The following is a 282,595-nucleotide window of genomic DNA, read 5'->3' as shown; positions in this document are numbered from 1 at the left end:
CTGATTCACAGGTTCCAGTTCAAATAACAGGTAAGTGTTGTCAGGTTGTTCCTGAAGTGCAGTTTCCTGTCTCAGCGTACAGCAGCCATTCAGAAGACAGTAATCATTCAGGAAAGTCTCCTCTTAACCACCAAATGCTGGATCTATTGCAAGCTGAGATGGGATGAAAGCATCCTCAAACATTTAGGATCAGCCATAGGGATTGTTGCCATTGGGGGTTCAGGTAATCTAAAATTAAACATTGGATCTAATTGATGGCAGTCTGAGCCACTTTTGACATCAGAATAATTTTTCTCCCTCTGTAAGTCCCAATTATTCAGCTGACAAAGTGTTTCAGGGGGGTGTGAGATAGGAAGGAAAGGGTGACCCAGCCATAATTGCTGCAGCACCCTCCAGTCTATGGGTTAAAATGAAAGCACAGACACAACCCCGTAGCACAGAGCAGAGATTTCCTGTTCCTCTGCCAAGCCATGGTAGGGTTTCTGACCAAAAGAAAAGGATTTAATGAGTCCATAGCAAAGCAAATTAAGCTAAGTGCAGCATGATTAGGCTGTGAACACTAAGCTTTAAAGGCAACAGTATTTGATTAAGGAAGGCGTCCTCCAAAATCGATCTTAAAATTGCAATAAAAAGTCTCTGGCTATGAAGATTCAGTGTTGGAAGGCTTGAATTTTCTTTTGGCGGGGAGATGTCTCCCAGTTTGTAATGCTTCCTTCTGAATATGGCTTATTGTAGTGTCAATTGCGTAACACCTATTGTACAGTTTATCACTACAGCCAAGAGCTGACTTTACTGCAGCAAGAAACTGCATGTTGAAAGTTTGGCAACTGCATTTCATTCAGGAGATTATGAAAATCTTTTCTTTTTTTTTTCCCTCTCCTAATTGGGAAACTTTGAAAAACACAAGTGATAAAGTGTGTTACTCAGGAATGAAAAGTTTCTAAATACCAGAAAACTAATTGGAGAAGTAGAATATTTGTTACTTCTGTAAAAAGAAAAAGTTTTAAAGCCTCTATTTCACCTCTGAATTTCTGTTTAAGCTTCCTAATGCAGCATGTTTCCCAGTACGGGTTAAATATTTAGATATAATTCAGTAAGCAAAGGCAGTCTGTAATTAAGTCAGTCATCTTAGTGTTTGACTTTTTCCCAGTTAAAAGTTGAAGCTTGGAGAATGAACGTTTCTGATAGTGGTCTGTGAAATGCTGTCTCTTCCTACATGAAAGATCTCAGCATGCTTAGTCTGTGACACAGCACCTTTTTCTCCAGAGAGGTCTTCTGGGGAGCAGATCTGGGACCCCATTTCTTGGGAAAAGGTGATGAGATGGACAGGGGCAGCTAATGAGGAGCATAGCTGAAGGAGAGAGATCAACAAAACCCCTGCAGATCTTCAGTCACCCCGGGGCCACTCTGTCTTCTGTCCCATCCACTCTCCTGGGAGCTGGTTGAGACCAGTGTACACATCAGGGCAGAAAAATCATCCCTTTGCCAACACAGTCGGAAATATGAGAGCTGGTTCTGACTATAGGTTTAAATGCCTTTTATCAACAAAGCTCCCCATATTGTACACACTCAGCTTCTCCTAAAAGTATATTTACAGATATTTTGCTGCTGGTACCATTCCAGAACTATTAAACTGATTCCTATCACGTGGGATGCATACAGAGATTCTATGGCTTGGATACAATGCCCTTCACTAACAAAACTGGTTTTGAGATCAGTTTCCACCAAGACCAAAAGAGGGTAAAATAAGAGAATTAATTTCCTCTCCAAGATCAGTTCCAGACAGATAACTTAATAAAAGGCATCACAGACTTGTACAGAAGAACTTGCTCAGAAATATTCTATGAGTAGAGGAAAAATATTGTCTCTTTTTCTCATGTGGTCGTGAAAACACTTCATCACATTGAATGAAGAAGTTTAATGAAATAGCTCAAACTATTCTTGATAATCTCAATTATAAGGATTATAATTTGAATTAAGAAGTTATAGCAGCTGACATGATTTCCCCCATCCTCTTGTCCTTTCATATTTTCTTACCTGTGCTGTTTTCTCTCTGACACTTCCATGCAGGCTGATTGCAACCTCTGTCTCCATGGCTTCCCTCCCTCCCCATCGTCTCCTCCCAGTCTGCTTTTCTACTTGGTGGTTTGACCATCCCTGTCCTACCCCTCTCAAGAGCCTCATCTTCTATCTACATGCTTTTTCAGATTCAGGCTTTCATTTAAACCCTTCATATTTTAGCTCTTCTCATTCTTGTCTCCATCTCAGCACTTTGCCTCTGCCTTGCCATGACTCCAGCAGTACCAGCCCAGGCCACACTAATATTTGCTTTTCTACAAGCAACCTCATGTATTCTTCCATGCTGCCTTCACACCAAATACAACCCCCAAACAAAAAGAAGCACATAAAGCCACTGGTGTATTTTCCTTCAGTCTCTCATTAAGACTGTCTGTTGTGACAGCAGTGAGAGATTCCCAGTGTTACCTTTTGGGATGGAGGCAACATGCCAGGAGGTGTGCCCTCACCTGGCCCTGGCAGAAGCTATGCAGCTTGCCTGGCTGCACTGCCCTCTTTTTGCCCTCTTTTTGCCCTTTATCTCAGCTGCGATAACTCTCCTCCATCTCTAAGTCACGGCTGTCGGTCGCTGTGCACCCTGTGCAGCCATTTATGTCTGTGGGGGACAGGTATGAAGCAGTCTTTTGATTATGAGGTTTGCATTTGCTGTGCGTGGGACCCCCCAGCCACAGACTTGCAGCCACAGCAGCTCCACGGACTACTTACTCCCTTCTGCCCAGGCTGCCAGGGGCTCTGCCCCCCAGCAAGCCCCAGTGCCTGGATGTCACAGCAAAGCCTGTCTTTGATAGCAGCAGCTCTATTTTATCTTTGGTGTAAGCCCTTTACTCAGGGGAGCAGACATGCTTGGTATGCTGTGTGCTTCTGCTGCATTTGGACAGCAAACACTCTTTGGGAGCTCCTGGAGCCAGAGAAGTCCACTGGTGTGCTTTAATTCAGGGGTGTCTGCACAATGCACCTTGGCTGCATGGAAACACGCCCTTAGATAACCCTTGCTGCATCCGCAACCAAACCTGCAACTTGCAGGGTGCTGCAACAAGCTGCTGCTCTTCTTCCCTCTTCATTTTGTTAAAGCTCTGGAGGGAAGAGAGCTCTGCACTTTCACATAGCCATGGGCAGCACATCCTCCAGCAAAGAAATAATAATAGTATATGTCATTTCTGTTATTATTATGCTGAGCTCTCTCACATAGGTGGTTTTCCAGTCCTTGTAATAAAATGAGGACCTGAAAATACTAGATTAAAACCCTCTGAATCTTCTATCACTCTTCTCTCAATTTCTCAGCTCAGAGGAGTGGATCGTTTGCACAGGGGATCTCGGAGACATCTTTTGCCTTGTGGATGGTTGAGAATTCACAGGTGAAAACTTGGGTGCGCTCTTCCTAGCAAACAAACATTTCTCTAGCTCAAAACTGGAAGCTGTCACTGGTGGAATCAGAAGCTGGGTAAAATCACAAGGCTATGTGGTCAGATTTAATCCTGGCTAGGGGGCACACTGAGTGCTGGTCTGATATTTACTCTGAAGTCACTTCTCTTGGAAGGGAAGTGAAACAGGCAAAGTGCAGCAGAAACAGTTCAGCAGGAAATTACCGTTATGTACTGAAGCAAGCTCTAAGAACAGAACAAACAGCAAGCCTAGTAGAATTCAGCCATTTACTAATCCTTGTGAAAGGGGAAAAGAAAAGAAGTTGCCTAAATTCACAATTTCTGTCTCCCAGCATACAGAAGAAGCAAGGGCTGAGAGGCTCCCGAGAACATCAGTTATCACCCTAGGGCACGTAGACACTTGTGTGCTGGGCTGGGTGTGAGCTTGTGAAAGAGGTCAGGGGAACAACTAGGAAGGTTTGTGCCTGTGGGAGGGAGGGGGTGTTCACACACATCCCGTAATAGTCACGGGTGGTTAGCAGAAAAGAAAATGTACTGAAATGACTCAGTCACTTGAAAATAATGGTGACAGCTGAACTCCCTCTGCTCCCCGATGGACACAAGTATTCCAGCAGGACATGGGACACAGACTGTGGGACTATAATGCAGAGAAAGGAACCCATCAACAGGAAGGTCACCCAAATATACGAGATCTCTGTCCCACATAAGCCTTATGTTAATAAACACTGATGTTCCTTTTGACTTAAATAGCTAGGTAAAATTAAAAGACTATTTTTTTTTAATTAACAATTTGCAACAAAATCAGAACATGTATTGCAATTCAGATTACTTGCAAAAATATTAAAGTGTGTGATTTCTTGGACACAGGATAAATCAAATAATCGTTAAACAGTTTATTTGCAGCAGCAGATGACACTAAACCAGAAGGCCTCTCTGTGGCTTCTGGTAGGACTGTCCACCTGCGCTGCTGTACTGTCCAGTTTCTCTCTTCTGTGCATTAGCTTGCAGCTTCTGAGCCCTCAGTTGTCTCCAGTCTACTCACCCACCCAAGAGTAATGTTCTTGACTTTATAACCCTAGAAGGACATATGCCCAAAGATGTGATTTCAGCAGGAAATTATAGTTTTCTTTGCATTTGCTTTGGCTTTCAGCAAACCTCTGTGTCACTAAGCAAATCTGGAACCTGTTCCCATTTCTAATACCCACTCTGGTACAGGAACTTGAAAGCCTCTGACAACTACCTTCAATAGCAGGTGGTAGGTGTCCCAAACCAACTTCCATGAGATCTAACTAATTTTTGAAGTAATACCTTAAAATAATCCCATGGGGCCATGATATGGCAAAGAGAAAAGTAAGGCTGGGCCTTTGACAACCTTTGATCAAACATTAGTCATGCTTCCTCATCCCAGGCTTTGGGCAGCTGCTACCTGCCCCCAGTGATGAGGAAATCCCAAACTCAGAGGCTGGGAAAGCACCAGTGTCCAGCTGCGTGTCCCTCACCTTCCAAAAAGGTACAGAAATCAGTAACTGGCGATGCACAAGGGAAAAAGAGGGTATAGACTGCTAAGAGATCCAAGCATCAGCAATAAGGATAGAAGAAGTAATTAAACATTAAAAGATATTCACACAGCTTGCTGGTAAATAGGGACAAAGGCTATGTGACAGGGAAATTTTCGAAGTCACAATATTTTCGCTATACCCATTTGTAAAAAAACCCAACCAAACAACCAAGAACCACAAAAAGGATACACATCACATTGAAGAACAAAATGCACTGCAAGCCATTATGAGAGTTGGATTTGCACAGAATAAGTGTGCAGTCTCAAATCAGGTACAGAAAAGTTAAAAACACTCTGCTTGCCTGTCAGGCGAGCATGAAACCTAGAGAGAGTGACTAGCCCAGGTAGGAGTACTCTGAGGAGCATTGAAATCCAGTTTTGATAAATTCTATGATAGTTTTTTTATGACTGAGCAGGTGTGACAGTGCTGGTGATAATTATATCACAGCAGCACAGTGTGTCTTGTTCCAGTATTTGAAGAGGACCCCGACCCCTACCACATCCTGTATATTCATGGCAGCAAGATGAGCAGTACAACACAGATTTGTGATGGTATAGAAAAAATATATTTAATCAGTTCAGTTCACTGAATATTTGTATGTTCCTGTTTCTTCCTCTTTTTTAATATTTCACAGCATCTTTTCAGCTTAATCTAGGGTTCAAACAAGACAGTTCTAAAGAAGAATGAAATCCTCCCTAGCTGAAAATCTATTAAAAATGTGTAGTATAAAAGTGAAATTCACCCAGCCTACATCAAAACTTCAGACTGTATATACATGAATAACAGACACGGTGCATTCATGTGTTATTTTAGACTTAGTTACAATATTTTAAGCAATTCATTGTTCTTTAAGAAATTGACCTAGAAGCAATGTTTAGCATTGCATATATCAGTTCGTACAGCATAAGAACAAGATCAAAATAAAAATATGACTTTTGATTACACATACATTATACATACATGGTAAGTGGAAGCATTTGTGACATAGTCATGAACAGGGTCATGGATACAGTTGGTGTGACTTTTGAATAGGTATAAATAATAAATAAAAATGGTAGTTATTGTTGTATAATGTTTCCAGTCCAGGTATACTCTATCTGAGGAAGATCTGTTGACTAAGTCTATTCAGGTGCTAAGTTCTGTGGGGAAAAACATGGGATGTGATCCACACTTCTCAGCACTTAACATAACAAGGTCCTGATCCATGACCAAGTCCCTCCAGCCCTACAGTAAGACAAGCTATACTGGTGATCACAATAACCATTATTAAATACAGGTTTTCCCATCAGGAACCTTGATGAAATATTTGGCAGGGTGATTAATGGGAATCACTAGAAGAAAAACTAATGGCTTAGTCTGGTCTTAGTAAAAGAAGACAAAAAAAGCACACAAATAAATCTGAGTGCCCTAGAATAGTTTCTTACCAACAAATGCAGTGTCACTTTGACAGAAGTGTTGTTTCATACACTACTCTCCACGTCCTGGTCATACTAGAGGGGCATCACAGGTAGTGGTGGTTGGAAGCCATGGGGGGTGATGTTAGCAGTGTCTCAGTGATGCCTCCACCAAGGTTAGGTCTCCAGTGAAACTAAAGCTTTAAACAAGAAGGTAAAAAATAATGAAGCAAGGAACATTTGGTGCCAATGGATGGTGGAGATGCCGCCTGCCCAGCTGAGAAGGCAAAGTTAATCTGGAGCAGAGCGGAGTGAAGAGAGGTGGCAGGAAGCAGACATGGAGAAGATGATGAGGCCAAGGGGTTTACATTTAACCTAGAAGTTCAAAGATAAATCAGTACTAACTCATCTGTTCATTCACTAGATTAGCATTTCTCTTTGCTAATTAAATTAACCAGAAAGAAACCTAGGTCAGAAGAAATTGCTTCAGCTTAATTATTGCACAGCTATTACTAATCAAAACAATCAATAGCTGGACATTACTTCACCTAGGAAATACAACACAAATTCAAAACTAGCGTTTATTATCTTGCAATAAGCAATTTTCCAGATTCCCTCACACCTCTGCTGAAAAGTACGAGTTGCTGCAGACCCGATGACTTACACTGCCTGCAAGCCAGCCGTGACTTACTTTCAGCGCCACGGACTCTGTCATCCCTGCCAGAGAGCTCCTACAAAAGCAGAGAGTTTATATGAATTTTATAGGACTTAATTGCTGGGTTTTTTTAATACTATTAACTTAGTAATTAGTGGTTTTTTAATAATAACCTTGACAAAGCCAAAATATCTACTGGCATTATAGACAGGATTGTTTTAAGCAGGAGAACCGGAGAGGAACACAGTGCACTGAGTCAGAAGCACCTTCCCTCTAGCCAACACTGACATGACTGTGTTATTAGCAGCACTTTCTACTGCAATGGCCAAGGTACATTTAGGGGTTTGCTTTTTTTCTTTTTTTCTCCTGAGTAATAATCTAGTTTCTTTTATTCTTTTTTTTCTTCTGATTCCATAATCTTTACTACATTTCACTTCTTTCTTTTTTCTCTTTTTCCCAGACATAACCATCCACCCCAAATTTATCTCAGAACTCACCAGTTTAACTTGCAGGTAGTGAAAACTCATAGACCCTACAGAGTGAGATGAGTAACAAGCAGTGTGCAGGAGCAAGTGGAGAAAACTAGAACTAGGCTTTGAGCACCTGTGGAAAGGTTGGAGGCAGACACCACGCAAAAACCTAGAGGACTCTGAAAAATACCTATTACCTCCCATCTGCTGCCACTCTTTCAGTACAAGCTGAAGTTAAGCTGACCGCAAAAAAACATGTAAACACTCCCAAATGTAGTTCAGGTCAAATCATCTAGCTCAGCAAAAATAGCCCCTGAGTTATCAATGCTGTGCTACTGGGGGCAGCAGGGAAGGTAACGCCTAGCTATCGAGGAACAGCCACCACCTGGAAACAGACCTGATCACGGACAGGAGATACTGCAGTAGACCAGCTTCAGGTCATCACGCTTCTGTTTACATCATCATCAAGAAAAGTTTCACCACGTGAAATATTTTTCCCCTTTCAAAGTGAGGATCTTTATCAAACAATGAAACTTTCATTGAAGTGTTCTCTTGTTCTTAGTTTTCTTGTGGAAGATGGAAAGATGAGCAATGCCGACAATAGCTTTACAAAAAACTAAATCTCTGAGATATGGTGTTTTCATTCTTCTCTAAGATAAATCTGTTTCCATTAAAGCAGATAAGAAAATAAGAGTTTTACTAGACATTGCTGAGTTGAATTCTTAGAAAGATTATTGGGTTGATTTCTCTAAACTAACGAGCCAGCAGAACACCTACTGCACTCCAGGCTTCATTTCCAGGCCCATACATTACAGATATCACAATAAAGCATCATTTTTAACAGGAATCCTGCCATTAGTAGGTAGTATCATAGTACAAGTAAAGTGTGGTAAAACTTGGAAGAAAACAGTCAAATACTCCTGAAAATTTTACACAGCAGGAGAACTTTGGAGACCTACCAGTAAGCTCTCCTTGCAGACAGCAGGATGCTTTTTTTTCCTAGCTGGTAGCTGCAGCTCTGCAAACAGCTGACTATTTGAAAATCAGGCTGGGATCCTTGTGTTATCACAGAGCCACAGTGCTGGAAGAGACTTTGAGAGGTCATTCCGTGCATCCCCCTGCCTAAATGATGATCAGTTATTCCCACACTGTTTCTGACAGATACTTGTCCATTAATCATCACTGTTAATAATGATCCTGGAGACCTTGTTGTGCCCACAGTGCTTGCCAAGTGGAGCTGTATAGGTCAATGACTTATTAAGCTCCTCCTGATGTATGGTATTATAGGAAAAGATTCCAACTCTCTGTTCCTTAACTGTGTTGGCTTAGAAGAACAAAGAAAACCAGAGGAGAGGGGAAGGAAATATTCATTCACGCTAGCAAAGAGCCAGGATTCCCGAACACAAAGGTACTTTTTGTGTTTTGGTTTTTTTTTTTTAATTAGGATCATAGTTTGTAATAGTGATCATGGGAGCAATGCATGACACTTCCTAGCAGAAATCATTCAAATTCCTGCAAGAATTTTTGCAGTGTGCAGTGCTTTCAAACATAATGGGCTTACATCCACAAATTTACTGCTTGTAAACTATCAAACTATAGTGGAGAGATTCAGAATCCCAGAAAGAAAATTCACTTGCTATCATTTCAGCTTTTGTTTCTGTGGCACTGCAAAAACCTGTGACCACCGTGTGTGTTTGATGGATCCAAGCAGAAGGTTTGGCCAAGCCGATTGGTGCAAGGACGGAGCCAAACCAAGAGGTGTCACCGTTTTGAATAGTCTCAGGAGCTGACCATGTAACAGAATAAATATGGTCACAAATAAATATGCGAGCTGGGATGTGAGACTGGCTGAAGAAATGTTCTTTGCAGAGGCAGAAGGCCTAGAGAGGGAGGACAGGAAAGGAAGGAAGGTGAAGTGGCTTATTCAGCTTCTTCTGCCGTTTTGGATAAGAAAAATATTTTCTTTGCACCAAGTCAGCAAAAGCATTTCCTGACATCTTGGATCTCTTCACTGCTGGTTGGTTTTTTTGGGGGTTTTTTTGGTTGTTTTTGTTTTTTGTGTTGTTTTTTTTTTAGCCAAAGCAGCTTTATAAAAGGCATTGAAAAATGTGGATGCTGGTCAAGGAATGTATTTAACTCTCCGTCTCCAGCCTTCATGCCGAGTCTGGTACCTGAGCACCCAGGCACTTACTATCAGGGATGCTCCTGTGCTGCGGGTGAGCTTCACTTAGGCAAGGCACCATTGTGCAGAGCAGGCGGAGAGCGCAGGGCACAGAGCAGCTAAGCAAAGCCCAGGAGGGCTGACAGCAGGAGCACCAACGTGCAGAAAGTTGTGTGGGTGCCTAACTGAAATCAAACCCTGAAACAGCTTTCCTTCAAGCATTCAAGTCTGCAAGGTACTTTCTGGTTGTCCTCCTCTGCTCTGGGCAAGACTGCAGCCCGGTGCAGCTCAGGACTGCGCTCTCACCACCGCTCAGCTGCTGTGGAGTGACTGGGCTTTAAACTCATTAGTGCTGGGTGAAACAGCAGTGAAAATCTTTCTCTGAGTAGACGAAGCAGCAAGGGGGACCTGGGGAAGGATTTGCCTCTGCTGTTTCTGAAATGTAAAAAGTAAATGACAACTCCACTCTGCACAGAAAATCTTACTCAGGTAGAGCTGATTTTGCTTTTATGGGACTAGTTGTTAATCATATCAGGTCTTTCCTATTTGTGCCTTTTATTATGTTTTTAGTGGGAACAGGTGAAGTTTTGCAGTGCAGTTGCCCAAACTGCAAAAAATCCATTTGCAGGATTTGTAGAACTCTAGGAAAACAAGCTTAAGAAAAAACTGTAAATATTTTTAATTAATGTAAACTACTCCACTTACTAGTAAGATTCAGGCCCATGTTTTCTCCTTGCTCCCAAGCCTGAAGTGAGGAATGAGGAGAGCGTGGGGAGGCGAAGGAGCAGTTGGTTCCCCAGGGAGGGGAGTGCTGCAGGGCAGGAAAGCCATGCTGCCAGGGGAGGGGGACAGGGTGGCCATGCTGGGGGCAGTTGCTGCATGGCCACCTCATGCCACCCTCCTCAGCATGTTGTTTGGAAACAGCTAGTGGTGCTGTGGATTGCAGACTGCACCTTCTGAATCTGTGGTGAAGCCATTCTCCCTGCACGCCCCCAGACAGAGCGGAATTTCTTGTCCAGATTGCTAAGTGGTGAACGTCCTCTTTACCTCCCCCACACAACGATTTATGCAATTATGTCCTATTAGGACACTCCAAACAGACAAATTATTACAAGTACACCCAGTGCTCTGGTTGACCTGAGTGAAATCATCACAACAGACTTGTATTTTGTTTCTCAGGGGTGTAGAGCAGTCCTTCCAAGACTGGAGAGCAAATGGCAGCTGCAGCAGTTTTTACCCTGCTGCTGAAGTACGGTGCTGTTAACGCATGTCTTGCCAGACAAACTGTACCAGGCTGATTCTGAACTTGAAGTGAACCTGGGTCAACTGCATCTTCAGGTATGTGTTACAAACAAATGCTGGGCAGCAGTGCCCCATGACCTGGTATTTTAGGGCGATGGCCACCAATGAAAAACTCTAATGAAGAAAACAGCTTCCGCCAAATCTCTCCATTATGTGCTGATTCTTTTTTATGTTCCTACACTAGCCTTTTTTCCTTCTTCCCCTCTCCCCACCCCCGTTGCTAATGAGCACTTGAGAATTTGATTTAGCTCCTTGGAATGACTGCCACTTACTGCTAGAATGTTAATCTGTCTAAACCCATTCAGCTCCTCTTACTTGGAAGTCAATCACCTGCAGCCTGCATTTCAAAGAGATGCTGGCTAAGGCAGTCACAACAGCAGAGATGTTTTGGGACAACTCCCACAGTTGGGAGCAATCTTGGGAAACTCAAAGCTACTAGACAGCAAACAGATTTGTGTTGATTCCCTGAGATAAACAGGACTGGAGTCATCCCTGACAGAGACCAAGAGCACAAGTGGATGGGAGGCAGGAGGCTGTTGAGCTGCAGCTCACACAAGGGGTGATGCACTGGCATCTTGCATCAGCTCCTCTGAGGGACAATCTTTAGTTAATGGTGAAAATATACCCATGGAGGACGCAGGCAAACAAGCACAGAGGAGATACGCCAGGGCACAGCCAGAGCTAAAGCTCTAAAGTGTTAGAGGAGGAGTCTGGCTTTCCAGAAGTAATTAGAGAGCTGATTTATTTTGTCTTGTACTGGCCATTTTTTTAACCCCTGTTTGGAGACGGAGGAAATGCATAAAACCCCATACTAAATATAGGAGCCATGGGTGTCACCTGAGACTGATGACGTACTGGAACTCTGTATCTGTGAATCATGCCACCATGTTCTTCTGGAAATGTTTCTCCTTTAGTTTCCTTAGCATGCTCAGAAATCCCCACTATCAGATCATGCTGCCCAGCTCAAAGGGGCAGCCACAGCTGGGGATGAATGGGAAGGGCCAGAATCTGGGGGATGCTCTGGGCCCTGTCTGGGAGCGGGAGGGACCACAAAATCCCTATCTACCAGAATTGCTCCTGGGCATTGCTTTGAAGTTGTTACAGGGGAAGAAGGGTGTTTCACTCAAGGTACACCCCATCTCACTGTCCTTTCACTCCCTCTGCAGTTCTCTGATGGCAAACTTTGTACAAACTACACCCTTGCAGATAAAAGATGCAACAAATTAATAGGAAAATGGTTGCTTTGGTGCTGCTGCTGTAGAGGAGCAGACCAGTCCTGTGATCCCATGTGAAAAAACACATTTTGGGAATAAGCAAATATTCGGAGCAGTAGTTATTTGATTATTAAATAAAACCTTTAGTTCTTTCTAAATAAGAAATGTATCTTTAGAGTTCATCTCTAAAAACCTTATAAATAAGAAATGCACAAGGAAGGTCATAGCAAGTATTTTGTCAACCTGTATGAACAAAGCCCGAGATGGAGCTGGGCTTCATTCAGATACTTGTATATTTTTCTGCTGTCATAGTTCTAAAATGGGAGAACATAGAAAATTGAAAGTAAACCCCACCATTATTATTACTGCTTTATAAGCAAAACAGAAGATTATGTCCATAAGGCTTAGGAGTAGCACCTATGCTGAGACCTAATGTTAGAATTTCTTCAGAAGGAACTTTGAAAAGAAACATGATCAGCCTTATACACTCACTACAGAGTATTTACATCAAGAGTCTATTTTAGCTGTAGCATATAAGCCTGGAGCATGCAGGCACTGTAATAACCTAGTACCCAAGTTTTGAAGGAAGCTTTCTTAAAATTACTTCTTAGATAGAAAAAGCAGTCTGAAAGATGAAATGCAGCAGTAACAAGAGGATTTCAAGTCCCACTCCAAAAGGGTCCTTGTTGTTCTCTATGTAAGAGCTACATTTGTAAACTTACTTCTAATTTTCCACAGGCTTCAAGAGGAAAAACTGGGAGAAGAGCAGTATTTTTCCCTTCTGAAAATTTCAGAAGAAAATAATGGATTCAAACCTCTGCACTTACCAACAACACACGCACTGCCAAGTCCCTTGTGGGAAGGCCTGATACACAGTAGCGCTAGCAACCTGCTAAGCCTAAAACCATCAGAGAAAAGCAGCCAGAAAATGGCCCTTTTTGTCTCTTTGACTGCCAGGATTATTCCAAGAACAAGATGTTTCCAGGAATGAAACTTTGCTGGAAAACAGAAAGACTACAAAGTACAGCCAGGACACTGAGCTAATCTGGATGGCTGGCTTTGTTTTGTGAAGCCAGAAAAATCTGCCCCTGCTCATGTTGCAACCATGCAGCAAAGTGAGTAATCTTTGTGCATGAAGAAATGAATGCCTTCTCCATTTGTTTACATCAGTGCTTGGTGAAGAGATGTCAAGATTGTGGGTACCTGTAAAAACACACAAGCTTTCTAAACTTCTGTCAACTGGAAAGGCCTTTTTTAAAAATGAATAAATCTTCATCTTATCTTCAGGTCACATGTTTTAATCTGGCTTGTTGTTCTGGGTTTTTTTTTAATGGTAACGATTTCTGTTCGATTTTAATTATCTGAGGTCTAAATCAAAGCTGTTTTTTGACACAGGAGAACATTTAGAGTTTGGCAGTGGTGGGAAGATGATAAAGCAAAGCTTTCTAATGTCTGGATGAAATAACCAGACTTGCCAGAAGATTCTTTTGGGAGGTGGAGGACGGTGGGGGAAGAGCAATCTTTAGCCTTTCTGAACCTGTCATTGCAGCTGAGTAACAGCTGAGCATCTTACACCAGTGAACCGGTGCCTGTGTGACAGCCACCTCACATCCCCCTGCATGGCGGCAGCCACCCTGGGCTCTGAAGCATAGATGGGATGCAGGTCTCCCTGGCCAGGCCAAGCCACTGCTAGTCCAGCCCTGTCATTCCAGAAGGATTAAAAGACCTTTTATAACTGGGTTACCCAAAACATGGCCATCCTACAGTCTGCTTCAGCCAAGCCATTTGCTTTCATGAGAAAATGAGGCCCATGCAACTACATTTTGCTTGCAAATGTTTGGAACAAAGACTGACTTTGAGGGTAGGCACACTGGCGAAAGGCATGGGGAGTGCTATTAGATATTTTGAATAGTACCTGCATTGCTTTATTTTGCTTTTTTTTTTTTTCAGATTCTCAGAATTTTCTGATGCTTCTACTTTATTTGTTAAGTAAGCCAGGCACAGATGGTGCTTAAAGCTCTTGCCAGCTTAGCTATGTTGTAAGAAGTGCAAAATTAATGACTTGGCCTGTGCAAGAAGAAGCCAGTGGCTTAGCAATTAGACTGGCAAAATGATTCTTTCTCTCTGTTAGACCATATACTATCAATAGACTATTTTCCTTAGGTACTACTGTTAGAAATTCTGTTGGTAAAGAAATACTTCAACTACTACAAACCTTGATAAGAGGCTCTGCCACTCAGCAAAAGGCACCTTCTTAATGCAAGCAAGGAGCTGTTAACTATCACTCTGCAAGGATATTTGAGGTACCTAATTTTTAAGATCTTTTAAAAGTGTGTCAGCCACTGCCTTGATCTTTCAATATTTTGCATGAGTCCCATTCCCTGAAAAGTAGAGTTTTGTTGTTAAAGATGGTTGTCAATGACTGGGGTTAAGCTGTAAGCTGATCTGGAATTTTTTTAATAAAGTGCCTATTATTTGCAGAAAACTGCTGAGTAAAGCTGTTCATTTGAATAATGCAACCCTATATTTAAAAATGTCATAATGCTGTAGAGTTAGGCATACATTTAACTGTGAGGTCTTGCAAAAGACATGCACCAGTTAAACTCCAGCACACAGCAAGGTACAAATTATACTCCACTTGTATGCATGGCTGTTACAAGAACTGGAATCCCCATGCAGTCAAAAGTGACTGTCTGCAATTTGCAGGTATGTTCCCCGATTTGCAGGTATGTTCCCCAACCCCAAGGAGTTACAGATCTCCTGAAGAGCAGCAAGGTTCAGCAGTACTGTCTGCAGCTAAGAGTCTCAAAGGCTTCGTACTGGGAAATTGTCTTCCTAAGTTTCAGCTGATGAAAATGTCCAGATAGAAACCCCTTCCAGCTGAACATCTCCAGCACAAACTCTTCAGCTGGGCTGGCTGACTTCTGCTTACACAAAACTCAAGTCTGGAAGCTGACCTCACTTGATTGCCTAAAGAGAAGGCATCCTGGAAAAAAAATTGCAGTGATGATTTTCTTCCATGTGTTCCAACCTGAAGTTTTGAAACCACAGGCCAAATCCCAGCCATTACCACTGTCAGGAAAACCCAGAAAGCCATTCTCTATGTGAAAATTCCTATATTCTTTCCCACACAGCTCACCAAATGGTTACTAGCAGACACAAACTGCACATATTGGGAATTAAAACTTCTGACAGACAGAACTATTGAATTTCAAAAAAGCAATACAAACAGAAACTGGTAAAATCAAGAGAAAGGGAAAAGCGTGGCTGCAGGAGGAAATAAAAAGCCTGGGAATCCCCTTATTCTAAACATCCCCTTGCTGGTGGCACACCGAATGAGGTGTGGGCTCAAACCCACCCTGGTGAAGGGGGCATGGCAGGCACAGCTGACATTTTCTTTCCTCTTGGCCAAAGCAAGCAGAGCTCCCACCGCTCCAGCCTGACAGGAAAATCAAGCTTTTTACCATACCCTGGTCTCTTGCCACTCCTGGGAGCCTAGCACCTTATCTCTGGGAAGGTTAAACCTCCTGGGTCACAGCCAAGCTCCCAAGTTCTTTAAGTAACCTCTATCTGTACCCAGGACAGCAACTCACCCTCTCTGCTCCTGGCTCTAACAAAACCTTCAAGCCCTTCCCAAAAGTGAAAGGCCTTATAAAAAAAGAAAAAAAAAAACTGAGAAGAAAACCAACTTATTCCAGGGGACAACAAATAAAAAAGAAAAGGGGGGGGGGGGGGGGGGCGGGGGAAGGATGCAAAAGTTACAAGCTTGAAAATGGATCATAGAGGATGGAGGGAGACACCAAGCAGAATACCCCCGAGAGCACCCACCACCCCTTGAAGCTGTCCAGAGAGGCAGTGGCCACAACTCAGGGGTGCTCTGCACAGGGATGTGAGAGGACAAGGTGTGGACACCGAGGTGCCCCATGCAGCTTCTTCCTCCTGGTGGCACATGTGTCTAGCCTGACCAGGGCTAGGAGGAGGCTGAGGAGGAGTTCCTGCGATGCTACTGCTGCCAGACACTGACTTCTTCTATCCCTTACATGAGGACAAGGAAGCCATTTTGTTATTAAGGGCCTAAATACCCCTGCAAACCTTTCGTCAGGCCACACAGTGGCCCTTCTGCCCCAGCATCACCCCAGGTGAACTCCCGTGGTGTCATCCCATAAACTTTATGGTGTAGCTGTATGAAATGGTGGGACAAACATCTTGTTTTCCTCCTCTGAGTTGGAAAAAGTTGCCTGGGAAGAACTACAAGAGCCAGGTATAAAGTTAAATGCTCTCTTTTCCTACCCCCTGCCCCATCTGATTTTGAAAGTGAGTACCAGCACTGGTTTATTACCTCGATGGCAATGCAGAGCTGCTCAGAAGCAGCAGCAGCTGCCTTTGAATATGAACTGTTCAGCAGAATATGAACTCTGACAATGCAATGCCAAGGCCAGAGGACACCCTTCGAATTTAAACCCTTTGTATTTAACAGAAAACTGTTAAAAAAACCTATTTGCGTGGCTATTTAAGGCAAGCCTATTACATTGGACTTAATAGTGCTGTGCAGAAACAATACAACTCACGGACTTCAGGTTACAGGGAAATAACTTTGTCTTCCTTATAATGAATCATATAACATGATAGTGATATAACTCATTTGGGTGACATGGCAATTGAAACCAAGAGTGTTGTGCTTCTTTGCCATTGCAGGTGGTGTTCTGTATATGCAAAGTGTGCTTGCAGGGTTCAGCTTTTCTGTAAGACCTCTGTGGTTACTGCTGCTAAATGCAAATCTGTGGGAGTAAGGACGGAACAGAGGGAACTCCAGCTTTTGTGCCTTCCCTGAACACCTCAGGAACAGCACAAGACACACTGAGCGTCAAGTCCCAAATGCAAAGGATTGCTATCTACTACAACTAGATCTCAGAAAAAAAAAGAAGGGGGGGGGAAGAGAGGGGGGAAAAAAAAAAGCAAGCTTAGTATTTCCTTTACAAAAACCTTTAAAATGATAAATTTTGGGGGGTTTTTTGCAGGTATTTTGTATACCCAGCTATATATATTCAGTACAACCAGCTAGCCATTCCCATAAAATACACAAACAACAGAATTCAGAAATATGGCTCTCATGAAAGGCTTCAGAGAAACCAAACAGCTGAACAAAAGTTCATTAAGACCCTCTTTGGCCTGATTGCTTTTTTCGTAGATAGACAGGCTTTTGTTTAAGTTCTTGGTATTTTGCAAGGGACTAAAGGATCTAATATATAGGAAAATGAGAAGATGGAGTTTTGTTCCTTTTTTGAAAACATTTTTTTAAAGCATTCCCATTCCTTGACTGGGTACAGATCACCTCACCCACATCAAAACAGAGACACAGCTATGCAAAAAAATCCCTCCATTGTAGAAAAATACTACTTTCCAGTGTTGCAAACAATAGTGTCAAATTCACCAGCCTGGGCAAGCATTTGTAAGATATTTGGGGAAACTTCAGTGAAAGAAAAACATAAGATGGACAAGACCTAGGGCACTTCTCTTAGATTACTTCTGGCATATGTAAAAACTACATTGTTACAGCCTTTTTTTCCCTTTTGTTTGAAGATGGGCTTTTGCAGACTGTATCCACCCTCAGAACTCTCAGATGGCTTTAAGCTAACGATGTGCTTATTTTTGATGAACAACAGGGGAAACTTCTAACCAGCAGCATTACTAGGCTTCTTTTCTTTTGTTCTGGTTGTTGAAAGATGGATTGTGAATGTGGACAAGCGAGCTATTTAAAGTCAGCTCCAGTATGGATTCCATAGGTCCAGCAGAGTAGCAAAGGCCTTATAACAAATCCCGCAACATCCTATACCAGAGCTGAGAAGATAAATAAAGCTAGCATTATAGTCTAATAGAAAAAGACCATGTGCTGAGTCTACCACTGTCAGGCAAAACAGGTCCAGAAATTCCTCCCACATATGTAGTAAATTTGGTAATCCATAAAATGGAAAGCTTTGGAAGTCTTGAATGGCAGAAAACCATGTTGGTAACCCCAAAATTGGCATATGCCTCAGTGTGAGGGTCTCACAGATAATTCTTCATGAACTTTGGAATCTGATTGCTCAGAACAAGATGCTTTTCCTGGAAAATGTTGTTTTGGTACCAGTTTGGGCAGCAGCTGTCATTCAGCTTTGGCAGCTCAGCCACTGCTTCCTACCAGGGGAGATGTCCTGGCAGAGAAGAGGACACCCTCCAAAAGACAAACGAAGCAGAGTGCTGGGGGATCCTCCACAATAATGCAGAACTTCAGCATTGCCCCTGTTGCACATTACAGCTTGCTGTAAAGGCCGTGTGGATTCTACTGCTAAGCCACATCTTGCAGGTGAGACAATTTTAGAAAGCAGAACGTGTAAACACATCAAAAGTACATAGAGAGGTGAGAATCCTTCCTTGTCTCAAGGTATCACTCCAGGTCACACACAGTTGGTGGGAGCTTTGCTGACTAAATGCTTCCACACATCCTCCAGTGAGAGGTAAGCTACCATTTCTGGTTTCCTCATCTGGCGTAGCAGTACGTTAATTAGTAGTATAACAGTCTTTCCTTCTTACAGGGCTGCTATGTGATCCAACATGATGAAATTGTCATAGTAGAACACTGACTGAATATTCCTGAATTTTCACTTAAAGTAGCTTAAATGTTTTCAAGAACTGGCCAGATTTTGATGAGCTGTAAAGTACCAAGCACTTGAGCATTTCTGGGTGTTTTGTGAAAGGCTTCAAATTTGTTTGGGCTTCAAATTTGCATCTTTGTGTTCCTAAGATGGTATAAAGTAGTCAAAAAATCCTCTGGAAGAGGCAGCCAGATATTCACCTTGTTTCAGATAAACCCCCTCAAACTGAAGCTGGTTGCAGTACCCTTACCATCTGTTCACCTTTCACAGAGCAAGGAGTTTGAGATAAAACATAGGCCAGGGTCTCACAGGTTCTTCCAGATCTGCAGCTGCCCAGGTACCATTGTAAGCCTGCAATTCCACAGGTCTTTTCTTCAGTAGTGGTGCAAACATATGCACTTTATCCCACTTTTGCCATGGCTGGTGATAGTTTCCAGCACTCACAGAAAATTTTAGGTTTGCAGGCATAACTGATGGGACTATACACCAGCACAAGCCACCAGGAGAAATGTCCTTGGAACCACAGCCTAAGGGATGACATGATCTTTCTTCCATCCCTTTTTTGGCTACAATGAACAGCATGGAAGCACTGACAATCCTTGCTTCCCTCTCTACCTGGCTGCTTCTCTTCTTTCCCTTTCCTTTCCTCATGGCTGAATCCAGAAAGAGTGCATTTAAACGCAGTGAGAATGTAAAATGCACAAACCCACAGGTAGCCACAAGCACAACTTTTTTAGCAGAAAACACATCTGTGAGGAAAGAAAAGGTGAAATCGGGTATAGTTTCTGTTCCATGGAACTGCACAGGGTCGAGTCAGTAAGAAAATGTACAATTTAACTTTCTCTGTTTAGGTTAATTCAGTCTTGCAACTGAATTTCGAAACTTTACTAGCAATTAAAATCTTATCCAGGCATATAGTAGACTGGTGAAATGATACCAGTCCCCATCTCATTCTCTAACACTGTTGAACAATGGCTCTTTTGTCTGATATTAGGATATTTAAGGAAGCTCATATATTAAGAGAAACCTGTCCAAAACTGTGACGAGACCTACGTAATGCAGGTCTTCAACTTTACCAGCGCCAGATTGCAGATAATTTAAAAGCACATCTAAACCAGGCCTGCAGTTTTCCAAGAACAAATTGAAAAACCTACATTTGGTCTTGGGCTTGTATAAGCTCACTGGATAGGTTTACCTTGGTTCTTCAAATAAAAAGCTTCTCCTGCTTTCTAAGCACACATCTGAATGATGCATTTGAATGGGAACCAGCCCATCTCATCTACCTTGTGAAATCCAGCATTTACTAGTGCTATTTGGCATCATTAGCAACTCCTTTATGCATCACAAAGCCTCTGGAAATCAGTGCAGGGCTAGTTTTAGTCCGAGACTTCAAAGTGAAGCCATAGTGACATGTGGGGAAAGCATACACAAAGATAAACAGCCATGGGTAAACACAGGAATACAGTTTAGTTTTCTAATATTCCACTGCATGCATGGGAGCAGGCAGATATATTTATTAACTAATTGGGATTAACTAACATGGACGTTCCTGGGTCTACTTCAATGGTAATTTTAAATTCACCATGCATAGAGGCAGAAAAGGGACACAAGGTACAACTTTCATTTATTCATCATGGAATAATGGTCTGGAGAACAGGACAGCAAGATCTAGATTGCCTGAACTTTACAAGCAGTGAAGGGCTGGATTCACTGAAGCCAGTCCAAGGAAGCGCAAACATTACATCTCCTACCAGCAAAGCCTCTGCTGGTAGACTCTCATCTCTGAAACTGTTGAGCTTGCTTCTGCCGTCTTGAATGTGCATGGCCCCAATAGGAGGTATGTAGCTGCTTGGTCAGTTCTGAAGAAGATAAATATGGATCATTCTTTTTTTCCTTGCTTTTCTTCTTTTGCTTTTTTTTCTTGTTTTTTCTTCTTTTGGGTTTTTTGGGTTTTTTTTTTTTTGCTTGCAAACCTTTTACCCCTGACTGGCTTTGGCCACTGCCACCGGTTTCCTGAATCCTCTGCTTTTCAGCACATGGGGGTCATGGCTGGTGTATAGATTCACAGCTTCTGAGTAATTTCTAATAATTTCCCCTTGAAATGAAAAGAAAGAGGTTATGAAGGCGGGTTCCCTCTGCCTCTGAGGATTTTGGGGGAAGGTTTACATCTAGAGAAATCTCCCCCTGTAATGCCACCATCACTGGAGACCTCCAAAGTTAAAAGCCCAAGCTACTACAGTTTGGGCTAAAGCAGTGACGCTAACGGGTCCAGCTGCACACCAGTATATTTTTGCCATGACAGGTACAAAGAGGGCTAGAGGTTTTATTCATTGACCCAGCACAGTGGGTCTAACTGCTAATAATTGCTTTGGAAATCAGCTCTGAACCCTGCCTTTTCTGCCACTTCCAAGTTGTCCTTTCCTATATTAAAAGCCACCACAAAGAACCCTCCAGAGCAGTGGCAGCCAATATTGTGCCTCTTACACAGCCTAGATGGTTTGAATATGAAAAGTGAGGAGCTGCTGGCACACTGCCGTGCTATCAAAGGAGAAAGGGGAGTTAAAGGATTTTCTGAAGGGCAATGAGTTGCATGGCAACATGAAGCACATTACCTGTAAACAAAAGCAATTAGTGGCAAGGGCAGGCACCAGGCCCTGTGACATGGGGAGAAAAACGGAGAACAGGGACAATAGCAGGAAGCCAGAACACTCCTTGAAGCACAAAAGGGGGAAAAAAACCCGACATATATCAAGTACCTCTATGGATTTGCTTTGTGAGAACACAAAACCAAGGGAAATGCTTTGATGCTCAGCTTTCTGGATCACTAAAAGCATCCTGGGAGTAATTGCAATTGTTATCCCCAAGTTCCACCCAAACAATTAATGGTCTGCCTTCTCTTCAGGTTAGAAAATGAGTGGTTTGCTAGTTTTGTGGCCAAAAAATGAGGAGGTGTGTCAATACAAATTATGCACAAAAAGTGCAGCTGAAAGTTCAGTAAAGATTATTGTTGTTAGCTGCATTTTAAGGTTTTGTTAACAACAAGCAGCATTTCAATGACTCCTACTGGACTAGCAAAGTTTTTACCCTTATGAATGCATGCATGTGTGCACGCATGTGTGTCTGTCATGATTTAAAGAATGCACAAGTGATTTTAATAGTTTTCAAGGACATGACTACGTTTCTGACAAAGCTAGCATTGTACTGCTCAAGACACCAGAGTAAAAGTGCAAGTGCAAAAGGTTATGAGGCCATATCATGAAACCACTTGTCTTGGTTAGCTACTTGAGTACCCACCCAAACACAATTAAAAAAAAAACATGCTAGCAGGGATTTTAATTGTGGTTGTTACTTTGAAAACATTAATGCATGACTCAGCTTGAGAATTCTGAAGAATAATAACTTTGCTCTTAAGAAAAACTTGAAAAATGAGGTCAGGTAACAGTCCAGATTGGTTATGATTCCCCAAGAGTAATGTTACAAATAAAAGTAATCCCAAGCCCAAATACATTATTAATTACCTATCAGGGAGCTAAAGGGCACATAGTAAATGAAGATAATGAAGAACTGTAGTGAACACACAGCAGTAATTTATCATTTTCAGTGGGGAAAAAAAGATTAGGGACTCCCTGTCATTGAGTAGACCATTGTATAGAGATGCTCCATTAAAACACACTAATCTTTCTTCTTATAGTAAGAAATGCCAGAGTAAGACTACTCCAGATGGAGATACCCATTCACTACAGGAATCTGTGTCAAACCAGAATACTTTTGCTATTCTTTCACTCAGTAGTAAAACCAAGCAGTTCTGGTTTGTTAGATCTACCCAGATTGTTACAAGCCTGGGGAACACAACAACAGGTACACATCTGAGGCAACATTTCTTCAGAAATTTGACGCAGTTGACTCTAAGTTCTCCCGCTCCAACTCTAGCATAAAAAGATACAGGGATTATTTCCTTAACAATGTTATTAGCCATCAAAAATTGTAATTTAAAATGTTAGTTGATGAACATACATTTTATTGCCTTTGATTTGTGAAATTCAGCTAGAATCAAGCCAAACTCAGAGTTTATCTGACAATTAATAATACACTTCTTACCTTTTCAAATCAAACACCATATAATACTTATTTCTATCTACTTATATTTTTATTAGCCATGAAAAAAAAATGCTCTCTGGTTACACCCACATCTATTTTATATAATTAGAACACCAGTGATGAAAATACTTGTCCAAGCCCTACACATATTTAGAGAGCAAATCTGGGATCCTTATTCTTAATTAGAATCTAATAAATAATTATGTTACAGAGATGGACAACTACTGATTGCATACCTTTCAAACCTACATATATTAAAGCTAAATCCATTGAGCAGGATCACTGCTCTTAACAGATGCTAAAGCACTGTCTGTGATGTTTTAAGTGGAAGCCTGGAGCTATACTCAAATGAAGACACAACTTATCCCACCTTTCAGGCTGGAGATAAGGTGATAGTTGAAAAAATACAAGTGATGAAAGGGGAGGAAAATCACTTTCTTTGTAGTCTGAACAGGGTGGCAGGTAAGTTTTGTTTCAGGAAAGAGTAAACAAAGGCAGGCCTCCCAGAAAAATGAGTGTGAGGAAGATAACGGTGCACATTCATCCCTGGATCTCAACCAGACTTTGAAGCAGAACTGAGTCTCTGCATTTCCTGATGGCGCATTTGCACAGACAGAGAATCTGGAAACGGTGATCTTCAGAAGTGGTGCAATTCCTTCCCAATAGTATCAAATGTAGATCCACATTTTTTTTTCTTCATGTTTTCAAATGCCTGCATTTTAATGTCCAGCCTGTGTCACGCAGTTATCGGGGTGCAACTGCACCAGATGTACATCTCAGATTCTGCCTTTCTGTTTTCAGCTTAAGATTCTTGCTCAAAGGTTATCAGAAAAGTTATGAAAAACACAGATGCCAAACCCACTGGATCTTCAGTTTCCCACTTAAACACAAATATCCACAACAGTTTCACAGTGAGCAGGCAGACAGATGCAGGGGACTTCCTAGAAGCCCTCCAGCATGGTATATGTGCAGCCACAGTCTGCTTACATCACCTCCTTGTACAAAAGCGTGGTGATGCTGTCTGGCGAGGCAGAGGCTTTCTTCCTTTTCAGTTCAAGACTTGCACAGCTCTGTAAGGACTGCTCCCAGCCTGGCTCCTCTGCAGTTAGCCCTTGTGACTGTGTCCCATTTCCACCTGATCAAGTAACTCTAAACAAACATGCTCACAGTGACACATGCTAGAAGGTGACTCTTTTGATTAAAGGAAGGAGAGGATCTGACATTATCATCTAGTCTGATGTGGAAAGCTTCCAGAATAAGCTCTGGCTTTGCCTCATCCATTCTTCAAAAAGATTTCACTGCCCCAATCTGACTGAAACAATTCCTGGCCGTAACAACTCTGTGTGCGACAAGACCCACATAAATTTATCCCCAGTGATGTGGTTGTTAACGCATCCTTTGACCACGGGATGAAGTAGGCAGATAAGATAAACCTCATCTCAGTAAAATTCTGCTACTTTTTTACCTGGATTTAGGAGCTTGTCGGGCTGATATAACCAGTAGACAGAAGAGCAGGAGGAGACTACAGCTAGATATTAATATATTATCAAATTGTCATGTTGACTGTCATGACCATGGCCCTGGAGCTTTGAGGAAGCGTTGAGCAAACCACCTGAAAAAGCCTGTTTCAGAGGCAGTGCTAGATGTGAAGTTCTGGATCCACATCTAAACCCAAACTTTGCTAAGTATAGATTTGGGTATTTACTACCTGGCCTGAAGACTGCTTCTGCTCTGCAGTTTAGATGCATGTTTTACAGTTTAGACCTAATGAAGTAGGTCATCGTATAACAGCCTATTACAAAATGGGAAGCTCTACTAGAGCTGCACGTTTATAAAAGGCATTAAGGCAAAAATCACAGTATAATTATCCACCTATTGGGGTCTCAAATAATTTTATATTAATTCCTGGTGTATGAATGTCAAAGGCTTTTAGGATCTGGCCAGTTATTTTCATGTTTATTATGGTACCCCGCTTGGTGAGTGAAAGATAATATGTCTTGGTCTAACAAACGCCTAATGAGAGGGAAAAAAGATCACTGTGACACTGCACAGTCTACGAAAGGGACATGAGGACCAAAGATAATGACCAAACCAGCCAGTCAAAACCTAACCAGAGGGAAATTATTGGATAAACCTGATAAGAATAATGCCCACATCCTACAGAGACTTCCCACTTGCTTAACTTACAGCACATAAGTTTTCTATGTACTGCAGCTGTTCCCTGGGTCTACTTGCATTCCTACTACCCCAAAAGTACAAACGTGTTTATGGGCACAGGGGCAGGAATGAAATCAAACCCATGCAGACAGCTTGTCACAGGATCTTATCCTGACAGAGTACTAGGTAAGATCAACGAACAGGTACAGGTAAGATCAATGAACAGTAAGAAACAAACTTCCATGAAAAAGACCAAGATATGACAGTAGGGGGAATAAGTTTTAGTAATGAAACAGACCAATATACAGGTAAGGTACAGGAAAAATTATATGCTGAATAGATGGCTAAACTTCCTTTTATCCATAGTTAAATACCTATTATCATGCACAGTCAATGGATTTAGGCTGCCATTTTAATTTCTTTTGCTTATGTTGCACTGTTCTGTTCATTTAAAAATACTGCACTAAATAATAAAATGCTAAACAAACCTATATCTTCCCTTTCAACTATATTCATGTGTCTTCTACCTGGACTGCACAGCTGTCATGTACTCAGTTGCTAATGACTGACAGCCAAAACTCAGAAAATTTAGTATTGATGTGCACCCAACATCAGGGTCTGGGAAACACTGTATAATTACACGATAGACCTTTTACTTCTCTGCAAAAGTAAGAATAAATCAGTAAATGAGTCTCTCATAAATGTCTTATATTTGACCTGTTGTACAGTAGTGTAGACAAGGGGGTACTTGCCTTGCTAATGATCACAGGTGTTTTTCTTTTGGGTTAAGTTTGAGAGAAATTGGCTGCGTTGCTCCTACAACTCCCCTTGGTGGACGAGCAGGAGAGATGCAGGGGAAAAAAGGCCCCTTGCATTCTGTGCTGTAAGCAATTGCCAAGACCAGCCATTTTCCTGATCTGAATGAAACTTTTCGTCATTTAATAAAGGAAAATGTCTGAAAGTATCTTCAGACATAATGCAGAACTAAAATACTGCGGTTATATGCCACTAGTCCTTATGGAAGAAAAAATGTTGCCTTCTGACTTGCATGCTTGTTAAATACTCTTGAGATAATCCTGTAGTGAGAAAAAAATACCAAAATGTGCTGATAATTACAGTGATATAGACATTAGCGTATATCACAGCAGCAGACCAGGCATCCAGTTTCACAACACTCAGATGACTAGTTGAAAAAGCAACTCAAAAGTTAGCATCCATATTACAGCTATTGACCTTGCAACATGTCACTATAATCAGTGGGACCCCAGGGTTGACCCTTTTACTCAGGCAGCTCTTTGAATCTAGTTAAGTTTCAGTTCGTGGCATCTAGGAAGAAAAAAAGTCTGAGAAGTTTGCCTTTCAATTAGCATTGTGATTTCTGCTCTGTCTCAGAAATAGCAACCCATGGGATTTTGGTTTTTTTTTAACATTTAAAGTGTTCTTAATGGAAGGGTGGTGACAAGTGCTGAGCTGCCAGTCCTGAAGACTGGCATGTACTATTACCCAGAGGAAAAAAACTCCAAAACCTAGACTTAGCTTTGGCATTGTACATACAAAACATTCAGCAAACGAGTTTTTCCTTTGGAAAACTGCATATAAAGCCACTGTTGCAGGAATTCTAAAATGCTGCTGATAGTTCAGGTTTCCCTCTATCTTGGTGGGGTTTTTTCGGGTGTTCAAATACATAGAGACCCTCTGCAGGTCTGCTAGTTTGAAGTCCTCACTTAAGCACTCTTTCTGTGATAGAGCTTGCAATGCTTTCTTCCTTCAATGTGCTCAGTCTAGAGATTATCTTCTTTACCAGGACACTGCCAGTGCATGATAAGATTTTTGCAGTCAGTGATATCTTTCGGCCTGTATTTGCCGCCTTCTTCTTCAGAGGTCTACAAAAATCTGATTTAAAAATCTAATTAAAATGGCTTATCAGCTGCTGTAAAGACGGGCATGTTCCTCCCACCAGGGGCACAGAAGAAAAACTATATAATGCTAACTAACCATATAATTTTTCTACTGGTTTTGTTATTTATTAACCACCCAGTACTTTAATGTTTTTATGTATTTCTGAGATTTAAGTAGAAAATGCATCTGTAAAACTGTAAGGGAGAGGGTGCATTTTATAAATATAACGTTAAAATGTTTCATACCCAGTAAGCTGGGGAATACTTAAACAAAACAATGAGTCTTTCACTCTAAATAAGACCAAGCTCTATGTACACTTCTGTTAAAAGCTCCCAGTGAAAGACACGGTAGAAATCAGATACAAAATATTCACAGAAAAAATAACAGAGATCCACAGTGCTATGGCTCCCAGCTTGTAGAGGAATGAAGACAGGTTAATTAACATCGATAATACAGAGCTGTGGGCTGGCTTCAGGGGCGGTGGGTTGGCTGACGTGGGTAAGGTGCAGCTGTGGCTGGTTCCTGCTAAGTAGTTAAATGGCTCTAAGGGGGATGGAAGAGGGGCAGCTGATGAAGAGAGATCTGGAAGCAGACAGACAGACAGACAAACAAACAAACAAACAAACAAACAAACAAGGAGCGGGATACAACAGAGGGGCTAGCCTGAAGAGAATGAAGAAACAGCATGAACAGCAGATGAACTTTAGAAACATTGTGGGGGATTAGTGGCTGTGCCAGAGCAAGGTGTGGGAGCTACTTATTGAAGTTAACCTGGTATGGGATGGTAAAAGCCTTGTTGCAGCTGGCTAGTTTTGAGAGTGCTGTGACACCAGCTGTATGCTACCTTCTCTGAATGCGTGCCCCTCTCAGTTCTGCTGATGGAAGAGAACATACACGCATTTCGTATGGTCTGTGCAAAGCCCTGCAGCTTAGCTTGAACTGCCTTGCGTAACAGCTTAAATCAAGCCATCAGACTTTGCCCTGATGTGGCCGAGGAGGGTCTATGTGTGCCATTCCACCAGTGATATCTGGCAGAGAGGCGATAACAAATCCTCATGGAAGAGGTGTGGTAAGCAGGTATTAGCGCTAACTCATTTGTTAAATGAATGCATGTCTAAGCCTAGCTTTACTGTTGTGATGGACAAATGTGATGTGTACCTACTGACTATTGGTTTTGTAGAAGAGTGAGATAAACGGAGAAGCAAGGACAAGAAAAATGAGGCTGTAGACAGCTTCCCATCTGTCCTGGGTGCTAGTGAAAAAACACTGAACTCTGCCCAGAAGTGAGCCAGGAACATGTAGAGCTAATGAGGTAAATGGGTAAGGGTGTCCCTCACGCCACGACGGACGGGTCTTCAGCTCGCTTAGACGTGTCAAACACAGTGAGGACCTGCGTAGTGTCATACTGCCAACCCACACACGTCGCCTACAAATGCCTTGATTCTGTTGCACACGGTTTTACACGCAAGGCAAGCAGTGACTCCCAGTGCCGTTGTGCCCCATCTCGTTCCCCCTCGCAAGGCACAAAACGCACCGCGCCCCTGCGCGGGGGCCGGCGTGCCCGCGGCGCTGAGCAGCTGCGGAGGGACGCGCTGGTCCCGCACCAGCCCGGGTGTGCGGGGCTCGGCCGGGAGGTGGCAATGCAGACCTGGAGACCAGGGTCTCCGGCCCACGCAAGCTGCTGAGGACAGGACAGAGCTTTTCTTACATCGATTACAGCCCTCAGTCTGCATCCGAGCTGATTACAGCTCCAGCGCGCCCGAATTCCTGTAGACTGATTTATTCTTTGCGTTTTGTGATGCTTTAAATGAGAACTTCTTTTTCATACTACAAACATACACACAACAAACATAATAAAGTACGATTGAACTAGTTAATACCAAGCACTTAGCTACTCAGCAGGCTCTTTAATGCCAGCGGAGTGTTCTGAACCAGCTGATGATGCTGTTCCATTTCATTCCAGCTGATATTTTTTCATAGCAATTGAAGCGATGGCAATGGATCAGAAACCCAGGAAAAAAAGTAGATCGGCATGTGGGGCTTGGAGAGGCTCTAATTAAATTAAGCTTAGTTAGAGAGAAGCTTAATGATTTTTATGATATTTAAGCATTATGTCCAAATGTGAAAAAGCTGGATTTGCAATTTTCAGTGTGGGGTTTACTGAACACTAACACCAGGAATTCCATTAATTCAGTTGCAGATGAAGTTTGAGCTCTGGACTGCATGGGTTGGCCCTAACTTTGCTTTAACCATGTGCTGTACTTCCAGCTATGATTTCTTAACAGTAAGTAAGATCTTACTAAAGCGTGTGCTTTTATATTCTCAGAGATCAGAGCTGTCACTCATGCCTTTGATCCAAGACTTTCAAAGAGTAGGGGAAATATTCTTATTTGACTCCAGGGCTTGGATTCCAACAGGGAGGGATATAGAAACAGAACAAGGAGAATTTGGATATGTAGCATTAATGCAATCAGATAACTAAGATGTCTGATGAAATGTTGCCAAATTGACCACGTCATCTATTGAATTTATATACATCTTTTGTGTGGCAAATTTAGTGTCATGTTACAGAATTTTATTGTAATGTTTAATAAAAACCCCAAACCTGTATTATTCTGGTAAAGTTCAGCTTGGGAACATTATTTTTCCTCTTTTCTTTTTATGCTAAGAAATAGCAGGCACTATATTCCCATTTACAAATGCTTTAATTCAGATATCAGGATGCAACTGTGACTTGAGATCTGCAAGGTAAGTTTAAAGAGTCTGAACTCTGAGAGGAAGAGAGAAACAGAGGAAATTCAGCACCAGAATCAGATCAGGTTTTAACTACCATTAACTGCTCTCTTGGCTGTAGTGTAATTATAACACAACTCACTACTAGAAATCTTTTAGTTCCTACCCTACAACTAGGGTAGCTAGCCCCCTACCCCCCACAGCTGTCCTCCCCACACATCCTGGGGGCTTTCACATCATCAGGGGTTATTGCTGAGCAGAAACAGCCAAGCATCAGAGCTGAAATCTGTGAAAGAAATATGAGGTTTTTGCATAAGTTCTGGAAGTGTTGTTGGACTTCATGCTGTGAACGTGAAATATAAACTTGAGAGACTAAATCTGGAAGGTTTCTTAGGAGTAACATGATGCCTATTCAGAAGGTAATGTTCAGGCACCTCATTGGAACATCACTGAAATTAACATCACTGTAATTACTTCTCATTTTCACTGGTATACCTCAAGTCAAAAATTTCACTAATTAAGGGGCATGAAGCTTCTGGGTGAATATCCTCAGGCAAAAGTAAAATGCTTTTAATTTGTTCTAGCAACCTTTATTAGTTTTCCTAACTGCCAGTCACCTGAATAAGTAAATTAAGAAAAGATGCAATTGCATTTGACAAGGACATGTTTAATTCAAACTGGGTGAGCTGAGGTAGTATTTTTCCTGTCCAGGGCTTGCTATTATCAATAATACATTGCTGAAACCAAGGGGAATTGATCTGAATGAACAAGCCAGGGATTTAATAAATTAGAAAAGAAAGATTAAATAATTGAGGACTGATTTTGTAACTTAAATACAAACCTATCTGAGATTGTGTTTCAGAAATAAAGATGCTTAGACTTGCATCAATTTATTTTCCTTTCACTGATACTTCTACAGATCAAGTGAAATTTAGAGGCACGTATAAAACCGCTGTCAGGAAGAACAAAACCTCTAAATTGCCAATAACTACATTGATATCAAACAGTGTTTCATTCTTCTGTGTAACAAGATGAAAACTCAGGGCCCTGCAGTCTTTCCATGATGATTAATCATATCACTGAAGTTTTTAACAACTGAAAGAATAGAGCTGCTACAACCTTCTATGTCATTTTACAGTTAATGATATGATATCCTTTGCTAGCGTAACAGAATGAGTGCTTCACAAAGAATTTAATAGATGTAAAGCTTTGGGAAAAGGCAATGATGATTAATATGAAAATACTCTCAATATTTTATTTTCTCACTTTTTTCTTAGTATTTTCCTCTTAGTTTCCTTATGTTATTTTGAATTGAACAGTTTTTTCTCCTATGAAAAGCATCACATCTAATTTCAACAGTCTCTACAGGAGCACATAACGTTTGAGATTGATTACTGAGTTGTGAAATGCTAATACATAGAGTGTTCTTTGGCTTGAACCAGACCAGCATACAAATGCAGAATTAGTGAAATTTTAAATGGAAGCCTGATGACTGTTTTGATTTAAGACCGATGAGCACAGTGCTATTTCTGTTCAGGAAAGTTTTGTTCAGAGAGCCAAATGATCACAGTAGGGCGCAATGGCCTTCGACAGCTCTAGCTATTAATGTTAACAAATTTAGCCACTCAGAAAATGCAACATCATCACTAACATCCACTGAGTAGTCAAAAAAAAAAAAAAAAAAGCCACAAAGTCAAATGCAATATATACTCTGGCCAGTCCTCAAAGAGAACTGTGAGAACTGCATAAATCCTTTTATACTAAAATGAGAGGGAAGAAAATTTTCTTTTTCACTCAATGTTGGCCATCCCAATATTGAATTGATGTCTTTGGCCTGCATGGAAAGAACCAAAACGTATTAGCAGCTTGTAAAACTGGTTTTCTGAGCTTGTAGCTCGTATGTCTCTGTCTACTTTGACAATATGATTGCTTACATGAAGCACAAGCACTGTTCCTTGCCTAAGAGGATGTTATTAGATGCATGAAATCAGTTGGAAAGCTGTGTTTTCTAAAGCCTGCCCCATTTACAGAGCACTTAAACACTGCAGTATACACACTAGGGAAATGCCAGACTTTATATCAGGTCGTTGCTGTTCTTCGCTGCCTGAAAGAAACTGGGCTTACAGTGGGGAATACAAAGAGAGGAAAGGATAGGCACTGTGAGGACAGGCTCCAAGCCTTAGCAGTATCCGTCCTACTACACAACAAAAGCCCAAGTTTGAAAGTCATTGGGGTATGCAGGTTACCTGTTTTATGGACAATAGGTCTAAAAAAAGCCACTGATCTGAGATGTGTCAGAGAGTGCCCAACGACAACCTGCTTCTAATTTCAGGTTATGTCCTGAGCACCATTTAACTCCAGCAAAAGACTGGAGCACAAACGGCGATCCAAAACCAGTATGCCTCCTCTTTATCCTCCTAGCTTTGATAAATACTCTTATCTTACCCCCATTTGTTGAGTGAATTAAATTCTTTTAATCTCTGGTTGGGAGAACTGTTTTATTTCTGTTTGTTCAAGAATATGAAAGTACAACTGTGACTTGCCAGGACAAAGAATGTGGCTTTTCATTTTCTCTGTTTGCCAGGTATTGGTGAGAACACAATGGTCATACTAAAAAACTTGCCAATTCATGTTATTAACAGACTATTTCATCATTATTGCTGGAAAATTGTGACAAAGTATTCAGAATGGAAAAATGGACAATTCCATGCAAGGGCACTTATCAAGTGAGTTGCAAATGGTAAAAAGCTATAAACAGAAGCACAGTGTGTTTCTTATTCCTATGACTGCATAATAGACCAAGCAAAATCACCCTCAGCCAACAATTTGATGGTACATACACACTGTCACAATAGCTGTGTTGAAATTCCATTGCTTAAGAAACACTTTTCACGATTCTGTTTCACGTAAAATATATTTGAGAGGGAACTGTTTGACCTTGTGAATAGGGCTAAGTTAAGTTAATTTTGAGACTTAAAATGCTTGGCAGCATTCCAAGGAGAGTTAGACTCATGGCTTTCTCTACAATATTCTTATCTGCAGAGCAGTGGCCAGAAATTTCTGAAACAGGACTCAGCTTCATCAGCAGAGAAAAATATGTATGGGCACTGTGATGAATGCTCTTGATCAGAAAAGTGTCCTGTAACAAACAGGCATATCTTAAACTGCAAAGTCATCATGTTGACATTCAATTGAGACTTAGCTCTCAGATGAATAATTTCCCATAGGCAAAGCAAGCAGGAGAATCATGACAAAGGTGCTAATTTTCTGCCTTAGTTTACAGTTAACAGTCTGATGGGGTAAAATCTACTGGACTGTAATAGGATTTCTTACAATATGTGCCTAGGTTATTCAGGGTTTGAGCCCTGGAAGCATGAATCTCCAATCTTTTTAAGCTTTACAGGGTTTTTTTTATAACACTGTCTAATATGTATTACAAACTTTTAAGAGACACGTGAACACAGCCTGGGCTGAAAATTATGCTGTTAGATGCGAGTGAGTCACAGGAAAAGACCACTGGAATGCAAGGCTTGTCTGCTAAATCACCCCGACATCAGGCATGGGTACCCTGTACAAACAGGCAGCGATGTAAGAACTGTTTGATCTGGCAGACAGATACTGTCAGTTTTATGAGTAAGGGGCCAGATATTCAGTTCCAGGTGGAAGGAATTTGGAAACTGGAATTCCCCTCCAGAAAAAGGAGGAAAATTTAACCAAGCTCAGGAAAATTCTTGGCCATATTGTGCTAAAATAAAACAAAACACAGTGAAGCGGGTGCTTGTGGACTTTAGCAGCATGTGTGTTCACTTGGTTTAGACACACAGGTGTCAATGTCTTGTTTAGAGATTACCTTGGCCTTGACATGTGGCTCTTATAGAAGAGGCAAGATCAGAGGAGAGACATGAGAGCAGTAAATTGGGATGTAAGGTAGAACTAGCATGCACAGATCTGTGGTCTCTGTTACTAAAACTCTGCCACCTTAGTAAAGTGGAAAGCCAGAGTAAGGAAGGGAACATGCACAATCCCACAACACCAGTCCTCCCATGCAACTGGATACTTACAATTTCCTTGTGAATTGAATGAAAATTGTTTGGGAAAACTGGCATAATGAACTAAGGATCTCAAAGCTGTCAGCACTGGTGGATATTACCTGGGCAGAGGCATGGGGCAATGAAGCCTGATCCTGTATCACTGAACTCAGCAAGAGTGTTTAAATTTAGTTCACTTGAGGCAGGTTGTCAGAGGGAAGGTTGCTGTGGCCCCAGGAGCCTAAACGTGCCCTGATATCTAGTGTTACCTGTGCCGGAGTGCTGGAGAAGAGCAGAGGGTCTCCCTTCTTCGCATCTGTTCGAGTTGTCCTAGATATTCAGATTGTCTCTGAACCTAAGTTATAGGAGAAAGGAGGAAAACAGACAAAGTGTTATGCACCACTTCAGACATGCTCCGCAAAAAATGTACTAACAAGGCAGGTCATAATTTTATTTGCAACTGTGGTGACATGAACAAATCTTTTGAGCTTCTGTTCATTATGCATTTATAGCTTCAGGGCTTTCCATTCTGTACAGATATGCTTACCTTTGTACAAGTTGAATATAAAATGAGTTGTTTATGTCACTAAAATCTGAACATGCTGTCCCAGAGAGGTGAAAGTGTGTTCTCCCTTACACCTTGCCAAATGGCACAACTACCACTTTTTGGTGTCGAATTATCTGGCTGTGCTTTACTTCCCTGTACTGTATCTCCTTTATCTTCCTGGCAGACATCTTTGCAATTTTGTTAACATTTACATAAATCAACATTATCTTGCACAAATGGTTTCTATGGAATGTATGCAGTACTTTTGTTTTTCTTGATAAACTATAAACATTGGCAACTGACGTGACTTGTATGTTAAATCGTTACATTTGACCTGTAATTAGATTACACAGGGAATGATTTGTACTTGGAATTGTTCGCCTGTTCTTAACTTCAAGGAATAATATTATAAATGTATCTACATTTCTTTTAAGAACAGCTGAAAAGGGTTTTTTATGGATATGTCAATCTTTAGCTTTGCTAAACAATATTATTTTGATAATTGTCCACGTATGCCAACAGGAATTTCTGCCTGTGACAGAAATGTCTATGAAAAGTATTTGTGAATAGAAAGCCACGACTGAACCTTAATGTTAGCAGCAATGATTCCTGTATTAGCTAAAGATCATAGCCATCAGAAGCAAGCAACTCAGCTTTGCATTTTTCTCTGTAAATAAACACTAGAAAAGCATTTACAAAATTTATAAACCAATGAAACTGAAGAGGAATGTTTTATTAATACCATGACTGGTGTGTTTTTACAAAAAATCTTGATCATAGTATTTGAAGACTTGGAAAGCTAAGGTTGTGACTGCCGAAAATGTTAATTATGGCTGCAATGATAGCCACTTTACCTTGCTACTGTGTGACTGAAAGGTCCACTATTCTTCTCTGTTCTTTCTTCTCTGCTAGCCTCTGGCTAGAAACTTTCATCATAGAATCATAGAATGGTTTGTGTTGGAAGGGACCTTAAAGACTGTCTAGTTCCAGCCCCCCTGACATGGGCAGGGACACCTTTCACTAGACCTGGTTGCTCAAAGCCCCATCCAGCCTGGCCTTGAACACTGCCAGGGATGGGGCATCCACAGCTGCTCTGGGCAACCTGTTCTGGTGTCCCACAACCCTCACAATAAAAAATTTCTTCCTAATATCTAACCTAAATCTACCCTCTTATAGTTTGGCTAACTAAACTTTGGCTCTGTTTCCTCTGTCTCTAGGAGCACATAGGAGTAAAGCCTCTAGGAATAATAGGAGTAACTATTATTCCTGAAGCAGCTCATATTGCTCCAGTCCTTTTCCAAGCCTTTGCCCATCTTATTAATTGCAACTTTTCCAGTGTCTGACGTCCAGATTTCTTCTTCAGACCTCATTATCAGCTTTCCCTTGTCCTTCACACTTCAAATTGTTAAAATAATGTTTTGTTTATCCTCCTGTTTTCTACCAGGGTATTTGTTAGTCTCAAGCCGATTCCTGTTAGTTGTTCGGTGCTATTCTAAGTTACAGTCATGGTCTTCCAAGCTGTAAAATAAATGGTCAGAAGAGCAAATGGGGGAAAATTATAATGTTCTAGGTCAAACCAGACTTGTTTTTCCCTTATTATAAAGCATAATCCAAGATTCCTTGTAATTGTTATAAGAGAAAATGAAATAAAAGCACAGTTGTTGAGTAAAGAATATAGCTGGGCAACCTTTCCAGTGAACAGTTGATCATTCTGAAACTGTTAGTAATTTTTGGACTCACTTGGACATTAACTTTAAAAATAAAATAATCTAGAAAAACTAAATGTCAAAAATTGTTTTTTGAATGAACCCCTTATGAATTTGGCTGGATTTGCAAGTAGACTGGAAAAGCAAAGAAGTATGATTTGTTTTATCACCTTTATTTCCTCAGTCCTATGATCTTAGCTTACATTAGAGTCCAGGAAGCAGTTTGTGTATGTTTAAATGGCATTTAAGTTTGAAGTTATTACGCTGCATTCGGCTCAATTTCTAACTTTAACGACCGTGCTCTAGAACATAGATCTTCTACTTCTGAGGTAGGAGAGCTGACTCTAACCAGGATACCAAGGAATATTTCAGAAATTTATGATAAGTGTAACACTTCAACAAGAAGGAATGACATAAAAGATAAAAGGAATTTTAGGTAAGATCTCGTAGGTCTTTCCCCACTATAGCCCCTAAAGGCTTTAAATTTAACACATGGTACTTGTTAAATGGTTGGAGAAGTGAACCAAAGACATCTTTGAGTCAAACAAAGTATTACAGTGACTATGAGCTTTGAACCATCAAATTTCTGAAAATTACTGCAACAAAACTTATTTTCAGTTTGACTGAAACCCCAGTTACTCACAGAGCATTTAAAAGGCAGAAAACTGTTGATGTCTTTGTTCTGTAACCAGCTCTCAGTTGCTATATAATAGATCTGTTTACACTTTAATTTTGCAACCTGTGTTGGGCCAAAAAAAATGACACCCTTCCTCATATGTCTGATGTAGTATGTCTGAAAGAGCTATCAAAACAGAACAACGCCACAAAGGGTCAGATTCCATAGCCACCAAGAACAATGTGATGCTAAGTACAGACACGTCTGTTATACATGGTGTCCTAGTAGATAATGACTTATTTACTTTAAGTAAACAATTTACTAATCTTTCATTATGAAGAACTTCACAAGGTAGCAAACGCAAGTTCCCATGGATGAAATGAGTATTGAAAGTTTCAACAATGTGAAAGACTTGGATGAATTTCAGAGACAAAACTCTCTAATACCCGGGTTGGAGCGTTAGAAAGCAGGAATTCTTCATTTTCAGAGCCAGATGCATGGGGGATAAGCTCCCCCCAATGTGCATACTGACTTTGTTCACTGTTTATCTTTATATGGCCGATCTATACATATTAATGACATTTCTGAGAAAGTGGTAGCATACTCATTACAGTTCCATGAACTGCTTATCATATCTACACTCCTACTACACGTGTGGCCTAATGGGTTAGGGCTCCTCTGGTGGTCCTTTGGGATATCTTTGTCTTTTCTCCATCCTCTGCTTCATCCTGCTCCTCTTCTTATCCTTTCTATGACCTTCTCTTCTGGCTGTGTTTCAGGACGCTTGGCTCATGTGTTGGTTTTGGAGAGGTTCTTATCTACTTAGTAGCTAAACTATACAATGCAGCGTTCTATAACGTTCTACTAACACAGGGCTGTACAGCTCGGCCATGTCACGGGTGCATATTTGCAACAGTTGCAGTTAAGCACACTGGTAAAATTCTTCTGGTATCAAGATGAACTGATCTCCTGTCTGGTATGAACACGAACTGATCTCCTAGGTTTTGATATAGCTTGTCAGTACCTGTCACTTCATATGAAAAATCAAATAGTTGTTTCCTGATTTTTTTTGAGAAATTCAGCATTTCAGAAATCAGCACTGACAGTATCAGCAGGTAAGATGTTTGTGGGCACGACCACTTAGGCAGACTTCGGGGGGGTTTTGTGTTTGCATAATGTATTATACGGGGATTGTAATTTCAAAATATAAAAAAGAATGTCTTTCCATGGGAGAATAATAGGCGAAAATAGAAAAGGAAGGTGTGAAGGGAAATCATTAGTGGAGTTCTGATGTAATTCATATGTTGTTTTTGGTTTTTTTTTTTTGTCCAGCAAGAACCTGGAAAGAGAAGGGAGCTATGAGATGTGATAAGGGAGTGGAGAAATTATGTATGTGGAGAGGGAATGTCAAGAAGAAGAAGAAGAAGAGAAAGAAGAAGAAAGAAGAAAGAGAGAAAGAAGAAGAGGAAGGAGAAGAAGAAGAAAGAAGAAGAAAGCTTCCAATATAGGCAGATGGACTCTGAGCTGAAAGTTGCCACTCAGAAGCAAGATCTCATTCCCATCATAGACAGTTCCATAAAAGTATCAACTCAATGCACTTTACCATCTTTGAGCCACCAAGTTCAGGTTTTACCATATCCAGTCCTTGAGTAGTACTATATATAGTTTAAACTACTAGCTTACATAAAAAAAAAAAAAAGCCTGTTGGCTTCCTAATACTCTATTTGAATGAAACAGATCCATATACCACATTTGACATGTGGATCAGCTCCACTACATTAACACACCAACCTATCAGTCACGTATTTCATGCACCCCTACTGTTATGTAGAGCTGGGTAAAAAAAAAGTTTTCCTACCCCCACAACCCAAATGTCTATTCCCAACGTGCTACATCCAAACTCTCTTCCTGAAATCGTTACACTACAGTAAGTATCCCTCTAAATATCCCCGTGGTAGCTGGGCTTTGCCTCTTCCCCCATCCTGCATAGGCCAAAGGCTCTATGCAGGGATCATTTCGGCGGGCAGCTTCCTCTGGCAGGTCCCTGCACTCACCCAACCTGAAAAATGCCAGGAGGCCAACAGAAAGCTGTGAATATTACCATGCAGGAGGGTTTGCCACACTGTATTCTGGACAGTCCTACAGATCAATATTATTTAATTTTTCAAATTATTTTCAAATGTTAATAACAATTTAGAAAACACTTTAGTGGGCTTCTGGGGAATGATGTTTTCTGCAAAAGAGGGCAAACAGACCTCCTGACGTATTTGTTCCTCTTTCTCCATGTTCAGGTGGCTTCAGTGCATGTGGCCTCTTATTTTTAACTTCTAACACAGTCAAACAAAGGTAAGAGAGAATAATCCATACTAAGAGAAATAAAATTAATTAATATTGCATTCTAACAAATGTAAAATAAAATCACCGATGCAAGACATTTCGAAACGGCAGCTTTTAATGAAATCATTTGCACAGGTTACATTCTTGTCATCGCTTTCCATGCTTGTCTTGAAAACTGTTTACAGAAACAGTACTGTGCATTCAGTTGATTCAACAGTGGCTTGGTACCAGAAAACAAAACTGCCTTTATATTCATATTTTGATTTCTTTTAATACATATATGCCACAGGGGAGAAAGTATGTTGCTTGACTCTTTTATTGTGCATTTTTAAATTTTCTAGTCCAGGTGATGAGCTGTTAGAAGAAGCACATTTGCTCAAAGAGTATTTAATTTTGTAAAGCAAGATGGTTCATTAATACTTGTGCTCTATGTACATAGAGTTACATGATACATATGAGTTTAGCAGTGTCAATAAACTACATCAAAAGAGGCTTTCTCTTAGTTCCAGAGAAACCTAAATCGCCCGTCTGGAGCAAAGAATAGTCGGCCACACTCCTCACTGGGCGCTCAATACTCAGAAATGGTGTACATCCAAATTTGGGAACAGACGACTTCCCATCCCATTCCTTTAAATCTGGCTCAAGACCCTACTATCAGAAGCAGCACTGCTCCAACCAGTTCTTATGCACAGGTAATCAGGACACTGAAGACTGCAGTTTTAAAACGTCTCTCTCTGCCCAAGCCAGCAGAGCAATGCTTTAGAATATGGAGTTTAGATCACCAGAAAAAGAGAATTTTTAAATCCCCACCAGCATCCCTCTGCTGGTTCAGCCATGCGCTGTTTCATTACGATTTAAGCTGAAAATTTGTAATGATTTCACATAATCATGGGGTATTTGAACAGGAAAACTAATCATCTTCCTCAAGCCTTTTTTCAACTTTCTGTTCATATAAACCTGATGAAATTATTTTAATATTTAAACTATTCGGGTATTTGTGAATGATTTGGTGTCTCAATTTACAAGCATGTGTTTGACGAATGTAGACATACTCCAGTTTATACTGGAAATGCTTATTCCCTTACTTCTCACACAAGAAGAAATCCTATTGCCTTTAAAAAAGCAACTTGATTTCCATTACCTTCCTCTTCAAGCCTGTTTGCAGCTGATCTGCTGGCTCTGATTTCTCTCATTACTTTCTGGTTCTCAGTGCCAAGACCCAAATACAACTTCAGGAAGAACCTGAATTCATAAAGCCTGGTAAGAAGGGAATTTTTTTTCCCTCTGGTCTTCAGTAGCAAAATAATATTCACCCGAAGGTGAAATAATACCTTCACTTTGAAGGTGAAAGTAGTACACAGAAATGACAATGACATTGGGCAGTAATTTCCAGTTGAGTCCTTTAAAAATTAAAAGCTGCCATATCTATTTGGACAACATGAAATAAACAACACAAACCCCTCCTTTCCGTGTACACTTTAGCTAGTATCGTGCCCTATTGATCCACACAACCTATTAATCACGTATTCCTCCCCTTCATCAGGAAGGATTCAAGATTTGTTTGAACTGCTATGTGCAAAGTTTACCCAGTCTACCTGGCTTGCTTTGTAATTAACAGCCACTGCCGCAGTTGCAGTAGCGTTGCTGCAGCACGTGGCAGATCCAAACCAGAAAGGTCTCTTTGTACCATCAGCAAACCAAGGACTGTTTTTAACTCTCCAGATATTCTAGTCCCAATGCAGACGGTTGCATAGTCGCAGGTTGGTTTGCTTAGTTGTCTGATAGCGTTGATACCAGAACGGGATCTGGCTAACATCCAAATTTTCAGCAGTGCTAACAAGAACTGGCTGGTGTGCTTCAGTAGAGCTTGCTCCCAAAAAAACTCTGGGACCTCACCATTTGTGAAAACATGGATGTGCCAAGATTTTGTACTGTGCTTTACTCAATGTACAGCCAAGCTGGAGCAAAGCCCCTGGTGACTTCGCTTTTGTGCCGTGCTACTGCAGAAGCCAGTCTGAACTTCTAAAGTAAGAGCACTCGTGCCTGTGGCGGGTGCCTCCGTGAGGTGCCAGGCAGGGTCATGCGGGAGAGATGACACACCAAAGGTCATCACAGATTTTAACTGAATCACAGGGGATTTTCCCTTATTTGGGGGAATTTAAAAATTGCCCATAGCAGCACTGACATAATAGAAACGAAGTTTATGGGGAAGAAGTAGATTTCTGACAAGGTTATGGCTGATTTATTGCTTGATTATTGGAATACTTTCAGGAAATTTAAAAAAAAAAAAAAAAAGCCTGGAAACAACTTAAAAGCCTGATCCTGTTATGTGTTTAGACAAAGGATGAGACAGCTAAAGCATTCCAAGAGCATGGGGTATGGTAACAGCGCCCTAATTTCAAGTGCGAATGAAGTCCCAGCGCCTCATCTGGGTTTATTCCTGTACTTGTGGGATTTGCAGCCCTGTAACTTGGTGGCGCTCCGATGCAGTTAAAAACGCGAGTGCAGGTAAGCGGCATTTTTTAAAGCAGTCAAGGAGTTTGCAAAAATTAATGCTGTTCCGGGATATTTTATTTATTTTTTTTTTAAAACAAACCAAACCAAAGCAAAAGAAGCCAGAAGAGGAACACGCGAGCGGCCGCTGTCGCCGCCGAGGCAGGGATCTTCGCAAATACCCGGCCACGGCCGCCCCCGGGCCGCACGCCTCGCACCCAGCACGCCTGCGTGCGGTTGCCAAGGCGGATCCTGGCATTTTGTTGCGGCTTCTGAATTACTTGGGTGGCCCCGGTGAAGCCCGAGCGGGACGGGCTCGCCTGGCCCTTGCAGACCGAGCCCCGGCCCCTCCGGCCCCGCCCGCTGGCCCGGCGGGACCTGGCGCCGCCACCCCGCACCGCAGGCTCGCTGCGGCCCGAACCACCGCCCCCGGCGCGGAGGAGGCTGCTGGCCGGGGCAGGGGGACCCCGCCGAAGCACGGAGGGTAGCGGCGCCCCTTCCCGGACCCAGCGGCCCGCAGCCCCGGCGCGGCCCGGCAGGTGAGGCTGCGGGCGGGGCGAGCCCGGCGCCGCGGCTCGGCGGGCTGTGGGGAGCCGCTGGCTGGCGTGTAAGGGGTAGCGGGGGCGGTCGGGGGGGGTCCCGCTCCCTTGCCCGGCTTGGGGCGGGGGCAGCTGCAGCCGCGGCAGCGGGGCTCCAGCGGCCGGGCGGCTCCGGCGCGCCCCTCAGGGCGTCGGGTCCCTCAGGCCCCCGGGGGCGCGGACGGCAGAAACGGCGGCGGGAAGGGAATGGCCCGTGGGCGGCTGCTGAGGGAAGGGGTTTAGAAGCCGCCCCGTCCGCGCCTGTGTGGTTTTGCGGGGGCTGTTTTGTTTTTTAAGGCCTTTCAGCGCGGTGTTACAAGAAACCCTTTGGGTGTTTACGCAGAGAGGTATCTTTTTGTGCGTGTGAATCTGCTCATAAATAACGCGGAGCAGGGGAGTGTCTTGTGGCTGAGGACTTCTGCCGACTTTCGCTGGCCATCCTGCCCCTCCCGTGGCTGAAGCTGGGGACAGCAGATGCTTTGCCGTCCACTGAAGCTCGGTGTCAGACAGGCACGGTTGATGTTAGAAAGCAGGTACAGTCGTGTACGGCCATAAAATTAATAAGGTAAAAACTACAGCACGTGGCCGTCAGGGACTTACTGCTTGTTGGTGTACGAGGAGCGAAGTCTGTGCTAGCAGAGCCACTTTTCATGGATTCCCGTTAATGTGAATTAGTACTGGACGGCCGGGCTGCCCGCCGCACCTGGCACAGCGCAAATGCTGTGGGGTTGTTTATTGTTTATCTCTTTTCCTGAATTGTATAATGCTACAGTCTACTGAAAAAAGGTGGTAACTGAAGAAATAGGAAAAAAATACATGTATTGATATAAAACCAGACAAATTAGTGACTTTGACGGGTGTGTGTGTCTATGTGTGGAAATCCTTTGCTATGCTGTATAGAGAATAAATGTTATAACACTCTTCACCAGAGTTCATTAAATCAAACATAGAGCCATTATTCAAGCTGAGTGTTTATGGTACGCTAGTTAACTTCCACTTTAAGTGAAGTTACACATAAACAGGAAACATTTTTTTATTTGCTCTTCATATGGATCTATATTGTGTGCCACAGATACAATATTTTTCTAGTGCTGTTAGTTCCTAATTGCAGGACCACATGGTCTACAGTCAGTTTCATTTGAAACTGAGAACATTCAAATAAATTAATCCAGTTTTTCTTCCTGGCAAGCATACTGGCTAAAACAGTAGCGTATCTCTGGTATTGGGAAGCAATGATTAAAACTCTCTTACATATTTAAACCTACTAGTGTTCACACAGTTCTGTTTGTCCTGTGAGGGTGCGTGACAGTTACCTGACGTGTTACTTTTCCCCAAATGGTGCAGGGAGTGAGGGAAAGGTTGCCTCATGATTTGTTCAAGAGCTTCCTCAGAGCATGAGTGTAAAGTCTTTGTTCTCACTGACCCATGATCTCTTCAGGTGCTCTTAAACGTGTTGAATGCTTCAAATACAGAGCCTCCCAGAGCAGCTGAGAGCTCCACTTAGTCTTTGGAAAAAAGACAGGAAAAGATGTGAATGCCTCCAGGCCTCCTACCTTGCACTGCCTGGCTGTAAAGCATTATAGTCTGATCTAGTTCCCCATTCTCCTCTCTAGTTCCCACTGTACTATTTGAAACCTGCAATCTTCTTATCTTTTGCTATTGTTTGTGCTTGGGTAACAGTAATTTGTGTTATGGGAATCTAGCTCCACCCATAATACAGGTGTTTGCAGAAAAGAGATTTGTACATCCCTTTGCAGAGGTAAGGTACACAAGATGCACCCCCTTTCCCTTGTGATGGTGCTGAGATTACTTGTTGAACTGTTGGGCTAACAGCAAGTTGTCATGGTTGTTGTCATCAGGTTAGTGGATTATGACTTGGAAGCAGAAGTGGGGAGATGTTTCTTGTCTGTTTTCAGTGCTTTCACAACCAATATTATCCTGAGGCAAGTGCTTTCTGTTCATAACAGAAACTCTAGGTGTCATGGAGAATAGCTGTCCAGCAGCTGTCCATTAAATTTTAATCACAGGTGTCTTTAAGTTCCCTTCTTCTGCATACCCTGTTACTTACTACTCTAACTTGCAAATCTGATCAAGCTTGAGGAAAATAGTGTGGAATTATATTGGCCAGAACTTGGAAGCTTTATTGCAACCGCAAGTTTCTGGTTTGTAGATGAGGCAGTTGTACCTGTAGTCAGCCAGATCAGTGAGGGTGTGTATGTATTTTTAACATTGAATCAGCATGCTAAAACTTTATGGAGAGATGCTGCATTTGGGTCTACACCAGGTATTTTTTTTTTAATTTTGATTTATTTAGCGTTTGTAGAACTCTTTGGGTTTGGGTTTTTTTTTTCTATGCTCACATTCTTTCTTCATCTCTCTTCAGCAACCTCCTAACAACAAATTCATGTTTCATTCGAAGATTTTCTTGTCTAAAGAGTGGAAATTTATTTTCTGAACTTTGAAAGGCCATTCTCTCTTTTAGGAGAATGATGGCCTCTTGGGACCTTGAGGATTTTTTTGCCACTCAGCTGAGTAATCTGCTTGAGGTTCAGCTCATTTCTTCCATAGACAAAGGCAGGGTCTTTTCTTCTCTAGTTCTTCCCAGCTGAGCTTCATATTAATCAAAGCTGTGATTTACAGTGTTGCAACTGTGCAGTGTGTCTGCACAGGGCAGAGCACTGTCATCTTTATTAAGATGTCATTTGTCTTTTGGGAAAGTATATTCATCAAATAATCTTAATAGCAGTGTGTCTGGCGGGCCAGCAAAAAGGATTTTGGCAAAGAAGTTGCAAACAGTAATTGGAAACCCTTCAAGTCTTGAAAGTCCTGACAGCACAAATGTTAGTTCACTTGCTACATACGCTAAGAAGGAGTACTTTGTGCTCAGCTGGAGAAGGGGTTTGAGCTCCAGGTCCTTAGATGCTGTTCTTTTTTCTGTGAAGTCTTACACATATCTTCTGGTCACTTACCTGTAAACTCTGTCAGGAATTTTTATACTATTGGGTATTTTTCTTTCTCCTTTCTAAGCACAAGAGTTTAAATTTGGTTTAGGTAATTTGGTACTTTATTCTGTTGAAAAATAGTGCTTTTTTTGATAGTACTGCTTGTTCTGCTTCAGTAGGGCTTCATAAAATAAATTTGTTTGCTCCATGGATCCATCAGTGCTGCATCTAACACCAGGGATGCTGGAGCTTAATTCCCACTGGAAGAAGCTGTTTGCCTGAGGCCCAGGACCTCTGTATAGAGACAGTAAAAAGTTGCCTCTGCAGGGTTAGTGGCTGTCAGTTTTGTGGAGCAAGTCCTGGGAAAGGAGAATGACATGTGGCCTCCTCCAGATGAGGTGCCAGAATTCAGGAAGCAACACTGGTGAGGTTTCCGAAGCATGCTGGGCTGGGTGGACACTGACCTGTGCCAGTCTTGGAGAGGGGAAGAGTGGGTTGAGTGTCACCTGCGCTGGGGAGAGGGAGTTTGAATGGGGGAATGCTGGCTCAGCATGGGGCGTTTGGTGGCTGCCTGCTGGAGAAGTAACAGCCTGTGTTCCTCCTTTCCCCTCCAACGCGGCATGCTGCCATCCTCCTTTGTTTTGTGTGATGGGGGCAGGAAAGGGGAGAGGAAAAAAGAAAGCTGAGCAAGTCTGACCTGGGGAGAAGAGGTATGTAATTTATCCTGAGGAATGTGGGGGCGGGCAGGGAAAAAGCTTGAGAATGGTTGTACTGAAGTAAATTGTGTAGCAAAAGAGAAGATCCTTTCTGTTTGGTCAGAGTATCACCTTGTATTTTTGATTTTTAGGCTGGTGAAAAGAGCAAATTCTGCTTTTCGATGGTGTTAATCCTAAAGTATTCAGAACTATTTTTGTCAGCACCAGACCATGCCTAGCTTTCTATGTTAAAGCTGCTAAATTCCTCATAGTTCTCTTGTGTTATTCTTCCCCAGACAGGAAAACTAGTTTGTTTTATTTTGGTTCTCTCTCTCTTTTTTTTTATTTTATTCTTTACTCTGCGATTAAATTTATCTTGTCTTAGGCCTCTTCTGAACATTTAACCTGACTTCTGAGCCTCCAAACATTGTCATAAGTGCATATTATTGCAACCAGAGCAAGTAGGGTAAATTGAAGCACTGTGCTAGATGTACTTTAAGCAAGTTTTATGTGGAACTTAAGCATATTTTTTGATTCAGCTAACACTGGGGCTTTTTAATTTTTTTTTCTTGAAGCCTTCCCTATTCCACCTCTAGGAAGGAAATTTTTATTTTATGGTTTATGTAAAGTGTGAAGGAAATTTGAGAAACACATGGGCTTGTGGAGAGTTGGGTAATATCTTTAGAGACTGTCAAAAAGGATTTCCTGCATTTAAAATTGTGCTGTTTAGGTAATACATTAAATATATTAACACTTAGGTGATCTCTATTATCCATTTTTAGGAGTCGATAATGCAGTTTAGTGAACAAGCATGTGGAATTCACTTCAACTCTTTTCAAGATGGTTCTTCTTTGGAAGAGATGATGGATGCTTTGAAATTTCTGTAGTGTCTTTTTGTTAAAGGAGAATTCTTAGTAAGAGATACTATTCTATCTGCAATAATAATGCTTCTTATTAGACACAGAGAATCAAATCTCTGCATATAGTCTGTTCAGGAACATTGATGGTAAAGCACTGGCTTCTTGAAACAAGTAACAGGTCTTTGTATCTGCATTAGTGAAAATAAATAAGGTAAGAAAACTATTATAGAACTCTACTATGTGTAAGATGATACAGAAATGTATATATATTTTTAAGTATAGATAATATATGCATATACAGATTTGCAGTATTAGAACCTAAAAAAGAAAATAAATTCTATTGAAAACCTGAAAATGAAGGGAAAATAATATTCTGTTGAAAGAAAACTTCATCATTCAATACCAACTTTGTTTTTTGCAGAGGCAGCACGATTGTGACTTGCGCTTACACAATCAGCAACTGGAAGAAGGCCAGGTTCTAAAAGTAATGTGGTGTCTTTACATGAGGGTGTTATAAATGATAACTTCAGACTTGAGTAAAATTAAAATTTCTAATGAAAAAGGACCTGTTGAAAAAAGAATGACTCTGATTGAGAAGAACGGCTATCATGACTCTGTATACATAAATGCAGCTAAGATTTTTCAAGGCATTCATACTGAAAAGCGTAAGGATAGAATATTGGTGCGATATGGTGATGCCTCAGTATCTCCCATGCTGACTTTTAAAGATGAATATTCCCAGCGTGAATCTTATGAACTGGCTTTCAGTGCTTTAAAATGTAAGTACAAAATTTTCCAAGAATTGTCAACAGAAATGATGCAGCAGAGAAGACATTAAAAAAAAAAAAAAAGTTCTGCCCAACACCAGAAATCTGGGGAAATTTTTGTTGAACTACAGATGACTACTAGACTACTTGTATCCCTCAAATATTTGACTATATCTAAGTGTTGTTAGCATTTTGTGGAATCAAATGTTTAAACTCTGTACTTTTTCATGCAGTTCCTTTACATGCAACTTTTTTAGCGTTGCTACTGTTTGTGATTGAATTATTTGCCGTTAACTTTCATTATATTTACACTTCCAGCTTTTTCTTTAATGATTAATAAGTTTTTATTTTTCTTCCATAGAATGTTGTACATTTCATAGCATAACTTGTCAATATTTTCTTTTTTTGCAGATCAAGATCTTCTTGAAGAAATACTGTTAGATAGTTGCATTTACCCGTGCCAGTCAATAGTAAGTGAACATTTTTATGAGGAAATGGATTTTGTGTTTTCTGAGTTGATGTAATTAGAATATTTTCTGAGGATTCTGCAACATTCTTCAGAACAATTCTTTTGTTTTGAACTATATGGTAGCCTAAGACTGAAATGTTGCTGTCCTTTTTAGGTAGTCTAAAGCATCAGTCTCCAAGGTAGCAGATACATTAAGTGTATGTAGATCTGTTGTAATTCTTGTTGCACCTTACTGCTAGGAATCAAAACCTTCAAAGAAAGACGGCAGGAGAGTGAGCCGTAATGCCTACTGCAGTGTAATACTTGCTTATTCATGTTGTCCATGAGCCAGTCCGTGTCCATGTGCTTTCCTTCCCAGCTGTATCCCCTTGTGAGTGGGGAAAAAAATCATGTTCCTTTCCTGCCCTGGGAGCTGGAAAGCATGGAGTGAACCCTGTCAGACAAAAGAATCCATTGAACCCATGTTTCATGTCCTGGGCAAACTGTATTGCAGACAAATATTGCACTTGTATTGGCAAAAATTGGTCCAGTTTACTCTCTCAACAGGCTTTCCTGCTTTGAAAAAACCTAGAGCTGACAGAGTAATGCGCTATTCCTTCCAGTTCAGTCTCTCATGCCCTTGAAAATTACAAGATTAATTTGAACTGATGTTATTTGTGGAAATTGATGTGAGCAGGCAGATGATCTAACACATTTGATTTTTGGCTTGGTTTTGTAAGGAACTAAGACTTCCGTGGCAACATTTTTTGTTTGGTGGTATTTCCCTGATAACTTGAGTTTTCTAGCTAATTTCAGTTGTATTTGTGAGAAGGTAAGAATTTTTGAAGGCACAAGAACTATAGGAATGTCATGAAAAGAGGTAGACAAGAAGTGCTGTTAATTACTGTCCCTAAGAAGAGGATGCTCCCTGCTGTAAACATTTAGACATGGGAAGATTTTACATATGTCCCAGCTGCAGAATGGTTATTATAACTGAGCTCATTGGTTGTTATATACCAAAGATTACTACAAGAGAAAAATTGATAAATAAGTCTTTGTTAGCTTAGCTATTCAAGGAACTACCTCATGAGGAGAAAATAATTTCAAAGTTTAAATTCTGGTAACATTAAAAGTTATTAAGATATAGTATATTATCAGTCTGTATGGAAAATATTTTAAGTTTTGATAAGCTAAATAATTAAGTTGGGTATTTCAGTCAATGTTCTAGTAACTCTTCATGAGGAATTCTTTTCACATCCTTAGGAATAAGCTTTTCACTGGAGTTTTTAGTGCCTCTTACATGGGAGACTGCTGTTTGATACGGATCTTTTTGCAGACGTAAGGCATGCTTTGTGTCACTTTCTCTATCCAGTTACTTTTCTGTTGCAGCCAGATGAATTAACCAGCTTGCTTGTTGTGATGCTTTATGACCTGCAAGACCGAAAATTTCAAGCACGAGAGATTTTTGATGAAGAGGAACCTGTAGCAGAAGTTCGGAAGATAGAGCGTTATCTATACAGGTTTACATGCAAAAAGCTTTTTTTGTTGATATATACTGACAGAAATACAGATTTGTATAACCAGTGCCTTTTAAAACTAGTTATTACAGATGTCTTTTGTCTTTTGAGTTTAGTGGGCTTTGTTTTTATTTTTAATGAGAACCTGGTTTAAAGGGGAACTTTCATATTCCAAGAGTTAAGAAAAATAGAGCTAACAAGCCATGTTTATATTGTGGATTATTTTGCTAGAATCTTATTTTGGAGTTGAAATTTTTTTCATACAATTTAGAAAAGAAACTAAATAGTAAATGTTCATAAATAGGAGTGTAATAGAGTTAACAGGTCATGGAATGGAATAACATCCATTTATGTAGCAATACTTCTATTATGCAACTTTGTTAAATATTATTTTCAATATAATTAAAAAGATATGTAAAATAAACATTTTAAGTAGTGTTCAATTATTTATTTTGTCAGTGTTGATGAAGTCAACAGGCATTTATTGGACAAAATTGTGTTGCTGATGGATTTAGAATAGTCCAGAAGTTTATGAATATCACAATTACAGGGTGTTTCTGGAGGCCAGTAACTAATATACCTTGATATCTGAAGTAGCTCACCAGCAATTTTTATTTGCTTTGAATTATCATGTATCAAGATCATGCATAAAGCTTGTGGGAAGAAAAGACTGGGAATATTTCCTCTTAAATGAAAATGTCAGAATTATGAAATTGACTCCTGGTTGTCATCATACTTGTGTTTCTGTATGCATTTAGAGGTTAGCTTGCATCAAATGCTCATTCTGCACCTGAATGTATTTATATCTTCAAGCATGCAAAAATATCTGATGATTGTATTCCAGAGATTGACATACTTGAGAGTCATCTCTTATAATTCCAGTCCTGTGTGCATTAAAGTAAAACAATCTTACCGATGTACCTTGCATCTACCACTATCTGGGGTAGAAAATGTCTTGTAACTCTATTTTCTGTAGGGGCTTGCAAAATGAGGCCTCACTTTTGGTTTCTAAGCAAGATATTATTGTAATAGAAATGGTGCATGTTAGTAAGTTCTATAAACGTTTACATCAGCTACTAAACTTGTGTCTTGTTAAACTTGCTAAAACTTCTGTAGTTTTAGGACCAAATTGGCAGCTGCACTAGCAAGATGTCGCATCAAACATGATGCTCTTTCAATTGAATACATGTTACCAGAAACCACACGGAAGCAGGAACAAAGGGCTTCTGCTTTACCTTTATGTGTTTGGATAAACACATCTAAAATCAGGTAAGGTCTGTAAAGTATCATCTAATATTGATGTTTTACATGTGAAGGGATACAGTTTGCTACACACTTGTTTTAGAATTTCCAGGTTATATTATTACCAGTAATTCAAGTTTCCTATAGTAAATTCTGCTTAGACCAGTGACATTGGGGGGGGGGTGTGTGTGTGTGTTTGTTTATATTGCAGTAATGGTATTCATAAAATGTGACAAAGTTGTGAAACAGTTTTTCTTACTATTCTGTTGCTTGTGTGGGTCTTTCACCAAATAAATGAGGAAATAAAGTTAGAAAAAAACTCTGCATGGGTGAGCAAACTCGATGAAAAATAAAGAGAAAATGGTTTTAAAAGTGGATGTATTACTGTAAGTCATAACTTGGCAAAGAGTGTTAAGACAGATCCAATACTTAAAATTGGTGTTTATTCTGTAAGGTTAGTGTAAACTTGAAATAAAAATAGACTTTCTAAACCCCTGGTGTTCCCAGTTCTGTACTGATACATGAACCACACCAGGTTATTCTGTTATCTATTCTGTTAGACAGGTAATCCATTTTATTACTTTGTCAAGAATTTTGTTTTCCTGCTCTTGTCTTGGACCAGTGTTCCGTGCTTAGATTATAGGCTTTTCAAGAGAGAGGTGTCTTAGGCTGGTTTTGATTTTGTAACCTTAAGTAAGACTGAACTAAAAGCTGCTGCATTGATCCTACATCTAACGTACCACGTAAGCTTATGGCGCTGTATAAAACTGCGTTGCAACAAACAAGTCTTGGTGTATATACCTTTAAATCTTTATGATACTTGAATTGCAAACCTCAGCATTTATGCCTTCATTACATTTACACAAGGATTATTTCAGTTATCAGCCATTAAATTAATTGGCGAGCTGGCTAAATTGAAAGCAATTGGAAGGACTAAAGTATTCAGGCAGTTCATTTGCTACAGTGTCTCCTGAGCACATGGACATTTATGTTTTGATGCTTTGAATCATCCTCTGGAGACACATACCTCTTTCTGAATTTATTTTATCAGACTTATTAACTTAATTGTTTCAAACCAGAACTTACATACCTAAAATAGAGTGAATTCCCCTCCTCCATTAGGCAGTATTGCACTTTTTTATGTATATATGCATGTGTGTATACTCACACACACAAAAAAAAAGGGCAAAACCCCATGTAATGATTGTGAGCTACATTGCTTAAGTAACTCTTGTATATTTAATGGTCAGTTGCATGTTAACAGCCTTCAAGATGTTTTCAGAGATTTGAAGAAGAAGGGATTCACAAGAGTTGAATCTGTGTCAGACTTCGACCGTTATACGTACAGTGTGGACCAACACTGTCATGATGTATTGTTTTTTCCTTCCTCTCTTAAAGAAGAACTGCTTAATTTAGATCTTTTTGCAGATTGCAAACTCTTCCTGCAGGTGAGTTGATGTCACCCTTGAAAATACGATCTGCAAACTAAAGTAATGCTTTGCTTGAGAATGAGGTCATGTATCATGTGACTGTCCTATTAAGTCAGGCAGTCAGCAATATACTCTCATAAGGGTTTGGACCTTTTTAATAGTTAGAAGGTTAGAAACTGTTCCACTTACTAAATTTAGCATGGCAATGTTAATGGTTATAATCGATTGCTACAATTAAGTTAGTAGAATGTTTTAAGTTTAATCTTAAAACTGTTAAAACAAACATTGAAAGTGGTCGAAGAGGCAGACGTTTCTGAAAATGCGAGGACAGTTTCTGTGTAACTCTGTATGCATTACCCCCAGTTAGTAGATGATGGTATGCTAATACTATAATCCCTCTTCCTCTTCAACTGTGTATTTGTGATGGAATGATGCTTCTTTATATTTTGTGCAGTGTGATTCCTAAATCTTCATAAACCCTACTGGTCTTTTTCCTGACTTGCCATCATTAGCCTCCCCAGGCAAGACTGGGCAGAGGTTCCTGTTGTAGAGCAGTGGTTTGGAGTAACCGTTCAACGACACACAACCACAAATTACCTGAAGTGTCTGATGATTCTTGGGTGCCTAGCAGAAACATTTCAAAGGGCATTTTCACTACATGCTTTTTCATTTTCTGGAAATTTTAGCCTCAAAATTTATTAGCCGACTTACAAAGCAATTCAGTATTCAATATCCAATTTCAGTATGTGTATTTTGAATGGAAGACTTACAGAAAATAACTATATATGAGAGCCCCTTAGGTCACAGGAACAAATTCTGAGTATGACTGCTTAAGAATATTCAAAGTGAGGAAATGGAACCCTCAAAAACTCCATCTGTCTTTGGTGGGGTAGGGTGGTACTTGAATGCTGTAAGTAGATATGTAGATGAAAACTCCATCTCTCTTTGGTGGGGTAGGGTGGTACTTGAATGCTGTAAGTAGATATGTAGATGTTGATGTGAACTTAAAAGTTTTAGTGCTCCCCTTTATCATCAGTGTTTGCCAGATTTGGTGCAATACACGGTACCTGTGGTCTGTGTCTTCACTCTTTGCCTTTTAAAGTAATTTAATGGAGGGAATGTCCGATTTGCCTTTTTTCTCTTCATCACCTGTAGCATGAGTTCACTTACTCTTGTTGAGAAGTCCCTGTGCTTTCTGCATTCAAATCTGCCTCTGTGGTGTTCACATTCCAGCAGAATCTTGGGTTTTCATCTGTAAGGACTTCATTTCTCCTATAACTATTGTCAAGAGCTAGGTGAATAGTTTTGCATTTCTGTTAAGCTGCCTCAGAGAATGAATTCTGCATATTATGGCTTATGTTTGCCTTTTCTGGAACTGGCTGTTGCTAGGCATTCCTCCCGATGGCGATGATAGGCACTACATTGTTTTAACCTCCAGATATTATGCTTTCTTATGCATTAGTCAGAATTATATTATTTAAATTTAGTGAATGACTTAAGATGTTTGGTTTTGTACTTTCTTTAATTCTGGATTAGCAGCTATCCCCGATTAGTTTTTCTCCTCCCTTCTTTCCTGTTTGTCATGAAAACAATGAAATGCTTCCCTGATTTTGGAAAGGAGGTTGGCGTTCATAGAAACCAACATAGTTGGTTACGCGTAATTTCTGTGTCGTTATTTTCCAGGATAAGTCTCGCAGCCTTGCTGTACACTCTGCACATGCACTGTTGAATACAGCTGATGACATTATCGTGGCTCACGTAGGTTCCCATCTGACCACTGCCCATATGTCAGTGCTGACAAACAACAGCATGTCCAGAATTTTTGTTTGTGGTGTGAAATCCTCAGCAAAAGCAGCAGAACTGAGGAACTTGTTCAGTCACATTGGATGTAAAAGTAGGTGTTTAAACAGTTGGTGTGCATGAAGTATTGTTATGTAGGTGTTTGTGGTATATATAAATATGGCATAATTTATCAGAGTTCAGAGATTTCATATTTGAGGACTTGGGGAGGGCAGTAGCAACTTATCTTTTTGTCACAGGATGAACTGACACCTCTTCAGCTACAGTCAAGTTCATCAAAGGCTGCAAGTTAACCATGTCATAGATGCAGGCTCTGGAAATGTCAGGGTGAATTTTTCCATATAAGTAGTTACTGTACAGCAGTTGGTGTAGCTGGGAACTTTTGGGTCCATTTGTTTCAAGTCCTGGCTGTTGCTTTCAGACTGATTTTCAGCCATTTGTCAGCGTTAATCCAAAACACATGCACTTGTCCAGTTTACCTGGAGGACACAAACAGAACAGAAAGCAGCAAGACTTTAGAACCCATTAGCAGTCTTTTCAGTGGAAGACGCTCAGCTCTGGCTAGTTTTTCAACCTGTTTGAAATCAGTGGGGCGTACTTTGGAGGATCAGGGTCTAGTGGGCTCTAGCTCTATGGAAGCCTATATAACATCAGTCTCTTCCCCTTTACCACATTAAAATTAGGCAGGCTTGCTTGCATGTGGAACTACTGAGTTTTCCCCTTTTTTCAGATATTCAGTTGTTACATGAAGACTTTACCGAGATTAGACCAACAGATTCGAGACTTCAAAACACAAAAGTTATTTTGCTGCTACCACAATGCTCTGGACTGGGTGTTGGCAATCCAATAGACTTTATTTTAAATGAACATGGAGGTAACTTTCAGTACAATAGCTAGCTCATGCTTCTTGGTAGAAATTGCATTCAAGTATTGTGGTCTAGACATCATAGCTGCCTCAGTAAATTGTATCATTTTATTAAAAAAAACTTCCTTACTTTAACTACTATAACACTTACATACTAAATAACTTGCATAATTCTGTGTGTCTGCTTCAAGTTGATAGTATGAAGTTTTGAGGGTTATTCTTGGGAGCAGAGTGAATATAGCCTTTCTTTTAAGGGAAAATGATTATAGGCAGAAAATCTATTTCAAGATACCAATGTGTGTATCATTTTCCATTGATTACATTCCTTCCTTTATTGATTGTTTGTATAAGTCCATTTACTGTACAACTTTTGTTACATAGAAGCAGCTAAATTACAGCTAAAGAGGGAAAGAAGAATCATTAAGGCACTCCTTGGTATTGTAATTTGCAAGACCTACCTTTGCACTGCACCAGTAACAACTGGGTCTTATACCAAAGCATTTTGTGGAAACAACTTAAAGTCAACACACTACAAGTTGCAATAATACACTTACAGTTCTTTATTTAGATGCAGGATTGCTGAGACACCTTTTCCAGGGATCTGTATCTGAGGATAAACTCAGTATTCTTGCTGAGAGGCAGCTAAATGAGTTGATTCATGCAATGAAATGTAAGTGTGCTAGCTCCCCAGTTTCTGGGAAGTCCTTGTGCTATCGATTCCATTGTACTGTCACCAGTTTTTATATAATTAAAAATACACCGATTATGCTGTTAGTTAACAGTAAGTGTGTAACCAGTACTCCTAAATAATGATTTCCTCAAGGCGTTTCTGTGTCCTAGTGTTCACCAGCCATTAATACAATAATCTTCAGCATTGTGTAGAGAACTGGCTTACTCATACTGTGCTTTGGAAAAGTTGTAACTGTAGTCTGACTCCACCTGCATGCTGCCACTTTCCCCCTCTGTTGGAAGCTGTGTGAAAAGGCAGGATGCAGCTTTGAATTTGTGCTGAAATCTGCAAATATTTGAAAATATTTTAATTATTAAAAAACAAATAGAGATTGAATGCTAATGTGTTCAGGAGGATATATTTTATTGGTAAAAGTAACATCCAAGCATAATTTTTACGATGTTTTCAGTCCTTACTAAATCACTGTGTGCACGAGGAACTTGAACAGTGAAAAAAATTTCTTTTTATTTTGTAGTTAACGAAGTACGAGCTATTGTTTACTGCACTTGTTCAGTTTACCCAGAAGAAAATGAACTAGTAGTGGAAAAAGCACTGAAATCTGGAGTGGAAGGAAATAAAGTCCCACCATATAGGTATGGAATGAGTAGTTTTGTCTATGGAAAAATTAGAAGTATAACTTTCAATCGTAGCATAATTCTTAGCCTAGACTGATTTGTGTCTTGCATTAGAGTAACATTTTAAATAGTTTTTTGCTGCCCCTCATTCCATTTCTTTTGATGTTTGCTACTTAGTGCTTTCATCCTCTTGACTTTTTCCTCTAACGTTTTTGTTCCCGTCTGAAATTGAGATTGGAGGAATGTGTCACTGGTTGGAAATAACATTGTGGTGAGGTTCTGATAGAGATACTGCTTTTATCCTATCAGTATTCAGAGAATGAAGCTAGTTTAAGATAAAATGGAGACTAGAAGTCAGGGAACTTGCTGGTATGCTGTCAGCTTCTGACCTAGAATTACCAGTTTCAAGGGAAAAAGAAATAACTTCTTAAAATGTGAGTATAGAAGAGTGAAAACCTCTTCTATAGGCTTGCTCATCCCTGCATTCAGATGAATGACTTTTGGGGGAAACAGGTCACAGTAAAAGAACATACTGTGCAATCATAACAAATACGTAGGAAAAATGTGTGTTGTATACTTTATGTAGTTAAAGCCTCAGCTGGCGCAATTGTTAAAAGATTGATGGGTACTTTCTGGATTTTCCTTTCAGTCACAGTAGATAAATGCAAACAGTTGGCACTTACTTGCACGTAGATGTAACAGTTGATTACGGAATGCAGGTTAAAAGTGGTTTTGTTGCAAAGAGCACAGGAAAGTAATACCGTATTTTTAGATTTCATATTATCTTACATGATGTTAATGACCTGGCTATCATAGGGAAAGGTACTGTTGTTCAAGATATCATTCAGTTTAGTTAAACTCTGCATGATTAAAATGGTAAATGTTAACTGTGGCCAACCCAAATTTAAAAGAGTTATGTTATGCATGATGTTAAGATACAACAAAGTGCATCTTTCTTGCAAATCACTGATAGAAAAGAGCAGCCTGCTTGAATTTTTACGCTAAATGTTCTTGTTGCAATAAAGCTGATGGTAACCAGCATAAACAGAGCAGCAGTAGAACACCGTAAATAAAAGATACAGTGTGATTATGGTTAAGATGAAAGCTCTCACTGTTTAAGATGCGTGTACTACTTATGACAATTCCTTGTACACTTTCCTTAGAATTAATTAGATAACTTATTTGACTGTAAGAATGCAGGATAGAACGAAAAACTTACTAGCCCCTGTATTCACAGTAGTGTCTGTGAGATCCTGTGTGATCATCACAGATAGACTTAGTATTAATTTCCTTTTCCAACAAGACTGAGAGCTTTCAGGAAACTTACGCCAGTTGTGCTTATGCGTATTCTATCTTTTAGAATTACTCTGCAGTGCTGGAGTGGTGCCAAACAAAACGAGGCTTTGCTGGAGTTCGGGGTCATACAGCTGGTCTTAGGGCTGTGAAATTGTCAAGGTGATTTTAAGCATGTACCCACTGTCAAAACAGTTTTTAGCAAAGGATTTACCTTTAAGTGTACGCATTGTAAATGGGTGTGTATAGAGGAGAATTTAAACCACTCATGCATCTCACTTTGGCATACCAAATTTGAGTTAATTTCTGCATCAATTTTCAGGGTCAGACATCTGTTAAAATAAAATTATCACATTTTTGCATTGAATTATGTGATCTAAAAGCAAACCCTCTGATTTGTCATAGGATATAGCTTTATTTAGTAATGCAGGGAGGATGTGAGCCTTGTAGTCTGTTTTACCAAGTCTACAGGGAGAACAGGAGAAAAAGATTAGTTCTTTCTTCCTCACTGATTCACTGCAAAACTGTAATTTGACAAAACAGCTCTCAGTTACTACAAATAGGCAATTTTTTCTAACCCAAGATATTTAGTTTAGACATATCATCTTATTATGAGCATACACTTAGTAACTCAAAGACAACACCTTTAAAATTTGTGTGTACTGCTTAGTGTTTTCAGAGCATTCCCCAACTTCATGAACAACTTGATAATCTGGTAATTGCAGACCTGAGAAACAACCCAGTTGTTAATAATGTTGATATGTATTTATTATCTGGTGGTTAATATACATAATAGACATAATTTGGAAAACTACTTTTAATACATCCTTGTTTATTTCCTTTTATATCCTTAAATACTATTTTCTGGTCATTCGTTTATTTTTTTACAGGCTTATTCCTCCCGTCTTTTCTACTTGCTCTAATTCAAAGGCTTCCACTGAAATGTTTTTCAAAATGGAGCCATCAGAAATTTCCAGTGGCTGTTTTTTAGCTATTCTAGTGAGAAAGGTAAGCTAAGAAAACTACCATTTAAAAACACTTCACAGAAGAAGAATATTGCCATTTTCCACAAAAGAATATATGAAATGGAACATTTAAAAAAAAAAAATAGTAGTCCTGGCTGTTCTCTCATTGTCTTAAGAACAAAGAATAGGTGAGCAGTTGAAATGTGCCACTTTCAGAGCTTTATGCTGAGCACAGCTTTCCAGCATGTGCCTTTTTATAATGGAGCTGTTCACGATCAGAGCAGTCTCTGGCTGTAAGTTAGTGTTAGGAATATCCAGAAGAAACAGATTCTTGCTGTCACACCTTGGAGTGAAACACACAGCTTGACCAGACTCATGATAAATGGCGCCTAGTAAGGTTATTTGTTGTGCCTGTATGTCTCACCAAGATTTTCCAGTATCCAAGAAGATACTGTCACCCTTAGGGATTACGACTTCATTAGAATTTGAATAAAACAGCTATGAATAAGTTTCCTTCCAAAACTAAGGCGTATGCAAATCTGGCTTGAAAGGCAAGGGGCCTTTTGCTGAGTAATGGAAAAGACTTGGCAGGATTCCTGAAGAAAGGCCTTAAAGCACTAGTTTGCATCTCTGAGCATCAACGTTTTCCTCATGTAAAGATGCAAGATCTTATTTGGTTATTTGTACCACTTTCTTTCATACTGCAGTTACAGTGCTTGAAAGAAACTTGTGTCTTGGGGGAAATTAGAAGATTTTATTAAGAGTAAGAGAATCACACGAGAAGCCTTTCAAGTTACCTGGTTTTGACCTCTTTCTTTTCAATGTAAAATATTTTTTTAGCCTGGCTCCCTAAGCTAGTAAGTTTTAGTTAATTGTGCTGTGTAACATCTGTCTACCACGTTATGTCCCTCTAGAGAAAGAAACACTTTTGTTTCAGGTAGTTGATCTGAGTAATTTATTAGTCAAATTCTGAAGCACAGAAGCAGTTGTTGCTGTGGCCAGTTTTTAGGTGACACTGGAGATGAACTTTTTCCACAAGGCAGAAAAAGTCTACTTTAAGTACAATTCAAACTGAAATTTCTGGTTTACGGAAGCCTTCTTCTTGGCTAGTTGTAAATAGTTTTTTCCTCATTGCTTTGGATGTTGACCTGGTTTCTAGTTAATCTGATTTGAAAGTTTCTTGCTTATGTATTATGAGCAAGGATTTTTGTTATAATACAAATTACTCGTATTTAATATCACTGCTAATATTTCTGTATTTTAATAACTGTTTCTGATACACACACTTACATATGTGTATGCATGTTATTACAGACACAGTACAGAGCAAGTCAGTGTGGGAGACACATTACAAAATCTAGAATTCAGTTTCCCCTCTTCAGGTCTGTAGAGGGCACAATCTCTGAAGAGCAAATGCTCAGATAACTCTTCACACAACAGTCACGTTCTTAATTTCTTAAGCAAAAAGGTTGGGTAGCATTTATCACATATGATTTAAGTCTTTCTGCTAAATACTACTGTAGTTTTCTTGTGGAGTAAATTCTGAAGAATCTGGGATTAAAGTACTGAGTTTGCATCTGGGTTCTGTGGCTTAGATGCATTGTTTCCTTTGAAATTTTCAGAAAGATTCTTCTGAAAATGTGCCTGTTAAAGACATTTTGGCTCATGCTCCAGCAAAAGGACTACTAGATGGCAGTTTTGTTAAAAAATCAAAGGAAGAGGAGAAAAAGCAGAAAGTAACACAACGTAGACGTAATATTACTGGTGGTGGTATAAAGCCCAAGACTGTGGAGTTCCTTCGCCGTCAAACTGTATCTAATATTAAGGCTGAAGTTTCTGTGTCTAAAGCAGTCAGCAACATACAACAAAAGAATGTGAACCAAACAAACAGCTATGTTCAGCTGAAGAAATCTATCAATCCTGCTTCAGCCACAGCTCTGCCTAAAGTGCTGAAGCACACATCTTATTTGTCGCCTACTGGCAAGACGTACGAAAGACAGACCCTTGCTAGGAAGACACATGCAGAACGTAAGAGGGTTGTACTGAAGCCCGTGGAAATAGTTTTGCCTCCCGTGATAACACCATACCCAAGTTTGCAAGGAAACAAACCCAGGATATCAACTCATCCTTGTTTTCATGCGTGGACTGGAGCAAAGGGTTCAGGTGGTAGGGTACTTCCACCACCTCTGTCTACCGTGGTCAAGCCAACTGCGCCTGGTCTTCCTCGACCATGGCTGTAAGAATCTTCAGATTTTGCCCTACCTTTACAAAGAAGGTAAAGATTCCTGTATATATTAATCAACACACTTAATTACAGTATACCTGTATGCAGGATGATCTTGCTGTGGCAAAGAGATAAGAGATATCTGCACAGAAATATCCATATTAGATAATCATTTTTAAACCAGTAATCGCACCTTAACGTGAACGAAGCTCAGCTGCATAAGGCTGATAAGACCGCTGAGGGGAATGAGGTCAAAAAGCTATAGCTTTTTGCTGTATGCATCGAAGTGACATGTTAAAAGCATACATTTCTGCCCTCCCCTGCCCCCACCATGACCTGCTTAGATCTGTAGGAATTCTCAGTTTCAGATGGACTTTTTTCAAAGCGAGTCTGCATTTTTTAAGTGGCTATCTCTTTACAAGTGCTAGATACCATTTTTGTGAGTTATTATTTAGACTGCCAACATGGAAATTAAGCCTTGCACAGCACGCCGGTTAGCTCACCTGTATTTCTAAAACTACACGTGAGCTTTTGTACAGACAACTGGCCAAGTACACTAAAGCCCATGCACAGGCTTTCTAGTACTTGGTCCCTTGGTTTCTACTCAGGTGTGCTTCAAAATATTAACAATGAACACTAGATAAAATATTTTTATGCTAAAAGTACTGAATTATCATCACAATGTCATGTCAGACTATGTCATGGTTCATAACTTTTTTCATGAACTTTCTTGACACAAGCAGTTCTTAGTTGAAAAAAGCTGCTACTGTCAGTTATTTTTATAAATGTTACTGCTAGTCAGCTGAATAATGACTGAACACAGAGTAGTTTGTCTTTGGAAACAGCTGTGGGCTTCTACCCTGCTCCCTTTTGCTAGCAAATACAAAAAAGTAACTGCAATGTACCTTTAATTGTTCTATAATCTAAGCAGAGGATAAAAGGTACACACAGATGTACTTTAAACAATAATCTGATTTAGTATTAAATATGGACAGTATAAAGAAAGAAAATGACGACAGAATGACAGTAAAAGGAACCTCAGGAATTGTATTTAGATTAGAAGTGTTGTAGAAACGAAATAAAGACAGTGTAGCAATACAGAAAGGCAAAGATACCTGTGGCCCAAGAAGAAACTGTCCTCTAGGCAATCATTTAAGATACTTGACAAGAGTGTTAACAATATGGTATGGAATCTTAAAGTATTTGAACATATGATTCTGGATTTAGACCCAGCCAGAGAAAAGGTTTTAACATCTCTTATTCTTTTCCTCACCACACCAGTCAGCGTAGCTTTGGAAGAAAGGATGTGAACGATACCACACCAGCAACATGGACAGCTGGCTCTTGCTCATCAGATAAGTACTGTTGCTTCACTGAATCAGTAAAAATTTCTTTCTGAGCCAGCTGTCCTCTTCAAAGGCATCACTCACCTGCTGCATATCCCAGTAACCCATGCTCCTTACCTGCTCCAGTAAAAGGATGAACTCTATTCAGAAACCAGAGCAAACTTCCAAGGATAGATATAGACCTGTGCACATGCAATATATAGAATTGAAAAAGAAAATAAATCCCTGTTTTGTTTCAAAACCGTCCTGGAGGAGGAGAGATTCTACGTGTTAGATAAAAGGAATGGACCGTAAGGAGATTCTGGGTTTTCTTCAGTATGGTTAAATGCTTAAAATAAACTTCAGAGATTCTGCAATTAGAGACCAAAACTGCTGGTTTTTTTTTAAATCAAAATCTGTATCAGTAATTATTAAAGATAATTAAAATTACTTATAAAAGAACATACATGTGTCTGATGACAGAATTTCTAGGCTACTTACATAATACGCATCATGATGTCTCTCAGTCGGCCTCATCTTGCTTTCAGGAGTTTGTGTCTTTGCAATGTTACGGAGGCTAACCCAGTTAGTGTCTTGATGTCTTACCAAGAATACCAAAGAGCTGGTAGTGAAGGTTCTGGTTCTACAGGTCAGCAGCTACTTTGTAAGCACCAAACATCACACGATGGAGAAACATCTGGGACTGACTTCAGAGAGCTCGTAGGTAGAAGGCTGTATGCGCAGTTAAACACTTGATGACTTTTTTCAGTAAAACTGTATCTTGTGTAACATAACATTCTGTAATCCAGTTATGTATTTGTAATTTTCAACTAAAACTGCCGATTCAGCTTTCCAGATACAAAAGCGTCCATTGTACTGCTGTTGCCTCTAAACCACCAGTACGTTTTTCCCTCCCCTCAACCACAATTTGGAACAAAAGAAATAATTTCCCATTTTCATGGACCAGTAACAGTTGAGACAATAATTTTATGCAGCTAAATTTATTCTCGGAACAGATTACATTTAAATGTGGAGAAGTGGTCAACAGCAGGGAAAATTGTCCTTTTCTGTGTCAGTCAGGTGCTTTAAGACTGAGCTCTGCTAATAAACAGTGGGTGTCTCCTTCCTTACTGCTGCTAAAGTAAATGAACCCTGCTTTCGCTGACTGTATAGCGCAAGTTTTAGCAATGTACTAATTAACCTGCTCAAGAAAGGAGTAATGGGGTTAATGGTAATGCTGAAAGGCTGAGCCCATATTAGCTGTTGAAATAAGAAAGTTCTTTTCCATGGGTGACTTACTAACAGTTTTAGGATCCCCAGTTAAATGATCTACAAAATGTTTGATAAAATTAAAAGAAAAGGGATGTAGAACTCTGAAGTGACACAGAACTGGCGTAAGCTATTAGATACTCCATAGTTTCTGTTCCTTTGTCATGGAAAGGGTGTGTTATATAGCTACAGGTGACTCTGCACAGGAAGCGTATCACTAAAAACCCAGTTTACTATGAATGGATTCTATTGCCCTTCCATGCAGTTTTTGTTATTCCTGTTTAACCACCCTGTACGTGGCCTCTGTAGCCTTACATCCTCCATACCCCCTTGCTCCCCTTCAAATGAAACAGTAAGTGGCTTAAATAAAACCTACAGCCAGCACTTCAGATTTCAAGAGAGAGGCTTTTATCTCATCATTGACTGTGAATATAAATCTCCTTGCTTCTGCAAGGAAGCATATTAATGACATGACTGACATGTGATACTTACCTCTAACTTACTACTTGCATTGAAAAAAAATGAAGAAATTAGCTTTGCTTTACATGATTTTTTCTACAGACTTCAATAAAAATGCGGCTACAAATAATTACAAAGCCTGCCTTTTTTTAGGCAACCTATAGTATACAGAGTGGAGAATGTTACAACATCACGTCCAGTAAAGACAATACATCAACATAATAATGCAGGATATTTCAGTAAAAATAGAATAAATAAAAATATTTTAAGCTGTATTTAACAGGTTAATTTAGAATATGGCATCAGACATACAAGGCGTAGTGAACATGGCTGCCTGCCTACAGAACCACTAGGTATTATAAAAAAATGCATAGGTAACTGAGGGTCTGTGTAACATCAACTAAAATAGTGGCAGTTGCTCAAACACCCCCCCCACCCCCCCCCATACATACTACATATTTTTTTTGGCCATGGTAAAAATGGTTTCATATATTGTTTAACAAAAGGTAACGGGCTTTGCAGTATTAGGCTCCAATTCTGCAAAACACCTGCACGTATATTTAACGTCTTGGAGAACAAGGGGCTCTACTGAAGCAAAAAGGCCACATACAGTCAGACCATTAAGCACACTACTTAAACACTTGCAAAATCAACAACACTGTGTTAACAGACACCGAACTCTTAAAACATAGATTGGCAAGTGACCTACGGCTTTTCAAACACCCTTCTATCTTCTCCTCAGCCCTCCCTGCAATTGCACACTTTGCCAGTGAAAGCTAACTATATGTTCATAGCTTTGACAACACTGGTACAGAAGAACCTTTACAGTGCTGTTCGCTAAGTGTTGTAGTAGTTTAAAGACAGTCTGGATCTCTTGGGGATAACAAGCACTACACAGATGCAACTACAAAATCTAATCAGACTGTTTCAAATTCACTGTTGTAGAACAGTTGCAAATCCCAAATCCTGGCATTTCCAGCTGAAACTTTAAAAAGACACTGTCCAAGTATTTTCTGTAATTTAAAACAAAAGTCAAAGTTCAAATCACTACCATGATGACGAATAAGGAAACTTTTACCTCTTTAACTTCATGATCATACCTAAAGGTACATCGTCAGCCACCACATTTTGATAGCGATAGGAAGGGAGTTTTTACACTGCTCCTAGCAGACATCGCTGGGATCACTACCAGAAGCTGAACGAGCCTGTAGGCAAGCAGCCATCTCCATGCTTTGCCACCTGGCTTCGTCCATGGCCAGTTTAAAACACTGGTACTGCTAAAAGGGGTGGGGCTGTTTGTGTCTCCCCCCCCCCCCGGCTCTCCCTGCCTACTTGGCATAAGCAACTTGGCCTCCAGCTGTACAAGGAATAAACTGGTGCAAAGGGGGTAGCAGGGATATGACCCTTGGGAGGGGAAACTTGCTTCAGTGCCTGGGGGTGCAGAACTGGGGGTCATAAAGAGATCTGAGACAGGTGGGGGATCAGCTCCTTAAGAGGGTATTCGAAAGAGCTAAATTTAATCACAATAGTTGCATAGCGAGCCTTCACCTGACTCCTGCTCATACATCACACCGAGTTTCATGGGGTTTTTTCTGCAGTTTTCAAGGCAGAAATTTCTTGAATCATCATTCTTTTCCCCTCGTGTTCCTAAGTTGCTTTGCCCAGGTGTTGCCATTAATGTATTTAAACAAGGAAATAAAAAGGTAACGGCTTGTTTATAAAAGTCCCTTGCATAGTAAGATAAAAGAGTTCTTGTAATAACAACCTTGCCAATGTTCTTTTAAAATTATAGTATGAGCAGACTTGCAGACTTGGGAGACAGTCACAGTTTGGAACATATCTATAAATGGAGACAAAACATTTTTAATGCTAGTTACAAATACATTTGATGTTCCATTTCCAAAATTTGCACCAACCTGCAGGTCTAGACAGAAGATGGTGAAGGGAGAGACTCCAGATGCATAACTGCATTTGAAAATCAGCCTAAGGTACAATTTTAAGGGGCAATACTGGGCTGACTTTGCCAGGGTCTGCAGCAGTGTGTAAATCACAGCAATTTAGATGAAGCCTTTGGAGCAAAAGCATTGAAATCAAGTTGTACCACCTGAGGGACTATCTTGTTAGAAAACAACTCTCTTCTTACTTTGTCACGAGAGCACTAAAAGTAAATGAAATTTCATGGAATTCTGTAAATAACAAGAAACATGACTGTTCTTTTTGTAGCATGTTAAGCACTCAGCAACAAACTCTGAGGGGAAAGGGGAATTGTGCAACCAGATGCTGAACTGAACATTTCATCAAACACTTGTATGGAATATTTTAGTCTCTGTAAGAGTTGTAAGACAATAAAATTACTGGTTAGTTTTTTCTCACTCCTGATTAGCTTGAGCCCTGTGTGAAACAAATGGTATTTTGAATGAATCAGTGACAGATTTAGGAGAATAAATTTAACAGCTAACAGTTGCATTTGTACATCTAAAGCTGAAAAGCTTCAGCGGATCACCCTGCAACTCAGTTACTGAAAACACTTCTGGATTTTTCGGCATTGGTTTGGTATTACACACGATTCTTCTCTAAGACCATAATGTATAACCAGGAGATGAAATAATGACGCCGTGATTCAAAAGCATGTCAGGGAGATACTGAAGTGGTTGCTAGACCAATGCTGACAAACAATTTAAAACTAACAGGCGTAGTTCTGTAAAAAATAAAACTTGGTATTTAATCTACAGGAATTCAATGGTAGCTAATACTTGGTACCTACGCCAGTGTTGAAAACAAAGCAAAGTGCTGTAGGATTTAAGATTGGTTTGTTACAAATCCAGCTCAAGACGGTGAAACTATCAACTCGGGCATCATTCACTCCAAGGACTTTAGCATGAGTTCACTGGGAGGGACGTGGCCATATTCTTTTTTTGTGTGAGTTTAGGTAATGTTCATGTATTTACAATCAAACAGACCTTCCATTGCTCACGATGTAACTCACTGATAGCAAAAAAATTATTCATGCTTCTTTTCATATCACACAATGGTGGCAAGAACAAGAGAACATGCTTGTCTAACATTGTTTCGGTAAGGGTAAATTCTCTGAAGACAAAGCATCAGCAATTTGAAGTGGAAGGCCAAACGTTGTCAGTTCATTTTCCTTAGTGTAGCTACTGTTATCTTCAGTTAAATGGTAGGAGAATCTTCTCTCTTATGCAGCTATGGCATCTCAGTGACTGGGCGTTTCTGTTTCAAAGTGTCAATGAGGGACAACACTCCTCTTTTTACGTTAGTTGTAACTCTTCTAGTCACCGAGTCTGCAGGAGGTGGGGGCGGTCGAACTTTCTGTGAAGGAGGTCTGGCTACTAAGCACTTCTGATACCGCAGCTGCAACAAGGCAAAAGCATTCTCCAATCCTTACTGTATCCAATACTTTCACAGAGCATTTTAAATACAGTTTTAACCTCCCCATCATATATAGTCAAACCTCCGTTTTGGCCATGACAAATAGCCCAGCTGAAGTTAACGGGACATTGGTCTCAATCTGTGGGCAGAAACTGTTCATTCATTAGCACACGACAGATACTAAATCTATATCATAGGAACAGGCCTTTGAAAACTGAAAAATAAGTTTTCTGGGTTTAGCTATTTTTGAACAGGGATTATTTTCACTACATCGTCACTGGATTGTAGAACACGACTCTCAGCAGAATGTTTTTCCAGCATTAGATAACTTGTGTAGTGAAAGAAGAGATTTTAACTTACACAGATGTTGCAGAGGTTAGGAGGGAAGATGATTAAAGGGGTATTGTTCACTACATTGACATTTCAAACTTAAAAATGTTTGGGCTTTAACTGATTAAATATAGCAGAATCCCAATTCCTATTTTTATCTGTTCTGGTTTTTTTCTGTCTTGAAGTTAATATAATTGCAAATTTGGAAAGATGATTATTTATGAAGGCAGTGCAAAAAACTAAGAGGCATTAGATGCCTTTGAAGGTCACTTACCATACAAGCAGCCTGAACAGCTTCTGATACATTGCCTGCATTTGGTTCACACCAAAAAACGTGGCACTCAAAATGCTGGTTTCCTGTATCCATAATGAACGCGAACGTGTGAATGTCCTTGCCCACTCCCATGAAAGACAGGAACCGCACACGACACTCCACCATGATTTCCTCTTCATTCTGGTTAGGAACCAAGTGATTGATCATTACTGTTGGATATTCTGTGGAACTCTACTTTGAATTATAAGTTGATTAAATGGGGGGGATGGGGGATGACACTGATACAATATTGTGGAATTCCATTCTATCTATATGCATATACTTCGTGTGCTCAGGCCTGGGCTGGATCTCCCCTTCTAGGCTGTCACCAGAAGACCAAGGCTTTAAGCATTAGAACTCAGCATATCGTGCATTTTAAAAACTTACTGCTCTTGGCTTCCATACCAAGAATAAGGTAAATACAGTTTAGAATTTAGGATTGCTACTTAAGAGCTTAACTTACAGTGTTTTAGGCTCAAAATTCCTAGAAAGGGTAACACTGCATTTGTGTTAGGTATGTAATGAATACTAATAGTAATTTAGATCTGAGAACATGCTTGAAATGGTAAATACAAAGCTAAAGCTGATACCTGCAATAAGAGCCTCTCCAGATTCTGGAAAGAAGTAAAATGCAAAATAAGCAAATGAATTCTAGTGTATATGAACTCTTTCTACTAGTGTTCCTGTGTTCCTGGTTTTCAACGCTCACGTTATGTTAAATGTGTTTTAAACAGGACAGTCTACCTTACCCTTTCACTGATGACTGTGACAGTAGCATCAGCGACATTCATAGTAACTGGCATCCAGTCTTCTTTGCTAGAGGAAGCCATTAGACTTTCAATGGCACTGTTCAGAGTATCCATTCCTAAAGGAGAAGAAAATGCAACAGTGAAAATGAAATACGTGAGTGTAAGTAGGCAGCAACAAGATTTTTAGTTTCACATAGCAGTACAGAAAACACATTGTTTTGGACTCATTAAAATTACTTTGATGATGGAAGAGGAAGGGTTGTGAAGTTGGGTCTTCTTCATCTGAAGAAAACAGAACAGGTGCCTCTGGCTTATTAAAACAGGATAGCACGTTGTTTAGCTGCTGCACCATTTCAGTTCTCCAGGGCCCTTCTCATTAGTAGCAGAGCTCATGTTCAGAGAAAGCAGTAGAAAGAAACTCCCGCTTTCTTGGCAGCTCCCAAAATACTCTAGTTGCAAAACACATTTTCAGAAGAGGCCCTGAATATTAGATGTCTTCATGCCTGACTGAAATGCACGAGTCGTTACCCTTCAAAAATCATGCATTTACACTTGGCTAGCCAGAGTCCAGCCTGTAGAGTTTATGCAAGGTACTTTGGAAGTCACATAAGTGTCACATACCCACAGGTTTAGCTACAGGTAGCATGCCCAGGTACTGGACGTGGAACTTCTGTACCAGCTCTGTCTTTGGTGTTGGGAAATCTACTGCATGGGAACAAAAATCAGCTTCTATTAACCAGCATTCACAGCAGGGAAAACCACTTTTATTTCATCAATAACATAAAACAGTTTACCCAGTAATTGTACTCCGAAAGTATTGTATCAATCAAAACAAATATTTACTTTTTCTGACAAGAACAATGCTCAGTAATTTCTAAAGGAATTAGGGATAAACTTTCATCACCTAATTCTTGACCTAAGCTAAGAGTAAGGTAACGTTATATTGCTAGCATATTAAAACCCAGAAAATATAGATGAATGTGCCTCACAGACATCCAGACCAAAGTTTCACTACATAGCTACGTACAATCTGGAATCTGGTTTTAATACCATCCTTTTTAGTATGTTAAACACAGTCTATGAATAATCAATACTACTATCTGAGCAGACTGTTACACAAGTTGATTTATGGATTAGGAGTAAGATATTCAGTATAAGCTGGTGGATCTAGAAGCATATAATTTCCTATAAAGCTAACACAAAGTATATTTGTTCTCCTGGAATACTTTCAAAATAGCAACAATTAAGCTATGCCTAATAAAGGCATGCAAAGGCAACTGTCTTCTTCCATGCAGCAGAGTGTGCAAAAGACCCTTAAGCTGGAAAACCACCAGCTTGTACCCCTTGCCTTGGAAGTTGCTAGAACAGATGCCGAAATTGAGGAGTTCTCCTCCTACAGCTCCTTTGAATCCAAGTGATTAACTGATGTATATTCTGTTCTTAAGGAAGATTTGGCCAATTTGTGCGGTCTCGTGTCAAGAGGTATTTTGAATTGAAAAGGACAATATGTGCAAGTAGCCACAAATATGTAAAATTGCATTTGCAACATTTGTATTTCAAAATAAAGGAGGAAATGCACAAGTTGACATAAGTGAGCAGAACTCCATTTCTGTCAGCATAACCAATAGAATGTTTAATGTTTAAAAGACAGGATTACACTCCTGACTTCTCCACCCAACATGCTCCATTTTGGTCAAAAACAGCATCAGAAACAAAACACATCTAAACCAGGACCATCCCAAGGATACTAGCTGTAGCACACAGTACCTTGCAGAGGAACATCAAGGGTGACATTTGTCCTCTCCTGCAATGAGCTGCAAGCCACAGCTTTAGCATTCTTCCGTTCAGCCATAATCTGAAGAAGATAGTGATAATATAGCTTTTTTTTTTTTTTAAATACAGTGCAGTAGCAACTACAAGTATAAATCTACTCCTATTACAACCCTAGTTTCTGAAATCTGAAATAAGTCAGAAGCTACGTGACTAAACAGGTTATTCTTTTTAAATACAAATTTCCTTTTCCTCCAGTTCATTCACCATTCCTTAACTACATAAAGAACTTGTGGAGGAAAAAAACCCCTAATCATTTTTAGCAAAATTGCAGTGAGAAGTAATATAGGAAGAAATATAAATATTTAACACACAGAGAAGAGTGTTCATTATTCATGTTCCCCTCTTATCTATATTCTGCTCTGGATAATTTTTTGCTCTATTTTTATGTTTCTTCTGGAATTAAAATCCCATGCACAATACAACCTGTTCTTTCCTTAAAATGTGCAATATTAGCAAAAGAGGTAAAAAACCCCCCAAATCCACTTGAAAACAATCACTTTGGATGGTTATTTCCTATGCATATATGACTGAGAAGGGACCCAGGGAAGGTAACAAGGGTTGTCCAAAGCTCATACAGAAAGCATTGCTATCTGTTTCTTTATGCTATGACAGTTAAGCTATATAAGAAACTGGTGTTTCAGTGGATGACGCTTGGTCTGAAGATACTTCTAGCAAATTTCTCCTTTTTGTTTTGTATATTGAAAGTATCTTTTGTTACAGGGACACAAGATAATATTCCCCCCTGCAGATGAAAAATGATACGCACTAGCTTAGGAAGAATCTCCGACTCAGCAAAAGAGGTCCAGTGTGTCAGCACATCCAAGAACCTCCCTGAATCCTGATTCCATCTACTGCTGAATTACAAAGGAACACACTCTACTTAACAACACTATCCTGTTTTATTCTGTGTTACTATTAGCTATGGTTTTAAATCCTTAGTTGCTCTCTTACCCAAAAGTAATGCCGAGTTTCATGTCACAGTTACATAATGTGACAGTTCCACTCTGTGATACCCATGTGTATAGTGACCATGGCATTTACTCGATGTTGACCTTACCGGACAAAAGCAGCTGTGTAGCAGGGCCTGCGTAGCTTGCTTTTTCCCTGCCAGACTTGTGGGAAACATCTGTGAGAACTGCAGGCTGGAGGAGGGACATAACAGGTCTAGGCTTCTTCAGCCAGCCACTGCTGCAGCTCCCGGTGTTAAGCTTCACCAAGCACAGCCTGCAGCTCCCTGGACAACCAGAGCAGCTCCCCACCACCTGCGTTTCCTCAGGCACCCAAGCCCAGCCAGACCTGCCAGGCTTTGCACAGTTGCTGGATTACCTTCTGCCTCTGCCTCAGGCAGAACTCCGCTGCCCAGAAGGTTACAGTAATGCACACTGTCTAACTGCTCACGTTTGCATTAAACATCACAAGTTCAGTAGCCACGTTTGCAGTGTTGCACAAATGAAAAAATTTTAGACTATACAACTGGCTACAAAAAGAATTCGACATCACCGATTCCATTCATTAATGTGAAGACAAAGTGTAAAAAGCAAATGACAGGCACACAATAAATGAGCAGAATTTTAGAACCTGAAGGTTTCCTAACTGGCTTTGCCAGAACAGCAGTGACTCACACAGAGGGATAAGTTGCGCAAGGGTAACTAACAAGGTTACTCACGCCCACAGCCCACTTTTCCTGTGGTGCAAACTGACATGTTTTAAGGAAAATCAAAATAAGCAGCGTAATATTTTTAAAAAGGGGGATGCAGCCTGAAATCCACCACGACTGAATAAAATAATAAAAGAAGAGTTTCAAGTAGATTGGTTTAACTGCCTCTCTGTAAAGTGTTTCAATTGGATTTGCTGCTGTAAAGGATGTGCTGCCTTGCTACCACTGCATAAAATGACCATACAGAGGACAGTCATGAACCGATCATACAAGGAAACCAAAGTTAATGACCAGGGAATGGTGGAAAATCTGTAAGGCAGAACGACTGGAAAGAACAGTCCTCTCCGGTATTGCAGACAACACTACCACACAAGCAGGAACTAAGACTTAGTATTTGTAACTAGAGTAGCTGAAAGCCACTAGTCTCCTTGATTATTACTTCTGTTTTTTTAACTGGGCAGAGTAACAGTAGCAACTGTTTTCCTGTCTGTCCTGCAGGATAACACCATTAAAAATTCCATTCAAACAAGTTCAGATTTATTTACGGAGTTTAACATCACCATTTATTATTAACTGAAGCTGTGTGTTCTTTTTCCACTTTGAACGTGCAGCTTTTTATTATTCAAGAAACCCTTCAGTCTCTATACACACTTGTCAAATCAAAAGCACGTATCATCCTCCTCAAATCTAAATGCTCACCCTCCCATTATTCCCATCCATTTGCATCCTTTCCTTTACAAATTCTCTACACCATTTCTCACTGCCAGTGATATAAACTGAACTAATACTGCATATGGTTGCTGATTGTTTAGGCTCAGGGACCTCTAAACAGGTGAATGCAGCTGACTTCAAATCCACTTGCCTTTGAACAGATTTCGTGTAAACTTGTGGCGATGGCTTTTGCAGGGGTGTCACATCGAAACACATGACATTTCAGAATTCTTGTGTCTTTGTCTCTTGCCACATAAGCAAAGTCTCTGTGTAAACAAAATAAACTGACGCATTAGAAACAAGCAAAACAAATTAAGACATCAGAATCAGTTGTACCTCCAAAACAGCAAGGGCGACTTCGGTTTAACAGGTGTATGTCTCAGCTGCCAGAGGATAAAACACATGCCCTAGACAAAGCAGATCTACAAATCTAATAAACCACATACCCATGAAACACATACCTAAACTTTGGTGCTTAATCTATTTAATTAAAGAGCTCATTACAGTTTCCTAACCGTGGCAACTTACTGAACTTACAACCTGTAATTCCCATGTCAGCTGCAAATACACAGTAAAATTTACTCAAATATTTTATTCAAGTGGGGAGAGAATTACAAATTAAGACAGAAAACACATGCAGCTCTTACATGCTAAAAAAAATCTGAGAAATGGCGTATGAGATTCTAGTTATAGAAAAATCTTATTTCAAAGGACTGTATAAAGTGTTTAAAATATGCAGATAGTAATTAGAGATCTAGTTGCATAAGGGAGATGTGAACCTGCTGAGCTTTGCTCACACTAATTGGCCTAAATTTCTGACCTTATTTTTCCAAAAGTTAAATAAAGCTGGCCTACAAAAGAAATTTTTGTACTGTACTGCGCTGCTAGCCACTATGACATAGTACAGCTCTCTAGCGTTGGCGAAGGAAGCGCTGGGTTATGTTCACTTGTTCTCAGACTGTTTAAGAGTTGGAGCTCTTCTGAAAGTCGGAGTGGTATATACTGAGTCGGGAAGCAGCTGGCTTTGCCTGGCTTGCTGTACCAGACCAGAGTTCTGCTCCTGGGTTTTGCACCTCTCTGCTTTTCCATGTCCTCCAAGCAACCACAGCCCAGTCCTACTTTGTGACCCTCCTGCTATCTCCAGATTTCTCTGGGACTTGGCACCCCTAGCAGAGCTATGCCAAGTAGCTAACTAGAATGAGACCAGAGAAGCGAAGCTGAAGCTCCCACCAGCCTCTTATGCCTGAAGTCTCTCCTCAGTGTCTTTCCTCTTCACATGTAAAATAATTACCAGCAAGATTCTAACCGGTGAAGAGAGAGGAGGGAAATTCCTAACCCACAGGTTTTATATACAGGAATACTTCAGCTTATACTGAAGTCTGTAAACATCCTGAGCAGGGTTTAATGTGCATGGATTGCCCGTTTCGTTGTTCATTGCAGATGCCCAGTGAACTGAAGAATTTTATACTGAAGTTATCCAGGGAAAACCAGACTGGGGCAAACGGAGAGCTGCACTCCCAGCTCTGTAGGAGATACAAACATTGTTGTGCAGTTAAGGACCTTACTTGTATCTAATCCAGCAGCACTAGATACTGTCATTAATGACCCCTTGCAACTAAAGGGGCAGCTGCCCAGTCTGGGCTGCTCAGTGACACCCGAGGGCTGCTCCTCTGTTTAACCATTTCGTAACTTGCAGCCTGATGACTAATACTTAACACACACCGACACACACACACAAAAAAAACCCCAAACTACCAGGAGGTGAGATTTGGGAAGAATTCCACGTGCAGGAACACAGTGAAGCCGGAGGCACCTCTCCATCTCCACATCTGCATCCCCACATGCGACGGCATGTACTGGGGCACAATGGGGACAGGAGGCAGCACGTGGAGCGGGTTGCCACCTGAACCCTTCCTGCACGCAACAGCTGTCGCCGGCTGCAGCACTGCCCTGCCAGCACATGCAATGTTTCAAAAGCAAATTGAAGACTCCTAGCTGGACTCCAGTATGGCTCAGCTTTGGCCTCTGAAAAATTAGCAGCTGAGGGGAAAAAAATTTAAACCAAGCGCTGCATAAAACACCTTTGAGATTTTTGCCTTTTGAAGTAGTAAGCTTTCCACATTAGTGATGCTCCTGAAAGCAATACAGAGCAGATATTTGGAAATGCTCAGGCTCACAGAAGTCCCACATACAATATCCTGAGCTCTGAAGAGACCTCGCCCGGTCTGAGGAATTTCCACACATCCCAAACATTTGGGATTTTTGTTTACATGTTTGGCTTTGGCTGCCATCTTTTAAATGCCCTAAGTTTCAGACTTCACATTTTTGAGTCTAAATGCCTTCCCTTACAAACATTTTAAGTGCAATATTAAAACATTATTCACTTAACAGACAGGGATTTACTACCATAACTTCATTAAGATTTCTCCCCCTCCCCCTCTTTACATGCAAGAAAAACTCACTGGCAGTGACAATCACTGCAGGACAGCAAAGATGCATAAACAAGCAGACCGCTGCACACACCTTATTACTGGATCAAGGTCATTCCTTCTGAGTGCAGACATCCCAGCTGAAACCTTTGTTTGCATTAAATTAAAATAACATTGAAAGCCATCTATGTGACCATTACATGGCTATTTATTACCTTTACAAGCATTTAGCTTAAATCGATACTATTCCTTTGAGGACTTGTAAACAAGTGATTTATGCATTCCTCTACAAGATGATCCTAGGAAGAGCATCCTGTGTTGTTCTGCCAAGTTACACAGCACAGAAGCCTGTCTGAACAAACAGAAATCCGCACAGCCCCAGGAGCACTGTACAATACCAGAATTTCTAATTATAAGGCTACCACCTTCATGGAGTTGCACAAACACAGAAGATAACTTGTCCCTTCTGCTAGTCATACAGCTATCTGTTTGAACCCTCTTTTATCATTAATAAAAACTAAGATGGGACAAAGCCACCAAAGCATGTTATCAGGGCCTGGAGGACATGACAAGTTGCCAGTAAACCCCCTTTGTAACGGTGCAAGAAACTGGTCCAGCCTTTGACCCACAGCTCTGGCAGCACCCTGCCCTGGCAGACCACCACTGCCCCTACCGTGCTTTGCTGTAGGAGACGCATCAGGTGGGGCTTCTCCACTGTGCTGCCAAGTCCCTGAGGCATGGAAAACCCCTGAGGCCACATTACATCTTACCCTGTGGAGAGTTTATCTGAGACCCAAGGTCAGTTGTGAGGACTGGAGCAAGTGAAGGCAAGGCTGAAGCCTTAAGGGACTCTGTAAGATAATACTAAATGTGTTTTAGTCAGCACTTTATCTGCCAGTGCAGGTAGGACTCGGAGGACTGCAGAGAGAAAAATGAGCCAAACAAAATTGTGTTAAACTGAAAGCTGAACTCTGTCAGGATCACAGATTTTGGTCATAAAAGAACACAACTCACAGTTACACCCTGTAAGTGGGAACACCTTAGATGACAGTATTTTCAACAGCATTTTAAAGGAAGAGAGGTGGACTGGGGCTGTCTGCTGAGCCTCATTGCTCTCACAAGTGTAAATTTACTATTCTGATCAAAGGCGACCAGCGTGGAGGGCAGCATGGACATAAATGAGCTCGCACGCTTTTTGGTAAGAACACTTCTCTGCTCCTAGAAGGCTAATGACAGCAAAATGAACAAGCCACTGTGCTGAGTTTGGCTTACTCTCTGAATGTTAAGACCTGTGGCGAGGGCAGGGAGAAGGAGTCTGATGAGTGTTACAGATGTGGTATCTGTAGTGGGATGCTCCAGGTGACAAGGTGACTCACCTGCCACTTTAGTCCTGCCACAGAAGTGCCTGCAACCCTGTTCTCCCCACAAGAGGAGGATGAAAACAGTCCTGATGAGACAGGCCTGCTCAGCATTTGCCAAAGGGCAGATACTGCCCACAAAGATGTTATTTCTAGTCAAAATGCAAGGTGTTGATTTTCTGATGGAGCTGGTAGTGACCCTACATACAGGGCACCTAACGTTCTCCTCTGTAGACTGCTGCAGGACTTCTTTTTTTTAATGTCTTCCTTATATTATATGTAAACATTTCTGCTTGTAATAGTATGCATTCATAAACAAGGCAGTATAGTACAATTACAGGAGAAAATGAAACACCAGATAGTACATCAGTTTCGACCACTGAGAGCTAATAAAACCCTCATGGTGGTGTTTCAGACGCACATACTAGCCTTTCACTTTAAATACTTGAACAGCTTGAACCAAGTAAATCGGCTAATTACATGCACAGATTGTGAATATGCATAAACCTTTAGACGATCAGGGTCTGCATCTGTAAATCTGCTGAGACAGAGTAGGAAATATGAGTTCTTCAAAACCTGTAGCACTGCATCACGCATAAACCTGCCAGCACCATCTGTTTTTAAATCATCAATCAAAATCAGCACAAAACCAGTCCTCCCTTCTGACAGTGCACAAACGATATTACTGATTTCATTAATTCATGAAGTCACCTAGATGCTCACAAGCTCACATAAGCCATCCTACACAGCAGCCCAGGAGCCAGGACCCGAAGATGGTGGTACAAGCTGGTGGCAGTCAACTCCTCCAATGCCAGAGGAAGCCTTGCAGCCTTGCTTCAGGCATTTCTAGACACTGGGAAAACTGAGCTCCATGCTCCCTCTCGGAGAAAAAAGATAAAGCTTTGGGGACTCCAGAGTATCTGCTCCCTGCAGCATCAACAACGTAAAACTTGGGAAAAGATTTGTGTTTCCCTACACAGGACCAGAGGGGAACAGCTTCTTGTTTAGTCCAAAGTCTTGAACATCAAATAAGCCAGAAGGCTGCTCTCCAATTCTTTTACTTCAAATTCCTTCTGAGTCGATTCATCTGTAAACCTTCATTTCATTCAACTGCAGCTCACTTGAAGCTGATTAACATTTAAGTGAGATTTATGTGCAACAGGCCTGTTTGATAATGAAGAGGTGCTGAGTAACGTGTTTGCAATAGAAATTCATGGAAAAGGGCAAATGCCTCCTCTTACCACTCCTCTGTCTTTACACCTTGCTGGCAAAACAAGGGAAAAAAGGAAGTCAAAAGTCTTTACAAAGCCCATGGCTGGATACAGAGCTGGCACAGGGTTAATAGATCACATCTCATCCAGCTGAAGTCTTCTCTGTCTCAATACGGGGTGTGTGCACATGAAATCTGTGGGATTTGAAACACAGCTCCCAGTAAAATTCCATTCCATGAAAGTGGGGAGAGCAGCAAGGTGTTTACTGGGAGAATAACATATTTCATTGCAAAAAAAGGCCGTATAAAAAGGCTGTATATTCTTAAACTTCGTAACACGGGCACACCACTTCTGTTGATACAGGATTATACAGAAGGGGTATGGCACAGTAGGGTTTGGGTTATTTTGTTTTTTGTTGTGGTTTTTTTTTTTTTTTTTTTTTTTCTTCAAATCAATCATACAAGTACTACCTGGCCCACTAGTATCTTTCCAGTGACAGGAACTGGATATAACCAGTACTCTGGAAAACAGATAGAAAACCAGAAAAACAGTAAGAAAATTATATTGCTGTACAAGCAGGTAAGACTGGTTCTGCTGAACAGTTAAAAATTCAGTAGAAATCTCTTTTAATTTGGAAGAGTACAGGACTAGAGAGAGACATTTTAAAAAGCAATTTGGAGAATTGCAAAGATGATGTAGGGTGCTAAGTAGAAAGGAACGTCATTTTTATTTGCTCTTCTACCCTCCTTAATTAGCAAATGTCTATAGTAATTGACTAAACCTTAGACAGCCATACCTATTTAACACCTGGCTAAGCATCACTTAGCTGCTCAACCTCGGATGAGTATAATCACATTAAGTGCAATTTATGCTAATGCTGGCCTGTTTCAGTAGCAGTCATAGCTGTTTGCCACTATTAGGCTAAGGTCCTAGGAGACATCCCAATTAAGTACAGCCTGACAGAGCAGCACATCCTCCATTACCTTCTCAGTATAAACTTATTTCTTTAAAGGAGTGTAGAAATGCATTAATCTTCTCCCCCCCCCCCCCCCAGTTAAAAACCACCAACACCCTAGTCTTGAAATCCAAAATAAAATTTTTTACTCTTATCAATCAGAATTAAATTGCCACTATTTAAAACAACTCCATTGAAACGATACACATGCAGGAAAATGTAAATTGCTTTAGAGATTTATGTATTACAAATTGTAACAAGAATCCTTGAACCAGAAAATTATATCCTCTGGGCTTGGCTTAAAATTGATTGAAATTCATGCAGAATAGAGTAACGGTTGGACTCGATGATCTTAAAGGTCTTTTCCAACCTAAACAGTTCTATGATTCTATAGCCTACCTATAGCTTACAGAAAGAAGATGACTGTGTACTGGTGTACAGACTCCTGCGACTGTAGGGTCACAGAGCACACACCACCGGACTGTGGGGAAACAGTCTATAACCTTCAGGCTCCACTTTGCCTTCCTGCAAACAGCTGACCAGCCATTTGTGAAAGCAGGAAAAAAAGAGAGGTGAGCAGCCACCGCTACAGCTAAGCAGGTCAGAAGGCACCCGGCAGGAGGCTGCCATTCACCAGCGAGACACGAACATCCACGGCAGCAGAGTAAATGAGCAAGGAAGGAGAAAAGCAAGGAAAGTGAGAGGAGACATACGAGAGGAAAAACAGATCAATACAACACCAAGAAGACCATGCCCTGATGGGGTTTGTCCATGGCACGCAAATATTCTAGTATCACAAGCAGCAGAGAAGATGAGGTGCCAGAAACCCTGCAGTAATATGTACGTCAGAAATTATAGATCTTCTGGATTAACACTTTAAACTTTTTATCGAGACTGCTCTTTCATGTAGGAGAAAGGGGAATGATTTACAGCTGAAATGAAGCCTGGGGCTCTCAGTTCAGTTCACTTTCTTTTTATTAGGGTCATGTCAAGGAGTTCGTGACGTTAGGGAGAAAAACCCGAAGGGAAGAAACCAGAACTAAATGAAACAAGCAGCACTCACACAAGCTGCAAAATCTGTTCGTGGAACATTTACTGAGGACCTTTCAACTTCCATTTTACCTACCAGGTACTGCACAGACACTGAATGAAACCACTGCTTCCCTTCCACACTGTCCAAAGGAAACCCACAGTCCCTTCACCAGGTGATTATACCAACCACTTTGGAATCAAATCCTACAGGAGGAGGAAGAAAAATAACTACTCCCACGAACCTTCTCCTTCCCCTTCTCCCAGATATTCATGGTGCATTTAACCACGTGTACTCCTGTCTCCTCAGTGATCACAGTTGGAAGAGATGTGGGAGAGGATGAATTTCTCCTATGTCTCCGAGTTGCTGGCAATGCTAAAAACATATGAAAATTGCAATTTTTCTTTACTTTTAAGTGCTCCATCCCACAGAGTTCCTGCACCTCTTTGGCTGCTCCCAGCTACAACTCAGAATGGCAAACTTGGCCACCACTACACTACCCTGGTCATTAATTTTTGATCCAAGTAGTTAAGATGCCCTCCCAAGTGGAGACTTTTGGGAAACTTTTCTTAGTTCAGTACTCACACAACTTGAAAATGGGTTTCCTTGCAGCAAAACATCAGTTCTGCATTCATTAAATACTCCTCAAATGGTCTGGCATTTACACAGTATAACTTGTTTTTCTAATTCATGCATAAAGTTTGTAGGGCAAATTATCCCCTGCTGAAAGGCTGTTTGCTTCATTCCTCGATAACGTCACTTACTAACTCTCAAGGAGGAGCTATGGCTACTTTGTGCGATACTCAGAGGCTTTAATCTGGCAGCCCTAAATCACACAGCCTGCTGGTTTTTCTTTGATGTCTTATCATTGCCACAGTTCTGCCTGCTTCCAAAATTTTTTAAAACCCTCACAGAGCTGCTATGTCCGATACCCAGCTCAGCCCTTCAGAGCCCAGCACTCGCAAGTCTGAAAGCATTTGCACGACTTTCACTCCAATTTCCTTCCCGTGGCCTGATCCTCCCGAAGACGCCGCAGCTCTTCTCACGTCTCAACGCTGCCCACCACCTCCACTTGTGGGGAGAGGACAGAACTCCCATCAGCCTTGCCACCACTGCCTTGCTAGCCAGAAAGATGGCTCTGAGATGTCACATCGTTTCACTTTCTACTACCAAGGGCTATATGCCACCTCTGCAAGGGGCCACAGATTTACATAGATGGGAGTTGCGGCAAACCACGATTCAGTAAGCTCTCCAGAACCACGAGCTGTGTTAACATAGTGATGACAGTACAGACTGTACAGCTAAGGGTCACATTCCACGCTGGTCCTCACGCCCAGCCTCACCTTGTCATCATATGGCTGAAGTATTACTGTCAGGGTAAGGAGGACGGTCTAGCACATGTGTCGTGGTCACCACCAAGACTGCCCTGGAGACTCTGGGCTCTTGTAGCACTGGCAGCGTGAGGGAGGTCCAGCTAACAGTGTGGCACACCCAGCTGGTGCCTGGGGGTCAGGTGGGGCTTACTGCTGCTCACCAACTGCTAGACAGACACGACAAGTTGAAAAGCTAAGCAGCAGCTTAGGCTTCGGCTTCTTTTATAAATGGCCTTAAAGGAAGACAAAACTTCCGGGACAGATCCTATGAAAATCACTGACCACTGACTATTTTTCATGGTGTTTCCCCCTGCCCACACACACTCAATTGCTTCACAACGTTTATGAAATGTGCAGGGGCAGGGGCTGCCTTCCTACCCCGTGCAGCACTTTTCAAGGAGAAGGCACACAAATGAGGTAGGTTGTCAAGGCCATTTTAGTTGCTGCTTCTCCTCTGTAGCATTGTGAAGTGGTGGTTTAACTCCTCAGGATGGCCAGCCTAGCATTTCTGATCAATGCTGAGTTAACTTTAAATAAATGAATGTGCTGTTATGCCTGTGGACTTCTAAACAGCCTCTTTACAGCAAAATCCTGTAAATTTGATTTTGACAGATTAGTATTTAGAAATTTTTAACAATGCTTCTATCTTACAGATCTAATTGGAAGATGTGGACCTTTGTTTACAAGGACCATTTAAAGATTTAATAAGGAAATACATCAAGTTGAGATGCTCAGAGCACTACTACAGATTTAACTGAAGACGACAGCAGACTACACTAGAACAGTTAATCTCTCCAGTGTGACTTGTTTTGTAAGCAATGCTTACTAGTTCTCCTTTGTTCTTTATTATTCAGACAGAGAACACAGCAATCATGCACAGACACTACCCATGAATCTGCTCGCAGTACACCTTTGCCAGTGTTAGTCTGGGAGGATCATTGCTTCCCACATGCGTGAAATCTACATTAGATTGCAAAGCCATAATCAAGAAAGTTCAAACATTTCCCTAGGCCAGCACCGCCTAAAAAATTGATTAAAAACCAGTCAAGCCTAGAAACCCTTCTCATTATATTCCACAAAGCAAACACGAGGAGCGGTCCGCATCTCTAAACCACATTCCTGCCACCCAGTCCCACTTTCAAGTCCTTGCAATTTAGAAGAGCAAACAAACTCCAAATCTCATCTGAGGGATGCAATTCTATCAGTAAGAGCCTTTGGAGTGGCTGCAGCCCTTGTGCTGCAAAGCACCTGACTACAATGCCTTACTGTCTGCACTGCCATGAAACAGGAAGCATTGTAGAGAATCCCAAATGATCCCTTTGTACATCCAAACAAATCAAACATACTGGGGACAACTTTTCTTATAACTCAAACAACAAGCAAACCAACTCAGCTGGATCCAAAGCAAATACCAAAAATAGGAAATAAGCATGAATGTTTCCAGCTCTTGCTAAACTTAGCTCTTAAATCCCTGCTCTTAGTATCATGGGGCTTTTCATCTTTAAATAAAAGGTGGGATTTGAACACAACTTTCTTGCACTTCAGATTACAGAGAACACCATCTAAATTTTAAACTCGAACATCAAAAACAAATGCCAAAACCCACTGCATCGCATGATTTTAAACTGTTCTAGTACTAGAGGGGTCTGGACCTGTGAAAAAAACCCAACAAAACCCACAACAGTCAATATCAACTTGACAGTACTGTTAACAGCAAGGTAAAATCATGACAGAGAGATACAATTTTACTCACTGAAGTTCAACTTCTGATCACTGATACAAGCAAACCAATACAACATTGGTGCATGCCAGAAGGATAAACATGAAAATGGAAAAATGAAAATCATTTACCTCTCTCTGAATCCAGGGAAGCATGAAGAAACAGAAAGAGCAAGTTAGAAAGCACTTACACAGACAACGCACATCATAAGATAGGGTAGCTGATAAGTGCCGTACATTTAACGTTCGCTGTTCGTTTGTAGCACAGTGCATCTAAGCATACTGTCACTATTTCCTTTTGAAACTTATTTTGGCTGAATCCTGTTGCTCTGAAGTTTGTATTTTTGGAAACATGCAACGAAGCCAACAGGCATCAGCTGAATTTACAGAGGCAGCACAGACATATCAACAGTGGGAGGTAATCAAGCTTAAAATACCACACACAACTCCGGGATAGTATGCAGCAAGCATAAATAGACATAGAAAGTACATAAATGTTCCTTCTTCCAAAATACCAGTATTTAAAGCAGACACTGACAAAACAAGAATAATTCCTCAGGCTGTGAAATCCTTACATTGTTTAAACTGAAAGAGCAGAAGGATCGTAGTGAGGGTTTTTTTAATGCCTTTTCCAAAAGCTCACGCCCCAAGGTCACTTGGTTCCCTCTGAAAGTTGCACCCTGAAAAAGTGACAGCCTAGGGAACAAACTCAGACGAGCACTGAGCTGAAGCCAGGATGTATAAAATCACTACACACCTTCACTTCTACAGTGCTTCAGCAACCGCTAACTCTTGGCACAACTTAACCAACACCCCGTTCCTGACGGCGAAGGTGGGCAGGGAAGACTCGAGCTTCCCTGGCTGGGGGCTGCCCTTCTGCCCTTCCTGCAGAGCGGCTCTGCCTGAGCCCTGGGGTGGGGGGGCTCGCTGTGAGCCCCCGGCACTCGCCACGGCTGGCTGCTTTCTAGGTCATGCCAGCCACCACAAAACACCAGCACTGTGAGGTCGCAGGTACATGCACACTTCTGGAGCTGTCATGCGAAGAAAGCACACCGTTTCCCATGACATTACCACAAAGGATTAGCTGTGCCGGGGAACGAGGTAGGTTCTGCTCATCCCTCCTTAAAAACAGGCCACCACTTTATGCAGTGTGTAATGCCTCTAAAGGGAGAGTAACCATTCTCCAGAAGAGAGCTGCTTAGTCCTGCTCTCCCGCACCGCCTCCTGCACGCATCTGAGCAAGGTTCATGCACCGTCCACAAAAACGTGGGACCCTAAATCAGCCTCGTTTGTAACTGACTGAGAAAAAAGCGGAGTGGAAAAATCATCCCATCTCAAGTAATAAGGGCATTAAAGACAGAGCACCGTGAAGGGAAGGGATCCAATTCCTATTAGATATCTCAATTTAGCAAGCTTGCTAAGCTTACAGGGATTGATCTGTTGCTTAGAAATGGCTTAGTGAGTAAATCTGGAATAAACATAGGCTTTCTAAGCCAGGTTTTGACTAAACGTGCATATGGTTAGCTAAAGCACCTGTCCAACATGGGAGTGCAAGTCACATATGAATGCATACCTACATAGTTAGAGGTTTGATTTCTTTCTTATGTTGAGATGAAACCTCTCCTAGTGCAACCTGTACCCACTGCCCCTTGTAATCTCCATGAGGCTCCTTCTAAGAACAGTAATTCAGTGGAACCACCTCTCCAGCAGCATGCTGGAGTCCCCATCACAGGAGGTTTTCAAGATGTGACTGGACAGGGTGCTAGACAATCTCATCTAGGCTCCCTTTCCCTTAAAGGTTGGATCAGATGGTCTTCTGATGTTCCCTCCAACCTGGGCTGTTCTACGATTCTAGGAAAGCAGCCAAGTTGGAAAGAAGATCTGTATTTACAAATGTAATGGACATTCCCAGAAATTTTACTATCAACATGTGAGACTTCGCCTCATCGTAAAGAAAAACAAACACAGGGTGCTCCGCTCAACTTGCTTCCATGCACTGAACTTGGAGTTTCCCCCTTTCAATATCCAGTATCAATCCGTGTGGATCTCCTCGCTTCAGCTACATGGGCTCTCGAGCAGGCTCTGCAGTATCAGCAAGGACTTCACCATACCTATTGCTAACATTTAATACATGAAGAGGCTAAAATTATATCTCAGTATTGCAAATATTGGAAGTTTTTCAAGCCTAAATGGCCCTTGATTCTGTATTTCAGTGCCAATTTGAAAATCATAATTGAAAAAGTAGTATCACTTCTACTTTCCCAGAAAATGTTTCCAAGTAGTACGAAAAGCAAAATATCCATAAATTTCTTCATGCATTAATCACCAGCTTTATATGAAGTGGACAGAGATTATCTCTCAGAAAAAGCTTTATATTGGAAAAATCTTCCGGCAATTTAGACACAATACACTAGAGTTAAAAAAAAAAAGAGAAAAATGCCTTGGATCTAGCAGATTTTGAACACAGTACAATTATAGACACAAAACATGACCTGCTGGTGAAAACTCTTAAAGGGAGATCTGTTAATTCTGCTATTGTTACACAAGATACAATCGTACAGAACAATCACCACTGCAGCTGCCAGCACAGACAATGAAAATAGCACAGGAGGAAATTCAGGAAGGTGAGCAAAAAATACAAGGTTGGGCTGCTGGACTTCCCCAGGCAGCAAGGAATGAGCGAGGCTCCGGCTGGGGGACTCCCACACCGTGGGATGCACACAAATCAAGGGTGACTGCATCCTCTGCTTCTAATCAATTAATTACAGCTTTCCAGTTAACTCAGTATCTTCTCATAGAGTCTGCTGTAATTTGTGAATTATTTTCACACAAAAGACTACTTGCCTGTATTCTCTTCACATCCTGGTAGCTCTAATATGGTTGAATGATTTACATTTAAACTTAAATAAATAAATTTAAAAAAAAATTCACCCCAAGAATAAAAAGCAGACACGGAAAGTTTCGGTTCAAATGGCAGATTTTGCCGATAGCTCCAAGTGCCAGAAATGCTGCAAGAGCAGCTGTGCAAGTGCTTCAGTATGGTGCTCTACATATCCTTTCCAAGCTGACTGAGTTAAAGGAGGTCAAGCCAGAGCCTGCCAATAACGTGGGAAGACAATACCTAGAAAATTGTGTCAGGGCTGCCACACAGGATTTGAGATTCATTTCTGAGGGGAGAAGGCCAAGAACTCCAAAGAAAACAGCCTACAACCTTCCAGCCAGCGTGAGAAAGGAGCTCTGGTCCTACAGCAAGCCCTGCAGGGATGCTGCCGCCCCGGGAAGGAGGTGACAATCTCCCCCTCCCTACCACTTCTGCCGAGACCATTTATTCAAGCTTGTTTTCCAGGTAGCGCCTTTGGAGGCAGTGCATGATGGTACTGCTGAGGGTGCCTGCCTCCCTGATCACCTCCCCTCCACCGCGCTCCCCTCGCAGAGGGGTGGGTCATGCCCAGCCCAGGGACACGGGAGAGGCAAGACAGAGGGTGGTGTAACTGATGGGGCACCATCCCGTGGGAGAGGTCTGCACAGTATGTGACAGTGCTTCAGTGTAAGACAATTCCTCCTTCCAGCCCCAGGGTTTGTACATCAGTGACTGATGCAAGCTGTATCCTGGAGGCTGATCATCGATGTAAGAGGCCCACCTCACAAGCTGAAGGCTGGTAACGGAGGTTTCACTGGGAGGTGGACAAACTGAGCAGCACAGTGGCAACACCCCTGTCTGCCAAAAGGCACCCCCCACATGGCACTCACGAGGCCGTATCTGGATTTCTGCATCTGGGTTTTTGCCCATCAGTACACGGTAGAGAGTGACAAACCAGTGCAAGTCCAGCCGAGGGCCACCAAGGCTGCAGGAACCACACATGTCCAGTCTGGAGACAAAGTGGGCTTGTTTAGCCTAGGGATGAGGGAATGGGGGGAGGATCTAACTAGGGTCTCCCACTGGCTCACAGGAGGGTTTAAAAAACAGAGCAAACGCAAGTTTCTTTTCCAAGAGAGCATGTAAGCCCGGAGGAATACTCTGAGAGGCTGTGCAATCTCTGTTCTTGGAGATTTCTAAAAATATCAACCAGAAACAGCCCTGACATAATCCTGAACCCTGCCCAGCTTTGGGCAGGAGGCTGGTCTAGGTGAACTGCTGCAGTCCTTTCCAGGTGTGCTGCCTTTGGCTGGGGCAGAGTTAATTTTGTTCACAGTAGCTGGTATGGGGCTGGTTTGGATTTCTGCTGGGAACAGTGTTGTTGATAACACAGGGATGTTTTCATTATTGCTGAGCGGTGCTGACACAGAGCCGAGGGCTTTCTGCCCCTCACCCCAGCCCAGCAGCGAGCAGGGGTACAAGGAGTTGGCACAGCCAGGACAGCTGACCCCAGCTGACCAAGGGGACGTTGCACGCCATATGATGTCACTGCTCAGCATATAAAACTGGGAGAAAGAGGAGGAAGGCAGGGACATTTAGAATGCTGGCGTTTGTCTTCCCAAGTAACTGTTACATGTGCTGCAGCCCTGCTTCCCTGGAGATGGCTGAGCACCTGCCTGCCGATGGGAAATGCTGGATGGATTCCTTGTTTTGCTTTGCTTGCACGCGTGGCTTTTGCTTCAGCTATTAAACTGTGTTTCTCTCAACCCACGAGTTTTCTCACTTTCACTCTCCTGCTGGGAGGGAGTGAGCGGCTGCATAGTGCTTGGTTGTCGTGGTTTAACCACAGCCAGCACCAGGGTAACTTTTTTCCTGTGACTAACAGAAACCCCTCAGTGCAGAGGATGGAGATATGGTGTGCAGATGGACACGGTGACGCTGCGCTTATGCAGCCAACCAGCTTATGGGCCTGTCTCAGTGTTGGGCAGAAGGAGGCTGGCAGGGGTAAAACAACATGCTGAAGAGCCCCAGCAGCTCAGGTCCCCTGTGCATCCACCCATCCCTGTGACCGGGCCAGATGCCCTAGACTATAAATATTCCACAGTCGCTACTGTTGTGTCTTCTGCTTCAACAAGGACCACTGTAAGACTACAATGTGACGGAGAGCGAACCACACCTACAAACTCAACAGGTTTTGTTCTTGTTGGCATCACCAGTAAGGTACTTAAGGGTCAAGTGATGCTCCCATGCTCAGCTAATGCTTTAGCGGGGCACCGCACTGCACATGAGCCTGGGAGAGCGTTAGGAGTCTACTCCCCTGTACCTGACAAGAATTAATTTAAGTCTATAGCCCAAGCATTTTTGTCACTGAGGCATTCAGCTAGCAGGGGGAGAGGTTAACACTTTACACCGTTTCTGTAGCTTCCCCTGGAGTCTGGCTGCCTGCAACCTCCCCCGTTCTTTTTTGAGCAGATCAGAAACAAGTAGGGCTGCCATGTGTAACCTACAGCCTGAGCAAGTACAGAAGTCTGCACTCCAACATGTTCAGGTGGGACTACAGTCAGCAGCAGCAGCCCTGACCACTTCTCTTCTTAAGAGATAATGACAAGCTGATACATCTTTGCTTTCAACTACCATGGAGTTTTAGTGGAGTAAAACACGTTACCTGATTAAAAATAATGACGCATGGCATGAGCCTTTTGTCTTTATTTGCAGTTGTAAGTACTTGCCCAAGCATATCCTCTGAGGCACAGGAGAGGCCCTGCTCTGCTTTTCTAATTTGCAATTAATTATGAAGCCTGGTAGCCCTTAATGCAGCAAAATTTTTATGGAAGAAATATTTACACCTCAACTTCGTAACATGAACAAATAAAGGAAATAACCTTCATTTCCGTGCACTTGGAAGTCTCTTGTTGCTTACGTACGCCATTAGAGAAATACAGTTGCTTTCACTGAAAGGAAAATAGCTGTGGTTTATAATTTTTCTAAGGGTATGGTAGCTTTTTCACCTTTTTGTTTTTTTTAAATAGACCTTCAGCCTTTTGTCTCCCAACAAGTATCAGACTATTCCAAGCCTTGAGTTTCTGAATCCAGACTGGCCTCGAGTTACTGGATCCCTGCCACCACCAGGATGGTGACTGAGTAGAAGTACAACTAGTGCTTTCTGCAGAAATCCCCTGTTCACTGTGGGCCAGATTGTGCCATCAATTTTTAAGCAATTCTCCACTTGTAGCAAAAAAGATTTCTGCTTAAAAATTGATGGCTTGATCTACCCTTCTGTTGCTAATCATACATTATGAAGACAACTATAACCTAGTCAGATTCTACTTTTAAAATAAAAAGAAAATATGAAGCAGCCTAACATTATACGGATCCACATGTTGTATAGTTTAAATTGTACTCTTAAAGACGAGAGGCTCTGAATCAGTAAGTCCCACTGACACTATGGATGGCTAGACATCACGCTGGTATCTGACAGACAAGCTGGTTCCTTGTTATTCCTCAGGTCCTCTCCATAAACAACCAACCTCAGGTCACTTTACCATTGCTTCAGGGTTTCCCTCATCTGCACACACGAAATGACAGTGACTGCAGACCTGAGATGAAAGAGCGGGTGCACTTACAGTTCACGCAAGCTCACGGCTGCCCCTGGCACCTCCTCTACCGATGTAAGCCAGGAGCATCTTCCATAACCCACTGCAGACCATTTCCCTCTCCCTACAAAATGTTATGTCTGCCTTGTTAGAAAGAACACACACATTTCTGGAAGTATAAAGAGAACTCTGAACAGCAGGCCACCTTTCCCCCGAATCACGAGATCACTGTTTTAGAGGGATCAGTTGCATATGAAATTTTCTGGTTTAATTTTTTCAAAATTATTAAATTCAACCATAAAGATATTTCCAATTTTCAAACTACTTAAAGCATACAGAGAAGGTTTTAATATCACATCATAACATAAGGGGGTGGGGGCAAGAGGATGTTTTCTTTGGCAGATACCAAGCCAAGTTCAGGGACATGCCAGTTATTTTCTAAGATGAGGAAATGGAACTGATGCTTCTCACTGACTTGATATTCCCTTGTTTAGAATTGTTACATTTCAGGTTTTGACCTGGATTAACTTAACCCAGAGAATAAGGTTATCTCAGCCTATTTAAAACTACACTAGACCAAATTCTGCACTCCAACACAAATTAAAGCTGTACAGAATGAATACTTGCACTTAATATCAATTAACCAGAATTTTGTCCCCAGTAACAGAGTTTTACTTCACGTCACAAAACACAGGAACTCCAAATGGTGAGCCAGAGAGCCTTGACCAACAAGATAGCAACTGACTGTAACAATACAAGAAACACCATGGACCTTCAATACACGCCTTAATTATATAAAATACTAATTCACAGGTCATTTGATGCTCATCTGCATTACAACTGATTAGTGTTTAAAATATCTTCATAGCTAGGGTTACTTATTTATATACATCCACTGTTGCAGTGGGGAAAACTAACGTGCACTTATTTATTTTATTAAAAAAAAATTGTAACTGGTATTACATAATAAACCCCCACTATCTTTCTCTTTCTCTAACCCCTCATGAAAATAAATAAGCCAATTTTTACTGAGAAATGCTCCAGGGCAAAATAATATCCTTTTCCTCACTCACAATTGTTATAATTACATTAACTGCAAGGCAACAGCTACAAAAACATAATTAAAGCCATAGTTTTAAGAGATGAAAAGCTTCATATATTTCTCTGATAAGAGATCAAGGCTTAGCAATGTTTTCTATCCTTTAAGAAAACAAAAATTACTACACAGAACAGGGAGAGCAATGAGGTTTCAGCACATGCGAGACACCTAATTTAAGAGTGAAGCTGCTGAGTTTAAAGAAAAAGATAAATGTGCTTGTCTCTCTTCCCTCTCCTCTGCACGCAGCGTAATGAGGATTCAAAGCTATATATCAATTAACAAATCAATGAATTTTCTCCTGCTGCAAATTCTTTATGAATACAGATAGCATTAAGCAAGCACAAGAGACCTCAAGGCAATACATTATATTTAAATCATGAAGTTTCCTCTTCTGTCAAAAGAGCCATTAACCATTTCATTTCAACTAAATGTATTTTTACATGCACATATTCCTCTCCCTCCCCCCCATGTAATACTTATGTCTTTAAACATGTTTACCTCTTCTGAACTCTACAAAGATTTCAAATTGCACAATCTCTCTTGTTAATTATGAGCTGAAAGAAGCCCAGCCTGACTAGATAGAACTTAGCTAGGAATTACACATACATGATTATACAGATGCTGTATGTTTGGGGGGAAACACAGGGAGGCTTCTTCTCTACAGTATATGAGGTTCTTAACTACAGTATCATTTTATCCATTAACACAGTATTATCAATAAAAGCAAACGATGATCAACCTCTACAGAATCAGGCTGGTCAATATGCAGCCAGTAACTGCAGCCAGTTTAGGAACATGTAATTCTGAGCTGAACACAGTACCCCAAACCTATTAATCATCAGGATCCATTAGTTAGCTTACTGCTCAAATAAGCAGCAACCGAAGGGGTAAAGGAGAGGGATAACAACATCAAATCCTTACCGCTTGGTCCAGCATTTCTGCTACAGTGCTCTCCGGAAGGTTGTTAAGTGTCAGTTCTCGGAGAAAAGAAATCCGACTTGCCTTTGTCACACTAGGAGCTGCAATTTGCCTTGCAGGCATCCACACAGAAGCTTTAGACTAATGTACCACAGCTTTGAAAATACAGCTCGAGACAAAGGCTACTCCTAAAGTGAGACTTGTCTGGGGCGGGGGTGGGGTGGGGGTGGGGGGTGAGGCTGAGTTTTTTTTCTTGTCACTTTTTAAGTTTCTTACCTTTTTGTTGCAGCAAGCAGGAATTTAATGCCAAGCACGTCATAAACAAACACGCAACTCAATGCTCTGCCTGGTCCCCGGCTCCGTTAGCGTGTATCTAGGCATCAGATGATGCAAAGTGCACTTAATGCAGCCATGTACTTGCACTTCAACTATGGGGGGCGAATACCCCCAAGGACAGCAGCTCATTCATTTTGCATCGAGTTGAAGCACATCATGTCAGCTCCTACCCCGCTTACGGACTGTGCACGCTTGTGTTTGCCGGCTCCAGCTGTGAGCGAGTGGGTGCTTCTCCCTGGAAGGCACCGCTCCATAGGGGTGTGTCTTTCCCTCCCTTCCCACCGCTTTTACCATTTGTGTGCTCCCTGCACTCTGACCCGCAGAAGAGGCCCCTCTCCTCCCCCGTTAACAAACCTTCACTGCTGTGCCTTGTGTTTCTAGCCTGTAAACTTCCAAGATTAATCTGCTGTGACTGAAGCAATCTTTCGGGGAAAGCTGAAGTGCGCAGGGAGTCTTCCCCTCCTGATTTTCCAAAACCAGCACAAAGCTTTCATAGCCTGGCTCTGAACTGAATGCAACAGAAAGTCTTTTTAAAAGGCACAAAAGACTTACAGCCAAATTCAGTAATTCAGACAGAAGTACAACTGCATTTATTTCAATGAGATTACACCTGCTTATGCTAGAAGTGAGATTTATCCTTGAGCTGTAAAAACAAACACACCAAATAATTTGATTTTCCAGAACTGGCACATGCAATAACAGTAAATCTAATTTAGAGGTGTTGCTTGCACTGCAGGTGACAGTAAACACAATGCTCCTGAGGCTCCTGTCTTTATTCAGCGGAACTCCCCATCAGACATCCTCAACCAGCAATAATAAAGGCCTGCTTTCCCAGGGACTGCACTCAAAAGGTGGCAGGGCTTAAACCCCATTCTGTGGCATTCAGCTTTCACAGCTACCCACAGCACTGCACATCACTCCTGGATGCAGGGTCGGACTGGGGGGAGGCAAACTCTGACCAGGGAATGGCCACAATGGTGCGAGGACACAGGTCACCACCCTGCATGTTACACTTCTCCATCCAAGGGACCTGCCCCTTCAAATAAGCCAGCAGAGCTGCTTGTGGCATCACAGCCTGCCTGCCCCCTTCAAGGAAAAATGAGCCAATATGGCAAACGCCCACCAACTAGCCTCTTTAAACTAGCTGAGCTCAACGTGCGTGAAAGCAGGGCATGGAATGTGACCATGGGTATTTCCACCAGCAGATGTGAGAGGGCAAAAAGCAGTTAAGGGCAGTTTTCTGGCAGTCACTTCTTTGAGCCGCACAGATGCATTGGAAGCAGGATGTTTGTTCACTGCCTAAATACACCCTGAAAGTCTAGTGAGGTTCCTTCCTTCCTTCCCTCCTGTGTATCATCATCAAGGCTTGGCAGGGCCAGTTAACGCTCAAGCGACAACCTGTGCCGTCCTGAAAGCTTTCTGCTGATTTCCATGGGAGTAACAGGTTGGAATTTAACAAACAAATCTGTTGATGCTGCCTAAGAAGAAACAGATCCAACTCTTTCTTTCTTGGATGTGCTGGATGCCCAATGCTAAGAAGAATTTAAGGCCACGTAATTACTTTTGCACTGAAGCAAACAAGTAAGTTCTTGGAAGTCTTGACGCAAACATGGAACTCACATGTGGGGAAAGAAAGGGGCATTTTTATGGACAAGCAAAATAGCTCTTGCAACTGGTTAAATGCAGTAAAATATACATGCACTACATTTTAAATCCAGGTTCCAATATCCATTCAACATAATTTATTTAAAGTTGCAAATGAAGGCAGAATTGATCTGATAACTATGACAACTACCCTCACCATTGCTGTTTTCTGTTATTCTCAGCAAGTAGCATACAACAGGATATGGTAGCCTTCCAGCTGGCCAAACAACAGCACTCATGAGAACAATGCCAGACTCCAACTTAAAAGGCTTCTAAGGAGAGAAGCCAGACTTTGCCTTTTTAATATGCTGGAACAGTTTGTTGGAGAGAATCACTCTTCCCTGAGCCTCTCTTCAGCACAAGAAAAGAGATTCAGCAGAACTTTGGTAACTGTAAAAATAAGTATAATTCAAACTACGTCCCAGTCTTTGAGTTTTTAGCTGGCTATCCAGTAAACAAACTGGGAGTAAATTCTAGTCCTGTGTTAGTTTTGATATTTTGGTCCATGTCAGGTGTCATACTGTCTATACACCTTCCAGTAATGGCATGGCTAGGTACAAACACGCTGGCTCCGTTGTTGAGAAATAACTTGCCCTGGTGTCAAAAGAATTTCAGCTTCCCTTTCCCTTGCCTCAACACTCTCTGCCCCTCTAAATTTGTTGCTTCTAGTTGCTGTGTCTGAAGAGGGAAACAGACTTACTTCTGCCACCAGCAACAAGGAAATCTCCCAATGCTTGGCTGGCCAGCGGTGTCTGAAACTGGAAAACAATTTGGGCCCAATACAACTTCCCGTTGTATGTGCACCAATTTGCTTAGTAACTACAGCTGTTCCTTGTGGCAGTTGTTCTGGCAGAACTTAGCTTTACCAATCCTCCATCTCACCCAAAAATGTGAATTCAAACACGAATTTAAAATTTTAGGTATAGGCTTTGGGGGCTGGTGGTGTCTGACTTCTGATTCCTTCGCATTTACTTGGCCAAATATATGTATTCTGAAAATGAAAGGTGAAATTGACACATAAGTCTTCTTTCACAATTCCGTGTCTTAAAGAACAATCATTAATAGCCTAACTATTGAGACCTGTCATGGAAGTTGCAGCACTTGGCACTGGCTGCCGTGTTTGGCTGACAGGCTCTCCCCAGCAACAACTGCTACCATAAAACACGTGAAAAAATTTCCAGCACAAACACTCCACCGAGTCAGTGCCGTGAGCTTGCAGCCAAATCACTAGCCCAGAGGGATCTCTGTATTGCAGTTCACCTACAGGGTGCAAAAGAAGTGCACTTGCAGCAGGTAATGGGTCAAATTTACACTGACAGAAATGTCACAAGCAGCCTGCCTTCCCTGGCAAGGTGAAAACTGCCCCAGGAGAGCTCTAAGCTCACAAAGACCTGACAAATTCAACTCCTGCGCTGCCAAAAGTGCCAAATTCAAGCCCACAGGAGTCTTTGGGGGCATGCCTGGTGTATAAATGCAACAGGTGTTGCTCCAGCCTCTCCCTGCAATCAGGTGCTGCCCTCTCATGGGTCCCCAGCTGGGCTGTGTCCCCGCAGCCTGTGTCCCTCACTGGGGACCACGTCCAGCCAAGCTCATCATCAGGGAGTGGGTATTTAGCACCACAAAGAATCCAGGACATCTCCACACACTTGGCAGTGATCATGTGCCCAATTTTCTGGTTAAACTGCCGGTGAACAGCAGGGCAACCCAGTAAATGAAATCCAGAAGCTCTTTACCTCAGAGCAAAATACCAAGTGTCTGGACTAAAGAAACAAAACCATTATCAGCCACTGAGATCTTCATACTCACCCTGAGTGTGTGCAAGGACTGGATCCAAGGGGTTTACATACAAAAAATGTTGAGGAAAAAAGCAAGTAACTTTATAAGAAAGGAACCTGGATTCAGGTTGCAGTTTATTTCAGTTTGAACAAAGGAAAATCATATTAGAGCAACAAATTCATGTTGTGAGGCCAAGAGTGTATTTTTGCAGTTAACGAGAGAGGTGATTACCCCTAGCAGCTGCTGGCTCACACTTGCAGACCTGTAGCCTTGTAGTCCTACCCCTGAGATAAAAGCAGAAGCAGGTTTGCACCTCAGCCTCTGCACCTGCAGCACTCACAAGGTCCACTTCTGCCCTACAAGAGGAGAAACAGCATTTCCCAAGCTTGCCCTGCCTTTCGCTAATCTGAGGCATCCATCCTATTGTGAAGCAAAATATTTTGACACTTCCAGGAAACAAAAAATTAGTCCTTTTAGCAAAACTCAAGAGTACAACAAAATTTTGTTCAATCTTTGACAACCTAGAAGCTTAAAACCTCCCATCGTTTTGATCATCTACTTTCCTCACAAATTATAAGCAGCAACAGCAGTGCCAAACCTTCTAACTTATCTGAAATTCTGTATTATTTTCAAAAAGAGAGAGGAGAAGGTGAGGGACGAGTGAGGGAATATTTCATAAAAGTGTAAATCCTGGATTCAGGCAGGTATATGAGAATCTCCATACACACCAGAAAACAAGTACCCAGCATCGACGGATGGATGAAAAAAGTTTGAAATACTACCTTGAATCCTAAAGGCTCAAAAGTGACAAAATTAATATACCATTTATGAATGCCTGGGTTGGCAGTATTTCAGAAGAGCTTTGTTTGGTTTTTAAACTAAGGCCCTTGAAGCCACATATGTACTTCATAAATTAATAGAGGGCAAGAGCAATTGCTCAGTTTGCTTTGTCTAATCATTATGTTCCTGATGGCAGCTGAGCAAAAGCAGAGATGAAAAACAATTTTCCTAATAAAATACACAAGTATCCCCCTAAAAAGAAAAATAAACAAACAAACAAATAAATAAATCACAGTGCATCTGTTTTCTTGTGGGTGCGGGTGCTTTTTATTTTAAACATGTATCTACATTGTTGGAGATACACACGTAAAGTTTATACTACTTAATCAATGAAGAAAGACTGGTGATACACAACTACAGAGCAAAAGCAATTCAATACGACCTTAGCAAACTGAACCACACCTGTGATCACCCTACCAAAAGAAGGACCTTAACTGCTATGAGATTGTCTGCAATTGCAGAGGACAGGCCATAAGGATCCAGGTGGTCCCTTCCAGTCTGAGCTGCTGAAAAGCTTTCCTGTGAGTAGTCCACAGTTCCTCTTTCTGGATTTTCTTGACAAATACAGCATCATCCCAAACACTGCCACATGTCAATAACAGGTATCCCTGAACACAGGCAAGCTGGCTTTCTTGTTCTTGTCTGAAGTAGAAAGATTCACTTACTTCACTGATGTTAAACGTAAGATCACCAGAATACCTGGTCAAATACTAAGGCCAGCCACCTTGCCTGACCTTGCAGACCTCAAACTCTTTCATACTTTATTCATACTTTCATCTTCTAAGATTCATAGCAGGCTCCTTACTTTTCCACCTGCTATTTTGTTCTTCTACAAGAACCCCCAGTCCTGCTAGAGAAATAGTATTTACACCATCCTGGCACTCCCAGAGGTATTACACCGATTTTGCTGAACAGTATCCTGGTTTTCCACATCTGTAAGTTATACACTAAACCAACTCATACTGAAGTTAATAAAAAACTTCCCATCAATTTTAAGGGGAATTTGGTCAGACTCAGGGAGCCCACAAGCGTACAACAAGCTAGCTTTCAAATTAATCAAGGTGGGGAGATGGGAACTTCAAGCAGTAAAATATTGACATTCTAGAGACAATTGAGTGTCATGTTTAATGCATCATTCAAATTATAAATTGAAATTATTTTTATGGCATTAAGATGAACAGCATTTATGTGAACCAGACCATCACCACAAGAGATATAACGCGTACAGATTTTTTTCAATGTCATTAAGCACAATTTTCTTCTCAAAAAAACAGATGTTCATGTAACAGTTTCTAAATACCAAAACAAGTCAGTCAGTCAAAAAACACCTAAATGTTTAAGATACTTTAATTATCTGTTAGGAAAAAAATCTTTTAGCTTGCTCAAATTAGTGTTCAAGTTTCTGCTAATCAATCTGGATGTATCAAAGAGACTTTAGTAGGTGATCTACCTCCATTGCCAGAGGGCAAATCGTGCCGAATACCACTGACAAAACCTTTTTCCCTGGGGGAGCCCATGTCACGAGAGGCCAACATACCATTCTCAGAATTAAAAACCTAAAGTGAAAATGCTTTCTAAATACATGCCTGGGATAAGACAGTGTATGTTATGATTTACATCAAGATGTACCACATATAAATATTTGAATTACAATCAGCTAGTAGCACACATTAACAAAGCATCCCGAGGCAGATGTGATATTTAATAATTGAAGTGGTAAGTTGATAGCAAGAGCATCCTCTTATATTTGAGAGGCACATTCCAAATTATTATACTAGTGCAGTTTGGTCAAGTTTGTGACTGTTCTTAAGAGACACAGGACAAAATTTGGACCTTATTTTACTATAGCACACCAAATTCCAGAAGACCTTAAATGGTCTACAAACACGTAGAAAAGTCATGAGTTCCCTTGATATCAGGAGTGTAACACCAATGCAAACATGGAAAGTGTACTTATGTAGGTGGATATAAATATTTACACAGTAAAGGCATATACAGAAGCATCCTGCTTCTCTCTAATCCACCAGTACAGTACAGGCATAAACAGTTTGGACAGGAAGCAGAGCTAGACAGGTCATTTTCTGTACTTCTCTTTTTTAATTTGCTGTATTTGAAAGCTGTAGATGTCCCACATTTCATTAAGCAGTGTAACACAGATAACTGAATGAAACTCTTTCCACTGCACAGTAAATTTTCTCCTCTGAATTACTTTTTCAGAAATTATTTTCCTGATACAGTAACAATTTTTAGGAAGTCAGATTTTTGCCTACAATAGAAAACAGTAAGCGTAGTAAATACATGCCTTAGAGAAGGCTGACCTTTTCAAGTAAGCCACCACATGACAGAAAACTCTATTACTGCTCATAGAAACACACTATAATCAAGGTAACAAAGAGCTGGTACCGAACATCTCGGCCAGCACGGTGCTTCTAAGTATTCTTAACACAATTTTTCTTAAAACACTGCTTTCTTCTTCAGTGGTCTATGCAACCTGTGGCTTATCTCCTGAGAAAGTTTTTTTGTATGCCTACCTTACTATTAACTGCACAGCTTCAATATACATTAGACTAGCAAAGTGAAATCACTAGTGGACTAATTTGGTATTCTCTCATCTGCTATAGAGATCTTAGACTAGACTAGGTCTTGAGAATGCAAGAACACAGTAAAGTTTTTTGTGGTGTGGGTTTTTTTTTAAGAAAAGTGTTACTGAATTGATATTATTTGACAGCTTTCATAAGGCTGTCAAAGACTAATTCTGTTGTGAAAATTTAGTCCATAGGTGGCTTCCTCTATACCCAGTCCCTGCTGCTGACACATAATCTGAGTAATGTGTTACTAAGCGTTTAACTTTAGTGCTGCTGAAGATGAAGGCGTGAAAGAAAGGCAGGTGCCTTCAATCGACTCTGGTTTGGGAAGGAGGATAAATTTTTGGTTAGCATAGCTTCTGTTAACAGGAAGTAACAGACTGTGTACGCACCCAAGTGCATGACCAGGCAAAGTAAGTAAGTTTAAACCACCTTTGATCATCACTTAAGACCAAAGCTTCTAACTGGGTGTTGAAAACAAGGAGGGCTGCAGACAGCCTGCGAGATGTTTTCTGTCCACAGCTAGGAAGCCAGAGAACAGCTGCTTTTTGCATCACTTGCATCACTGCACTGCCAAGGAGTTAAAGCAGCATTTAACTATTGGAATCCAGCCTGGATATCGTTATCTGCTTGATTAACATACAGTTAAAAGAATAATAGAAGAAAGCATCAGATTGCCACCCCAAGCTGGCAGTCAATAGCTCTTCTGGGCCACAGACACTTTCACAGGTGGCTCAAGCTATTCTCAAGGGACTTATGCAATAGTCACTTAGGTTCAGTGATCACCCCGGCTGTATTCTAAAGCGTTTCACAGCTAGAATCATAGCGAACATGCAGAGATTTTCTAGCACAAATTTGTATAAAGACTTTAAGCCAGGGATTCAGTCAATATGCTATCTTTTTTTATTAATCGAGACAACCTGATTACATCACAGTGGTTATTTGTAGTCCAGGTTTAGACATATCACTTGTCTTAACTGGAAGTTTTACAGCTGAACAATTCCAAATGCTATTGAAAAAGCCTGCCTCCCAGAAGAAAAACTAGATACAATTCCCAAATGAAATTATATGCAGTATTTTCCATTATTTTCTGAAGAACAATATATAATAGTAAAGACACTCTACAATAAAATATTTCAACAGAATTGTGTTAAAGGTGACTAAACACTCATTGTCATGCTCAAGCCACTAGCAGAACAAGTGACACATTTTAAATGGTTGTTGGGTTGTTTTTCCTAACAAGAAGGGAAGCCTCCTGTCACTTTACCCACTTCTTTACAAGCAAATGCCTCAGCACTACCCTGAACTCTCCTTCACAGGCTTCTCTGTTCCTGTCCTGTTTTCCTTCCCACATAAATCCTTACAATTCTCCTTTTCTGTGTTTGTCCCAATTCCCTTGCTCTGTGAGTTGCTCTGCGCTCGTGCTAATCTACTGGTACTATGCTTCTCAAGTGCTGTTTCTGCATTCAAGCTTTTCGAAGATTACCAAGTATCTATAGCTCCATGGCCAAAATTCTCCCTAAGCGTATCCTTTTTTCTCAGCTGCTATCAAAGAGTGAATCCACCATTTGTAAGTACCTGAGCTGCTCACAAGCCTCATCTGTAACACAGAAAAATTCCTCACTGTCACAAGTAATCATTTTTGATCTCATTAGTGGCACCAGGCAGAAAGGACACAGCAATGTTACCCTAACACAGTTGAAGCCACTACTGATACAAAACCATTCGTGGGTGCAAAACTGTGGGTGCTTATTTCAAGTTAATATGGGCCTATTTCAACACGTCTTCAGTCTAGCATGTCTCTCATGTTAAATCCTGAACCTAAAATAAACCAGTTTCATTAATCAAAGTAAGAATCCACATGTACCGCTTTTTGCACCCACTTAACTATATTTGCTTGAAAACACATTCATTCTGTAAGCTTGACTAGATTTCCCGTCACAGCTGTACTGTTTCACTACCCCCTCCTAGAATGCGCTGCACTTGCAAACAGTAACGTCAAGCCTTATATAAATGGAAAGTTTTTATAAATAATCACCTAAACCATTTCTTAGCGAGAAGGGAAAATGCTACCAAAACATACAGAAAAGGATATTCATTCGCAGTTGGCTTAGGGAAGAGGAGAAAGCAAAAGATTACCCAAAAAACCCCAAACCAGCTAAGAATACGGATCAGGAAAGCCTGTAAAATCCTCTTCCTTCAGTGTAATCCCTCACCTATGCCCCATTTACATGATTCATCACTGTATGTTTTGTCCCTATTCCAAGGTTACAGGGACCAAGGGGAATAGGCAATATTGATTAATGGAGTCTCAGAATTTGAAGAGTTCAGCTGGAATTACACCTTCTTTGAAGGGTGTTATCTTTTCAGAAGAGCAGGTGCAAACACCATCTCAGTTTTAATTTATTTTCTGCTTCTCTTGACCATGTCTCTAATGCAGAAGAGAAAGTTTATTATTCATTATCTTGTACAGCTTGATAAGCTTCTCTCACAGAATCAGAGAAAGACTCCATCTCAGAGCACATTCAATCATCGCCTCAAAGGGAAGGCAATCCAGAAAGACCTCCCTGAACGATGCAGTTTATTACAAGCCACACTACATCACTGAAGCCTGATGCTGCGCTACTTGTACACAAAATATTTTATGAAAAGACGAATGATAAATTACAGATACACCGGGATATCCCAACCACACTAAACTTGTATATATTGTCGATACTTATCTTAGCTTTTAATTGTCTAATCAAGGAAAGGTATCCCTCCTAAAATCTCATGTCCATATGACAGGCATGCACTGGAGCTCAAGCCAGACAGTATCTGTAACTACATAGTCTCAGCTAGGAAATACAGACCGCAGCGCCGAGACAGGCACCTGACCTGCAGCACAGCTTCCACCCTCCCCATCACCCCCTCTCTGTCCTCTAACAAACCAGTTCTCACCCAGCCACGTCACTATCCCTCCTAGCTTGACACATGCTCAAAACTTAAAAAGAAAACATGAAACCTACAGCAGCAGTTGTTGCACAAGTGAAAATTTCCAATTCCAGGTGTCTAGAGAAAGGTTCCTAAATCTGTATTTAGACATCTAATTTTCAAAGATACCGAATATACAGAGATCCTGCGGCACACAGCATAGTGCACAGCGTAGGTGTTAAACACCTCAAACCAGGCCATTTTTATTTAGCTGTTGAAACAGCAAGATGGGATACCATTTTTAATTCACCGTATTTTGAAGAATCTCAGCCATCACTTTACACCATTTCCTCCTCATTTTCTACAGATTTGTCCCATTTTCTCACTCATGTCACCCCAGTAGTTTTCTCAGCTCCTGCCCTAGCACCTCCTGAGATAACAGAGCTCAGGTCATTTCTGTTTTGTTGTTGGGACTTTCTTCTCTTCCAGCCTTACAGGATTATGTCCATCTAACTTGGGGTGTCTATTCATTTAGCTGCTCCCCCTTTCTGAGGCAGCTTGAGCCTCATCTTTGGTGTCCTACTTTCTTTAATCCAGCGGTCCTCTCCGCCCTTCTCCCCTTTTTGATTCCCAGCCTCATTTTATTCCCTAATACCTACTGCAGCAGAAAACCAGCAGCAATTCAGAGCAGCAGGGCAACGGACATCCACGCAGATGCAGAGATCCTCACCACCACCACCTGACAAAACGGGCATTATTAGGGCAGAGGAGGGAGCGGAATGCTTTCACGCTGTCTAGGCAGAGAGCCTACGATGAGAAAGCCCTAGTACCAGAGAATCTGCCCCTCTGTCATTTAACAACCAAGAGCAACTGTGCTCCCCCCCCCCCATCCTGCCAGGGAAACACATGGACTGTAGAGAAAAACCCGCACTATGAGGTGACAAAGCCGGTGGATGAACAAAGACACATGCTATGTGTTTTGCCCAACATGCCACATACCCACACCATCCAGTAACTAGTTCCACATTCAGTCCCATCAAAGCTGTCTCCTGAACCCACCTGCAGCCCTCCTGGTCACCTAACCCCTGAATTTTGCAGCTGGAATAGACTGCTGTTGTATGGAGACACCAGGAGAGAAAAAACTGATCTTGCAGGCAATTAGAAGCCCCATAGAGGTTTTAAAAGTTGAGGTAGACTTTGGATTGGTGGAACAGCAATGAAGATAAAGGAGGATTCAGGGAAATCTGCTAATGGAAACTCTTTCACAAAATTGATGGGCCATTACCTTTTCTCTCGACCTTGCTAGCAAGCTGCTCAGAAAGCAAAGGGCATGCACCAGCAGTCAAGAAGGAGAGACAAAACCCAACCTGAGGAATGATTAATGTACAGTCCTGCAGCTCTCAAGTAAAAAGAACAACCCTTGTATAGCTTCAGTAGGCTAATATTTTCCAACATGCTTTTAAAGCCCAGAAAAAAACACGTCACGGGTGGCTTGTTAAGAAGCAAACACAGCACTGACAATTATTCCCTGATATGCCTGTGATACCACATATCGTCCACGTGACAATGACCCTACTGATACTGAAATCAGTATTTAAGCGAGTGCGAGGACTTTTCTTATTTACAAATAATACTAAATGAATCGTCACAGCTCTGTTGTCAGTACAGCAGTAGAGGAAGATTGTAGAGTACAGTGGAATTTACTTTTAAAAAGCACATGGTATTACCGAAGAAACCAAGTCTGCCAAAAGGTTGGACAGATACAGTACATTTATTTTCCTTTAATGCCCATCTATACAGACCAAACATAGGAGCTGAGAGTCTACACATATACATGCATAACCATAAATTTGTGGGAACCTGCTTTTCTTCATGATTTTACGAAGGCGCTCCAGCCTTTCTTAAGCTCAAACATACTTTACTGACCGATTAATTGAAAACAAGGGATGCTACCTCTCGAAAGACAAAATCACCATACAGCTTAAGTAAAAAAACACCAATGAAGCCTTTGCTTATCACACAACTGTTAAAAAAAAGAAACTCTGGAGATCAGGATAATAGCAGAAGATACGGAGAGCGCGATTACAGCTTCCCGGAAGACATTTCTGCCTCAGGTGAGTTAGCAGATACATCCTCAGATTAAACTTTCATCAGCAGATCTCTGTATTTCATCAACTTTTCATTATGGCACAGCTTAGAAAAATCATATGGTCAGGTGTCATTAGAAAACCTCTTCATCTTCCAGAACAAAATCTACCTGAATAAATTACTACAAGCAAAACACAGAGAAAAGTAGGACCTGCAGATCGTTATGGGGTTCAAATAGCTCAAAATCAAGGAAAATATAAATTTCTACAATATTTTAAAATTGAAACACTGCCTTTCACAAAAAATCCCATAAATTATACAGGCTCTTGGACCAGAAAATGTAGCTAATTAACAAAATTCATGTGCAACAACTTCTGGAACAGCTTAATCCCAGAAACCGGGATTTCATCCATTTCCTGGACAATTAATCCACCAAAGCAGCAATGCGATTCCCTCACTTTTCTCTGATGATGGCAAATTCATAATCATGGCAAGCTGCTTTTGCAAAAAGTGGATGGCTCTGATGTGTTTCATCTCTGGACCAATGTGTAATTTTACCAGGATGTGCCCAAGAACTGCATGATAATGTATACGTTAAAAGATATGCAGTGCCATTTCCAGCTCAACAATATGGTTTTCTCAGCTTGGATTCTCCTGTCACCAAATGCTTTTTGTGTGTGTGTTACTGCTTCTTCAGCAAATCCTATCGCATCTATGCTACCCTTCCCTTCAAAGCGTGCTTCCTGTACTGAACCCCTCTACGCCCAAAACACACTGTACCTCTCATTACTCAGTCATAAATTTGTTCTTTCTGTTTGTCTTTTGGATCTTCTGCTATTTAGCATCACACGTAGTCTAACTTTACTTACAAATAACAGCTACACTGCTTTTCTTACAATCTCAATTTTTTTAAGTGGGTCAATAAAGCATTAAACGAGCTACACTTCAAAAAGAGTGGGCTTCAGTCCTGAAAGTCATTCTGGACACAAAATTTCTGTAAAAGCATCTATCAAAATTCTTACAAATGGCTAAGAATAGGAAAGGTCAGAAATCAAACCTCCTATGATGAAAAAAACCAAGTTCCATAATAAGTGGCTAAGAATGTTACTATGGCAGAAGATGAAAAATTAAGGGTGGTTTTCATTGTGTGTTTATATACTGAACCTTCATTAAACTATTTCTTGCTGTTATTTACAGCAAACAATCAAGAAAAGTCATGCTCTCTAGGAACAAGAAATGACACTTTCAACTCAGAAAGGCCAACTGCTTCTTTGACAGTAGAAATATGAGAAAAGATTAGTTTATTTGCTCTGCCACACTCTCTGTACTGTCAGCGTCACAAATGAAATCTCAGGAAAACAGTAGAAGCAGCTTCTACCTTTTATAACCAAGAGGGAGAATACTGGGTTTGTTTTGGGTTTTTTTTTGTTGTGTGGTTGGTTGGTTTGTTTTTTTTAAACTTGGACCTGTACTTCTCCCACATATTTCATAAGTATTTTTTTTTCTTAGTAGAGACATGAATTTCTGCAGAAGTGTCAACAGAACTGAAATTCATCTTTGGTCCTCCAAACATGGCATGAAAATGGGCAACAGTGGGATCCGAAATGCTAGTTCTTGTGCCTTGTACATAGCTTTTGGTAAATGTCGCAGAATACCATGACAGATCCATAGGTCAGAGCAGGCAGAACAGCCTGCACATACAACCTTTCCCACCAGCTCCTGTCCTACTGATGGGGCTTACGTTCATCTAGGAGAGTCTGCTATTGCCTCCCACCCCCAAATACATTTCACCAACAGCTTAGAACATTTTGGTGCCACATGATTGCAAGAGGCATGTTTCTCTTAGATGTCCCCTTTCAACATCGATATTTCTACAACAAGTTCTGTCTTTAGGAGAACAAGGTACTCAGCCTGGAGAAATGTGACTCATCTTATTTTATAAACAACATAATGAAATGATTTTATTTCCCAAAGAAATGTAAATATTGAAAAAAAGAACTTCAAAAAATCAGCAAAAAGCAAAACTGGCTTCCTTCACTCTGCACCACATTTAGGTGCCCCTTATGATGCTCCATTTATTTCCTGACCAAAGGAAACTACTACAAAATCTGACTTGACGGGAAATGTGCAATGCATTCATTTTCTGAGATGAACAAAGCACTGCAATGGTTTATTTATAAGAAGTTAAAACCTTTTTATTTCTCACCACTTCAAACTCGATTTGTCTCTTTTAGGTCTCTCAAAAAACCGTACCAATGGAAGTGAAAAACCCAACCATCAGTCATTTAAAGTAAGAAATTTAGAAAGATGGAATTGAGTCACCTTTTGTTTTGGAAATCATAGCCAGAGATAATCAGAAACCGGGGGGGGGGGGGGGGGGAAATTAAAAAAAGTTACAGAAAATCTTTTATTGGGATTTTTCAGGTCCAAAAATGACATTTCCCATCAAAAGTCAGAGACAAAAACCCCCAAAACAACCTACTATTGCACATATCTCAATAATCATGCATGGAACTGAAAAGCAACAGCTTGTTAGCATTATTCAATCCTTACTACCCATGTGTCAGGATGGGTACTGTGGGAAGATCCTAGAACTCAACATGAATGGCAATGTTTTTGATACATCAAAATGCTCAACAGGACAGGGAGACAGCTCGCTGTCCTGCTCTAACAAGACACCTTCGCAACCCTGTTCCCACAGCAATGTTACATGACAAACAAGGATGCTACCAAAAGGCCATCAGTCAGGAAGGAAAACTAAGGAAAGGCCACCTCCAGGTCTTCAGCATGCATTTGTGGTTGCTCCCAACAGCAAGGAAGAACTTCAGCTCACAGGCAGGCAGGTTTCAGGGACAAACCTTAGTTTTCTGCAACACCCTAAGGAATTTTCTTGCATCAAGATCTTTAAGAAATAGTAAAGGCTTAAAACCATTACTTTTCTCTCAAACCAGCTTTTTCTTCCATCAAATCAAATATCCCAATAAAGTACAAACTCATGTATACAGTCAGAGTGTAAGTAGTGCATTTCACTTGGACCAGCAGGAAGGCATCTTTTACATAGCCAGGAGACCCATACTATGAGACATATTTGCAAACATGGTTTTATATTAAAAATATTATATATATCTGAAACAAAGTAATGTTGCATGTGCAGTTTTATGCACCTGGCTGAGTTAATCTGAAGGCTTGCTCAATACAGGTTTAGCAAAACCACATTAAAGTGACATGCTATGAAAAGCAGGGATTTTAAAAAGTAACACCAGCAAGAAAAAGAAGAATTTGGCCACCTTCTTCTAGCCCCTGGGACACAATTAATCAATCAAATGGATAGGTCTCATACCTATCTTGTTCCAGGTGTATCTATACTCTATATCAGCAGACAGAAATAGCACCAAGTCAAGAGGGATAAGGAGACTGCAGACTCACCGGCCGTTGTCACGCCCCACACCCCAGACTCTGATGCTCACAATGGGCTGTGAATGAAGAACTGTGCGGTCCATGGGGTCAATCAGGTTCAGCATGTCATTTTCCAGTATAAGGTACATGTCTTTGCCCTGCAACTCCAGACAAAGTACAGTTACTCAGTGTGTCACCCTCTCAAACTGACTGGGATCAAGGTGTTATGCCTATGCTGTTTAGACCTGCATCCTCTTAATTTAATCTAAGTTTTGGGTTGTTCCAAGAGCGACTGAAAACAAATTCATTTACTTCTGGTGTAAAAAAGATCTAAGATGGTACACTACTACTGTGTTTTAAAATGATCCCAATCACAAAAAGCTTTGATGTCTTTGAAGTGCAATGGTTTGCCTCATTCAACCCCAAGCTACTGAGTTATTCAGCAAATTATGTGTTTATCCTTTCTCCAGTAAATGCTTCCAAATATATGAGAAGTCACAAACTGTCTTGATAGTAAAAGCTTACATTAAAACCTCTACTCTTGAAGCAGAGTTTCTTCCTTCAAACAATGTGCTTCGCTTCCACAAACTTTAAGCAATGGGTCATGGGAACAGACAGCAATTTGTACATGTCAAAGGATTTAGAGGATACTCTTTGAAGAAAGATTAATTAAAGGGGAAAACCTGGCATTAAGACATGAACGTGAATTCTGCCAGTGACTGCAGAATCCTGGAGCCAGGATTTCTCCCTAATTCTTTTGGCATGTAAGAACAAGGAGAATGCTCTTTCCCCTTAGACGAAACAAATTTAGAGGCCATTTTCCTTTTGACGCTAATTCACAAATGCTCATCTTCCTCCTATGGCTAGCATTTGCAAAAGGTTTGCTGTCTCTTCCATCACATCTAATAGCTCTCTTCTCGGAGACTGTACACCTACGCTGCAGACCCTGAGAACCCACAGAAATGATCCTGGACCTATTGCTGAGAGGTAAGACAAGCTCCTGCTGAAAAGAAGAAGGTAGGAGCTATCAGCTAAATATGGAGAAATTTGTTTCCTCTCTGTTGTGCCAGAATCTATAAATGAACAGAAAGAATGAAAAGTGTCCGACCTCCTACTGACAAATGTTTCAGAAATGACCTTTTACTTCACCTCAGCAACACAGAAACCCTCTTCCCGCTTGGTCACAGTGGCTCAAGTCTTAATGACGTCTAATTTTGTGTCTGTGTAAGACATTCATTCATGTGTCCCTGGGAGGGCCTGCTAGCAGGGTTTTCAGGCTAGGCAGCAAGGGGCAGGCACTGCCAATCACCTCTCCCACCCCCAAATCTCCTAACAGGGATTCAAAGGGGAGCTGTGACACGGAGCTGGCAGCACAAGCGCTGAGAGGGGTGCGGGACCAGTAGGAGACACAGGCTGGTACATGCGATGCCAACACAAGAACATTCTGCCTGATGGAAAAAGTACAGTGGTGGCCAAGATGCAAGGCTGAATATATAGGCTGCTCCTAGAGAAGCAGAAACAGATGTAGCTGCAATAACCATGTATGTAAATGGGGTGAATCGGCAACAATGAGCTGCTTGTGGCATACAGAAAAAGAAACATGGGAAATAAAACACAAAAGCCAGGCCAACACCAGGCAGACCAACATGATGAAGGAAACCAAACAGAAAACAGAGTCATCACAAAGAAAAAAGGTGAGAAATTTGCTTGGAGGTCAGAAGCAGTAAACAGATTATGTGAAGAATGTTACCAAGTGTCACAAAGATTGCTTTTTGGACCCATTTTCTACTTATATATTTGTTCCAGAAGGAAATTATTACAAGAAGGTAAAAGCTGTTCATCATGCAAAATACACTGGGATTAGGGTAATAAAACTGAATCCAAATTAGCTGGAAAAGATTGGAGAATGGGCAGATAAGCAACATAAGTCACAGGAAATTATCCTTGCAATGCTCAAGGGATAGCTTGGCTGCAGCCAGAAGCAATATATTTTGCTAAGTTTTGTTGCCTTATTATACAAAAGCTATTTTAGAGATGAAAACACTGCACAGGGCAAGAAGAAATGATTTAGACAGACTGGGAGCTTGAACATAGGCCTCTGAACTGCTGAACAGCTGCAGAGACCCGACGGTCCAAGATGAGGAAGGGGAACAGCCACGCAGGGAAAGTGAATAAAGGAAAGAAAGGCTCAACCCCAGCAGCCTTTCAGGGAAGTGTTACACATGGCGGTATACAGGTCAATGGCAACAATGTATCTTTTCTGTGTAAGTGATTTTGTAATGCACAGGACTATAATGCATAGGGAAGTAGCAACACGAACAGGCGAGTTGTGTTTTCCTTCTTAGATTTTACAGAACCCTGGAAATTAGAAACTCACAGGGAATTTCTTTCGGAGGGGAACGAAGGGCATAAAATCCCACATTAAAGCCAGTGGCAAAGCTTCTGCAGGACCAGGATTTTACCCAAAGTGTAGGGTTCTTTATATTTTGTTTTGCGCTTTTAAATGATGAAAACGTGGGGATGATCATAGCCAGGACACTCTACTTAAGCCTTAGATTGTAACAGTAACTTGGGAGACTGATATTTTTCCTTAAATTTTCACTGAAATAGACAAATCTTTCTTTTAATTTCTCTTCTGTTTAGCAGTGCCGTTTTGTTTAGATCACACAAGATGGATTACAACATTCACTCTTACATTGCTTTTGCATTCAGATCTTGTGTAGTACATCCACATTAGTGTAACCCTCCTGAAAATATGTCATCAGAGAGGTAGAGTAAGATTTGGCTGAAGTTTAAGTTGTTCCATGAACAATCAAATAACGAAGATGGTTTTCTATGGGTTTGTCTCTTATGTCTTCTCTATGTCCCAGCATTATAACCCCACCTGTTCCTTTCTTGTTTCACTGACTGATCCCTCCACACCTTCCACTTCTTCATCTTTCCCCAACACACCTGTTTTCTACACAACACCTCAGGCTTCTTTCACACTTCACATCCCTGAGCTCCCACAGCGTTATCCTGCCTTTGCTGCCAATTCAGAAGCTTGCATGGTTCTATCGATGAAGGTGTACTGACCCATCAGCAAACCAAGAAAGAAGAGAGCTTGGCTCTGTTTTCCCCTCAGCGAGTGGGAATTTGGCATTCTTCAAAACTGGATGACACTGGCGAACAGATTCAAGGTTTATTGAAGAGGAACCAACAGACAGACTGATGACATAAAAATAATTTCCTTCTGAACACTGATAAAATAATCATCTTAAAATAAGCCATCTGTCCATCAGTCTCAAACTTCTCATGCATTTCAGAAGCACAAGCCACACCAGTCTGGGCTTCCTGAAAGCCCTTTTGTCCCTGGGAAACCTGTGAAAATGCTGTTGCAAAACACCACCCTCAAACCTCTGGTCAGGAGAAAGACTTCTGCCGATTTCAACAGTTTGGCCTGTGTGTCCCCAGCACTGGTATTGCACAGGCATGTACTAGCACAGATGCAAACATGAAGGCAAGATCTTTGTAGCATCTGCTGTCCTGAGAAGTTTGGCACAAAAATGTCAACGCTTTCCTTGAACCCTGATCTATTTTTTGGCAGTACCAGCTGGGATAGGGAAATCCCAAACACACAGCATGGATATATTTGCCTACACGGTTGTTCTTTCAAGACATTTCATGGCACGAGAGGCATGTTACAAGAGGCGTTACAAGTTCACCCTGTTCTTACCTCTCCCCAAATGCCAACAGTGTCTCTGATGTCATTTTTACAGTACGAGAGTTGTCTGATGCAATTGTTCACAGCAACGCTGCTTTTTCCAGGAGCCAGATCTTCTTCTGCCATTTCCACCCAGCCCAGAGATCGTACAGCAAAGCACTAAAAAGAAATCAGAAAATATCTGAACATGTATTGGGATACACAACACGCTCCTGTATCCAGCTATGGAAACCTTGTCATGCAACAGAGACTGGAAAGTTAAGGTTAAAGATCCCCAGCTAAAAAGGGAACAAAATCAAGGCCTTGTAGACGAGCTTATGCTCAAAGATAAGTAAATTAAAATATAATTTGAGAATGGCAAGGTAAAAACATTTGAAGGAACAAAGAACAACACATGACTTGCCAGGAAAAGTATCTGTGGAGGTAACAGTAATGCTTTATAATAAAAAGATTTTGTTAATATGAAGAAGGAAACAAGGGAGCAGCAAGTAGTAGGGGGGACACAAACACAGAGAAATAAAGGAAAAAGCACAACCACAGATACAGTAGAACTGAAGTTTTAGCTAGTATCTAGAGCCTCACTGCCTGGCTTTTAACTAGAAAATTAAGTTCTTTTGTGGATTACAGCAATCATTTCTAGGGTAAATTTAACTAAGGTAGCAAATAATAAAAAATTCAAAGCATTAACAAAAAGATAAGCTATCATAAGAGGAAAGCAGACTTTTTCTAGAAGAAATTAAAAATGACCTTTAAAATAAAACAATCTAATTATACTTTTTTTTTTAGCAGAAGGCTGTTTAGCCAACCAGAGCGCTCAGTTGGCAGAACAAGCCAAGGCAACACTACTTTGCACTTATGGTGCTTTTTGCAAACAAAACAAAATGGGAGAAATTGAATGGCACCACCTCTGCCCTACATTTACTAGGTAGGGAATGAAAAACTTTAATTCTGAAAAAAACCCTGCGCATTTGCTCTCAGGCTTTACAGTGGGTGAAACACAGACCTCACATTAAGTCAATGGGAGTTTGTCTATGAGAACAGAAGAGACCTATGCCCAGAGAACATTATGGGCATCTCAATCTCAAATGGCAATGCACCACCAACGAGGGATGCACAGCAGACTTACTGTGAGACAGTAAGACATATAGACACACCAAACATTTAAGGTCACCTCTAAAGGCTCCTGAACGACCTCACACCAAATCCCTGCTATCTTCTAGGTACTTAATATGGCAACTGAACACTGCCAAATCGAATCCCATCCCATCTCTGAGCTCTGGTCTCCCTGTGACTCTCTGCTTGAGTCAGTCTTTATAGTGCACCAGCACTGACATGAAGTTGCACTCACTTCCTACATCCAAATCCTCTTTGCTGCTAACCATGGTGCTGTTTACAGAGGTGCAGGATTCAGGAGGCACAAGTTCCAAAAGAAGAAGCGAGACAATTCACAATTACTAACTGAAAATCTGCCATCGTGTAACATATCTGTTCTTTCACCGTGAGCCTCCCCTTGCCAAGATGAATCACGTATTGACATCAATTAGTACCCATTCTTTGGTACCCTGCTGGCTCCAGTGTTACTCATACGTACCTTCCAAAACGTTATGCTGCCCTGAAATGCTGTGTTCTGGCAAAATGACTTGCAATTGTTTCAGTCAGTCCAGTTCCCTGATAGGTACTCAGCACAATTTGGACCTTGCAAGGACCACCACTCACTGTCCAGTGCTGCTGCCCTGTGCCACAGAGCTTTTTCTGCTGTCAGCAGCGTCCTGCAGGTCCTTGGGAAAGCAGGCAGTGATCCTGGGAGCTGCTGAGAGGAAGCCATCACCCGTGACTGCTGGGAGCCTCGCTGCCTCCAGCGGGGCCCTGCCCACACAGGCATGCAGCCCAAGAGCAGCAACAGCAGGTCCATGCTGGAGTTCCCAATTAATCCTTCTTGAGATGCAGTAAATAAATCAGCTTCAGAGTTCAAAAGCGGACACTGAATATTCATTTGCTGCCTTCTAAAAACTGCTGTGAAGTCAGTGAGCACGTCAAGCTCACACACCATCGCTGGTATGCCGTTTGGGAACTACTGTCCTCAGAAAAAGACCCCAAAACACCAAGGTATTTTAAATATGCATAGTACGTCAACTTTGTCCAACTAAGGGAGGAATAAAATCTACCAGCGGGTAAAAAGATTAATGAGTTTCTCCCTCTTTCCCTTTAAAACTTCTCTCCTCCTTCAGTTTACACAATGCACTCATCAAGCCTATTTTGCCAAGCCAAAACCCCAGCCCGAGAGCCTGCCCCTTGTACCTCTGGTACCTACTCCAGCAATTCAGTACTGATGCATCTCATCTATGGCATCACACAGCAAGTACACTCTGCAAATTGTGTGAAACCCTTTAGTGAGAGTGGGTAAAAAATTAAAGCCTCTCATGCCTCCAGATTTTTGGTGGATTTTTTTTTCCCTTCACAAACAAGGAAACTAATACGCAAATTCTCCTATGCTGCTGCTTCCTGACCCAGCTCTGCTGGAAACCCACCAAAGTGCTGACTTTCAGATTTTAAAGGAAGATAAAGGAGAAGGTGAAAGAGGAAACAAAGGAAGGGTCACCACTCAGGGGTGCTCTTCACTTTAGAGCTACACAAGATACTAAAATATCCATTTTTTTGCAATTATTAAGGTCACCTAATCTCAAGATTGCAGAATTGGTTTTGGCACATCAGATGCTCGTGAATCTTGCTGAAAGTGCTGCAGTGCCCATTGGGGTATTAAATATTTATCTTTGCAAGCCTTTAAAATACTGACTTTTGCAGTGCCAGAAGAAAGGGTGGGTTGTTTTTGTTGGGTTTTTTTTTTTTTTTAACAAGAATTTCAATATTAAATTAAATAACAGAATACTGGCAGAAAGAAATATTTTCTAGATCACCTTAAGAGAGATGAACTAAATATATACAATAAGTATATTGTTTCCTCACTACTCTTTGTATCTCAACCACATGTGCAATTTATTCACTCATTTCTGAACACAACGATATAGTCCTTGCACTGAGCAGAATATATGTTAAGGCGGCAAAAAAATGGTGAAAGACAATCAGTTCAAGTTCACAGCAGGTAAATTTCTTATCAGTGAAGATGGTGAACTGTTTTGGTATTTTTTTCCTGGCAATTTTTATTCTGTTTTTAGAATTCTTCATTGGTAACACCCACCGTATTTCTTTCCCTTTTCAGCCCACTGTCATGACAGTAGAGCGAGCTGAATGGAACACTCTTGTCCATGCCACATACTTCACTCCATGTGAAGGGCTTGGCTTCCTTCCCTGCTTCCATTCCCTATCAGTGCTTCCAAGCCTGGTCTATATGAGAAATCTTGTTGGCTTCTGACACCTGGCAAGTTGTTATCTGTGTGCTTTACAAGCCCTTAGCATAACCAAAATAAAATGCTTCAGAACGGCTTCACCAAAACAAACCGATTTCCTGAAGACTCATTGCAAACAAAAAACCCTCTCAATAAAACCCAGAATGACTCAACACCCCACTCACAAGGCAACACACGTACCTGAGAATACACACATACAAAAAATGTTCTTTTGCTCAAAATACACATAAAGACCAAAAAACTTGCACTTCTTGATCAGCTGAACAGACATGCTGGCATGACTCAGAAGTGATGGCAGACCTTCACACAGATTTCAGTGCTAGAAAATATGAGGACTCAGAGTAACGTGTAACACATACCATGGTTCATTCATCATCAGTACCACACGGATATGTATACACACACACCTACGGTGTGGGGGAGCGGTCGAAGTGTGTGAATGCATGCCTGTGTGCCCTTCTCTCTGCATATTGCCAGAAACTGTAGTATAAAATATCCACTTCATGTTTTATTGTTGGTGGGTTCCCCCCCTTAATTATTTGACTCAGAGGTTCTCTCTAAAACAAAAGAGTGCAAAAAAGAGCAGAAACAAACCACCTAGTGTCTCAAATCAGGTATGACCTAATTCTTAAACCAGGGCCAGCTGAACTAGCCACGACAGCAGAATTGATTAGTTCTCCAGCACACTAAGACAGCATCACGGTTCCCTGGCTCCCACCAATGATACTTACTAGCCAAGAGACAAAGTGCTTGCTTTGACCTGAAAGAGCTTTGCTAATGCACCCTCTTTTCTCCTGGAACTAACATCTAGAGTCAAATTAAGTCAAGCTGAAAACCAGAACGCAGCTCTCCTTGACTAGGAGTCTATCAGCTCCATAAAACAGACATTCCTAGTAATGCCTGCTGGTTAAGTACCTCTATTTGAATCTCACAGATAATTTCTGGCAAATCTGATTATTGGCCCATCATAATTTCAAAGTAATCCAGATGCCAGTTTTTGGCTTACATGAGTCTACTTTCTTTTCTTTGTTTGAGAATAAATAACCCTTGTATCATGTCATATATTATTAGTATTAACTTACAAGATACAATCTTAAAGAGTTTTCTGTGCCTGGTCAGGCCCTCTGCTTTATCTGAAAATCAAAACCCTAAAAAGGATGATTTGAATAACCGTATCTGAATAAAGATAAGAGAAACATGATTTTCCTATCTGCTTGTCCCCAGACTCTTTCCAAGAGCTGGCAAAGAAAACCAGGTTTGAAATAAAACAAAGCAAGTTGACAAATACAGCAGGATGAAAGAGATTTAGGAATCGTATACTGTATTTGTATCATTGCTGTTTGGGACTGGGAAGATCAAGGATACTATCACAAACACGGTATGTCTGAGAAGTAAATGAAAAAAATCTCACTTAAACCATGGTATGTCAATAATCTTGTATTTTCATCTCGACCGGAGCCTTCACGTTTCCTGCTAGGCTACACAGGACATTGTGCAAAGAAAACACTTAGGGAAAAACAACCATCTTATCACAGGCCGCCCCATGAAAAGACAGGTGAACAGAAATGAAAACTGCTCAGTTTTAGAGTTCTGGGAAACATATTTTTGCATGGCTGTGAATCCAATTAATGTTTCAGGGTAGCCATCTGTAGCCAGAGCCAAACTCATAAATGCTGTAATCCAAACTGTAAAAAGCTGTAAACCTCCCTCGCAGTGCAGTTCTGATCTAATCACATCACCTAAAGCTGAGGAGCTTTAGGTTTGAAGGAATGAATGAACCATGCATGGATCACGCTTCTGCTCTTCAGCATTGCCAAACCTTCACCATAGGGTAGGGTTCTGCAACTCTTCCAAGAGGAATTCCAGAAGAAGCTTTGACAGAAACGCAGAACCATGACAAATCTCTGCAGGCAAGGATATGCCACACCCTAGCTGTTGTGTCATGTAGTACTAAGCATGTACCTTTAAAAATGTTTAAAATAAAATAATCAAGAAAACCAAAGTAAATACAATCCCCTACTAGGCAGAGGGCAAGAGACAAATTACACATGACTGATGGCAGAGTAGTATTGGAAACTGGATGGATCATAAGGACATGGGTAGAAAAGATCCCATTACAGGGTGAAAATTGATTAGAACATCAGTTTGAGAAAAACAAACATTACAAAACCATGGACTAATTGTTCTTCAGCTCACACAGCTGTTGGTATCCACTACAAACATCTACATTAGAGTATGTTAGCCTTGATGATCTAAATCTGTGCTACTACTTTCTTCTCTACTTCTGAGCCTACAGGACTTGGTTTTGAGCAGTTTCCCTTTGTTTCCCTTAATGTTTTTCCCTTTTAAAGGTTATATCTGTCTGCAGACATACGTAAATCATTACAGTATTTAATAAGGCTTTTTATCACAGACCACTGAGCAGGCTTGTGCCTGAGACACAGCATGTAGGTCACATAATTAACTGTTTCTTATGCAGCCAACACAATTTTGGAAATTCCACTTACATTTTCTTTAACAGTTTTAAAATAAAACAAACTATCATATTGTTTTATGCTTTGGCAGATCAATTATCATAAAATATAGCCTCTATTCCAAGAAAGAAGTATATTTCAGTATATTTGCACACTACACATCAAAAAGCTTGCGTTGATTCCAGATGAAAATATTGGAGATGATCAAAGCTAAACTGAGTAACAAAAGAATAAAGAGATCTTATGCAATTAGTGAACAACCACTTTCATTTAATTGACATTTATAGACTGCAATGCATCTATTTTCTCAAAAAAATACTGACAGTTACCACATAAAAATTCTTAAGTTACAAAAAAATTCAAAATGCAGAATCATAAACATACTAATAAGATTTTTTAACATTTCCAGTTTTCTGCTGCAGTTCATGTTGTTTTATGTGAACTGCTGAAAATGTGCATGCAATACAAAAATAAGCACCCAGATACTCAGGTCACAACAGAATTCAGAAATCCACTAACAATTGCAATTTCAAGTAGATGGTTATAAACTAAACTTCTGTGGAATAAAATACAAGGGCTTCAGAAATACTGTAAAATACTCTTCATAATAAATTAGTTTTCTAGAGCAGGTCCATACTGAACTTTCTGCTCTGAGAGTCCCTTACTCATTCTCTCAGACACTAGAGTTTCATTTTTTCCAGACTCACAGACTCCAATGTGTAGGATGACATAAGTCCCTCTGAGTTTAACGCTTCTGTCTCAGTGGTTCCTACTGACTCACAGCCAGAGGTCAGATATGCTCTATCACGGCAAGAAAATGTTGGAGGACTATTGTGCTGGTTCAAGATTTTTTGAATCCCAATTTCTTATTCATTACTATATTTCTGAATCAAGTAAAAAATTTAGCCAGTTGAGCAAAAAATGGAATGGACACTATTATTCTCTACTAATACCTTTTTGCTGAATATAATTCTTAAGAAATTAAAATCACTTTATTCTTTTGTCCAGTCTTCTCACTAAATAGGCTTTGATTTTAGATGCTTTGCAGATACCTTGACTTCACATCCTAAAGGGATGGGTTTATGGACTTTGCTTTGAGCTAAGGTGTTTTGGGCTCCATTTTAATACAGCGAAATAATAATAAAAAAATAATGCTTCCTCAGTGAAGAAAAGGCGTTCATATTTTTCACCAGAAACCGATAAAGGATGATAGTTGCAATGATGCTCAAATCAGGGTCTGTCTTGAAGAATAACTGAAATGTTTGGATAACTCAAGCAGATTTCCTTATACTGCAACACACAAAAATTACACCAACAAATACACGTATGCTTTTTTGTCAGTAAAGACAAACCCTGCAGGAGTTTACAGCGCATGACAGAATGTGTGCATTCATTTCTTAATAACTAATGCTCTGCACTTGTTAACTTTGACCTTAAATACTGTATTTTTCTGATGTGGGTTCTTCTGCAGGCTGCTAGATGTAAGTGGTCTAATGCAGTCAGCAGCACTTTATTTAGGACTGTGGCGCGTAATTTCAAAGGCAATATGCATGATGAAGTCCAACTTAAAACACCTTTAGGTGAACTCCTGACCTTACTGAATCAATGGAGAAAAATCTTCTGTCTTCACCAAGTCAGGACGTAATTTCTCTTTAGAAGCAACATCATTAAGAGTAATTTGTTTTCGCAGAAATTACGTTTACAACAGGATCCAAAGTCAATGAAGTTAAATCACTGCTGAGAGATTCCTACTCTTTTAAAAAGACTCAAAGAAACATGAACCCTGAGTCCAGAAATCTTGAGCCCTGCTGGGCCTCCCACCTTTGAGGACCCACTTACTGTCTCACTGCCTCCTCACAGCACTGCAGAGACCACCTTCAAGCATGTGGAAAAATGAATAATGCATACCCATGTAAAAGCAACATGGCATTATGATGCACTGCAAATCTCATTGATTTTGATCTCTTAAGAAGTATTTATTACCTTCAACTCTCTTTTCTCATTGACAAAATGCAGGAAACTTTGGCAAGGAAGACTTCTGGGTTTTTCTGAAGTGAAGTTTAGAGCTAAAACTAATACCAAAATAAATACACGTACTGGCTAGAGCTATCTAAATATTGCTCTGTCATTAAACACAATGTTCCATTTTAATTGATTTTTAAATTAACTTCCTCCATAAATGTACATTTCAGCAGGTCCACAATGGACAAACAACCCAGCAAGCTTGTACCACGCTGTTTTCAAACTGTGTATATACTATATATAAATATCTATTATATATATACACACACAAATGCACACTGTGCTTTTTTCATTAAAAATCTATGCAATGAAATGGTAAATTTTGAGACATTACAGATTAGAACAGGCTATTTTCTTGAGCCACCCTAAACTGGCAAGCTAATGTAAATGATTGAAGAGAAATCTAAAAATATTATCTGATCAGTTCATGTTGTAGCAGCAAGATAATGAACAGACATTCAAGAGTCAGTTCACGATCAACAGGCCATTCTAAACCTGGAGCTGACAGAGGCTATATATTCTTTCAGAGGTGAAACGGTTAGTCTCCAGTGCCGGGTACGAAGGGCTGCAAGCTGTGATTACCTATGCAGTCTATTAGCAAAGACGCCAGCAAGCTGATGGGAAGATCTGCCAGCAATATCAGCAGAGGCTGAGTTAAAAATCTGGGAGCTGCCTGCGCACCAAATCCATTGGTCTGCAGAATGGCAACAGGAGCTTTTTGCCTGTGGGACATCAATCTTACAAGGACTGCTTCTTCCGCCAGTGTCTATCCACTCCTGTGGACTCCTTCATCAATTATAGATGTGCTGGCCCAGAAATAATTTACTGTTCAGCACGATGAAACAGTGAATAAATTGTGATTAAAAACAAAAATAAGAAACATCAAAATATTAGGAAGTGCAGATTTTTCCAAGGGGAAAAAAACCATCTCTTAGACCAGCAGCTAAGTTTTTCTCGTGTTTTGCTCAACCATGTTTTGTTGAGCCGTACACAGACCCCAGCCAAGAAAAACTGCACCACGCACCACCATAAGAAACAGTACTGAAGATGAAACAGGCACTTCGAACTGGTGAAGGAGTAGAAAACTTGTCTTAAACAGCCATTACGAAAAGAAACATCATAATTAAAAAAAAATAAGTAGATCAGATATATTCATGTTTTCTCACACACAGTCAGCACCTCCTGTTGGAGTAGCCACGATTTTAACAGCACTGTTTCACTTTGGAAATGGCTTACTGTTACTCAGAGGCCACAGTAGCACATTCAGAGCCCCACAGCTGTGATTTCAGCTCTGGCACTTCTGTGATTTCTTGCCCAGCTGGCAGCCAGGGAAGCCACCTCCCCACGGAGGGTGGGGGACAGCAGTCACTGGCGTGCACCTGAACTGCTCATGCAACTGGCACTCATGGCACTCACTGCTTCAAGTGAAAAGCGTGACCAACACAGCTCCAATTCACATCGTTTATCCTCCTGTAATGTAATTACTATCTATGTTCTTACTACTCCAACAATTCCTGGCCAACAGACATGTGGCAGACTAGTTCACTGTCAACGCTAGAACTTTACAGACCAAGAAGATATTTTGATTTGAAACAAAAGGGTTCCTGTATTTTACGTTCTCTCTCCCAACCCTGTAGAAATCTAGCAGCCCAATGCAAACTTCTTGTACAGTATATCTTAATAAAGCAAATACTGATAATGCCTCCAAATTCAAGACATAATTATTGCATTACAAACCTGGAAATTAATGGTACATTTTAAAGCAGTTTCTATTCTCTTTCACATGAGGAATGGCATTGTGATGTATTTTTCTAAGGAAGGCTACAAGTAAAATCTCTCTCCCTACATCTCTCCTGCTGCTCAGCCACTCGCGTCCGGATCCTGCACAATAGGTTCACACCTAATGAGATCCCAGAGATATGTGGGACTTCTAGGAGTGAAAGATATGTAAAATTTTGCAGGATCTCATTATAAATCTTGAAGGGCTCAAGAAATTAAACTACATTATCCCAGATACTTATATTACACATATATTATAACAATTAAACAGGGTAACTCTCTATACTGTTATAAAAGTAAATCACGTGGATTTGGGAAAACACTAAGTCTTTTTCTGCCCTGGACTAATCTTCATATTTGACCAAACAAGACTCCATGTAGGGACAAGGTGGAAGCAAATACTGTCTAGACTGACATCTGTATTATGATGTACCTCACATCATGACATTATCACTTATAACATCACCTAATGACACAACAGATGTCAACAGTACTAAGTATCAATCACAGAGAGGTAATGAATGAGCAAACACAGTCTCCAAAACTTTTATTGTACAAAATGAAAAAGACACCACTTGGGGGAAAAAAAAAAAAAGTTGAGGAGATGTATTTTAGTGCTTTCGTCTGCTATTTCTAAAACTGCTTTCGAAGCAGAATGTTTTCAAGCACCTGCATCATTTACTTGCAGTATCACCATAGCTGGGAGGGTGCCTTAATGCTGCTAATGACAAACAACTGAATTCAGAAACAACCAACAGTAGTCCCCATCGCTCACCATTGCTACCCAGAAGCTGCAAGTATGGAAAGATGGGTAAGCTTTTGCTAGATGGTAGTAATTGTCAAGACTGACATCATTTTGATTATTCACTAGATGTTTCAAACAGAAGATCTGTGTTTTGACTCATGGTTTTGAAAGCTACTAAAATGACTACTCGCAGGGCGAGGGGGGAAAAAACCCACCAACCTAAGGGCATTGTTTTGTATTTGAAAGAAACAAGGGAAAAAAACCCTAACCCCAAACTCCACTACAATGTTTATTTTAGTTTTAGGTTGGGGTTTTGTTTGATTGGTTTTTTAAAGATTTTATTCCCAGATTGTCATTCTTCCCTCTGAAAGCCTAAGATAAAGTCAATACCAAAAGGCAACAATTTTTTTTTAACATTACTTAATTCTTCCTCTATAGTTCTTTTGATTTAAAATACTTAGGAACATTATTTAAGGAAGATCCATAAGCAGGGAGCATAATCTTCTTTCCTGCACTTTGTGAAGCCATTTCCACACCATCTCATCAATGCAAAAATCAGTATCTCCCAAGATGCACTTGGTTTTCTATTGGCAGTAGCTTAGTGTTAAAAGAACTGTGTGCACACTGTTTAGGCTAATCCCCAAAATACAAAATTCTGCTGTTCACAAGAAACTTTCAGCTACTGGCAATAAGATTCTTTGAAAAAAACAAAACAACCAGTTCCCCCCTCCTGACCAAGGTGCTATTCAAATTGTTGAGATGAAGACCAGAACTTGTATTTTGCTCACTCTTATGAACACTTATGGCTTAAGTTGCAAATAAAATGATTACCCACTCAGGACTCGGAAAAGTAATAAATGAAATTAAGTGTCAAGAACTTTGCTATAGAGAATATGGACATTTTAAAGCTACCCTACAAGACTGTGGAAAAACTCCACCCAAAGTAACAAATCTGATCATCCGTGGTTAAAGATTAGAGACAGAAAACACAGAGCTCCTACAACCACCAGGGAAACAAGGAATCATAAGAAGACGACAACCCTTCTACCCTCACTATGAATAATTGAAAGCACTTGGCTTGTTTACTTCAATAAAACTAAGCTGAAGAAAAGACAAAATTGCCCACTATAAATGCACTAAAGATGGCTAAACATAGAGTAAAAGGATTAAAAAATGGCCTCAAAAAGTTTAGGTTAAAAGATGATACTTAATTCAGCCTATCAGTAAGACTAGTCAAGACAAAAAAACCCCTCAAAAACATTTAAGAAAAAAATTGAAATTAACACCTGAGATTATATAATGTGGCTTCCTATAGGGGTAAAGGAATAGGTTAAAGATTTCTTCTAGTCCTCTACCCTGTAACAGGGCCTACTTCCCAGGGAATGAAAACCAAGGATCGTTTTTGAAAGAAACAAATTCTTATTCAAAAACCAAGCAGAAGTACTGGAAGAAAAACTGTTGAAGATGTCTTGTTTTCCTTTTAGATTTCACAGAATCACAGAATGGTCACAGTTGGAAGGGACCTCTGGGGATCATCTAGTCCAACCCCCTGCTAAAGCAGGTTCACCTACAGCAGGTTGCACAGGACCATGTCCAGGTGGGTGTTGAATGTCTCCAGAGGAGACTCCACACCCTCTCTGGGCAGCCCGTTCCAGTGCTCTACCACCCTCAAGGTAAAGAAGTTGTTCCTCATATCCAGATGGAACTTCTTGTGTTGCAGTTTGTGCCTGTTGCCCCCTGTCATGTCACTGGGCACCACTTAAAAGAGACTGGCCCCATCATCCTGGCTCTCACCCTTAAGATACTAGCATGCATGCGTAAGATCCCCTCTCAGTCTCCTCTTCCCCAGGCTAAACAGGCCCAGCCCTCTCAGCCTCTCCTCATCAGGGAGATGCTCCAGTCCCCTCATCACCTTCATAACCCTCCGCTGGCCCCTCTCCAGCAGTTCCGTCTCTCTTGAGCTGGGGAGCCCAGAGCTGGACAGGGCAGAGCAGAGGGCCAGGATCCCCTCCCTCGACCTGCTGGCCATGCTCCTCCTAATGCCCCCCAGGATGCCACTGGCCTTCCTGGCCACCAGGGCACACTGCTGGCTCATGGGCAACTGGCTGTTCAATGTAATCTTTTTTTTTGTAAGGAGAATTAAGATGAAATAAACAATCTCTTCAAGAAATTCCTACCAAAATAAACTACTGAAATCAAGAAGCCTGATGTAATCATTCTCCTCCTTCTCCCCCTTTTACTTCTCTTTTATGGCCTTGTGCAGACAACCTGCACCAAAATTCCAAGGATATGAAGCTATGAACTGCATCTTAAGCACATGATGTACAGAGAAGCATTTATTATTTATTGAAAATTTGGAATGCTTAACTGGGTTGCTGCATATATCATTCTTCTTACAAGAATTACAGGACAGACTTTTCCCAAAACTGACATTTTTGCAGTGCCAACACTTTGCAAAAGCTGAGACTCTGGGAGAAGACCACTACTCCAGCTTTCCACAAGGTGGCATGGCTCCCTTTGCTGAAAGACAGCACTACTCTGCCATTGAGGAAATTTCAGTTTTTAATTTTTTTTTTTCAAATGTACAGGCCACTGTCGTGAACAGGTTTAAATAGGTTTAAGGTCTCTAAAATATCACTAACGAGGTTCATTTTAACAAATTCTTCCAATACAGAGTTTAACAAGTTAAAAAAAAAATCTTCCCTCTATTACAATGAAATTAAATAAAAGTATCTGTGCTTGCTGCCATGCAAAAGTAAGCTTCATTCAAACAACGTTAAGGTACATCATGGGGCAGAGGAAAGCCTAAGGGGCTAAAAAGTCTGATTTTCCAAGTCTCAGGTTATCAGTTTCAAACCCTATCACACTACTTTCAGCCTTGCAATATTTTGGGTAAAACGGGCTAGCAAGGAATCCACCTACCACACCCCCTTCCCATCCATGTAAGAATTAAAGATCCCAGAGCATCTTCAACAGCTGAAGATTTTCCCTGCTGTTTCCGAACCACTTTCTGTCCCTGTGAGGCAGGACCACGCAGCAACTCCCAGCCCTGCCAGGGGCAGAGGCTGATGCATTGAACAGCTCCACCAACAGCCTCTTCTGCTGCAGAGCAACACCAGTGCTGCTGGGCTTCACCTGCAGGGCTACACACACGTTCACCACTGCCCCTGCACAACATCCCCATCAGGCAGTGACAGATGGCAGGTAAGGTGCCTTGACTCAAGTGATTTAAAAAACCAGAAAAGCCAGCCAACCACCACACTTGTATAGTCTCTCCTCTATTTCTTGTTTTGCTCCTCTCAGCCACTCTGTGAATGTTTCAGCGCTGAGCTTTGATTACCCATTTAAGCATCATCAGCGTGGTTTTGCCTAAATAGGAGAAACAAAACCTGCTGTGACAGACAAAAGAGGACAAGCTTTTGGCATGGACCCATTTCATGGACACTGGATGGGCATCAGTTCCATAAATTTTTAAGTTTGAAAAGCAAGCCAGAGAGGGAGGGGAAATGATGACACAAGTTCTCTGTCCACACAAGTACTGCCACAGTTCTCCATGCAGGAAAGGCTCCTAATTCTACCCAGTGCAAATCACCTGGTAAAGAGTCAGACATAACTAAATATTGCCTCCCCATAAAGCTTTCCATACCACACAGCTTATCATGAAAGGAACAGCTTCCTGGTTCTAAGGACTGGTACCTAATGCTCAACACTCCTCCCAACTCCATGTACTGTGCTCAGAATTTAGTGCTTGTCATTGCAATGAGCAGCTGAAACCCTTGCTTTTTAACTGCCAGCCTGCAAAGCAAAACACATTTATTCACATCAGATTTAAACATCACCAGCCAAATAATCAAGATGACAAAGAAGTTTAAGTACCCTGATTATTCTGGTTTTTCTCCTAAAATATATCACTAATGCTATTAGAATTATTAACTGTTACATACTGCCTTCCTGCATATGAGTAGCTTCTGATCCTGTCAGTCACTGCAGGTGTATGGCACAGCCAAAAGACTTATTTAGATTACCTGGATTTCCAATTACAGAGATTCACATACATCCTTAAAAATGGATGCAGGCACAAGACAAAACTATCAACAAAACAAATCTGGAGATATGTATACAAGCATTCAAAACCTTCTGCTGCTTCTTCCTGCTCAAATACCTTAGAAAAAAACAGTAAAGTCTCTGATTTAATTACGGTGCAGTGCTTGTTCACATAACGGTCTCATTTTTTCCGATGAATTTTATCCTCAAACTAGGTTGCATTCTCTGTTCTAAAATACAAAGTTCCTTGTTCTAAAAAGTAACTTCCTTGTTACCAGCTGTGAGTTCAAGCAGCCACATAAACAAGGAAGAGTACTTAAAAACAGGACAAACTCGAGAATAAAGAGCAAATTCTGTCACTGTATGCCCCAGGAAGCTATCCAGCCATGACAAACAACAGAGTCCTCTCTCTCTCACGACAGAAAATTCACTTAGTTGTGCAAGGGGCCAGTTATTACAGTTGGATAGTAGAATTCTGAGCTGTAACACTCAATTTCTTGACTTGTGTGATATTAAAATAAGCCATACAACCAAACTGAATGAAGCTTTAAATCTACAAATTCCTTTGATGGAATTAGTCTTGCATGGCCAATCTACATTGTGCCAAGAGGAGAAGTACAGTTAATTTAAGAACTTAAGAGGCATTCTGCACCTTGCAAGTTATATTTTTACAACTGCAATGTTTAATGGTTATCCTATTGCGGATCATCTTACTGACCTTGGCTTCTGGGTCACTGTTGATACTACAGGAATCATCATCATCAGACTGTGGACCGTTTCTGTTACAGACAACAGACAAAATCAGTCTTAACATCATATAAAAATTACAGCACAGCACAAAATGAAGCTGGTCATTCCATGGAGACTTCTTAAGTCATTGTACCTGAGCTTCAAAGAGGCATAGCGTAACGTTGCTCCTTCAAACTCTTTCAGACTTGGGTCTGGGTTCACAGTGGCTGCATGCAGATCCTAGAGATAAAGGCAGTGCTATCAGTATAGTACTAAGTGCTATTAATATAGTATTAAGTACACTAGCATGTTATTTCTTATTTCAAAGGAAAATTAAATCCTCCCTGCAAAGAAGCGATAGTATTTCTGGCTGAAGTTGAAAAGAGGCATGCATATATATATTCTCAAGCTGCATTTCATTCAGTGCAGGCATCTTATTCATTACATCATGGCAGTTGCCCTGCTAGTTTAGACTGAATCCATTCCAAGTGGAAAGATCAGAAAAGGTAGCATATGTTTGTGAGCTAGACATCCCTAGCAGTACCCCCATTCACTTTGGCCTAGGTTATGAATGACATTCATGGAAAAATAAAAGGGGAAAAAACAGCCACTGCCATGCAAAAAACAAGGGTAATAGTATTAAAGGTTCTAAAATCTGACAATATACTTGCCTTCCAAATGTCACTATTAATCTTTCCCCCATTCAGTACAGCAAAATCACTCCATGGCTGTTTCTAGACACATAATTATTCACACAGGAAGAAGCACATTGATAAAAAAAAAAGAAAAAGAAAAAGAAAAGAAAAAACACAAGACACTGTTGTTAGCATTGATATTTACAGGATGGGTTAGGGAACAGATCACCTCAAACTTAACTAATTACTCCACTATACCATGGCATTCAGAGGAAAGGGGAGAGAAGACATGCCTCTAACAGTTACTTACCAAAACAAATGATTAAAACAAGGATAGTTAATATAAATTAGGGACAGACAATGAAATTACTCTTTAACTATGATCTTAAAAGCAAGCAAAATGAATCTGAATATGAACATTCGCCACAGCTGCTACAGCCTTTGACAAACAGCAATTAAGGGGAAACATGAGGATTTCCATTTGAAGGGCACTTTTGCTAGAAGACTCTAACACTACTGTAACTAGAAATACTGAAACACAACCATACATACAAGGATAAGATACATACAAGGTAAAAATAAAATATTTCTAGAGAGCAAGCACAAGAAAAGGCCAGTGAAGGGAAGGAAGATAAGTAAGGAGTGCAGAGAGATTTCTCGCTGAAAAAGTAGTTTTGTAAAGTCTAACAGCTTTTTTAAAAAACAGAACAAAACAAAAAAAAAAAAACCAAACCCACAAACAAACCACCCACCCTCTCATTTTCCATTCAAGTTTCTCAAAACGTTCAGAGGCATTCACCGGTACAATCAACCAAGCAGTAGTGCATTTAGCACTACAGCAACCTGAGGTTCATCCTTCTCTGTAAAGCCCAGGAGGAGCAGCTGATGTTGGAGTCGCCCCTCTCCTCTTCCCCTCCCCACAAGGACAGAAATCCCACAGTCCTGACCAAGAGCCAGGTGGGACAGGAGATTTGGTTGCTGAGAGACCCAGAACGACCTCTTTGTAGCTTCATCAAATCAAGTATTCCTGTAATTAGTGGCTCCTTTTTAAGTCAAGCTCTCCCAAGTTGTCCACCTCAGCCCCGAGATGAAGTGGTACTTATTAATATGGCCCACTGCATTAATTTGCAGGGTGGACGTCTTGCCTCGCGAGTGTTCTCAGTATATCCCCATTGGAGGAATTATTTGTGAGAAACAACTCCCAGCAGTAACTCTTCCTTAACATGTCTTTGAATTAGCTGAGTAGTTAACTTTTCCTACTAAGCCCCTTCTCTTTAATTATTAGCTGCTAGTGGATATGTTACCTACAGAACCTCTAGAGGTGATCCAGGCCTGGGATGAGTCAGGCTACAAGAAGACACAACTACCACCACCAAATTTTGCCATTATCTCAAAGAAGCACTTATTGAGAAGTAAACCATATAGCTTTTTCTCTGCACAGGAAATGGGAAAGAGGCAGCAAATAAAGAGAACGTTACAAAAGATGAGGATTCACAGAGGAAGTAAATTCAGCTACACACAGGAGAAAAGAGCCATCTAAAACTAAGTCAAATTGAATCAGCCGCGCAAAACCAAAACACAGTTTCATGGTTTTGAGGAGGGAGGAAAGGAGGGAACGTTCCAGGTTTTTCACATTTAGCATTTATTAGCATTTTTGTTAAATCTGCAGGTTTGTCACATAATGCTTACCCCTAATTGCTCTGGATTGAAATTTACAGATTATCTCGCAAAGGAAAAATTGCCTTGCAGCCTGTGCAAAAGACAGACATTTTCACAATTTTTCCTTTTTAAAACCCTTTTTGCCATTTGTATGCATAACATCATTCCTCCCCATCTATTTTTTCTAATTTTCTGTTCAACAATAATAACTGCTTTTCTTTATGTTAAATATCCAGAGTAAGCTACAACACAAAAATGGCTGACTTGATCTGTTCTTTGTTGACTGCCCTCAGCTGTGAGCCACATTCTACCAAATGAAGCAAAGGTTCTGACTATACATCATTTAAGAGACAGGGACATGAAATAATTCAAAAAAAAAGAAGAAAAAAAGGAGGACACAGGAAAAAGGGTAAAAAGGGTAAAAAGGCATTACTCTGAGCAGGGGTGGTGGTGTGTGTGTGTGTTTCTGAATGTTTTTTTGACAAACTCAAACCCAAAAGTTGAAAGAGCCCAAATAAACTCATCTCAAGACTAGCACATGATGCTTCACAGACAAATGTGATAAAGGTAAAAGAATTTTTTATGGACACATGGCAGCCTATTGGGACAGATACGAAATACTACCCATTCCAGTCTTCAATACTAGATTATATACTCTTTCATCTGCCTAAAACCTATATATCCCCCAACATTTTCAGATGAAAGTACTACAAATTCCAGCACAGGGGAATGAGCTAAACCAGCCTCCCAAATCAGATTAGCTTGGAACACAAGCTTCCAAACAGCAGTGAGGGAACCAGCAGTACACAGCTCACACATGCTCCAACCTGGAGCTTGAAGCTGTCCACCACAACTGCTGCTGCCAATGGCAGCACTGGGATAAAGGCATTTGGGAGCCCCTATTCTAGATCAAATTTCACATCTTTTGTGAAGCATCAGAGATTGACTGGATCACAGACACCCCACGTTAATCCTTCATGGGGAGAGAGAGGGGGAGCACTTAGGGTAGGCTGCACTGCACTGAAACAGGGACTGAAACCAGTATCACCTGCAAGCGACCTAGAGATGATCAGGTGCTGGCAAGTAATGACTGTGGAGAGATGAAAAACCAAACATTCATGATAGCTGACACTGTTAAATCCAGATTACAAATTATTTCATTACCTCCACCCATCTCTTAACCCCACAGCACAGCTTACTGCTCTGAACCAGCTGAATCCCAAAGGATTTTTCCTCTGGTTCCCTCTTAATAAAATTCAGTATCTGTGGTATCAAGAAATGCAAGACTTTTCCTAACAGTTCCCATTAGAACTCCAGTTACACCCCAGTATTTGGCAATGCACAAAGTCCTGAGCCCAATTCACACTCCTTTTGAACTCCATTACTGTAAGTCTGCTGGTATTGTATACCAATGCTATCTTAATAACCACCGAGCCACAAGATCAGTATTGTTTCAATAATGGTATGTACAATGATTATCAATGAATGTAGAAACTTTCAAGAGACAAATGCTCTCATCTGTACCTGCAATTAAAATAACCATATAACATCATACTAATACAAATTTTGGAAACTTGCTTATTTTCTGCATTATCTTTTACACTACAGTATATGGTCTTGATGCTGCCATAGAACTGTATATGCATAAATCTTTGCTGGATCAAATCCCTTGTTGAATTAGAACTGCTATATCAAAACCTAGATGAGCCTACTATGTACTCACATACATGGCATTTTAGAATGACTCCTCAAATGTCTTATTTAATACATCTAGACTGTATTAAATCTACATTGTTATAATTCATACATTTCATATTCTCCATAATGCTGCTGAGAATTAATGATCATTACCTATAATCACAAGCTGTTCTTCATTTAAAGCAAAAGAATTCTGAAAGGTTAAAAGTACATCTGCCATGTTACCAGCAGGTATGAAATTTTCATTGTAAAGACATTTTAAACAGAGTTAGAAAAATATTTGAAATTAATATATGCATTTCCCCTCTGCAATTTACCAACTATATTGATTTCCGGGTTTTTGTGAAAGGCATCTATAACTCAGTAATTAAAGCCCTGTTCTCCGTATTTTAAAGTAAGAAAAATACTTTATGGTGAAGCTATATCCCTCATGTGTACATTACAGGAATTTATACTGGAAGCACGTGCAGCACTTGTCATTCAGGTAGAAGAAAAAAACCATCCAGAAATGCTGAATGTAGACAATTACTGTTCTTTCTCCATGAACCCTCTCAGAAATAATTTACAGCATGCTTGGTGCACAGTACATTCCACGGGAGCTTGACTGACGTAAACCATAACTGAAATGATGCAGTCACGTTTACAAACCTTACCAGTAGCGTTTATGAACATGTGGGAGCAATCTTTCTAATATTGAACAAGAGTGGACATGTTTAAGCCTACACAGGATAAAAGTTTCGAGTCAAGAATGGTAATACATACTTAAATGTCCTTAACCCCTCTTAACTTCAATTAAGTTATTTTGGTACATACATCAAAATCAAGGACAGAAGAACTGTCGTATCTAAATGTCTGTTTAAATAAATAAATAAACTCTAAGGATCGCCTGATCAAAACTCAAAGCCAGTAAAAATTTCCCTTGTTTTCATAAATCTGTGGACCTTCTTCTGAAAAGTTAGTATGAAGAAGTATTAATTTCAAAACTATTTGATTTTATATTAGTATTTCATTCACTAGAAACCTTCCCAACACACTAAAATAAAGTGACCGCATTTTTTGAAGCATACTCTCTGATAATTTATTTTTCCACTTATATGACACCAATCAACCCCCTGGATTGTGCCTGAAAGGATTATTTTAAAAGGTGGTATCACATTTCAGCACATGTGGAAGACAGTGTATGTCTTTTCTGTTTCTGATTAAAGACTGACCGCAAGACAGTGATCCACTTGTGCAGATATTTTCTACTGGCAGGATGTTAAGAGACTTACACTTGAGAATACTTCATGTTTATTCAACAGAAACTCCCCTGTAAAAGAACTAGTCTCAAATGAAGACTCATATGTCTTTGTGTGATACTCCTACCAAGTGAACCAAAAAGGAGGTACAAAGAGTCCAGCCAAAAGACCGCTATAATGTGCAAAAATTTTATCCTGTATCCACATAATGCAGCAATGCTTCAGTGCATGCTACAGAACTGCAGTAGTTTCACATTCATCAGGCACCGGCTGTCTTAAGTTAGCTGAGATATGTCTGATTTCATCCTATATATCCAAAGTTTAGGATGTTTCATAAGGCACAGCCATTAGAAAATGCACATAGAAAATAGATACTTACGATGTATTATCAACAAATTGCTACACTTGGGAGTATTATCAGGCCCCATACTCTAAAGCTCAGCTTAGCTAACAGTTAAACCTGCAAGTTCAAAAAGTTATTTCTTTACAGTATGCAGCACACAAGAAGACACAGTATGTTACCTCAGTTTCTGGAGTAGGAGACGGAGTAATGGAACCAAGTGATCCTTTTCGTGAGCCCTGGAGATCTGTTGGGATGGACACAGGACGCTGCCATTGTGTTGTTCCTGTTGGTATGTGCCAGTAGTAGATCCCAGCAATGTCATTGATTTTTTTCCAGCCAGGTGGCAAGTCTGGGTCTGTCTGAAATGAATGATCACTCCATACATCTGCTGGGGGGAGGAGATAGGGGGTGACGGACACAGAACAACAGGAAAAAGAAACAAAAAAAAAAAATCCACGTTACTAAAACAGTTCTTCCGTGGGTCTGCCCCTGATGCAAGTGACGTAGTGCCATGCATCTGGTACTGCTGTTGTACAGTTCACGTGTAAATGCACACCAGACAAACATACTGAATTACTGAGTCTCAAAGTAAGGTGACAAAGCCTGGTTTGACATGGCCTATGAAATGAGGAAAAAAATACACTACTTACCAAAAAGCTGTTCTAATAAGGCAGCTACCTAATGCCATCACATAAACTAGCTCTTCTAATAAGCTTTAGCTTCAAAGTACATTACATTATAGCATTTAAAGAAATACTTGGAGCTGTGGTGTACTCTGTGCTCTTCATCACCTTCCCTTCTCAACGCATGCTAGTAGAACATGTATTTCTGCTAATTGGAGTTGGCTTATCAAAACAGAAACCACACACACCCCAAACGACCCCCACTGGATTTACTTACAATATCTAAAAGACTGCTTCTTCAAAACAATGAGACCAAAAAACCTGGCCCGTCATTTTACACACACCCTGACTGTTACAAACATACTGTTTTCAATTGATTTTTTAATGGGGTAGGATGAAAAAAAAAAAAAAAAATCATCAAAACTTCATCCACAGTGCCAACACAGAAATGAAAAACTGGCTCCACTGACAAAACTTCTACTAATTTAAGAATGAGCCAGCAATTCATATCATCATTAGAGACATTCCCAGATTTACCTGGGATTATAGATGCATCTAAGAGATGTCACCAGTGGAGAGCATGCAGCGCTTTTTAGAAAAACAGGGGCATCACCTATGTGCTAACCAGCTTTAATCCAGCAGGGGCAGTTCCCAGCCTCTGGAAAGCATCTATCCAGCAGAAGGTAAGGGAGCTGGTGCTCTTCTAAACTTCCCAGCTAAACTACTTCGGTGGTGTCATTACAGTATGTGCTATTAACCAGGTGCTATGGTCTACTCCAAGAATCCATCAAGCTGCAAGGAGAAACAATTAACCTCCTGGACTGATGTTTCCACCAGCACTTGAGCAGACATGATGAAGGCTGACACAAGCACGGTGAACTGAGCTAGTGAGAAAAAAACCACCCAAGAATAAAGGAAGCACCATACCAATGAGCTGTGGCTCATCTAGTCCAGCAACTTGTTTCCAGCCTTCAAAGACAATCCTCAAAACACCTTCAGTGGCTAACAGATGAATAACATGTTGTTATATTGCTCCTCTTAATCTTTTTTGAATTACAAGTTTCTTGTCTGTCTACCCTCAAGCCTCTTACTGCATGTTTTATCACAGTTGCTTATTTCTGAATCTCTCTCATTTCTGCCACTCAGATTTATGCGTGCACACACACACAGACAAATGACATGGTAACTTGAAATAACTCTTACACTCTATGGCACAAACCAGACTATTTATTTCTCAGAACCACTTAAAAGTTCTTAAGTTACTGATTTACCACTTGAGGACTAATCTAGAGCGAATTCTGCAGAAGAAGAACTAGACAGTATCATTATACTTAAATTCAATAATGACTGTCACCCGGGGGCCAATATCTGAAATCATCAACAGTCATATAACCAGCTCAAGAAATTCCCAAATGTTTTGAACACCCACTTCTAAATGTCCCCGCATTGTAGCCTCTGCTGCATTCAAGTATGCAGCTCCTGACTCCAAGGTCTTATAGTTTTTAAAGACCATTCACCTTCAACCTCACCCATTTTTGTCTTCCAGCTGAACAACTCTAATGCACTGTTCTCAACCATACAAAATGAAAATAAAAGCAAAACACTTTAAATCATTTGACCATATCATGCAAAAAGTGACATGCAAAGATCAAATATCTGAACATCACACTGAAGTATGCATGGCAACATCTGCAAGTCCAGATACACATGGGTGAGTTTAAATAACTGGTTCATAAAACTTCAAAATATCACAATAACATCAGTGCTCATAAAACTCACGTATTGGGCCTTTCAATGCATGCCAGAATAGGAAAACATTAAGTCTTTATTATGCAGAGAGGCAAAGCTTCAGATCAGTTCAGGTTCATACAGTTTACAGTATAAAACAACCATAATTCAATATTGCCAGGACATAAAATGTTATTCTCTTCACTTAAAATAAGCAAGGCTTCTGTCCTTGCAATACATACATATGTGTGTGTACACATGTATTCAAGTATACAGTTAAGCAAAGTGTTGTGCTATGGCTGCATTAAACTATTCCTTCAAACCAACCAACCAAAAGTGCAGCAGAACCTGAGATGCAGAGGAACCAACATACTGTTACTTACCGTTTTAATGATGCCATACCAGAAGGACCTAAACAGAAATGACTCTGAAGTAAAAGCAGACAAAACTCACAGCAGAAAGAAAACTGCTAACCCTGAGACTTAAAACAACATTTCTGCAACTTCTAACTAGAAGAGAAGAAATTGTCTTGTATGTGAATGAATACTTGGAAGAAAATCACGTAAAACAGCTGTGAGCAATTTGGAAAAAGAAAATATCACCTTGCTGAGTAATATAAATTTACTTTGAAAATTTACCCCTCCGCAAAAATAAACACACCAAAATAAACTCACGTATGCTCAGAGATAAAAGAGATCTTAAATTTCAGATTATGTTTTTCAATTAATACAGCTCAGAACTTTCAAAGAGCTGCATCTTCCACACAAAATGACTACGTCTGGGCATGAGATGTACATTGCTGGCATCTCGGTACCGCTTGTGCAGAAGTACTGACTGCAGACCGTGTGATAAGCATGGCTGAACAGGACAGTGCCAGACTGCACGTGTTCATGCTGGAGCACCATTCCTCACGTTAGCTATGCAAACCTACTTGGAAAAAAAAAAAAAGTGAATGTGTGTTTCCTCCAGCCTATTTGCGAACACACCTCAGGATCAGACAGACTGGCAGAGATAGCCTGTTCACATGCTGTGATTTCCTACTGGCATGAACTGGAAAACCTCCCTAGTTTGCTGACTGTTCTAGCAGATGAAAGCACTTGGTGTGCAAGCCAAAGGTAACGAACCACTGCAGGAGACAGCAGCACAAGAAAAATAAGAAATAAGAGTCAACATACAAAATCAGGGCAGATGAATGCGCTTGTGGCCAGGGCACCAATGGCTTTTCTTGATTTGAGTATGGAATTACAAGTAGCAAAATAATTTTCCTCCACATTTGAAAGACCCCATCAAATGGTATGACACTGAGTCAAAGCATCTAATTTTTGGTGCATGGGCCAGAGTAAGAATGGTCCCTTATCAAAGCAGCATTTGGTGCCCAGAATATGAAGGCACCACACTGATATATGTATGTGTGTGTATATATATATCCTGTTAAATTCAGGCCTTTTCAATCCCAGTCTTCTTGTAGAAGATAAAGTGACAGCCACAAGATGGGAGAGAAAAAAACTGGTATCTGTACATCAATCCAATTCTGTTAACATGGCATCAAACAACTTGCATGAAACAAACCCAAGAGGAAATAAAACTGAACACATCGGATTTCTTCATCGGAAACTGAGAACTCCTCTTATGTCTGCAAGGCTTTAGAGGTAAAAACTTTAAATGGAAATGGTGCCTTCTGGTCTGTGGATGACCAAATCCTTCAGGCTTCCTCAGCAGCAGATGATCTATGGTGATCAGGAACTTTTCTCCGATTCCCTCCCAGTCATCCTGAGAAGGCGCAGTTCTGCCTGGCATCTCCTGGCCTTTCCCATGCTCTTCTTTACTGATTTGTTGATGAAAGGTCAATGAACCAGGACCAGAGGGCTGCTCATGAAGGTTCTGGATTTGAAAGTATTTGCTCTGATAATACGGAAAGCATGGCTTAACAACAGAAATTTAAAGCAAGATTCACAAAAAGAATGTAGCCTTTTGCACTGGGGTTGGTCTACCTACCATGTGTATTACAGTAAACAACAACCTCCTTAAAAGGCTATACTGTTAAGACATTTCTTATATAAAATGCATAAAGCAACAGAACCAAGAAAACCAGTACTGAACTAGCATAAAAGAGGCACTGTAGCTAAGCTGTACAAGAAAGCAGACTGCATTTCTTTAAGAAACGTGGATTCACATTAACTGTATAATTTGTCTTTCTACAGCAAGAGTCAAATTCTTATCAGTGGAAAGATTTTTTTTCAAGATGTAACCAATTCAAAACTCTGCACAGGAACAAGGTATGTCTTCACCCAGGCATCATGCAGATTCACACTGCACTGCAGACCTTTGCAAGCCATCTCTTTCTCTGGAGAAAAAACGTTACTGAACCGGCTGGCTCCACTGCCTACATACACTCCCAAGATGAAGTTCAAACAGCAGCCTTCGTTACAGCAGAGCGGGCAGCCAGCTCTCTATCCTCGCCCGCACACAGGGTGCATGAGAGCTGTCAGTAGCGAGGCAGGCCGGCTCTCACCCCAGATCTGGACATGCCAGTGAAGCCTCATCGGCAAGCTGCTCCCTGGAAATCTGCCTAAGCTAAGTGTGAGCTGTCACCACCTGACTTCCGAGACGCATTGCTGACAGCTTAAAGGTCAACATAGCTAGAAGTTCACAGTTGGTCTTCTGCAGGCAGATTCACGTCAAGGGACGGGTCACAAAGGGGGGACTGGTGTTTTTCACGTGGAGTTTTGTCTCACTGAAGACAGACAGTTAAAACCTTGTCCAGACGGGGGAGGGGGAAAGATCCCCAAACCAGCTATTCACGGAGATGTTACGGAAAAAGCACGGGCCAATTCTGGTGAAAAAACATGACAGTAAGAGAGACATGGCAGAGGATTTTGAGGACTAAAAAGGAAGACCACATAAAAACATGGAAGACATGATCTAAGACAAGAAGCTAACTTCATCTGAAGAAAACTGAAAAGCACAGGGTGGACTTCACTGCACTTTCCTGCCTCCACCACCTTCCTGCGCCAGGACCTGACAAGTCCCTCAGGAAACCAGATCTTTCCCCTCTACCTAAAGCTTGTTTAGAGTTGGCACCATAGTCCCTTCTTACAGGGTCCGACATGATGGAGCACAGGGCTGCTCCCTAAACACCTCTGGCACCAGTCTCTGCAGAACTCAGACAGAGGAATCCACTAATTGCACCCCACCATGCAGCCCCCGCTTTGTCTCTTCAGAGACTCAGCAACACAGTGACGACAGGAATGCTTTTAAAAGAATGGGAAAATGATGAAAGAAATGAAATAATCAGAAGTGAGAGCCCAAGGGGAGGGCAGCACCTGCAATGCCTTACCATTCCCTTTTAACATCAAATGGGAAATTCAAGTTAAGTCATTTATCTTTAAAAAACTAAAATAAAGAACTAATTCACAAAAAGCCAGTAAGGCTTTAGAAAAGTATCAAAGAAAGATTGTTTTCTTTTTTTAAAAAAAAGGTATAAATGGTCATTTCAAATTTTAATAAATGTACAAAGGAGTAAAACAGTCTGAAGAGGCTCTCACATGTTGAAATTGGCTGGCCAAGTTTCAATCAAAAATAAATGCTTGTGTCTGAATCTTTGTCTGAATGGCTGAAACACAGAGCCTCTAAGAGAAAAAACTAAGTAAAGCCTTCTTCCCGGTACCATTATAACTAAGGAGAGCAGTTAAAACTTCAAAAATACTGGAAAAATGAAGTCCGCTACACAAAATGAAACAATTAATTCTTGAAAAAACTAGCAACAGAGATGTACCTCCACAAAGCCATAAACACTGCCATATTCAACTGGTAACTCTGGATAGGAGAGCTTTGTGAACACAATTTGTATTCTAAAGATAGGATAGAGCTCATATAATGTAAAATATTGCTGTTTGTAACTTCCTTCTCCAAATGTCAGCCTGTGCCAATTACCTGATATACAGCAGTGATGAATTCCACACTGTAGCTATAGTTCAGATATTAAGTTTGGCATAATAATTAGAAATTTTAGTAATTACATTTGTATTTCAAGTTAAAATTATCTTACTATATGAGGGTGACCTAGGAAACTGTTATGATATTGAAGAGAGATGGTAATAAACAATATAAATATTTCACTGAAGTGCACATGTAACTGATGACCAAGCTCTTTGGCAAAATTAGTATTTTTATCACTTATTTTATTGCTTTTCCAGGGGAAGGATAGTAATCAAATTGCTGCCATTGCAAATCTGTTTAGCCCTTGTCCAATTAAACAGAAATTAAAATGACAGCATTCAGTAGGATCTTTTGGAGCAGACAAACTTCTGCAGCAAATGGAGACCATTTATTTTTCCATCATTTTGCAATGCTTCAAACTGTTCCCTCATAACTGGCATCCCGTGTGAGGCAAGGTCGACGCTCACCAAGCACAGGTTGTATCGGTGGCATTACAACAGATGCAAATAGTACGCTCTGCATCTAAATGCAGTGCAGCTTTCCAGCTGCTGTTCCTGACTATGTAGGCAGCATCTTCTGCTGATGTAATTTGTGGATATTTCATAATTAGAGAGACTAAATGCCATGAAGTTGAAGCAGCTTTTAACTAGTTCAGGCTTTCTTCTGCAGGTACAGCTAGAAATCCCTTTCACTGAAGACCAAAGGCAGTCATTAGAAACAAATACAGGTGGAAAGAGAATGACAGGAGCTCTGGAGGCACTTTCTGGAAGAGCAGGAACACAAAGGTACAAGCAAAGTTAATTTCAGTTTAACAGTAAGTTGTGTTAAAATTTTTGAGACAGCAATTACGCATTTTTTTGAGAAAGGACTACACTGAAGTAAAACATTCAATCAGGGCTGATTAGGTACTATAGCGAAGGTAGAATGGAAGAATATTCGCAAGATGCTTGATTTCCTATGGACCAAATTCTGTTATCTTGAGAACTGCCTTCTCTACTTTGCCCTTGGCAAAATCTGTATTTATCAGCATAAAACAAACCACATACTGCACCCACCATTGTCATAAGTTGGTTTATCACCAGTCTAGTACTGAAACCTGGCTGTATGGCAATGTGCTTGTGCTAAATTAATCAGGATCTCTTCTTGATAGAGACTAGAAACATACTGCATAATTTCAATAACAAAGCTCAACACTCCTGTCTGGAAGGTACATAATCGAGCTCCTTCCCTTTCTGATAGTAAGGCAGTGAAAGATGACTAGTGTATTTACACACTACTTAGGACTGGAAGAAAAAGATCACATTGTGTGATGGAAAGAAAAGCTGATAATTGACACCTCAAGGAAAAATGTACTAGCAATGTAACTGTATAGAAGCAAAAAAATATAGTTTAAAATAGACTGTAATAAATGCACAGCCCCGATACAAATGCAGCTCCAGAGTTAATGGAAGCACCTGATTTTCAGTCAGTCTTTCTAGGTAAGAAGGGCTCTTTCTGCTAAGAAGGTAGCAGAACGACCAAGTGAGACCACTTGTCTACAAGGCTCAACATCGCTTGCAAGCACTTGATCTACGTTATCTAAAGAGGTTAAGAAATACCCATACTGTACAGAGATAAAGATCAGAGGTCTCGCTTTTTTTGTACTCCTAGCTTAGTCATCTCAGTTTTCAGGACTGTTTTGTAACAGTTTTTCTTCTGTAAAGGTCCTCTGAAGAAAAGGGATACCATCCAAACGCAGGATTCTGTCTAGACCTTGATTATCTACCACTGCCTCAAAAGCATATTCCCACACTGAAAAGTTAACTGAAAAGGAATGTTCCATGTCCAGGCCAGAAGCACAACAGTCCAAAAAAGGAACACTTTCAGTTTTCCAAATCTTGAAAAATAATCTAGCCAACAATAAATCTATAAAATCCACTTTTGAATGTCTATCCCTCCCACTGCTCTCATTCCATTAGTGTGTGCACAATGTAAATGAAATTCAAACTGAAAACTGCCTTGTTTGTAGATAAGGGATCTGTGCCAAAGTTTCCTATGTCAAAAACTACAAAGAATGGGATGGTGACAGGGATCCAACAACATGATGTCATAGGGTTTGAGCTGCAATGGGAAACCAGTGGCTTCAAATCTGATGGCTTTCTTCATTGCTGTGATGAAGTGTAATGAAAGAGCTGGCCCACAGTATCATGTGCATGTTACAGATGCTGTCCTTCTAGGCACACAAGGGGAAGCACAAGAAAGGAACTGGGAAGACAGGAGGATAAAAAGGTTTTATTGAAAAGAAAAGGGATGGGGGAAAGTGGTTTTCCCTCTTCTGAACTTCCAAAATCTTGAAACAAAAATGTCTTCCTTCTGCGCTCAGGGCCTGAATAAAAAATAAAAGCAAAATCAAAGGGAAAAAACCCACAAAAAACCTTAAGTCTTCTTGAGAAGATGTCAATGACTTCAGCAGATCCAGGATTTTATTCTAAAGGGAGCATATTCTCCTCCCCACCCCATATGCACACTGAAGATGAAGGCAGGCATTGGAAGGTTAGGGAAGACATACTGTATTAATGAGTGAAGGCAAACAAAATTAAAAGGAGCAGTCTTCATTAAAGAGAGCAATAGAAAGAGCAGAGGCCTTGAATATTTTTATCCCATTTATTTACTGTAGTGAGCTCAATGTGCAATTTTAAGCTCCTTGGGTTGAAAAAAACACAAACAAAAACAAACCAAAAAACCCAAACACACACACAAAACCCCAAAAACCCAAAGACAGATTTTCTCCTCACTTTGCACACACTACAGCGTAACCACCTACTTTCATAACTCACAACAATGGTGGTCAGCAGGTAGTCTCACCTAAGCATCACTGCAAGAAGCATGAGTGCTATCGCAGAAACAAATGCAGCAAAAATGCAAGCCACTAGAACAAGTAATTATAAATCAGACAAGCCTGTCTAATTTGGGGAACATTACTCAACGAGGAGTGATAAACAGACAGAAGCTGGTAATTTGGCATCATCTTTTCTCACAGCATGGAACTAGTTGTCATGACAACCCTGTCATCCTCCTTGCTGAACTGCTGAACCAGCCGCATGCGTTTGGGAGAGGAAGATTCTCAAACACATTCCAGGAAAACATGCAGAAACATGGGACTCACAGGCATACACGTAACTAGACACAATCTGAGCCAAAATTAATTGCCATTTTGATTGACTGTAACATAAACCATAATCAGAAAAGACTGATTTCTTAAAAATCCTAAGGAAGCTTGGGATGAATCACCTGTACTATTTCTTTTCATTTGAAATTATCTTCATCCTGCTGTATAAATAATGAGTTACTACAGGCATACAAGGTGTTCAAGCAGAGATGACTAATCTTAAGGAAGAGAGAGGAAATCAGATTTGTAAACATTCAGGGAAAAACCACTAAACCCACTTGTTTTGCTGTCCTGGCTTCTTCTCCCTTTCAACCACCAAACACTAAGCTGTTGACATAAGGACCTAAGTACTAGCACAGTAACGAATGAAAGCCAAGGGCAAGTGACTTCAGAAGAGAAGTTCAGAAGAACTGTTGATGACAGGCTTGGATGAGTACTCAGGATGGTACTACCTGCCTGCTTAAGTGGGACAATTTCAGGGCTCTGTGAAGCGTCTGCTCAGGGGCAATACAGCATGAGGTCCAGAGATGAAGCTGTGAAAATGAGCACTGCAGCCTGCATTTACAGGAGTTGATACTAATAGCAGCAGCAGTAGGGAAAAGTACTGCTGGAAGACCGTGAGGAAAGGTCCACATGTTCCTTCCTGGAAAAAATGCCAAAAATCAGTTAAGAACAAGAGGGCTAGTCTGTTCACCAACCAAAAAGATCCAGCCATGAAACAACAGGAGTCTGGCAAAGGAAGGAAGGAACACTTGGACAGCAATTCAGGTCACTTCCAAATTGCTGTCTCAAGGGGGGTGTCATGGCAGAAGCTGTGGACCAGGAAGAAGCCAGGCCCTGGGGAAGACTTGTTTCACCTGGAGGAGGGAGGATGCTTACCCAGGTGGAGCAGCAGTGGCAACACAAAATAGCGGACAGAGGAAGGACCACCCCAGCTGAAACAAAGGCTGATGAATCGCTACCTGAAAGCACTGTAGTTGGAGGCACATCCTATAGCTCTTGCACAAACTTCTACCATGTGACCAGATCTTCATCTCTCCATTAGGAGGCTGATGAACATTAGGAGAGTTGGGCAACTAATGGGCTGTACTGGGTCTGGTTGGGATGAAGTTACAGTTTCTTCATAGCAGCCTGCAAGGTGCTGTGTTTTACATTTGTGACCAAAACAAGCGTTGAAAACACATCAGTGGTTTTGCTATTGCTGAGCAGTGTTTGCAGAGGGCCATGACCACCTCTGTTTCTCACTCTGCCTCCAGCCTGACTAGCTAGGCGTTGGTTTGCTGGTGGGAGGTCATCAGTGATTGTGCCTGCGCCACTTGTTGGTTTTTTTTTCCCTTCACTTATTGAGCCATCTTTATCGTGAATCATGAGTTTTGCCCTTCTGATTCTCTTCCCCATCCCATTGTTGGGGGGAGCGAGTCACCACAGAGGCATTCAAAGCATACTGGCCAAGCCCAAGATCCAGGGGAGGTACAGGCAGGTACCCTCTGGGGTGGAACGAAAAGCAGTTCCAAACAGGTGAGTAGTGTACAAATTAATACCCTTTTCACCAGCTTTGTGCTATGTGAACAATATGCACTGTTACCTCAGAAGATTTCTACCAACTGATTTCCACAGAAGCCACAGTAACTTGCTACCATTCTAGCAAGTGGGTTACTCCTGCTTATATAAATACACTTCGCATATGACCAGTATTAGTGGGTTTCTTGCTTATTCGAAATTCTCTACTTTTTCCACTAGGTGGCAAAAGCTTTTACTTAATAATAGTCCAACACACAGCACAGCGTACCTCTAACTTGGTCTAAATCCACTGAGACCATGCATTGTGGGACTGCATCCCAAAGGACCTCCTCACCATGGCAGACCCTGAGCAACAAATAATTCATCCAGAGCAGTATCTTCTTTCTCATTAGCAAATCACTAAAAATGGTCTTGTGAGTTAGCTTTCAGGGCTGAAACAGTCCAGCAGAAATCTGCATCTGTTCTTCTGATTGGTTTTTTTGGCATGGTATCTCTTCTTCCCATACCCTTCCCCACAGACAGCAGGATTGCATTGTATGATCTTGTGTTCTGGGTTCATACTCTACTTAACTACTTTGTTTTGTTTCAGAAGCGGGGGTTTGTCTGGTCTAAAGAAGAAAAATTAAACGGTCACCTCAGCCAAGGGACTGCTGGACTCACACAGCAATGCCTGCATTTGCACTGTCGTGCCAGCAGCCACACTGGCACAGCACACCCCGGAAACGCAACGTGCACATGCACGAGTCCAGCCTTCCTTACCCCCATAAAATTTATCTGTCTCAGCGACAGCAGCTAAACATTTGGCAGAAAAACAAGAAAAATTACTTCGGTAGCAGCTGTGAATTTATGTATTTCTCTACTAAAATAGCAAGCCTGATTCTCCTGCCTCCTCAAATTGAATCAATACGTTAGTGTCAAACTATCCACAGAAGAGACCATTAACAATTTCATTTTGGTCAACAAACAAATATTATCTGCAATAATCACACAGAACAGGAAGATTCAATCTATAAATACTGACACAAAAAGCAGTTAAAACACAGATGTCCCTCTGACTTCAAGATGCATGCAGAGCAAGAGGAGACGCAATGCCAATGTATAGCATACAGCAGCACAGTCACCTTTACAGCCTTAACCCTCCACACCGGAACTGCTGCACCATAATCCTGTATTTACAAGTAAAACTCTGTTTTACAAGTATCAAACATTATGGAGTTCAGTATCTCCCAGCCTGTAACTCTGTTTTGCTGGGACTGGCTGTAGACACAAGTGAGTCCCATCTCCCTTAGACTTTCAGCTAGTAGCTGGTGCTACTTGATACATGTTACAAAAAACAGACTGGCATATCCTATTCCCTTACTTAACTACCATACACTTGCCATCAAGTTCTGGAACTAAAGAACGTCAACAAACTTGGGAGTCCACACTTTTTATCAAATTTGTTTCAACTGAGAAATAGAAAGCCTCAAAAATCTAAATTTGGTGATGTTAGTGAATGTCTCTAATCTGAATGACATAAGGAGTAAGACAGAGCACGGAAGAAGGAATCTGAGTAGCATTCACTATTTGCTTCTCCCTTTAGAATAGAAACTGTGGAACAAAAGATACTTGCGCAAAAAGTCAGATACTAGGCAGATGATAATTTTCTTTATCTAAAATGTGATGGAGCCAACTGACTTCAAGAGAGAACAATGTAGTGAAAGGAAGGGCTGTACTTCTCTGAAGAACATACTGCATAAATGTACTGATGTCGTCTGAAATGTTACAGAAATGCTCATTAGTGGGTTTTGTGCATATGATTGGCTAATTAGAAGCCAGTGAAGTTAGCCAGTGGCACTGTCATACAATTCAAATGGCGGCTTGACTAAAGCTGCTTTTCTTTGACAGCTTCATTTACAGCACGGTGCAAATGCATTAGAAAAACCTTTTTTTGAATTTGATGATTCAATGAAAACAGAACATAAAATTGAATTACAACAGAGTTACTCTCTGAAATTAAATGTTGTGCTTCAAGAAAAAGCAAAATCTGCAAGAACAGCCATTTCCCATCTCAGATGCAAGCCCTGCTCATCGCTCAGTCCATGTGGATGCACAGCTCCACACACAGCGCAGCAGATGCACTAGGGCACCATTAAAATGACTTTATCTTCACATTAACCTTGTGAGGCTGGAGAGTGCAAGCCCCATTTTAAACAAAGTTGGACAGAAGCAGGAGGTGATGTCCGAGATACATTAAATAACTTGCCCAGAGCCATGCCCACACTCTGCATGCTCCCCAGGATGTGTGCAGGCTCCCTGCACCCAAACACCAACTACAGTATCAAGCCACTGTCCTCCAGTGTGTCCACATGCCAGAGTCCCCTTCTGTCCCACATGAAGGGCTGCTCTACCTGATATGGCAAAAAATTCCCACCCCCTCCTATCCAATTTATTCAGTGTAGTACCATCAGTAAAAGAATGTTACTTTTAACAATCTATAGAATGGATTAGTTTGCCACTTCAAAGCTATAGTCAAATGTGTATTAGAGAACAAACTGAAGGCTCCTTTTTCTTTCAGCACAGAAGCTGAAGACCTAGTATTCCCCCCCCCTTCAAATTCATTTCATGCTGCTACAATACTGAAGGGAAGGTAGAAATTGTTACGATGGCAAAAATCCACTCTTTTACCATTAGAAGCTTATAAGCATGAAATATTGCACAAGCACGGGAAGCAATGTGTTGGCCCTCACGGCCCACAGCTTACTTGCAAAGAAAGGTGTTAAGGGAGAAGCTCGGGCACATCAGGCAGCTAAAGGCTGTGCTGAGGTCTTGTAAGATGTGAACTGAGCTCTACTTCCCAGCCTTCAAGCTTTGAGACTATTTAAAAACAACAACAAAATAGCAACAACGCAACAACAAACTTTAACCTTTTCAAAAGTAATCTTGCTTCAGTTGAACTAAGTCTTCTCCCACACAATGTGTAGAGCCATATATGGAACATAGCATACAGCATCTACAAGGGGAAGGCTTTATGAATAGCAGCTTCTGACAGCAGATGTAAGCATCAGGGGAGCTGGTTGTATTTCACATCCTGTAGGAGAGAGAAGCATGCCGATACAGCACAAATTATTTAACTGTTTCACACCATGACACTGGTATCAACTTTCTTTCATTCTATGAGTCTTTATTCACACCAGACATCTTTGGGTATTAAGGAAACTCAGAGATGCTAATAGTCTTTGAAAGCATACATCTAGCATTAGAAATACCATTATTTTCATTCTCATAGCTACTTCATGGCACTGCAGCACTAAAATTTTGCATTTTTTTCCAGAGGTGGATTTATACACATAATTGATGCTAAATTCAGAAATCTATGTTTAAAGGGTGTCCTGTTTTCAGCCCAGATAGAGTTAATTTTCTTAGTAGCTGATGCAGTGCTGTGTTTTGGATTTAGTATGAGCATAATGTTGATAACACACTGATGCTTTTAGTTGTTGCTAAGTAGTGTTTACACTAAGTCAAGGACTTCTCATTTTCTTAGGCCCTGACAGCGAGAGGACTGGAGGGGCAAAAGGAACTGGAGGGGACATGGCCACTACAGCTGACCTGAACTAGGCAAAAGGATATTCCATAGCATAGAATATCATGCTGAGTATATAAAGCTGGGAGAAGAAGGAGGAAGGGAGGACATTCAGAGTGCTGGTGTTTGTCTTCCCAAGTAACTGTTATGCGTGCTGGAGCCCTGCTCTTCTGCTTGCCTGCCGATGAGAAGTGGTGCTTAGTTGCTGGCTGGGGTTAAACCACAACAAGGGGATAGAAACGGTATCTTGGACATAACCACCAACAAGAATTAGAATAAAATTCAGAAAAATAACTGTGGAACTGATCACTCTGGTAAGTCTAACCTAGCAAACAGTAGCCAGAAACAAACCTAACACACAACTGGAGTCCTATGCCGGACAAGCATTTGACAAAGAAAAAGGGAGGGATTAATTTTACAGTTCTGCAGAACCACAACAGAATTTCACTTGCAATTAGCATCACCTTCAATTCACAGTATATTAGCAAAATAGCTACTAGCTTCAAAAACTTGAGGACAAATTCTTGTTAAAGCTGCATATGCCCAGTTTATAACAACTTCAAAAGTCTCCTTTATTGTGAAGCCCGAGATAGAATCTCCCTCAAAACACACACTTGCTTGGTAAGAATGTGAGCATGCCAAAGCACAGTAAAACAATACACAAAAGTTCTCCAGTATGTGATGTACCACAAGCCATTGAGATCTATGAGCACTATGGAAAAGACACAGCTGATTGTCATCATGATTTGTCACAACAGTAAAACAAGATATGCACAAGCAACAGCATGATCCTTCCCCCAGCTGAAAATATTATCTAATCTTTGGTGAAAATGTTACAATTTGTGGACATGCCAAAGGGCTGCTGGTGATCTTGGGAAGCAGGAAAAATCACAGTTACATACAATTGAGATTTCCCACCCTAGACTTAATTTACCTTTGTTGCTGTGCAAAAATAAAATACTGCAAATAGGTCCTACAGGATTAGGATACATGTGGTTTCAAGAGCTGTTTTTCTAATGCACAGCCTTCACTTTTCAGTTTCCTTTACCACACAGATGTCTGTCTCCTGGTTTTCACCGATTTCTTTAAGTTCCTTTACTGTTACTCTTCTGATGTGCAACAAAATCTTCATATATAATGGCAGGCAATTAATTACCTTTTGCCATCCTGGAAGGATCAAGGTCACTGAATTCTTTGAAAATCACAGTTTGGTACTCACTGGCAATTGAAAAAATTGTATGTTAGGAACTAAGATCAAGACAAAAATCCTTATGCCTACTGTTCCAATGTAGAGCTGAACTATTGCAAGACTAGTCCATGCACTTCCACGTACCCCATTATAAAAATGGACATAGCAGAACCAGAAAAGATAAAGACAGATAAAAATGCTTCTGCAGGCAGAGACACTGAGTGCAGTAGGACTCGAGTTTGGAAAAGGAATGACAGGGAAGAGGGAAGGATGTCACAGAAATCTGTAAAATCATGAATGGTGGAGAAGGCGGCAAGAATGGAAAGGAAATGATTCACTGTTATTTACTGCTTCCTACAACAGAAAAGCAACGGGCGTCTAATGAAATTATTGGAGACCAATTTTATAACAAAGGGAAATAATTTAATTATGTGTTGCCTGAAAAAGTATGGAGCTCATGGTCACAGGATGTTGTGGATGCCAGAAATAAAAATGAGACCAAAAATGATTAAACAAATTCATGTTAAAGATGTCTATTGAACAATTAAAGAAGATATCATGAATGACATACCAAGTCTGAAAGCTCTAAAACCACCAACTGCTGAAAGTGAAAAAGATATAAAGGGGGGAGGACCACTTTATGCTAGTTTTTGTTTTTATTTTTATTGCTTTTGTTTTTATTGCTCCCATAAGTTTCTGCTACTGATGTACTATCTGGTGATGTACAAAATGGAACTGTAACCTCTGTAACTCTTGCAAAAGTGAGCTCTAGCTTCCAGTCAGTATATTAGTTTGCATAGGAAATAGCGAAATTAACAATATTATTGAAACACACTGATAAAAGTAACCACAACAATTATACTGGGTCAGATTAAAATGCCACATCCAATATGAGAAACCCTCAAAACAATATACCCAAGCTTCCTCTACAAGGTATATATATATACCCAGAAGGAAAATCCACAATAAATTTGTTCTCATAAGTACAAAGGAACACAGTTTCCTACCCTGAGATACACAATAAACTCATGTGACAACAGCAGTTCAGGAGTTTTGGGACTGAATGTTACCAACCTTATACATTTGTCAACTTCAATTTTATATTAATGTGTCTAAAAGGAAGATGTTACTACTTTTATACTAAATTGTACAGAGCCATCTAATAGATAAAAATTTCTTTATAGGTAAATACATGTCAGGTTTAAGTATCTTTACGAATTTGAACTACCATGAAGAGCAGTAACTAAAAGCAGATCTTACCCAGTGATCACTGCAAAGCCAGCTGCTCTTGAGAGGTAACTAACACTGCTTAAACAACAGGCTTTTACATATTACAATTATTACAGTTCAAAAGAGCTCTCATGTCAGTAATGTTTACAGTCTTGCTTCCCTTATATTACTTGCATTCCAGAAAAATTCAGAGATAGACAGAAGAAATGACAGCCACACACTGGATGCAAGATGCTAGTTAGAACGTCATTGTTTCTATACTCAAATTCTCAGTGAATCCTGTACCTTCGGAAAACAGAATTAGCCCAGATAAAAGACTGTGGCCAGCACAACACACAATTCTGTCATAGCATCTGTAAACTGATAAACCAAAAGACAAATAACTAAGTCAAAATATATCTGGTGGTCTTTACACTGACCCTTCTGCAGTAACATTACCAAAAGGAGAAAACAGAGAGTTTTCCCTCTTCTAAGCTTTGACCACTGCCTTACTCATCAGCAAGTCATAAAATTAAAAAGCATGTCCTGCCAAAAGACCTTTAGTGTACTACCAAGCGAGGTAGTGTATTTGTTCATTATGGCAGAATTCAAGCTGCAAGGCTCATTCCTTTCAAGAAGTTTACTTTTAAAACACTAAGGAAATGAAACAGTATTCTTGTGAACTTAAGACTCGTTTTCAGCATTTTCGACAGAAATTTTCTGCACTTTTGTATTATGCCTTGTGATATCTGGTATTTTTTAAACCCCCAACTCCTGGAACCATGAGAAAATTGCAGCTTGTCCATTACAAGAAAACCCAACAGCCAGAAAACTACCAACTAAAAAACCTCTCACTACAACCCACAGAATCTCTCATGTCTCCCCCTCCAAAAAAAAGCTGAAAAAATAAAATTAGAATGAAAGCCTAACACTAAAAGATAAACAATGGCCTAAAAATGATTCTTGTTTTGGAAGACATTCTTTTCAGACTCCCTTTTGGAGACAATGTTTATTTGTTTCAGGAAAAAATTATAAATTTGTTTCCATTTATTTTTTAATTGGTTTCTTGGTGTAAATTGAAGCATTTATTCTTATTCATCAGTACTATAGCCTTTATAAATGCACAATATCTATACGCATTCTTGTGTAATTAAAGAGAGAATGTAAATTAAATGTGTTAATAATGACAGAGCAACATCTGAAAACTCCGTCCCCTCCCTTCTGAAGAGCCTTTTTGCTTCCAGTGCTCAGTCTGTCCACTTGTCTTGTCTGCAGATGGGGTAGTTTAGCAGAGGAAAACGAAAGAGATCTTATGTGCAAATGATATATTTGCACATAATATATATATATAGATAGATAGATTCCCTCACCTACAGTAAAGCTTCTGTTGTATACATGGATACATAAAAAGAAAGGGTAAAAATATACAACCAATAATCACTACTACTAGAGTATTTCAAGTGTGGTCTGCAGGGAGGACAACTTTTTAAGTGGTGGATTTTGCCTGTCTGGCTGCCTTTTTTTTGGTTTTTTTTTTTTTTCTTAATACTGTCAAATATTTTATTTAGTTATAATATCAATTATTGCACTGATGTTAGCAAAATCTGGAAGTACTGAACCTGAAACAGTAGTTAAACACATAGATAGCATCTCTGCCTACTTCTGGCAGAGACACCCGAAAGATAACCCATCCCTCTGCATCATTCCTGGAAAACTACAACTCTTCCTAAGTCACTGCTGAATTGATTTTTACATTGGGATAGTTGAAGCTTGTCCCAGATGAACACCAGTGTCTTCTCTAGTTAAGAGACACCTGACCACCCAAAAAAGACAAGTTTCTTCTGGGAAGCGTTAAGCAGTTTGGACCACGCACCACTGTTTTCTGGACCAGCTCCTTGAAACTAAAACCAAAGTGGATGTGGACAGAAGCCACTGGGATGAAAAAAGAATGGGACAATTTCCATGTCACCCTACTCCCAAAGCAGACTCTTTTAAGAAACTGCATTTTCCCTTGAAGTTAATTGTAGGATTAGACAAGTCTTAGGAAAAAGTAGCTTCCCATAAAGAAGTATGCTTGGTATATCTGAAGCACAGAAATCTGGAGTATAGTTATGAAAGTATAAATTCAACTATGACATGAAATCAAGAGAAATACAGAAAAATAATCTTTTGTTAATGATCACACATTCATTTTGATAGTTGCATAACGGCCTTATTTCCTATACGTATCCTGAATACACATAGGCAATATAATTTCACAAAGCTCAAGATAGCCATTTTAGTGGGAAAAAACAACCCTGTATGGAAAATCAAATAAACTTCCTATTCTGCATCAGAGGAAGGTTAGCCCTGAAATCTCTGTTTTTCTGATGTCTTCTTCCCACTTTTCAGATTTCTTTGTTTAAAAAGTGTTGGTTATGTTTCAGCATAATCAACCATTGCAAATTAATTCATCAGGAGACTACAAAGTTCCTCAGTCGATCTACTGACAGGCTCCAGTGGCAAAAAAGGGTGACTCATTATTCTGGTTTAGTTAAGCACAAAAGAAAATAAGGTAACCTGAATTTAACACCAAATGTTATCTTGAAAGTCTGCTACAGCTACAGAGTGTGACAAATGATGCTGGCTTCCCTACAAAAAAAACCCAAAACGACACCTGAACTGAATTTAAAACAATTTTACAAAAGACAAGCCAGATCACTGTTTCTTATTACTGGATGGTTTTTGTAAGGAGAAAATACAGTTATGCTATTTAATTACAATTCCACAAATGAAGACATAAAGTTGTGTAAAGGTTTTGTGTGAACCAGCTTTCCAATAAAAGATTGTTCTTCCAATCTGTCCAAATTGACTGATTTAGGGCTAGCAAAATGAACAAAAAAAAAAAATGTCCAAGATATTAGTCAACATTCTTTGACAAATCCCAGTCAAATACTGGCTATAAACCACCTCATTTTTTTAACCCCCAAAACCTCACTCAGTATATCAAAAGTTGCTTTACCTTGAACTTTAGCAAATGACTAGGAGTACTGCTCATATGTTATTTAGACAGAATTTCTTCTTCCCTTTACTGCAAGGAAAGGAAGGAATTGTGACATGTGAAGGAGAAGCTAGAAGTCTGGTTCATAATGTATTTTAAACCTATGTAAAAATCTTTGAGCTCTGTGGATCACAAGTCTAAAACATCACTTCTCAATTCACTACTGAAATGATGAGCATTCAGAAAGATACCGAAAGGTACTAACTGCACACCATGCACTCTGTAACTTGTCAGATACCAGGTGATCTTCCACTGAGCAGAATTTTTATTAACCGATAAAATAATTGTATTAGTATCCAGAGCCAAGTGACATTGTCAACCAGAGCTACAAAAAAGCAAAATAGAAGTGTTACTTACAGTTACTAGGTGCTCCCATGTAGTTCAACATGTACTGATCTGCTACCAGCATCCTTCAAGTTAGCTATATACATGTCCCAAGAGCTTCATATTCTCCTTCTGTGTAGCATCTCCAACTCAAATACAGGAAAATACACTGCTATGTTTAAACAGACACTTACTTAATTAGTCTAACAAGGAACGGTGCTTTGGGTGGGAGAAAAGAAAACCCACCCCCATTCAACTGCCGGTAGATGTAACAGAGGAAACACCACATGTTGACCATATAAATGACTGCGTTTTCTACTAAGCCAGGAAAAAATGAGAGAGATGGCTATACAGGAATTACAGCAGAGTGTGCATACAGTGCATTCTCTACTGAATTGATTCCAGCTTGCAAGACATTGATGTATTTTCAGACTGACTCTGCTCAGGAGACAAGGTTTTGAAACAGTACTTTCAGCCCACAAGCCTTTAGATATCAATCACATCAAGATTTAATCAGCTCAACTTTGGACCAGAACAGCCCCTCACCCCACAAATCAACCCTGGAAATATATTTATGCTGGGTTTTTTTCTCCTTAGCTGCCTGTATAAACATGAAAAGAAAAAGCTTAGAAAAATGTATGGCAAAGATCCACTCTTTGAAGACAAAATTCTTCTTAAGGCTGCTAACCTCCGACTCCCTGAAGGTGCATTGCAGGAATGGTAGAAATTGATTTAGTGAAAGGTTTCTATTAGTGAGAGCGCTGTTCTCATCACAAAGTCCCTCCCCTTGCTATAATCAATAATTTAAGCAAAGCCAAGAATCATGTCAGCCAAAATGACCAGAGTTAACTTGACTGTCTCTTTCTTGCAGAATAGAAGTAAAATTAAATTAAAGTCTGAATGGGAATCTATTCTAATTTAAAAAATTAATTTGGCCAACCTGAGTTGTGCATTTTGACTTTCATTTTGAGAAGGGGAAGAGGGATGGGCTTCTTTCTTCCGTACTGAAAACTTCTCAGGTTCAGGAAAAATTAGTGGAAAAATCCACTGCTAAAAAGTAAAAGAAGCCATAACCTCAGATGTAGAGTATTTTATCAGTTACCTGCAAACAAGAAATGTGCTCTACAGAGTTACAACTCTTACTTTAGTAGCATGACAGTGCTACTATACCTATCTCTCAGTGCACTGCAACTATCTCTGAGTTAATAACTGAAGAAGTGTTTAATACCTAAATCTAGCCCTGCAGAATCTCAATTCAAAAGCAATTAAAAGCAAAATAATAGGAAAAATAAATTTAGTTAATATTAAATTATGTCACTGTTTAGGAAATAAATAGTTTCATTAAGAAACAGTGTCATGAATAGTTCTGAGACTGACTACTTCAAGGCTTTTGCTTGAAAAAATCATACTAGGTAATAAATTAGTCCAGTGTATCAAATGATGTATATATAAAACGATCAACATAACAAACAGTGGTTAAAAGCAATCCCTGTAACACACCACCATATAAAAATGGATAAAAATGCCCCAGAGACACTATGAGCAGGGCACAAACATACATGCTTCAGATTTGGGGCTGTCCTCCTCCTTGCCCCCCAAGGATTTCTCATCACTGATGTATAATGGATAAATCTACTGTGCAAACCAAAGGACACGCGCTGCTAGGCTTTAGAAATCCAGATCTCAGACACTACAAGAAACCTACTTAATGTCATTACCTTGAGCTTTGTGACATCCTGATATTGGACATTTACAACCTAATGCCGAGTACCCAGCGGCTCCATACATCTCAAAATGAAGCAATTGAGCCTTAATGGCAGATGTATGTGCTTTCACGGGATTGCTGAAAAAAGGCTTCATGTCCCTTAAGGCAGGGACCATACCGCCCACTCTCAAGCAAGGACCGAGTTCAGCGCAAGGTCTCTGCAGCATGCCAAGACCCATCATACAAGGCCTCTCCTGGCCCATGGAGATGGCTCGGTACTGCCCTGAATCTACCCACCTTCTCTTGATGCAGCAGCAATGAACCGAAGGCTGCCTGCACTACCGTCTAGCCCATGTCTTAGTGATACATGCTACAAGTTTTTGTGTATTTAATACCACAGCTTGCAATAACACAGTTGTGACTCAAGGGACCCACAACTCCAATTCAACCAATCCCAAACTGTTAATTAAAGCAGATTTAAATTTCAGTTAGCTCAAGCGGACCTGTGAGAGAGTTAAGCACATGACAAACCAGTGCACTGAGACTGGGGTGTAAAGGAGCCACTAACTTGGGGAGATTAAGAGAAATACCTAAAGATGCAAACATACCAGGGGAATTTAGATCTGTGTCCCTAACTGCAAGACATCTCCTTCCACCAAGGTCTGAATCGAGTCCTGAGCTAGGATTTAACTTTCTCTTAGCAGTACTTCAGTATTAAAGCACTTGTCAGCCAAAGCCCCCCTTTTTTTGCCTGCTTTAAGTTTTCAGAACTTCTGTGAAGTAATGTCCCAACCTCAAGCACACACAAATTCCCCAGTGCTCACTTCTGCTGCTTTATCCCCAATCTTAGTCCATCCTGTTTACTGTTGCTGCCTGCCTATAAACGCCCCTGCTTGCTTCCAGCTCGTGCTTATTCCAGCTTCCCCTCAGTTTGTGCCAAGTTCTCATTATCTCCACAGCTGAAGTTACTCTCCTTTTGCCTCCCCCTCCAATGGGTCCTCAAGCCTCCAGGTCATGCTCCCATCTTCCACCTCATCATCCTCCCCCCTCAACTTTTCTTTTTCTCCCATCAGCTTTCTCCTTTGCTGAAGCCGCAGTGAGATAAGCCCACCAGTGCTACAGGGGCCTGACGCTGGTATTGCTGGAAATGCTCAGAGAAACAACTGCAGCAGCCCAGGCTTTGGGTGTCCACTCTGCAGGGGTTTTAGCTGCAAAGAGGCAGGAATCTCCCCAAACTGTACCAGCCATCCCCAGCATTGTACATCTAGGTGAACTGCTGCTACCCCAGCAGCTGTGAGATCCTCCAAAAGCCCAGGGGCCACTGTAAAGACTAGAGGCTCATTCTGCTGACCAGCAACACCGTTTCTCTACCACACCTCCTGCAGCTGAGACACAGAGCACAGAAGACAACAAACAAGCACCCAGCCAGGCTCCAAGAGTGCCAGCACACAGAACCCACCTAGCAGCATACATCCATGTTCTCAGCTTGCCTTAACAAGCAGGGGCCCACAGGTTTTAAGTCCTCCCAAAGGTAACACTGTTTTTTTCTTCCCTTCTCCAGAGATTTCTACACCCGTTTCAAAGCATCAATCAGGTGGATTGAAGTTTGGCCCCAGTTCTATGCAGCGTTCAGAAGTGCTGAGGCAGAGGTTTACTGGATCGATTTTGGTCATAATTTGTTACTACTTGCACAGCTTTACGAACTAGGAATTTTTATTTTTTTTTTAAGGAGGGCAGTTAGTCCGATATTAATTGATGGTGGCCTTTCTTCTGTGCAACTTCCTGCCTTGCCACCCCTCTGAAAGAGCTATCAGGATCCTGGCTTTTCCCTCTCTTCTGTGGTTTGTCTTCCTTTCCTCTTTGCTTGGTCCTGTATCTGACTCAACCTAAACTCTTTCCATGGTCTCAGGGGAGACCTGCGAAGATATACAACCCTAAGCACAGTAGAGCTTTTTCAGCAAGACACATTCAACCTCAGAGAGGACGTGCAGGATCCAGAATTACACCTGTCCATCCCTGAAACAACATAAGCTTGAGAAGCTTTCAAAAGTAGTTTGTCAAGTTGAGTACCAGACACGATTAAGCTACTCACCACTTCTGGAACTCGAGTTTTCCCTACAGATGCTCAGAAGAGTCTTTCAATTTGCTATGACGCACAACAAGCCCTGTATTAAAAGCATGTTCTAATACCTCTTAACATTACACATCAATGTAAACAGCACTACAGAGTTAGAGGAAACTTGCGGTGCTCTGCAGATCTTGGGAGCTTCCACCCAGGTGGTAGTACAATGCTGGCATTTGCTTTCCTGCATTGTCTTGCCACAACCACTATTCCTTGTTGTCACCTTTCACTTCCCCCATCGGTATTTTATGTGTTCCAGCAGTCAGGCCTGCAGGTATTTGTTTACCCCACAACTATACATTTTACTGAAAATATTCATTTTTAAACCACTCAAAAACACAGCACTGCACTTATATAAAGCAGCACTCTGATTTTGCCCAGATTAGGAATTATGTGCTTTATCACGCTAGCAAGGGAAGTGTTCCTGAAAAGACAAGCACCAAGAAATGAAGTATCAAGGGCAAAATAAGCCAGCTTGTTAAACTCCAATCAGGTAGCCAGCAGTTCAGCCAGAATAACATCAAAGTTAATAATGAAGCTGCATCAGTCAGGACTGGGCCACATTTGACGCTATTTTAGCCAAAGCACCGAGCCAGGCACAGCAATGCCTTGGGTAGTCAAAGCACAGCCACTAGACAGCAACTGTCTGTCAACTCCATCTCCCCCAGCCCCGGGGCACCCAGGGTGAGATGTCAGGCTACCAGAAAGCTGTGTTTGGAAAGAATATGACAAACTATCCTAGACCCTTCAGACACAATATAGCAGAGATCAACCAAGGAGCGATTTTTAGAACAAAGCCAGACTCAGAAAAGGAACACAATTTGTATCTGCACTACAGAGTAGATGTTGCAGGCTCTATCCAGCTCGTTAATTCATTTGTGTTACTTGATGCACATCCTGCCTAGCTTGTGGTTGCTCCTTCAGAACACAAGTCCTAGTTCTTGCCTCCTGTCTTGAACACCACCAGCCATCTCAAGGAACATCAGGCAGGCAGTTGAATCAAGCCCTCCTTAGGGTGGGGGGAAATCAATGGCTCTGATGAAATAAAGAATCATTCTTCACCTTTTTGGTAAACAGGAAGTATGAAACTGCAACCATGACCATGCAACACATCCTGGAAAGCCTCTTCCATACTTGCAAATTCTGGTAATTGCAAATAAGAGTTTGGGAGAGGATGCTAATCACTATTGTATAAAACATTTACCCTCCCGTTCCTGAATTCAAGCACATTAATTCAATTTTACATACCTATTTTTATTAACTATCCCAATTCAAAAGGGTGCTGATTGCTGCTCTTTACCGTGGAAACTTTGGTTTTCAAGTCAGAGCAGTTATCCAAGCATTCTAGATATGGATTTAGGTAGCTCCACTGAGAACCACAGGGTAAAACTGACCTGACTGCCCAACTGCAGCAAGCAGCCTCCCTCTGCAGCTGAGAGCAGCATAATGTACTCGAGAATCATCTTTCAAGTTCAATTTACTATCAAGTTCAATTTATTTTATGGCCTTCTACCAGTAGACTGTGAATCCTGATCATTACTGCAAACGCTGTGTAACTATGTGGCCTCTTAGGTTTTCTTTTTTTTTTAAACTGACTTATTTTTTCTTCCCTAAAATCCTCTTATAGGGGTAGCTAAAAGGAAGATAAAGATATAATTCAGTTACTCACATACAGAATGTTACCTACACAAACACTGGTGATATACAGCAACAGTCACCTTTCCTATTTCATAACAATCATCAAATGGTCAAGTCTGAGACTATAAAACATGCACCGTTCTTCATACATGGTTACCAGTAACATTCAGGATTAAAAAAACCCAGCTCAGTATTAAAAGCTGACAGGCCGTTAGGATGCATAACGAGTGTGAATTAGAGTCTCTTATTCCTGAAAATCTGAAAATTGGATGTTTACCTAGAACCCTACAATTACACAGGTGATAATATAATTCTTTCTCTAGTATTATAGGACTTGTGTTTATCCACAGTGTAACTGAACGTATCTCTACTACCGTAGATCTTTTTCCACGTTCAGGAACACAGAAAACATGCTCTGTAGTAAATAACATACTTGTTGTCTATATCAGATAGGTCCTGCAAAGGAAAAATGGTGCTTTTCAGAGGACATCTATTTTAATTTTGTCAAAGATACTGGTTAAAATCTGAGGCAGAACTGACCATTGGTATAAATCTTTCTGACTAGTTCATGATTTGCTGTAATTTTTATTGTATTAGAGGGCTATTCTGCCCAGATGCAGTGTTATTTCAGAATACCGGGCTCTGTTTACAAAGACACTCCTGATACCCAAAGGCCAGTCTCATTGCTGTCCTTTCTGCACTGGGTTGAACTTGTCTTTTTGTAATAAGCTATTAAACTGACATCCCAGATTTGCTCAGAGACCAGCAGCAGTCAGGCATTTGGTATATGGCAGTCACATGCAGCAATGGCACTCCCTGAAAAAGAGGACACTTGCACTTTTGATACCCCTTTAAATGACATTTTCAACTGGGGAGAAATAAGGTGTTGCGTGAGCCAAAGACTGAGAAGCTGGGGAGCTTGAGGGGGCTACTGCTCCTGCACAGCCTCCCACAGCTCTGAAGAGAGCAAGGAGGGAGACTGTCCCAGAGCAAGAAAACCTACAGCTCTCTAGCACCCCACGTTTCAGGGACCTTCCCAGTTAAGGGGCTATTCCCTGCTCTGGAAGAAAAGAGTTTTGCTCAAATTAAGACAAAATAGGAAGCAAAAGCAAATTCCATTATTCTTCTTGGGTTCAAGGCAAACAGAATTCCTTTTTTTTCCTCTAGAGAATTCTCATTACTAATTCATTCGAGATTATTACACAGAGAGCTGGTGCTTTACTAAGGACTACACTGAAACTATTTTTCAGGTGACAGAAAGTTTAAGAAATGTGCCTGCCTTCTACAGACCTTTTGGTGAGCTTCAATAAAAAAAAAAAATAAAAAAAAAATCCACCCCATAAACAGAAAACAGCAGTAGCATCATCTTCATCCTCTCTCAGGTTTGGGCTGTAGGGTCTGCACTTGACTCCTGCTGTTTGCACCACACATTCACAAAATGTAGGTGAAACTGATAAATACACAGAGACAAATAATAGGTAGACAGTATAATAATACAAGATGGATTTCCTTTGAAAACGAAACTAAGGAAATTTTCTTGAGAGGAGGAGGAAGCACTCCCTACGATTTAAAACCAGTTCTGGGCCATTTGCAGTTTTAAAGACATCTGGAGCTCGTGTTTTGTCAGCCACAAGACTCTTTTGTAAATGACAATAGGTTCAGCTGGATGGGTACAATAGGTCCTGGAGAAGATGCAGTGCCTGAGGCCAATGGAGGCAAGGTTGCTCGTCTGGGAAGGGCTGCCTGTGGTGCTGGGTGTCAACCAGCTCCTGTGGCAGGCGCCTGCCTGTCTCTAGGAACGGCTAGGGCTTGACACCAGCTAAGCATCTCGCTGACACCCTATTACTACTTTGCTGTCTACAAGTCTTTTCTGCTTTGAGATCACCCCAGATTCTTTTATGAAGCACTGAATCTCAGAAACGTGAGAAAGTAAAAAGCACTCGTTAAATTCTCTGAAAATTGAAGTCAATATAGTTCTTATCAAGAAGCGGATACAAATTATTTGAGTTTCCTCAAAACACAATTCTTACACTGTACTGTGCTTGTGGTGTTCGATGCCCCACTATTAATGGACTGTATTGTATTTGTTTAGCAGCATTACTAATCAGCAACATTAACATCTGTTTAATAACCAGTCAGTTGGTTTGCATCTTTAAATTGGGTTATCTTGGTTTTGCCTCCTCATTATGAGAGAGAGAGAGTCAGGCCTCTTGAAAACACCTGTTCATTATACTTCAAGTAAAAGTATTCTGCCCTAAGGAGAGTTCAGGAGGATTTTGTCTGAACAATGATGCATCCTCAGTGCAAACAATTAAAGGAGTAAATTTTTCAGGGCCTTTGAATTACATACCTCCAAAACAAAACACATGAAAACAAAACAACAAAAAAATCTCCCCACAAAACAATATTCTGTTTTCCTGGATTTGAATAATGAATTGTGTTAACAGAGGGAAGAGGAAGACAAAAACCTCCAAAGCCCTGAAAGAAGCATACTGTGATTTTCAACAGTGTCCTCTCAGGAGGTATTTCTATTGTATTCATATATATACTAACATGCTAAATGTAATCTCTGGATTGAACATCTACTGGTATCTACTGGACTGCTCTCTTTAATGGATTGATTGTTCTTAATCTTTTTCTTTTCTTCCCCCTTCCCAGAAGTCATATGACTAACACTCTACTTTTACAGACTCTTCTCCCAGACGCCTTTCTCCCTTCGTTCCCTTACATTTATTACTACAGCATAAACTCAAGGGTTGGAGACCCCACGCGATGCTCTCCTCCCAGCCAGATGCAGTAGCAGTAAGGAGCCCTGGCCATGCCCAAATCTTGGGCCTCCAGGATGGGCACCACCAGGGCTCACTGCATGACTCCCCAGTTGGGAGGGTTCCCTTCACCGATGCTAGCACACAGGGACAACGAGGAATGAACAATTACGTTAAAAAGACTGGAAAGATCTACTGCAGGGGAAAGTGCCATGTACCTCTGGAGCCGAGCCGATGGCCCAAGCAGGTCGGTTCAACGCCTCCACTGAAGGGATGTTTAAAACTGGATCACACAATCACAAGAGAGCCAAGATGCCACCAATCCTTGCTTTCCGAGGTTTCTCCTTCTTGCCTACTCCTAAACGCGGCTCTCACATCTACTCCGTGGCCTCAGAGAGCCTACACACAGCCCTCTGGGAATCTCTTGAGTTTTCAGTCAACCACCACTGCATAAAGGCACTGGATGCTTTTTCTGCCTGCCGGAAACTACTTCTCTCTCCCCTGAATGGCAGAAGGGTGCAACTAGTCTCAGGAAGCAGCAAGTATTACTTGGTTTCCTTCAGCAATTCCACACACTGCTGTAGCACCCAAGTTACCTGGCCAGTGAGGTAACTCCCGTAGCTTGACCTGGCACAACAGAGACAAACGCTTGCCTATGGGCACCACAGTAATTCAATTAACTCTTGGGAAGAAGGCATAGGTGATGACTGTGCAAAACACTGAACTGTTCCTGACCTTGCCCTCAAAAAAAGAAAGTTCAGTTCATTTACTCAGCTTTTGTATCACCTCTTATTACCCTTCAAACACCCTTGGAGATAGATGAACTTGCCTAAGGATTACTCAAATCTAAAAGGCTGGAGCCCCTGAGAGCAACTAGAAAATCTGCCCCCAAACAAGTAAGTCTGGGGATACTTGCACCCAGTTGTGATTTCTGCTTTTTTCTACACCAGCAGCGTTACTTTTTGCATCCCGCTTTTCAGCCCCCCAGACGGAGCTGCCAGGGAGCCTGAGAAACTTGCCAGTTTTATTGTGTCCAAAAGGTGCAATAGCTGGATGTTTTTAAGAGTCCATGAACACTTACACATACAGGCATCTTAAAACCAGTGATCCAATCCAGTATGATAGGTCCTACATCCACTCAGTGCTCTCTGACAGTGAACATGAGGATGAGAAAAAAAACCACCTCTACCACTTTGATCTTGAAAGGCAATTTTGAGGCTTTCTAGGGCTTTCTGTTTATTTTAAACTCTTGTTAGAGACTGAACTCAGATATCTGGACATCTGCTTTTCTGTAACTGTTTATAATACATTGGTTGCTAGTATGGTGAAGGTAGCAAAGAATTAAAAGAAGCCCTTTATTCTGCTTTAGACAAGTAGTAAGCTCTGAGGGCTTTATTAATTGATATTTTTTCTTTCTTTTTTTCTTTTTAAAAAGAAAACCCCCATACTCAGCAGGGAAAAGTTTCCCTTGATTTCCATACTGCAAAAAAACCACAGCTCAGCTAAAACTTGTTTACTTAAATAAGCAAACTTGCTAACACCTTAAAACAGCTGAGAAAAACCCCCTTCCTGAATGCTGAAAGAACTCATACAACATACAGTGGCAATATATGTGGGAAGAAAATTTTACACACATTTAAGAGGAGAAAAAAAACCTTATGCTAGCTCTTAGCATCTTAGGCCACCCTTACTTAGACTACTTGAATTACTCTAGTTTAGTTTTCAGTGAATATAGATTTTCTACTAGTTTCTCATTGCCAAACCTGTGGCAAGTACAAAGACAGAAGGAGCCAACAAGCTCAGCCTTAAGTTATCTAAATAGCACCTATTGATAGTTTCTCCAGAAAACGTTACCAGTGATGTCACACATATCAAGTATCCCAAGAAATACTATTAGCTCAAACAGCAATTTTAGTAAGCTGAAAACTTCTTCATTTTGCATGTGAAGAGGTGATGTCATGAAAATTTTCTCTCTTAACAGCACAGGTTTGTTACATATCAAAAAGAAGATCTGTTATATGTCACATAGTGGGAATTCCTGTATATGATTTTAAAAACCCCTACACATTAACATAAGTGTCACTGTTGTCATAATCATGCAAGACTGACATGTAAAGCAGCTATAGATTTAGACCATGCTGGCCTCCATACAGTATATAATCTCTACACTGTAAGAATGAAATAATTTAAAATACAGTGTATGATGAGCTTCTTTGGACCTACGTCACCCTTGAGAATCAGACTGGCACCCCTCATGTTGACAAAATTGTACCTTTATGTAGTCAATATAAAAAAAAGTAATGAAATTCATTAACCAGAGTAAGTGAGATCTCTCAAGTTTTAAAAATAATACAGATGTGTTGTGAATCACAACAGAGCCATTGCAGAAATCATCATTACTGTTCAAATAATTAATAAGCCCAGGCTTCCAAAACATGAAATGCCATGGCTTCAGCTTCCGAGTCACTGTGTGGAACTGCTGCACAAAGAAAACGAAACACAGAAATTAAATGACCCGAGGACTTTTTTAAAAATAAAAGGGCATAGTGGGGATAGTCACAAAGTTTTGTATTAAAAAACTAAATATCTTTGCTGAACCCAAGAATCATTGCTCAGAGAAGTTTTTGTTGTGTGTAGGCAGCTATCAGTAGTTTAGCATCTCCAGACAGTCATGTACTTCTCACAACATATTGCTCTTCACTAATCAGTGGGTATTATTTATAAACTAGCAAAAGGTGCAGTTAGCACATTTTTACAACACTGTCTAAAGCACTTGCTGGTGCCCTTCCTAAAGCTGCAGCGGTGGCCAGGCTCGAGCAGGAAGCTGCCAAGTGTTCCCAAGCAGACTAGGAGCTGCGTGCACCTTACAATGCAATCCACCTCGCCACTGAAAGCGCCGCTACATCGTCTCTCTCCTTCCAGCTGCCAACTGAGAAGAGTTAAGAAACGTGTTTCTACAACAGTGGCTGTGAGCAGCCTTTACGGGCGTACCTGTTTCGTCGGGCGAGCTTGGCGAGGCGCTGTCCTGGGACAGCGTAGTCCAGCTGGAGTCCTCATCGCTTGGGGCCAGGTTTTGAATCCTATGGAGGGCACAATCTGTTTTGGCCCCGGTTTTTGGGTGGTCTTTCTTAGTCTCAGGGCTTGACGACACCGTGGCAACCTGGCCATCCTCTGGGCTTGACAGCTTGTTTTGTTTCCGGGGCAGGGCTTCTCCATTGACAATAACGGTAGAAGTCTGGCTGTTGCTTTGTGCAGATTTATCTTCCATTGAAACAAAACTCTGCTCTAGCTCTCTGGTAGATGTCTCTAGATCTGCATAGTAGTTCAGGAAGCTCTTGGTCCTCCTTGGCTGCGAGGGCAGTATTTCACAGCCAGAGGAATCCTGCGGGATCGGCTCTTTGCCTTCAAACTTCTCAGAAGTTACGTTTATGCCTGCAGTGGTACTGAGGTTTTTGTTGGGATCCTGCTGTCCCTGCTCGGCGGCTTTCCTGAGCTGGTTTTCTCCATTCTTCACCAGCTTTATGTTGGCAGAACTGTTACCCAGAAGGGGCTGGACTGCTGGATCGGAAAGACCCATGGCTGTCTGAATATTAGTCAGCGCATATTTTTTCCTGCACTTTGGAGGAGTGCTGTTCTTGGCCTCTGTGTGCCTGATTTCTGCATTCAGAAGTTCATTGTGAGAGGAGCGCAGGTTAAGGGTGTTTGGCGGGGTGGCGGGGTTGTTGCGGTTCACAACGTCTGTCGTGCTGCCGCTTGCCATAAACACTGCCAATGCGTCCACACCGGAATCAACTAGAAAAACAAAAGAAATAGTTGTGAAACATGTTCATTACACACACTATTTTGCTAGGGCTTCTGGTCAAGGGATGTGGCACTTTTCGTAACTGTTTTATAGTAGGAAAATTACCACAGCCTAAATGGGTAAGAGAACAGACAAAAGCTTAGCTTATTAAATAAAGAAAAACAGAGGCAGAAAAAAATATAGAGATTGTCAGGACCACAAAGCTGAGAAAAAGTAGAAAGCTTGACCTATATACAAGGCAGTTTTAGGGCAGTTTCTTCATTGTCTGACTCTTGCAGGAAGGCTTGGGGACAGAAGAAGCGCCCTCTGCAAATGCCTGGAAGTGCAGAAGCCATCCTTACCATCATTTCATTTTAGTATTTCACCTCTGTCTCCGATGAGGAGGGGAAGAACTCCTCAAGCACTCATCACTAGGAAGCAGAAAATCTGAGAAATTTCTAAGCAGACCACAGGCAGATGCTGCTCCTTTTTCATCTAAGGTAGAACTCAAGTACTGTTAATTTTAAGCCTTAATTTTAATTAATTAATTAAATTAATGCTTAATTATCTTTTATATATTCTATATATAATAATATATGTTACTTATAATTAATATAATAAATCAAATTAATTTAATTAATACCATTAATGTTAAATTTAAGGTCAGTGGTTGCCTCTTTATACCTATATGTTCTCTGCTCTTTTGTCTTTTTCTCCCCACTCCCTGTCTGTTGGTTGGTTGGGGTTTTTTTCTTTCAGAGGGAGCTTGAGGGTCAGAAGGTAGGGAATACAAACAGTAAATTATTTCACAAAGGTGTATTTGATTTGTGTGAGGAGGAAAAAAAATCCCTTGACAAAACATCCTGCTCTAATTCAATAAACTTTAAAAATTTCAAAGGTGAAGATAGCTCACTATTTCTACAGCTCACAAAGTTCAAACTTAAGGATAAAACATACATCACAGTTCAGTGTACACATACTCCATCATTAAATGAAACCATTCTTTTGTCTACTTGTAGACAACTTCCTTATTTTTGTTAGCCAGGGGCACAGCTCACATTTTGAAAATTTTCTGAAAAAATATTAAGGTTATTGAGGGAACAGATTTTTAGACTATGAAAAATGATCAAAAAATGTAATTTTTGTATTTTTAAAAAACTATAATTTTCCCTGTACTGTTTATTTATGGCTACCACTAATCTGCACAAATACTTCATGAGTAGTAGTAACTGTTGCTTGACACCTGGTGACCAAATTAGAGGCCAATTAATAAATCACTCCCATCTGTCACAGCATGAAACGCCCTTTCTGTTGTTCCTAATTCTCAGATACCACTGGCTGCTTATATTGCACATAAAAACATGTCTCGGGTTTATTCAGGAATGAAAAGCTGTAATCTGAGCTAGCCGATGACAGAACATTCCAGCTGAGTTGTGCTGCATCCCTGTATATTTGATATACGACATAACTGCTGTACAGATTTACAAGAGATTAAATACATGGGTTTAAAAGAACATATACATAAACACAGTGAAAAGGAGCACTTCATAACATTACATAAATGCATGCACAGTTGCTAGTGTTCCCTCCTCTTTGATGTGCTCTTAAAGCTGCACACTTCAAACATCACTCCAGTTCATTTAAAACCAAGCAGATCAAGTATACACTTCATTCCCTGAATCACCCACCTAGAACTTCTAAAAACGTTTAAAACAGAATTTAAACTAAATTTTGTAAATTTTCCTGCCTGCCATTTTCTCAAGCCTCAGTCAGTCAGTCTAGACCAACTGCAAATTCTGCAGAAGAAATTATCACCCCATGCACACTGTGCAAGAGCCATCAGCTTAGGTAACAGTTAACAAACATCCTACAGACAATTCCAGCTTTAGCCACAAAACACAACCACGAGATCATTTAAAGGAACTTTGTAAGTGTCCTTCTCATATAAACACATCAATACATGTTGCCTTCTGCATCTTACCTAAAACCAACCAAGTATAAAGCAAGCAAGGTCACATCTGACACTACATGTTACCAAAGCACACGTTTTAATCTAAAATACATGGAACGGCCTGTGTTTATGGACCGGCTGCTTCGTATCTTTTCTGAATCAGTTAAAAGTCCAACAATCTGGAATTCATGGAATTCACATTAAAAAAATCATTTAACAGAGCAGGATAATTTTGACTCACAGCCTGACCTTTAAAACTTACGGAACTGCACAGTACCTACAGATTTCACTGAATTGTATTTTACTTTACGCTTTGGCAAATTAAAACAAGCAATGAAGTTTTTCATCAATTAATACAATTGCCACGACCCGGAACAAGACTGAAATGTATTGTTTGCCTTTGTTAATCATGCAGCCTTTGCCACTATTTTTACCACTGAACAAATTTCTTAAAAAATAACCTTCCTAGATAAAGCTTAAGTATCTGCCTGCCAAATTATCTCTAGCCAGTCTCCTGCCATTAGCATGTCACTTATCAAAAATATAATAAGCACACAGAAACACTGAAACAAAATGTATTATGTTTTGCTAGTGTGTTCGATAAAGCTCCCCCACCGATTTATTGAACATTGGCACATTGATCACTGACTGAAGCAAAGACTCCAGAAGTCTTTGTGACCCATGCAGTGTTTGTAAATTGGGTGCTAAGCTGGGCTGGTGTACGATCATGAGCAGAAAAATGTCAAAATTAATCTTTCACTAGACACTATCTCCCTTTCTGACCCCATTTCAAATGATCTATTAATCAAATCATCATGATCAAATGATCAATGAACAAGCAAATAGTACCACGAGGCACGCAGAGCAGAGCAGGCTGTCCTCTCAAGGGACAGGTGCCTGCCCACTGGCTGTCATCCTGCACTCCCAGCCAGGCTCTGCGATGCATGCACCTGGCTTCCCTTTGCTCTTGGAAACAGATATAAAGGTGAGAAAAAGGGAAGCAACAAAAGAGGCAAATGGAGAATAAGAAATACAGATGGGAAAGGGCCGGTCTTGCATCTCAATACCAGACCAGGACTAACTGAAGTGCTGGAAAACAGCTGAATGCAAGGAAATGCTTAAACATACTGAAGAAATCCTGGATTGCCTAGTAGAACAGCATAAGGAAAAAGAATGATAGCTTGTCCCTCCTCCCTTATACAGTACACTGTGATGCTCAAAACACGTCACTTTTCCCAGAGGAAGCACATTCCAACTTTCTAATTAAAAGCTTCAAGGAAATGCAAATTCTTCCTGTGCCTGTAATTTCAAGCCCTAAATTCCCATCACTGACTTTTCCTGTGATTTTGCCTCTCCCGCTGACCCTGCCTCCCTCCCCCAGGGGTACCTTACACAGGCTGGTGCTGCGTCCCCACCTGCTACCCGACACCCTATGCCAGGGGTCCTGCACCCAGGGGCTCTGCCACAGGCAGACCCCACCTCCCCTGCTCGGGCAGCTCCTCGCACTGCCTGGCTACCAGCAAGGACATCGCTACTGGCACAGGGCACCTGGGCACCCTTTTTTCAACTCCTCTGCCTTTTGCTAAAAAGCAAACACAGATAGACAAGCAGACCAGGAATCACTGATTTGATATGTGTATCTCACCTAAAGCAGGTGAACAGTGGTAAGTTATAAGTCAGCAAAAACAGGGTATTGTAATAAAAAATACTGGACTCTGGTGGTGCATAAAGACAGGATGTAAGCAGGTAGATGTCACAGCAATTCATTAATGGTTTTAGCTTGCTTACTTTTTGAAACAAATCACAGTCTCAACTGCATACTTCTAACATTTAGAAACATACCCACAGACACAGGTTAATACACTTTCACCACAATAATGTGAAAGAGAGAAAATGCCATTGCAAACAGAAAACAGGGCATGAACAATTTGTCTTTATCTCTAATAAGACTTTTTTGCATTGTATTGTTTAGGGTAGTTTTAAAAAAGCTGAAGAGAGTTTATTCAAAAAGGCACTGTTAAAAAGAAAAGAAAGTGCTTGCTCTTTTTCATGTGTAAGTGCAAAATGAAAGCAAAATACGGGCCTGGGAAGAAGAAAGAAAAATAAGAGTATAGTTTCACATATTTGCATAGCAGAATCTTTTAAAGGGCATCTGACCTGGAAGTACTTCTGACATGGCTCACGGGGCGTCAGCAATGCATCAGGAAATAGATTATAATTTGAAATCTGAAAAGAGGGATCATTTAAGAGTTAAAACCAAAGGAAAACACAAAATAAAAATACCACATTTCAAAAGTTCCTGAGAGATGTTAAGCATTCTAAACAAACCCCAAAACATAACAGTGAGGATCTTCTGAGCTTTCAACGATATTTGACAGTAATTAAAGTATGGGAGAGGCTAGTCTACAGCAATTTAAAACAACTATGAGATTTTTCTTAATATACACTTTACTAGGAGCACAAGTTCAACAATATTCTCCAGTTTTAATCAACATACCATAGCAAAACCTTCATCCCGTTAGAAAATCTGAGTTTTTCCCCAATTACCCAACTACAGCTTACTCATACAGCAGCACTGGTAAAAATAAACACAGCAGTAAGGCATGTGCACATGAAAATTCGCAGAATGAGATCCAGCATACGAAACTAAGCAGCATAGTCTGCAGGGCTGATCCTACAGAAGGGAATCATAAAAAGCAAGCCAGGCAGCAAGCTCCTGTACAGGACCCTTTCCTGGCCATCATCTTATAAAGTAAGCCATTTTGCCTTAAAGTCTCTGGTTTGGACGTGAATGACACGTACACTAGGAGACAAGGTGTTTCTATGCACTTATGACTATTACTGCCATTGTGTCTAGGAAACATAGGAAATAAATAATACAACCTTTTCATAAAGCAGATTCCCTTTCTGCAAGGGTAGCTGTTGAGTACAAAACATTTAATGACAAACTCATGCCACAGGGCTACAGCCTCTGGTCCTGTACAATTTGGCTCTACATAAAGCCTAAGCAGCTGAATAAGACACCTGTATTATACAATGATTGCAACTCAACACTAGCTAACTCCTCCTGCTTCAAAGGGTAAATTCCAATGTTAAAATACTAATTCTTAGGTATGCTAACACACTGTCTTCTCACATCTGCATTCATTCAACTAGGACCAGCTAAATGGTAATAGTTAAACAGGGTCAGCTGAAAGCACCCTAATGAAGTCTAGATTTACATTAATGTAGCTGAAATCAGAATTGAGACTAGAAGCTTTCTTAGTGGCATCGTTCTCCTTCTTGCCAACATATCTACACTAATTCCAGGGAACATTAAACACTTTCAGAACAAAAAGGAAGGAAAACACTTGAATGAAGTGCTGTGGTAGATCAGAGCAAACAACGATGTTCCTATAGCCAGTGGTTTTCATCTCATTGCTCCCTCTAGCAATGACATCTCTGCTGGACTGAGTTTAGAAGCTAGAGAGAAAGCTCAGCCAAGACAGGAAAGCAAATTCCTATGGCGGGCAGAGCAGTTCTGGGAATGCAAGAGCAGGAAAGGAGCAGGGCTGCAAGCAGCTTGCATGCGTGCTGTCAAACCCATCTGCGGCCTCTTCCACACAAACCTCTGAGTTGCTGAGGATGAGAAGGACCTCTCAAGATCGTCTAGTCCAACACTCTTGCCCAAGCAGGGAATCACTGCTGCCCTCTCCACTCCACCCTGGCTCTGCCCTCACATCAGAACAAAATTGCTGCTGTGACCTGCTTGCTAAATTCGTCTTCTCCCATTTCCAGCTATTTCTGTTTCACCTACTCCTATTGAAATGACCATCCAGTAAGCAGCTCTCTGTCCTGGCTCCTCTACCCCAAAGAGGCACCCTGCCAGCCCCTGCTGCCACAGTAATGACATTTTTCCTTTTAGAGCTAACCATGCTGCCAACCGACTGCAACAGCCTAGCAGCAGTGCTGTCTCTGTTCCAGTGAAGCTCTTATTACTGGAAATCCATAATGCTGATCTGTCTTTAAGTAATTTTATTAAGGAAAAAACAACTTTAGATCCTGCAATGAGTGCTAGCATTCAAGCGGAGTATGCCTTCCCATTTGCCATTTTTTCTCACCACCTTCCCACACAGCCAAATTCCTCATCCAGCAAAAATTCAGAGACAAGATGCCTCTTAGAATCAGATTCTAACAGCTAAAAAGGAAAAAAAGTAAAATTAATAATGACAAAAAGTAATGGCCTAAATTCATTAAGATAAATATATCTAAATAATCAGTGTATATTTGACTATCTGGCTGAAACTCTGTATTACAGATGACCTGGGTCATCTTATGCTACTGGAGTATTCTTAAATAAAATGATCACTTGGAGAAACAAAGAGCAATTCTTTCATTTATATAAGGCATAACCATGACATGCAATCACAACTAATCCTGCATTTAGTAAGGGAAAAAACAAGATGGCATACTAAGTCTTTTCTAAATTCAATTTTCTCGCTTTAATTAGATTCTCCCGCCCCCCCGTGCAGAATGGAACACTCTGGCAGGCAAAACCAGTGTTGTCATGGCAAGAAGATGCAGTGTGCTTTAGCTATTGGCTACTTGCAAGCACAGATAATAAGGCCTTCTGTCTTCGGATCTATACATTCACAGCAACCTTTGCTAAGTAAATCTCTGTCATTTTTTTCTAATCCTGCTGTGTAAATTAAACTCCTGAGGCTTAGCGTTTTGTTTTTTTTTAATTGACATATAAATTACTCCGTTTCTACAATAAAGACTATATCTCAGACTTGTTAAAATACAATCAACTCTATTTTAAATGCTAGTATAGAGCACGAGCATAAGCTTCATTGTCTTATACACAGAGACACAAACTGAGTAATAGCAACTCAAATTTCTGCAACTGTGATGACCAATAACTCAAGGAGAACTTGGTCTTCCATATCCTGCAACTTCAGTCTCAAGTGCCATCCACAGATAACTTTTACCAAGTCTGAAGGTAAGCAATGCATAATCAAACCTGATCAGAATCACCAGAATCAAAGCATGATACCACATGAAAAAGAAACCTAAGATAAGCCATCTCAGCAAAAAAAAAAAAAAAAAAAAAAAAAGATAATCAAAATGCTCTGTAGGACAGGCAGCCTACCTATATGCTTAATGGAGTAACAGAAAGGAATCAGCAGCCACGGATTTGGCACATAAAATGACTTAGACTGATTCAGACTGAGCTCGGACTAGGGATTTTTCAGCCCCTTGTAAATTTAGCTTAGATCAGTTGACAGCTCCTAAATCAGGAAAGCAAAACCACTCAAAAGATGATTGATTCCTTAACAGGGTTAAGGAAGCCCACAGGGCCCAGCATCAGCTTTCCAGCTGTTCGTAAAGGCACTAACCCAATACCGAGCTCTTTGATCCAGAGACACAGGCAGCAAAAGTAGGAAAGAGATTAAGCACAGGTCACAGCATTAGTAACAGAAGGAGCAAAAATGTTAACTGAGCCCCTGTCAGATACAATGGATGAGTTACGTTCCAGCACAGCATCTGTGCTGGATGCAAATTAAAAATAAAATAAAATAAAATGGGAGGGGGGGGGTGTGCCCACGAGTGGGGGGAAGATGATCATCATTAACCACCTCCCACACATCCACACATCTTGTCTGTGGCTCTGCTATTTGCAGCTTGCAAACACTCGACTGTTCCTGCAAAGCCTAGAAACAACACTGCATACTTGTGAGCACAATCCACTTCAGATTTTGGTTTTTAGAGGAACTACTAACTGCATGCACGGAAATGCAGACATTTCGGCTTCTCTTTTTAAACTAATACATTTTAACAATTAAACCTCTGCTTGCCTGGCATCATTTCACCTGCTACAACTTCACCTGCCCTCTGAATTACATATAATATATTTATGACTAGTTACACATTAAGCTTTTATCAAGGTTATTCAGAAATGTTTTTCTGCCCAAATTACCCAGACTGGTAGTAGTAGTTTTGACCCACCGATTATCACTGCTTCGTAGCAGAGATCTTAAAATGCATTTGAAAGGGTATGGTACACCAAAATTGTTTTCTTGTTACTATAAGGTTGTACTTAGTGTCTAATCAGGCTCTAGAGATGAAAATCTGAAAATTAAATTAATGGGAAATAATCTTTCCATAGACTCTCTACAAATTTAATGAAAAGAAATAAGGAAACAAAATACATATATAAATCAAAAGCATCAATATAAAGAATGAAAACTTCTAATTTCATTAATTCCTAAGTGTTCGCAAATAATTTCAAGTTGGAAATAGTAAGCTGAGACCTGTGAGTAAAAATAAAAAAAGTCTAAGTCTCAGTGACAGAACAGAGCATTAGATTGACTGCCAGATTTTTTAAAATGAAAATACCAGGGTTTTCAAGGAGAGGAAATTAAGATTTTGCACATTGACAAGATTGTGTCTGTTCCACATACATTAAAAACATTCTGTATCTCAGCTAGGTAAGGTTATTACACATGCACTTTTAACTACCTCTGCTAAAACCGTCTTAAAAGTTGGACTCGTACGTCCTACCCACATACACCTTGCTCCCACTAATGGAACAGAATGTACTTCAAAGCACAGGATGCACCAAACCAGAAAAAGTCTCCACATTTCTAGCCTGTTTTCCCATTAACAGCTGAACTAAAATAAGGCTCATTACACAAAGTGCTACATCTCAGCAAGGCTGAAGGTTGCCTGCAAAGCTACATACTGTCTTCAACCAAACTGTAATGGGACAAATCATAAATACTTCAAAATATAAACAGTTTATAGAGTGAGTGTTGCAGTACTGCTTAAGCTGACAGAATGCCAAGAAATTACTAAAATGGCCATACCCTACCGTAACTCTCCCAATGTAATTATGGTACAAGAATACAGGAATAACTTTAATCTTGACCTGCTGTAGCAAGTAGAGCTCCTGGAGAATGCTGTTGTACTACACTGAGAAACTTCTACCCATAGTGCTCATATATAAAACAAAACCGCATGCTCATAAATAAAACCAAAGTATCGTATTTGCTTTATGGTCCCCATAAACTAAGCAGATCAATCCGTAATAAAGTGGAAGGAGAACATAACAAAAAAGCAACTGCACTTACTGGCATCTATATTAATTACGCTGAAGTGTAGCTAAAAGGGGGCTCAGTTTCAACAAGCAGCAAACTTGGCTGTAGGAGACATTGAACGAGGGGAAAAGAACAAGTTACTAGTATCACTGAATGTCAACAGAGTCTTGAGTTCTTGATGTGCTAGCTAAAAATCCTCTACTCTTTTTTTTTTTTTTTTTCTCCTTATCTACAAACCCAGAGACCTTCACAAGGCACTTTGAACACCAAAGGAACTGGGGTTCCTATGAAAAGGGACAAACACACGCTGCAAATCTGGCACCATGGTAGTTCTCCAGGAACATGCACAACCCCACTCTGGTCTCACCATGAAAAAGAAATAGACCTGTCAGGGTCCTGGGACCGGGATATTGTTTAATTATGCTAAGAAATAAAACCAAAAGTGACAATATGCATTCAGAGTAATGTATAGTTCCTAAACCAAGATTTTTATCTACAGGCTGAGAGTCAGCTCCTATCTGTGCAAACAGGCATGTGTTCTGGGGCTTCACCAGGATCACCCAAGAAGTCTTGTTGAAGTTATTGTGCAAAACTCCGCATAGCTTCCTAGTAAAGGTAGAAACCTAAACGAGAGGCTTTAGCGGGGAGAGCAATATATGTGTCTTTGGGTGCTTGTGTATTTTCACTCTATGTATTCCCTCCCGCCTTTTCCTCAGCTAAGCAACAATAATGCGGAGCTTTTCAACAACTTTACAGAAAACTGTCCCCCAAAACATGATCTGAGCAGTGCTAAAGCTTGACTCTCATTTACACCAAGGTATCTTTTTCTGCAATGAAAAGGTTAGGAGATACAGGGCAGGATTTTGCAGATATAGAATTTTACTGGGATGCTCCTACCAATAATTGCACCATGGATACACTCCTCCTGGTGGGTGAGGGTGCCACTTTGGGTGAGTTTTCTTTTCCTTCAGAAGCAGCTTCAAGCCAAGCCCACAGAGCTACTCCATGGTAGTGTTCACACCAACTCATCTTGGGATAATGATAGCAATGTAGTTACTGGCACTGGCTGCAAGACTGGAAGTTTAGGGGTTTTTGCAGGGGTTTACTGTTACTTATGTCACCAATCTCGCATTTGTTTATTTCACTAAGCTAAGACTTTCCAGCAGTTTCACAATGCAACAAGCCCCTCAGCAAGATCAGCAGTGAGGGGCTGCCCCAGTGCAAAGAAGTTTGCATCTGGGCATTCCTTAGGAAGCTGAAGAGACATAGGCAGAACAGGAATTTGAAGGTTCCTGGAGGGAAATCAAACCCCAAGTTTATAAAATCAACCCTGCTCTCTCTGCCCTCAAGTATACTGAATTATTTATAAGAGCACCTCTATCATGAGCAATGATCAGGAAGAATCAAGATTCCAACCTCTCCCCTCTCCAGTCTAAAGGGAGCGGCTTCCTGTGAGGGATCCTCAACCTTGATTTATGAACATTCCATCAAAATGTTATTTAAAAAAGTTTACTTGGGAAAAACAAAACAAAACAAAATCACCTTCCACCAGAAGTTTCTGAAATAAAATTCCAGTCAGCTCTAATAATTATAGTGGCAGAATTATATCAATAAATCATTCCATATGGACACTAGTCTGAGTCATTTTAAAATAAGAGATGCCTAACAGTTCAAAAAGAAATAAAAGTCCACCTCTGCCTGCCACAAATCAAGAGGATGACTTAAGACTGGGAGATGTGGCACTGTCTTCTGTGGGCAGTGAGGGCTGGTCGTGAACCTCCAGGCACATGCAGGTCCCTTCTGCCCACTGAATGCTCATGTGCCATCACAGGCTGCACTTCCACCCTGGCATCCTCCAGAGGTAAACAGGTGCTGAAAACCACCACCCACAAACTCCTGCACTTCCTCACTTCCAAGGTCTTCTGAAAAAGCGAGCTGCCTTTTTTTTTTTTTTTTTTTAAAAAGGCACTCTCACAATGCAGCGCATTTTATTATTATTACTATTATTATTATTATTATTGTTAAACCCTTCCTGAGCATCTAATGCCATCAGAATGGCACTGGAACCAATTCCATTTTCTCCTAAACTCTTTGTTCACATTACAGTATCATGCAAAATGCTACACTAAAGTAAATGAATTATTATGCTGAGGAAAGGATAATGCATGGACAACTCAATAAAAAGTTTTTTCCAGACTTACAAAACCCTTTTACTCTGCACAGAAAAAAAATTTTTAGTATGAAAGAAAATTCGAAGCTACCTAAACAACATAAACAAGTTCCATGTTTTCAGAAAAGCTACTGCAGGCAGTGCAGAAAAGTGGGTTTTATGAGTAAATATTAGAAAGATACAAACAGAGCTCAGGAGAAATTCATAGTAGTAGTCTGTTTACAAAACCTAGCTTAGCAGTAGCTGAAGACTGTACATCTTTTACAAAAGCACAGAGAAGAAAAAATACAATCCAACAAAACTGCACACAAGGGAGAGTTAAGTCAGGACAAGCAGTGCTACACAAGAGCCAGGGATACACCCAAGACTGCTTTGCTTACTGTCAGTAATCAAAGGAGATCATTGCTCTGTAATTACACTTTTTAAGTCTAAACTAGCACACACCTGTTAAATTCCCAGCTTTCAATTTTACATTTTAAACATCTTGCTGTTTCTACATCTTCAGCACCTGTGTTTCAAATGCGTTTCCTAGCACTGGGCTTCAAGTAAGCTGTTTTCTGTTTACATTGTTACCTGTTTTCTTGAGTATAAAACCTTTTGCTATTCTCCTAAGACCATGCACTATTATATACATTAAATTTATGAAATAATTCAACAAAACAGTCAATGTCATAAATGGATGACATATTATCTCACCACCAAAGCAGCAATACAGCTGCTGTACTCCACACAGACCTAATCCTGCCCTTCATAGCCTTTATTTAAGCATATACATATGTATGGTCAGAAGATAAAAGTCAGGTACTAAGGCTTAAGGCTGCACCAAGTCCTTAATGGTACATTAAGACTGCACATGTGAATGTGAAACAATAGATGAGATGGTGCAACTACATATTATTTATGCAAAGAAAACAAAAGCAAAATTATTTACTTTACCAGCACTTTCACTGAGATCTAATCTGCTATCAGAGATTTCATTATGATCCGCATTTCCCTAAGACTGGGTAATTTCAATAGCATTATTGTTGGATGTCCAAAGCACTTATTATGCTAGGCACCGGGAAGTTACACAAACCATACAGTAACAAAACCAAAAAATAAAGCAAGTTTCCTGGCTTAGAAACCCTGACAGTTTAAGGAACGGGAAAACTTGGCTTAACAAAAGCATAAAGCAACCATGAAGTAGATATTTTGATATCTGTCCTCAAACAGAGTGAGCTGTGGCGCCAGCTGGTTCTGACTCAAGTTTCAGCCCTGGCAGATGATGCGAACCACAGCGTTACCCCAAGCAAACAACTTCACTTCTTATCTGTCTGCAACTGCTCAGACAACAGGAAAACCATCCTAAGGTCTTCTGATAAGAATTTACTGTTCATTACTTGTTCTCCCTAAATAGGAATGGGAAAGACTTGAGCACCTACCTCTACAGTAGATCATTTTAAAGCTCTGAGCCTAGGCATGAGACGTGGATATCATGCACAAGAGGACATGTTTGGAGGCTAGTGTCTAGATTTGATGTCAAGTGATTCCGACAGATCAGTCTAATTCTGTACTCCTGCACTTGACAACCAGAGACCTGTCAAAACTGTAACAACCATTTACTTCCTCCATTCTAGTACAGACAATATCCCAACATCAATATCAAAGACAAACTCTTTGAAAAACTAGTCTCTAAGTTGGCTCTGATGCACCACTTTAACAAACACCTTCATGGCATCTATGACTAATCTGCAGCAGAGACTAAACATGCTTTACCATTTCACAGGATTTAGCCTTGGGGTTAGGGAAAACCCCACAAAGTCAAGCTCTGAACACAGGACCTGACCATACAGTTCCTCACATCTGATGGTGAAGCCACCATAGGATGTCCGGGTCCTGCTACAGTTGTAAGCTCTCACTTCAGTTTACTACTTGCATCAGCCAACACAAGTATGTGTGGAGCTGGATGCCTGAAGTGATTGAGGCTTATAAAGAAACCTTTAAAGGAACAGAAAGAATGGTACAGAAGTGAGAGTTTCTTAAGCTGGCTCTGATGCCAGGAAAAGCCAAGTGGGATCATGATCTTCCATTACAGCAGAAAGAAGGGTGAATACAGAAATTAACCTGGCACAGCTTCACCTCAGCAGTCTGAGGGATCAACAGAAAGTGCACAAGAACTAGCAGCCACATGGAGTTGGGGCACTACCCCACACAGCTTTCCAGGGAAGATCACATCAGCTCATTTCACACAGCCTGCCCTGTGGAATCAGTGCAGTGTGGTGGCTGCCATCTGCACTAACATGAGAGATGTCTACTTATTCAACGGAAGGTGCAGGTAATAAATTTTAGTAGTTGCCTTTGCACTTTTACAGAAGACAACCTTCAGTAAGAGACATGTAATATAATCCAACAGGATACAATTTGGAGGAAAAAACAACGTGAATAACACTGAATTTGAGTATATAAATAATCTGGAGACGTTAGCTGCAGTTGTAAGCAATTAAAGCTGAAGAGCACAGTGACATTTTGGGATAAACTAAGTCACTTGTTAATAATTGGCATTAAAAACTTGGTATGGGAGTGAAGAGGAATAGCACCTAAACTTACTTTTGAACCCTATAATAAATGAAGTTGGAGACCTTGAACACAAAACAGCACATTACACTAGACTTGGTCAAGTCACACCACAAGTCGCTTTTTAAAGTTCTAGAAAACACCTTTGCAGTTTAAACATAAATCAATACACTTATCATTTGGGTGCACACATAGGAGAACTGGCATTGATTAGAGTATGTCGGCATCCTTTATAAATACTGTTGCAAAATTTATAAACTTAGTAGCCTTCAAAAGTAATAAAGCAACAAATAAATTAGACCAATTGCATACATACATGAGCTGCTTGGCCGATAGTGAGCCCCTGGGTACCGCCTGCCCATAGTGCCAGTCAGCACATTACCACACGCTGTCAGCTGCTTTCCAAGTACAGATCGAAACGCTTAACTGTGGGAGAAGAAAAAAAAAAAAAGAAAGAAAGTGAAGATTTAGTACAACAGCTGTATCTTTTTCATTAAAATGCTAATGACCCCTACAAATTTCAGGATAACTACATCTATAAATTATTCATAGTCATGTTGTCAGAGGAGATGAACTGTTGTGCTATACATGCAGCACACATTTATTATTAGTGGTTGTCCTCCATTAATAAGCTCACATAAATTTTAAGGCACAAAGATGTCTCAGGTCGTACAGTAGCTTCTGTTGGCCCACGAGACAGACAGAACAACAAACACTGCAATAAAGAGCTTGCTTTTGCCTTCAAATACAGTTAGCCACTAGGTGAGATTTAATAACAATGCCATCTTAAATTTTGTGAAGCAATCATTAACCAACATGTTTATGAACGGTTTGTTATAGAAACAAAAAACTTATCCATGCTACATAATGCTGATCACCTTGAATCTGTCCCTAAAATCCAAAGTGTCTTTACAAGAATGCAGGTTATTTACTAGTGTATCAGTTTTCTTGAAGTATCAAAAACTGAAGTAAACAAGAAATGCACAGCACATCTCAGGGTCAGTTTGGAATAACAATTCACAAATCCAGAGTCTTAATTGAAATGCTACTGAACCTGTCAAATAACTAGCGTAAAATCTTTTAGTCTAAAAACAAGTTCCATTGTTTCTTTTGTTGGTTTAATACTTTGTACTAAAAATCAGCTTTCAGCCGATTTTCAGCTTTACCTTTTCCTTAGTCTATCTGAATAGCCACCATGTTCCTAGATGTCTTCCAATGCGCACTGCATGTCAACCACGCAATTTATAAAGATATGTTTCCTTTATTTCATTCTTTCCCTTCCTGGAAGGGTCAAAAAAAGCAGCAAATTCTGGGGAGCATTTTTCCCTGAGTCATTAAAGATTTTTACTGTCTCAGGCTGCAGCTGCAAGCACAGGCTTGCAGGTAAAGTTCTCCATTATTTCCCAAATGAGTGCTGACAAAGCACGTCCTGTTCAACTCTCCTCTATGAATGAAGTCCAGTGAATCAATGAGATGGTAGTCTTGCAACAAAAAGGAGAATTCTGTCTGTTACGATGAAAAATGAGTGGTAAACAGCAAAATTAACATTGAAACAGAACCCCCTGCATTTCTTTTGCAGGGAAATATGGGACAGCTCCTTGCCATGGGCCAAATGGACCTTTCCAAACTTCTGTGGTGGCCTACTAATTCAACACATTACAACACTGTGCAAGGAAACCGGTTGCAGATGGTCGTTTCCCCTTTCTTATCTATAGGAATAATAAACACACACACACCCGTATTTATTAGTAGAAAAAAATTAAAGTCTTCCCTCACCCCGCATTCATCAACATTTTTAATTCCCCCAAATACTTATGCACCAAGTTCATAATTCATAGCAGAATACAGGAGAACAGCCCTTAGCCATGCAAGGATTGAAAAAAAATGTACTAAGGGGAAACAAAAATTATAGCTGGATGACAGCATTTACAATTCTTTTCCCTAGCTTCTGAAAGAACTGATCAGTATGTATGGAACTGAAAGATTACTCATTTTTCATAAACGTATTCTTGTCTTTCTAGAAAGCGTATACTTTTCTAAAGCAGTTGTCATACTCACTAAATTATACTGAATGTCTACACTCGGAAGCACACTATTCCTTCCCTATCTAGCAGCACAGCATTAGAGAGGGCCTTCTGTGCCATACCATAATAAAAAAACCTAACAGATATGAGCTAGAAATCCCAAACTCCACAATTATGCTCTGAAACAGCTGAATTAAACCAGAATATGGTTCTCCTAAGGAGGTGTGTCCACCATGGGAATAAACCACTCTTTGGAGAGGTCAGGTTGGACCCAAAGGTACAACCATTTTAAATACGACATTTTAAAACCACAGAAATCTCAGCAGAAAAGACAACATAAGGATGTATTTTCATTATAGCAAAAGTTTCATCAGTTACTACATAAAATGGGAACTGCAAAGATTTACAACCTGGATTAAAGCCAACTAACTAAAGTCAATTTAAAAGCAAATGCCACACAGTAAGTGAAGTTAAAATGTCCCGCAAAACAACAGTGGCACTGGATCGTATGTACCAGCAGGGACATGCCCAGATCAAGACAAAGAAAGATGCTGTCTGGGTTTGGGGTTTTTTTTCCTGGGTTGTTTTTTTTTTCCCCAAGAACCATCTTTGAATTGCGACCAGAATAGCCAAAGTGACCTGCCTTTTAAACACATCCATTCACCCAGGCAAATCTCGGAGGGACTTGTGAGCTTCAGCAAGCTCAGTGAACTCCTACAGAAATATAAGTGACCTTGTTGGTATCCAAATGCCATAACTGAAGCATCTGAAAACTAGCACTTACTTTCCATATACATCCATGAGAACAGTGAACAAAATGCAAGGAGGTCTCAAAAATTCCTTTTGGAAGATCCAAGTACAATATATGTACAGGTTTAGATGTCCACAACTGCACATAAATCTGAGTTAAACCTGAACGTACCTAATATGTCAGATCAGGTCTTCTTAGTATTAGTTTTTAACCCACTCATCCACATTTGTTTTGTAACAAATGCTTTTTTAGCAGCTTTCTAGGTTTTTTGATGATTATTCTACTGCAAAAATGCTTTAAATATGTTTTATAGTGATATTTACATCTTTCTAGTTACATTTAAAATTATACATACATAAATGCACATATAGCTCTATGGTTTCTTTTCAAGAAGTATTTTGATTTGGCTCTCCCTGAAGATTTATTTTTTGTCCTTTCTTGATGATCTTCCCTGCTGTGTTCCAGGTGACCTGCCCCATGCTGCAAGCAATTACAGACAACCACGGAAACAAAACCTAAGCACTACCATTGCATACCTGCCACCCAGGGGAGTACCTGAAAGATCCCACTTCACCTCACGCCACATGTTTTCTTGGAGCTGTGGTGACAGAGCTACCAGCTACTCATCATCACCACACAAAATGAGGGCATAAATCATATTTGCAGAGAGGCCTGCCATGACCTTCAGCTGAAACGGTCATCTTTCTAAGCCACTTTCTTTACAGAGCTTCTTTTTAGATTTTGTAACTGCTACACAAGAGCTTCATTTTACTTTTATTAAACTTTTGACCCTGGGGGAGGGGGGGAACCCAAAAAAACCAAACTAAATTCTGGTGCCTTTCCTTTTTCTTTAAATGAGAGAGTCAAACCAAGAGTTATGTCTGTATGGCAGGCATACAGCATCAGGTTTGCTTGAACTAATTCCATTATCTTTTGTTTGAGGACAAAGAAGGCATGGCCCAACCTCCACACTTTTAATGGACATTAAACCTTTTCTGGGTTTCACCCAAATCTATTTGTTCATGCGTGCTGCTGCTTATGAGGGTATTAAATGGCCAGCTGACTCCTTGACCTTCCCTGGTTCTCTCCAAGCAGCATTTGCTATAAGCACGTGTGCATTCAAACACAAATATAAGTACGTTCATTCTGGCTGCTATAACCTCATACAATAGGTTGCTAGCAGACCTACCCTCACATGCCCAAGAAAAACAATACCAAAAAAAGCCGCAAAAGATGTGCAAATTACCTACAGAAGTCATCCAAGTCTTACTGACTACATCATTCAACGCTCACAAGGAACAGCTACACACAGCAGGGAAGAAAAAAAAAAAAGATTACCGCATGACATTTCTCAAGGTATCACGACTCAAGAAATTACATTCCAGCATTCTCTGGGTGGTAATTCTGACAAACAGCACAATCCCACCTTTAAAGTCTTGCTTTGAATACCAGGAAACAGCCCCGCTAGGGAATGGGTAAGAGGAATGCCTTGCACTGTTTTAAGAACACTGGGCCACAGCTCCTATGTAAAAAAGGCCCACTATAGCAAAGGGTTCAGAAATAGGCCAATGAAGAAACCAAAATCAGCCTATAAGGTTGGTGGATGGCCCATTTTGAGATAAGAAAGCATATCTGTATATACACATAAATTTTGTATACATATGTACATAATTGCATGTATCATGTAAATACGCTTCCCACTTTGCCTGCATGCAAAGCAGCCACTCAGAGCATCACCTGTAGGACAACATTAGCAAAACACAATTTAAACAAGCAAGCAAAGTGCGCAGCCAGGCCATTAGGAATTTGTGCTGATGATTTCTGGATGCACATAGAGAGATGGTACATTCATTTTCTGTGCTGGGAACAGCCACCGGATGCAGACCTCTCAAGCCAAGCTGCCTACTGGAGAAAGCATAATGTTGTCTGCTAGCCAAATATTTCCTATCATTACAGGTGTGTCCTTTTTTAAGGTCATTAATGATTAGTACCCATTATTCTTCATCTAATAACTAACACCTTTTCAAAAACAGTTTTAATTTCAGGGACTTTATTTAAAAAAAATAAAAAAAAAAAATATCTGTTACACAGGAGACTCATCTGCCTTTACAGTTTTGTCTGGGAGCACTCACATCCAGGACAATGTGATTTCCCATCGCTGCCTTTGCTGAAGCAGGAAGCCACTCTGCTTACCAAAGGACTCGCTCCACTTCATCCTGGCTCACTGGCACAGGATAAAAGCCTTCTGGGAGCCGGAAGGAAAGACAACCACAGCCAAGGGGATGGCCTGCCTGCACCCCAGCCCTGCTGTGCTCTCCAGGGGTTTACCACACTTGGACCTGTCTGGGATGCAATGTAATCCAGATATCAGACATGCTCGGAGACTTGGTCCTGCCCAAAGAGCCTGGAGACTCCACCATCATCATTTCTCCATCTAGTGAAATGATCTCTCTCCATCTAGTGAAATCTCCATCACACAAAATCTTCTTTCTTGCAATCATTCTCACATGCGATTCTCTGTCCTTCATGCCTCTCACTTACCCCCTAACAAGTTCCTATTTGGATGCTTTCCCTGTTATCCTTTTTTTTTTTTTTAAAGTCCTTCATGAGCGCTTTTCTTATTCTTGGTTGTCTTTTCCAGGTACTCTGTCACCTGCCTGCTTAGTTAAGGTTCCCATACACCATATGGGGACTATATGGATGTTGTTAACCACTCTGGTCTGGGGGATATATCATCAGTGTTAGTCACTCGGACAAAATGTGTGTCCCCAGTGTCCTACAGTGTCCCCAGTTCATGTCTGAGGCTTTGTCATTCTGCAGCCAGATCACACAGAGCAAGCTGAATTCAACTCAGTCACAGTCCCCTGACCCTAATCCCTGCACAGACAACACATACTTTACTTTCTAGGTAAAACACACCTGCTTTTTATATTTTTTTATTCTACATTAAGTTATCTTAATGCAGAATTTTTCAACCAAACAGTAAAAGAAAGCATCAGGACATTTTATGTGCAACTATACAGTCCACATATTTTAACACAAAGAAAAACACTGCCTATAATACCGGCAGTTGAGGGGATTTGTTAAGTTAGAAGTAAGTTGCGCTCACGCACAAAAAGAAAAGTTCAACATTAAGGCTGATCAGACCACTAGTGTCATGCTTTGAGCCTCTGGGGTTGCAGCAAGGTCAGGCTGTGTGCCAGAAGGAAGCCTGGCAAGCCATAGAGCTGTGTTGGAGTGCAAAGGTATTACACAATCAGAGCAATCATCACCAGGTAATGGAAATCTTCCCGTAAGGCCTAAAACAAAGAGCGATATTCAGGGTTGCAGTGATGCATTCTGAATCTCATTTACACCAAGATCAGTGAAAAGCATTTTTCAAAGCTGACTGTCAGGTAACAGTAATTCTAAATGACGAGCTGCTTATTTCTTCTTTAGAGATGCCACTTTGCTTTTGTTTTCTGTGGGAAGCTTTTCAAGCACAGCTAGGTTTTCTGTTACAGCATTTCATCACTATTCCACAGTTCCCCCCTCCAGTACCTTGCAGGAATGAACATGATGATGTTGCTGCTGTCCTTCCAAGAACGGATGCAAAACTTGCAAAAAAAAAAAAATGGAACCAGAAAACCCAGATAAATGTTGTAATTTCTGTTTGCCAGCTCTCAATTAATTAATGTGATGACCTACAGCTTCTCTCTCCAAACTGATATATCTGCTAAACCAAAGATGTTCGCCAGCTGTTCAGACAGAAAAACAAAAACAAAGCCACCACCTTCTTCACCTTGTTGGTATCCTCCATTAAGTACTGAAACAATTTAAGAGAATGACTTCATTTTATTACTCAAGACACAAATTCCCAGTTTACCCACCTTGCCAGTTTACATCTAAATGATCTAATCCACACTGCCTATTGTTTCACCATTCCGCTGGATCAATAAGCACAGCAGTACCCTCCAAACTGCCAGTAGACCAGGATTTCAAGCCAAGGCTGTTTCTAACTCCTATGGTTACTAGAAAACTCTCAAAAGACAAGTTGAGCATAAGATAAAGCTGGCTTCCAGGGTGCGAGGACAAAAGAGAATTGTAAAGCAAAAGAAACACACTGCACTGATACTTCTCTAACAGATCCTTCCACAGTTGTTCCACCACCAGCAGATACCTTGTATGACTTTCCTTATTGCTGTCCTAAGCAGTCTTCACTCTTTCTATCTTGAAAGCAAAATACCAAAAGAAAATCACAACAATTCTGTACATATCTTATTACTCATTCCTCCCGTCATCAGTTTCCTATTTTTATTTAACCGAAGTGCATTATATCCCCAGTCTGCAATGCAACAGTCACAGCATTAGCTGTTGCGGCTCCTTGGGGACCCAGTGGTAGCCAATGCAGTGCGGGTTGATTTTGTAACTTCAAGGTAGAGATTCTTCTAAAAAAGTTCACCCTATCATTTATTTTTTTATATATACACAGAGATAGATAAAAAATACATACACAGCCCTATATTTATTATATAAATATATGGTTTATATCTAAATATATCAAGCTTTATATAAATTTGTATTTGTGTGTGTGTGTCTGCTTCTTGACCACTGGACAACCAGCTAAAATACAATTTACAGTTCACAGCAGAGGAACGGCGCTGAAGCAAATGGGTACTTTAACAAAATGTTATTTTCCCTGTGGCAACGGAAGGCTGTAAGACACTAACACAGGCTTCCTCCATGCTTGATTTTGATCTCAGATGCTGTATACAAACTTCAACAGCCCAGACAAGCTGCTTCAAGTATTTTTCAGAGACTGCAAAACCAGGAAGACTTCAGGAATGGACAATTATCAAAGCTATTGTCCAGGAGCTTTGATGCACTGAGGGAAGCACAAACTGTTTACCTCATAGGACTTAACAAGAGGGAAAATAAAGAAAGGTTCGAGTAAATGGTTCAGTGGAAGCAAACTGGGAACTTCTCCTTCTGACACAGTAAGAAGGAAGGCAAAATACAAACTAAACCAAAGAGGGGAAAGTATCAGATTAGAAAAAGTAATTTCAGTTAATATGATCATTAATGATCTTGTCACAAAAGTTAGTGAAATCTGCTGGTGACACAAAATTTGGACTCTGCTGCAAAGAGAAAGACTCACCTAAAGGAAAATTGGGTGCTAAGGAGCATAGTAGAAATGTAACCAAGTAACACAGAGCACAAGGTCATTCACTCAGGGAATCACTAAGAAATTCTGCTGTCAGTGTTTGGCTGTGATGCAAATGTTTGGATGTGATGGAAGAAAAGAGATCCAGCTACACTAGCGAAGTACTGACCTGCTCAGAGCTTCCACGGATCTGCATGCATGGCGGAAGGCAAATACATTGTCTGGTTACAGCCTTTCCCGCAGAGCTAGGAAAACACTGACACCATCGTGTGAGGTAATGCCCAGACCTCATCTGAAACAGCCCAAAGGCATCTGGTCTCTCACACACCAGGGATTAATGGAAAACACAGGAAATTGGATGATAACCAAGGTACCAGATTTCTGTCTTCGACAAGGATATTAACGGTTTGGCTTACAGCTAAACAAAGGCTGACAGAACCAACAAAACTTTAAAGTGTAATGTTGGCACAACAAATGAGTGCATGTAAACCAGTTACTGCTAAATTTAGGCTGGAAATTACAACATACCTAACATCAATAAAAGGTAGTCCAAGAACGGCCTTCCAAAAGGGTATCAAATCATCTAACAAAATCATCTCAAAAATTAAGAATTGTGTAATATGATGGGGGTAAGCACCTGAACAGGAGGTACTTTGATGTGATTTTTTAAAAAATTAAAAAAAAAACCACAAAACACACCATTGACAGTTTTTCTGTGGAATTCGCTTAGAGGTTAATGAGAATCTAAATCACCACCACTGGACAAAAATCCAGCAGAGTTATAAAACGACATGGTTAGTGAATAACAAGAATATCCAGGGTACCAAGTAAAAAAAATAATAATACCCAAACCAAAAAAACTCAACAACAACCAAAAAAAACCCCACCCAAACAATGCCACCAGATAGAAATACCCAACCCCAAAACCCAAACATCTAAGATGTGACCCTTCTAGGTACAGTTACCAAGTGCTGAATGTCTCAATTGACCATAAACCAGACAGCAGCTACAGTTCTAGTTGCATAAGCAGTAATTTCCTTTGCTGCTGAACTGAAGGAAGGACTAGAATCTTATTTATAGGAAGTAAGCAACTAATTTACATTTTTGACAAGAAAACAATTCAGCCCTCTGGGTGGGGTTTTGTTGGTTTGGTTTGGGGGTTTTTTCTTTGTTTTTTCACCACAGGGGTATGAAGGAAAAATAAATTGAAAGTCATGAGGAACTAACTCATATGGACAACAATGCTGTATTATCCAAATAAGAGTACACAAATTTCTCCTTTGTTTCCACTTTTGGCAGGTTTTATGGCAGTGCCATTTGATACAGAGAACTCTCATATAATACATCTATGGATTAAACAGTTGTTCATCAGCCATACAAAACCCCTCCGCATTTTAGTAAATGAAGAAATGTTGGAAAGAATAATTTCTGCAGTATCACAGGAAAAAAATATTACTTTAAGATCAGGTAATAACAAATTTAAAAGCCAGGAGTTTTGTATGTCTTTCCAGAAGGAAGCTACACAAACTACCTTTATAGCTTTATAACAAAACCTCATGATTAACGTAGCAGCATCATACTGAAATATTTCTGAAAACAGTTCAGTAGCAATTACACTGAGAATTATATTGGTGTTTCTCTCAAAGTACTTGTTTAGCCTCACCTTCCCTCAAAAACAATGGCTATAAGAGACAGCCACACCAGCTAACATAGGATGTGTAGTTTTATTTAACTAGAAGAGTATTTGAGACCCATGCCTAGCATACTGAGACAAAACTCCGGTCAGTCTTTCTACATGTTGAATGATGTACAGATATGACCCACCTTGCATCTGAATCCGGTTTTATATTAGTGTCGGTCACCACAATCACTTGCATAAACAGTAGTTGTGAGACAGGCTCTCATTAGGGCTTTTTGATTCTTTCCTCGAATCTAACGAAGACATGCATTTAGAATAATATAAGCATATTCCTGGGTCCCTCCTTCCCCTTCCATTCACAATCCATACTGTATTGACAACTGCTGCAATATAGTGTAAATTGTTCCCAAACTGACATGCCTTGTGCCATGTTATCCTGCAATATAACAGTGCAGTGGAAAGGATTCTCAGCATTCAAAAAGAATGATCTATTAACTGAGTCACAAGTCAAGATATGGTTCGTTATCTGCAGTTATCACGTAAGAGTTCCACTTTCTTGATGAAAGAACTTAATTCTTAGGGAAAAAAAGTTTTTTAAATAATTAAATGTCTGTCAGAATAATCAGAATAGTTTCATGTTGTTGCTGATGCTTCCTAATCCTGAGCCATGAATAATCACATTAAATATTGCAATCGTCTATTAAAAAAGCAATTTTATTTAACATTTTCTGAAATATGATTAATTTCTACCTCATGATACCATTTTCGATTTTTTGACAAATAAGATGAGTCTGGGGACAATAAACTACCAGCTCAAGACAAACAACCAGCTAAGATTCAGTTATTTCTTGTCAGGTTTCTCCTCTCCACAACACCCTCCCCCAAGGCAAGAGCTGTGTCCTTGGTTTGCAAGGACAATTGCTATCAGTATAGCAAGAACTTAATTTCTTTTTGAAAGTGTGATATACTAAGGTAGTAAAAAAGGCCGAACCGTGTCCTACACTGCCCAGTACTACATCTTCTGCTGCTGTTACCAGTGGCAAAAGGTGATGATGAAAGATGACAGCACTGGGAGCAGAAGCACAGGCTATTCCATTTACCTGCTGCAATTTGAGAAGTTCCTCCAGGGTTTCCTTCACAACCTATTACTATTATTAACCAAATCAGGCACCAGAGAATTAGCCTGATCTTGTGAATCACATCTTGCACAAACAAGCAGCTAGTCTCTCCAGTCTTAAGCAACCATAAGGTAGCAACAACCTTCTGATAGCCTCTGCTGAGCCACAGAGAGGGATGCAGCATGCTAATGAGGAGCTACCATGGAGGTACTGCAACCGTATTTGCCAAGCAACAAGTACAATACATGATCTCAGCACCAAAACAGGCTGAATTGAGGTCAGTTAGAATGAGACCCATTAAACTGATTTCCTATAGGTTCCTTACAAGGTATCGCACAATTTGTGTCTTTTGGGCCACACTTAGACCTGAAGTTCAGGTTCAACCAACCTCACTGCTTTGTAGCCAACAGTTTTAAATGACTCTTAGTAAGAAACTGTTTAACTGAGGAGGGTTCACCAATGCAGAGGGGTTCACCAATGCAAGTATATCCTGAGGTGAGAGCAACCATGGGTTTTCCACTGGCCTATGAAACAAGTTGTTGATTCTGGTTCAACTCCTAACAGAGAGACACACACACTACAGAAATTACTGTCTCAGCAGAAATACCGCAACAGCCATGAAAATTCTTATTAGCAGCAGAGATCCCACTGGGGTGTGGTGGAAGATGCTGGTATGGTCTGAAGGACAAGCCTGAGCTATTGCTGCATCCACGCAGTTTGTTTCTTGGCATGGACTTCCACCTTCAAAATGTACTCTGTAGACATGTTAAACATGTTAATTCAGTGAAATCTGGAAAATAATTAGTCTATGATACAGCACCTGTGATCTCAGAGACAATGGGGTTAGCACTGATTCCACTGTGAGCATAACACCCATGCCTTGTCTGCAAGGCTTGCTGAAAGACTCTGAAAAGCAGCAATAGCTGCTCAGGCAGTTGAACCCACACCAACTCTGTTACCTCCAAAACCCACAGTTAACACAAAATGAGTAACCTTTCCTTTTAATTTGAAAGTCTAGGATCTGGCAAGCTGTATCCGCCCTGAGCAGCTGGGGTGAGGAGTTTCAACTGCATTAAACAATGACTGAAGCCCTACTCCCCTCAGCTTGGCATCAAAGCAGTCTGCCATGAGAATGCTGATTAAAGATTATCAAGGATGGCCTCACAAAGCTGCCTGCAAGACACCTAGCTAACACCAGGCCAATGGCTGCACCATGCCCTGGCAGAGTGCTTCCTGACAGTGGAACAGAGGCTAGCCAGGCATCATGCAGCAAGGAATTCATCTAAACATGCTTTGATGGACAGGCCTTTGAGAGAACCAGACATGGCTGAAAAAAGGAATAAGATGAATGAGGGTGACTGGTCCTATTAAGGTGAAGGTCCCCAACCCAACAGCTTCTTCCCCAAGGAAGAGACTGGAATCTTATTTAAAGAGAAATTATGAAACTCCTTTACTGATACATAAAATTTCTCTGGACAGCAAGAGCACTTACACACTACTTCAGTAAGAAATATTTCACCACAGTGTAGCTTTATGGAGGGGGGTGCAGGCTGAAAAACCCAAAAAACCTCTGAAATTTTTCAGGATGGGAAGTCCTTTGTAAATAAGGAACTCTCTGGGAAAAACAACATGCAGCACAACAGATCATTTTCTAAATCATTGCCTCAGCTAGGTAGCAGCATTTATCTCCTCTCTACATTTTAACTAACCAGCTAAAGAGGAAACTCACAGGGTAAAAGTCTGCAGCTGTGCACCCCACAAGTAAAGCAAGAACTTGAGGCATGCACAAGATCTGCATAGTGGCTACGAGGCTGGCATACATCTGAAAGCTCTACCAGCTCATCTCCACCAGTTAGGACTGTCTAAAATAACACCCTTAACAGGATCACAGCAAAAGCCCAGAAAAGCGCTGGCTGCATGTCAGGAAGGTGGAACAGCAATCCTGATGGGGAAACTTCCTGCCTCTGGCAGCAAACAGTGCAGTTCCTCCCCAGGGCTCTGCTAGTGCAGCACAGGCAAACCTACAGGCATGCTTAGCCCAAACCTTCCAGCTAACAGCACTTTCTTTGTGGGTACACAACACCAGACTTCTCACGTATCTTATTTCCAAAGATGAGAAGCCCCCTGGCTTGCCAGGTACTGGGAAGTATGTCCCCAGCTTGTAAGGTCACATGAGAAGGAAGGGAAAGCCACAGCAGCAGATGCTGCTGGGGAGCGTGCCACCAGATGATTCCCCCACATAGATGGCCTCAGCTGGTGCCACAAAGCAGCTGCTGCTGTGCGCCTCCCTCCCACTCCAAGACCCACACAGAACCATTTCAACACACTGCAGGAGACTGCACTTCTGCACAGACCACTGAAATCCAACACGGGTGTCCTCATTAACAGACAGTATTACTGACACCACAATGGAACAGCACTACCATCAAACACCTCTGCTGCATACTGCCTTTTCTCACGAGGTGGCAGAGTAAGTTGTGGCAGTTTGTTGTACAAACACAGCTAATCTGCAAGAATGGATAAACCAAGAACTTCTCTTGCTGGAGTACAGAAGAGCTGCAGCAACTTTGTTAACAAACATCATGATAAAAAAATAATATAAATGCTGCATAGAAATATGGGTACCTCCAGCCTCTATGCTGGGAGAAATCCAAGACCTCAGTGTTTGCGATGTGGGCCAAAAGAAGTGCAGAAAGAAGCACCCCCCAGCCCATAGGATCCCCAGACATGGAGCAGGTTACTTACTCTCCCCAGCTCGTTGGTGGAAAGCCTGTACCAGAGCACCAAGTCCTGGAGTCCTGGGCGCCAGCACCCCCTCAGGTCGCTACAGAAATCAGGCAAGCTGCAAAACAAAAACAAGTCATGTATTACAGCTTTCATTTATGAAGAGTCAAGGAGGGATTGATGAACACCACTGAGCTCACAAAGGTGCAGGTTGCAGGCTACCAGAAGAAACCTACACAGCTACCCTCTGTGGCAGTGGGAGCCAGCAAGCCGGCAGGAGTCTGGGAATCAGATGAGCACAACTGACTAACCCAAAAAGGCACCTTCCATTTAAATCCTTAAAAACCATCTGCATTCAACAACACACACACAGGAGAAGTACAAGCAGAACAGAGGATCCCTATATTACAGAGCAGGGATCTTCCCACAGCAGGTAGGTGCTGCAAGCTGCTGTTAGACTATGACAGCTTGGGCATGTAAGAGACGCTGCAAAGCATGCTTTAAATTCTCTCTCTGCACTGCATTACAGACCTGTGGTTTTCCCCATGCATTAACACTGAATATCATGAAGAAAATTAACTTAGATGATAGAGATGAGCCCCAGGTTAGAAAAAAGCAGGAAAAAGTCCCCACTAAACAGCAAATTCATAACCTAGTTTAGAAAATAAAGTGAAAAATCATCCTTTCAATTATGCTTGTGTTCTGTAGATATCAAATATATAATTTATTTTTTGTAAAGTCTGTATGCTGCATCACAGTCATTCCCTAACTGTTCAACCCCTTCATAAATGATTACATTAATGCTATGGGGTTTGGTACTGAAAAATGTATCGGGATTGTTGCCACACAGTGACAGAATCAAGGTTATCTCCCCATCAGAACATACTCCATCAATGGCAGCAGATCTGTCAGTCAACTATGTTCTAGGATTGAAGATATTAGTCAACTTTATATTTGTTCTCCCATCTGGAGAAAATAAATATGGAAAACTGAAGATACAAAGCTCATCTGCTGCAGAGTTTAAGAGTATTTTTTTCTTTCTTAAAGCTAAAACCCAAGTAAATCAAGTCAAACTATACTCCGTTTTAAAAGAGAGATTTATTTTTTCCTGTCCTTATTCTAACAGAAATCCAAGAACTATAAATCCTAGAAAGTACTAAGAACAGATCATTCAAGTGAGCTAAAAATGTTCTTGTTAAAAAACATATTTGTAATTTGGAAACTTGAAAATAGACGTTTTTATATGCCAGATGAAAAATATTTTTAAATCTAAAGCTTTTTGAAGAAATCAAGAAAATATACTCATTTTCATTTCAATAATGAAACTTTACTTTTAAAAAAACCTCTTCAAGAGGGCAGGAGGAAAAGAGAACAATGCTCATTAATATTCTAGCCCAACTAGCACACACATTTTGGGCTTTTGTATCAGATGATCAGATTTCAGCATTCAAAGAGACAGAAAAGAAAAAAAGAGGAAGAGAGAGAAAACACACTTTGTGTTAACACCTTCATACCAGTAAAGCCAAAAAACTAGAGATCTCCTTCTGTCTGAGATTCACAGGTTTTATATAAACGAAACTTTCTGGGTTAAATGTTAAGACCCCAAACTTCTCCACAGACTGGGCATACATGCTAGCTTTTTCCAAATAACTTAAGGGGTTTCTTCCCAAGATAAACACAGATGCATCTGTGCTGGCACAGCCATTTTTATAATTAACCCTCTTCAACCTACATATGAAACCTAATTTGTTCTAAACCATGTCCAGTGTAACTGCAACAGATACCGTAATTAATTCAATTAAAAAAATAGACAGCAGCTCAAAAAGTATTTTATGTCTGAAACAGGACAATTTTTCAATCCAAACTAAAATGCGATCAGCTGCCAGTTCTGGGATCAGGGGAAAGGCCAAAACACAAAATAGAGGTCTCAAAGGTAAGAATGACCAAACTCTCCAACAAAACAGCAGATAGAAAACTGAAAAACAAAGTTTCAACAAGAGACATCTGACCTCTGATCTAAAGGGATGTTAACACTGATGACAAATGCCTAAAACTGTGCTACTGCACACCCAACATTTTCTATTTCCCAGATGAGAATCTCTCCCCACCCTGTCTTCCCTTCCTTTGTATCCTGCTGAACATGTCCACCTCCCCACCCACATTTTTACTATGTTGCCTGCCTTGAAAATTGGCAGACTTGAAAACGACTCAGATTTGAAGAGAGGAATTTTTTTTCTTTCTATTTATAAAAATATTACAAAGAAAAGCTCAGCCAGCCAACACTGCAGCAAGCTCAATCTCCCAGATCTATGCAATCTAGAATAATTCATTTAGGACTTCATTAAAAGCAGTAAAATGGAAGGCAGATAGCATGCAGGCACTGATACCCTTCTTAGAAAATGAATTACCAAATGTTTAACGCCCACAGATGACAAAGTAGGAACATACTGTTACAATTAATGAAATAAACTGGCTGGGTGAGGTTATACTAGGTGCAAGTTTGAAAAATTAAATAGTCCCTATTCCCATCTTTTGCAAAGACAGGGCAATAAATACTTAAAGTAGGCTTGACATTCCTAGGTACTTGGATTTTCATGGGACACAGACCTGAGATCCAGTCCTCAGCTAGCCTCAGAAACAAATGAACTGACAGATGCCAGCGTGCAACCTGATCTTGGGCGCATCACAGAATTACCGTTAGAAATAACAAAAATCACCCTGCTGAGATGCTAGAACAAAAGCTTCTGTCATTTCTCAAAACAGAGACAAACATCTACCTGATAGACTCCCTACAGACTTGCAATGTCCAAACTCAGACCAAAGTTACTTTCTTGAGGTTTTGCACGAATTTACCAAGCTAGGAATCACTGCAGCTTTTTTCCTTCTGCTCTGCTGCAGCCTGTGCTTGTGCCTGGTGGCTTCCTGCCAAGAGCTAAGGAGGTTTGCAGGTTTGATTGCTCTCCCTTCCAAACTCCTTGCTCTTGGTAAGGAACTTCAAGGTTTAAGTTAAATATGAAAGAGGCAGGTTTCCAATTGCCAAATTTCAACTGGAGTCATTCAGCACCAAAATAGGTTTTATACTTCAGTAACATTTTTCATGAAGCACACACCATATAAATAGTGTGTTCCTCAGCAATAACATTGCATTTCTGTTCTTGCCTTTAAATCAGTAAAAAACTGCACCAGTGAGGTTCTCAGGTGCTTCTGCTGACTTAAACAGAGCTACTGTGATTTAAATCCACTTAATCTAAAAACTGACACCAAAAAATAAAAAATATTCCCCAACTCTTCCCCCTTGCCCACGGGGCAAGTGCTTCTTGGATGGTCCCAGAAGACAGCAGACAGCCTGGGCTTTGGGGTGGCGCGTCCCTCCAAGGAGAGCAAGATAGTCTTCTACTTCTTCACACCAAAAGCTTGTTTTGTAGGAAAATAAACCCAACTATTTGCTTCAAGGAATACAAATATAAGGATTACATCACGCTGAAGCCCTCCTCCTGTACCCTTTATAGTAATGGCTATATATTGCTAACAGCCTGCAAGCCTGCCTGTGTTGGGCAGGGTAGAAGGGTATAAAATCAGTAACACGAAAGTCGGCAGGGAACTGGTGGCTCTGAGAAAAGTAACTAGAGATTTCCAAATTATTGTGCTTTTAAAATGGAAGCACAGTTATGAACTCATGCATGAGGTTGAAGATATTACATATGTACAGTATTCATCATAAAGAGATGAGTGAATTGGTATCGGTATGAAACTGGCTACAATTTTCATACTGCAGTTTTCTCTAAGCACACACAGACACGTCCGCATGCTGCATTTACATTATCAGACTGAGGACTCTGCCTTAAATTGCTTTTTAAGCAGGAATCACAGGATCTCACATACTCCTCCATTAAAATTTCTACCTCTCCCTCCAATTTAAAAATGGAAGAAAGTAGTAGTCTAGCATAACATCGATAATTAATAAGTACAGCATGGTCATCTATTTTAGGGACAAATTTTTCTCTTTCCTTCAAGAAAGAACACTACCAATTTCTAACTCCACTCCATCAGACAGCCTCCTGGTGAGCCTCATACAAGCACCCTGAGAACCCAGGCTGCTGCGGCTGGTTTCCGAAAGGAGGAGAAAAGGAGAAGCTGAGTTTTGTTCTGAGGTTTCTAGGGGCACGACTCTGGAAATAGTTTAAAAGAAAAAACAAACCAACAAATTATGATATTCTTACAACATAATGACAGGTAAAAGACTCATTAAAAACAGGGTGGAGAAGGCTGCTCTCCTGCCTCAAGAATCCTCTGATGTTTCTAGCATCTACCTTTCTGTGTCTGCATCTTACTTTCTTTGACAGCAGTTTTTGCCAAACACACAGAAGAAAGCATCTTACACATTAATTCACTTACCGCCCTAGCAGGCCAACAGAAAAATAGCATCACTTACTTAGATGGCATTTTGCCTTCCCAAAATCTTGAAGCACAAAATTTTGAAGGGAAGAAGTATTTCTTTCACAATTAGTGGCTAAAACACTGAAATGCATGTTTTATGAACTCCGAGAAGTCCAAAAAACTGATGAGATTTGGTTATGTATTATTTAAAGGAGGGGTCCCACTCTTCCCCTTCCAGGTTAAAAAGCATATTCTGGATACCCTTACGGAAAGGACAGAAGATTGGTTGGGCCCTCCTGGGCCAACAAGGAATGTGGACAGGGGGCTTCTGCCTCCCCACAACATGCACTGATCAAGGGATCACTACAAAAGACACTGTGAGGAGAGAAAGTCTTCATATTTATGAGTGATACCCAAGTCTGCCCCCTTCATTTCAGTGATTCTTTTTATTAGAAATGTCCAATGTGGATATTGGAAGGTGGGGTTTGTTTTTCCTTTTAAAGTTTTGCACAGAAAGGGCTGGGCAGGGGAGGAGTGGGGTAGGGAGAAGAGGTAAGAAAATTTCCTGTCACGCCAGTCTGGACCAAATCTGTATTTTCATTTTAGCAAATCCTCACCACCATCGCCCTCAAATTATCAGCACAGGCCTCCATGTCACCAGTGACTGCTCCCAAACACCACAGGGTGTTTGTTACACTGGTCCCCTGGCTGCTTTTCTCAAGTCTTACTGCTTGCTGAGTATTGCTGCACAGACACCAAAGCAGAAGAAAAGCACTGGTTGACGCTGAAGCAGAATTCATGTTCAGCCTCAGAGAGGCTAACATCTCCCACTGCTCAGCACCAGCTCCCGCTCACCTGGTCCTGTCAGATTGTGCACCCCAAAAAACCCATTTTGATTGTGTTGTCCTTCTATAGTTACACGTAAATCATAATATCCTACCAGTAAAAAATCTTACGGAAATACCCTACCCTTAGAGCCTGTGGACTTGGCACATCCACTGCTGAGTATTTTCAGCTTCCTAAGGTCACCAGTCACAAGTGGGGCCACCAGCCCTGTTCAATACCCTTATCAACCATCTGGACAAGGGGATCAAGCGCACCCTCAGTCGGTCTGCAGAGGACACCAAGCTGAAGGGGGGAACATTCATCTCCTTCAGGGTAGGAAGGGTCTGCTCCACACAGGGAGCTGGACAGGCTGGATCCATGGGCCAAGGCCAGCGTATGAGGCTCAACAAGGCCCCGTGCCGGCTCCTGCACTTGGGCCACAACAACCCCCGTAACGCTACGGGCTTGGGGCAGAGCGGCTGGAAAGCTGCCTGGAGGGAAAGGACCTGGGGGTGCTGGTTGACGGCTGGCTGAGCATGAGCCGGCAGTGTGCCCAGGGGGCCAAGGCGGCCAACAGCATCCTGGCTTGTATCCAAAACACTGTGCCCAGCACGACCTGGGCAGTGACTGTCCTCCTGTACTCACCACTGGCGAGGCCCCACCTCAAATCCTGCGTTCAGCTTTGGGCCCCTCGCTGCAAGAGGGTCACAGAGGTGCTGCAGCGTGTCCAGAGACGGGCAACAAAGCTGGTGAAGGGGCTGGAGCACAAGTCTGATGAGAAGCAGCTGAGGGAACTGGGGGTGTTGAGGAGGAGGATCAGGGGGTTCTTCCTGCTCTCTACAACTCCCTGAAAGGGGGCTATCGCGAGGTGGGGGTCAGTCTCTTCCCCCAGGTAACAAGTGACAGGACAAGTGGAAACGGCCTCAAGTTGAGCCAGGGGAGGTTTACATTGGATATTCGGAAAAATTTCTTCACCGGAAGGGTGGTCAAGCATTGGAACAGGCTGCCCAGGGAGATGTTGGAATCACCAGCCCTGCGGGTATTTAAATATCAAGTAGATGCGGTGCTTAGGGACATGGTTTAGTGATGGACTTGGCAGTCCTGGGTTAACAGTTAGACTTGATGATCTCAAAGGTCTTTTCCAAACTAAATGATTCTATGATGATTCTAAGGTGAATCAGCAAGCCAGGTCAAGGAGCTGTTCCAGTAAGACACATGCTGTTCTGGTGCTAGGTCTCAGCAGACATACATCCAATGTGCAAAAGCCAATGGAAGTGAGTACAGAAACATCCTGAACACAGCTCCCACGCTCCAGGGCAGGCGGTCTGCAGTGCATGAAGCATCACTCAAGCAGTGCAACTAAGCCTTGTGTTCCTTTTTTCTGTCCCTAAGTCTACCCCTTCTCTCCAGCTTTCAGCATCACTGCTATCATGACTTGCAGCATGAACCTGACAAGTAGCTGCTATTAGCAAATTGAGCAGACACTTGGGCTGAGGCTGACTGTTTCTGGGTTATTATGCCAAAAGTGCAGCACAATTGACATATAGGGGTACATATCGCTCAACAGCAACTCTTTAAGTACAGTCCAAATAACACTGCAGCATGTTTTCCCCCAGTGGATGGCAATCAAGCTGTACCTTGTGTTTGCTCATCCCTCCTGACCCAAGCTTTAGAGCTCACAAAAGCCCAATGCACAATTTGCTGCTAGCACTTCAGCAGCAAAACACAAGTGTGCTTTGAAAACACTCAACCAGCTGAGTTAAAAAGAATTAAAAAAAAAAAAAATTAAAAGCAGAAATAAACAAACTTGAATCAGTATTTGAGAACAAAGCAGCCTGGAATTTCTCTCCAAAAAATCTTATTCTTAGCACGATGGGGTGCAACTTAGCTAGCTGAATAATTTTCCAAACAAATGTTAATAAAACTTATTTTCACACAGGCATCACATTTTAAGGAAGGAATTGATAGCCTGGCAATTCATACTGATACATGTGACAGAGACCAACCATGAGGGTTTGAAGCAACTAAAGATGTTCCTCCACAAGCTGTCGGAGTAAAAAACATCTCCAGATGATTCGACTTCTTAGCAGACATACCATACTTGAGACCAGGTTTTATCTGTCACTTAGAGAAAGACCTGTGGGTGATGAGTATTCAGGTCACACACACCTTTTATGCAGCAACCCACAGCACAACTATTCATGTGATAAACACCCACGTCACAGCAGAAGCCCATGGCAATGAATAATGCAGGAGATCCAGTCACTTTACCACATATCATACCCATGGGATATGGAGGCAGCTTCAGTCATCCTTCCCCCTCCAGGGCGCAAAGCATGCTCTTTAGTTATTCTCTCTCCATCTCCTGTTCTGCACATACATTAACAGGTCAAACCCAGCAAAACAGGACGAGTCGCGACAGAAGAAACAGGGACACAAACAGAAATGCAATAGACCTTCTCACAAGATTATGTTAAAGTATTACATCATTCTGTTCAACTCAAGTGCTCCACAAAACAGAGCCCGTTTTCCCAACAAGGTAGTCCTTTGTCCACACTTCCCAAGAGATGTACTTGCCCACCATTAAGACAGTAATTTCACAAAACATAAGCTAAACCAGGACCAATTAAAATGGAGTCACACTCAGCCTTAGCTTGTAACCGCGCCTGAATGAAAGCAGGTTATTAGAATTGTACTGCAAAACTCAAGTATAATCTGAATTTGCGTGTCAGATCCTTTTTTTTTTACAAAGCATTATTACCTGTGCCCGAAGTACAAACTCTCCCAGTAAATGACTTCAGTTACTCATCCCTATTCTGAACACTGTTATCACTGCACAATTCTCTGCAACCCCTCCTGATTTTCTCCTGTACTTTCCAGCTTATGTTGCACACAACAGGGTGCTTCGTCTTAAGAGCATCCCTGATACCCACCATGCTAGGGCAAGGCACACAGTTTACCACATCATGTGACAAGGCACTCAGCCATGCCAACTTGGCTTCTCTAGCACTCTCTGCCTTTCAGCATCCTGCTTAGCTAACCCCTCCGCCAGCACTGCTGACCTTCACACAGCTGTCGCATTAGCCTGAGCATCCACTCACACTGCAGATTTACTATGCCATTAGAAGGGTGTCTTTGTCGCATATCTGTGTTGTTTCATACTGTTTCTTTTACATTATTTTCATATATACAAGGAAATCTATAAAGGAAAAAACTGTCCAGGAGGAGACCAAGTTGCATTCATTAAATCTCAGGCAGACCCTCGAACTGCACACTTAAAACGAGTGCACTGAAAAAAAAAAAACTGAATGAAAGGCTCAAGTCTCTCTCCAGTTTTATTCATGGTCAATTTTAATGATGCTCTTACAGGACCCCATAATTTTGGCTTCAAAGCCAGATAAAAGACAATGAAGAACCTTTAACTTAGGCAGTGTGTACTAACAGAAATCATACTTATTCTGCACATCAGGATGACATACTCAAAAATTTTTGCTCAACAGGTGCTTAGCTGTAAAAAGTAATCATCTCCTCCACCTTACAAGCCTCTGTCACTCTGGTTGGGGGAGGAGGAGGGGGGGAAAAGTTAAAAAAAAAAAATATTACAGCACTTCTCCCCCCTCCCCCCCCAAAAAAAGATCTTATGCAAGCCTATGAAAAGTTTGGAATAGATCATTACATACATGCTTAGAAGAATTAAGGCAGAATCACCATCAAAAGTAACTATTAGACCCGTCCCATCTCAATCACCTCAAATATACCTGTTTAGGGGTTTGTTCGGGTTTTTTCTGGGGTTTATTTTTTTTGGTTTTGTTTGGGTTTTTTTTTTTGCAGGGAGGGGTGGTGATGGTGGTGCTGTTTTGTTGGTTTTCATTGTTTTTTTTTTTTTTTTAAAACAAAACAGGGTCAGCAAGTACTTGGAATATTTCTTGCTCAGAATAGCCAGTGGTTAATTAAAAAAAATAAATCCTTATTTAGTTTATTCCTTTCTTAACCATCTTTGCTGGCTAGCTGACTCACTATCTAGGGTTGATCTCTTAAGGAAGTAAAACAGATGAGAAATAGAGCAGCTGTGGTCTCACAATTCTTACCAAGAGAAAGATATGTACATTTTTTTTTTTTTTTTTTTACTTAAGACTGCACTTCTAGTGCTATACAGTAGTTTCTCAGTTTCCTGCTTCTGATATGGAGATCTATTATTGGTGCAATAACCTCACAAAAAGAATGAGATTAATTTTCTGATCTTCTTCAAAAAACGAGCATACACCTTCCTACGGTGTCATAAAAATCTGCTGTGAAGCTAAAACCTCTTACCTAATCCATATACTTTTAGTTTCGTTTTGCTTTCTTGAAACCACCTTGAGTCCACTGGTAGAAGAGATCTTGCTGTTTCTCCTGAGAAAATGATGATTAACTATTCTAGCTACAACTAGAAAAAATTTGCTTTCCACTGAAGAGAAATTAGGAAGATAGAAAGTACAAAATCACGAGCTACGAGCTAAGGTCATGAAGAAAACCACTTAAAGAGCAAACTCCAAGGATGGCTGTCACATGACAAGAAATTTGGTACTTATATGCCAGAGATGCTACTCCTGTATCACATATTTGCTCCTGCATGGACCAATGACCTCTCACTGTTCTTAGTATGACCTCTAACTTCAGCACAGGGTTGACTACATCATTGCCTCAAGTTATACAAAGCTTTCCTTAACCATTCTACAGCCTTCAAAAGTTTATTCTCCTAAACTTAGCCATATTCTATCCCGCAACACACAAGCATATTCTTAATATTGATTTGAAAAACCCTTTCCAACAAACTGCAGACAAAACATCACATCCAAAGAACTACATGCTGTAGGACTCCACTCAGCATTTCTACTTCGTAAAAAATAATAATAAAAAATTCTCAGTAATAACTTCTGCTCAAGTATGATTACACAGCCAAGAAATAAAACATGTCTCAAGTCTGATGGGGCAATTGCTCATAAAACAAAACCCAAGATTTTTATTATATTTATTAAAAGATATAAATTGTTTGATTGGGAAGCTTTTTCAAAAGACAATCGCTTTAAAAGTGTTCTATTTAACAAAGTAATAATAGCCTGTAGATTCATCAATAGCTATATTGCTATGCTCAAAATATGCTCATTTAGGCTCTTCCCAAGTTCTCCATTCATAAGGTTTTAAGATGTAGATTTTTATTAGCAAATGCTGTGCTTTGTTGTTTTTTTTTTTAATAACTTCATACATGTACACAAGAGAGGCAGCTATGTCTGTATTAAATCAAAAAGTTTCTTAATTTAATCTTGAATTGGAAGGAAATTTTCCTACAGGACATCACACACAATTACACTGCCAAATGGCTACATTTACACTTCAATACAAAAAAGTCAAACTACAGAAATTAGTACGTTGCTGCAATATTGCAGTCAGCAGTAATATACCCAGTACATTGCTACTATTTTCACTGAAATACCATCTTAGAACAGACCTGACAGCAGCTGTTAGCAGATGCTCTAAAAGGAGGCAACAAAATTTACCTTAAAAAAAACACCATTTAACATCAAAATTAACGTTCTCTCACCTTAGCTCACTTATACCCTTGCCATTTCTGGGTATGAATTAAAACTTCCTGCCATCTCCTTGCTTTAACTAAGGCCTTGATTCCAGAGAATTAGATTAAATGATTTTCCCCCAGTACGCTGAATTTTTTCCAACTCATGCAGAACCGTCCTTGCCAGTAAGAAACCAAGGGGCATCATACATCACCACAGCAAGAGGGATCTCATCGCTCAACACTACACTCCCAAATGGAATTTACCATAGAATGAGACATCACCCCCCACCACAAACAAGAAAAAGATTGCCCTGAATCCTGGATAGGCGTTGCAGTGCTTTGTCCCAGCGCCCCTGAACTCTCAACACACCCACTTATGGTGTACCAAGAATGCCAGCTATGTTTAGCATTTTGCTTGGAGGTACTGCAGGAATCTAGAGTCAGCAGTAGCCACAGGCAGTCAGATTTACTCAAAACAGTTAAGTTAATCAATACAGCAAAAAAAAAAGTAACCTCTTCAACAGAGACAGTGGGGCTTGATGGCTTCTTAAATGAGTACTAATAATGACTAGAAACTCGAGAGTGATGCTGGCTTGAACAGGAAAGTTCTGGAGCTGTCTGTGTATTGATCCACTCCGGCTAAACTGTGACAAAAGATGCAAAGTATTATGAAATTAAAAATTAAAAAGAAGGCGGTCTACAACAAGAAGCAAAGCATGTAATAGAACAAATTGAACTAAGTACTGATGGAGAAGTCTTGAGGAAGCCTCCAGTAAATCAATGGGATTTTAGCCACTAATTTCACTGAACCTAGACTGAGGTGTATGCCACAACTGAAAAATAAAATTCAAAACTCTTTGGGAGTTTACAAATATTCTTCCTCACATACACCACCTCCAAGAGGTCTTGGAGTACAAGTGCTGAGTTAGCACTCTAGGAACAAAATCACTGACCAGTCACACCTCAGTCAAACACAGACAGCCGAAGTGGGACCACCTGAAAGTCACAACATTAAAACTCTCTACCAGACTCTTCAAAACACAAATGATGCCAGAAGTTGCTAGAAGGCAGTATGACAAGTGAACATGCACAACCTCAGCTGAAGTCCACAGAAGCCAAGAAGAGCAATTCCCATCATTTCCAGTTTACCTGCCCAGGAAGCTGACTGCTCAGAGCTACTGGGGGAGAACTAGTAGCTCCAAGACTCCTTTAGAAATGTAAGGATGAGTGTCTGTGTGTACATACATACATATAGCTATGCATGTAGTTAGACACAGTATACATTTTAGATGCCTGCAAGGCCAGCCAATTCAGAGTCTTCATTTAAAATCAACTTATTCCCACAGTCAAAAGCAACAGTGAAATTTAGTATTGCTATTAAGCACAGTATAAACTTGAAATATGCATAAACAAGAGCTGGAACTGTCTTTAACTTTATGCAGGCAGAACTTAAATGGAATACAAAGTCCTGGACTCAATAGGTTAAACTGAGTACAAACAGGCAGTGTTCACCTCAGCTTACGGAATCATTTCATGTACCTTTAGCTGCAAAAAGTAAAAGTCAAAGTTGCTGTTCCCCAGCCAGCAGAGTGAAACGCTTCATGCAATGGTACAGTTTTACATCTACACTGATTTAAGCCAACTGTCCCTTTCAGCAGCAGCTGGCCTTTAGACTGGCTTAGCTGCCTCATCACAGTGACACTGTCACAAGGATGCATCTTCTTTGAGGGGTTAGTTTTCAGCTGGGTTCTCAAACTGACCAGCTTGGACAGGGGGCCACAATGGTGCCAAGGAGGAGGAAAAGGCACGTTGTAATAGCTTGAAGAAGATGGACGGACACCCTTTAACAGCTGCTGTCAGCAACAGCTTTTAAAACATTAATTTTGGAGCAGTGATACAAAAAAGCGATACGAAACCATGCCCATCTTCCACCATGACTTTAAACTTAATTGAAAGATGTCACATCCAGCACATGCGACAGGTCAGGAGCACTGCCAGCACTAATGACTCAGATGATACACAACCTCACCAGTGTTTTCAACTCCTATACTGTCCACTCTGTTTTCAGTGTCATTTAAAAATAGAAGGGGGGTGGGGGGTGGGGAGAAGAAATCTCACTGGGGTCATACCTGAAGCTTACAGAAATCCACACATGATTTCATATAAATTTCAGACAGGAGCCTGATCCAATTTCAGCACAGACGAATACGTCCTCCTTCACCTCTGAAGGTCCAGAAGGAGGATGAAGTAGCTGACACAGGGACAGCCCTTCTCACTCCTTGCCATCCGAGAAAGAAGGGAAAGGTGAGCCCATCATCAGTCAAGCAAAAGCACCCCTGAAGGACCTAGAACTATCCGGTGCACACTGCCCACAGCAACAAGCATTTTTAAAGAGATGCCTTTTATCGGAAACATGAGCCAGGCTGGTTGATATGCAGAAGCCCTGGAAGCTTCAGCAGATGCAGGAGGCAGCATGCAACAAGCAGGGATGGGGTCTAACTTAAGAGAAACATCACAAAGTCCCTATACACTGGATACCTGGTCAGTGAAACATTTACCTGACAAAGAGATGCTAGTGCTCCTTCAAGTCAAACAGTTTGCAATAGTCGTAATGGTATCAGAGTAAAAATAAAGCTTGAGAAAGCACCAACACTATAGTTGAAAGGCAGGTGATGTTTAGAAAATGTAACAGAAACCAGGGAATGTTCTGCATCCCTTCCCAAGGGAGGGAGACAGCCCACAGGCAAAGGTACTTTCAGGCACAGTAATTTAAGCATGGTCTTAAATCAAGGAAGAATGCTTTGGTGTGAGGGGAAAACTTTGTTCATAGCAGTGATTAGCAGACAGAACCTGTTCCCAGTGAAATCAGTGGGGCTAGGATTCTGCACCCCATTTCCATAATTAACGGTTTTTAATATTCCTTTTCAATTACATATAAATTTGGCCGGATCTTTAACAAATCTTTAGAGAAATCAATGCATTAAATAAAAAACTATTTTAAAAATCACCATACACCTTCCATATGATATGCCAAGACAGATGCGTGTTTAAAAACCTGACTTGAGAGGACATCTTAAAATTCTCAGTGTGTGCATGCCAGTTGTGATCTGCCACCTGATCTTCTGGGGTATTTATTACTGATGATCTTTCCAATTAATCCTGTCTCTTGTCTGTACTTCTAACAAGCAGCTTGTGAACTCACCTAAAGATAGTCTGCTAAAAGAAATAAAAAAATCAAGTCTTATTTCTAGTTACCAAAAATATTCCATAATTAGCATAGCACTGGCATACTGCTCTATGTTTAAACCTTAACACAGAGGATTATTAAAAAACCTAGTTACTGCCATTTAGCAAGTATTCCTAAGACACAGGCTTTGCTCCATCTTTTTGTGAGCTTATTGTGTCAAACCAGCAGAAAATATGTATCTTTGAAAGCTCACCATACTCAATGAAATACTGCTCTAGAAGATAAAGTCTCAGTTTGGGATACCTGTATGCAAAATGTACACCGCAGAGGTTGCTGATTGACAGCAGACCATGAGATTACAAACGACATCCTTCTTTGTTGGTCATCGTACAGGCACACAAAGATTTAAGATTTAAATTTAAGGCAATCCTAATGTGGCTGGTACAGTCAGCAAAACCAGAGCCTTTCAAACATAACAGCATAGGGTAGCTAAGTTGTGGCAACAGCAAGTTACCTATTGCACTGCATTAGCTCAAAATTGGGTAGTCCACCTTGCAGCTAACAAATACTGGACACAACCCAAAGAGGCATTTCAGAGGGTTGACTGACCAAAAAGCAACAGCAGCTTCTCTTGCCACTTCTGTATAAGAAACCAGTGATAAGGAAGAGGAGAATAATTAAAAACCCACAAGCACCTTTTTCACAAGAAGGCTTTCAAAAATGCTGTAAAGCCAAAAAATCCATCACTGGGCTAATTCTGTGGATCCTGACAATGAGGAAAGGAAGTGACTGTGCTTTGTATAAGTCAAGCAAAGATTTCTGTTATGATAGCTTAAATAAAACAGACCTTAAGAGAGGAAATAATTGTTACCCAAGTCATCTGGCATGTTTCTACTGTCTCAGGTGCAACAGACATCAAACCCTCCCAGACCGGGGACAGCATTTCCTTGCCACTTCCCTCTCAGTAAAGAACACTTTAAAGCAATTTCAATTCTGCACTTATGTTCTGATGGCTTTTTTGTAATTGCTTATGCTTCTCAAAGAAAGAGAGGCTGTCAAAGTAAAGGGGGTGGGGGGGGAAGACCTCAAGCCACCTTCTCACTTTACTAATTTTGGGACACATCAATACTGACATTAAAATGGATAAAAAGACTTCTGATGCGATACTTTGTAAAGAAAACAACAATCTTTTCCTTCAAATTAGGTGTTTTTTTCCCAAAGCCAGGTCACTGTGGTGGCTTGACCCTGGCTGGACACCAGGTGCCCACCAAGCTGCTCTATCACTCCCCTCCTCAACTGGACAGAGGAAAGAAAATTAAACCGAAGGCTTAAGGGTCAAGATAAGGACAGGGAAAGATCACTTACCAATGAAATTAATTTTCTGCCAATCAATTCAGAGTAGGGTAATAAGAAATAAAACCAAACCTTAAAAAAACCTTCCCCCCACCCCTCCCCTTCACTCCCAATTGTCTCTCATCCCCTCAAGCAGCACAGAGGGACAGGAAATAGGCATTATGGTCAGCTCATCGCAGCTTGTCTCTGCCGCTCCTTCTTCCTCACTCTGTTCCCCTGCTCCAGTGTGGGGTCCCTCTCATAGGAGACTGTCCTCCATAAACTTCTCCAACATGAGTTCTTCCCACAGGCTACAGTTTTTAATTAACTGCTCCAGCGTGGGTCCCCCACAGGTCACAAGCCCTGCCAGCAATCCTGCTCCAGCCTGGGCTCCTCTCTCCATGGATCCACAGGCCCTGCCAGGCCCCTGCTCCAGCACAGGCTTCCCACGGGGTCACAGCCTCCTTCAGGCACCCACCTGCTCTGGTGTGGGTCCCTCCCCGGGCTGCAGGTGGGTATCTGCCCCACCGTCAGCCTCCATGGGCCGAGGGGCACAGCCTGCCCCACCGTGGGCTTCAGCATGGGCTGGGGGGGAACCCCTGCTCTGGCGCCTGGAGCCCCCCTGCCCCTCCTGCCCTGACCCGGGGGCTGCAGGGCTGTTGCTCTCACACAGCCTCCTCCCCACTTTGGCTGCAGTTGCTGTTGTGCAGCAGCTTTCCCCCATCTCTACATACGCTGTCCCAGAGGCGCTACCACCGTCACCGATGGGCTCGGCCAGCGGCGGGTCCGTCCCGGAGCACTGGCACTGGCTCCATCGGGCACAGGGGCAGCTTCCCACAGAAGCCACCTCTGTAGCCCACACTACCAAAATCCTGCCACGCAAATCCAGTAGAGTCAAGAGAGGCCCATTAGACCAAGGTGCAACCAGGCTGCAGCCAGTGCCACACCTGCCTTCCCCTGTCCTGTATGAACCCCAGCACCCAACCATGCTTATACTGTAAATAGTCTAACCAGCTACTTCAGAACTTTATTCTTAGAGTTTAATCTATACATCAAAGTGAAACAGAGGGCATCTGCCTGTAAATACAAATACACAGCGTAGCAGTCTGCCTTTTTCAAACATATGCTGCACTCTCTCTCCATCTGTGAGGAAAGGTTTGGTTTTAAATAGTGAACTAAAAATTCTGTTGTTTACCATTTTTCATTAAAAAAGTACAACTGTTACTTTGAAATTAACATCAATTTTCTGGTGCACGAAAAATGACCAATGGTATAATTTAACTCAACTTAGACAAAGCCTTACTTTGCCTGATGAAGATACAAGGGATGTTTAAAAGTTTAAAATACTGTACTGCCTGCACATATTTACAACAAATGCAATTCCATTAAAAATAAATGTGGAAAACACTTCTCTTCTAATTTGTCTATTACAAAGCAAAGCTTTTTCTAAGTTTTACTAAATAAAATAACAGCTAGAAACTAAATCTAAAGAAATCACACAAACACCTTTTTACTGCAGACCCTCCTCATGACACAAAACGTAGCTTATCCACTTGTATATAGATACAATAGGGCCCTGTTCAGAGTAAAGGTGGCAGTAAATTTTTATGCAAAAAGAATACTCCAGTGATTACTGGAGGTAATGAAACGTAGGAACAGTGATTACAGTTGAAAAAGAGACAGATACTATAGCAGCTTTAAACAATTGATTTTATTTCACCTGGTAGCGCGAAAAGATCAGATGCTTCTTTTGCATTTAAAACTTTTTTCTAAAGCTTCCATCTCTTCTTCAGAGATGCAGCTAAGCAAGGATAAAGTTTCCTTTATTTGCACAGTAAGGGAACACACCTGGAATGCCAATAAACCTCAGCCCTCCTTACACTGAATCACCCTCTCAAGTACCGTAAAAGGTAAATACCTGCAACCATGGAGCCATGTGAGGTGTATTCCTATTACTTAGCTACAATTTACCTAATACTTACAGGCATCTGTATTTTTTTCTTTTTCTTTTTTTTTTTAACGTATCAGTTGATCCAGCATCACTTACAAGACTTCTTTTAAATATTAAGCTAATGAAAAATCATAGCTGAGGCTAAACACAGAGTAAGCTCCTTAGAGACCCTCCATTGAGGTGTATCCTGCGCACAAATCACAGAGTCAGAGGAGCTCTCCCCTCCACAATTTCCAAACCAGACCACCACTGCAAGGTACAAGGCAGTGATAAACCAGTAAATGAGACAAGAGCCATATAAAACCAAAGTCACCTATTACTCACAAATGATACCTCATCAGTCAGCAGAGCCTCAGAATAACCATTCTTACACCAAAGCCCCTGCAAGATAAGATGGATCTTCAGGAATTCAGCGAAACCTGCCCACACAAGGCAGACAAGATGAGTGAAGAGCCAACTGTCACCTACTGCTATAATGCAGCTCACTGCCTAGAATCACACATCTGATATTCTTAACTCCTAATTTCCAGGGCAGGAGAGGCTTGCAAATGTTTGCAAAACAGCTCCAGAGCCACAGACAAAAGATAGCATTCAAGTACACATTACCATCAGTAAATCTAAGCTATACTATTATTTTGTGCTCTTACTCTTTGTTGCCTTTGGAGATAGTTATGATCCCTTGGGAGATAGTTCTGAAGGGCCAAGGGGTCCAGAAAGACTGGACATTCTTCAAAAAGTAGTCTTACAGGCACAGGAGCAGGCCATCCCCATGAGCTGAAAGAAGAGCCATTGAGGGAGAAAACTGGCCTGGCTGAACTGAGTGCTTTGTCTGGAACTCAGGGGGAAAAAAGGAGAGTTTACTACCTTTGGAAGAAGGGGCCAACAACTCAGGAGAACTGTAAAGATGTGAGGTTATGCAAGGCAAAGATTAGAGAGGTGAAAGCCCACCTAGAATTCTGGCTGGACACTGCCATAAAAAGATAACAACAAAAGTTTTTAAAAATACATTATCTTTGGCCCTCCTTTTGCTTCTAACCTGCATCCCTTATTAGAGGACGCGGGGATCATTGATACAAAGGATGGAGACACAGCTGAGGTACTCAATGCTTTTTTTTATCTCAGTCTTTAATAGCAAGACCAGCTTCCCTCTGTATACTCAGCCACCTGAGCTGGAAGACAGGGATAAGGGGAGCAGAACAAAGCCCTCACAGTCCAGCAGGAAACAGTCAGTGACCAGCTGCTCCACTTAGATGTGCACAAGTCTGCAGGGCCAGATAGGATCCACCAAAGGGTACCGAGGGAGCTGGCAGAAGTGCTCACTGAGCCACTCTCCACCAACAGTCCTGGGTAACTGGGAAGGTCCCAGTTGACATGAAAGTAGCCAACGGGACACCCATCTACAAGAAGGCCCAGGAAACCACAGGCCTGTCAGCCTGACCTCGGTGCCAACAAACGTTACGGAGTAGATCATCCTGAGTGCCATCACGTGGCACGTGCAAGGACAACTGGGGGATCAGGCCCAGCCAGCATGGGGTTATGAAAGGCAGGTCCTGCTTGATGAACCTGATCTCCGGCTATGACAAGGTGACCCACTTGGTGGATGAAGAAAAGGCTGTGGATGTTGTCTACCTGGACCTCAGCGCAGCACTGGACAACATCTCCCGCAGCACTCTCCTGGAGAAACCGGCTCCTCGTGGCTTGGATGGGTGTACTCTTTGCTGGGTAAAAAGCTGGCTGGATGGCTGAGACCAAAGAGCAGTGGTGGATGGAGTTACATCCAGCTGGTGGCCAGTCACAAGTGGTTTCCCCCACGCCTCAGTACTGGGGGGGCCAGCCCTGTTCAATACCCTTATCAACCATCTGGACAAGGGGATCAAGCGCACCCTCAGTCGGTCTGCAGAGGACACCAAGCTGAAGGGGGGAACATTCATCTCCTTCAGGGTAGGAAGGGTCTGCTCCACACGGGGAGCTGGACAGGCTGGATCCATGGGCCAAGGCCAGCGTATGAGGCTCAACAAGGCCCCGTCCCGGCTCCTGCACTTGGGCCACAACAACCCCCGTAACGCTACGGGCTTGGGGCAGAGCGGCTGGAAGGCTGCCTGGAGGGAAAGGACCTGGGGGTGCTGGTTGATGGCTGGCTGAGCGTGAGCCGGCAGTGTGCCCAGGGGGCCAAGGCGGCCAACAGCATCCTGGCTTGTATCCAAAACACTGTGCCCAGCACGACCTGGGCAGTGACTGTCCTCCTGTACTCACCACTGGTGAGGCCCCACCTCAAATCCTGCGTTCAGCTTTGGGCCCCTCGCTGCAAGAGGGTCACAGAGGTGCTGCAGCGTGTCCAGAGACGGGCAACAAAGCTGGTGAAGGGGCTGGAGCACAAGTCTGATGAGGAGCAGCTGAGGGAACTGGGGGTGTTGAGGAGGAGGATCAGGGGGTTCTTCCTGCTCTCTACAACTCCCTGAAAGGGGGCTATCGCGAGGTGGGGGTCAGTCTCTTCCCCCAGGTAACAAGTGACAGGACAAGTGGAAACGGCCTCAAGTTGAGCCAGGGGAGGTTTACATTGGATATTCGGAAAAATTTCTTCACCGAAAGGGTGGTCAAGCATTGGAACAGGCTGCCCAGGGAGATGTTGGAATCACCAGCCCTGGGGGCATTTAAATATCAAGTAGATGCGGTGCTCATGGTTTAGTGATGGACTTGGCAGTCCTGGGTTAACAGTTAGACTTGATGATCTCAAAGGTCTTTTCCAAACTAAATGATTCTACGATTCATTTCAGATAAAGGTAAGGCAGTTTAAAACCAAAACAAACAAAAAAAGTAGCTATACAAAGCTTGTTCATTTTAAGTGATAAATGAAGCAGCCATTGATGCCAGCTAATAAGTCAAATCTACTGTATCACTTTAACATTCCAAGTGATAAAAATAAAGAGGTAACAAATACCCACACTTGAAAGCTAATGTTAGGATTCATCTTAACTCACAGAAAACTCAAAGGTCTGTAAACGATCCTGACCCAACAACATTTCTTCTAAAGCAATCCATTTAGTTGCTCTGGTGGAATACAACTGTGAACAACAATAAACCTGAGACTAAACAATTTGCAAACTACAGGATAATGTACATATCTAAGCCCATGACTGGAGCATGTAAGGAGCTACTGCTTTCCTAACAGAGCCAGTCTTACATGAGTAACTACCGCACCAGCTCACTAGTGCTCAACTAGTGCTCAACTGCAATCCGCCAAAGCAATTTCCAACAGCAAGATGTCTCAAAATATGGTAGTTTTAATTGTCACTCATTTTACTACACTATGGTTGTGTTGTGAAAAAACGTGCGGCAAATTAAGTCAACTTCTTGTTTTAGATCAAGAAATAGTAAAAGCAGCTCAAGACTAACCAACTGTTAAGGCATTATGAATCACAATTTTCACTTAGCAATCACGAGAGATGATGCCCAGGGTTGTACAAGATAAAACCAGATCCTTACAGGACAGTATCTATGACAAGTAAGTAAACATTATCAAAATGCATCTACTTACATAGGCTTTGGAAAAACATCTAACAGTGCTGCAAAGTTCCATGAAAGGATAAATCTTACATGGTGAAAGGGAGAGGCCTGAGCTCATGCACAACATCTTAGCTTTCCCTACAGATTATGCTGCTGCAACATATCCAACTGTGAGTACCAGCTGTCAGAATAGCTGTCAAACGCAATGACTGATTTAAACCTGATACCAGCTGCAGCAGACTTCCACAACACAAAAGCTTTATACTGCTGATGCTTACACCAGAGAAGTATTAGAAACGTAGTCTATTCATGTTTTGCAGCACTCTCTCTTCTGACAGATTACTACAGTATAGTAAGTATCCGACTCTGCAAAACTCAAGGCCAAAGTGGTGTTAAAGGTCCTTACGCTGGTAGTGGCACAGAACTGCTGCAATTTAAAATGAACAAGGAAATTGCACCATGTAATCAACAGGATAATTAGCGTATATTTACTTTGTCAGGGGAAGACAAACAGGGTGAGTACAAAAGGCTCAGTAACCACTTTGCTGCTGGAGGAGAAGCCAGGTTCTGTACAGGCAAAAGGCAATTTCTCACTATTGCAAGCATTCAGCAGAGGTCAGCCTCCTCCTCCTCACACCTGAAAGGAAACTCACAGGTTTAATACCTCTAGGAATTCACACTCACCAACACAGGCATAAAAAGCAATAGGATTACCATCCAATCAGGAGTACAGATCAGAAACAGCAGCAGTGGCAATATACAGCAAGATACTAAGGATTCAAGAGTACAAAGCTGAGTTTTTACCTACTATGAAGTGCTGAATGGAGATGAATACCTACTGCATTTCAATGTCTGTCTTCAATTTTGGTAATTCCAGTTTGCAAGAGCCCTGACAAATCATCTCTCCTCTATCCCGAGAAGCTTCTGATGTTTCTGAAAAAATAAAATCCAGTGCACCCAAAATCTGACTCTGCTGTGCCCAGTGAAACAACAGACTATGCAAGTTTTGCTTCTCTGCAACAGGTCCTTCTCCCCTTTCTTAAGAAATGCTTTACTTTGCATTTCCATTTCAATTGGGTTCCCACTTACCTGGTGGGCTCAGCACACCCTGATCCTCCCAGACCATGTGGGGGCTAAGGCAAGGTTTCTCATACCTCCTGGTCCTCCTGTGCCCATTCTGGCACCATTTAATTGGGCAGGGAGCCTACACAAGGAACTAATGCAGCAGAACACACAGCTGGGGCAGAGGGAGTAGGACAAAACCAAACATTTAACTCCTAGTTACCGATATATAAAAGAACCAAAAGCCCAAGAGCTGGCTGAAACAAAGGCGAAGGGGTCACAGAGAACATGCAAAAAAAACCCCAAACGAACAAAAAAACAGAACAAAGGATAGCCTCTTCCAGCAGTAGCTCAATGGCTTAGCTGTAATATTAATTTTCATTCTACTCAAAGCCATTTGGCTAAAAGGATGCTCTTCGGTCTGTGAGAACTCCTTTCCCAGAAAACCTTCTGTAGCCATACACACTCATCCTTTCTCAGTCTTACTTCTAACTGAAGAAATTCAGTTGAAGCTCTTACTCCTGCAGCTCTCAAAACTGAAAGGCTTATACACCTACATGCAGTTCTAAAACCACAGGGCTGCAGTTTGGTGATTTCACTTGACACTTCAAGTTATGATAATTAGAAAATTTAAAAATACAAAATAAAGCAGTAGTTTCTCTGAAAGCAGCATAATTCCATCTTCTTATTCATCACCATGCTAAGACATGTCCTGTGTACCTGGACATGGCTGGCTTGTGAGTAGTGCAGGCAGATCTCGCATTGACCTCCCTGCTCTCACTGAAGTCAGAAGCTGGGGACTTTTAAAAATTTCACCTTTATTTCCTAACTTTCAGTTTAGCAACCCTGTGATGTTTTGTGAATCTTTTCCTTTGAAGAGGGGAACACGGAAGAGCCCTTAACTTAAAAATGTTTGAATTTTGGTAACTGTTGGAGAAAAATGAAAAAGCATTAATAAATTTATTAAGTAATTAAATATTACATGAGAAATTTCTTTATCATGATGACAGAAAGAAAAAGAACCAATAGCTACAAGCAAACACCATGTATAAACCAGAAGTCAAGAAAAGCATGCTATTAGTTTGCAGCTGAAATTGTCCCAAATGCACTTAACTGTATTTCAAGCTACATTTATACTAGTGCACTAGACTATAATTACTTGTCAGTGTTGTATCTACATTCAACTTTTCTTTATCATATTATGCCTTAGTGAGAACTGCCTTCAATTTTGATGAGTTAGTGCAGGAAAAGAAATGCAACACCATATTTGCACAAGTCTAAGAAAATAATTGCTTGGATAAAATTCCACCATCTACTATTTTTGCAAGCATCTAAAACCACAGCCAACCATCAACTCATATAATGGTTGCCAGATTTGTGGAGTAGGCTTTTTATAAAGCGGGACACTGAAAAAAAACCAGAGTAAAATTACAGATCCATTAAATAAAAACACTGAGTTCAGATTAGTTTCTTATAACAAAACTTTGGTAAAATTGTTAGTGAAACAACTATTTCTCTTTTGGCAGGACATCAAGAAAACACACTTGAAACATTATAAAATACCCATTAAATAATAAATGTGTCCCCCAGATTCTTTTGACCTCAAAAAGAAATGGTCTCAGCCATGATGAATGATGTCTATATTATTCCTCCTCGCTTTCAGAGGTATGTTCAGGCACCAGTATCCACAGGAAGGGATCTGATTTCTCTGTGGAGGCACCTCAAGGTAGGCACATTGGTCAGACCAGGCGAGAATGCCACAAAGGTGAAGGACCTTCCACGGTCATTTCTGCAGCATGCACAGCATGAGCCAAAGGACAGCAACAGACCAGCACCAACCTCACCAAATCACGACACGGTCACTAAGAAAGAAGAGCAGACCTCCTAGCACTGTCCTCATGCAACATAATCTCATTCGTTAAAAATGTGCCTGCATTTTCTGGACAAATACAGCAAAATCAAGAACGTCTGTAAAAGCCTTGGTGCTCCCCAAATGAGTAGTGGCAACCACCTCACCCAGCTAGAGCTGCCAGGGCAAGGTGAGAAGTAGGAGCAGTGAGAAGAAAAAAAAAAAGGGGGGGGGGGGGGGGGGAGGGGAGGGTCGGTGCAGGAAAGAACTCAAGAAAGTGGCATTAACCTTCCCATCCAGTACTGATGCCTGGGTCTTCTCCAAATCTGCACCAGGATGTTAAGTAGCTGTTGGAATGCCAACACCCAAAAAAGGACTACACAGAATTATCCAGACCAACACCTGAATGTGATGCAGGCCCACGGACTGTATTTGGTTTCATTACAGATGACTAGTTGGGAAGCCATACCAGCTCAGATTTGCCCATAAAAATTCCCAGCTTGCCCACCCATCACATCATGCAGATACTTTTTGGTTTCCCTCAGATGTGTGCTGATGTCAGGGCATAGCTCAGTGACCTGGCTCTTAAAATCTGTAAATTTCCAGTTTGCTTTTTAGATTCAGTTTTTAATTACCAGGAGGAAAAAAAAAAATCTCTACTTTGTCAAAATGCAAAACATTTTTATGGCTGTTACCAAGCCAAAAACACCACCAGATGGAAACTCATTTAAAATTCTTAAATACATAGCTCTCTTTCTTCTAACTACTTACCAGCCAGCCAGCCTCATGATTTACATCATATGAGGTGACTAGAAACAGATGAAAACTGATGAAACCACAGTGACTGCTTTAAAAAAACCAAAACAAAACACAACCAACCCCAAAAAAGTCTTAATATTTACTTTGAAAACAATGAAAAGTGGTGAAAATACCACCAGGTCCCACCAGATAAGACATAAGACGTGCGTGATATGCGTGCCTAAGGACAGCAGGGGAAACCTGGGGTAGCTTTACTCTGCAACAACTCTCAGCTCCCAAAAGGGTATTAGGTCACAAACCAACATGCCCTGAAGTCAGACCATACCATTTGCAGAAGCCAAAGACACTCAAAAGCCAGCTCACCTCCGTTCCCCATTCCTGGGCTATGCAATGAGCTGAGTGAGAAAGCTGGACCAGGGGAGAGTCTCAGTGGTCCCCAGAACAGCAGCCCACTTCCAGACAAGACATACTGCTGCCTCCTGAGTTTTCTAGCTGCAGCTTTAAGCTGGCTGCTCTGCGTGTCACCAGGTTGCATTTCCTGTTGGAATTACAGGAACAGTTCTGTATGACTCTCTGACTCACTTATAATCCATAAAAACTTGAGCATTTTGCAGCTCTTTAAAGAATGCAAAGCAGCCTTTTCCGGTCTCCCTTACTATGGCCAGTCTAAAGAAAAACTGATGTTAAAAATCAGTAATGGCATTCTCTGATACTGAGAATACTTTGCAAATAGTGTAAATACAGCAGTTTTACAGCAATTTTATTCAGACCACATGCAGTAGCCCCTACTGATCAGTTAATACAGAAATCTGAACAATGGCATGTCTTCTTAAGAAAGGGAGAGCTATGGCAGTTAAGTGCTATATTTACAGTATTTGCAGAGCATTCTTTATTTAGATTTCTATGGTAACCAGTAAGAGGACGACAGTTCATATTTTGAATGTTTTCATTCCCCATGGTCTGAAACACCACAATCACTACAATATTTTTTTAAGCAGGAAAGAGCTATAAGCAAGCATATTACTAAACAGAGCAGTCTTTACTGATTAACTTGAGATGGAGTTATTCTCTGACACAGCAACAATATATTTATTTAAGTTACTCTCCTTAATGTGACTTAGTAACAAAACCAGCCTGGTATGCATTACCCACCAAGCAAAACTTGTCAAAATTGCATTTCTGCCGTTACATCATCTTACCTGTCAAATGCAACATGTGCAGAGGAACAGGAACAACTTTGTTGTCCCTCTGACCCATAAGGAATCTGGGACCGAGTAATTGCAAGAATCAGTACCTGCTGCAGGGATATGGTACTGTTACCACAGGAGGAAGCATTGTTCATTATTAAACCCCACCAATTAATTTGAAAAGAGTGTCAGACAACGTACTGCAGTATACAGTCACCCGACACCTCCAGAACAGCCTATAGCCAGGCTGGTCCCAATTCAACTTCTGCTTGCTGTAAACCCTACAGGGCCAGCACAAGCAGCACCAGCTCCTTCACCCACACCGCCTGTTTACACATTTTCCCATCAAGCTCTCCTACATACATACCTCTGGACTAATTTTGGGATAAAAAAACATTAGGGAGGACAACGTAATTCTTCTGTTTCGCAAATAAATAATCAAAGCTCAAAGATAGTGTAATATTTTAAGGAAGAACTGCAAAGCAGAACAAAAATCTACCTCTCACAATGTAGAAAATACGTCCATTTTAACATCAGAAATGTATGTAACCTCAGGTACTCACTTTCCTCCTGCTGCTAATCTTTATTTCTGAAGAGTATACCAGCCCCACATATCAGTTAGCAGTTAGTCTTCAGCCCCAAATATCCCAAGACTGATCTCCAAAACTCTCAGAGAAATTAATCCACAGCCAATGACAACTGATTCCTATGGAATATCCCACTCCCATGCCCCACATATGGCTACCCTACTCTCAGCATCTCCGCTGTCAGAGATGGTAGAACTCACACCTACCCTCTGGGAGCCCAGAAGCAAGTCTGCACCAGGCGCTTCCCAGCAGGCCAATTTCTGCCCAGTTTCACATTTCACATTTCAGGATCACATCCATCCCTAAAACCCTCCCTCCTGACCCCACCCCACCCCACTGTGAAGTTTCTGGGAATTGCAATTCCTCCTTAGCCAAAGACTATTTTTATCAAGGAGAGAGGAAATCCTCCTGCTGCAAGTTTTATCATACATCCACAATTTCAAAGTGAAACCACACAGGACACTGAGAACTACCGTGCTGCAGCAAGGCTACTGGGGGTTTAGTAGCAAGACAGCACAAAAATACCCAGAGGAAAGCAATCACTGAACACGGCACAGTGAGAGCCCTCCATTGCCACATTCCCCTCCCCACTGCCCAAAAGCCAGCTGCAGCAGACGACAGACAAGGTAATCACGCTGTGCCTACCTAGAGCCATGGCTGAGGACCACCCGGTCTCAAAAGCTATCTTCTGCTGAACCTATTTACCATGAGACTACAAGGCTCCTATTACCGAAGCTTGATCAGTACAGGGTCAGGCTGGATTCAGCAATGCTTGCAATGGGACAAGCAGGACTTCATCCACGGCCCCACATCACAGGACCTCCGTGCCCTTATTGCTGCCCAGAGACCACAAGGAAGATGGTGGAGGCACTCCACCTTCAACTGCCCAAAAGATCCTTAGGCATTGAGAGACAGGAGCTCTTCGCAGCTTGGGCAACTCATAGAGACAAAATAAAACTGCAAGGAAACACTGGGGAAGGTACTCTTTACTACTAGGGCCCCATGAACAGGCACCATTTTGCCTGGTTCCTCCAGGGGCCTGTAAACACCAGCCACCCGCTTCCTCCCACCAACACCCCCCACCCAAAGTGGCAGCACTTGGGCATGGACAAAGGCACCCTGTTTTAACGCACCACTTTATGGCAACAGCATGAAATGGCAGCACTAGGCAGCAGTCCAAAAAAAAGAAAGGAAACCTAAGTTCTGTGGAACAGAAAGCACTTGCAAAGCATGGAGTTTCAGTGGGACGTGGGATTCCAGTGAATGAGCACTCAGTTTCACTAAAATGCTTACTTCAGACTAGCAAAGCATAACATTACACAGTATAATATATTTGAAAAATAAGAGCTTATTAGATACAGCAAAACTGGAATACATTTTCCACCTGTGGCTTATATTTCTCCCTTGATGTCATAAATCCAATTAATTTCAATATCACTGAAGGAAAAATGAGTACTCCAACTTCCCCCTTACCAATCTAATGCAACTACTTTAAACATGGAGAAATCACAAGTGCCCACCATGAGATATATGTCAGCCAGAGGCATGCTCCTTGCCAACAGAACTGCAGCATGTTCACCTCCGCACCTTCAAACCAAGCCTCCTGGAACACTCTTCACAACAAATCTTCCCTTAGAGACTTAGCTGAAATATCTACTATCTTCTGAAAAGCACACTGTAAAGCTCTCAAATATTTCCTACCTCTGCACTTGGGACATCTTAAGACATGTCTGAAAGAACCACAACTCCTCACCATCTAGGTGGTACACTTTACTGCAGCCTCTCCAGGAGTTACTCTGAGGCATCTCCCTCCACTCAAACTACTTCTCTGCTTGGTTACACTAGCTTAAAAACACACCTCCTGTGCACTCACCATGCTGCATGCTGGATAAGGTTTTGAAGCAATAGCAAACTTCAGTCCACAAGCACTATTATACATGCTTCGACAAACATCTCTAGGGAGACAAGTTATTATCTCCAGGTTAATTCCTTTTTGTACTTAGTGAGTGATTCCCAGCCTGTCTCACTGACCTTGGCTACTGCATCCTCAAGAAACATGCCACAATAGAAACATCTCTATTCATCCCACACTTGGTGACTGGACCCAAACTGTTCCTGCTGGAGCTCAGAAAAGGCCAGAGTAGCAAGGACATAAGAACTGAAAGAGGCTAAAAAAGGAAGAGATACATCCAAATGCATATTCATATTTTGATCTGAAACACAGAAGTCAGCAGCTACCCCACAGTGAAGAAAAGTTGCTTCTAGACAGCTGATACACTTACCCTACTTCATCCAGAATAGTCCCAAGGACAATAACCAAGAGAAGTAGTTTGGAGAGCTACTGCACAGCAGGATATGAGGCCACATTAGCACCTTACACCTTCGGGGTTTTGTTATAAACATCAAGGTTCTGTTTTGTGAAAGCCCAGACCAACTTCCATCACAAGAACGACACGAATCCTCCAGGGCATCAGCACCCTTACCATTAACAGAGAAAACACTGCATTTTACATGCATTTTAAAAAAAATATTATAATAATAATAATGAGTGGCCCAGCTGTCATCCTGGCCACCTTGAGGTGTAGCCTCATGGTGTAGTAGCACTGTAATCCATGCTACTGAAAGAAGTGCAGCCAGCTACAGAGCAAAATCCTCACAGGAGCAAGGGAATAAGGAGGCAGGACTTTGGATGGCTTTTGCTCTAAATGTTTCTAAAAGGACCAAGTTCCTTAAAACAACTTGGTTCCTTTTCTTCCATTTGCAGCATAAATTAGCTAGCTCCTTCATTTGTTTTGATTGAGCTGATATTCCTGCTGTTCACCCAAGTAATCCAACAACTTGATTCCTGAACTGCTCAGTACTCCTTCTAACATGGAATATGTTACTGATAACCAGGTTTAGAGTTCACAGACACACCAAAAGTCCCTGCGCAGTTCCAGTGACCCCACACCATAAATGACCCAAAACTTCCCTGGAAAAATATCCCTGCCTTCCAGGTACAATGATAGGAGAGCACATATGCACAGAGTTCAGCTGACCCAAATAACAAAGGATAGGCCTCTGTAAGGGAGGTGTGGGGGTGGTAAAAGCCAGATTTGATTAACCGCAAAAAAAACAGGCTACGACTGACACACTCCACACTCCCTCTCCACTCCCGAACATTCCCAGACCAAAAAAACAAACCCCCACATGAACACAGCTATTCATAAGGAACACCATAAAAATGTTTTCCTACATTTTCTCCACGAAGGGTTTGGATGTCAAGGTTGTATCTAACCATCCACAAAGTCTCCCAGTGAAAGGGGAACTGCATGGCAGTGAAAGGGACTGCAATGGTCCCTCTATGTTTGTGCTGGCTTTAAAACAAACAACAATAAAACCAAAAGTTCATGGAAGGCAGCGTGAAGGCACTAGAGTTATATACTAGCATTACAAAAATTTAGATTGTCCCACAGTATGCTCTTTAAAGCATAACTATTCTGCTTTTATGAACTATTTTGTCAGCACTCCTGCAGGAGTGTAAACTTGCTAGAAAGAAACATACATCCATTGCTAGGGATGGGTCAGTTGGGAAATGCAACAGCAACAAGTACAGTATCAGTCACTCAGTCTGATCCTCTGCAGGGAAACAGACTGAGCTGAGGAGAAAATGCTCAGCAGTACTGCACAAACCATGTAACTGAGGTGCCCAGCCTCTCCAAGGCACAAGGGGGAACAGGGAGCCTCCCCTGTCAGGCACTATTTCCTATTACCAGATAAGAGCTGGCTTTTAGAAAGTTAAAAGTCTGACAATTAATCAAGGAAATTCACCCCAGGGAACTGAATGGTTACTTTCTTCAGAAATCACAAAGCCCATCCAGTTGCTTCCAACGTAAAAGTCCGATTACGCAGCAACCCATACCGCTAACATTGTAGACCAACACTTGAAGCTAGCCTACAAAGGCATCATCACCAAAACCACCAGCGTATGCTGCCTTACATGCTGTTGAACACCTTAATAGCGTACCGCAGCAGTATTTTTTTTATGTTAAAAGCTGCAGAGTACAGAAATACATCAAAGATACACTTTGAAAAGGTAGTCAGGTACTTTCTTCTAGACACAGGTTTCAAACAGATCACTGACAAAAGACGCAGGAACACCACAGGACTGTGTTCTCCAAATATTTTGTTCATAGGATTACCACAAAAAATGCAAAAGACCTCCAAAAAACCCCTACTTGGATCTAGCCAGAAATGCATACCACACAAGCACAGTCCTTCCACTAAGAAAGCAGCCTTTGGGGTGGTTTTGTCTATGCGCCAATTAGGCCGTTAAAAGCATTCAGAGGTACCCCACCTACAAAGGAGCACATTCCTCAGGGTGTGCAAAAACAAAAAAGCCCTTTTTCACTGAAGATCTCTCACACTGTAACAGAGAACAGATTGTTTCCTAACATCTTTCATGCAACCTTGTTTGTGTTTCTGCAATTCAAAACACTTTTCACTGTATTTAACTTCCTCCTCACCTTAATCCCTTAAACTTGATTAATATATCAGCATTCTTTTACTCATAGAAACCAAACCCAATTTATAAAACAGTGAGGCTTAAAGACCTCCAGTTATAGTGCTATAAAACAATATTATAAGAGTCCAAGTGTTGTTGTTTACATTATTATAATTTCAATCACATTACAACATAAAGACGCAAAGGACAGAATGTCTGGACAGGCGACTGTTGTCACAAGCGGTAATTATTTTTATTTAACCTACAAGCATTTCCTTTTAAGTATAGTCTTGCAAATGTAAATCAGAAGTATTACAATTTACATCAACTAAGGTACAGGAGCACATCAGAAACATCAGCAATGCTGATTCGAAAGCACTGATATCCCTCCCGGAGATGGCACCAGCCCAAACTGCCAAGGCTGCATGCTGCTACCCAAGCTCCAGCACATGGCTTCTGGCAGAGCTAAATCGCATGGAAGCAGCTCAGATGTCTGTAGCCACAGCACATTTATGTGCAATGCAGATAATCCTCCTACAGTAACCAAGTGCGGGGAGAACTATTCAATAAAAGAAAAATTCCAACAACACTTGACTGAACAAGACACGAGCATTTGCTTGCATTAGTGCATTTTTATCTTCATAAACACCACTGCCTAAAGTCAGCTAGCTTCCAAGTTTTAAATTCAACAAATAAAACCTACTTGAGAAATTATACTCATTTACATATCCAATACTAATGACCACTATTTTTAACCCTTTCCTTATGCCTTCACTGCTGTTAAAACTTAAGCTTAATTTACTCCCTTCCCATGCTTTTGCTGCATGTTGGCTACAATTTTTTTTGAAACCTGTCCTACCGTAAAATTGTAGTCATATTTTGGAAGACTGCAAGTTGAGCTACTTCTTTTCAAGAGTATAGCACAGGAGGGACTTCAGATTTGAAAACTCAAGACTAAAGATACTGCAGAGTAAGGGTTTGCTTGCAAGACTCCACTTTTTCTAATTTAGCATATACTATTACAATACAAAATTGAAGCAATCCTCATTTTCCTGACACCTTCATCTTCACTACAACCTGGCACTAAACGCCAAACAGGATGTGGAAAGTTTTTCAAGCACTATAAGGAAAAGAAATTACTACCCTAAATGAACACCACTTGGGCATCTCTGCACTTAAGATGCTATTAGGAGCATCACAAATACAAGCCAGAATGAATCTGATGCAACAGATCAAGTTTTTAATGCTTCTAAAGTAATGAGATTTCTTGAGGAGGGAAAAAAAAAATAGACAAATTAGGAAGAAACTGGCTACAGTCCTGGACAGGAGAAATAATCCTCCATAACCCAAGGGGAAACGGTTAGGAACCAGCTACTCCACTTAGACACACACAGGTCTGCGGGGCCAGATAGGATCCACCAAAGGGTACCGAGGGAGCTGGCAGAAGTGCTCACTGAGCCACTCTCCACCAACAGTCCTGGGTAACTGGGAAGGTCCCAGTTGACATGAAAGTAGCCAACGGGACACCCATCTACAAGAAGGCCCAGGAAACCACAGGCCTGTCAGCCTGACCTCGGTGCCAACAAACGTTACGGAGTAGATCATCCTGAGTGCCATCACGTGGCACGTGCAAGGACAACTGGGGGATCAGGCCCAGCCAGCATGGGGTTATGAAAGGCAGGTCCTGCTTGATGAACCCGATCTCTGGCTATGACAAGGTGACCCACTTGGTGGATGAAGAAAAGGCTGTGGATGTTGTCTACCTGGACCTCAGCGCAGCATTGGACAACATCTCCCGCAGCACTCTCCTGGAGAAACCGGCTCCTCGTGGCTTGGATGGGTGTACTCTTTGCTGGGTAAAAAGCTGGCTGGATGGCTGAGACCAAAGAGCAGTGGTGGATGGAGTTACATCCAGCTGGTGGCCAGTCACAAGTGGTTTCCCCCACGCCTCAGTACTGGGGGGGCCACCAGCCCTGTTCAATACCCTTATCAACCATCTGGACAAGGGGATCAAGCGCACCCTCAGTCGGTCTGCAGAGGACACCAAGCTGAAGGGGGGAACATTCATCTCCTTCAGGGTAGGAAGGGTCTGCTCCACACGGGGAGCTGGACAGGCTGGATCCATGGGCCAAGGCCAGCGTATGAGGCTCAACAAGGCCCCGTGCCGGCTCCTGCACTTGGGCCACAACAACCCCCGTAACGCTACGGGCTTGGGGCAGAGCGGCTGGAAGGCTGCCTGGAGGGAAAGGACCTGGGGGTGCTGGTTGACGGCTGGCTGAGCATGAGCCGGCAGTGTGCCCAGGGGGCCAAGGCGGCCAACAGCATCCTGGCTTGTATCCAAAACACTGTGCCCAGCACGACCTGGGCAGTGACTGTCCTCCTGTACTCACCACTGGTGAGGCCCCACCTCAAATCCTGCGTTCAGCTTTGGGCCCCTCGCTGCAAGAGGGTCACAGAGGTGCTGCAGCGTGTCCAGAGACGGGCAACAAAGCTGGTGAAGGGGCTGGAGCACAAGTCTGATGAGGAGCAGCTGAGGGAACTGGGGGTGTTGAGGAGGAGGATCAGGGGGTTCTTCCTGCTCTCTACAACTCCCTGAAAGGGGGCTATCGCGAGGTGGGGGTCAGTCTCTTCCCCCAGGTAACAAGTGACAGGACAAGTGGAAACGGCCTCAAGTTGAGCCAGGGGAGGTTTACATTGGATATTCGGAAAAATTTCTTCACCGGAAGGGTGGTCAAGCATTGGAACAGGGAAGCAGTTGAGTCACCATCTCTGGAGGTAATTAAAAGATGCGTAGATATGTCGCTTAGGGACATGGTTTAGTGATGGACTTGGCAGTGTTAGGTTAATGGTTGGATTCAATCTTAAAGGTCTTTTCCAAACTAAAAGAATTCTATGATTCCATGATAACAGGTATCAACAGCACACTGGTATAAAGTAACAGGCAGTAAAAAAATATTCGACCCACATATATAGAATTATTGGCTAACACTCGATCACCATTCAATCTCAGCAGCTGGGCCTACATTAAGAAGAGCAAGGCAGGATTCACACGCTGCTTGATAAATTCCCCCAAAGAAACCATTATCCAGTCTAATCTTCCAACTATTCAAATAAATTATTGTTTTCCAGAAAATTTGTCTTTATTCAGTTGCTTGTTTTTCCCACAAACTCATTTCTTCCTTTCTCTCTCTGTATATACCTATACATCTATGCCCTGAGATCTAAATACATGGAATTAGAGGCATGCATAGAAGCACCTTTTATATAAAACCAATGACAGAAACCAGAAGCTCTAACCATTGTCACTTGAAAACAAAGCAATCATGATGATTTTTTGGATTTTTATTTATTACTGTTACAGTACTTCTTTTCTTTCACATTCTGGCCCAAATCAGAAGTGGAAATGACAGAAGAAAGGGTGGTTTTTTAACACCATTAATTTTAAGCCAGAACAGAAGCAGGAAGTACCGGATGTCTCACAGGAAAGCTGGTCAGTTTAGTTTTATTGCCGGAAGCTACTCCAACATTTCTTTTAACATTTGAATAAAGTATAGATAAGAATCTCTAAAAATCAAGGTTCATGTGCAGCAAAACCAATGAATGGCTTCTGTTATCAAACTGAACTTTAACCATCATTAAATTGAGTTCACCATACACACGGACACTGGCATGACGTTTTATTTAATAAAGCAATAAAGCCTTAGTTCCTCAGGATAGGGCTACACATTTTGAGTTAAAACAGCCATTGTGAGCCATTAAAAATTAGTTCTGAACTATCCCCTTAGCTCTCATGAGAAGTTTGACTACTACACAGAAGTACTTGGAAAGCTGTATTTCAAAGTTTACGCTTTTCAGTCATGTACTTAAGAGATGCTTAAATCATGTTGGATTGGCGGGATGGGTGTAGAAATCAGCTGAAAAACCTGAGCTAAGAGCAGTTCTGAGCACCCAACAGCATCTGCCAGCTGCCCAGCTGTGCACCCACGTCTCACCGCACATGGGCCACCCTCTCCAAAAGTTTTAACTACTCTAAGTTTTTACACAGTGGAATCAAACACACACTTTCACCATTACTGCTTAGCGTTAATTCCAAACAGTGGCTTTTTCAAAGTTAATAGGATATAAATATGTATATAAAAGGCGGGCTAAAAAATTAAAGGAAATAAGAATTCTCATGTCTGAGTAATTAGAGTTGGTGTATTTCTTGACATAAAGCTAAATAAGGAGGGGCAAGAACAAGAAAGGCTGGAACACAGCCAAGTTTTCAGTGCTTCTAAAGCAACTGACACTTAGTGGCCAAAGAAGAAAAGACTTTAGATCATTTCAGCCAAAACATTTTTTTTTTCCTAATTCTTAAATAGCTATAGATACTAAGGCAAGATTCTGTCTTATTTACCTGAACTAGCCTTCATTCATGTGTGTTACACATAAGACTACCAATGTGCCTATATTTTACTAAATTAATTCAATGCAAAAAGAACTCACACCGGACTGCTCGAAGGGCACCAGTAACTGCCACACAAGCCCGAACTTCTCTCATCACCATGCAAAGCAACCCTGGCCAACCATCACACACCGCTGTCTAACGGCACCTTGGACATTCAGTAGTTCCTGGAGCATTCGAACGAGGCACACTTTGTGTTACCTACCCAGCCAAGGAGGAGGGAAACAAGGACTGTCACATGCACCCCCAGGCAGCATGGGCTTGTCAAGAGAGGCAGGTGGAGGGATGCACGCCTATCAGACCTTGCTTGGGAGACCAGCAAGGGTAAGAATAAGGGCTCGGTGTCGGTAACAGCAAAGCTGAGCAGCAACCTGTCTCCCATTGTCTTGAGTTTTAAAGCATTTCCTAGTCCAACAAACTGAAAGGGAGAGATGAAAAGTACGAACATCAACAGATGACAATTTCTGATGTAAAGCATTATCTGACAGGACCATAACAAGTCTACAGAAAGAAGTGACATGGATGGACAAGAAATGTAACGCCAGTGGAATTCTGTATTAACAAATGTGCACTGAATGCAAGCTTTTATGCTAGTTATAAAAAAATCACAGGATTTTTAATTAAACCATTAATTAAAGGCTCTAGAAAGGCACTTGGAACAGCTCAGCAGAAGTCTGGGCTCAAGATACAGCCACAATTTAAAAAGCAGGAAAACATAACCACAAATTCCATAGACTTGCATGAACAGAATTGAGATGATGAATGACATTAATTAATGTCTTCTAGAAGGCAATAGTGATGACTCCTCTATAATGGCATGCTGTGCTAGTCACCCCAAAAGATGCTACTAAACCAGCCAGGGTTACCTGTTTGAGAAAGAGATAACATGTCTGGCTCTGGGAATGGAAACCCCCTCAAAACAGACTGTCTTCCTGAACAATCCCAATCTGCTGAAATACACCAAAGTATGATAAGACAGAAAATTGTTTGGAAAAGGAAGTCTGGCAGTTTCTGTCTGCATATAGAAGACAGTGAGTGTGTGTTTTTTACAAACTAAAATTAATTCCTGCAGGAAGTCATGAAAGTCAAACATGGCACATTTTATGTGAGGACCAAGACCAGGCACAATTGTTCTATGTACGCAAAGATTATTACTAAGATTCAGTTATCGACAACCTTGAAGGCATGGGTCTACTTCTAACCATTACAGACGATGATAAAACAAAAGTGGGAGAGATTACCCCATAAAACCCAGAGACTCTCCTACTTTTTCCTCTGGAAACATACAGCACTGACACCTTGTACACAAAACATTGAAAATAGAGGGACCCAGGGTCTGATCCACCCTGACAATCCCCACAGTCTCAAACAGCATGCAGCACACCATCTATTTGGCACAGATGAAGCTTGCTCCACAGCAGGTCTGGCTCTGGTACAAGGCAAAAGGAGCCCCGCAGAGGAGCGGCAGTACCTGCTGAAACTGGGCCAGGTTTTAAACTGAAAGAAAGTAGATTCAGACTAGATCTAAGGAAGACATTTTTATGATGAGGGTGGTGAAACACTGGAACAGGTTGCCCAGAGAAGCTGGAGATGCTCCATCATTGGAAGTGTTAAAGGTCTGGTTGGATGGCGCTTTGATCAACCTCATCTAGTGAAAGACTGAAAGATGTCCCTGCTGGGGGTAGACCAGAAAATCTTTAAAGGTCCCTTCCAATCCAATCCAAGCCACCCTATGATTCCATGACTTTACCTGCCCTATAATCTCATCTCTGCCTTTCCTGGCTATCACCCACACAAAGCCAGCCTGGTTGGGAAAACAAGGAAGCAGCAACCATGCAGTGCCAAGAGCCAAAAAGATACAAGACAAAGACGACCATACAGACACCCGTAAGGCCCAGCACACTGGAGCCTCTGCTGGAATGACAGCCCCACACACACAGTACATATGGGCCACTCAGAGAAAGTCTTAACTTTTGCAGAGCTGGCTCTCACTCACGAAGGGACAGAAGTTCTGCTTTCAATGGTCTCTGACCTCAGATCCAGTTCTTACATAGCTCTAGAATATTGACTTCAATGACACTTCGGTACATCTTCCATCTGGAGATTTGTCAGACATTTCTGGAAGCCATCTACCTGAGCCACAGATCTCTCCTCCTCCTCCTCTTGTCACGCCACACAATTGAGACAACAGGACCCTCTACATAAATCACATAAAGTTTAAATTGTCTCAGAAATTGCATACTCAGCATCTGCGAACATACCCATTCCTTAATGATTTTCTCAGTACTGCATGTGCTGCTAAAGACTTTTCAACTCCTTCACTTCAGGAAGCATATATTTAATGTGTCAACAAAGATCTATCTTCTCAGAGAACTAATGTTCTAGCTTGAAGCTTACATAAATCAACAGCCCTTAGATTAAAGCATCTTGCTGCCCTCAAGACAAGTCAAGAAGAACTTCTTTCCAACTGAAGAAAAATAAGTTTTATGCCTTTTTCTGCTATTTCATAAGCCAAGCAAATGCAATTAATTTATTTGTGTTCAGAGCTAACTAAGTGGTCTTTGAAAACCATCAAGACTTGTCATGTCATCTGACCTTCTATGCTAGGAAAGCAACCAGTACTTTGTTCAAGCCATTGCTTTTCCAGGATGTTAGCTTCTCCAGCGGGTAACCTCTTCCAGCTCATCCAAATACCACCTTGTCCACGCGATCTCCATGTAAAAGCCCCTTTGGCCCAAAACACAGGCCCAGGAAAAGCAACCCATTCTAGTCTCCATGGGCCCACTCACTTTATCTCCCTACTGAATGCCCAGTCATCATCTCTACCCAAATGAAAGAGAAGGACCAGGTTCTCTCACTCTCCTGATATCAATATCATTGAGATTAAGTCCTTAAATGTGATAAAAGCCTCTCCATACCTGGGAAAAAGCTCAGTGGTTACCTTCCAATTATCCAGCAAACTGTGTTCCGATAATCCCCAGTGAGGGATGGAATATCAGTAATTAAAATAACTCAGCAATATTTATTTCAGAAAAGATGCTACAGTTGTGCCATGCCAATAACAAAGCTGCCTACAGGCATAATCATTGCAAAATACTGACAGAGATGTAGCTTGTCATTTCCTTCCTTCTTTCCTACCTGTTCCCAGAGACCAGTGAATTACCAACACTTAACAAGTCTGCCAGATTGGAAGATATGACTGCCCTCAGTGAAGGAGATGCAACCAAATGTCTTCTACTGTTTCCCCTAGAAACTCATCAACTCCAGTCACAGAAAGCACATTTCACTGCTTGCTGCTCCCCTCTACATTCACCTCTGGGCTGTGAAGCATTGGAAAGGCTGCCCTGGGAAGTGGTTGAGTCACCACCTCTGGAGGTGTTTAAAAGACATGCAGATGTGGTGCTTAAGGACATGGTTTAGTGGTGGACTTGGTAGTTAATGGTTGGACTCAATGATCTTAAAGGTTTTTTCCACCCTAAACAATTCTATGAGTCTACAATTCTATCATTTTACTCTCTAGCAGACAAATCACTTTGGCTAACAGTTTGCAGAAAAAGACGGATTGTCCAGATTTAAGTCTTTCACAGGTATATTGAAGGTGACCACTTAAGACTTAAAGATCAGAGCAAAATAAAGACTTGAAGGGAGAAGTGTGTGTATAAAGAGACCAGCTGCCCAAAACCAGCTATCTGTACTCATACAATAGAGTTGCTTGTCATGTAAGCCTAAGATTAGTGGTCTCCTGATGAAAACAGTAACTCTTTCAATTAAATTTCAATTCTTTCAGTACAGCCAAAGGTCTGTCCCTATTTTCAGGATGTCATGTAGGTGTCTGTGGACTTTTACACAGCCCAGACCAAAGAACAGGCACTTGCAAACAAAGAATAGGAAAGTGTGCTGGACAGTCTGAGCACAAAGTCTATGCTTCAGCTGTAATGAAAGGGTGTTCCTGCAAGAAGCACGGCAATGCAAAACCAAGCAGAACACCGATGAGAAACAGGTACCCGACTACTGTGGCAAATTGTACATCACCACATTCAACACTTCACTGTGGACAGCACCCTAGAAAGGGGGTAGGGGAGGCTGTGGATTGGGGGGGGGGGGGGGGGGGCGGGGGGAAGTACGGAAAATTTGAACATTTGGACTTGCCTGAAATCCCACTCATTGCAAGGACCAAAGATCCTCACAGACCCCAAGCCAAACACCTCCTACAGAGGTGACTTGTTAGTCTTTTCCAGAAACACTGTGAATGTTCGCTCTCTGTTACAATGGGGTCAAGTCTCTTAAGCAGCAACTCTGCAGCAGCAGCACTTGCACAGAAAGTGGAGGGAACTGGGACCACTTGCTCCCTTGCATGAAGATGCTCAGAGCCTGACCTCTTGGGCGAAACCCCCAGCCAGGAGGCAGCTGTCTTCTGCAGATGCCAGGAGCCAATGCTCCCCTTCAGACACAAGCCATTGTGCAGGCAGGGCTCGATCAGAGAAGATTAAATAGGTAGAGACTGTGTTAGGTGTCAGCATACATTTGTATACTAACCCAGTAAGTTAAAATCAGGTGACTTTTCCCATCTGTGCCTTCCTGCACACTTTGCTCAATGGAAAGAAAACTAAAATCTAGATGAGTTCTATTTAGTCATCTCAGCAAACTCAATGCAATCATAATTGGGCAGCCTCACTGCTCAGAAGATTATCCCAGTGATTCAATTGCACCGCAATACAAATAAAGATATCTGCATGAAGTAGGGTGCAAAGTACTAAAAATTAAGACTTAATGAAGTTATACATTTGTGCATCACTGCCCTCTCTATTAGAGTTTGGAAAATTGAAGGCAACATGCTATTATACATCATGTGCTATTATTCACATAAGTGGCTAAATTGCAGAGTTTGGGAGATACTATTTATGTGTTTATTAAAAAGCTATTTAATTCATCATATAATGCACAGACTTCTTTCAAGACTCAAATAGGAAACATGAATGCAGCATCTGAATAGCAAGTCTCAATCAGAAATTATTTGTACTGCCTCAACAACAGTTTCTCCCTCCAGATTTTGGTTTCCCCTCCTCACACTGAGCCACAGCAGGGACTACAGGAGAGTTTCTGAAGTCTAATTCACACTCTTTGCATTTACCTTCTTCAAAATTTTAAAAAACAGAACAAAACAAAAAACAACCCAAAAAAGGCATGCTGAGCACAAACTATGAGAGGAGTTCACAGCTCTTGAGAAAGCTGTATAAAGTTGCTGATACAAACCAGGTAAGAACTAAGTTAAAAGACCTAAATATATCAGGTTTAGTCTGACTGTTTAGAACAGCAGCTCTCTGGGGCAAGGGGGAGGTAAACAACTGCACTGGATAAAGCAGTAATACAGGACCAGTTATTTCAGAAGCAGAGGACATCCTCAAATATGCAAAACACAGTTAGACGTGGGGATACAATCAAGTTAGCCTTTGCAGCAGATGTGATGGAAGCCTTGTCCAGCTTGTGCATACACAAATGAAGATGCTGAGCAGCTGTCAATCATACAGCCCTTAATGAAGCCTTGTGGATGTTTTATACCCAACTATCACTTTTTGTTTTTCTTCTTTATCCTTTTCACCTTGTGCCTAATTGATTACAAGCCTGATTAGCACTGGAATTTCTTCAGCTTCACGATACACTGGCCAGGAGGGGAACACCAAAGAGGGGCTCCGGCAGCATCAGTGGCCGTGCGGAGCAGTGGGTCCCCAGCTGTGATGGCAGCATCCCGCCAGCCCCACTCCAGCAGAAGAGGGGCCAGGGACTGATGTCACAGCCCAAAGGGCACCCCAGGGCAGCTGACCTCTGGCCCCGTGAAATCAGTTGCTCTTCAATAAAGTTCTTCGCACCCTGTGAACACTAACTCCCAAAACCCAAATTCAGGGTTTTGTCAGCTTTGCTTTTCAGAAACCGTTTAACACAAGAAATAGCATTCTAAGCACTCCCCCCTTCTCCCTCAAAGGATTTCACAAGTATCAGGGAGACAGAAAACTTCCTCTCAAAATATATTTTAAAATATAAATATATATTGAAAACAGGCTAACATATTTAAAAGAATTCCTAAACTGTAGTTTGTTTCACGTGGGCAGATTTCTGTGTCTTTATCATAGAAACCACAGCTGTTAATTTAAAAAGGTGTCTGATATTCCATTTTTCATCTCATGATTATTCCTTCAACAGTAATTCACATTAACCAGTGTACCTTTTATCTCAGCATTTGATAAGAATTTCTGAAGTACTAATTTATACGACTTCTACTCGAGCTAAGGCAGCTCTTACAATCTTCACATCACAGACAAACAGCAGCACATAAGCAACATCTTTCCCAAATCACCCTTTCAACCACCAAATATGCACATCCTCAGTTAGAAACACCAAGCAGAACAGCGTCCTCCTCCACAACCCGCTTTTACAACCAAGGATTTTGTAATGGTAAGAGACTGCCACAGTAAGATGCACCGTTATCCTTCATTTGACTTCTCCGTGTATTCTTACTGCTTGCACTCAGTGATGTGGGCTTGAAGCTCTTGGAAAACAGCATAAATCTAAAACTAAATACCACATTTAGACTGAATGGGGTCTTTGAAAGTTTCCAAGCCTGACAACTAGCTCTTGGAAGAGCTAACAGCAGCACTTTTCTTGTATGCTTGCAGATGTGATGACCATGCCTACAGCTGATCCCCAAACCTTCACTTTATAACCTCCCGCAGCTTCTCTGCCTTAAATCTTCAGAAGCATGCATGAGGGGGAAGTCTGGAAAGACATGGAACAGAAAGAAGAAAAAAAAAAATCTGGAAGGCAATTTTTAGCCTTTTGTTTTCACCTCGCTTACCATAAGTTCATTTAAAACTAAGAGTGCAGTTTTCAAGGCACAAAAACACCACAGTATAAAAAAAGAAAGAACTTTTACATTAAGGAAAAGAAAGAGGTTGGAACAGGATATCTCAATATTAATGCTTTCAAAGAGCTGAACAGAAAAATCATGAAAAGCATATCTTACCCATGAACATTTGGTGATTTTCACTTAATCGTACTGATGTATCACAACTTTGACTAAACTTGTAACTGCACATATTTCAGGGTATCAGGCAAGTTTAGAAAAGAAATAGTCTCTTTTTACTCAAGAACACCCAGAAACTTCAATTTTTCAATGAAGTCTCCTCATTTCAATTTAAAGAGGCCCCACTCGGCACCAGGGAACACTTCTCCAGCACAGCGCAGACTCTCATGCTGTAAACACGCTGGTGAGCTTTCCCCTTCTCATTTGCAGAAGACAACGTAAATCTTGCCTTAGCAACATAAATCATCTTATTTGTCATTAAATACTATTTTTCTGTATAATGTTAAAACTGTTCCACAATAATATTTTTTTCTAAATATAATGCTTCCCCCAAACAATGCTAAAAACACTACTTAGGTAGTTTGATATGATTAGACGGTTTTTAAAACAAAATTAAGAGAATTTAACAGCAACCTTTAACTATTTGTTTTGCCAAATGAAAAAAAATATCAGAACTCATCAGCAACGTTGAACCTTCCCATCCATTTGAACTTGGAGGTACAAGCTGTATAGCAGGAAAGGTTTTATTAATCGCTCTGGTCACACAGGGACATGAGCAATGCTGCTACAGGTTACCCACAGTGCAGGGAGGTGTTCTATCCTGACTGCCATTAAAGGGTATGTCTGTACAGAAAAACAAGTAACACTGCAAATTTACATTTTCCTTGGCAGGGAGCAAAGCACAAAAAGGGAGATGGAGGCGAGACGTTTATGGCCCGACCTGCCAAGGCAGACTGAAATAGGGCCAAACGCCACATGTGCTTATGCCTCTGCTCTGTGCCACAGCTTCCCTGCCTCTACCCCCGCTTAATCATGTACAACACCCATTAGTCATCTCCATTGCTGTGCTCTTGCCTTCAACACAAAACTATGCATTTTCTGAACACTGCTCTGTATCAAACCCACTGAATCAGCAAGCAATTGAACACTTCTGAGTCCAAACACAGCTACCCTCCTTTACAATACACTGCAGCCTGTTTGGGGAAGAAAAATAATTTCAAAGTAAATAAATCTTTAGCTTTGGCTAATTGTGCTTCGTGTTTTGCAGCTTCTTTATACCAAGAATTACATTCTTGCAATAATGATACACTACTTGTGAAGAGCTAATGTTTTCAACTAAAGAATATCTTGAACCTCAATATTTCACGAGTCTAATTCAGTCTCCAGTTGCCCCTCATCAGACAAGTTGTTTCTCTTCGTTCTTGGATATATATCAATTTTAAAGAAGAACCAGCTGAACCATTAGGACTAAATGTGCACATCTGAAAAACAATATCCTGAAACCACAAAGGTCACACTGTCTGCCAGGAAAAGCATCAGAACTGCACTCCAACTTGGCTGGTCCTTAGACACTGTCAGCCTAAAGCCAAACCAGTTGAGAGCCTAATGCTTCAAGCAAAAGCGAAGCTGTCTGGCTTGAGCTCTTCAGGATGCAAATGACCCAGTGTCAAGATGTTGTATTTGGTGAGGGAGAAGGCATTAATTCATATGAACAAAGTGACATGCTTTTCAAACAAGATTCAGGCCACACTTAGAGGGAAGTACTTCAGCCCATCTATCCCGTTAGCGTCATCATCCCAAAATCAAAGTTCTGCAGGCATTTTAAAGGACTGCTTAAAATACAAAGGCAAAGCCCAAAAATCAGACATTGCTAAGCAAAAGGAACAAAATATTTTTCTGGCAGGTAAAAATGTTTTCCCAGAACATCAAAATCCCTGTCATAATTTAATAGCAGCACCACAAACCATTCAGATCCAAAGGTCTTTGAGGACACTGGAAACATCTTTTAAGGAATTAAACACGCACAATGCCATATTTAAGTCCCAACCATGAGCAACTCAACAATAGCACTCCTCGCAGTCAGTCTTATCTTACCCCAATTCCAACAGATTACTTAGAAGTAGCATACCATACATCATTAACAAGGGTGACAAATGCCTTCCTCTAGAGAAGAAAAACTTATTTCCTACACTATTCTTTCAGCCTAACACAGGACAGAGCTTACCACTTGAATAAAAGGTTCACCAATGGCTCTCTACATATGAAATCTCAAATTGCTGCCATGAAGATTTTAAACCTAGTACAGGCCATCCCTCATCCTTACTCTAATATCTTTCCTGTCTACCTTACAGAGCCACCTTCATTTGCTACGCAGGTCTGCAAGAAACAAGAGCAGAAACGACTTGGATCATCACTCCCCGTCTTTATGGGATGGAGATAGAACAGACAGCTCCTAACTTACCTACCACAAACTGGGGAAGGCTGGTAGCAGGATCCTCCTAACACTGCTCCTAGGACAGCTAACCCCTCCCCAGCACTACGTTCACGATGCACTTACCCACAGTAGGGCTGCACTGACATTTAAAAATAACGGGGACCGGAGGTGGTGTTTGGTATTTTAAGTAAGACAACCACAGAACACAAACTAAGACCCAAACCTGGGAAGGCCCCACCACAATCTGACTAAAATAAATCCAGTTAACGATGCATTTAACAAACAGAAATGTATTAAGCAACCTTCTGTATTTAATGTACTGTTATTATCATTATATATGCAGTAAAGTCCTTGCCAAAGCCTTTGCAGCAAGCAGAGAAAAATTAAAAAAACTCTGCTGATGCTTTTTGGATCCACTACCTGGTAAGATCCAAGAGGCCAAATAGGAAGCTGCAACCACAGCCTCAGAAACTGCATAGCCACGAGCAGTCCGAAGTCCTAGAACTACCAAACACTCTTCCCTCTCCCAGGCTGAGTAAGCCAGTCTAGTCATCCCTTCTGCCACCTCTAAAGACAATTAGCCAAGTGTCACTTCAATTAGCTTTTTCAGATCCACGACCACAGAATACTGTACGACTTCAGAAGGAAAAAGTGGGATTAAAATAAGGCCAACTGAGGTGAAGCTGGAAAATAAACTGGGAAAGACCAGAGAAAATGAGACACAAGAAATCCCAAAGCATCTCCCTGCAAAATGCTGGGTACTACTTGGGGTAAAGCCAATATGCGTGTTTAGGAAAAGGAGCCTTCTTACACCAAGCTGGGTTTAAAATTACCTTTCTCACTTTTCGTTATCAAAAAGTTTCATTCTTCCTAGATGAGACTTCTACAGTACACTATAAAACAACCTGATACATCCACATGCCTACATCATGCTATTTAATACTGGCAAGATTATTCTGCACATTCTTAACTCCTGGTGGCCAAAGTTTTTGTGACAGTATCCCATTGCTAGTCTTCCTCAGCCTAGGGGTTTCCTTTGGTCTTCTATTATTTCCCCTTTAGCCAGACCCTCAACTGCTTTTAACTCCAATGACCCACTCCTCCAGTTTAGTTTCCCATCTCATGCCATAATAAATGTTTTATTAAAGACCAGATAAAATCAATATATTTAGCTTAACTCGCATGGGGTGGCAGAGGCAGGGGAGAGTGTAATTTACTCTGGCACAGTCTACCTGCAGATAAACTTACGCTGCATTTTGCCCCATTTTCCATTCATGGTTTTAACTACTCTTTCCTTTAATATCTGTTTTAAAACTTTGCATATCAAAAGACTGACTGTTACTTCTGTAAATACAAAACACTGGGCTTCAAACCGGGGCTGTTATGACTCAGGAAAATAAATCGGTTTTGCACATGTTCATATTCTATTACAACCAAACCCAAGAAATATGCAAAGAATGAAAACACAATACTTCACTGCTCAGGGCAGAAGTTGAAAATCTGTTTAATAAAAAACAAACAAAAACCCTTCATCCAGAACCCCAAGAAGCTTTCTTTCACTACAAACAGGGCTGATATATATGTGCAAATTAAACAGTACGTGAGGGAAAAAGGGGGGGGGGGGGGGGGGGGGGGGAGAGAAAAATTCCCTCCGAGTAGGAAATGCAACCCCAAGAAAACCCACATTTTTGTTAACAAAATGTACCCATTAATTTATCTTCTTCGTACAATACCTAATCCAGAGCAATGGCATTTCTATCTGCAACCAACACCAGCACCCACCAACACTGGGAATTAGCCAAGCTCCTAATTGCAGAGAAGCAAGATAGCACCACAAGCTGCCGCAAGCCTTGGAAGGAGGTGTTATGCCACTCCGTGCTGGGGAAGGGACACACGAGACCTATCAGCTCAGCTGCAGGCACACAGAGCTCTTCCTCAGCAATCCCACACAGCTGTCCTAAGTCACACAAGTGTGTGTTTGTAAAAAAGGGCCACTGCCATGAAATTAAGCCACCAAATGTAAGCCAGTTTTGGTATCTAAGAGCATGAGAACAAATTCAGCACAGTAAAGCTCTACTGGTTATATATGCCAAGTTTATTTGGAGCAGCAATTAATGCTCTGTAAAGACTTCCATATACATGCCAGTCTTAATAGCAGTCACTCAAAAATTCACAGAAAAAAACCCCAGTATTATTCTCACTACACCTGCTGGGATGCCCAGGCAGCATGTAATATCCCTTTCATACTGCTCAGGAGTGCAGCACATGTAATTAAAACACCAACAGAGTTCCTTAATAATATTATGATCCCAAATTTGGTGACTGGCCACAGCCTAATGAAACAGAAGGACAATTAGTGACTTAAAACCAGGACACAGGCTAATAGTAAGATTTCTCTCATCTAGGGAAAAAGACAGAAGGACCCAAATGGTAACACTTACCAGCGAGTATTCAAGCAAAAAGATCCCTTTTGAGAAAAGCAACCTAGAAGAGTCTGGTACACTATCATCATTTCTAGCTCCTATTTTTATCTTACAATAAAAATAGTAATTATATAAAAAAAATTGACTCGTGGCTTTGGCATCACCAATGGCCCAACTCAGAAAATGGTAATTATTCCTCATTTAAAAAGCCAGTCTTGTTGGTGGTTTGGGGGTTTTGGGGTTTGGTTTGGGTTTTTTCTTTTGTGGGGGGTGGTTTGGGTTTTTTTGGAGGCAATCAACAACTGGAAACACCCAATGTCTCACCTTTCTTTTTAAGGCATTTTGGGATGACAACCCTCTTGATATGGAGAAATAGTGTGAAATGGGGACAATGGACATCGATTGTGATTGTATATGTCTGCCCAGGAATGTGGGTATGGTGACTAGTCATGGGTGCGATGTCTGGTCACACAGGCACACAGCTTTGAGGAGACGCCTGCCCTTCTTCCTCTAACAAAAGGGGCTATTTTAAAAAAGAATGAGAAAAGGATGAGAGATATTCCAATGCTATCTAGAGGGAGGGAGTGCTAAGTCTCCTTGCTGGAGAAGATTGGATGGTCACAAGAACATGAATCACCTACAAACCTGCAAGACCACCACATTCCAGGCAAAGGACTGATAAACTAATTAACATACGAAAACTAATTAACATACGAAGCGAGAGTAAGCGGCTTTAGGTAACGAATATGTATAGGCGTTAATTGAATATTCATTTGTTTTATTGTATAAATGTGAGATGGTTCGTCACTTCGGGCATGCACGCTTGTGGAGGAGCGATCCCCCGTGCATCTGCGCGCAATAAACATACCTACTTTATAACTTTCGAGTTACAGAGTCTAATTCCGCACGTCACTCTTGATTCAGAAGGGGCACCAGAGAGCCATGGAAGCAAACAAGGTGGACACTCACATGCCCCACAAGGCCAGGTATCCCTAGTGCAAGTTTCACTGAAATATCTTTTTCTGCCTTCGTAACGTGGGCCAGCAGTCAGTCACCACCTCACAGGACTAAAATCTAAAACATGCCCACTTGCCCAAATGGTGCCAACAACAGGCCTTCTCTGGCAACACTATCATTACCAACGTGCAACTCACGACCAAAGCTCTCAGTTAAAAAAATCCATACAGTTAAAGAAGTTCACATCTCACAATCAGTATTTGGGGGGGGGGGGGGACATTCCCTGTCACATTGCCTGTTCTTAGCAACTCTTGTGCAGCGTCTCCTCAAACATGAAGCCAGCCTTGGTGTTACCTGAGGGAGCACACCTCCCCACCAGGGCAGCATGACCTCATCCACGAGGCCGAGGAGCCAGTCTAACATCACACACCAACTACCTCGTGACAGCATGAGGCACCTTAAGAGACAAGGGAGCTGAGGGCATCAGGCAGACATCTGGGCAGGTCTGACCTCAGCTGGTCTACTCCTAAGCCCGTCTCTGCAAGTTGTTTGGTCCCCATAAGCTTTTATTTTTTATTGTAGGTTGCACCTCTGAGCAACCTAACCATGACTGTTATAATACACTGTGGAAGTGGTGAAGCTTTTTTCAGGGATAGCTTGAGGACAGAGTAAACCCCATCACAGCAGCAGAACCTAAACACAGTATCTAACTACACAATCTCATTTAGGATGCAGGAAAAAAGTGAAGACAAGACTTGCTGTTTTCCCTTGTCTCCTTCCACAGTGCTCTACGATTAATTTCTGAAGATAAAACTTCTCATTTTTTATTTACATGAGATATTTATGCTTGGCTGACCTGGAAGAATCCCATGGGCTCTAGAAGGCAGGGGGCTCCAAGAGAGCTGGCTAATATTCAAGCATCACTTCCTCCAAGCTCAAGATAGGTGCATCCCTCTGAGTAAGAAATCAAGCAAAGGGGGCAGGAGGCCTCCATGGATGAGCAAGGAGCTTCTGGCAAAACTCAAAACAGAAGAAGGAAGGTCACGTGATGTGAAAAAAAGGGACAGGCCACTTGGGAGGAATATAGGGATGTGGTCAGAACATGCAGTAGGGCAGCTAAAGTCTGTTTGGAATTAAATCTGGCAAGGGAGGTCAAGGGCTTCTTCAAGTACTTCAGCAGGCAAAGGATGACTAGGGAAAATGTGGGCCTACTGCTGAATGAGGTGGGTGCCCTGGTAATGAAGGACACGGAGAAGGCAGAGTTACTGAATGCCTTCTTTGCTTCAGTCTTCACTGCCAGGCCGGCCCTCCAGTTTGCCAGGCCCTGGAGGCAAGAGAAGTCTGGAGAAAGGAGAACTTTCCCCTGGTCGAGGAGAGATCACCTGAGCAAACTTGACACCCACAAATCCATGGGCCCTGATGGGATGCACACCTGAGTGTAGAGGGAGCTGATAGATGTTATTGCTAAGGCACTCTCCATCATCTTTGAAAGGTCATGGAGAACAGGAGAGGTGCCTGAGGGCTGGAGGAAAGCCAGTGTCACTCCAGTCTTCAAAAAGGGCAAGAAGGGAGGACCCAGGAAACTACAGGCCTCCATCCCTGGAAAGGTGATGGAACAGCTCAGCCTGGAGGTCATCTCCAAGCATGTGAAGGAAAAGAAGGTCATTAGGAACAGTCAGCATGCATTCACCAAGGGGAAACCACACCTGACCAACCTAACAACCTGCTCTAGGTGAATCTGCTTTAGCAGGCACGTTGGACTAGATGATCTCCAGAGGTCCCTTCCAACCCTGCCCATCCCATGATTCTGTGACTTGATGTGGAAAGGACAGCATTTAAAAAGAGAGACTTCCCAGTAGAGTTGCGTTGTTTTTTTTAAATACCTGCTCCCCATCAGAGGGCATCAAACCCACACTTATTTCACCCCAGTGCACTGCCTCTCTGTCTTCAGTAGCTACTTGGTAAAACCAATCTGCTCCAGCTGCATTACTCTCACCTGAAAGGCTCTCTGCAATTGAAGGTCCTTTAAAAGAACAGTTTTGCTTTAAGTTTAAGCATTTCATTGAGCTTAAGATAATGTGTTACTTTCTAGGTATCGCCAACAACTATGAAAACATCTATTTCAAAAGCATTAATAATTTCACTATCCTTTTCTATATGGCATGCAGATACTACCTCGGATTGTATTAGCCTCCAAAAGAGCCAAGCATTTGTACGTGCACTACTCTGCTTGGAGCTTGTTTCACTCACAGCTTTTGAGAGGCAGAAACACGGCTCATCCACAAGCCTGCCACATTCAACTAACAATCCTTTGGAAAACACTGGTTTTTAATCATTGATTTTTACTAACCAGCTGTGGCCATTTGACAAGCTTTGCACAGGGTCTCTCAAGGCCTTTGAAAGCTTCCTGTTGTGCTGTGAAAGCATTTGAGTTAGCTTATGCCTCTGAATTAGAAATAAATTACAGGCACTACTACATTAGGAGCAGCCAAGAAAATGCAAAGGAACGTAGGCTGTGTGTGAAACTCCCAGACCCAAACTTCAGTTTCTGTGAAACAAAAATATGTTTATTCTCTAATTTAGGTACTTTCAGAACCTTTCAAGACAAACCCAGGCCTGTCCTTAAAACAGACAAGGGGAGAAAAGAAAGAAACCTAGAAAACATTTTTAAGTGGGTTTATATTGTAATTAGTACAGAGCATGCCTCCCCACTGCTCCACAGAGCTGAGGCATTCTACAGCCCATTTCATCATCTAACTCTTCCGTGTAATTAAAATTCCTCTTTGTCTTATTTATCTGCTAGCTTCTGCCTCCACCTGAGCTCTCTGGCAAGTGATCTTCCTGAGACAGCCTTTAGGAGCATCAGTCTTCTTCGTGGAATCACAGGGTATAAGTGTCCCTCTCCTCAGAACATGTCCTCCCCCAGTTTTTAAAATCTACACAACTTCAGCTTAATCCTCTACCATGACGGATCTAGAATTTCAACACCTCCTTTCAAGCTCGCCTTTCAAGCTCACCTTCTGCCAGAAGGCTTCACATACTGCTAAAACAGCATGCTGCATATACCTGTGCCAGAAACATTTGCTTGCAATCTCAGTTCAAAGAGCAACCCCAAAAAGGGGCAAGACCAGTTTCCCACTTGAACGCTGGCCGCTTGAGTAAGTTCTCAAACGTTCACACTGAGCAGTGGGAAAAACTTGGGATATGCTAATACCACATGCCAAGCAAGAACACCCAAGAGCCCAATGCCGCTCTGCAACTAGCATCCACCCCATTAGTTTGGGAGAACTAATGATGCTAGTACAAACATCAGCATCCTGTGAATTTTCCATCCCTGTAGAGCAGCAGAAGCAGTATAGGCAGCAGGAGCTAAAGCTCAACACTGGTTCAGTTTGAAGTTGGATCAGTCACTTGGCGTCTCCTGAATCAGCTCCACCGTCCACTCCTGGTTTTACCTCTGGCGTGTCGTATGGCCTTGCAGTCTTATTTTAAACCTTGGCGCACACATTACTTAAATAATCCACAGATTTAGAACATCCTCAGGACTTACAGAGATGAACCTTAGCAGCTTTCCAGGAGTAATAGGATTTATCAGGCCAAAAATTAAATCGTTACAAACTCAAATTTCTGATTTACAGGAGAAGCTCCTATTTCTTAAATCAAGTCCTAGTGCAAGCTGGAATACTGTCAGACAGATTGAATGCTATTTCTTCCAGCTCTATATTTACACTTCAAGGATTATGCAGAAGCACAGAGCAGCAGGAGACACTGGCCAAATGCCTCGATGTGAACCTTTTGGGGAAGGTTCAGAGAAGTTTGGGTTATCTGTCTTCAAAAAGCTTTTCAAAGCAGTATAGATCTAGATATCCATTAAAACTAAAAGGAGGAGGATCCAAGCTTTGAATTTAAGGAAAAAATAATTTTACCTTTTGTGCACATGCACAAAAACTTGGACAAGCATTGCGAGGAAGGTGGGTTTCTCTTCTGCCATGGAAGGAGGCACAGCAGAATAATTTCAGCCTCGCCCATGTAAAATTAGCTATTTATTTTGGATAAATCCCACAAAATATTTTCCACCCAGCTAGCACTCCTACCTGCTGGTTTAGCAGCAGCAGACTGAAGCGCTGTGCTGCACAATGGCAAGCGGCCAGCTGCCAACTCCTTTGCCTCTCCAGAGGCTGGGAGCAGGTCTGCTCATTAAAGCCACCAGCTTTAAGACCGGACAGCAAGGCAAGGACAGAGACAGCTCTCAGCTGCCACGTCTCTGGGGCTCCCAGTGTCACCGGAGCCACTCCTATCAAGGAAATGCTTTCACACAGTCCTTATCAACAAGGCTGGCTGCAAATTTAGGGATACACCTCACCATATCCTTCCAGTCAGCCATTCCCATCACTGTAACATGCATACATATATCAGAAAGGAGAGAGAAGAAAGAGCATCATCACCTCCTGGCTCAACTGGAAAAGCACTGAGGGACACACACCCCCTTTTCTACTCAAAACCAAACAAATAAGACCACATCATCCCACCACATCTGTTGCTACACACTGGCTGGCCAAAATCAGAGCGTGGAGACTATATTTCAGAAACAGCATGCAGTAGTGCTGGCTGATTTTCAGCTCAAAGCAGGCTAGGAAACAACTGAAACATGACTTGCACTTGAGGTACAAGTCTTTAACAATACTCTGAGGGTCCCACTCTTCCAGCACCTCCTTGGCATCCAGCCTGACATCCCTGGGAGCCTTCCAGTCGTCCCTCTTGATCTCCCCTTCCCTGCACAGATCCCTCACTGAAAAATACCTGAATCTTCTATGGTTTTCCATTGGAGTTATACTTCAGTGCAAGGGCATCACAATACCAACATGCTCTTAGGCTGCAGACACATTTCTAGGGACCACTATGTGGTTTCCCTGACAAACAGCACCATCTTTATCACAGTAGGACATATCTATAATTGTTTTCAAAAAAAGACTTACTGGTCCCTAAATGTCCATATACCTTTACCAGAGAACTTCCTGTACTTTACCCCAGTTTAAATCCGTACTTGCATTAAAGGGAAACGTATGGGACATTTTACTAGAAAAAGTTTAGACATGACAAGAATTGGCAAAAAATGCAGTTAGATGAATGCTGATATAACAGCATGTAAAGATTATAAAATAAAGTTAAAACACATTTATATTGTCAAGTATGGTTTTCTAGCAGTTCCTGCATGTGTTTAAATAACAGCACATGTTTAAAGCCAACATTGCTTTGTCACCAAGTTATTTCAATATCCTTGGTAGTCCTCTTACCAGCCTACAAACTCATCTAGCAGTAAGTCCAAGCTTCCGAGAAGCAAACATCAAATACATTTTTTAATGCATCTCTTTTCAAATACACAGATATCATCAAATGTTTTTCTTATATTTAATAACTTTTTAAGCTAACCTCAAAAAATTTTTACTTGCCTGGATACATGCAGCTTTTCATATATAGATGTGTTAAACCACTCCCTTTACTGATGGTTCTCATGTTGTTTCACTGTTTCTCTCAAATGTGGTGGGGAGGGAAAAAAAAAGAAAAAAAAAAAAAAGAGAGCGGGGGTGGGGGGAAGCAAGCCAGCTCCCACAGGACTCTAAAAATATGAGTTATTTCCCAAGCAGGCAACTCTCATTATCTTTCAGATTCAAATTATCTTTCTAATTTTTCCTTTTCTCTCTACCTGTCTGTATATATTCCATTTCTGTTGTTTTTTCAAGCTTTTACACCTATAATTTTCGGAAAAAATAACAGCACAGTTAATTTCTTAAAGAGCAAGGATTTTTTTTTAACATTCCAATTTCTTCTAAAAATTTCACACCATAATAATCATCTAACATAAGTAACAGAGTACAATGTTGTTTTGTTAGCCTGGATTAACAGAAAATCTGGGTGGGGTATTTTCTGGCATTTCACACAAGCACACACCCACCACGCACTGCTGTCTCGTGAAGCTATGCATCATCAAGACGGGGTTTTTAATCTATCAACATCTTTAATAGGCTTCAAAGCCTCCAGCTACCCCGCTCCGCCCCGCTCCCACCACAGTGGTGGGAAAGAGCAGACGGGTGATGCTCACGCCACCTCGCACGTCCCAGGTCCCCAGTGGGCTTGCACGAGGGCAGCAGCTGCCCACCATGCTGCCTCCCGCCTGGGCCGAGCGCTCCTCTCCCAGACGGCAGCATCCCCTCCAGCACCAGGACTGAAGCAGCGTGGGACCGTTACAGGTGTAAACACCAGCCTTCAGGCCTCTGCGGTACGGCAGGGCCACACAAGAAGAGGAAGGGAACGAAGGAAGGCAGGACAAACACAGTGCTACAGTACCATCCCTCTGCTAGCCCTGGATTTCCTTTCCTAAGCCAGCTCCACACTGGCCCTCTGCCTCCCCAGGGACCACGCACCCGCTCCATCACCACAGCACTGGACTCCCTTTATCCTAGCAGCAGGGCTTCTCCCCAGATGTTTTGAAACATTAAAACCATCTATTTCGTACATTTTCCTGTGTCAGAGCAAAACAGCTTTATACACAAAGGAAAAGCGGCCATTTAAGCTTTCAAGAGAGAAGAAAAAACAGCAAGAATTTTTTGCAGAAATTACTTTCATTCCTTTGAAATACTTTACATCATTCTATCAAAGGGAGCTACCAAAATTTAATTCTCTCCTAATAGATACTTCCACGCTCATGCCTCTTTCTGCTGACCAGCATCACCACAGTCATTTAGACAGCACGTGTTCAGTACCAGCCACTTCACAGGCAAACAGAAGTTTCCCACACCAGAACTGCTGGGAGACTCCCGGCGCGCCTGGCCATGTGAGACCACACACTCCACAAAAAGCATCATCTCACACCCAGGTGGGATCAGGAAAACGATCACATCAAGATGCTGCCTCTCCTGCTCACATACAAGACACACAGGACCTAACAAGGTCATCAGGTAGTGCTGGAGGCTCCCTTAACACCACGAGTATCACAAACACCCAGGCTCCCTACTGTATTTACTTCCAGATTAACTTCTTTCCATAAATTCATAGATTGTGCCCTGTACGTATGTATCCGTAACTCATGTAAGCAACCTAATTGAACTATCTTTCCATTATGCTGCACTTAAATCCCAATTTAATCCAGCAAGTGCTGAATTCTCCATGTGAGAACAACTCCCCTCCTTATTTCTCTTCCTTGCAATCCCCTTTCATCTTTCATGCTGGTTCTCTGCACAGCTTCCTCCACAGCTACATAATACAATACCTTGCTAAGAAACATCCCTTCCTAACAATAATCCTCTTTGCAAGTAAATTAATAAGGCAAATGTAAACACGAAAGTAATGAATTAGTTGTCACATTTACCCTAACTACTGCTTCCAGTTCCTTATAACAAAATTCTATATCAAATACATGGGATGGCTTAATGTCAAGCTCCTCATTTGCCCTATTAGGCAGCTGGCCAGTAAGCACCCTGCAGCATCTCCCTCCAACCCATCTGAGAAATTATACTTATGATGTTTCCAATAAAAGTTTAACTAATTTGTGCCAGTATTAGTCACACCAAATTACTGTCATTTAATAACTGTTTGGAGGGCTTTCTACCCCAAGAACACTGCAAAGGAATGACATGTTTCTGCAACAGATAACGAAATATGTAAAGTTTACAGTAGTTTGTTCTGCTCAAACAAGTTAATTCATAAACGTAGGGAACATTTAGTGCCTGCCAGCTTCCTTCCCTGTGGAATCTGTCCTTTACACACAATAATTATACCAGAAAACCTCCGTAACCAGCTAATAAACATAAGAAAAAAAATCAGTTGTGACTAAAAGTCCCACATGAAACACATTTTAGCACTAATATCGAACTTAAGCGGTAATTTTTAAACACCTATTCTACACTTGAAATCTGCAGAAGTAGTTTAGAAATGTTCTTTTGGTGCCTTTGAAAATTAAACTGCACTTGCACTAACAGGGAAGGAAAAAAAAACCAAAACCAAAAAAAACCCACACCTTCAACAAAAGACCTACACACATTGAAAAACTGCTTAAAAGCCTATCATAGCAAAGCATGTCTTGTGCTTACAGGAGGGTTTTCCCAAGGGCAGGCAGAGCTGATGCTTGTCTGATGGATATATTACCTGGGGTGCAACATAATCCAGCAGCGAAGACAAATGAAAGAGAGAAAGATTTCTTTTAGATTTCTACAGAGAAAAGGACCAGCAGACAGTGAGAACTAGATGACTAAATCAGTAGGTTACAACTCTTATTTCGGCATAGCTACAGGAGAACATCACCAAGATTTTAGCATAGGTTTTTAAATTGTTAAGTCCAAAATATTAAACTGTCAAATATAAGTCTTCCAGGGGTTTGCTTAAAGTACTTTACAGCAGCAGGACTATTCATAAGGTAAAACAAACCAGAATTACAAACACTGGCTAGCTGGTATTGAGATCAGAAGCAGAAATGTACATATTTTGTAGCAAACCTTCCTCTGTCACGTTATCACTCTTAATGAACTGCTACTCAAGTTAGTAGTTTATGTCCATGAATATCCTAAAGTAAACTCCATCTGACTTCATTCATCTGAGATCAGTGTTCAGTATCAAATGCAGCACAGACTACTAATAAAGGCAGAAATCTGCATCTAGTTAATCATGCTAATTGTTACACAGGCCACTTTAAAGAGGCACTAATCAGTGTTATACACAGATGCAAAGTTTGTTCAGCAGTAAAAATCACCATCTAAATGCTTACCCAAACAAATACCACATTTTCAGGAGAGACAGAAGCTCAGCATATTTTAGTGAAAAAAACTGATTTGATAGTAGGAGATAGAGGTTCACCTTGAATCTTAAGCTAAATCGAATTTGACCTTTTTAAAGCATAAAACCCCCCACTACACAGTATCTACTCATCATCCTGCAGGTGATGGAGATCAAGTGCCTGCTGCCTTTGTCCAGACAGACCCCATATTCCAGTCACCTCACTACAGAGTCAGCCCTCATACCCATGGCAATAGGCTTATGCAACCAGGTCCTCTCAGACAAGACACTGCTACACCAGCATCCATTAGCAACCCCAGAGCACTCTCTACAATTTTTCGGTCACATTCTTCTGCCTCCGTATGAAACATCCTTTGCAGAAGGTGAATGGAAAGCAGTGAAAGAGGCTGCCGTCTCAGCAGGGATCCAGGGAAGTACAGAGCTGTAAAGCCTAACACCTCTGCTGGGCTAATAATTAACTCAACTGATGCTAATGATAAAAGTAGACAATTTGGTCATCTGGATAAATCGCATACTGTTTGTATGGAGAGAAACACTGAGCTCTTCAAAGGTGCCAAACATGGATGAGGTACATCCACTCACTTTGACCTATCTGAATTTCCAAAAGGATTTGAACCATGAGCCTTACCAAAAAGGGCTTTTTTTAAGGAAACTAGGCACACAGATGCAAAAGAAAAGGTCCTACTTGTGAAGGGAGAGATGTCTGAAAAATAGCAGCAGGGTGATGGTAAGAGTAAACCATCTCTTCTTGGAACAAGCAGAAGCCTGCAATGAAGTTCAGTGCAGACCCATGCTCAGACTTCGGCTGTTTGACACATTCATGTGAGACAAGGAAAGGGGAATGAGCGGCGAGCTGAGGAAGTTTGATGATTATAAAAAAAAAAAAGTATTGTGGTATCGAGGCCAGGATGAGAGGAATTTCAGACAACCCTGTGAGACTCAGTCAATAACACTGCAGAGGAAAGCTAATGCAAATAAACACAAGAGATTTAAGATGCACATAGGAAAGACACAACCATGGCTATATGTAACTGAGGGATTCCAAACTGACTGTACTCTTGAGCACCATACCATTTCACAGGTTCACAAAATTAACTTGCTAGCAGTCCAAAAAGCAAATCAAACATGAAAGAAAAAAAGAAAACAAAACATGGTTATGCCACTGTATAGCCCCCAAAGCTCACCTACATGTTGAAAACTGTATACAGCCCTGATCCTCCCATCCTTGAGGACATACAGAACCAGGATAGACTCCTGGAAAGCGATGCTCACGATCAGGAACAGCTTCCATACAAACAGTATCTGAGTAGGCAACTCTTCAGGCACGTCAAAGTGAACTTGATGAGGAAGACTGGGGTCTACAAAATCATGAGTGGCATAATGCAGGATCACTCACCATCTCTGCCACACAAGAGCCAAGAGCCACCAAATGAAGGAAGCCAGCTGAGAACAAGCAGGAGGGAATTCTTTACACAGAAGCAGACCCACAGGCAAGCAGCACTCCTGGCCAAAGGCCGTGGAGGCTGCAATGAGGTCCCAGGGGGCCATAAGCAAACCAGACAAGCATTTGGAAATGAAAGCCACCCAACATAAATGAGGAAAGGTTGCACCCAGCTCTGGCTGAGAACAGCCAGAGGCTCACAAAGCAACTAAAGATGAGGTTTTTAATAAGGTCATCCTGTTTCTTATCTTTCCTTGGGCATCTGCTTACAAGGAGGGGGGGGGGGGGTGGGGAATAAAGGTTGCAGAAAACAACATCAAGAAGGGAGCAGGCTGAAGTTAAAGGGTTAAAAAGAAAAAGGAAACTAAAGCAGGACACCACACTAAGCATCCCAGCAGTCCCCTCTGCTCCTTAAAGCTCTGGGGACAGCAGTAATTAGTCTTCTGCCCAGATCCATAATGAGACAAAGAAAGAGAAACAGGCACAGAGGTGCTGGGATCCTGCCCATCAAGTCTGGAGCCCATCAGCCCATGGAGCTGTGGCCAGCTCAGACAGGGGCAGGAGGAGGCTGGCAAGAAGATCCCACTCTTTCACAGGGCGGCAGATAGGAAAGCTATAAACCAAAAAAAAAAAAACCCATAAGCTCAGGAAGAGGCTTTGGAGGAGCCAGATGAGGAACTGCAGCTTCATGCATTAGATGTACATGTTCCAAGGTCTCCTTTTCCCTGCAAAAGGGATGTGAGTCACAGAGTCAATGAAGCACATCATAAATTCATCCATTTTCACTTCTCCTTGATTAATTTTCTTACATTTGATTTCAGCAGCTGACAGATTAGCCTAAGGTATAAATCAGCCTGCAAGAGGTCTTCATCCCTCCTGATGGCAAGAAACCATTTTCAGTCACAGGGCAAGGAAAAAATGCAAAGCACCTAAAGGCACCTTCAAGGTGCTCCTTGGAGATGAAACCAGGCACCGTGTGGCTTGCTTGAGTCCTTTACTGTATACTGGGATACAGAGATGAACTCTTGGTTGGCCCATCACAGCTGCTTTTTCATTTCTATATTTATTACACCTCTTAGAAGTGGTCAGGTACTGCTTAACAGACACAGGACCAATTATATAGCATCTGCAGCTGCTACTATGCTGTGCTGCGTACACAGTATTTTTATAACCAACTACAGACTTCCCTATGAGTTCAACTACTGCAACCACCATGCTAGAGAAGTCTCAGCTGTCCTGCATAACATCAAATGAGAAAAACTCCAAGCACAATTAGCCCAACTAGACTTGTTTTCACATTTGCTTTAAATTGCATTTATTCCAGACCTTCAGACACAGTGTAGTTTGGAATACTGGTCTCAGCTCACACCACCTGAGTCTGCTGTACAGCCCCCTCCAAAAAATCCCCTTTTGAGAGGATTTATGAATTACTTCAACAGGAGAAAAACACAAAGGTTTTCTACAGTTCATTTTTTAGCCTGAAGGATAATAAGCTCAAACAGCTCAAATACACACACTAACATATATCCTCCTTTTGCAGTTTTGACTTAGAATAAAAAGGAATTTCCACACAATTATATGCAGCTGTAAGCCAACTCTTATTATTTTGGAGGGGGGGGGAACTAACATGCAAAACATTTCAGAAAGCCACCACTAAGTACATCGCTTTCTAAGAAGTGATAGAAATTGTAAAGCAAGCATTTATTTTTGTGCCAGTTTTGAATGTCAGATTTTAAAAATATGAAACACTAGCACAGAAAATCTATATTCAGCTAACTCAGACATACAGAAAAGCTTTTCCTGAATCACCAAGCCTCATCTCCTAGCCACAGCTAAGCACACAATATAAACTTCCTCCATATCGTCAAGAGCCAGTTTAGAGGACTTGCTCCCACTTCTCCCATTTGAAGGTTGTTCTAGAACCTCACTCCATTTACGGAAGAACCTGTCTAAATTCCAGCTTAAGTTTATTCATGCCAGTTTACATCCATTTGTTCTCATGCCAACATTGTTCTTTAGCTTAAATAGCTCCTCTCCCTTTCTAGTGTTTAGATCCCTGCTGTATTTGCAGATTGCAATCATATTCCCTCTCAGGCCTCATTTGCTAGGCTACACAAGCCAGGTTTTCCTTGTCTCCCCCAGAATAACTGGTGTTTCTGTTCCTCTGCCTCTCTCTGCACCTGTCCCACTCACAGCAAAGGCAAGTGGACCCATGCCTGGCACTCTCCAGGAGATCACAGCCACCCCACCACCCCTCCTGCCGGTGTCCTGGCCTAACACACTCCAACGTTGCGCCTTTGCTTTCTCCAGGGCAGCAGGACAGCAGCAGTTTGGTCAGCAACAAGGCAGGGCATCCAGCACACCACCTGCTTTGCTGCTTCCAGCAGCAGGGCTCCTTGCTCACAGCAGAGAGCAAAGGCAAGACCTTCTCTTCTACTAGCAAGGGACATGTGGTACAGCTTGTTTTCAACGTGGATGATTTGTTCAGATGTGACTACACACCCTAGGTCAGAGCTCCTGAAAAGCGCAGCCCTGCTATCTGACAGAGATGTGATCAGTGGATTACTCACCATTACCCACCAACTGCCAGGATTCATTTTAGTTTTTCATAGTTCTGCTAAAAAATCCTCACAGTGGGTGCCCTCAAGTACCCAAATTCCTCCCTAACTAGCTCCTAAAGTCACCACTCTCTTCAGCTCAAACCCTGCAGCAGCCCTGCCTAGGGTCCTCAGGGGTTTCCTAAGGAAATCACAATCCCTCCTCACCGAGGGCACAGCAGAGTCCACCCAACACCCCACCAAAAACAACCAGTCTTGTCACTAGTTCCCAACTTAGCTGCAGAACTGAAAAACAAAAGAAATAATCCAAGTTTCAAAGTCATCCATTCCTTCTCCTAGGAAATTATCCCCACGCTGTTCTAATCTATCGCTTAGATGCCTCTTTCGCCAGGGACACATTCACTCATGCTGCTTCAGAGCCAAGAATCTCCCTCCTCATTACAACCAAGTCATGTATTCTTCATAACGCATGGTAAAACTATTCTTCCTCCGGAAGAGTCCTCTCCAAACCTCGATTTCCCTTAAGTGGCCAAAACCCCTCAAAATAAGAGACAAAAAGTATTCCAACACTCGTCACTGTAAAGGAAGAATAAAAATACCCACACTCGGCACGGCTGTTCCAGGCAAGGAAGTTAATCAGCCAAGATTTTGTCCCAAGGTCACCATAAGAGGATGTCTCTCCCTTGAAGTGCTAGGACATCTGCACACTTATTTTAACCAAATGCAATCACGCAGGCAGAAAATAGTTTTAAACACAAGACAGGCAATTCAGTCAGGCTTTCAGAAAATACTAGAGCATGAGATGGCAGGATGATGACATGTCAGATCTAGAACAAACTGGAGGAACACAGTGGAGAGCCAGAGGACACAGCAAGCCTGCAGCAGCACAGCAGCAACCCATACCTCGGCTTCTGGGGCAATACAGATCCTTCAGTGAAGCACCGAAACTCACTGCAGACACTGTTACCCTGCACAACTGACCGCAGATACCGTTATCCTGCATGGCTACCGACAGCATCCAGCAGCCACAAAGCCCACCAGCCCATCGCCAGCACAGGGCTGGGTTTCTTCTTGGGCTTACTTCTTTTGTGTTTAAAGCACAGAAGTGCACTTATCCTCCCCAGCAGGCAGGAGCCCAGCCAAAAATTACAAAATACTGCAAACAAGCAGGCAAAACAACAAATTACAAACACAAACCATTATACTTTCCATTTTATCTGTCTGAACTCGTCCTCTATCTGCAAGGAGAAGCGGCTCCGCTGCTGCCCTGGGACCCAAGCGAATTCCTGAGAATTTCAGGTGGGACTAAATGGGGTCCCCGTTTTGTTCCGAGTACTGTATTTTTGCATATCCCCATTTGCAACCCCGCATGCAACCCTCCAGTACGATTTAATCACGAAATTGAAAAGCCCACTGTAATAAACCCCCCCAAAAAACCCAAACCAACACAAACAAACAAACAAACCCCACAAAAATTCCCCAAAAAACACCAAACAAAACACACGACCAAAAAGAAGCTGCTACTTCTACAGGCACTTCTGCCACTTCTCCTGCTTTTTACCTCACACGCAGGCTCCCCCCCCGCCCCCCCGCCGCAGCACAACGGGACCCGCCGCCGCTCCCACTCGGCGCCCGCGGGAGGAAAGCCCGCGCTCGCACCGGGGCTCCGGCCAGCCCTGCAGCAGCGGCGGCACGGCCGCACTCCTGCACGACCGGGAAAGGCAGCGGGAGCGGGGCGGCGGGCCGGCGGCGGCACCCGGCACCCGGCACCGGCCTCGCACGCCCGAGGCCGGGATGCGCCGGAGCCCCCCCGGGCAAGAACAGCGGGAGCCTTCCCCGGCCTCCTGCCCGCTCGCACCGGCAGCGGGCCGGCCGGAGCGGCGGCACCGCACACGGGGGGCCCCGCGGCGGGACACGCCACGACACGCCACGACACGCCGGCCTGCCCTGCCCGCCTTCCCTCCCTCCGGCCCGCCGCGGAGCGCACCTGCCCGCCGCTCCGCTCCGCTCTGCGCTGCGCCGCCCGCCCCGGCGGCGCCCGTAGCCCGCTGCGGGATGCGGCCAGCCTTCCGGAAACGCTTCCCAGCCCGCTGCGCTTACCCAGGAAACGATTCCGGCCGCCGGCCGCCGCCGCCCCTCCTCTCCCTCCGCCCCGGCCGCCGCCCGCAGGGGGCCGGGCAGGCGCGGCGCGGCACGGGGAGGGGGTCGCGAGCCGCGCCGCCATGTTGTGCGCGCCGCCGGGCCCCCGCTGCCCCCCGCCAACCGAGCCCCGGGCCGCGGCGGGGGGCTTCCCGTCAGCAGCGCATCGGTAGCCTGCAGAGCCCGTGCCCTTCCGTAGGGGGGGTAGCGTTTGTGCGGGGCGGCGGGCGTGCCGCTGGAAAGAAAAGAGAAATAATCGTTTCTCCTTAGGAGAAAGCGTCGGGCTTGTGCTTGGCGAATGCCAGGTCGAGGCGAGGCAGTAGCAGTTACGGTCTCCAAATGCCACCTGCTGTGTCCCAGCACTCCCCCAGCAGTGAGGAGAGCCAGAGAGGTAGGCTGGCAGGCAGGTTTGGAAGCCCACCTAGAAGAATGGGTTGGTTTCCACGCTGGATTTGGGCTCCAGTAGCAGCGTGGGGGTGGGTTAGACGCCCACGTGGCTGATGGACATGGCGACCCCTCTAGCCACGGGCTGACGGGGGTCTGGGCACCAGCGCCGTGCTGTTCTTGTGGGTCTCAAAAGTTACGTAGCCGGCACGGACGGAGAGAAACGGGCCGTTCCGCGGTGCGGCAACATCCCTGCTCCAGCCCGCTTGCCGTACTGCAGGTACGCTGGGAGTAAATCCCTAGGCACGGCTGGAGGTGGATGAGTACAGAATCACAGCAACGGCCCAGGCACTTGTTTGTGAGGCTGCAAAGAACGCAGCCGTGGGAAGACCCTTCTGTTTAAAGCCTTCCACATCTGTGGGATTTTGCCTGTTGTGTCAAGACAGGCTTTTGAGATTACAGGGGAAGGAACTGCTCGTTGCTAAAGGAAAAAAAAATCCACATGGGATGCTAGCTCAGTGGAAAGTGTGTAACTGCTAACAGACCTTTTACTCCCACACCTCACAACCTTAGGACGTCCCTGGAACAGCAGATGAAAACAATCGGCAGTAAAATACAGTGTCAGTGTCATACTGGAGTGACCGAAGATATACAAGGAGGTCAAAGAAGACTATTACAATAATGAAATGGCCAGCCTCATTTTCTCTTAAATGAAAACACATTTAGCAATCCTGCTGAAGTGCCCGAGTCTACTTTACAATTTATCACACCATTTATAATGGCAAATCTGTTTATCTGGAAAAGATGCTTTTTCCTATGCATTCCAGAACCTTCTTCGGTATTTTGTTCCTTGGCTTTACAACTAAGCTCCTGGTAACAGCAAAATGCCCATGAACTGAGCACAATTAAAGGGATCATTGAGATCAATAAGAATACAGCATCTTTAATTAGAAATATTTATGGGTTTGGAAGATCATATTGACATCCACTGGGCTAAAGAAGAGGAAAAAAAATGCAATTATAACTCTACAGTGATGAATAAGAAGAAGCAACAATTAGGCAAAGATGTAATAATTCAGAGCAAAGCACCTAGAAACCACGCTTTAATACATAGTCTTAAATAGATTGTTCTTGTTTGTAGCAGTACCCACATTTTTCCATTTGTCTTAAAATCAGACGTGATTTAAACTTCCAATTTGTTTAAAAAGAGCAACACTTTTATAAGCTAAAACTCACATTTTCATTTATATTTTTAGATCCAGAACTATGATGAAGCTCCAAAAAAGGCCTTCAAATAGTCGTAATGATCTGTAATAGAAACATGTCATCAAGATCAGTTCCAGAAGGAGCTGTGACCTCCTGAGACATCCAAATGTGGTTCATCAAATTCCAGCATTTGCAAATCAGGGTGCTTCCCTTTTCACAAAGCACATCATCCAACAGGAAGGAAAGCTTTTATGCTTTGATGGCACACTGGAGCAGAACTCCCCTGGAATTTGCACTTTATTGCCTAGAGATGCAAGGCAACTATCGGGTTACCCAAGATTATTAGTGAATAGCCTATTAATACATTACCCTGACAGAAATGGCCAGGCAAGACACTCTCAAATTCACATGCCTTTGACAAGAAGTGTAAAAGCACTGCATGCATTGTGGTTTTTGCTAGGCAGTTAAAATTGTGATTAACATTTATTTACGTACTCTATATAATGCACTTTGGATTGCAGTATAGTAAGCAGAGTCGTAAAAATGAAATGTTGGGGAAACTAAATAAGGAATTTTATATACGTCCTAAATGGGCAGCTGCTCAATGCACTCAGACTTCTCAGAAAAGTGGCTGTACTGCTTGCATAGGCTCAGCCTATACAGATAGGCTCAGCCTATACAGATAGGCTCATCAAATACAGATCTCGGTTAACAATCCATTGTGTTAACTGTCCATGTGCAATGAAATAGTTCCTTCAGTTGTGGCCTTCAGGAATTGATACAGAGCACATAACTGCCTCCGTACTGAAGACACAAGCATCTCGTGAAATAGCATTTATAAAAAGAGGACAAAAAAAAAAAAATAGAGGCCTTTCTATATTCTCAGCTCATACCAAAGTCATTTCATCATCATCTTGCTGTTTCTATGTGAGAACTATGACTGCAAATTCATGTTGGTCAAAGTCCATCTGACCTTGCAACAAGGAGTGGCTGCCCACCACAGTCTCCATCGGCAGGTACCCCTCTGCCCCCCACCTGCCTCAGCACACCCGGGTCTGCAGACCCTGCTGGGGAGCTGGCTGTGCTCCCGGGTGTTCTCTCAGGAGAAGTTCATCGTTTCTTCCCCTGCTTTCTTCTGTATACCAGCTTTTTACTTAAGGGTTCCTCCACGTAGGGGAGATAGTTAAAGTGCTCAATGATCCCATCTCTCAATCTTGTTTCTTGCTGCAGAGGAAAGTAGGAAAGAGGGTGAATATGAAATAAGCAAGGCTACCATCTAGTGGTGCAACTGTACTTCCCTACTTCAGAGGAATCTACACCATCAAACAACCTTTTGCTGAATATATTGATCCTAAAGCCAAGCTTAACGTAGAAATTTAATTAGGAAAATTCTGTTAGAGCGGAATGGTAATTTTCTTTGGAACTGGTTCTCTAATATGTTCTCACAGCTCACTGTGACATTAAGTCTCTGTCTTAAAATACTAAATCAAGTAATTTTCCAGAAAGAACAAAAAACACCCTACACATTGTACATGCAGCTAGGAGATTTAAGAATTTGATTTGTAGCATGTAATTTTTCATTACGGGCTTGAACATGCTTAGTCCTTTGGACACATTGCCTCCCAGGACCTGTGGGAAAGCATGTATTGCTCCTGTTATTTTGAGTTCCTGTCTCATTAGTGCTCCCTGGGCAAGCGTATAGTGAAAGACTAACTTTGTCATGGACAAACTTCCCTGTGTTATTTATGGAAGAAGCAAAGACCATGAGACATCAGTCTCAGGTAAGATTACTCCAGTAGTTTAATCAAGCCAGGAAGTAAATCAAGGCCTCATACTCCCAGAGCCCTCTCCCATCCACCGCATTAGCGATCTCGGGCATGTTACTGCCACGCTAATGAAGGCTGATGGGAACAAGTGCAATCCAGAGCAGTTTGCTGATTTCCTAACACACCACCAATGATAATGTCAAAGTTTCTTTCTGGCTCTTCAGGAATGCAAAGCTTTGCATTAGGAATAGTTGTAAAGTACATTAGAAGTGATCTCTTAGACATCCGACTAGAGGTAATTCTCTGATCTCTCCTTTCCCTGCCTGTTATACAGCAGTATAGTGAGATCTCCTACGGGAGGGGTGAAGGAAAGGTGGCAAGGTGGCCTGGCCTGGCCCCCAAAATTATATAAACTCCTTGACTATATGATGGGCTTACCCAGCCCACCCACTCATCCAGACAGGGGCAGCTCCATTTCTTTTTATCATTACAGGCAAGTTCTAGGGCAGGTGAGCAGGGTGACTGTGTTAGCTTGCAAACAACTGCAGTATTGGAAATAGGAGAACATACCAACTGACCAGGCAGGGAAACAGTCTGTTTGGACTACTTCTAGCTGGAGGGGCCAGGCGGGGGAAAGCTGCTCTTTGTAAGGAAAAGCTGCTATTAATGCAGTTTCTAAATACTACAGCAGCTGCTTAGGCACTCTGCTAGAAAGCAGTAGGTGCTTTCAGAGCTGACTTTTCAGCAAACTCCATTTACTGTTTTATGTGGCGCCGGTGAACAAAAATACACAAAAGTTGCCACAGAGTTGCCTGTATGGGTAGTCAAAGAGAATAGCTCATGCTTGCAAAGCTAACGCGTAGCTAGATTTACTTGCCTTGGCTGCTGAAAATGGGAAGTATAGCCCTGCTTTCTGATGGGCACTGAAACATACGATCTCCAATATTTTTCTACAACTGAGAAACAGGAATACAGCAGAGATTTTGCAATGCAGCTTGCCTTCGAGGCTACAAATACTTTGAGAAGGCAGTTGTTCAAACAGCACAAAATGAAGCACAGGTTAGAAGTTTTAGACCAACACCTCTCTACTGCCAGCAGCTGCTGTGTTTCAGCCCTGGCACTTTCACACCTTGGAGTTTCCCCTGGAAGTGCAGCACTGCTGGTTTTGCTTCCCGGTGGGCAACCAAGGATGGTGCAGCAGTACAGCTCCCTATGAGGCCATCAGGAAACCCATGTCTCAGGCTAGAATGGCTAACCCACTCATATGCTATATACGCACCTATACATATTCACATCCACTAATACTAATTAAGAGATCTAGAAAGCTAAGATAAAGTTGGAAACGCTATGTTTACTAACAGCAGAAGGCCAGTGCTTTGTCTCTGAAACAAGAGAGACAAAAGTCCAGTGTCTAATGTCCTAAATACAGCTAGAAAAGCCCAGGCTGCAAATGCACTCAATGGGAATTTTGCCCTACGTGTATAAACATACACTGGAAAGAGCAGCATGTTTTGCGTTTATATTTGCGGCTGCAGAATGTGATACAGATCCCTTGTTTTTCTGATCTATAGTGTTGTTCCCCTTGCCACCTAAATATTTTTCTCCAAAGAGACAAGGATTTCTTTCAACAGGCACATTCATAAGGTAAACACCTCCGCAAAAACAGTAAGGGTCAAGGACCAAACGACAGTCTTCTTCATACCCACATGTGCTTTGGGTAAACACTTCAAAACAGTGCTTCTTAAACTGATCCTCAGAAAAACAATTTCTCAATCAGTGACAAACACTGTCTAAACATTTCTCCGAGGTGTATGGCTGGAAATACCCTCCTCCTTGTATAGTGTGGAAAAATTCGTGGAGCAGAGAAGGAGAAAAACCTCCCTTTCACCCCACTGCTGGAGAGGCTTCAGAGACCCACCTCTGAAGATGCACAGGAGGCACTATAGAGTTAGGCTGTGAGAGTGGTTTAGGGCAAAGGCAAGCCTGGAAGGGGTGAAGTTTCCCAACTGGGCTTGTTTCACTGTGTTTTTAATGTTAATTGCTTGCAGTTGAGCCAAGACTAATGACCTTCCAGCAGCAACAACCACAGCGCAGCATCAGAGCAGTTAGGCCCCTGTATTGCTGCATCCCCCCACCAGTAAGAGCAGCACATACAACACAACTGCTTTGTGTTAGCAATGCACTGGGTGGTCACCATGTGTGAAACACTTTGTAACGGAAGTAAAACTTAACCAAAGGGTTATGTTCTGCCAGATGTACTTCTGGAAAGTGGTTATTAATGTGGGGTTAAGTCTCTCATTCTTAAAGATTTTGAAATCAAAGCCTTGTCTTGTAAGTACAAGTGAATAGCTGCTGTTAATTTGTAATTAACACAGGAACCAGTACAGGCAAGACTTTGGAGATCTCAGCAGCTAAAAAGCACGTGCTGAATTCTGCTAGCATGACTAAGGGATCCCTTTAAACGTTTCTGCACATTGTTAGAATGGAGAAGTAAAAGCAGCTCAGATCTAGGCCTGTGAGGCTTTCTGTCTACTGTGGTCACACTGTGAAAGAGTCAGAGCTGTGCTGCTCTGAGGCACTTCTGAGGTATCAGCCTGCCAGAGCTGTGCACAAAAAATTATACATACATGCATATATATATATATATATATATATTCGCTGGGAACTCTTTTAAGATGTGCCATAGGCCTTAGGAGACATGAAGAAGAGGTGGTTTGTGACTCACTTAGATGCAGAAAATTTCTTTCTCATGCAGTTCCACAGCCAGCCCACTTCAAGACAGGGCTAGATAGACAGGCAGGTCTTGGGGCAATCCAGGGACCTCAGGCTCTCGGCTTCACTTACTGGACTGGCAGCAGCTCTGTGCCAACATCATTGCCCAGGGGGAGTCTCTCTAACAGAACCATGCTTGAACTTCTCACAAACTTGTCTGCGGTTGAGGCTTTTCTTCATCGCACTTCTCTAATTAAAAGCAAAATCCCCGCACTTCTCAACTGTCACATGTAGGTGAGGAAGTAAATCCTTTAGCACAAGTTGGTCTAAGTACTGTGGTACGCATGTCCCTTTGATGTATAGTTCAGGGTAGCTTGTACTACATAAGACATTTTTGTTATGGAAGCAGAGTTTTCAGAGAACATGATGAGCTGAGCACACCTTATTTCAGAATTTATATAGGTGGGGGTGAACATGTATATAAAAATCAGATGAGATCATTTCATCAGAAGACTGCTCACAAGATACAGCAAGAATACAGGACCATGTCAGATATGTGGAACAAAGCAAGCATCTTTCAGGATTCTGTGCCTGAGTTAGCTTAACAGCTTTTTTTTTTTTTTTTTTAATTATGTATCTTTGTTTTCAATGACTTCAGCATCAACTACTTGAAATTCTGCTAAAGGCTCCATTTGCATCAAAAAAGACAGGATGAAGGAATGCCTTTTACATCTGGGTTAATTTCTATCACTATCCAACCCCTCTTCCCTCCCCTGAAAAGAACCTCCAGGACATAGTGTAAATCGGTTTGCACTGCTGAACTGGAGGAGTGACAACATTTCACAACAACCCCCCTTCACAGGAGAATCCTTGTCTACACGTGCCTCTGCTGTCATGCAAGCAGGAAAAGCTTCTTTCTTTTGCAACAGACACAAAAGCTCTTGCTATTCCCTTCTGGCAGAGCCCCCTGCTTCTCACTTCTTCATCCAACAGCAGGCAATTTCTTCACTCGCTCCTCACATTCCTCCAAGAAACACCAAACCCACGCTAGCATGTAAAGCGACCACAGGTGACAACAAACTTGGTCCTGAAGTTAGGTCCCTCTTCAGCAGCTCCCAAAGGCATGTATTCTGTCCTTTTCTGGAAAAGATTTCATTCTTGAGGATGGAGACCACTGATGTAAGAGGCATTTGGGTGGTGGCCCATGCCTTTCCCTCAGCACCCCACACACCTGAGGAAATGCATCTCTACCACCTTAAGAGTACTAATGAGTCACTGTCTTGATATCCTTTCAACTGATGGACGACATTCCTCAACTCTCAGTCTCCCACCCACACACACACCACACACACACACCACCCCTACCCCTACCCTACTGTCCTCCAGCTTAAGAGTGGATACTGCTCAGGAGATGATTTGGAGCATCCTTTTATTTTGTTTCACAAGAAACTCAGCCTACCTGAGGTAAACTCTTCCAGCAGTCCCATAGGAGAGACTTTGAATGCTATGTGGGTGCTATGTATGGCTGAGGAGCATTCAAAAGCAAGCCTAAGGATAGGGTTTGCTAATTAAGTTGTGACTGAAGCAATTGAAGACTGCAGGGGAGAAGCAGACTGGGGTCACCCCAAGATGGGGTGGCACAACACAGCACTTGGGAAGGGGCACAGTGTTGTACAAGAGCGTGTATTGCAAGAGTCAAGCACCACCATTTACATCTCTCACAACCAGTAGTTTAAGCCACCTGGCTCATCTTGTTTTCTCTTGTCCCTATTAATCTGAGGAAAGCATCGACTGGAAGAAAATTTAAGTAGGGACGTAAATCCTTATCACAGATCATCCAAGTGCTACATCAAGATTTGAATCCATTAATATTGGCTATTTTACATGTATTACACTAAAACATCAAAAAAAATCAGGTCCTCTTAAGATGCGTATTTTACCTCTCTAGATAAAAGCACTAATCTCAAGAATGTATAAATTAACAAAACAAAAACATAGGAAGGAAGGAGGGATTTCTCTCCTCTACTAGAATAGACTAGAAAGATCAATTGTTCCTGCCTAGAGAGGAAAAGGGTGGCTTGCTAAGTCAGAGAAAGCATTTGAAGTAAAGGAGACACATGCCAATTGCCCAGGTGCCAATATACTGTCTTCCTTATCCATCAAGGCAAACCTTGTAAGCTTTCATATCAAGTAAAAGCAGATCTAGTATATAATTCCATTGGAAACTAAGACACCCTTGACAACAGTAATATCCATCCTGACTTTCTTTGTGGAAAGAGAATCACTCCCTGTTTGTCCTACTTCTACCATGAAACAAAGCATACTATCACTGTGCCTCTGGCAGACACCATCACCATATGGTGGACACAATTTTGCAGAGGAACAAGGTGAAGATCTTAAGCATCCTACCAGACAGATCTGAATTCAAGAAAACCATCATGGCCACACTCTTCAGAACCGAGACTCTCAAGGCAAGCCTTCAAAACTACATTTTAGCACTTTAACACTTCCACCTACAGACTTCCAGAAGAGCTTTTGCATTCTGCAGAGTTTGGTTTTTATGTTCTGGAGGACTTGGCAGTAGTTCAGAGCACTTGCAGAGTCATTGCTGGCAGTCAATACACACAAAGGCAGACCTTGACAGAGCAGCCCCTCTCATCAGCCTGACCCTTTTATCTGCATAGCTTCAGTGTTGCCCCTCTCCAGCTAGGCTTCATCACAGGTCAGACCCAGTGTTCACAGCCTTCAGCCTGTTTCCACCTTAGCAGTCCTTAGTCATTCCATCTTCTAGACAAAACACCCTCTCCTTGTGGAGAAGGGTTTAGGAGAACCTAACTTTTCCAACCTGGAAAAGATGTATTTTTTCCTTATTCCCAACTCAACTCTGAGCTACTTTGAATTTCTTTCACTTCCCAGTCTTACTCCTGCTTGACATTTAAGACATTTTAGCCCAGAGCTCCTGGCCCTTGGACCTGGAGAGCAGCTGCTGACAGCCAGGTGCTGAGCGGTGGCTGGGTTTACATTGCCCCACAGCGCTGGGCTGCTATCCGGGACACTTTTTGCAGAAGTATTTAAATTAACCTGGCTGCAATCCAGACACACATGCCTCTCTTCCTGCTCAAAGCTTTCATGGACCCAGGCCCTCTATAAAGTAGTGATTTGTGCTTGCCCTTTTGACTCCTCTGATCTTCTAATTAAAGGCTGGGGCACTCACACACAGGAATTACTGCTGTGCTTCAGACAATTTACCAGAAGAGAAGGGGGATGTTACTGCCTTACAGTATCCCTGAGACCTGCTGTCCCAGCAGTGGCCTGAGATAGGTTTGTCATGCTTTATGGTTGGTACCTTGGGACACAGCGTACAGGTTATGGCTGGGATGGAGTTAATTTTCTCCATAGCAGCTGACATGGTGCTGTGTTTTGGATCTGTGACCAAAACAGTGCTGATAACACACTGATGTTGTAGCTATTGCTGAGCGGTGATTGCACAGCTCAAGGCCTTCTCTGTTTCTCACGCTGTCCCTGCCAGCAAGCAGGCTGGGGGTACACAAGAAGCTGGGAGGGACACAGCCAGGACAGCTGACCCCAACTGACCAAAAGAATATCCCAGGCTATATAGCATTGTGCTCAGCAATAAAAGATAGGGGGGCAGTTTTCCAGGGGGCCATAGCTCAGGCTGGGCATCAGTTGGCTGGTGGTGAATGATTGCTTTTTGCATCACTTGGTTTGTTTTCTTTTTCCTTCTTTCCTCCCCGCCCTTTGTTTATTAAACTGTCATTATCTTAACCTTCAGGTTTTCTCACTCTTGCCCTTCTGATTTTCTCCCCCATCCTGCTGGGAGGGAGTGAACAAGCAGCTGGTTAGAGCTCAGCTGCCTGCTTTGGTTAACCTGTAGCATGTAAGACTTTCTCCAGCATCTATTCTGGGATAAAGGCTTTCTTCAGCCAGTACCACTTTTTTATTTTGGAAAAGCTATATACATTTGGTGGTATAGCTAGATAGCAGGGATAGTGGCGTAGCAGTGATGGAGAGAATACAATATATTCACCCAAATCCAGTTGAGGGCAATTCCCTAACATATGTCCTTTACAATATCGCAGACGTAGATAAACATGTGTAGATACACTAACATGGAAAATGTTAGTAGTGGAAAATAAAGACAATATAGTATTATCTTTCCAGTTACCTACTGCATACTAGTTGCTAAACAATGGGAAATTGTCTTGCTTCACAGCCACATACCTACCAGACTAGAAGCCTGTCATGCTTTTGGTAAGTTAAGCCTGTGTAGCCTTTGTGGACTGTGGCTGGCCCCAGCAGGCTGATGGCAGTTCTACTAACTACTGGGAATTTCCAAAACAGAAATGAAGTCTGCTCTTGCTATATGCGGTAATGCATACACAATCATACATTATCATAAGATGAATTACGGTAACCTATAAGGTAAAAATAAGTATCCTCTTCTCATCAACAGGCAGTGAAGGTTGGATTCATCCATCTAAAAGTCAGTGTCCCCACTGTAGACCTCTATACTTGAACTGGGTCCCATAGGCTCCCTTCAGAGTCAAGGGAGAGAAACTGGTGTTTCTAAAGCACGGTTTGTCTCTGCCCAAAGTAACATCTCTGGTCGATTGACTCATGCTCTCAAATTTCTTTTTCTGGCTGCAGATTATGAAGGCATCCTAAATGTCCCTGCAATAGAGGGATGGATACTACCTTAGTTACACTATGAATTGTCAGGACTGGCCTTAGGCAAAAGTAGCCCTAGCAATTCTTCAAGGGTGCTGCATTTCTGTATGTCAGTCTCTCTCAAGCATACTACTATGGTATAACTGAGCTGTCCTAACTGCCCTCAGGCAGGATTCACCCCAAACCCAGCAGATGTACTCACAGTAAGTAATCACAGTAATCTCAGATACCTTCAACTCACTGTAGGGGAAGTGCCAACGGGCTGTTACCAGGAGAAAGGTGATGTGCAGTAATGGCTTCTGTGGCTCCAGCAACTGCACCACCATGTATCTGCATCTCCCTGCTCTGGGCATCCCCAGCCAGTTATGGACACCAATTGTTTCTCAGGGAGATAGGGAGTAGGGAATTAAGGAGATTTTCAGGAATGGGTTTGGGATCCTTCTTTTGGGAAGCAAGTCATAAGAAAATTAAGAAAGGCACAGGTCTGAGGTATTTGCTAGGCAGGTGGAGATAGTACAGCTGAAGATGGGGACTTGGACTGCCTCAGGGCTTAGATTTTGGCTGAATAGGAAAATTATTTTCTAAAGAATAGTTTACAACCTTAGCTTCCATTTCAGGAGCTCTTTATTGTCTAAGGTCAGCTTTGTCTCCTTCAGCACCCTACTTGTCATAGGTACTTTTGTTAGAAGATCTTTTGAACTCAGAAACAGCCCTTAGTTGTAGGTCTAGTTCTTCCTTATGTAAACCTTCAACTGAAACACGGGGAGAAAGTAAATGCTACCACCGAGTCCTATATTTATAAGATACCTGCCAAAAGATCGTACAGGTAGCAAAGATTCTTCTGTATGCACTTTCTAGATTAGACTTCTGAGTAAAAGCTTTATTTGTAAACAGTGTTGAACACCACAGGTACTATTATTACATCTGGACAGTGCAGAAAGTGCACAAGTATTTCCAGTCATTTTTTCAGGTGAGTTGATTTTATTGCAGTAGTGGGAATGTATTGGGTTAAATGTGCTAGGTACATCTACCTGCATGGGAAGAAAGACAGCCCATAGACTTTGTCTTTGCAGAATGTAGATGGGGACGGGATATGACACCATTCACTTTTTACATGACTTTCCAGAGGCAGGCATCTTTATGCAACTGTAGCAGATTTTTACCAGTTTTGTCTTGTTAGGCTTACTGTTCATTTAAAATTAATGTATTGATGTATTTGGCAGATTCTTTCTTAGAAATGATCACTCCTGCTACGGTCCCTGTATGCTGCTCATGGCACACAGAGACTAAAACGTTTGCATTCTCCCCCAACAGCCTAGACACGGGAGCCATGCCAGGGATGACTGCAACCTAGAGATCTGAGCACTGCCATTGCTCCAAGGCAGGCTGAAGTTATAACCACCATTTGCCACTGAGCAATTCAGAAATAGGATTTTTCTTGCCATTTTAGCCTTCTCTTTTTGTAGGCTGCACGATGTATGCTTTGCCACCCTCACAGAGGAGCTGCATGCAGCCTTTGCTACATATATATCAGGGACCATGAGCATCATACTTGCTCATTCAAGTTGCTTTGCTATACTTGCATCTTACAGCGCATGAAGAGTTCATCACAAAAGGAAAGATAGTCAAAGATACTACATATAGAATAAGTATTTCGGGCCATTTTTAGCTTGCTTACAGGTATTAATGACTGTTTTCACCCAAAACATAAGGGGGGAAAAAACGAAATAAATGATACTGTCATTTCCTGTGAACCTTCCCCTGTCCTCCCTGAAAATCAGTAGCTCTTCCCTTTACTGTGATAGACTGAATCACAGGATCATGGGATGCTTCAGGTTGGAAGGGTTCTCAGGGTGACTCTAGACCAACCTCCTGCTCAAAGAATGATCAGCTACACGATCGGCCCATGTTCCTCGAGGCTTTACCCTGCCTGGAAGCATCCCAGCTTTGCCCATAAAATAGAAAACCCTCCTTGCTATCGTGTCTTTTTTTCACTACATCTTGTTACAGGTAGAACCAATGTGACAGCGTGTCTGGAACCTTTTATGGCTGTATTTCAAGGATTAAGCTAAGCTTCTTTCCCTATGAGCTCACTGTAAACCGAGTAAGGTTGATAAAATGGGTCTCAGTTCAAAAACATCCGCGTGCGAACACCTGATGTGAATTATTCCCCACTAACTTACAGTGCAGTAGATCTACAGTTAATTTAAATGTGCTTGAAATTAGGCAGGTACTTACTTAGAAATTTTGCTGCACTGGGATCGAAAGCGTTCTGAAACAGGGTGGAAAAACCAAAGGAAGGAAGTCATCAAAACCAGACGGCAGACATTCAGCTGACTATTTGGTTCAGTATTTGCATTGTTTGCAAGATAACTGTGAAGCACCTCTCGCTTACCCACGAGGCTCCCATCTGGCTGTTTACTAGTAAAATCTGAAAGGCTGTTTGGGCTCCACGTGATTTCTACTATTTCAGGTAGGTTGGTTTTGTTGCCTTGTTCGGAGATGTTCTAGTCCAAAGACATTGTATGGAGAAACTGTCAGGTCATGAATAAAAGATAAAAAGCCCACTATTTTTACCAACTTCATTGGACCGGTTCAGGAATTGGTTCGAACTGCAGAGATGCCATCAGCAGACTTTTGCGACGGTTTTATTATCATGCTGAAATTTTTAAAATAAGTATCTGCTGCTTATGTTGAGTATCAAACCCATCAATATTCTTTACGCCACGCACACACAGCGCAGGGCCCACGCCAGGGCAGCGTGCAGGCACACAGCCGCGGGCACAGGCTTCCAGGACAAGCAGGGCCCTGGGGCTGGGCCGGTGCCGGTGCCAAGACCCGCTGCCCTCGGTGACAGGGTGACGGGCTGCCGCTAGCCCGGGGCAGAGACCCGCCGCCCTCGCTGACGGGCTGCCGCTGGCCCCCGCCGGCAGCGCCGCCCGGCCCCGCGGGGGCGAGATAGCGGCGGGGCCAGGCCGGGCTGGGCCGGAGGCCGCCGCCGCCACCACCTTGTCCCCGCCGCTTCTAGCACTTTCTCCACACCGTCGTAAGGTGGGCCGGGGTCCTCCCCGCCGCGCTCCACTCCCGCGGAGGAAACGGGACGCGGGGTCGGGCAGCGCCCGCGGCCCCGTCACGGCCCGGGCCGAGCTCCCCCCGCCCCGCGGCTCCCCGACACCTACCGCCGCCCCCCGCCCCCGCCGCGGGCCCTCCGCGCGCGCGCGCCCCCCGCACGTTGGTCGTGCCCTGCTCCTCCCCCCCCCGCCGCCGAGTGGGCCAGCCCGCCCCTTCTATATAAGAGGCGGGTGGGCGGCTCCGCACCGCAGCGTCGACGGCGGTAGGGGGCTGCGAGAGAGGTGTCGCGGGGGACATCGTCGTGCCTGAGGCGCAGCCAGCCTTCTTCCCGGCTCTTCGGCGCCCTGCAGCCATGGCCTGGCAGCCTATGGAGATCAACCCCGAGGTGCGTGAGGGGCGGCGGGGAGGGGGTGGCTGGCGGGGCGCCGTTTCTCCTCGGCATTCACCCCTCTCTCTCCGCATTGTCTTCCAGATGCTGAACAAAGTGAGTCCCCGCCGCAGGACCGCCGGGGGCGGGCGGGCGGGCGCCGCTCCTTCTCCCTGCGCCCCTCGGCATCGCGCCCTGTCGGGACGGCGCCGGCTGGAGCGGCGCGGAGCGGTACCGGGGCGCGGCCGCACCTGCGGAACGGCGCTGGGGCCGCGCCCTCCCCCGGGGGCGCCCCCTCGGTCGGGTGGTGCCGGCGGCGGTGCCGGGGCGTGGCCGGCAGGTGGCGCCGCGGTGCCGCGCGTTGTGCTGTGTCACTGGGGCGCGGCGCGGGGGGCGGCGGGGGTGGGGGGCTGCCGCGGCCGCGCCACCCGCTCGCTGTGCCCCGCGTAGGTGCTGTCCCGCCTGGGGGTGGGTCCCGGCTGGCGCTTCGTGGACGTGCTGGGCTTCGAGGAGGAGGCGCTGGGCGCCGTGCCGGCGCCGGCCTGCGCACTGCTGCTGCTGTTCCCCCTCACCGAGCAGGTGGGTGGCGCCTCCCGCGGGGTGGGGGCGATGCCGGGGCGGAGGGGGTGGCTGTCGTGTCCCTCCGGGGCCGCTCTGCCTCGCAGGTCCTCTGGGCTGCAGCCCTGGGGGCAGCAGGTGGATGGGCTGGGATCGGGCACCGAGCCTGTGGCTGCCCCAGTGCCGTGTGACAGGGTTTGGGCCGTCAGCCCGGGTAGGCCGGCCGGGTCGCGTCTGGCCCGCATGGCCCCGGGGTGAAAAACCCGGCCGTCGTCGGCAGCGGTGTCGGTACCCGCCGGGGTGTGCCTGTGCCATCTCTGCGAGCGGCGGGCGCTGGGGCGGGTTTGGCTCCCGTGGGGCTGTAGGTGGGCGGTGGGTAGGGTGCTGGGTGCTCGGCCCCAAAGAGCCCGAACTGAGATGAACTGAGCAACACAACGAGGTCTCTTACTCCGGTACTGCTCTTACATTCTGTGTATCGGACTGAGGGAGGCAAAAACACGAGCAGTCTTGAGTGAGAGGAATAGAAATTCTGTTACTGTGCTGAATCATGGTATATGGAGAGGCCTAAGCGAGTATGATTAATACGGTTAGTCTAATTGATGGTAAGGAAGTAGATGAGGAGATGGACTTCAAAATAAAATACACTTAACGATTCCTTTAAAGGAAGGATTATAGCCTTTTGTAGTGATGGGTTTTACACTTGTCTACAGATTGTTCTGATAGATAGGGGTTCATGAAGGGAAATAACATAAAGGTACAAAGGCAAACTATTGCAGAGACATGGCGAGTAGTCTCACTAATAGACCAAAACAATTGAGAGGGAATACAAAAGAGCCTGTCCATTATATGATTTCCCACCCCAAGCTATTTCCAGTGTATAGCACAGATGGAGAGGCTATGAACAGTGCCTTTGGATATGACTGAGTCATGCAGGTAGTCCATTAAGATTTGGCCTGCGTCCAGTATAGATATGCAATGCTTTACTGGACCTATGCCACAAAGATGACTTCCTGGGTGAATCTTTGTCCAGTCCTAGCATTGATTCTCCTGTCCAACTCATTTGTCTAGTAGCTTGCACAGTAAAAAGATACCGCTGTGGCGAAATGCTTAAAACAACTACATGTTTACAGCATGAGAACTTCAGGAAACAACAGACTGAAAAAATAAAGGACCAAGAAATCAGTTCCAAGGTGTATTTCCTGAAGCAGACAGTCAGTAACTCCTGTGGGACAATTGGTCTGATACATGCAGTTGCTAATAATAAAGACAAACTGAAGCTTGGTGAGTATGAATGTTCTGAAATGCTTGCATTTCCATTTTTTTTTTAATGGCAGGAAGATTGAGTGGGTTTGGGCTATTGGAGACACATGGGGCTTTCATGCAAGCCAAGTTAAGGCATACTGTGCTGCTTCAGTTGGTAAGTAGGGCTTTCCTCTCTTGAAGAGGAGCATGTGGTATCACCACGTAGCTGAATTTCAGAAGGGAATGCAGTTTGACTCCTGTCTGCTAGCTGCAGAGGTATCATCCTAGTGAGCAGTGCAAAGGGAAAAGGTTACGTAGAAGAGCTGGCCAAAGTCCGTCATTATAAAGGATCCTGTTCAGAAGTAGCTATTGACGTAGATGTTGATGTCAACTGAAGAGAAAGTTCTTCATGCCACTTACATCTAATATAAAGAGTTGCTCAGTGTAGCCTGTAAATGAGTCTAAAACATGTTTCCTTTTTGCTAGGAAAGTAGTATAGAATAAGGGTCTATAAATAGACTTTTCCTGCAGAGGTAATAGTTTTGATGATTGTCGTCATTTAGAAAAAGACATAAAACTGGCTTGGGCAGCTGGTGGCTGTAAACTCCTAGGAAACAGGAGTGCAAGTTTTTGTCAAAAATAGGGTTCTTACTGAGTTAAGAAATACCATATCAAAAGACTAGATAGATCTGCAAAATAAAACTTTCATTATTCCAAGAGAACTTGAACCCTTTGGGTGGTGTGGGATTCCTTTTTACACAAAGGAAAACACATACGGAAGGCTAAGTGAGGGTAGCCTTGCTTTACTCTTGAAAGGATTCTCTGAAATAACACACTTCTGATGAGTGAAATGAATGATGGAGCATATCTTCCATGTAAAACTAGAACTCAACACATATTAGTACTGCACAACTAATAATGTTCTGGAAAATCAAAGTAAGCCTATCATGAGTAAGTGCTGTGTTAATTCAAAGGCAGTGAGACAACTTAAAATTGCATCTACCCACTTTTCCTGATTTTTTTTTTTTCAAAATGGGACTGAACACCTCTGCCAGATCTGCAAGGGAGAATTGGAGAAGCTAAATCCCATTTGAAAGTGAGTTACAAGACAAGCATCCCAAATATCCTCAAGCACTTGAATTCTGGCTGTTTGTGTAGATTGTTGTTAATAACTTCTGGATGAATAGCTTCAAGTGGTAGCTGTAATATGCTTATGCTGGAGATGGTTCCAGGCTGAATGCAGTGACTCCTAGTTAGTGCAACAAGCATTGATTGGGCTGCGTTTGAACTGTGAATGATGTTTTACCTGTACTCAACAAAATCTTTGATCATCCTGTGCAGATGAGGGATCTGCCCTGAAGAAGTTTCTTGATGAAACAGCTGATCTGTCTCCTGAAGAGAGAGCTAAGCATTTTGCAAATAATAAGGTATATGAACTACACAAACAGCTGACAGCTCTCAGCACTAAAGGATGTAGTAACCTGTATCTGCTTTCTCTTAAGGCTATACAAGAAGTCCACAACTCTGTTGCACAAGAAGGACAATGTCGGGTAAGATAAGATGGTGTAAAATCGTGGGACAAGGGGTTTAATGAAGGTGGTAAAGCAATAAAATATTTTGTCTGACAAATAGCTGTTACAGCTCATGAGGAAAGAAATGTGTGACTCGTGGGTGAATACTCATGCAGGGTTTCTTCCTCAAACACAGATTGAAAATTTGGGTTCAGATCCAGTCTGAAAATGTGACTGTACATCATAATTTCCGGCACTTGACCTTGTAGCAGTCTTGCAGAGACCTCTTGAGCTGAACTTCAGTTCTTAGTCCTTTGTTGTTCTTTGTTGTTGACACGTATCTCCTCTGTCCTGTAGTCACAAGTGGGGTTTGCAGTACTAAGCTTTTTTTTTTTTCAAGCTAACAAATTTATCCAATGGTCTCTTCAAAGATTGAGGACAACAGTGTGAACTTCCACTTCATCCTGTTTGTCAATGTGGACGGACATCTGTATGAATTGGGTAAGGTCCTGAGAACTCTGCAGTTAGAATGGGCATACTCTACACTGTACAGCAGTGCTGGGGACTCGGGCTAGATACTTGGGTGCTAGTTAAGCTGTTTGCCGAGGCTCTCAAAATCAAAACAAAATCTTAAAATGAAGGTGCGTTGTCCTGAAGACCTAGGCATTCTTGTAAAGCACATAATCTCCTGTAGAGCCGAGAATACTTGGTCTTCTTGTCACTTCAGCAGTGTATTGACAGTTTGTTCCAACCTCCGAGTATCTTCATGTGTGTATTTGTTTCTTGAGCCCACTATGCTCAGTTCTGCTAATGAAGAAGTAATATTGAGTCCACTGAGTGATAGGACTTTCTTTGACAGATGGGCGTATGCCATTTCCTGTAAACCATGGCACAAGCTCAGATGACTTGCTGTTGAAGGTAAGACTTAGCCCCTTGCTGCTTGTTTCCCTGAAAACAAAGCTTACAAAAGGGTGAGAGGTATGCATTCAGTCTATAGTAGCTGTACCTACTGGCTGTACAAGTTGGTGCTTCATACACCATGGTAACAAGGTAGTACTATGCCACAGAGCTAGGTATCCATTAAGTGTACTTACTAGCTGGTGCTACAAGACCTTGTAGCACAACTAAGGTTGGTGGGACCCAGAGGGGAGCTGCAAAGATTTGGTCTCTACAACAGGTGGTATTCTGATAATCTAAATGGCTTTTTTTTTTCCCCCGCCCTGAGGATTCTGCTAAGATCTGCAGACAATTTACAGAACGTGAAAAAGGAGAAGTTCGTTTTTCTGCTGTGGCTTTTTGCAAGTCTGCCTGAGACTGAAGAGATGCAAGGAAAGCAGTCTAATAGCACACCAGTAAATGCAGTTTAAACTCCAGTGCTTCAGTACTTGTTAAACACAGCTGTTCTGGTAACTTAAATTGTTTCCACCTTTTGCTATACACAGGAGCAACATCAGCTGAGCTTATGGTAAAGGATGAGCTCAAGTTTTAATGTGAACAGTTTGGACACATCAGATGTCTTTAGATTTTTTTCACATGTTAAGTAGAAAAAGCTTAACGGGGCTTGTTTAATCTGTGTTATGTTAATTGAGCTGTTGGTTGATATTTCCTTGTCCTTAATGAGAATAAAATGTTCTGCTGGAAGACTAAATGGACTAAAGTGATCACTGACTTTCTCCAAAAGGAGTCACCTGAGGCATCATCTCTCATCTGAGCAAAAAGCTAGTCAGCCTCTTGTTAGCAGGACAATTGTTTTTTTTCTAGTGTCCTGAATACCTCCAGGAATGGAGAGATACATCACTGACTGCATAATATGTTCCAGTACTGCACTAACCCTTGGGTAAAGCTTTTGCTAATGTCTAGTCTGAAACTCTTAAACCTCTATTTTGGTTAGAGGGGTAAGGTGTGATAAATGAATGTTCAAATGTTGACTTAAAGCTGTCTGCTCTTAAACAGAGGCTGTTTGTATTAGGGCTACAAGCAACAGAATATCCACTGAATTTGTTCATGTTGTGTTTCCTTACGGGAGACAGAACAGTTTTTTCCCTATCTGTAGCTAAAAGAAATCTGCTGGCTAATGTTGAACACAATCCTCAGCTATTGTGATTGTGTTAGGAAGGCCTTGAAAGAGACTATACTACCTGTCCCTTCCACAGTTTCTAAAAAAGAAGAAACCTACACTACAATGAATAGCAGGATGACATTTCAGGTTTTGGGGAAGAAAAACATTTAATGTGTGTTACATACTCCTTAGCCTTAACAGTGACCTTCTGTGGAAACTACTCTTAACCTGAGTCTAGCTTCTGTTTATCTGCAGCTCCTTGCTGATACCTCAGGTAGCTGTAAGAAGGGATAAAACACTGTTCAACCCAGGCTTTTCTTCTAATGCATTACATCCCAGTCTGTGCCTGCCAGCCATGTTGTATGGTGCTGGGTAGCTTGGGTTCTCAGGTGGTCACTGGTGTTCTGTGTATGCTGCAAACTGTTCCTGCTTTCCAGGCTTTGCTGAAGGGTAATTCAAAATCTGAGCATTGATTAAAGCCACGTGTGGTCTGAAGGTATTTGGTATTGGGCCTTGTTATGGCTCCTACAATTACCTGATAGCTGAAGGTAGCAGGGGATTGTAACACGTGTTAATTCAAATTCTGAGGCTTAGCTAAAGCTCGGGGTACTTCAGTTCTGGACACAGGTGTCTTTCAGTTTCTGTTAGCAGGGAGGTGAAAGCTACCTGTTGAGAAAAGGTCTGTTACTATGTGATGGCTTTTCATTCTGCCTGTTAATGGAAGTTGTTGTAGGGTGGAGAGAGGCCTCCTGGGGCATCTCTGCTGCAGGCTCCTGCTCCAGCGCAGGCTCGGAGCCATGCCTGCGGCTCAGGCTGCTTAGCAACAAGGCCTGCAAGAGAGGAAATGCATGTGGCATGAGCAGAGGAAGATGGAAGGAGAAATAAAAATCAGGTATGGTAGGAGGAAGGGGACACAAGTGAGCAGAGCCCAGTCAGCTATATGTTGCACCAGGGTGTGTGTGCTTGAATTCCACAGGGGACTTTTTTTTTTTCCCATGCCTTTAAGAGGTACCTACTGTGATTCTGCCTGTATATGGTTTTACAGGCAGTCACTCAGTGCTGCAGCAACCTGAAAGTGTCTTTGAGATACTACTGTATCTTTTCACAGCAATTGCAGCAAGTGAAATGTTCCTGGGTTTGGTTTTTACTTTTTTTTTAATGTAGTAATATGAATCTCTAGTGCTACTGAAGTTATTCTAGTGTTTCATAAACACTTTTTCACTCTTATGCTCAAGCTTCTGGGTTAAGAATCGACTGACAGGCAACATTGGAATAAACTTGGCCTTTGAGAAAACAAGGGATGGGGTTGTGACAGACCTTACTTTCTCACCTTCTGGTCCCAGTTACAGTGTCAAAGGATGGAAATGAAGAGAACAACTAAGGAATGAACGCTACCCATCTAGTCAGGTGTAACCTCACTTAACAAGGGTGTTTTGCAGTGCTATAACTACCACAGGGACCTTGCCAAACAGATGGGCTTGACTTTAAAACAGCCTGTGTGGAAAGAGGAAGATGAGTTACTGGGGATGATGAAGATCTGAGGAGTTGAGATAGAGTTGCTTCAGATGAAGGAGATCTCAATGTAATCTGTAAGCTGAATAGGTGGAAGCTTTTGCAATACTAACAACACAGCTGTTCTGGATGTGTTCCTGCATTCGGAAGAAAAGTCATGACACATGGAAGTATGTATGTGCTGAGTTAAACCATATAGAATAACCCATAAATAGAAAACATGGAAAATGTTTTAAAGCCATACCAGGTGTGTATAATCTCAAATGCCTGTTATGCATATTTTCCAGCTAGTTCTATATGCTGGTTCTGGCTGGGATAGAGTTAATTTTCTTCATAGTAGCTGGTAGGGGGCTGTGTTTTGATTTGTGCTGGATAACACAGGGATGTTTTCCTTACTGCTGAGCAGGCTGACACAGCCGAGGGCTTTTCTGCCCCTCACCCCAGCCCAGCAGCGAGCAGGCTGGGGAGGCACAAGGAGTTGGGAGGGGGCACAGCCGGGACAGTGGACCCCAGCTGACCAAAGGGACATTCCATACCATATGATTCTATTGCTCATCATATATTGCTGGGGGAAGGGGGGGCAGACGTGATGGTGTCTGTCTACCCAAGTAACTATTTCACGTGATGGAGCCCTGCTGTGCTGGACATGGCTGAGCACCTGCCTGCCGATGGGAAGTGGTGAATGGATTCCTTGTTTTGCTTTGCTTGTGTGCCTGGGTTTTGCTTCACCTATTAAGCTGTCTTTATCTCAGCCTACAAGTTTTCTTACTTTCACTGTCCCAATTCTCTTCCCCCATCCCAGTAGGGGAGAGCGAGGGAGCGGCTGTGTGGTGCTTGGTTGCCAGCTGGGGCGAAACCACATTTTACCTGCTTGCAAGTTTTTGAATTTTTGTCTTTGGCTGTTGTTTCACAGTTTAGCAGAAGTGTTCGGAGTAAATGTCCGTAAGCTTTTTTAGAGTGCTTTGTATCAAAACATTTTTATGAGAAGACACTTTCTGCTAATATAATGTTTTCTGTTGGTCACATCCTATCTGAAGCAAGGCTCATTTTGTTTCATGTCTCTCCTTGAATTTTTATCTTAAATCCATAGTTCCACATGGAACCATTACCTTTCCTTGATTTCCTGTGCATCCTCCTTAATTACATTAGCGCTTTTGAAAAACCCTGAATTTTAACTGTGAGTTACTGAGAAGGTCAGGAGCTTGCGAAGTCTGTTTTGTGTTTTATCCCTGTTCTGAAAGAAACCTGTGACTGGCTGTTGTTACTGCTGCTCTTCCAGATATGTGAGGAGTCTATTGGGCAAATTATTTATTTTGAATTAACAGGTTCCTGCCGTTTTTGTGCAGCCTTCCAGAGGTGGACTTGTAACAGTTAATATATACAACTACTTTTGGAAATATTTAAGAATCTCAGGTAGGATTTCAGGCTTATCTGTTTAGACATGCATATTGCTAATTTAGAACCGTATCCAGCGTTGACTATGCCCAAACTGTCATTTTCTTAACACGTTTTCTTCTCGGCTATGCTGAAAGCCGCAGGTAACCAGTTCTGTAGGTGGCAGCATTGGGAAACTTTAAGCAACAAGTCTGATTTAAGAGCCACCAATGGCAAAACGGATCCAGGCGCAATATTACAGAACCACGCGTGTAACGTTCGGTCCACAGGCACTCCTGCCGCTTTCAGTGGCACCGCTCACATGCTTAAGCACACCTCCGATTTCAGAGCCAAATATCTAATCCTTCATTTAGACAGGAGTTAACTTAGGCGTGATGTAACAGTCAGAGCCTCTTACGCATTTCAGTAGCTTTTGGCTTAGGTCCATAGCTTATTTGCAGCTGACACTGCACCACACCACCTCTTTGTCCAGTACATGCTGCTGTACAATGTATGCACTGCTATTCCCATCCCAGAGGTGATTATTTTTGTGGGGAGTAAGGAAAGAAAGAAAAGCTGTTGATAACACAGACCAGTTTATCAATCTCTAAATACTTAGGATGGAGAAGTAGTTACCTGGAAAAGGGAACTAGAGTTACTATTACCCTCTGCCTTTTTATGCAAAGGCACCAGGGAGCTCAAGGGGCCAGTCCCACCAGCCTGTGTGCTGGGTGTAGGGAGAAAACCAGAGACCAACAATAAACCCCATAGTCACAGGATCCATCTCCTGGTGCTGCTGACAGCCAAGAAGAGGCTGATGACAGGACTGCAGCTCTGTGAGACTGTGGAACTAAAGGGAGCAAAGAAGAACTGAGGAAAATGCAGCCAGAAACTGAGCGTTAGCATTAAAATTCCTTTAAGACCAAAAGAATTAAAATATCACTTGTGTTTTGTCATCTTTAAATTCTTGTATGGGATGATATTAAGTTACAGGGAGTGGTTGACATTCCAAATGCTTCAGACTCAAGGGATCTCAATAGATGAGAGGACAGGGCTAGAAGAAACCTCACAGAGTTCAACACGGCGAGGTGCAGAGCTCGGCACCTGGCTGGAGCCACCACATGTCTCCGTACAGACTGGAGGGTGATTTACAGCCCTGCTCGACAGGCCTGGGGGTTATGGCAGGTGCCAAACGGACTATAAGCCCATGTGTTGTGTGCTCTCCTTGTGAGTAAGGCAGCGCTGGGAGTTACGTTGGAAGGAGGAGCAAGGCCAGCAGATGGAGGGAAGTTATTATCCATCTCTATTTGGCACTGGTGAGTCTGCACCTGGAATAGCATGTGCAGTTTGGGGTCCACCCCCCCAGCAGTCCAAGAAAGACGTGGAGGACTCTGGAGAGGGTCCAGCAGCAGGCTACTGAGGCAGCCAGAAGCACGGAGCACATGGCCTACAAGGAGAGGTTGGCGGAGCTGGGTGTGTGTAGTCTGGCACAGAGGAGACTAAGGGAGGATCTAATTGTAGCCTACAGCTACTTCAAGGGCAGTTACAAAGATGACAAATCCAATTTTTTTTTTTCTTGGTAGTAGGAGGTGGTATATCAAAGGGCAGTAACCACAAATTGCAGCTTGGAAGGTTCAGTTCAGGACATGTGGAAATTAGCAGAGCACCTCTTCACTGGGAAGGTAGTACAGTATGGGAACAAGTCATTGGAGAAAGTGGGGCATCTCCACCTTTGGAAGTTTGCAAGGGACCAGGATTTAATGACCAACTTTCGTTAAACTGCACCAGGTTACCTGTTACGGTATGAAAAATTGGAACAGCAGTCAGTGTTGCTCCAGCCTCGGGAACCGAGTGCTGTGCTTCTTGAGGAGGAGCTCATCATGTGTCTCCCCTCGGTGCCATGCGTGGGGAAGCTGTTCCCCACAGGAAGAGCTGGAGGCTGATGCTGCTGACTTCTGCTCTGGCTGGGGTGGAAGGACAAGAATGGCTGCAGGAACAGCAGCCAATGCATCTAGGAAGAGGCGCAGGTTTTGTCACTGATGAGAGGATTGTCTCTTCACAAAGAGCTGGGAAAAGCAGAGGCCAGGGGAAGATCTGAGGGAGCTCTTGTATGGTCAATGAATCAGAAACAGAAGTATGGGGAGTCCTCCATGAGGATATATGTGACATCCCTACGGGTGACAGGAAACCCTACTGGGAACAAGGTGCAGGAAAAAGAGCAGAGAACTGTAGGGGAAATGGGGAAAAGACAGAATTCCTGTGCATTTTTCAATTGTCATCTTTCCAGCAGTACCACGAACACCACAAGACAATTTAATGAAGTTTCCCAACTCCTTAAAGAATTGTCGTGCATCGGGAATGTAGTTCTAGATGAAGCCCAATGCACAAGTAACAAGCTATGTAGAACTGATTTGAACATTTCTTCTGTACTTTTTGCTTAGATGAATTTCAGATGTGGTTAGCTGATATTGCAAGGCCTGCAGCAAGATACAAAAAGTGAGGTGATCTGCATATGACGTTGGAGGAACAAGACTGGGCATAGGTGTTTCAGTGGGTTTAGCATTTCAAGCAGAGTACCATAAAAAACAAGACAGCCAATTCCAGTGCTTAAGAACACTCAATACCATACTGAGAGGTATTATTACTTACAGCACCATCGCCAGACTGAATGGCATTTTCTTTTCAAGTCTTTATACATGTGCACATTAACATCTTCCCAGAACAGCTTCTACTCTTAATGTAGGGAGAGTGGGAGAAATGCAGTTTTACTATCCCCACTTTGCAACTAAGGAACCGAGACATGGATTCAGTGATTTGCCTAAGGTGATGCTTGAAATTGATGGCAGAGTTGCAATGAAAACTAACTTTATAAATACATGTAGGGTTTTTCTTTGCAGGCAGGGTTTTATATTTACTCTGCTTTGGCTTTGGGCCTGGGTTAATATACCCTACCTCATAGCGTGGGTTATTAGCTAAATCTCAGTGTTAGGTTAACTTTAACTTGATTGACTTGGAGAACAGTCAGGTGAACTCACGTCTGTCTGCAGAAGAGAGTCTGTATTGACATATAGTCCCCTGAGTCCCCTTCTAATGCCTGAAGATATTTTTCCAGTAGACTTATATTGCATCACCAGTCAAGTAATACTACTTTCTCCCTCCTTTTCCCCTTCACATCCCACAAAAATGCAACACTGGGAGGTTGAGGAGCATGCATAAATCTAAATTGCAGATGATTACAGAAAACAGAGCGGTTGCAGTATTCAGGATTTCTGACACACAGAAGAGTCAGGTGGCAAAGTTGTGGCCACATTCCTGATGGTTTTATGAAATGGTTTGAATAATTATTGATGAAGAAACAAGATGGTTCAGAAAATAGTATCATTATTTGGCTACCTTGATACTTTCTCTGACTTTACCAACCATTCCTTCTCCTTTCACTGAACAATGGACCTGAAGGTCAAGTCACGTCAATAAACAACACATTTGTCAAGATCAATTCCCACTGAACAAAGCCAGAGAAAGGGTTAGATACTGGGTGGTTAGTTTTTCCCTACTTCAGAAAGCAGCTATTAGAGGTTTCAAGTGTACCTCAATGCTATGCACAGAGGCAGACCTGATCTCCCTCTAAATATGAGACACAGTTTGGGACTTGGTTTTCAATTTTCATGACATTGACAAGCCATAAAGTAACCCCTGCTGCATTTTGAGAAATGATCAGCACAGGTAGCAGCGACAACAAACTTTCCTGTAAAACATCATGCAAATCTTTCATATAAGGTGGCAAAATCCTCTGTTTGATTTGAATCAGTCTGGTCATGTTCATGGCCCTGGATCGGGCTATGGGGGTTTAGGAAGGTTGCTGCTCTTTGGGAAAGTGCAGTGTGTCAGGGCAGCGAGAAACTGCTGGTTAAGCAGCTGGGGATCTTGCACAACATGTTTTACAAAAGTTGTTTCATTTCTACCGCCCGTATGCCGTAGCTGCTGCAGGGGTACGTGTTAGATGATGGCCTTTAATCTTTGCTTAGCTGCAGTTTGGATGCACAGTAGAACTATTTTCCTTTTTAAAGCTCACGGCTGCCGCTCCTGAGGCTTGTAATAGGAGAGAGTCCCAGGAGAGACGGAGACTGCTGCCTGTGCTTCCTGCAGGGAATATGCCTGCTGTGTTGTGAGCTGAGAACCACACACTCGTTGACAGACTGAAAAAACATGGGAAGAAATTAGTTTAAAATCTCTTTCATTTTCAAAACTTGAGAGAGTTCTCCCACCAGCAGCAAACATATGCGGGTGGGTTTTTTTATCCGATAGCTTAGCTGTTTTTTTTTATCCTATAGCTTAGCTGGCGTTTTTGAAAGGAGAATCCACAGGTGCACTTGGGCCCCTGTAGAGGTGCGATCAAAAGGGCAGAAATAATGCTTCTCAAAAAATTGAAACATTAGCTCCACCACAATATTGTTTTTGTTACTGACATTCATTTAATATATATGCATGTCAAAAGACATCATTTTACCACTTTGGCAGTAGACGAATCAGATTTGGTGGGGCAGGAAAAAGTCCTCTGCTCAAATACGCTAGCTAAATTCAGCTCCTAGGCTGCAACTGAAGAACTTATTTTTAATTACTGTGTACCACTTGGGCTCTGATTTTGCAAAGCACCTCACAGTTGGTCCATGTTTTCAACTGAAATGAAGCTTTCAGGTTAGGCTCGGCCAAATGGTTGAAGTCAGGTATAGGCTGAAGTGATTTCCATAGTCAGATGCTTGATGGTATTTCCACATCTGCTTAGATTTAGAGCCTGATCACACCATATTAGGATGGCAAAAATCCATTTGCTTTCAAGCGGAAGCCCCTCACTTGCTGTTTTTCACTCTGGATCAGACAGGGAATTAGCAAACTGCCAATCCTTCTTACAAAATTATACCGATTCTACTACACCAAGCGGGACAGCTTTCCTTAGAATGATTAAACTTTTCCAGGATTTCATATCCTCACTCATCAGACTCCATTTACCACAGGAAATTACAGTTAAGCTGTGTGAAGACTTTCCCTGACTAAATCCAATGTTTACAAATTATAACCAGGCAGAAAACGTGAATCTCAACAATGTAGCTATAGTCTGAAGTGTAAGCGTTCACAAGTTCAACTGCTTTCCCAAATATTTTTTACCGCAGCAGTAACATGAGTTTGTATAAACAAAGTATACATTTTTAGCATATTTGCACACTGCAATATAATAGATAACGTTTGTGTGGACTAGAAGCACGCAGACCTGTGTGGGCTGTCTCTGCCTTCATTCTCAGACAGGACATTTTTGCACTTTTCACCAGCAGTGACCACCAACAGAGCAACTTCATACTGCTTGGATTTCACCACCCCACCCCCACCCCCCACCCCACGCCCACTCCCCAAGAATGCTGCTGGAAATCTTAAGAAATAAGCTCTATAAAGCTTCTTCAGAAATAAAACAATGACAAGTTGGATATGGTTTATCCAGTCCACATTATTCTTCATGTCTATGGCAAGATCTCAATATTTTTCCTTCCTATACTTCAGCAGTCAGGCCAAGGTATACTTCTTGTTTTATCTGTATAATAACTTCATACATACAATATGGAACAACAGGTAAAGAAAAGGCTCTCTCCAAAGGAAAAAGCAGATCCAGCAGCAAAGAGGGCCAGAACCAGTCGTACAGTTTATCTTTAGGTTTTCTTGCACTGTCCTGAACAAATCACTGACAGGATCCACATTCTTTTTTTTTTCTCTTACGTATGTTAGATTTAGTACCTTATCCTCATTGTGTAAAATATGCAGCATACAACATAGATCATCATCATATATAGAATTATTTAAAAAACCTTAAGGCTAAATAAGAAATTATAAAACCTAAATGCAGCAAATACATGCTGCATGGTACTTCTTTAAAATGCTTGAGATAGAGCTACTGCTCACAAGCATACTCATGTGTAAGAGGAAAAAGATTAGGGGAAAAAAAGAAGATCAGTTACTGCATTGAATTTAGGGGAAGTTTATCACACACTGACTACTGGCATAGGCTGGGTTTTAAATTCTAGGTTTTACATCTCTAGGATTTAGATTAGGCTCTTAGTAACTAAACATTGTGCAGAGAGACTGGCCTTGTCTGTATTTGATAGAACTGCTCTGCTTTATGGATGATTGCAAGCAACCCCTCAGAGTATCTCCCTACAACACTGCTGAAGTCACTGAATAAAATCAACAGCAGTTAACGTATGGTGTGGGGAGCACAAATTAGGGAACTTCAACACCAGGTTAATGCTTGGCCGTGGCAGAGTGAGTGGCCGCCCTTAAGAGAGAGGACTTAACCCCTTGACTTTACATGGAACCAAAAACAGCTAAATCAGGCATGACACTCAGCATTCCCATTTAGGACCAGCTTTAAAAAGGAAAATAGTTCTACTGTGCACTGACAAATTCAGCTTAATTGCAAATGTTTGCACCCAGGAGAATTCTGGCCCATGACCTAGATAATACAGAAGCAAACCATTGTGTGACTGCATCTCTTTAGTAAATGTAGTACCACAGTCAGCAGTCTGCAAAAATACTCATTTTCAAAGCAAGCTTTCAGTGAAGCTTTCAGAATGACTTCTCTTTTGCGAGGGAAACAGAGATGCGGGAACTAAAAAGGGCTTTCAATGCCTGCTTGTTTATTGATGTATATTCATTCTTATCCGTGGCAAAATAAATGCTTGTGCATATTTCATTTGCAAATAAAACATGAACAGTGAAATCCATAACAAAGCAAAAGGGTACACAGTGGTACCCTTTTAGATAACTATCTGGAGGAAACCCCTGCAAATACTAACATGCATGCACTTTGTAAGCTGTGAAAAGAAAGAAATCACCCATAACGTAGGAAAGTGCTCTGAAACTCATGTAATTTCTTGTAGGGAATTATAGCTGACTTTTCTGCATTGAAAAGGAAAGGACACCAGAAATAATCAGAATGGACTACTGGAAAAGGCTTCCCAAACTACAGCCAGTG

At 41.8% G+C, this 282,595-nt stretch overlaps 3 protein-coding genes across 18 annotated transcripts; 2 read left to right on the top strand and 1 right to left on the bottom strand.

Moving 5' to 3' along the window:
* The first annotated feature begins 41,730 nt into the window (after window positions 1-41,730).
* Window positions 41,731-63,254, top strand: NSUN7 (NOP2/Sun RNA methyltransferase family member 7). Its single transcript, XM_037384328.1, has 13 exons — window positions 41,731-41,998; window positions 46,956-47,313; window positions 47,713-47,771; window positions 49,139-49,269; window positions 50,383-50,535; window positions 51,773-51,956; window positions 53,622-53,832; window positions 54,469-54,612; window positions 55,172-55,273; window positions 55,809-55,926; window positions 58,092-58,209; window positions 59,789-60,441; window positions 61,672-63,254. Exons 2-12 carry the CDS (start codon window positions 47,052-47,054, stop codon window positions 60,404-60,406), a joined length of 2,100 nt encoding a protein of 699 aa, XP_037240225.1. The 5' UTR covers window positions 41,731-41,998; window positions 46,956-47,051; the 3' UTR covers window positions 60,407-60,441; window positions 61,672-63,254.
* A 119-nt stretch (window positions 63,255-63,373) lies between these two features.
* APBB2 (amyloid beta precursor protein binding family B member 2) lies at window positions 63,374-253,078 on the bottom strand. Of its 15 annotated transcripts, none has more exons than XM_037384225.1 (18): window positions 252,974-253,078; window positions 190,448-190,544; window positions 177,344-177,453; window positions 167,383-167,451; window positions 162,485-163,285; window positions 131,160-131,368; window positions 126,079-126,141; window positions 125,562-125,647; window positions 125,397-125,457; window positions 110,262-110,408; window positions 106,577-106,704; window positions 82,634-82,639; window positions 72,578-72,692; window positions 69,993-70,080; window positions 68,847-68,930; window positions 68,226-68,341; window positions 67,438-67,617; window positions 66,648-66,815 (listed from the first exon to the last, which is right to left on the bottom strand). In XM_037384225.1, the coding sequence occupies exons 4-18, from the start codon at window positions 167,399-167,401 to the stop codon at window positions 66,648-66,650; spliced, it is 2,271 nt and encodes a 756-aa protein (XP_037240122.1). In that variant the 5' UTR covers window positions 167,402-167,451; window positions 177,344-177,453; window positions 190,448-190,544; window positions 252,974-253,078. The 15 variants fall into 15 exon arrangements, with proteins under 15 accessions (XP_037240143.1, XP_037240152.1, XP_037240082.1 ...); XM_037384235.1 differs by having other exon boundaries at window positions 131,160-131,365; XM_037384246.1 differs by lacking the exon at window positions 82,634-82,639 and having other exon boundaries at window positions 63,374-66,815.
* Window positions 253,079-267,127: 14,049 nt separating this feature from the next.
* Window positions 267,128-272,280, top strand: UCHL1 (ubiquitin C-terminal hydrolase L1). 2 transcript variants are annotated; one of them, XM_037384174.1, is made up of 9 exons: window positions 267,128-267,339; window positions 267,427-267,438; window positions 267,772-267,900; window positions 269,010-269,160; window positions 270,463-270,548; window positions 270,624-270,671; window positions 271,064-271,133; window positions 271,492-271,550; window positions 271,858-272,280. In XM_037384174.1, exons 1-9 carry the CDS (start codon window positions 267,307-267,309, stop codon window positions 271,942-271,944), a joined length of 675 nt encoding a protein of 224 aa, XP_037240071.1. In that variant the 5' UTR covers window positions 267,128-267,306; the 3' UTR covers window positions 271,945-272,280. The 2 variants fall into 2 exon arrangements, with proteins under 2 accessions (XP_037240071.1, XP_037240062.1); XM_037384165.1 differs by having other exon boundaries at window positions 267,184-267,339; window positions 270,463-270,671.
* The last annotated feature ends 10,315 nt before the right edge of the window (window positions 272,281-282,595 follow it).

The sequence above is a fragment of the Falco rusticolus genome, chromosome 1 (assembly GCF_015220075.1).
Source record: "Falco rusticolus isolate bFalRus1 chromosome 1, bFalRus1.pri, whole genome shotgun sequence".
Lineage (NCBI taxonomy): Eukaryota > Metazoa > Chordata > Aves > Falconiformes > Falconidae > Falco > Falco rusticolus.
This window is presented reverse-complemented; position numbering and strand designations above follow the sequence as displayed.

Bases quoted from the DNA above. Each gene is read 5' to 3' on its own strand.
- NSUN7 (XM_037384328.1), top strand. From the start codon at position 47,052: ATGATAACTTCAGACTTGAGTAAAATTAAAATTTCTAATGAAAAAGGA. The intron at 53,833-54,468 runs GTAGGTGTTTAA...CCCTTTTTTCAG, and splicing joins CAGTCACATTGGATGTAAAA to ATATTCAGTTGTTACATGAA. The intron at 55,927-58,091 runs GTATGGAATGAG...ATTTTTTTACAG, and splicing joins AATAAAGTCCCACCATATAG to GCTTATTCCTCCCGTCTTTT.
- APBB2 (XM_037384185.1), bottom strand. From the start codon at position 177,389: ATGGGCAGGCGGTACCCAGGGGCTCACTATCGGCCAAGCAGCTCAT. The intron at 106,705-110,261 runs GTAAGAACAGGG...CTGGAGTTGCAG, and splicing joins CTGTTGGCATTTGGGGAGAG to GGCAAAGACATGTACCTTAT. The intron at 68,931-69,992 runs GTACTGTGTGCT...GTTCCCATGCAG, and splicing joins CCTTGATGTTCCTCTGCAAG to TAGATTTCCCAACACCAAAG.
- UCHL1 (XM_037384165.1), top strand. From the start codon at position 267,307: ATGGCCTGGCAGCCTATGGAGATCAACCCCGAG. The intron at 267,901-269,009 runs GTGGGTGGCGCC...ACATGTTTACAG, and splicing joins TGTTCCCCCTCACCGAGCAG to CATGAGAACTTCAGGAAACA. The intron at 271,134-271,491 runs GTAAGGTCCTGA...TTTCTTTGACAG, and splicing joins CGGACATCTGTATGAATTGG to ATGGGCGTATGCCATTTCCT.